The sequence below is a fragment of the Pollachius pollachius genome (assembly GCF_949987615.1).
Source record: "Pollachius pollachius genome assembly, chromosome: 13".
Lineage (NCBI taxonomy): Eukaryota > Metazoa > Chordata > Actinopteri > Gadiformes > Gadidae > Pollachius > Pollachius pollachius.
Window position 1 is genome coordinate 5,341,239 of NC_136946.1, and position 240,000 is coordinate 5,581,238.

The following is a 240,000-nucleotide window of genomic DNA, read 5'->3' on the forward strand; positions in this document are numbered from 1 at the left end:
AACTGTTCAGACCCTGTGGAGTATGATTCCAACCTTAATGTAGAAGATGATCAATTTTTTCTGGTAAAAACGTTCTTGAGAAACAGGGAGGAACATTCTGGAAGGAGGGATCCCTCTTCTGTATTCCTTCTCCAGGTTTCTTCACCCTTAGATTCTGGGTCCTTTCTCGATCGAAGGCTATGGGCTCGGGTAAATGTTGTATCATATTTTGCCTGTGAAGCCCTTTTAGAGTGTAACTGTGTAACTGTGTAACTGTAAGTGCTGTACAATTTAGTTTGACTTGACTTGAGGTCTACAGTTTCCTTCACACATTTCCGTTTTACCGAAGACCTCACCCCCTTTGATGACTAAAACAATCTAGGTCACCAGAACTCAAAAACGACACGACAGGATTTGCTAGCCGTTAGCCACTAGCTGTTAGCCGTGAGCCGCCAGTGTGAGAAAAAACCAACCCCATCCCTCAAGTCTCTCTCCTCCTCCTCCACCATGAGCTGATAATCAGGGTTAAAGATAGCTACAGGCCAGCGCAGAGCTTTCTAAAAGGGGACAGGCACACAGTGAGACTCAGCATGTCCTTGTCCCTCCTCCTCCTCTTCACACCTGGACGCCGGGTGCTGGTGCGATTCCCCCGGGGCCCAAAGGAAGACACGACGAACCGGGAGGATGCCACCTGGGCTTTCGTCGTTTGCTGGAGTTTTTTTAAACAGAGAAACTCAGTTTAGTTTCATGTCCCTTAACAAGCAAAACGAAAACACACCCACACACACAGCAGACAACAGCCAATCGACAGAAGCAGGACATTTAATGATTCAATAAAGTTAAGAAACAATAATTGAACTTTGAACTCTATGCATGTTAGGGGGCTGAATCCTCAACGCCCACAGCCTACCTCTGGGCCTCCCTAAGCAGGTTGCCCCCTTACCCCTACCGATGACATGGATCTGACTTCACCGTGGGGCAATTTGGATACAAACCTCGGCTAAAATAGTATTACATTCTCCAAAAGCGACAGTATTCATATATGTGTGTATTAGGGTAGGAAATCTGCAGTAAACATTACGAACCTGTGATACAATGCAGAAATATAGCACTGCAATATAGTAGTGATTCTTTGGTTATTATTTTACTGGGTGTAGTGCTGGGATTCGGCTTCTACGGCTCAGCCTGTATCATCTTAATGAATAAGGCCGAACAGAACAGAATGTAGGTGATAGCAAAGTGACTATTTAAAACTATTTAGCCAGAACTGCAGAAACAAAAAAATACAGATCCTTCCATGACACGACTGTTCCACCGTGCCTGTAGCACGTCCGCAATACGTCTGTGGTCTCGTGACGTACTCATGACAAGTTACCACCACAGGACACAACAGGAACATGACTCAACCAATCAGGGCCCCCGGGTCTCCACACTCATGGGATTCATGTCCAGCACCGTCTCACAAGGGCCCTCAGCGGGGCTGTAGCTGGGGCCCATCGTCGCATCCAGCTTCCTCTCCACTACGCACGCGTCTGGTGGTCCCACGTGAGCTCGTAAAAAACCTTCGCTTCGCCGTGAGCTATTTCATCCTGAAGGATCCCCTTCTTACGTATCACGATACAGAAAGGGTTGCTGTTGTATTTATATATACTGTGTTCGGTTATATACTCTATTGTTTTTGTTTCTTTGTTGATTCTATGCTCGAGTTCTCAAGAATAGCAGCTTCTATGCCTATCTCTCTATGTATGTATGTATGTATGTATGTATGTATGTATGTATGTATGTATGTATGTATGTATGTATGTATGTATGTATGTATGTATGTATGTATGTATGTATGTATGTATGTATGCATGTATCTGTCTTTCCGTCTGTCTGTCCATCTATCTACCATCCCACATTTCCTGTCTTGGATAATGCAGTACCATTATACCTATCTGTCCGTCTATCTGTCCATCAGGCCTGTGTTTATGATGTTCTTCCACGGATAGCTGTTAGCTTAGCGTAGCATCCTTTGCTCTAAATAAAGTGTTTGTTGGCATGGTTCCTCTTTACATCCACAGCAGGGCTGTGGCTCACAAACGACTGAAAAACAGAAAGGGCACGCAATAAGACCGAGCAGGCAAGCAGCACAGAATGTTCTCTGTGTATATAAATGCGGAGAGGCTAAAAGGCCAATGATATAACCTTAAATGGAACATTGTAAAAGGAGCTAAATTACAAAGGATCCATCGTGTTCGATGCCAGACTGTCAGACACGAAGCACTGCATGGACGGTCTCCAAAGAACCGTTAGACACCATTCAGCAGAACGGGATGAATCTGAAGCCATTACAGAGGCCGTTAAAACAGAAGAATTTAACTGGAAAATAAAACTATCGCTCCCTCATACATCTCTCTCTCTCTCGCTCTCTCTGTCTCTCTTTCTGCCTCTCTCTTTTTCTCTCTCTCTCTCTCTCTCTCTCTCTCTCTCTCTCTCTCTCCCCTTTAATGCTTTTTCTCCCCCTATCTCTGCAGTGAAATGTGAATACTCCAATAAAACGTAATCTTTCTATAACTTAAAGGTCATTTAGTTTTACATTGAAACAATGCAGTGTGACTATCCAGTGCATGAGCTAAATGTTGAACATGTTAACATATGGGTGATATCTGATCGTTCCTGTGGTTCTAACTGTAAGGTTTCAGAAGGCACGACGTGTCCCTTATCCACCGTGTGTGTAAACTCTACGTATCATCACGCTAAGTCAGTCCAGGTCGCCCGGGCCTCCAGCCTCTAAACCTTCCCTCACCGCAGGGTACGTTCAACCATCTCTGATGCCGCAGACGTCTCCATCTCTGATGCCGCAGACCACCATGGCTATTGATCCTCACATTATGGCGTCAGGCCCCAGGCACAGGAGAATACCTGAGCCAACGTAGTGTAGTTAGATTAGCGACACTAGCATCACCTCCATCTTGTTCGACCCCGCCCCCCCCCTCCCCCCGTCACCCGAGAGGGACGTTGCCAACCAATGAGCCGCCGGAGTCACCGCGGTAGCCACGGCGTCGGCCAATTAGGGAGTCGCTAATATAAAAAACAAACAGTGAGGCAGCTGCTGTCTGTTCCGTCAGGCTGGTCAGGTGTGTTACCTGGCGTCATGACAACAGTGTCTCCACCTTGGTAAGAGGGGGGGGGGGGGGGGGGGGGGGGGTGGACATCCGTTTGCAGAGGGGAGAGAGTGAGAAAGAGAGAGAGAGAGAGAGAGAGAGAGAGAGGGGGGGGAGAGAGCGAGAAAGAGAGAGAGAGAGAGAAAGAGAGAGAGAGAGAGAAAGAGAGAGAGAGAGAGAGAAAAAAAAGAGAGAGCGGCAGAAAGAGAGACAGAGAGAGCGAGAAAGAGAGAGAGGTAGAGAGAGAGAGAGTGCGGCAGAGAGAGAGAGACAGAGAGAGAGAGGGAGATAGAGAGAGCAGTAACTAGACACCTGAGTGTGTTGTGTGAATGTGGCCCACAGGTAACAGGTTAGAGCAGGCTCAAAGGAGATGGGCAGTGAGGGTGGAGGGTAGCAGGTGGGTGCTGTGGGTGGAGGGTAGCAGGTGGGGGTAGGTGGGGGTGGGGCTGGGGGTGGGGTTGGCTACGGGGGAGATGGTAAGTGCGTCACATTTCTTTGGATTTTGGGGAATTATTTTGCCCGGTCGATTCAGAGAGGGATGGCGATATAGAGATTAAAGAGAGATTGTGCCTACGAGAGAGTGATGGCGACTTGGAGAAGTTAAACAGCAATAGAGAGGAGAGAGAGGAGAGAGGAATACAGAGCGAGAGCAAGAGAGCGGGAGAGAGAGAGACAGAAATACAGAGAGAGCAAGAGAGTGGGAGAGAGAGGGAAAGGGGAGAGAGAGAGACAGAAATACAGAGAGAGCAAGAGAGTGGGAGAGAGAGGGAAAGGGGAGAGAGAGGGAGAGATAGGGAGCAATACGGGGAGAGAGCAAAAGAGCAGGAGAGAGAGGGAGCAGGGAGAGAAAGAGAGTGAGAAAGAGCAATACAGAGAGGGAGCAAGAGAGAGAGAGAGAGAAAGAGAAAGAGAGAGGGAGAGAGAGGGAGAAAGAGAGAGAGCAGGAAGCAGACACACACACAGGGGAAAAGTGTAAGCGAGGGATCCGATTGGCTGCTGGATTGTTGTGGACTTTTCCAGAGCTGCCGTGCTGCAGCCCTGAGCGAGCGGAGAGGAGGAGGAGGAGGAGAACAGAGAACACGCACCACCGAAGAGGACATCTTCCTGCACCTCCTTCGTCGTGCACACCAGGCACGTCTGGCACCCGCCGACGACAACCGACCCCTTCTGGGACAGCAGCGCGACACACGGCGACGCGAGGAACCGGGGACTACGCCACAGACAGACACGTCCCCAGCAACAGGTCCTCGCAGGGTGCCCGGAGGCATCATGAAGACCGGGAAGAGATCCTTCATAGGTAGGTTTGGGATGTGATCCATGGCTGGTGTTTGGACTTCCTATTGATGGTGTTGTTGATGATCGAGGTGTTGTGGTCTTGTGCTCATGTCGTATTTACTAAGATGATTGGCTGTTGGCTGTCTCTCTCTCTATATCTCTCTCTCTCTCCCACTCTCTCCTTCGCCTTTCCCTCTCTCTCGTTCTCTCTCTATGACCGATCAAATTGGTGCTGTTTAATGCGGTTAGCTTCCATTTCGTGTCCACCCCATCAATCTGATCTCATATAATCGACAAAGCCCTGGTGAACATCTCTCTCCTGTGTCGACACTGAGCTTCTTGGTGAATTTCGCTCCCTCCTGACGTCCAGGTTACCATCGCCAACACATCTCTCTGTATTCATTACCCGGGCCAGTCACCCTGCCTTAACCAGGCACTGGCTGTTTGGTGAGGGCCGGTGTTTCAGCAGGTGTGAGCTGTGGGGCTGTTCTGGCACACCACAGTGTTGTGATACTCTGAAATAATGATCTGTAATGACTTGGCGTCCATCCCGTAGAGCGGTGGTTCTCAGCACCGGCTGCCTGGAGGCGAGACTAGGTGTGCCGATAAATATGCAACCCAGACACAGGCTACGGATGTAATTGGTCTTATTTGGGATCCGCTTTGTTAAGGAAGAATCACTCGGCGTAATGGAAGTTCTCGCGATTGGGTCTTGAATTTCTGGGTGGAGATCGCATTGTTGCTTGGCACCTCAAAGTAGAGTCGGACAGAAACAAGCCGGTTTCAGGAGAGGATCAGATCCTCTGACACTGTGTGGGGAACGGGGGCCGCCTCTGTTTGTTTTCGCTTCCTCAATCTTTCGACCAATCAGGTTATGCGGTGGAGCGGTGATGTGTAGGCGTGCGTTACACATAGAGAGATTCCCTCCTGGAAACAAACCTGACCACAGGGTGACCGGGGCTTGGCTTGATGATGAATACAACGCCAGGAAAGATGCACCAGCCAACTTCCCCTTTCCCAGTCCCTCCCACACACACACTCACATACACAAATATTCCACCGCCAAATACACAGATTTGCTTATTTGGTTTCCATCAGCAACACAATGTATCTAAAGGGACAAGCGAGAGGGAAGCTATGGGTGATCGCTGGCCTCATCCAGGCCAGATACTCCACCGTCTGTATTAGTAGTAATTCTCATTAATTAAGATTACGTACTTCCTTAATCCCAGACATGGAATTAAATTGAGGGGGTAGTAGTGTATTATTTCAGTAGGGCTGAGCGACATAGTACTACAATACAATAGTACCTCAGTATTAGAGTAGCTACTGTGCCACCATACTAGAGTGCCACAGTACCTCAGTACTAGAGCGGCTTCTGTATTATCTGCAGTACTCAACAATAAAGTACCACAGTACCTCAGTACTAGAGCCGCTTCTGTAGTATCTGTACTGTACTCAGTACTCAGTACTAGAGTACCATAGTACCACAGTACTGGAGTCGCTTCTGTACCTCCATACTAGAGTACCTTCCAGACCGTTGTCTTCCAGAAATGTTCCTTGCCTCGTACACCGGCTTCTCGTGACCAGAACCATGCATGGCCGACCAGGTCGACGGACCCAAACATCACGAGAACGGAGTCCCGCGCCAGCCCTGAGCTGACCAATTGGAGCAGCCGTAGCAGGTCTGCAGGGCGTACGGTTCTTTCTTCTGCGTTCATGCCTCATGTCACACACCACTGGTCCGTGTCCGGGGAGCCGTGTGAGGCACAGGGATGAAGAGATTGGACCACGGCGTCAATGGCGGATAGCATGTGGTCAGCATGGCACGTTCAGGCCGTAGTGTATTGTAACACCGCTGCCATGTCACCGATGAGATGGTGGGATAGGGTGGGGTGGTCGTGTTGTGTTTCAACACTACCCCCCATCATGGAGAGAACCAGGTCAGTTCAGCAAAAGGAGTGATTCAGCAGTCGTGTTTTGGGTTTGGTGTCAAAACCTTCCTGTACCGATATCAAATGAACACTGTTTTCTATTATTTCAGGCAGAGCAATTTCTAAAGGAACAAACCCCCTCACCCCAGGGATTAATAAAGATAGTAACCTGAATCTGAAATCACATGAACTTCTTGAAACTTCTGTGCTTGTACAATTCAGGAGACAGAGAGAGAGAAACATAAGCAGGGTGTAACTCTATTCCCTTGCATGTAAAAACCTCCCAAAACACAAGGGCCTTGAATGCAGGGCTGCGCTAAGTCCTGTGTGAACCGTTGGTCCTCTAAGGTCTGGGGGTCTCTGCTCTCTGTGGAGGGCTCCCCAAGGGTCCTTCTGGGCAGCTCAGCAGGTCAACCAGCCGAGGCAGGGGATCAACACACCGGGGCCAAAAACAAGAAGACCTGGCCGGGTGCTAGTGGAAGAAGTCCTGAGAATGAATAATAGAAGGAAACACGAGGAGAAGAGTCGGAAAAAGCAACTTAACTGGAGGTTTTGGTCAAGACTTCTAAGGTGTCTCTTGTGAAGGTTCTTGGTGTGAGGTAGACCCTTTTATCTTAGGTACAGTGAATTGATTTTAGATAAATGTCCTCGAGGAGTGAGTAGGGGTTGGAGTGTTTTGCCCGAGGATGCCTCCAGGTACACTGCAGACATGCCGGGATTGAATCCAAAACCTTTAGTCTGGGAGCCCTAACCACTATTAAAGCCTGCTACGTCTCTGAGTCAGAGATGCCACGCATCAACAAGACACACATGGTTGCGTAGGGGGGTGCAGCTGAGTCCTTGGTTACTCCTCCGAGCGAGTCACTAATTAGCACTCTCTCAAACACACACACACACACACGCTCAGACACATCTGCGGGAGCCAAGTCTCAATTGCTGTTACCTAAGGCTCTAACAATTGATCATCAAGGACATTTGGTTCGCCTGCATGGGTTACTCATCCACTCTTTTGTGCTCTCAACACACACACACACACACACACACACACACACACACACACACACACAAAGACAAACACACACACACACACACAAAAAAAAACACACACAGACACACACACACACACAGACAAACACACACACACCAGCCCCCTCCCTCTCGAGACCTTCAACAGTTACGGCATCAATGGGCACCACAGACAGACACACGATACATGCCAGCCCCTGGACCACGAAGCTCTGAATAAAGGAAACAGAGCAAGGTTGGATGATGGATGAGTGGTGAGCGTAGGGGGGGCTGGAGCAGGCAGGTATACGAGGGGTCGAGGGGCGCTGTTGGGGTAGGGTGGAGGTTAAGGGAGGGGCGGGGGCAGTGTAGCAGCGAGGGTATTGGGTAACTCCCAGATGAACAGATACTGTTTTCAATCCCTAAGGGTTTCACAAATAGGCTCCCTTGGGTAAGATGCCTTAAAGCACCTACCTGCCTATTCAGTCCCCAGTGACAAGTATCTGAATTTGATATTTTGAATATAAAGATTGTGTCGTTTTGTAGCCAAAAGATACTGGGTTTGATTGCCATTGCCTGCAGAAACCCTTTTAGGCCTTTTTAAGCGAGGTGACCTAACTCTCTACCTGCTTCTTAAGGATTGGCCATCTGCCATACCGCTCATGGCCAGACATGTCTTTAATGAAACAACGAAACAACAGTCTTTTCTAATTAATACTTTTTTGTATGACCGGCCCATAAACAGGGAGATCGGCTTATTTTATTTTCTCTTAATTTATACTTCACTGGCCCAATAACCCTTCCCATTTAGGATCAGTTCCTTCATTAAACAGTGCATCTGCAAGAAAAGGTATCAAAACGGATAGGGGAAAAGGGAGGCTGATTCTGAAAATACCTTTGTTTAAATTGTCTCCTAAATAATTTTGTGGTGGGGGTAAGAAATTGTAGTGTGTTAGAAATAGCTCCCAGTCGAAAGGTTCTGAACTCGAACCCCTGCCTGCTCCTCAATGACTGCCATGCATCTGTATTTACTGCAAGTCCCTTTGGATAGAAGTGCCAGACCCTCTCAAGATCAAAACATCCCAGAATAAACACACACACAGTGGTGGTTGTCAAAGCAACGCCGAATCTGGGAAGGGGCCGCCGGGTCGCTGGTGGAGGTTTTACCGGCACTGCTGGAGTGGATATGGTGACTCATCATGGGAGTTGTTTTAATCAACGGGGGTGCAGCCTCCACCGTGTTCGTCCCTGGCATCGATCCCACGGGCCGGCGGAAGGGCAGCCCGCCAAAAACAATGAGTTCTAATCGATCATGTTGTTTCACCGGCACGGAGCTGTCGTTTGAGAACAGGTCAAAGGCGGTTGCAGCACTTGTGAGTCGGGACTTCAAACCATCTCGGGTTTCAAACCAGCAGATGCGACCTAAATGGATGTTTGGTTATCTGGACCAAGAAGCAGGCTTCTTATGGATTGGTCTGATCAACTTGCACGGCTATTTTTATCAAATAATTTATTCGTGTTTCAATCCATGTGCAGCAGATGCCGCAAAAGAGTCATATTTTCCCCATAACAGATGCCTGTGTCTTGACTCATAGCAAAATATTCAGGAAGCAGAAACACGACCAGTCGTAACCATCAGGTCGGATCAGTTCTGCTGAAACCAGCCAAAAACTATTCAAATAATCACAAACAAACCGAGTGCCACTGGCAGGAACTCCCCCCCCACAATCTGACCTTATAAAAACTTTTTGTGTGAACAATAACATTTCAGGACAGCAAGCTGGTAAAAGTGGCCGCCTGATTCAGAGAGCCCGTTGGTTCCACAGCGGCCTGAGCCACCGCTCAGTCACTAAGGGCTCATTGCCAACCGGTGGGCTGAGGGAATGTGCTTTCTTCACGTCTTCCTCTTAGCTCTGAGGAAGAAGAAGAAGAAGTAGCGACCGCAGCACACCTCGGCCGGGCTGGGTCCATGCCAGTGAGGTGATGATGCAAGTCACATGGCGTCCGTCTGACATGTGAGCCGCTATGAAAGAGCCCCTGTTTGGCCCCAAGCCCTTCTCTCTCTGACGACGATGCCGGTGTGAGTGAGTTAAAGTTGTGACAGTGTGGACGGTCAGGGAGAGAGAGGACTTCTTTGTTGTCGATATTATAAGGCCCACGGCCATTCATTCGTCTGGTTAATGGGGGACGTCTCTTTTTGTAGTGATGATGTAGAATAAGGCTAAGTGGACCACAGCTGGTGCTCACGGGGGCTGGCTGTTAGGCTTAATGCTCAACATGAACATGAAGCCATATATAGCGCTATAGGTCAATTTATAGTTTCGGCCATGACCTCTCCCAACTGAAACTATTGGTGTTGACCTGGAAACATTTGGACTTATGGTTGGTCACAGGTCAAATACTGTAATGTTTCACATTTACTGAACATTTACGTGTCATTCCCTTGTGGAAGATTGTAAACGGGTAATTAATAGCTTCTATGTTAACACACTAGAGATGCATGCAAATAAATATCACTCGCACCTACGAAAAAAAAACGTGTATTTTGTAATATTAGCATTTTTTCCGTAAGATGTATAGTCTACAGTTGATCTATTATATGAACAGTAAATAAACAGATACAAATCTTCCGGTGGGGTTTTTCATTAAACGAATGGCTTCTCGACTCTCGTATGCATCTTTCCACTCCGATCTGCGGGTTGTCTCGCGTCACCGCTCGCCACCACGCAGGCGCACGGCGGAAGCCAGTGAAGGAATCCCGTCCCGTGACATCACATTCGGCAGGCGTTGCCCCTGGTTACGAGTGATGTCAACGCAGTGTTTCAGCCCCCTCGGACCCGCCCACTCCGGTGTACCACGTGCTCCGTATATAACAGCCCGTCCGCCTTCTCTAGTGGGCACTGCAGCGGTATTCCCAACTCGACGTCAGACCGCGCTCATTGGGGGACCATTACGGGTGACCAAAACAAGGATTACATCTTCCATTCGGATACATCCATTATTTTTTTAATTGTCTAAACATGGCAGTGACCGAGGCGAGCTGTGACTTGACTTACTGCAAGATGAGGGGTTTTGCATCCGTACTTACTGGTGAGCTATATCCATGACATCGCGACTGGTATAGTTGTGAATGAGCGGCCGTGTGTGTGTGTGTGTGTGTGTGTGTGTGTGTGTGTGTGTGTGTGTGTGTGTGTGTGTGTGAGTGTGTGTGTGTGCGTGCGTGTGTGTGTGTGTGATCATGAATGAGTATTCCGCTGTTTCGGGTTTTATTTCAGGGTTTCATAAAGCGCGGTGACAGAGGGGATGTTGAAACGGAACCGCAATACCTAACGGCACCGATTCTGTTTGATTGCCATTTGACATCCCTTATAGGGTTTTCGTTCATAAAAAAAAATACTAAATCGTCAAAATTGTCAACGGAACAAAAGCGTTTAATAATAATCGACTAATTCAGTGTGACTATGTTAGCATGCCAGGAAAAAATCCTTAAAGACTGGCACGTTCAACGGTGATAGTGGCTAAATGAATGTTTGCGTAACCGCTCCGCGGCCCATGCGCAAATGTAACGCAGCGGCACATAACGCTCTGAGATATTATACATTATGGGTTGCTCAACGTCCCCATAGGCGTGTTTGGGCTATTTACCTTGCTGCTATAATGACCCTGTGTTCCGCACCGCACTGAGCAAGCAGTGCGTGCCTTGACAAGCCACCGTATTGACGAAGGTGTGTGTGCGTGTGTGTGTGTTTGCGCGCGTGTGTTCCCTTCTTTGCCCACAGCCTTCATTAAGGAGCGAAAGATGGGACTCAACGACTTCATCCAGAGGCTGGTCTCATCGCCACACATCTGCCAACAGTGAGTAGGCCTTCTCCTGCCAGCTATATTTACCATGGACCAGGATCCAGTCTGTAAAAAAAGAAAAAGTGGACTGAATAAGCTAATGTCCGTGCGCTGACACGGAGGGCGTTATTGCACACCGTGCTTTTATAGTTGTGTTTGCTCAGTGCGGGTACGTTGTGTATGCACAGTGGTCCCCGTTGCACGTTTGGCTGCACATTATTCCCAGAAACCAAGCTCCTTATCGCGTCTCCGAGAAGGTGAAGAAAGCATTAAGGGAACCAGGAATAGCCGCTTTCATGACGAACTCCTCCTCTGGCTCACTTGCGCCTAATCACCTTTTCTGCAGCCTAAATCCCCTCTGTCCTCGAGACGGGAATAAACCTGTAATTAAATTATTACCGCGGGATCACTGCGTTATCCCGCGAGAGCGGTGACCTCTCCCACGCTCGCAAGTGCGTTCGCATTGAACACCGACTAGGACACCCTCAACTCACACTATTCAGCATACCATAATAGTAACGATACAATTATAATAATAACAAGGTGATTATCTGTCTTTGTTGGTGTTTTGGTTCGGTCCACCCGAAAGCGTTCCCACGGCAGGTCCCCTTTATAAGCAGTGCGTCTGAGACGGGATAAGGACAGGTCCGTTCCCAGGCCGTGAGCCGGCTCATCCGCTGCAGTACATTCCAGGGGTTAATTCACTAAATAGGACGGGGGACTTTTCTTTAGATCATCAAGTCTGTTCCGCAGAACAGACGGCGTTTTAACTGTCAACGAGAAGCCAGGCCAAATGAAGTCCAGTCGTAACACATTCGGTGGTCAATTTATTTTAGCACACTGATACAAGTTTAATCTAAAAGTGTTCTCCCTCCCTTCCTATCTCCCATTCTCTCTCCCTTCTTTATCATTCTCCCCTTTCTCCGCCTCCCTCTTTATCATTCTCCCACTCTCCCTCCCTCTCTACCCCCCTCCCCCACCTTTCTCCCATCCCCTTATCTCCCTCCCTCTCTCCCACTCCTCTCTCTCCACCTATCTCTCCTGCCCCCTTATCTCCCCCTCTCTCTCCCTCCCTTCCTTTCTCCATCTATCTCTCTCCCGCCCCCTTATCCCGCCATCTCTCTCTCTCCTCCCTCTCTCTCTCTCTCCCACCCCCTGCAGTGCGGAAGTCAACAACTTCATGAAGATTGACGAGCACCCCAACGAGGACATCGAACAGGCCATCCTGAGAGACGGACAGGTGCGCTCTCCAACCCTTTCACCGTTCCCTCCTTTGGGAAACGTACACACGTGTTCTAATGTGTTCTAATGGGTCCTGTGTCCGTGTCCTCATATCATACGGTTGCTTTCTTTCAGTTGTACCTGACCTCAAGGACCTCGCTGGCTGAGGAGACTCAGTAAGTGCTATTGTAACCTCCATTTCTAAAGAGAAGGTTAGGTTAGGTTATTCATTCGAGAGGGGAAATGAATCAAGGAAATCTCTCTCTCTCTCTCTCTCACTCTCTCTCTCTCGCTCTATATATATATTATATATATATATATATATATATATATATAATATATAGGGGTCACAGAGCAGAGCAGTAATTAGAAAATGAAGAATAAATAAGAATATGCAATATCTGTGTGGTTTTGTGTTTGTGTGTGTGTGTGTGTGTGTGTGTGTGTGTGTGTGTGTGTGCATGTGTGCCTTTGTGTGTCTGTGCCTATGTGTTTTTACGTGTGCGTGTTTTTAACCTCATCCTAAACGCTCCGTGTTGTTCCTCAACAGGATCAAACCCTCCGATTTTGACTACCTAAAAATCATCGGCAAAGGCAGCTTCGGAAAGGTGAGTTTTTTCCCCAACTCACACTGCCTGAAGCCTCGACATCCCTTTATAGTCGTTGTGAGGTCGTCGCGGCTGGTAACATCTGCTCGCCAATGCTTACCCACCGACCTTCTGTCCATGTGTCAGGTTCTGCTAGCCAGGCACAAGGAGACGACCAACTACTACGCTGTCAAGGTGCTGCAGAAGAAGATCATCATGAAGAAGAAGGAGGTGAGAGTCTCTCCCCCTCCCTCTTACTCCTTCATCTTTCAAACACACATCTCTACAGGCCTGCCGATACTTGGACACATTCATACTAACCCAACTGAAGGGGAACGTATAATATAATAAACATATACATTTACATTATTGATTATGAATTGTTATCATATCGGTAGAACCTAATTACAATTTCAGATTAGTTAAGAACACCTGATTAGTATTCGACATGAACTCATAACTTGAGTATTGTATAGTTTGTCATCATATTATTTTCATATGCATACTTCCTGTATGGCCTGCTCAAATGTGTATCATAGCCATGTGTACACATCCTACCCTTTACTCATACCTGTACATCCTGCGTTGCAGCAAAGGCACATCATGGCTGAGCGCAGTGTGCTCATGAAGAACATCAAGCATCCCTTCCTGGTGGGCCTCCACTACTCCTTCCAGACCACAGACAAGCTCTACTTCGTCCTCGACTACGTCAACGGCGGAGAGGTAGGACCGGCGCCCTCTTCTGGTCCATGAAGGGACTCCCCGACCATATGTACACGAAATGAGCGGTTTTACTTGAAATACTTACTTATCATTTGATTTATTTCTTCGCCCCGTAGCTCTTCTACCATCTACAGAGGGAGAGGGTTTTCCTGGAGCCCCGAGCAAGGTTCTACGCGGCGGAAATTGCCAGCGCCCTCGGCTACCTGCACGCTTTGCACATCGTCTACAGGTGCGTTATGAGCCGGCCTACAGTGCCCTCTAGGGGACTTTTGAAAAAATGCAACTACATGCTACATTTGGTAATAGGACATTTGGAACGAAATCTATATCAATATGATATATTAATATCAAATATTAAATGGGAACGGATTATCAATCAATTGAATTAAATCAAATAATAATTTATTAATAATAATAATTAAATATACATTAAATTATATCATACAATTAAATTAAATTAAATTAAGAAAAGTAGGATGGATTAATCATTTTGTCTTTCGACCACAGGGACTTGAAGCCAGAGAACATACTGCTGGACTCCTCGGGTCATATCGTCCTCACAGACTTTGGACTCTGCAAAGAAGGTCTGGAGGACAACAGCACCACCTCCACCTTCTGTGGCACCCCGGAGGTAAAGACCACACACCACCGCCCTCCTTGACTCGCGCTAGTTAAAACATTGTTAAATAGTTAAGGACGATGACTCGGCCTGGCCAGAGCGGCTGTGTTGATGGTTCTGTATGTGTTGTCGTCGTTTGCAGTACCTGGCTTGTGTTGATGGTTCTGTTGTTGTCGTTTGCAGTACCTGGCTTGTGTTGACGGTTCTGTTGTTGTTGTTGTTGTTTGCAGTACCTGGCCCCTGAGGTGCTCCAGAAGCAGGCATACGACCGCACAGTGGACTGGTGGTGCCTTGGCTCCGTGCTATATGAGATGCTCTACGGCCTGGTGAGACACCTTACTCATCAGATTGATGTATTTAATCTCCTAAAACGTCTTTAGACAGAATCGCAATGCTTTGCATATGCCCTGGCTGCCATACGCTCACTCACAATAATGATGTTGTGATTTTAATGTTACACTATTAACCACGTTGTTGCCTCGTGGCAAAGTACATTCATATTATCGTCTTTTTTAAATGATAACCTTTTGAATTATTATAATCACTATATTTGGCCCTTGGTTTTTCCTGGAGCCATAAAGGGATCCAAACAGACTCAAGCATATTGATCCTTAAGTCTGTATGCTCCAGCACTCTGTTATAAAGAGGTTTCCGTACAGCGAAGGGAGGAGCTAACTGGTTGTTTTTGGGTTTCCTCAGCCGCCATTCTACAGCCGCAACACGGCCGAGATGTACCACAACATCCTGCACAAGGCCCCCGTGCTCAAGCCCAACGTGTCCAACTCTGGCCGGGAGCTTCTGGAAGGTCTGCTGCAGAAGGACCGCACCAAGAGGCTGGGCTCCAAGGACGACTTTGTGAGTCCACAACGTCCCTTTTAAAAGGCCCCCCGATCTGACCCTTTACGTTAGTGACATCACAAGTGGGACCGCTCAACCCAGACTTATTGTCGATGGGTCCGCTGGCCAGGCGACTCTGCCGAGAGTGTGCTCATTCAAGAATTAATGCACAAGACACTCCCACTGGTGATGTCACCACAGGGAAGGGATTTAAAGCTAGTTTGTGCGTTTATAACTGTGTGTTAAGTTTGTGTTCTGTGGCTGGTCTGACCGAGTGTGTGTGTGTGACCCCACAGCTGGAGCTTCAGCATCACTCCTTCTTCTCGCCCATCAACTGGGACGACCTGATGGCCAGGAAGATCACCCCTCCATTCATCCCCTCAGTGGTACGTCCTGACTCTTTTTGTACAATCACGATTTTAGTAGGGTTTTTAATCTCTTTATTTTTATAATACATAATTATAATTGAATACACAAAAAAAGTCAGGGTTCTCAACTGAAAGATAAAACGATGTCACAAGTGCTGATGTGCCCATGACAACACAAAAGAAGCACATCCGGTAAACAGCAGGTTTATTGTTTTTTTTCATAATGTTCACCAACAAATAGGATAGGGAACGACACGTAGCATAGGGCCACAGGTGGGAATCGAACCCGGGTCGCCACAAGGCGTGTGGCCTACACGGTTGGCGTAATAGCGGGTTGAGCCACTGATACATCCAGAGCCGGATGCATCGTTATGTCTTGAACCTGGACACTAACGGGTCATTCCTCCTCCACAGAGCGGCCCCACCGACCTGCGGCACTTTGACACCGAGTTCACCCACCTCCCTGTGAGCGGCTCCCTGCTCAACTCCGACAGCCTGGCCGTGACCAACAGCGTCCGGGAGGCGGCAGGCGCCTTCCCGGGCTTTTCGTACGGACCCCCGGTCGACCACCTCATGTGAGGCCTCCCACCTGACCACCTGTCCCCCCTAACTGCCACACTCCATCCATCCGTCCATCCCTGGCCCCTGCCCGAGTGCTGGAGACAGACTCAACGGCACGGCTCGACGCGGTGGGAACCACAACGTGGGCGAAGGGCCTGTGGGACATTCTGCATGGGGGGGTGCGGGTGTTGGTACGATCCCGTCGGACGTGGCTGATGCAGACAGACGCAGATCTCACAGGGGATCACCTTAATGAATAGGCGGGGATCGCTTGTCCTCCGTGATTGAATCCCCCATCAACCCCACAACATCCTGGACCACCCGAAAGGCCCGCGACTGACTTTGAAAAGGGTGCAAAGCTTAGAAACTAGAATGGGCGTTTATTTATTTTTTTATGACTGAAAGACTGAAAATAGCCTCTTTTGTTTTTTGCTGGTGGAGGCGACCGGAAGAGGAAGTGCCTGAGGTTCTAAAGGCAGTGTTGAAGGAACCCAAAGAGCAGTTTTTGACCCTCCCAGTGGGCATGGGGCGCATGTGACTGGCTCTGATATCATCACTGATGTTTTACTTGGTTTTATATTGCGAATGCTCTTGTTGCACTCGAGGAAAGGAGGGGTCAGTTCTCAGCTGCCACAGTAACGACAGCTGCGGGTCTTCCCGCCCCATAAGTGACGTCACTATTTTAGAACAAAATGGCATTCCACAGAAATGTAGTAGGTATACCCAACAATATGTGTCCTGTTCATTCCCTCCCAACGCTGACCATTCCTCGAGAGAACAAAAGAAGAGTGTGCTGTGTTAAACGAAAATGACATTGTTACCAAATTATTATTACGTTTAACCAACTGCAACCATTCACTGTTTACGTTTAAATACTCTGTACACACTGGTTCTTAACGTAATAGATAAATGTTGAAGAATGAATCCGGTCTAGGATGTACTATTTTCCTACATTTGACTTTTTACATCTTTTATTTTAATATGCAACGATGCAAACGTGTGTTGACCTAAACAGAGCTGTGTTTTCAGGCTTTCTGAAATCCCTTTCATATCAAAAGAGAATCAGTCGATTCAGCAATAACGTTGTAGTGTAACAAAACTAAAACAAAATGGATGCTCCCGCTCATCAGCCTCGTGTACATCGCCCTGGCCTCGCGGGTTCACATTCGTTTTCTCTCTGCAGATCGTTTCAAAATGCAAACTTGAATATCTGGATGGTCAAACGAGATAACCCGTTCCGCCCCTTCAGACCTGTCCTTATCTACCGTACTTATTGTCAATGAAGCATCCTTCACAGATACCTACGATTCTAGACGATAGCGAGTAACTGTGAATGTCTTGTGCCTGACCCATGAACATGTATAGCAACATGTGTGTACAACAAATAAAGCCCATATGTTAGCAACATATGATCTATACATGTAGAGCTACGTGTATAGTTCATATCGTCACCCTGTAGTCCTAACAGCTGCTCTTCTAGAAACGGATCTGGAGATAGTTCTGCTCCAGCAGCTTTTGTCCAGAACTAAAACGCGGAGCTGACACCAAAATCCATCACCACTATTACATGATTCATTCAAAGAAAATGTGCAATAATAGTAATAACAACTAGTGGAGATATAGGAAAAAAAAATCTTATCGGAGTGTAAATTATAATTTATAGAAATTAAATCATTGAGGTGTGTAGTATAAGGGGGTTAATATAAATACATTTTAGGTCCACCCATTTGTAAAAAAAAAAAAGTGTAAATATATATTTTAGTCTGGAAATATGAATGGCTACATAAAGAGGTTGTGCTTTTTTTACTGGGTACACGGCAGTCATGCATTTCTAGACAGTTCTTCCACATTTGGAGGCTTTACTGATCCTTTTCCTGCATTTTTGTTTCATGTATATTTATTCACACACAAGTGTATGTTTATTGTACCACAACTGTGTACACCTTGGGTAAATGTCCATGTTACATGAAAACAATATTTATCTGTTACCTATTCCAGCAGTGGTTAATAAATCTAATAAATCTAATGAAAAGACTCCGATTTTTCTTTGACATGAAAACATGTAGGCTTACACAGCATATCATGTTGTAAATTAAACCTCTGCATGTCCTATCTTCCCGTATAACATTTTGCCGTCTTTCATATAAACCCTACAAGGTATGCGCCATAGACGGGTGCTTGACTTATTATTCACAACAAAAACATAAAATTGATCAACCAAACATGGTCAATGAAGCGTAACTTCTAACCCAAGAATGGAGGGGCTTGAGTGCTAAAATAGAGACTGTACATCTGTTTGGATAATACAAAGGGAGTTAAGTTTATACGTTTTCTCACCTGTCAGGGAATGCTGCTAAATCGCACACACCTGTCGACCCACGTCTCGCCGAGGGTTCACATGAGCGGTGTGCGCATGCGCAGACGAGCGAGTAGGAAAACTTCCTGCAAAATAGTGATCCCTAACAACAGACAAAGCTTGACAGTGTGGATGGAATAGAAGACGATTCTATAAAAGACACAGCGATTATCCCACTTGATGGTAAGTTCGATTAAGGATACTTTCGTCATTTTACCCAGGCTTCTCCACCGGTGGGTTTCCGTAGTGTTTAACGTGAGATATTGGTGTCTTCACATATTGCTGAGCTATTTCAGTAGCCACTCCTTTGCTTGATCCCGACTAAACCTTGGAGCCGAAAAGTTTCCCATTGGGGAAAACCCAGCCTGCCCTGCGATGTTGCTCGTTATTAAACCTACGTAGACATTAGCCGTACGGGAGGTATACGAAACGTGCGATCGTGATGTTGTAAACCACATTGTTGGCAGTGTGGAAAATAAAACATTGCAGGGATACTGTGACTTTGGGCCTCAGAAATCCCCATAGTATTCTGGGGTCGGTGGCATTTAATGCAAGTTAATATTACACACACGGGACCCACCGCTGATGCAGCGGATTGAATCAAAGCTAGTAGTGTATACGTGAACACAGTGTAGTATCGCTCTCAAAAGGTAACGAAGCGCTGATTGTGTAGGAAAAAGGTTTTGGGATGGACTTGACCATCATAAACTTGCCCTTGGCGGTGGCTATTTGCTGGATGTGGCCAGGGCTAGCCCGCTAACGTGTGTCCCTCCGATGCACAAGTTAACCCCGTCATAGCGTCCACGTTATGTTTACACGGCTGAAGATGTTCGTTCGTGAACCTCAGGTGTCGACGGACCGAAGAGCGACACCGGTGCTAACGTTACACGATGTAAATCTTCTGATAAAGGGTTTAGATAAAGCGCAACCTATAACGGGGAATGTGGATTCTTTGTAACCAAGTGCTGTGTATTAACGTACGCAAATAAAAAGGGTCGTCACGGTTACCATTCAGACCTAACCGACGTTACCGCGAAGACCGCGAAAACTGGTGTGTGTATATATATATATACTGTGGAACAAGGCACAAACAAGAGACCATAACTGCTAGCATTGCGGACTAAAAGTTACCCAAGCAGAGCGAACGGCGTCTTACGTGCTACGCGACATGCAGGTTGCGGTGTAACGACTCTGAGAGCCGCGGTGTTCACCGAGGCGGCCGGTCGATGCGGCTCTGGGCGACCGGTGTCGAGGTGAGGCTCCTCCGGTGGCAGGAGACCAATTGCTCTGTCGCGAGGAGCCGTGACGCCACCAGAGTACCGCGGTTACTAATGGCAACGAGGCCTTCTTGTTATGGGTTGTCTGTGGGTGGCCGGCATTGTCACGTTTTTCAGCCGTTTGAACAACACTGTCGAAGTCAAGCTGCTTGGCTTTTTGGATTTATTTTTGGATTTTGGTTATACAATATATTTATGTGAATTTCATCCTGCTTTTTGGTTGTAGTGCTTATGTGAAAGACAACATAGCATAGGAGAACAGTACACGCTGTTGGATAGTTTATACTATAATGCTAGAGTGCATTAGGAAATACAACTTATTTATGCAACGTCACTTACAGCTATTATACAAAATACATACCGGAATAAGAATAAATAACTAATTTCCATATGCATCTATGTGCACTAAGTAGATAGTCTGCACTTAGTAGATTAGTTGATTAGTAACACTGTCAACTAATATATGTGCATACGCCATATACCCCTGGTTTTCGAAAAAAAAAGCGTATTCTTACCCGTTTGTTGTATGGTCAGGCAAGTTAGTTTTGCTAGATAATTTGCAAAAGAATGCTCTAAAGTTTCTAAATTTCTGTTAATGCTTTTTTATTGATACGGCTCAATGAAATGCTGCATATAAATCTTTTGACTTACATGCACCATTTAATTGTCGTGTGGCACTGTGTTTTGTAAGTAGTTTTTATCTGGTTTTTTAAAGCAAACACTTGTGTTTGTCAATATTTCCTCAGCAGCAGTAGGACTTTCATGTGAGAGAGACGTTAAGAAGTTCGTTTGAATAAAGAGAACATCTGTTCGGTGTACAACGGTCGTTTTGGTAACAGCTGAATAAAATACATTAAAATAATATATTTTTGATGACCAATGTTTAATTGGTAACAACTGATTATTAAAAAAAATCGTTCACAAAAAAATACTATGTTCCTGGCCCGTCAGAAGTTATGCGGGCGGTGGGCGTCGCAGACCGAAATCGCCGAAAATAAGGACCAACGTTGGTTTATTTTTGTCCATCCACTCGTGAGCGGTCTTGCATAAAACCTCTCACCGGCACGCCACCGCGGCGGCAGAACGTGAGCTGTTAACTTGCCTGACATATGAGGATCCTTTTGAATTCCCCACTTGCCCTATTTTCCTGTGCTCTCCCCGCGTCGTGTGCCAGTTATATAAATGTCCCTCTGTGTGCGCCTCCGAGGGCCAGCGGAGACGGCCGCGCAAAGAAACCAGGTTAGATTTTATCGTGCGGGGCATCCGTGACACGACAGCTTGCCCCTGAGCACCTGATGCTCGCGGGAGGACATGTTTGGCCGAATGTAGGTTAGGTCACATGTAAGCAGGCCCCGCACGCCTAATCCCTGCTGTAAGCACAATGAGCAATGTTGAATTGCTAACAACTAATTATTTATAAAAATCGGTCACAAAATAAGGCTACGTTCTTGGCCGAATGGGCGTTGCTAGACCCCTTTCAATTGACCTGCTGCGCCCCAGTAAAATCTCACGTTCGAGTTTTAACAATTAAGCTCCATATTTGGGAGTGGATTCATTTAGATTGATTATAACAGTAAAATAATGGATTTCTTTCGAATCCACAATGTCCAAGCAACGCAGTTTAACCAAAATAAGCTTAGGTGCGCACGTTGCAGTCCTGGTCCGTGCATCGCGGCGTGCACATTACTGTCCTTGTACGGCAGTGTGCATAATATCGGAGCCTTTGCACCGCTACGTGCACGCAGCAACCCGGGTTTCGACGCACATTTCATAAACGCAGCATGCATTCAAGATTTTGTTATTCGAGTAATGGGGGCCCTGTGCCCCAGTAGAGCTTTATGTCTATTAATGCCCGGCCGTAAGAAGTCATTTGGTCGTCGCAGACCCAAATCTCCGAAAATAAGGCCCAACGTTGGTTTATTTTGTCAGGTTGAGGCAGGTCCTCCGCTCGTGAGCGGTCTTGCAAAAACCCTCTCACTGGCACGCCACCGCGGCGGCAGAACGTGAGCTGTTAACAAGTGCCTGACATATGAGGATCCTTTTGAATTCCCCACTTGCCCTATTTTCCTGCGCTCTCCCCGCGTCGTGTGCCAGTTATATAAATGTCCCTCTGTGTGCGCCTCCGAGGGCCAGCAGAGACGGCCGCGCAAAGAAACCAGGTTAGATCTTATCCTGCGGGGCACCCGTGACACGACAGCTTGCACCTGAGCAGGGAGGACATGTTTGGCCGAATGTAGGTTAGGTCACATGTAAGGAGGCCCCCATGTGAGCCCCCTCCCCCCCCCCCTCCTCACCACCTCCCCCTTTGTACCGCCTCTGTAACCGTGGAGCGACGGGATGGAGGGCAGGAGTGGGAGGACCACCACGTTGTGGCGGGAGAGAGGAGAGGAGGGGAGAGAGGCAGAAGGGGGGGGGGGGATGAGAGTGGACATGGTCATGGGCCAGGGTACTTAAGGCGCCGACCCCCTGCATTCCTCCTAACCGGGTGTGTGTGTTCGCCCGTGCTGGTGCTGGTTGTGCTGGGTTGCAGCAGGGTCAAGGCAGCGGTCGCAGGTCCAGAGAGCAGCAGTAGGAGGAACCAGGGGTTCCATGTCGGCTCACCCCCCTGCAGAGATGGACGGCCCGCCGGAGCTGACCGAGCTGCCGGTGAACACACACACACACACACACACACACACACACACACACACACACACACACACACACACACACACACACACACACACACACACACACACACACACACACACACACACACAAGGGCAATGCTCATACTCACTCGCTCACTCACACGTCTTCATGTTCACTCACACATATGAGAGCATGCACATGCATTCAATGCTTGCTCCCTTAGACATATGCACTCATGCATGCATGGGAGTGAGCATGCACATTTTTAAGCACACACACACACACACTCGCACGTACACAAACAAAAACTCTCAGGTACACATGCTGGCTCACATGCATGTATGCAAGCATGCTGCCTCAGATTGGTGCACAGTCTCTGCGTTCTCGTGGTCCTCCTATATCCATCCTCCATCCATATAGTTTTGGTTGATGTCGTTTTTAAAAATGTCCACGCAAGGAGGATGGCAGGGGATTTGGTTTGGGCATTGTTGGCTCTGAATGGACAGGTTTTAATCCGTACCCAATGACAACACATCTCTCTCCATTACATAGAGACGTATTATATCGTTGCTTTTATTCGTCCTCAGTCAAAGAAGGCCAAGCTTGATATGGACGATAGACTGGAGAAGGCAACACGGTGAGTGGTGCTTCACGGCTTTCTGTGTGAACTGCTTTCTATGGAAGGATTTATACTTTAGGTTAAGAGTAAAAAATTGGTTTGCACAAACATAAGTCTTTGCATAAGACTGTTTGTTTCAGAGGGCTGGTGGTTAGGTCATCAAGTGAATAGTTAGTTAATAAGGTAAAATAAGGTGAAGCTAAACTAGCAGAGCTCTCTGTAAGTTAATTAGCTGAAGGTAATGGTCAATTTGTGAGTATCTTCAAGTTTAGAGTAAACAATAGTTTGCACAAAGTAAGTCTTTGCATAAGACTAGGTTGGTGGTTCGGTCATCAAGTGCATAGCAAGTTAATATTGTAAATTAGGTAGAATTTAACCATCAGAGCAGTGAATAATTTAAGATAAATTACCAAGGTGTTGCTGTTACAGTTAATATTAAGTTAATAAAGTAATACAAACTATTCACTGTTTTAGTGAATAAGGCAAAGTAAAGTACAAGGGTGTTGCTGGTTTGGTCACCTTTTTTTTTTTTTTTCATTTCTTGATCCATGTTAACGTCTTCAAAGCTCTAGGTAAATTTGTCCAAATAACTTATATATTATGGCTAAGGCAGATACGACAGATTATGACTATTGGACTGAGTCATGTGCATGTGTTGAAATAATTCATCCACGTTATAGAGAGTACAACCGTTCAACCGAGAAGCAACTTTTCAGTTTTATCAGAAAGATATGTTAAATTAGTAATTGCACAAATTGCCCGATCATTGTAACTACTCATTTGCAAAACAAAACTTTAAAATTTGTTAAGTATGACAAATTAAAATCTGTTGTGAACAATTGCCCAGTGGTTTGGAGGTTTCCACGTGACTTTGAAAATAGTCAGTATCATTTGAGAATTGTGCCAAGGCCATAGAAGAAAACTGTAATAAGTGATTTTAAGAGAAAGATTTAAAATAAGGCAGAAGCTAAAGTAGCAGCGCTCTGGTTATCCTGCAGGAACCTGGCTGAGGATGGCAGCCCCCAGAACACATACCCCGCCTTGACGGCAGGTAATGGCTCTCCATCAAATCAGACTTTGTTCACTCTTCATTCTCTATATTCTATGATACACGCTCTGCTAATGAATAGTTCGTGCTCAGTAGACATGACGCTCATCTTATCAAAGTTCTGGAAAGTACCTGATCAAGATTGTTGTGATATTTCCACTTTGTAATTAGCAGATTTTCTTTATCCAAAGTGGCCTACAAGTGGATGGACAGAAGGGTATTGGTAGAGTCGCCTGTGCTGTAACAATATAATGTAACGTGTTATAATGTCGCACTGTCTTGATAGTCCGAGACCAAGGGCAACCGGACCAGCAGAGTGCCTTAGCCCCGCAAGCATGCAGTGACCCCATGAACTCCTATGCACATTCTGGTAGGAGCAAATCTTTATGTACAACAGGAAACCTGACATTGCATCCATGCAAAATGATGTGACCTTCCTTTAAACTGGGAATTGTAGATTTGCCTTTATGTTTTGCCTGTGCGCCTCTGTATTTTATTATAAACCTACCACTTTTTTTTTTTTTTTAAATATCCTATCGCCACTCTGTGTTTTTGTAGTACATCGATTTATCTTGGCTTGTTATAAGAGTTTCACTGTACAGATCCCCTTGATATACTGCCCCTCTGATAATGAAACCCTTCGATTTTGACTTCAGTCGGACCGTGCAAAGACCCTGATACCACAGTTGTATCTGAATACTCCCAGATGTACCAAGACAACAAGTAGGTATCTTTTACCTGCATGTATATAAGAAGGAATCATTTGTACCACAGTCTCTGCCAATAAGTCCAGTTATTAAAGCGACACATATTGTGCCAAGCATCCTTGTAGTTTTATGTCTGGTACATAAATTATTAACACGGTTGTCTGATTCTCTATTAATATTGATGGTGTGCTTAAACGACTTTGCTACACGAGTCCACACATAATTGATGACCACTGATTGTTCATTAGCAAGGCTTAGGGTGCTGTCGAAGCTGTTAACCCTAACCCTGTTCTGTTGAGGTTAAGGGATCAGAATGTGCCGTTAAAGATACAGAGATCAACCAGTGTAAACTAATGATACAAATATGAGCTCAATAACACTGCTTAAGTATTATAAACACGGGAAGGTTTTGTGATTATCCTGATAAATAGCTTTAGTCTTCAAGTTTGCCAACATCAGTAAACATGTTGACGTGTTACTCCAGAGTTAGACTTCCCCTCCAGCAAAAGTAAAAGTAAATAATGTAGTATGCAGAATAATGTTTGTGTATTTCCCATGTGAATGGTTAGAGGCATTGCCCTATCTGATCTTACAGAAGGAAAAAGAAAAAATTAACATTGCAGATAGAACTAGTATGATTAGTTATAAGTAGGTAAGTACTAGTTAGTACTTTCGCTCTTTTTGCTTCAACAACGGCCATTGGCAACCAAGCAATCAAATAAGAGTACCCAATGTCGTCATCAGGTAAATGCTATTCTGACAGATATTTCCCCATTAAAATAAAGAAAACTGCAATATATTGGTCATTCAAATAGATATAATACAATAAAAGTAGCAGTCATGGGAGCAGCATCTGGCAGCCCTTCCCTCCACACACACTAGGCTGTGCAGATGATCCAGCAGCAGCTAATCCCTGTCATGTGCCTGTGCTCTCCTTCAGCCCCGCAGTGACCTCCTACGGCAACCAGGTGGCGTTCTCTCCCCTGGCCCAGTCTAGCGTGTACTCCTCCTTCCCCCAGGCAGGCCAGACCTATGGGCTCCCACCGTTTGGTCAGTTCTGGCCCTCGACTCTCAAGTGCTGGGTCCCACCTCTTTACTGTATTCATGTCCACACTGCTACTCATGTACCCATTGTCTGCTTACTAAACCTCCCCCAGCCTCTCATGCCTCTCCACTGTGCTACCAGATGCTTTGGCAAACGCAGACTCAACAGCTTTTATTTTATTCATTAATCTCTGCTTTTTATATGGAAAAACCAAAACATCACTCCTGGAACTGAAAAAAGCTTTCGTTTTATCTTTCCTAATACCACCACTCCTCCTCTTCCTTCTCCTCACTCCTCACTCCTCCTCCTCCACCTCTTCATCCCCTCTTCCTGGTCCTTTTCCCATCCGCTCCCACTGCCCTCTTCCTCCTTCTCTTCTTCCTCTTCTTCAGGTGCTATGTGGCCAGGCATAAAAACAGAGACAGGGCTGCCTGAGGCGCCCTCTGTTGGTCAGCCGGGGTTTCTCAGCTTCAGCAGCGCATACACGTCCACGCAGTCCGGCCAGCTTCACTATTCCTACCCCAGCCAAGGCAAGCCGCGATCTCACCCTCCTCCTCCTCCTCCTCCCTTCCCTTTCTCCTTCTCCTCCATGTAACAACACGGCTTTCCCAAACATCATAACAACCACCACCACCACAACCGACCACCAGGGGGAGACTGGTTATCTATTTACGCTCTTTAGGCAGATGCTTTTAACCAAAGCTTCCGCTGCGAGTACGTTAAGATGCTTGTCGTTAAGGAGCAGGTAAGGGTGTTTTTCTGGCACACATGTGCTGCATGGCACCTGGAAGGACTGGGATGTAGTGTTAAAAAAACATTAAGAAAAAACAGCTGCATCTCCGTGCTTTTGTTTACTGTTCCTATGACAACCAGCCATGTTAGCTCTTCAGCTTCTAGCTCAGCATCGTAGCGATGACTTCTTGTCAAACATCCGTGAGTGATAAGCAGCGAAGACACAAAATCAAAAGTTTTGATTTTGGGAATGCAACTGACTGTAAAGCCTATAATGTGAGTCCATAAACTCTTCTTTTTTTTTTTTTACAGTGACAGCTCAAAGATTTCCAACCTGACCGCCCGTAGTTGCTTCACTAAGTTACACACTGTGATTTTGTCTAGGCGTCCACATATGCGCCCTCCTCATTGGAAACGACCAAAGAAAGTTGTCTTGCCCAGAAAACGACTTTTAGTGGACATAGGCCCCTAGGTAGTCAAAAGACACTAGCCATTACACTAGTCCGCCCAGATACAGATACAGGTCATGGAGAAGTGTAGAGTTCTCCCTGAAGGATGCCTGCAGGTAGGCTCCGAAACCTGGAGATCGAACCCAGTACCTTTTGTGGCTGTGAATCAAACACCCTAGACACTACCAGCCTCTCTCCTTGTGTGTAACGGGTCACCCCTTAAAAGTGTGTGTTTGCCTGTGGGTGTGTGTGTGCGCGCCTGTGCGTGTTCACTTGTGGTGCAGTGTGTGCTAAGTGCGTTGTCGCTGCCGTCCTGCAGGCTCGAGCTTCACCACGTCCAGTGTTTACTCCAACATCCCAGCTACCACCGCCGGCACTGTCCCCGCCCCAGCGCCCAATCAGGTACGAGAGAGAGAAGGGGAGGAGGGCCCTGGTACAAGCTTGACCAATCAAACTCAACGTGGTCACGCAACAATAGGTTGATGACTTGATTTCCTCCTCCTAACTGGAGGTTACCCCCCCCCCCCCCACACACACACACACACCGCTCTTACGCACTCTTATTGTATGTTGCACGACCTTGCACTTAAAAATAGTACTTGGCAGTGTAGAATTTTATCCTAGCTATCTTTGTTGTGTACGGGGATTGGGTTAACCTAACAATTGTTAGTGCTTGGCACTTGGTTCTGTGAACATCCTTACTGTACCGACAGCCATATAGTGTTGTTTCTCCTTCTTATGACAAATGTACTTATTGTAAGTCGGTTTGGATAAAAGGGTCTCCTAATGCCGTGTGTGTGTGTGTGTTGTGTGTGTGTCCTCTCCTCCAGGAGTTCAGCAGCTACTCCTCGCTGGGACCCCAGGCCCAGTTCTCCCAGTACTACGCCCCCCTGCCCGGCTACGCGCCCCCCGGCCTGCCCAGCAGCGACAGTCACGGTACGGACGCAGCGGGCGCGGCCGGCTACCCGGCCGTCAAGTCGGAGAGCGCCGTGTCCGCCGGGCTGCCCAGCAACACCGGTGAATACGTCACCCGACCGCATGGCCACGCCCCCCGTTCTCTGTCTGAGGAGGAGGAGGAGTTAACTTCTGACCATTAAGGACACCTTGTTTGCAGATGGGATAGTCGCAATAGCTCTCGTTATTTGTTGATTTACACCGTTAAGGTCAAGTCCCTTGTGAGCTTGTAGTAAAATATTTACGTTTTAATCGAGGTATTCCTAAGTGAACTTTCATTTATAATATGATAACTTTCAGAGATTATGATTTATGGATCATATTAGCATTGACTGCAGAATGAATGTTGCAATTCAACTCTTCTTCACCGCTTGTTTATACAGATTACTTACTACTGATCCCAGAGAAAACAATTTTTGATAGTTGATCAGCCCAAACCAGAAATCATTATGATTATATGCTTTTAACAAAGTTAGATCTAAAAAAAAAAAGAAGAAATGGCAACGATTGTGGGATCAGTTAGACCTGAACTGACCCAAACCGCGTGAATCCAGAACAACGCTAACCCCGGCCGTGCCCCCGTCCCTCAGACGCCCCCCCGCAGGAGAACCTCCCGCCGGGCATCGCCCTGCCGGCCGGGGTGGCCCTCCCCACGGGGGCCCGAGAGCTGGAGGACGCGGGCCGCAGGAACTCTGTGGGGAAGGCCAAAGGCAAGGCCAAGAAGCCCGACGGATGCCCCTCCACGGACTCGGACCTGGAGGTGAGCGCCTGGCTGGCCGCAGCCGCACACGGGCTCCTGTCTGGGGGGACTGACAGGGGAAGGACGTGTAGCAGAGGGCCGAGGCCGGGACTCGAACCCGCGGTCGCTGCAAGGGGTGTTCACACTAGGGCCGTGCGATGAATCGAATTTTAAGGGGCGACTTCGATTTCTCAGTTGCTAAGTGGTTTTTTTTGGAGAGAAATGCTGAAAAAATGCGTCATGCTTTCAAACTCAAATAATCGTTTGAACAATTGTGATTTCAAGATTGATCAAATTAATCGTGGTTATGATTTCTTTCCATAACCGAGCGGCCCTGTGGCACACTAGCCGAGTTGAGCCACTGCTATTTGATCCATGATTGCCCTTGGTTTTTTTTTTAGGAAACAAGTTATGGAGGCAGAGTTAAAAAAAACATTTGGTAGCCAAACACAATTTCCGCCCTTCATGGTTTGGAGGCTATCAAGCTAGTTTTTTGGCAGTGCTCTTTGTTGATGGAGTGCGGTTTGTTAAAGTTTCCTACGTGTGTCTGTTCCAGAGGGTGTTTCTGTGGGACCTGGACGAGACCATCATCATATTCCACTCGCTTCTCACCGGCTCCTTCGCACAGAAGTTCGGCAAGGTTCATGTCTGCTCACTGATCGCATAACTTTGGTTATTTCTCGTGTATTACATTTACCGTAATTCTGGCCCGATGTTGGTCGAGTTTCCATTCTCCAATTCATCGAAACAATGTAAATAAATGAAAATAACCCCCCATTTATTAAAAGTGTCTTTCAATACCGCAAAGCCACACTCAGGCCTCATGTGTGACCCCGTTTGGATTCGAAAACATGCCGGCCTCTAACGTTAATATACTTGTGTGTGTGTGTGTGTGTGTGTGTGTGTGTGTGTGTGTTTGCAGGACCCAGCCACTGTGCTGAACCTGGGCCTTCAGATGGAGGAGCTGATCTTTGAACTGGCCGACACACACCTGTTCTTCAACGACCTGGAGGTAGAGAACAAGGCCACGACAGACTGTCATCTCTATTGTGTTTGTGCATAGATGATGTCTATGGTCTATAAGGCCTGTTAAATGCATGCTCATCCATAATAATGTGTAGGTTAAACATTCTCCTATAATAAAACTATAGCAGGACATGATACAAACCTGATATTCTAATGGAATAAAATGTCGTGAGACTAGGTGACGACCTAGTCTCATGACCTGTCGGTGTTGCAATGTCGATGCGTGTGGAGGTGGTATCAGTCTCCTGATGGTGTTGTGAAGTCGATGCGTGTGGATATGGTATTAGTCTCATGATGGTGTTGGGAAGTCGATGCATGTGGAGGTGCTGTGGTATTAGTCTCATGATGCTGTTGTGAAGTCGATGCGTGGGAATACTGGTGTGGGAACATGCTCTGCAGACCCGGCCTAACTAAACCACCAGACCCTCTTCCTCTTCCTCTTCTAGGAGTGCGACCAGGTCCACGTGGAAGACGTGGCGTCCGACGACAACGGACAGGACCTCAGGTTGGTCTCCTCAGAATCCTCTGGGAAGCGTTTGCCTTAAAAGACGTAACATTTCAGTATGTAGCCATTTAACACTAACGCTCAAAAGCTTTTGGATATTGTCTCATTGGCTCTCTGTCTGTCTCTCTCTCTCTCTCTTTGTATGTGTGTGTCTCTCTCTCTCTGTGTCTCTGTCTCTGTCTCTCTTGTCTCTCTATCTTGTCTCTCTCTCTCTGTCTCTCTCTCTTGTCTCTGTCTCTCTCTCTTGTCTCTCTCTCTTGTCTCTCTCTCTCTGTCTCTCTTGTCTCTCTCTTGTCTCAGTCTCTCTCTTTCTTTCTTTCTTTCTTTCTTTCTTTCTTTCTTTCTTTCTTTCTTTGTCTCTGTCTCTGTCTCTCTTGTCTCTTTCTCTTGTCTCTCTTGTCTCTGTCTCTTGTCTCTGTCTCTCTCTCAGTAACTATAACTTCCTGGCCGACGGCTTCAGCGGCTCCAGTGGGGGGGGCGGGGGCTCCGGGCCCGCCGGCGTCCCCGGTGGCGTGGAGTGGATGCGCAAGCTAGCCTTCCGCTACCGCCGGCTAAAGGAGATCTACAACGCCTACAAGACCAACGTCGGAGGTGAGCTAGCATCACACCGCTACGCTACATTCAGCAAGGGTTCCATAGCTGGTTTTAGCGTTGTGTTGTTATTGCTTAAGGATCACTTGGCTTATAGCTTTATTTATTTGTGAAACTGTTCTATTATTGTGTTGTTTCTTATCATAAGATGAGTTTTGTCATTTGTCAGTTTTTACCACATAGCTAGCTGATTGTAGCATTGTGTTGTTTTCCCCCATAGGATCAACTCTTGCTGGTTGTAGCATTGCGGTATTTTGCTATAGCGTTTGCTAGCATTAGCTAGGTTATTGCACTGTTGCTAGCTAGCGTGTTGTGTACATGTAGTCTAGGGGGGCCAAAGGGTTCAGACGAGCCATGTTTGAACAATTTACAGTCGGGACATAATATTGATTCGACGACACGTTTCCACTATTTACCCTGGCGTCTTTACCTTACATCAGAGAAGACATGTGACACTGTGTCAGCAACAGGTTCTGATCCGCCTAGTTGGCGTTTATCCGTGGCAGTTTATCAAGTATATCAGTGTTTATATCAGTTAAAGAGAAGTTAATATGTTTGTTATTGTGACTTTAACGTGTGTGTGTGTGTGTGTGTGTGTGTGTGTGTGTGTGTGTGTGTGTGTGTGTGTGTGTGTGTGTGTGTGTGTGTGTGTGTGTGTGTGTGTGTGTGTGTGTCTGTCTCTCTCTCAGGCCTGCTGAGTCCTATGAAGAGGGATCTTCTGCTGAGGCTTCAGTCCGAGATCGAGAACGTGACGGACGCCTGGCTCAGCACGGCCCTCAAGTCCCTGCTGCTGATCCAGTCCAGGTGTGTGTGTGTGTGTGTGTGTGTGTGTGTGTGTGTGTGTGTGTGTGTGTGTGTGTGTGTGTGTGTGTGTGTGTGTGTGTGTGTGTGTGTGTGTGTGTGTGTGTGTGTGTGTGGTTATGTGACGGTACAGTGTAAAAAAAGAAAATGCAAATTGTTCACAATCACACTGCCCTTTCAGTTCCGTTGCTTTCTAGCGGACACTGGTGTGTGTGTGTGTGTGTGTGTGTGTGTGTGCGCGCGCGCGCATAATCAAAATAGTACTGAACATGGAGTGATTTTGTTGTATAAGTTGACCTGCATTGTAAAGGCTGTGTATGACTCTTGCTGACGTTATTTGGACCATGTTCTCCCCTGTGTGTGTGTGTGTGTGTTTGTGTGTCTCTCTCCTTCTCAGGGGGAAGTGTCTGAACGTCCTGGTGACCACCACCCAGCTGGTGCCGGCCCTGGCCAAGGTGCTGCTCTACGGCCTGGGAGAGGTCTTCTCCATCGACACCATCTACAGCGCCACCAAAATCGGTCAGTGGAGACGGGCGCAGGACGTGCACCTCCGAGCGCTCATCTCCGGTTGTGCCTTCGCTCTCGCCTGAACAGTCATTCTAATAGTAGGGTGGAACCACTCTTTTTTTGGGTCGTGTTTGCCTCACCCCCTTCAGAGCAGCATTGAGCCATTTCCCCGAAATGCCTCGTTCTGAATCCAACTACAGAAACCCCCTCTAACGTCGTAGAGGTAGTCAAAACACTCACTCTCTCTTAAAATAGAATATATTAAGAGAGATGACTAACCGTAATAAAATTGGGAGGAATCTTTCCTGAAATATTCCCCCCAATTTGAAGTTAGTCATCTTCCTCTTAAAATACTAAATTGTATTCTGTCAATAGTCATATTTCTTAAAATACAATTTATTATTTTAAGAGAAACTCTTCACAACCGGACTCTCCAGTCCAGGTGTGTGTGTGTGTGTGTGTGTGTGTGTGTGTGTGTGTGTGTGTGTGTGTGTGTGTGTGTGTGTGTGTGTGTGTGTGTGTGTGTGTGTGTGTGTGTGTGTGTGTGGTTATGTGACTGAACAGTTAAAAAAGTTAAACACAATCACAATTGTGAATGTTCACAATCACACCGTAATACTGTGTGTGTGTGTGTGTGTTTTTCCGGCATTTCGGGGAAGTGATTCAATGCTGCTCTAAAGAGGGACAGGAGTCGGTGACGCAAACATGACCAAAAAACAGTTGTTCCACCCTAATATGGACCCTAAAGCGAACAGTTGGCCGGTTGAACGCTGATTGGCTGTTAGGTTACACATGTCACTCAGTGGCCAAGTTGTTGACACTGATTGGCTGTCATCAAGCAAATGTCGTGGCAAAGTTGAAATATTTCCACTCGAGTGTATTTGTCGTGCTACAAATCCTCGTGAACGCGCTCGCCTGTGCAGGGCGAAAGTGTGGCACGACAAATCAAAACTTGTCGCCGGTTTTCTCTAGCAAATAATTTGCCCGATTTGCATCTCTACGTTCACTTTGTACGGGATCGTGTCGCCCCTTCGCATTTGGTGTGAGTGCACCTTAAGAGAGATGACTATTTAGACTCTAATATGACAATATGACTCTAAGCTCTAAGGATACTGGGAGAAATTTGAACGACGTTAGCCAAGCGACGTTAGCCAAGCGACGTTAGCCAAGCGACGTTAGCCAAGCGACGTTAGCCAAGCGACCCTAGCAGGCGCGCTACCTTATGCAGCTAGCGTTCTGAACCTAAATGGCCGCCCGGTGACTCGGCCCCATTCAGTGTGTACGTTCTGCGGGCCGGAGGCGGGGCCTTATGTCGCTGTGTCTCCCCTCAGGGAAGGAGAGCTGCTTCGAGAGGATCGTCTCGCGCTTCGGCAAGAAGGTGACCTACGTGGTGATCGGGGACGGCCGCGACGAGGAGTTTGCCGCCAAACAGGTGAGCCCGGCGCGCCCGCCCTCCTGCCCCCGATGATATTGTCTGGTTAATCAATAATAGTGATCATAATGGTGTCGATCTCTGATTGTCTGGAAAATTCAACGTGGACATTTCAACCAATGGCTACCACAACATAATCACCATGGTTACGACAACGTCATCCCCATGGTTACCACAGCACCATCAGCACCACGGTTGACACAACATGAGCACCGTGGGCCCTACAACAAATAGATGAGACACAATCAATGCATGATCCCCATGGATACCGCAACATAAGCGACGTAGTTACCACAGCAGATAAATAATCCCCACGGTGACCACAGCATCAGCACCCCGGTCACTACCTAAATAATCGTCATGGTGACCACAGCATCAGCTCCACGGTTACCGAGGGTTTGACCTGTTGCGTCCCTCTGTCCGTCTTGCGTTCAGCACAACATGCCCTTCTGGAGGATCTCCACCCACGGGGACCTGGTGTCCCTGCACCAGGCGCTGGAGTTGGACTTCCTGTAGACGGTGGCGACCCCCCCCCCCCCCCCCGGAGGACGGGACTTCCCCCGGCTCTATCAAATCACCCACCCACCAACCCTCAACCAACCTCCACTATACAACATTTATCTCCTCTTTTTGTTTTTCTTTTGTTGTTGTCGTTGTTTTTTGTTCCGTACTACCGTGGTAACGGGCCCGGCCCTCAGCCTGGAGTTTTGCTGGGGGGGGGGAGGGAGGGCAACGTTTGGACGCTTTGGTGGGACTGGATGGATGACCCTTGACCTGTATGGCAGCTAAACGCTCAAACAAGCTGGAACTGGCACTGACTGGCACACCAAGAGGGACTCTCTCTCACACTCACCCTCAATGTCTCTCTCTCTCTCTCTCTCTCTCTCTCTCTCTCTCTCTCTCTCTCTCTCTCTCTCTCTCTCTCTCTCTCTCTCTCTCTCTCTCTCTCTCTCTCTCTCTCTCTCTCTCTCTCTCTCTCTCTCTCTCTCTCTCTCTCTCTCTCTCTCGGTCTTTCACACACTCTCTCTCGGTCTTTCACACACCCTCTCTCGGTCTTTCACACACTCTCTCGCCTCTGAAACGCCACCCTGGCTCCTCTGATGATTTAAGGTGGGGGGGGGGGCTAGTGGAAGACCCCAACCAAGCCGACGTTCCGAGGTCGCGTAGTTGCACTCATTCCGAAGCTTGAACGCATGCGTGTTGTTTTTTCCGTTTTTCGTTTTATCTCAGCGCTGCAATGCAGTTACTCCTCGTGGTCCGTCTGACATAAACAGCTGACCCTGTGACGTGTCAGCAGGCAGATGCTGTGGACTCTGGCGAAGGAAGCAACCACCCTTCCCCTCCTCACACTTCCTGAGACCGCCATGAGATAAAAAAAAGTACTGAACTTTCTGACAAAAATCCCCCCAACCACCGCCAAGTCCCTAGTGTCTGAGCGGAGGAGTTGACGAAGCTGACGAATGTAAACACCCTTCTATCAAAAATCCACCATCCTGTATGGTTTCTTCTGTTGGCTCAAAGACCGCATCACCACAATGCAATCTCCCTCACATCAGAATTCCACTTCCTGTTCCCTGTGCGTGAGGCCTGTCCACCTATTTTGGTGGAAAGAACACCTATCTTGTGCGAGGGCGTATTGTATTAAACAGGCGTGCGTACAGGGGCTTCATGGCAGTTTTCTGATGGCATACTGTGTCATCTGACCCTTTCTTGACCAAACATTCTCACCAATGGGGTTTCTATGCTCCCTGTTCCCATGACAATGATAATTAGTGCTCTGTCGTCCATTGCATTCTGTGTAGCCGATTTGTTTTTTCGTTCTTAAAAACTTTGTTCAGCAAGAATTGTTATAAATGGCAGTTGGTGTTATTCCCTTAAAGGATCCACACAGAAACGCTGGAGTTGAATTGATGTTGAAGCACCCTCCTAATTAAAAGGGGATTCATTATGCCTACCTGACAATGCCTTAAATCATTGGCTTGAATAATCTGTGGTTCTCATGTAACCCGTGAACCACCTATGAAATCCTCAGATCAGAATACTGGCACATAGAAACCGATTGGTTGATTGGCGGCCTCCTTCTACCAAAACGCGTGGTTGGTTTACCGAACCTGGTCGTCGCAATCATCGGTTGGTCACATCGCATCCCACAGCGGACTCAGGACATCGTTGCGCGGGGTGAGCGAGGGGGGAGGGGGGAGGAGAGAGAAGACCGTGCAATACATGGAGTTGATGGCATGCTCGTTAACCAATCAGAGACTGAGGGAGGATTATGACTGAATTTAGGTGAGCCTGGTTTCACATGTACACACATGCAGCTTTGACCAATAAGAATGTTTTCGGTGTGTTCTGTTTTATTTTTTTGTCTTTTCTTTTTGTTTTTTGTGTATTTATATTGTGCCTTTTTAACCAGTGATTGTACACTCTGTAATCTCAAAAAAGGGAACTATCAACATGTTTATTATCCAAAGGGTTCTTTTGCTTTTTTAACTATATATTTTTACTATATATTGGTCTATATCTATATATAGATATAGATCTATATAGATGTATATAAAAAATGAATGATGTTAATTTCTGCGGAGGCTTACACTTCAGCAACTTGACATGTTTGAAAGACAAAATAATAATTGCTGTTACATAGTTCTGTCTGATTATTCAGTTTATTTTTCTTTACACAATGCGTGATCTGATATGTTTTTTGGTAATGTTGTTACTTATGGAAACAGTCGTCGTTATATTACAAACTATAATTTTTTGGGACGATTCATCGTATGAATCATCACAAATGTCGACTGATCCTCTTGATGTCATCTTTCAGAGTTTTATGTTACTTCTGAATGAAAATTTTGCGATGCAATTCTCAACTGTCAAAATACTAGTTACTTTGCGGCCATAACATGTGCACATGGAAGCACGGCCTGGAGACAATCAATGGGGAACACGATAATCCTTCACAGCAGAAACTCACAACATACTCGGATGCATTCGGTACGGGCACACTCTTGTGTGAATGTGTAACTGAAATATTGTACTACCTAAAAGGAGTTAAAGGGAATTCCCATTCCTCTGAATTTCCCTCAAATCATGTGGTGGGGGGGAGGGGAATCACAAATCAAGTTATATCCCTTTTTTTGTTTTATTGTCAACTCGGAGGAAGGAATAGGCGACCATACCGCAACATTTTCGAATGGATTGTTGGACTTCTGCTTTGCCTTATTGTTAATTGCAAAGTTGTTTTGCTCTGTTTCCCAGACATAGGCTATGTCCATTTCAGAGGCCATTGTGGCTCTGATACACAATGTCTTTTTAGGAGTGAAATCACTTCATAATTAATTTTTCCTTTTTCAATGCCAAAGACTATGTATTTTTAATCTGCAACCTTTCCACTTTCTTTTTTATTTTATTTTCATCTCATCGCTCCGACCGGTGTTGTGGTGTCAGCGAGCGTATCGCGGTGGGCTCGGCACACGGCTAAGGTCGTCAGGGTCATTTACATAATCACTATTTGTGGACATCGCGTACTGTTACAGTGACATCGAGACACTGCATATTAACCATAAGGTCCTCCTACTGTGGTCTGTGCACTCTCCCTGCAATGTAAATAAATTATCAAAAAATGTAAAGAAACATTCATATTTAACGGTTCCTTCATTGTTCTTTTTATTATGTACTGTACATGGCCATTTTCAAATTAATAGAGAAAGGTACTTGCATTTGGAACAAGTACAATTAGGTGTGTGTGTGTGTGTGTGTGTGTGTGTACACAGTATATGTTTGTATATATGTAGGTATATATATATATATGTTTGTATATAAATATGTATGTATACATGTTGAGCCTTCATCTTTCCAAGGCTAATACTGTCAAAGAAGAAGCGATATTACAAGTACAAAAAGTGTTTACAAAACTGCATGTGCTGTACTCTGTGAATGAGGAAGGAGATCAGATGTAAATTTGTACAGGTACGAACGCTGTTCCACGCCTTGGCTAAACATCAGTTCTTCTGAATGAAGTGCAGAACTGATCCTTGACCAGGGAAAGATGGGTTGGACGATGACCTGATATGGATGGCGTCAACAACGACAAAAAACAAACTGCAAAGCTCCTTCTGGGGCTTAAGTTGATCTTTGAAATGAAATTAATACGAATCAAAGTTCACAGAAGCCCCGCCCCCCAAGGCAGAGATAAGCTCACTGAAATGCTGTACAGATATAAAGCACCATATAAACGTATTAGTAGCACACATATGAATAAATTTGCCCCAAATAAGTAGTTCCTTAGCCTCCTCGTGAAAAATGTGGTGCCTCTTTTAAACGTCCATCTGAGTCAGTTTGTCAAGCGCTCGCTGGAGTGACTATGAGTAGAAGTTCTGAGCCAAGTGTTTCATCCTTCTGTTCACTGGTTTCTTCACCTTCTCCACCTCCTCCGCCCCCCCGGTTATCCTCCTCACCGGAGGAGGCTCCATGACATCCATTTCGGTGTAGTCACTCAAGCCAAGGTCCTCATCTCCCCCGTCGAGAAAGTCTCCAGCAGCAGCTAACTGAAGGGGCTTTTTCGTGTCTGTGGACGGCTCACCCAGCTTGGGATGAAAGCACTGATAGTACAGCACTTTGACCAGGAGGCCCGACACGTACACCGCTACAACGACGCCGCCCATCACCACCACCATGTCCGGCGAGAGCACCCCCCAGGTGATGAATGGAGCATTGTGTGTCTGCCAGTACGCCAGAACACAGAGCAGGAGCAGGTCCAGCAGCATCCACGCGTGGTAGAGAACGCCGCGGTACACGATACGGCCCTCGCTGACATTGAACCAGCTGAAGTACCAGATGAGGCCCACCGTGGCGCGGTACAGCCACTTGCCGGCGGAGCTGTCCATGAACTTGGTCCCGCAGCACGAGGCGAGGAAGAAGAGCGCGGCCCAGCAGCACAGGAAGTGGGCGAAGATGTAGCAGGGCAGGGCGTAGGCGAACAGGGCCAGGGCGGCCAGACGGGGGAAGATGAGGAGCAGGTTGCAGATGAAGTAGAGCAGGGAGGAGACCGGGCCCTGCTTGGCCTTGTCCGTAAGGAAGGAGCGCAGGGAGCGGTGGTACTGGGTCACGCTGCAGGCGATGGCCGAGGCTGAGCCCACGGCCTTCAGCACTGGAGGAAGGATGGCAGAGGTTAAGATGTCAGCGCTGGGTGGTGCTGAGTCAGGCTTTTCTTAGAAATTGAAAGTGAGAGGTGTTCTCCTCGCACACTTCTATCCCTCTCTCTCACTCGCTCTCTCAATTTAATCTCTCGCTCTCTTTTTATCTCTTGCTCAACTTAATCTCTCTCTCTCTCTCTTTTAACTCTATGCATAATGCCCGACACGTTCTCAGTCGCTAAGCCCGTCAGACTGTCAAAAGTGAATATAGTCCCACTGCCAACACACACACCTGTCACGGGGTCCTGCCAGTCCCCGGTCTGCAGCATGACCGTGAGCATCAGCACGAGCTGCGGGGCGCTCTCCGAGAAGGCCTCGAAGAGCCGCAGAATGGACAGGTCGTGGGACAGGCACAGGTACCAGGCCACGTTCTCGGCCCGTGCAGTTTCTCCTTTTGAGAAGAAACTGCGCACAGCGACCTCCAGCACGCCTGCGTACCTGTGAGGTAGCAGCCAGGAATGTTGTTATAATATAAGGCAGTCGTTGGAGCTAGATGCACGTCGACGACCGTATTTATGATGATGTAAATGGATTATGCAAAGGTTGGGACTGCCGCTATAGTTTAATTCGTGATGTTAATCGCTGAAGGTAATTTAATGTATTGTTTGAGTGGAGAGGACACAACCACGCCCCCTCCGAACAAACACACGCATCACGCAAACATACGCACACACACACACACACACACAAATATGCTTCTGGTACGTTGAAATGCGCTATACAAATGCAATTAGGCATAGCTATTATAATCTTATAATAATCTATCCTATTTTAACTTGTATTATGACATGTATTTATTATTCTTAACATCACGATAGCGTATGCATTCGAGCAACAGGATTGCCTGGCGGCAAGGATTTTCGTTATGATATTATGTAAAAAGTTCAGAGCACCTGATGTAGACGCCCAGCTGGAATATATGCAAGACTTGAAGGAATCTCTTGCTCACTGAGCCCTCTGTACAGGTGTGTGTCTCCCAGTCCTCATATCGATACCAGAACCAGCTGAAGAGTTGTCCAAGAACCGAAGAGCCCACCAGAAAAGTCACCAAAAGCCCCAAGTAGATGAAGTCTCCGTCTAGGTAGAAATGCACCGCTGCCCATATGTCCAGCAATATGTCAACCAAGAAGAAAACCAGCCCCAGAAACGAAAATGCAAAGTCCAAGAGAGAGTACTTCAGGGGGACTGCGCCCTCCATGGCATTTGTCGATTTGTTCTAAAAGAATGTGAAACACTGAACCGATCTATTCGAGAGGGTATTCTCATCGAGCTCCGTTCATTCAAAGTTCTCAGAAGTGGTGTTGTAGTAGTGGTGTCAAATGTGGTAATGAAAGCCAAGCTGAACGAAATGTTCACTGCTTCCAAGACTCCACTCCCTTTCTTATAAACCCTCCTATTATGCTTATCGCGTCAAGGGCTGATTATGGTCCCACGTTAACGCAACGCAAGGTCTACACAGACGCTTCGACGCAGTCGTGAACCTGTTTCGGTTCTGCGTCGGGTTTTAGTGAGCGGACCAATCACAGCCCTTGCTGCTGTGTCGCCTCGACGGAAGGTTATCATTTTTGGGATGAGCACGTCAGGCCCTGGCGTTGCGTGAACGTGGGACCATAATCACCCCTTTACGCTTAAGGGGAGTAGTTTTGCTACTGTACATGACTATAATACTATTGGCTGTGGCTTTCTGTATTAAAATGTCTTGTCTTGGCGTTCTGACGGCCTGCTAAACGAGGTGTAGACTCGACTATTGAATGTCATGTTTCAATGAAAGATTACCATCTTGTCACTTACATGAGTGACACGCACTATCAGAATCTTTGGTATGGGGCGAGGAAGTTGTATTCAATTAAATCCGCACTCAGAAAGCCACAGACGTGTCTATGTGTGGTCCATATTATTTAGATTCCCTGATGCATCTCTTCCAGCGTCGCAGTCGCCGTCGCCCCATCTTGGACAGCCGTGCCGCGCAAGGAGGCCACCCAGACGCTACGAGCCCGAGACGGGCCATTGGATACAGGGAGTGGCGACTGTTCATTAGGGGCAAGTGGGGCTCGGCCCCACCTACTCTCACAAGAAAAAGAAAAAAAATGAAAATGAAAAAATGAAAATATTAAAAAAATTATATATAAAATAAATTATACATATATATATATTTAAAAAAATATCTCCCCAGAACTGGGGAGATAACAGTACTCCCCAGTACTGTAAAATAATAAGTTTGGCGCTTTTAGTTCATTTTTAGTCGACCCTGGCTTGCTTCTTCAGACTGAGTTCGTCTGAAGGGGCAAGAGGGGCTCGAGCCCCACCAGCCCAATGTAATGTGTATTGGACTTGAAAAATTGAAATGCGCATGCTCAGAGTGTTTATCTGTTGAAGTGGACGGAGATTATTTTACTTCTGGTGGGGCTAGCCCCACCGGGACCGCCATGGACATATACGGTTCGTTCCACTACAGTGTAATTTCATTTTTCACCGTTCATTGGCTGTAGTGTGTTGTGATGAGTCATGACTCGAGTGACCTCCCACCTCACCTCACGTGCCGCGCGCGAGAAGTCCGGTAGCGAAGAAGAGAAGGAGAAGGATAACTTTACTAAAAAACATGTCGTAGGCAGACAAATGAAAACGAGTCGACAACATGAATGAGGTAGATCATCTATTGGAGCACAGATTTGAGACCCTTAGTCTGGAGGAAAAATTAGGGGTAAAACGCCTGATGTCTTGTGCTTTTCAGTCTATTTATGTTTTTCTCGTCTTATATGTTCCCACTCCTGGCCTGCACCTTGTCGTGGTGAGTGGGCTTTAAACCAAGACAGGCCATTCTGAATCTTTTCTTTCACAGCTATTATCTATGATTTCTCCTCCAGGACACTGCCTAGGCCTATGGGAAGTGTACTCCATGGTAAAATGATATTGGGTTCTTATAGAAGCTCTTACAGCTGTTTGCAGTAGTATCATTTTATTCTGAGGTTTACGGAAGCTTAGTTTAAAGTTTAAAAACTTTTAAAAACTATACTTTCGTTATTGCAATGTTTTGATGTCAGCAATAAAAGATTAAAAGCTGCACTAATGTACTTTATTAATAATATATATATACAGGGTGCGATTTGTGAAAAAACCAGAGGGGGGGATAATTTTGAGAAACATTTTAAAATGTTTCAAAATGAAGACGGACCCTGTGTATTTTGGTTGTTAATTATTACGATGTAATGGTGAAAATACTTTGGGTGGGGGGGATAATTTTTATCCCCACCGAGGATAAAAATAATTCAGCAGAGGGTAGGACGTGTAAACCAGAGGGGGGGATAATCCCCACCATCCCCACCGGCAAATCGCACCCTGTATATATATATATATATATCTGATACATGGAGAACAGTCACTTAGATCGAAAACAAAAAGCCCAGCATACTGAATAGTGTTAAAGTATGTTTTTATTTGTAATGGTTGTGATGGCCCCAGTACCTGCCTGCTGTCCTTGTCGGTGGAGCTGAGGGCTGAATAGAGAATGGAAAACACTAAGCCAGGGCTACAAACAGCATGGTGGGACACTGACACGTAAGTAAGACCAATGAAGGAAGCTCAATCTCTATTTTGAAATACTTTTTTTATGAAAATTACCATTTTTATTTGTAATATATTAGGGCTGTAACTTTTTCCAAAAATGAATTTCAAACAAAATTAAAATGCCCAGTAATTTGTTTGGATGGATGTCTGTATGCCTGCAAAGCCAGTAGCAACAATAATAGAAGTGAAGTGGTCTACCATTTTTGTTGAAAGATTTCGGCAGTTTAGACGCTGTTTAGCGTATGACTGCCCTTCACAGGTCACATGTTGAACTCGATTTTTACAAACAGTCCTGTGTTGTGCATGATAGCCGGGAGCAGGCGGAGTCCATCGCTACGACTTTGAAAACAAACGGGTGACGTCACGGACACTGGTTCGTCAATTTAAAAGAATAAAAAATATTAGCCTAGCCCCACCTGTTTTTTACATATAGAAACGCCGCTGGATACAGGACTGAGTCTAATAATCTATTCCTATTCATAGCTTTCCGGACTGGGGGGGATGCAGGGTTCACCACCGGCCACTAGGGGATAGTATTGGATTACAGACCGCTAACCGTCGACTTTATTGTGTACGCCAGCATTACAGACGTTCCGGTTACAGAGGATATTAAGCTGTTTAACATTATTCGTGTAAGTCCAATATAATTCTTGATTACAGTAGTTGTTGTTGTCAAGGTTGGTTAAGTTCCTGAAGATATTTATGTTCTTCAGGAACTTTACATCAAAAGTAAGAACAGGTGTAACAGTGTTTAGAGTCACGGAAAACACTCAATAAATATCTTACAATCAATGAGGCCCATAGCCAGGCACAGTGGAGGGATATTCGCTTTTTCGTCAGTGAAGAATTTACTCACGGTTGTAAACAATAAAAAATATAGCTTCTCGACTCTGAACTTACGAAGTTAGATGGTTTACAGTTTTTCTCAATCGTTTAAACTTGTTTTCTGAAACTTTAGCTCAATTTTTCGAAACTCTAAACACAAACCTGAGATGAGTTAATCATTTTGTCAAAACTACACAAATTCTTCTCAAAACTGATTTCTTCCACCAAACAGTAAACACAGCTATCAAATTAATATATCTTTGTGCATCAATTAAACACTGGTGTTATCCATTCAAAACACTTCCATCAAAATACTATTTACATATGTTTTGGCTTCATGAGGCCATATTCCAATGTATAAAATTGTTTAGAAATAGCTTTCTTTTTTAAAGTTGCAATTAGGTGGTACATAAAGACTGTTGCCATATTGTAATACAATACTGTGAATATATCATATAAATATTGCATTGACACAATCGTATCAGAATAGGATACAATGCATATTTGTCTATCCAATGAGCTCCAATGGGCTTCTCACAATCCCAGCTTCCCAGAGTTAAATTGTACACCTTTATTTGATACTGCAACATTGTTCTGACGATACACCAATGTTACCTATTTTGGCAAATTACAGTACAGTAATTGCACTGATAAGTCAAATGAAAAACACTACAGTAAGATAATGTTTAGACTGTCTTTCGGGGGATGTAATGATGAAAACAGTACACAAAGTACAGAAGTACAAAAAGGTAACAAAGCAAATATTTATTTGTTACTGTAATAGAGTAAAATGTTCAGATGAACTGACTGCAAGCGGTAATTAACAAACTTAAAAGTCAAGAACACACTAATGGAAGATATATATAAATATAACATATAATTTAATAATAATTTAATTAATAATATTTAAGGAAAGATGTTTCACTTATAAACCTGAACTGCAGCCTCATTCACATGGTCAAAATGTCTATTGATAAGCACACAACATCCATAAAACTCCAAGCACACATTTGTGAATTAAGGGCTTTCTTCAAAGCATATACCAGAAAAATCTTTGAAATTCTGGTGAAATTAAACATTTGTAATCAAGAACACTAACGGAAGAAATATAAATATGACGTTAATTATGAGGGTAAAATGGTTAACGAAGAAGTTCCCCTTAATGCCATACTCTGTCTTGGCAGACTGATTCTTGGAAACTAATGAGCCAGAATGTTGATTGCCTGATGAATTTCAGGTGCTGTTCAATGTTGTCTGTCTTAAATGGGTGGCAATGACAGAATGTCATGGTTAGCTTGTTCATAATGCTCTAATCATGATGCAAACTCTCAACCTAAGGATCACCAATACACGGCATTATCCCACTGAACCACTGACATTCCTGAACTGAATTAAGCCTCATTCACATGGTGAAAATAACGATTGATAAGCACACATCATCAAGAAAACTCCAAGCACACATTTCACAAGAGAATTAAGGGCTTTCTTAAAATCGTACAGATCTGAAATTTGCACTGTTAATGGTATGCACCTAATGATAGCTGTATGGTAGTTATACAATAACAAAATGGTCATATAGGCAAAATGAGTTGAGACTGTGGACGTTTAGCTTTTCTATGAAATTATGGGAAAAGTAAACATTTTTAGAGCAGAATACCAGGGTGAAAAATATCTATCTGATTTTAGAATTTTGATTCCAGGTAACTAGTAAGGAAAAATAAGGCTAGTTCATAATTTTTTTAAATAGCGCCACCTTTGGGTGCAGTACCACAATTTGGGTTTATGGGTAGTGGGGGTTATTGGTAACTATACCTGAAAACTTTACGAGTTTTCGACTTACGGTATAGGCTGTAGTATGACTTTTACAGAATTTGAGAAAAAAAAAAACATTACAGAAGCAATAGGGGCGGACCTCTAATGAGGTGAAACAGATCTACGTGTAAATCAGTCTGTATCCCACCTCCGATCCTGATCAGGCCAGGGGACCATATCTACAAAACAGAGCTCACCTGAGGCCTCTTTAATGCTCTGACACATGATTGAAGTGTTTTGCCAGTTGAGTTTGAAGAGGTGAGAAGTGAGTTAGACTTATTGGTGATTAGTTGTTGCGTTTTGAAGGCCAGTGGGATCCAGGCGAACCAAGTGCGCTGAATGATGAGATTTGTGCTTAAGAGTTTTGCAAAAATGTTATTTAGAGCTTCTATATGTGTGAAAACAGTGGAATTGTGCTTAGAGTTTAGCAGTCTGGAGTCTTGTAGTTGATACATGAGCTTCAAGTTTTCAGAATTGTGTGCATAGTTCCATTTTTTGTGTGCATACAATCGAGAAAAATTGTAAGTACCACAGCACGACGCAGCATAAAAAAGACTGCATCGGCAGGTTAATTTGTTTCTTTTTACGTTCTTTTTAGACATGTATAAAGCCGTTATTTGACCAAGGTGATAAAAGAGGCACGAGATGGCAGGGTTTCCCACCGCACTTTACAGCTAAGGTGGCCGCCTAGGCAACACACGCCTAACGCCTTAACTACATCGTCGTAAAAAAAAAGTTTGGTTTTGAATATTTTAAAAGTTACAATTGCACAAATTCTTTAACTGTTCTTGTTTCAGTTGTTATTTTGACAATGTGGTGAAGCACTTTCTTTTAAAATATTTGTAAAGTTCAAATTCAAGGTCAAAAAAATCTCTGTCAAGCGCTCGCTGGAGTGACTATGAGTAGAAGTTCTGAGCCAAGTGTTGCATCCTTCTGTTCACTGGTTTCTTCACCCTCTCAACCTCCCCCCCCCCCCCGGTTAACATCTCCACCGAAGGAGGCTCCATGAAATCCACTTCTGTGTAGTCACTCGAGCCAAGGTCCTCATCTCCCCCGTCGAGACAGTCTCCAGCAGCAGCTAACTGAAGGGGCTTTTTCGTGTCTGTGGACGGCTCACCCAGCTTGGGATGAAAGTTCTGGTAGTACAGCACTTTGACCAGGAGGCCCGACACGTACACCGCTACAACGACGCCGCCCATCACCACCACCATGTCCGGCGAGAGCAACCCCCAGGTGATGAATGGAGCATTGTGTGTCTGCCAGTACGCCAGACCACAGAGCAGAATCAGGTCCAGCAGCATCCACGCGTGGTAGAGTACGCCGCGGCACAGGCTACGGCCCTCGCTGACGTTGAACCAGCTGAAGTACCAGATGAGGCCCACCGTGGCGCGGTACAGCCACTCGCCGGCGGAGCTGTCCATGAACTTGGTCCCGCAGCGCGAGGCGAGGAAGAAGAGCGCGGCCCAGCAGCACAGGAAGTGGGCGAAGATGTAGCTGGGCAGGGCGTAGGCGAACAGGGCCAGGGCGGCCAGACGGGGGAAGATGAGGAGCAGGTTGCAGATGAAGTAGAGCAGGGAGGAGACCGGGCCCTGCTTGGCCTTGTCCGTAAGGAAGGAGCGCAGGGAGCGGTGGTACAGGGTCACGCTGCAGGCGATGGCCGAGGCTGAGCCCACGGCCTTCATCACTGGAGGAAGGATGGCAGAGGTTAAGATGTTAGCGCTGGGTGGTGCTGAGTCAGGCTTTTCTTAGAAATTGAAAGTGAAAGCTGATCTAGTTGCACCCTTCTAGCCTCTCTCTCGCTCTCTCAACTTAATCTCTCGCTCTCTTTTTATCTCTTGCTCAACTTAATCTCTCTCTCTCCTTATCTCTCGCTCAACTTTTGATCTCAATCTCTCTCTCTTTATCTCTCTCTTTCTCTTACAGTTTTTCTCAATCGTTTAAACACATTTTCTGAAACTAGCTCAATTTCTCAAAACTCTAAACACAAACCTGAGAAGAGTTAATCATTTTGTCAAAACTACACAAATTGTTCTCAAAACTGATTTGTTCCACTAAACAGTAAACACAGCTATAAAATGAATATATCTTAGAGAGCATCAAGCATTGGTCACACCAGCAACACTGGTGTGACCAATTCAAAACACTTCCATCAAAATACTATGTACATATGTTTCGGCTTCATGAGACCATGTTACATATTCCAATGTATAAAATGGTTAAGAAATAGCTTTCCTTTTTAAAGTTGCAATTAGGTTGTACATATAGTATAAAGACTGTTGCCATATTGTAATAAGATACTGTGAATATATCATATAAATATTGCATTGACACAATCGTGTCAGAATAGGATACAATGCATATTTGTCTATCTAATGAGCTCCAATGAGCTAAACTCACAATCCCAGCTTCCCAGAATCATACTGTACACCTATAGTTGATGCTGCAACATTGTTCTGACAATACACCAATGTTGCCTATTTTGGTTAATTACAGTACAGTAATTGCACTGATAAGATGAAAAACCCTACAGTAAGAAAATGTTTAGACTGTCTTTCGGGGATGTAATGATGAAATCATTTTTTTTTTCTGTAATACAGTAAAATGTTCAGCTGAACTGACTGCATAAAAAGCTTTACGTAGGCCAACAAAAAATAAAAATAAGAATATAAATGAGGTGAAACAGATCTACATGTAAATCAGTATGTACCCCACCACCATCCTGATCAGGCCAAAGGACCATAACTAGAACACAGTAGAGTTCGACAAGTCCTCTTTTATGCTCTGAGACATGATTGAAGTTTTTTGCCAGTTGAGTTTGAGCAGGTGAGAAGTGAGTTAGAGTTGGTAATTAGTTGTTGCGTTTTGAAGGCCAGTGGGATCCAGGTGAACCAAGTGTGCTAAATGATGAGATTTGTGCTTTGAGTTTAGCAAAAATGTGAAAACAGTGGAATTGTGCTTAGAGTTTAGCAGTCTGGAGTCTTGTAGTTGATACATGAGCTTCAAGTTTTCAGAATTGTGTGCATAGTTCCATTGTGTATACAATCGGGAAAAACTGTAACACTGCCCAGCCGGTTCGGTCGCGGCTTCTCGTAAGGAGAGTTCCTCTGCGTCTTTCTCGTAGGTCCTATATCGCATCATCTCTCCCCGTCTTCGCCTAATGCGCCTGCATCACCTTCTCTCCCATGGTGGTCAGCAGCTTGCGGTTTTCACTGTCTTATCTGGTTATCACTGGTTATCACTTGCTTGCTACATCTTATAGAATCCAGATAACCCAACAGACACACGCACGCATGCATGATCAGGTCACTGTTCAGCACATGAATTTGAGGAAAATAGTGAAATGGCAATTATAAAAACAACAAAAAACAATAAATTTTGATGTAAATGCGTCTGATCGCATCTACATCAAAATGAAACCGCCAATGTGTGTACGGTCCGGGAGGGTAAAATGGGGTGCTAGCCCGCAATTTACCTTTGGCAGTGTAAATGTGTGGACCATGCCGGGGAAAAGGCACGCATAAGATGGGCATATTTGGCAGTGGAAAAACGTCTTTTGAGACGGATCTGTTTTATAATTTAATAAAGGGTCGCCGGACTGGGGGTGTAAGGTGGACAGGCTTGGCGGGGGGGGGGGCAAGGCAGAGGGGTCCCATGGGAATGTAAAAAATTAAATAAAAAATATATGTATTTCTTTTGATTCTTCTACCAGCCCCTAGTGGCAGGAGCCCCACATTGCGCTCAGTGGCCATATGCCGCTAGGTCACGTCTCGCCCCCCCCCCCCCCCCCCCCCCCCCCCCCCCAGGTCCTCTTGTATATTTGAAGAATTTGGTGCTACGCCCTTGGGTGGACGGAATCTTTGCCTTTGCTTACCATGCAGATGTGCGATTGGAATGATGCTATACTAAATGTTTTACTGCATATGCATCAGCAGACAATGCATCAAACAAAGTTATAGCCAGGGCCAAAACTCAGACCAAACCTACGCCCTTTGTGTATACAATCGAGAAAAACTAAAAGTGAATGTAGTCCCACTGCCAACACACACACCTGTCACGGGGTCCTGCCAGTCCCCGGTCTGCAGCATGACCGTGAGCATCAGCACGAGCTGCGGGGCGCTCTCCGAGAAGGCCTCGAAGAGCCGCAGCATCGACAGGTCGTGGGACTGGCACACGGCCACGTTCTCCAGTGCGCGCTTTTTTAAGATGAAACTGCGCACAGCGACCTCCAGCACGCCTGCGTACCTGTGAGGTAGCAGCCAGGAATGTTGTTATAATATAAGGCAGTCGTTGGAGCTAAATGCACGTCGACGACCGTATTTATGATGATGTAAATGGATTATGCAAAGGTTGGGACTGCCGCTATAGTTTAATTCGTGATGTTAATCGCTGAAGGTAACTTAATGTATTGTTTGAGTGGAGAGGACACAACCACGCCCCCTCCGAACAAACACGCCCGCACGCAAACATACACACACACACACACACACACACAAATATGCTTCTGGTACGTTGAAATGCGCTATACAAATGCAATTAGGCATAGCTATTATAATCTTATAATAATCTATCCTATTTTAACTTGTATTATGACATGTATTTATTATTCTTAACATCACGATAGCGTATGCATTCGAGCAACAGGGTTGCCTGGCGGAAAGGATTTTCGTTATGATATTATGTAAAAAGTTCAGAGCACCTGATGTAGACGCCCAGCTGGAATATATGCAAGACTTGAAGGAATCTCTTGCTCACTGAGCCCTCTGTACAGGTGTGTGTCTCCCAGTCCTCATATCGATACCAGAACCAGCTGAAGAGTTGTCCAAGAACCGAAGAGCCCACCAGAAAAGTCACCAAAAGCCCCAAGTAGATGAAGTCTCCGTCTAGGTAGAAATGCACCGCTGCCCATAAGTCCAGCAATATGTCAGCCAAGAAGAAAAACAGCCCCAGAAACGAAAATGCAAAGTCCAAGAGAGAGTACTTCAGGGTGACTTCGCCCTCCATGGCATTTATCGATTTGTTCTAAAAGAATGTGAAACACTGAACCGATCTATTCGAGAGGGTATTCTCATCCAGCTCCGTTCATTCAAATTTCTCAGAAGTGGTGTTGTAGTAGTGGTGTCAAATGTGGTAATGAAAGCCAAGCTGAACGAAATGTTCACTGCTTCCAAGACTCCACTCCCTTTCTTATAAACCCTCCTATTATGCTTATCGCGTCAAGGGCTGATTATGGTCCCACGTTAACGCAACTCAAGGTCTACACAGACGCTTCGACGCAGTCGTGAACCTGTTTCGGTTCTGCGTCGGGTTTTAGTGAACGGACCAATCAAAAAGCCCTTGCTGCTCCGTCGCCTCGACGGAAGGTTATCATTTTTGGGATGAGCACGTCAGGCCCTTGCGTTGCGTGAACGTAGGACCATAATCACCCCTTTACGCTTAAGCGGAGAAGTTTTGCCACTGTACATGACTACAATACTATTAGCTGTGGCTTTCTGTATTAAAATATCTTGTCTGGGCGTTTTGACGGCCTGCCAAACGAGGTGTAGACTCGACTATTGAATGTCACGTTTCAAATAACATTACCATCTTGTCATGTCCATGAGTGACACGCACTATCAGAATGTTCGGTATTATTGGTGGGGCAACAGACGTGTCTATGTGTGGTCCATATTATTTAGATTCAATTCTGTAATCTCTGCAATGCTTAACTCAGAAGTAAAGTACAGATAGAACACATATCCACAAATATATCCCACATTACTGTTAAGTCTCACGGTTATTCTTTGTTCAATATTGTCTAACCATTTTTGAATGACACATTGATCCAGAATTGGGCATTTCACTGACCCTGATAGCCAGGAGCTGAAGCAGCACAAAGTTAACCACACACAGGGTTGTCCCAGTCTCCAAGGCTGATCAGTTGAAACATAGAAAACAAAGGCTGCTTTATTGACAAAGTACACAGAACATAAGAAGTGGTTCCGCTTATTCCAAAGGAAACAGAGGTTTTATGTGGTGGCGCACTTCAAATAAAGAAAAGTCCTGCAGGCAGTGGAGTGAGTTGGATATTGAAAAGAGGAATATGTCTGTGTTCACATTCAAAGACGATTGTTTGGCCAAAAATCGCCTTTGTTATGGCCAAAGATCTGGAGCTCAATGTGATCCAAAAAACATTCCAATAGCTGAGCATAGTGTTGACCTGTGTGTGATCAATTCTTAAAGATTGACATTATAGTACATTCCATATGAAGGCAGCTTTCTTTGTAAAATTCCTTTGGTGCATCACACAAAAAATAACTTTTAAAACATGTTGATCCATAACGTTTAAAAACCACCCAAACATCAAAAGTAAGAACAGGTGTAACAGTGTTTAGAGTCACGGAAAACACTCAATAAATATCTTACAATCAATGAGGCCCATAGCCAGGCACAGTGGAGGGATATTCGCTTTTTCGTCAGTGAAGAATTGACTCACGGTTGTAAACAATAGAAAAATATAGCTTCTCGACTCTGTGAACTTACGGAGTAAGCTGATTAAAGTACCACAGCAGGACACAGCATTTTTTTTTACATCCTTTTTAAACATGCATAAAGTCCTTATTTGACCATGGTGATAAAAAAAAAAGAGGCACCAGATGGCAGGGTTTCCCACAGCACTATACAGCCTAGGCAGCCGCCTAGGCAACACACGCCTAACGCCTTAACTATGTCGTCATAAAGAAAAAGTTTGGTTTTGAATATTTTAAAAGTTCAAGATGCACAAATTCTTTATCTGTTCTTGTTTCAGTTGTTATTTTCACTTTCTATTTTCTTTCAAGTTCAAATTGCACACATTCTTTGACCGTGACTTTGATCTTGACTCTGCCTTGTTTCAGGTCTTATTTTCACAATGTTGTTAGGACATTGTCCTAACAACATTGTGAAATGTCTTACGGCAAACCCCACCAGCTTAACCATCGAATTTTCTGCGGGGAACCCTGGATGGCATGTCGTTTCCCAGCATTCCACAGGGCAGCCACTTCCCCTCCAAACCTCCCCGCCGTTCATACGACCACCGCGGCGCGTGCCTCACGCCCTCCCCTCTCACTCATCCCTCCCTCTGCCGAGTAGAAATGTGCAGCGTGTCGGTACATCCTGGCGTTGAGCAACGGCGGCGAGACGCCTTCCTGGTCGGGGGCGAAGGTGCTGAAGCCCACGGCCCCACTGTCGGGCACCTCGAGGGCCAGCCCCGGGGGGGGCCTGCGGGGGCCCAGCTTGGGGTGGAAGCGGTAGTAGTAGAGGGCCTTGAGGGCCAGCCCCGTGAGGTAGGAGGCGGGCAGCGCGGCGGCCAGGGCGCGGTCGTACGGCCGCGTCAGCGTCGGGTCGCGGTACGCCCACCAGGTGGCCACTAGCACCAGGCCGTCGGTCGCCATGAAGCCGTGGTATATGAGGCTCCGCCCCCGCGTGCGGCCCTCGCTGACGTTGAACCAGCTGAAGTACCAGATGAGCCCAACCGTGGCGCGGTACAGCCACTCGCCGCCCGCGCTGTCCATGAAGTCCGTCCGCTGGAGCCGCGCCCACAGCGCCAGCGCCGGCCACAGCAGCAGGAAGTGTCCGCCCACGGCGCGGGGCAGGACGGAGGCGAAGAGCGCCACGGCCGCCACGCGCGGCGCGATCAGCAGCAGGTTCCACAGGAAGTAGACGGCCGCCGAGCCCCAGCCCTGGTTGGCCTTGTCGGGCAGGAAGGAGCGCAGGCAACGGTGGTAGTCCACCACCATCCACACGATGGAGGTGGTGGAGGCCGCCACACTCACACCTGAGAGGGGGGGAGGGGGGGGAGAAGGTGAGAGGGAGGGAGACAGGGAGGGAGGAGGGTGAGAGGGAGGGAGGGAGACAGGGAGGGATGGAGGGAGAAGGAGGGAGAGGGAGGTAGGGGGAGAGAGAGAGAGAGACAGAGAGAGAGGCAGAGAGACGGACGGACGGACGGACGGACGGACGGACGGACGGACGGACGGACGGACGGACGGACGGACGGACGGACGGACAGACAGACAGACAGACAGAGAGCGTGAACGATGGAGAGAGAGGAAAGAGGGAGAGGAACCCTCAAATTCTCTGAAGATGGAAACTTATTACTTACTAGGATCTGGGATCCAGCAGTACTACTGTGTTGTAACAGAATTTCTGAACCAGCAGTCCTACTGTGTAATAGCAGAACTTTGGGGCTTTTGGGGATTTTCCAGCCCAGGCTCTTTGCCATCTCCACTCAGAGAGTGGAGATGTGTTGTTTGTGGAGATGGCACAGAGCCTGGTGTGGAGAACCAAAATCTGAAAGACGGATTAACGCCTGGTTTCCTGTGTTTTTACAGAGAAATTCCCCAGAGAAGTGACTCATTTAGCAGATGCTTTTATGCAATAGGTTGATTGATTTCTTATCCCTGCTGGTATTTGGTCATTCAGGAGTAGGGTGAAGGGATAGGGGCATCTCCCTCCAGCGAGGCTACAGACCAACGATGGACCTCGGGATAGAACATCTCAGCTGGGAATCGAGATTCACTATCCCTTCATCATTTCACAGGCGCTTTCATCCAAAGCAATTTAGATTAAGTTTTTAAATACAGGTCAGTAAAGAGTAGGAGGGTGGAGGGGGTGAGGACTTCTTGCTCAAAGGACGGCAACAGATTCAGTGGAGATTGGGGATTGAACCCACACCCTTTCAAGTTAAGTCAAGTCAAGTGAACTTTATTATCAGACCGGCCGTGCAACAGGTTCCATAGAGGACCGAAATTGCGTTTCCCCATACTCCAAATGTGCTATTAATATATATACTACACAACATTTAACATGTAACCTAATAACATAGTAGCATAACAACATAATATAGCAACACAACAACAACATAATAGAGCAAAAAGACCACAACAAATAAACATGACATATACAGACAGACATTACGTAGATTATACTGAATAGAATATTCACAGTGTTTTGAGGTAGCACTGTGCCCTGGTACTCACACTGTACGGTTCTGGCCTGGTTGGTGTGTAGCATGATGTAGGTCATGAGGGTGAGTTGGGGCGCGCTCTCGCAGAAAGTCTCGATGAGTCGGAGCATGCTGAGGTCATGGGTCAGGTACACGGCGTACTCGGCGCCCTGCTCCTTGCGCCAGCACACTCGGAAGCCATGCCAGATGGCCGAGATGTGCCTACATTCACACACACACACACACACACACACACAGTATCAGAAACACGCAACCACGCCATCAGCACACACAAGATCAAGCGCAAATACGATCAATCATGCGGCACACAATCAGCAACACACACACTGTCATGCAAGCGCCTGCGTGCAAACACACATACACATGATCAAACTATGTGATTTTTAAAAGGAAGGTCGAGTGATACCCATTCCGTAACTTCCCCTTATTGTACACAAAGCAACAGGAACTATTCTCAGCCTTGCCCGGTATAGCCAGACATTGCATGTGAATACATCACGTTTTATTTTAGGTGACTCCCTAACTGAGACTTACGGATTATGAATTGTGCACTAGTGGGTCAATTAGGCGCATGCCAGGCATAAACAGACCGTTTAATACGCATACCTGCAGTCCAAGAATTGTACGCTATGGCGGTCATTAAAGCCTAATAACAAATGACAGTCGACTGCGGTCTCTCCCTAACCTGTTTTACTGTCGTCGTCTTTTAGAACATAAAACATTTGTAGGGAAAGATAGGACTAGGAGAAAACAACCATGTAAATAAAGTTCAATTTGCATTTTGCAAAACTAACACGCGCGCGCGCGCACGAACACACACACACACACACACACACACACACACACACACACACACACAAACCTGCAAAAGAAGCCGAGTTGGAGTACGTGAAGTAGACAAGAGATTTTAACGTGGTCGCCGAAGAGAACGTTTTTCGTGTCAGCGCAGGACCCGTCCGAGTCCCGGTCGTACTTAAACCAGAACCAGCTGAACATTTGGACCACGATAGAGGACAGGAGCATCCAGCCGACCAGCACACCGAACCAGAAGAAATCCCCGCGGGAATAAAACTCCGTTGCGACCCACACGTCGGACCCCCAGTCAAACAAGAAGGTGCACACCCCCACCACGGAGAACACAAAGTCAAACCAAGAGTACTTGGACAAAGTGAGCCACTCCATGGCTGACGACGAGTCACCCTAGTGTTGTGCTCAGTGTTGACGTTAGCAGGCGGAGGCTAGTCCGCCCGGTGTGGTACCGTTACGCCCTTCCTCGACTTCACCCCATTCAGGCTCTTGAAACTGGTCGCGATCTCTTCATGTCTGGCGACCAATAAGGACAGCGGATTAGTTTCCAAGTTCATCGCAGGTAGTAAAAGTCTACGTCACTTTGTCGTGAGTTCTGGGTGCATGCAAGCCTGGAGCTGTTGCAAGGCACAGGCATGTTGTTCATGCTTACCGAGGCCAGCAGCTCAGCTCATTAGTGAGCTGGCCCCTCCCAACAAAGCTGAAAAGCGCTGGTTCAAATCCTGCCCCTCTCTCTACAAACTTGATGGTGTGTCGTCGTCGTCGTCGTCCCCCCCCCCCCCCCCCCCCACACACACACACACACACAATGGGGCCCCCTGAGAAAACAGTCCTTGAAGTTTGGACATAACCTACTTTCAGAAAAGTTTGTGTAGTCATAGAGACTTAAATAGGGGTCAAAATTAGCCAAGACTAACACTAAACACTATTGAAACTGAAGTAAGTTATGTATCTGTAATGTAATTGTAATGTAACACACAAAGTGTGTGTAGCTTACTTGATATAACATATAATAGCTCGAATTCCCACACTTTTGGCCTAGGGCCAACTGTGACACACACAACACACGCCGATCAAATGAATGTCTCTTCCTCTAAATGTACTTCTTGACAAACGCACAACTCTCTCGTTAATGATTATAGATAACCAGTCGACAAAAAAAAAACAGGCAAACATTGCATCAGAAGTATTTGTTGCACTGAAGTTCACCAAACAAGCAGAGCGAGCGAGAGAGGAGACACTGGGACCGGATCCCGCGTCAGCGCGCGCGGCAATATCCAAGACCCTCCCACCAATGCGCAGGCGCGTATTTGTGGCGTGCCGCACGACATCGTGCAAGTGTGTTCGTCGTCTTCGCCGCACCGACACACTCTAAACATGTCTAGAGTTTACATCGGAAGACTGAGCTACCGGGCCAGGGAAAAGGATGTCGAGAAGTTCTTCAAGGGATACGGAAAGATACTCGAAGTGGACTTGAAAAACGGGTAATTAATCTTTTTTTGAATTGATTGTTCTTGTCGCTTAGCGCGACGCTGGTTTCGGGGCCTTCTCCACATTTAGGCCCAAAACACAGAACCAGCGAAAGCCGAATAATGTGTTCGTCTCTTCCGCGAACAGTGTGTGCAAATGCCTACTCGTCTTGCTATTAATGTTGAGCATGTACTGCACGTCGTATTAATCTGATTGCTTCGAGTAGAGAAGAGTTTTGGCTGGCTAACCTACATAATGAATGCTAATCTGCTAGCCCCGGTGCTAACACACAGGGCCGCCATGTTCCGACACGGTATGAATATCCGTGGCCATTTGTTAAGCATAGTTGTTATATAACAATGTAGGAAACGTGGTTGTGTGGCGTTCGGACGTTGTAGGTCGGATCTACTATAATGTAATAATATGAATGTACTGTCCATTATCCTAGCAAATTTCATCTTGGCTCCGCCTTTTTAATTGTAATCGGTGCGCTTTAAAGCGAGTTCACCTTGACCATGGAAGTGAATGAAGACCGTTATAAATATATTGGGAATTATGACTGACTCATTCTCAAATCATCATTCTCTCCCGTCTGTGTACAGTTATGGATTCGTTGAGTTTGACGACCCCCGCGATGCGGATGACGCGGTGTACGACCTGAACGGGAAGGACCTGTGTGGTGAGAGGGTTATTGTTGAGCACACCAAAGGACCTCGCCGGGATGGGAGCTATGGCGGCGGAAGAAGTGAGTATCAAGTGGAACATTGTTCTCTCAAATGTTAGGGGAAACGGTAGTCTGCGTGGCCGTCTGCTCCAGTTAATGGGAGTTTGGCGTCTATAGGCATGCTGTTATCTCGGTAGATTTACCAAGCGTGTCCTTGGTGGCTGATGTGCATCCAGTTTATTATTTTATAAATAAGTGGCCCGTTATACAGGTTGGTAATCGACGTCGGCTAAACTAAACAAAAATATATCTATACAAAATTTGATACCCTTAAGCAAAATCATCCCAGTTTTTTATTTTCTACTCGAATATAAAGTAATTTTAATCAAAATCTAGGAATTGTATTGACAAATTTCGGTTTTATGTTAGTCCTTCTCCTAGGTCTAGTCATGTTAATCTTGCAGATGATCACTCAGGGTCTATTGAATCAGTCATATGCAACAGAGCCACCAATGACTTAAAGACTTCTTGGGTTTCCGCATGTTTAGTAGGACTGGGGTAGTTTTTCCACAGGTTATGCAGCTACTGAGAAATATTACCAGATGGGCATTGTGTGTATGTACTTGCTTCTGGAACAAAAATAAATGCTGTAATATTTAGTATTTTATGATGTAAAGTATCCTGTAATACATTGCTAAAAAAAAAGCAGGATTTCTTTCTCATTTTAAATTGACTGTCGATTTGTAAAAGGTAAAAGATTTAACAAAGAACCTCAATGTTTTAATTGAAAGAGTCCTTTGCCGACTGCCCGCCCCTATTGCTGGCCATGGTGTCCCCCTTTCCAAGAGTGTGGTTTGACCATTCTGGGCCCCTGGGCAGTCCATAAAAGGGAGCCATTGAGAATGAAGACCGCTTTTCCCTTAAGCCCTGGCCGGGTGGTGAGGATACCATGGGGTTAGGAAAAGATGTGGGTTCAGCTCTTATAGGTGCCTGAAAAGAACATTTTGTTTTCATAACAGTGAAATGTTTTTTTTTTGCTAGTATGATAGTTTAGAAACTTTTCTTAGTATCCTCGTAAGTACATAGTTTTTTTTTAAATCAGATACTTTTATGTCTAGCATAGGCATATTCAATTTGACCTAATACAATTCAAATATATACATTTGTAGGGCTAGTGCTTAGACATCTTTTGTAGTCCTTTTTTAAAACATTTGTAATACATATGCCCCTTGCTTAATGTGTATTTGTTACCCTGTAGTTTTGTGGCTTTTGATTTGCCCCCATATGGTTTCGTTTTGTCCCAGACTTAAATGAGCAGTGTGTAGTGTGTTAGCCGTCAGGAGCTTTGAGGCCGTGTCTCAGCAACGCTCCCGCCCTCATTGGCCCTGCGTCTTCCCCTTGTCCAATTGCAAAGGTGGAGGCGGCGGTGGCGACCGAGGAGGTGGTGGTGACCGAGGGGGTGGTGGAGGCGGCGGTGGAGGAGGCTATGGCCGCGGTGGAAGAGACCGATATGGTCCACCGACCCGTACCGACTACCGCCTCATTGTGGAGAACCTCTCTAGCCGTTGCAGCTGGCAGGACCTCAAGGTACGGCGATCAATAATCCAAAAACGTTTGTTGTTGACATGAAGATATTACCATATGGTGGTAGCCTGTTGAAGAGTCCCCTTAATGTGGAAATATATGGCTTTGTAGAATGATCATAATATGCGCTGAGAAAGGAAAAATAGAGTTCAGCTTTTGGTTGACCTGAGTCGAGTGACCCTCGGTGTAATGCTACGTTAGTGTACCACATGCCGTCCGACGTTGGCGTCGTTGAAGGGTTGTGTCACTCACGCCCTCCTCTGTCTCGTACCGACCCCCTCAGGACTACATGAGGCAGGCCGGAGAGGTGACGTACGCCGACACCAACCGAGGCCGCAAGAACGAGGGCGTGATCGAGTTCCGCCTGTACGCCGACATGAAGAGGGCCCTGGAGAAGCTGGACGGCACCGAGGTCAACGGCCGCAAGATCAGGCTGATCGAAGACCGGCCCGGGGCCCGCCGCCGCCGCTCCTACTCCCGTAGCCGCTCCAGGTACTGACCGCACACACAGACGCTCCAGGTACTGACCACACACACAGACGCTCCAGGTACTGACCGCACACACAGACGCTCCAGGTACTGACCGCACACACAGACGCTCCAGGTACTGACCGCACACACAGACGCTCCAGGTACTGACCGCACACACAGACGCTCCAGGTACTGACCGCACACACAGACGCTCCAGGTACTGACCGCACACACAGACGCTCCAGGTACTGACCGCACACACAGACGCTCCAGGTACTGACCGCACACACAGACGCTCCAGGTACTGACCGCACACACAGACGCTCCAGGTACTGACCGCACACACAGAGAGACGCTCCAGGTACTGACCGCACACACAGAGAGACGCTCCAGGTACTGACCGCACACACAGAGAGACGCTCCAGGTACTGACCGCACACACAGAGAGACGCTCCAGGTACTGACCGCACACACAGAGAGACGCTCCAGGTACTGACCCTGGAGAAACGTAGAGAAACGCGCTCCTTCGGGAGCTGGGCTCATTCTGTCGGCCGTAGCCCTGCGTCCCCGTCAGGCTGGTGGATCAATTTACTGATCGTCAATCCGATAGCCAATTCTAAAGCGAGGCATGGCTCTGCTGGTGAACAGCATCTATTGAGCCGGTCGTCTCTCGTCGCCCTTCAAACTCCGGGCTATTGCACACTAATGTGGAGCTCGTCTTCCGACCACGTGTTGGCCAAGTGCCCCTTCACTGGCTCCTCCGTTGACGTCGTCGCCTGCAGAGTTTACTATGGCCCGACCCGCAGCGTGTGTGTGTCCAGCGTGTGTGTGTTCAGCGTGTGTGTGTCCAACCCGTCCCCCAGGTCCCGCTCCCGGAGCCGCCGGTCCCGTAAGAGCCGCAGCCGCAGCGACAGCAGCAGCCGCTCCCGCTCCCGCTCCAGGTGAGTCCTCAAAGCGTTCGAGCTACGGTGGTCTGTTTAGCCGTATGACCCCCCCTAAAGGGATACACGTCGTACCGTCGGGTGGGAGTGTGATTAGCCCTTACAAGCCGTTCTGGAAAAAAAAATCTGTCTTCTGACATCCCTAGTGGGCGTGTCCACCTAGATCTGTGCTGATAGATCAGCCTACCCAGTGGACTGCAGCAAACGTTGCTCGTCTATGCAGCACACTTGTAGCCGGACTCGCCCGCTAGTGATGTGAGAAGACGCAGATTTTGTAAAAGGCTTGTAACGGCTAGTCACACTCCCACCCGGTGGTAGAACATGTCCCCTTTTTAAATCACGGTTGAAGCACGGTGGAGCCGCCGCGTGCAACCCCTGAACGACCACCGACTCTGCACTGTCCCTCCCGCCCCCCTCCAGGGCCGCGTCCCACTCCCGAAGCCGCTCCCGCAGCAAGAAGAACAAGGACAAGAAGGAGGAGGAGCGCACCAACGGCTCGCACAAGAAGGAGGCGCGAAGCCGCAGCCGGAGCCGGAGCCCCAAGAACAAGGAGAGGAGCCGGAGCCGCAGCGCCAAGAACAAGGAGAGGAGCCGGAGCCGCAGCGCCAAGAAGGAGGCGCGAAGCCGCAGCCGGAGCCGCAGCCTGAAGAACAAGGAGGCGCGTAGCACCAGCCGGAGCCGGAGCCCCCGCAGCAAGAAGGCCAAGAAGGAGGTGAGGAAGGGCCGGAAGGACGAGTCCCGCTCCAGGTCCCGCTCTCGCTCCCGCTCCGACGTCAAGGACCGCAGCAGGAAGTCGGGCTCCAAGGGGCGCGAGGAGGAGGGGCCCGCCCCGCGCGGGGCCTCCCGTTCGCGCTCCCGGAGCCCCGCGGAGGCCAAGCAGAGGGCCCGCTCCAAGTCCAAGTCCAAGTCCCGCTCGCCCACTCCTGCTAAAGCCCGGTCCGCCTCGCGTTCCCTGTCCCCGTCCAAATCCCGCTCGCCGTCCCGCTCACGTTCCCGGTCCTAGTCCCGTCACGGTACTGTCTGCTGCGAGCCCCCTTACCTTTACCGAGGCGTTCCCCCCCCCCACCACCCCCCTTGTCTACCTTCCCCCGCCCCCCCCCCGTCTCTCTCCCGTTCGTTTTTTAATGACTAGCTGTAGAACCCTTGCCGCTCCGTCTCAACGTCACCTCTCTGGACATGCTTCATTTTTTTTATTTGACTTAATGTGGATATTTTTTCAGATAGTCTCTCAAGGGGGTGTTTGCAAAGTAATGGGGGTTGAAAGCCTAGTTTTATGTGTTTTTAAGTGGATAAAATGTGCGAGGGGGGTTTTATCACAGGTTTGCATTGTTCCATTAATGTGCTGGGTCAGGCGTTTTTTTTTTTTTTTTTTTCTTATGAATTCAAGCCGGTTAGAAAACCTTTTTTTGTTTCCTTTCAGAATAAAAAACTAAAACATCATTTTGTTGTCCTGCATGTCGTTTTTGTTATGTATTGTTTGGTTGCACTGTAAACATGCATGAGTGTGGATGCATAACCACTGAAAAAAGAAACTGGGCTGATTCATCCCAGTCTCGTCAGGAGCAGTTAGGATCCCAGCAACAAATAGTTTGTGTTCACGAAGTGACCAGAGTGTCGGCCTGCCACAGCCAATCGTATGGAACCATTAATCCAAAAAATTAGTAATTGTTTAATTCTGGGGAGGTTGACCTACACGGGGGTTCAATTTACAAAATCTTTCGATATTGTCCAATTCATATGATGCTGGGGTTAAACCACTCGTTAATTGAGGAAGCACCATGGGTAATGATATTAATATTTGCAGCATTAAATGTGTTAATGAATTTATAGAGCAACTTATAATGAAAAATAATGCTGCTGGAAGTTGGAAAGCTTTTTTTTTGCTCATCAAATTTGGGGTTTCTCTACCGATTAAAAACATTTTTGAACCGCCGGCAAATGCAACGGTACACATCAACACATAAACACATAAACACACATAAACTTATATACTACATCCTTTGACCCCAAGTCCATTTTTCCGTTGCGTTAATAACTTGGTGCTAAATATAGACTGGTAACTTAACTTTCTCAAAAATAAAACAAAAACTCGAGCTAGCCAGGAGTCGAACCTAGAATCTTCTGATCCGTAGTCAGACGCGTTATCCATTGCGCCACTAGCCCGTGTGTTTGTACATCGTAAAGAATGTAGAATTTGTACAACATATGACCAACAGTATTCCTTAGGACTTCCAAACGTTCGTTGTATGTTGTGAAATAATCCCAGGACAGTTCCAAGTTCATGGACTCGGATTCGAGTCTCGACCGACGCTATAAACACTTCGGTCTATCTACTTCGACACAAAACACAATTCTCTATCGACTTTTAACGAGCTTGGTTAACCACCCTGTTGTTAATCAATAATTAGCTGCTTTATGCAACGGAACTGTAGAAACCAAAACCACTTGCCATTATCCAGTTTAGAGATAGATAGACATAAAGTGTACTTTGATTTTGTTTCATGGTTTAGGAATACACTGCAGTTACAAACAAATACGTGCGACGAAAATGGAAACCTGACAATAAAAACACAGCGGGGATGCGAGGTTTCCGTTTTTCTAGTCGACTTAAAGGGTCTTTAGCTCGTTAGTCAAACTGAACTTCCTGGCGTGGACACATAATGTAAAATAAACATAATACAACTAACGTTACCTATTCAATAAAACGCATTACTGAACATCCAAATTACCTTATACGTCGAAATCATACACGTTACAATGACGAATGAAAACCTGTCATCGAAGCAGATTTGTGGAAGAAATTCGTGGAGTGCGAATTGACTAATTGGATGTTACGTATGACTACTAACCTTATTTTGTGACCGATAACCTATAACATGCAGGCGTTCATGCTGTTTGGCTGTGTTCTGGCGCCCTCAAGAGGCGGGTTTTGGTTATAGATCAGTGGTTTTCAAACGGTGAGGCGCGCCTCCCCTGGGGGGCGCTATAGTTCCTCAGGGGGGGCGCGACGTGAGAAAAAATAAACCAGAAAAAGTAACAGAAAAAAACGCGAAGACGCAGAGTCAAAAGCTGTGTTCGAAATCGTTCCCTATTCACTCACTCACTATTCCCTATATAGTGTTCATGATATAGTGCACTATATAGGGAACGAAAAACGAGAATTCGGACACTACGCTGAACATTTCTAAACGTCATTTGCGTCAGTAAATGCGCCGGGTATTTGTGTGACGCAGACAGATGCACCCACATCCTGTAAACAAACCGGGCACCCACGAGGGAAGCTGGAGGTTGAATTGATGTTGAGTGTTACATTTCCTTGATCAAGTTTTTTTTTAAATTAATTTTGAATGTAACATTTTCTATGTTAAATCGCAAATAAATTGTTGACATTTCTAAACGAAAGCCGGAGACTCCATCATTAAATGGAGTCTCCGGCTTTCTTTTTTGCGGTTATTCAGCTTCTTCTTCTCCTCCGGAAAAACACGACCGCATTGCATTGTGGTATACGGGAGTAACATGTAGGCAACATCGTATGTTCACTCAAATTTTGGGTATTTTAAGTCCACTATATAGTGAATGAAATTTACCACTGAGAATTGCTCACCACTACAAAATGGCGAGCACGCTATATAGTGCGCTATATCCGTGATAGGGAACGATTTCGAACACAGCTAAAGACGCAAACTCATTGCTACCACTAAAGTAGAGGTGAGCTAAAAAGGATGCTAAACTGGCAGTTTACAGATTAAGCTGTTCAAATGTATTTAAAAAAAGTTAAGCAAATACATGCTTAAAGATGTTAAAATGTGTTAAGAAATGTGTTTAAAAACGCACAAAGATCATTAGAACGATTCAAAAATGTTTCAAAGATATCTTTAAAATGTTTCAAAAATATGATCAGAGACATTTAAAATGTGTAAAATATGATCAGAAATGTTTAAGATATGATCAGAGATATTTAAAATGTGTAAAATATTAAAAGATCTTTCAAAACACAGGGATTTATTACATGTTTTTGGGGGGGGGACTCAGCTGAAATTTGTTCTCTGAGGGGGGGCTCACTCTCTCATACTTTGAAAACCCCTGTTATAGATAGATGGATATTTAGACATTCACTAAATAAGAATATTGACAACAGGAACAACGGGGTAACCGGTAGTATAAAACACATTTAATTAGTCAGTAACAACCATTCATTCTTCATCCTTATGTGCGATCAATCCCTCTTATTTACTACTTTACTTTACCATGAACTCGAAATCCTTCTATACTACCTAGATGTGGTTAATGTTGTTCTTTTTACAAGGAAAGCGCCAACTTTTATGCATTGTTCCTATATTCTTTTCCTATAAGTCTTCTTTTGCGCCTGATACTCTTCTGTTGACTCACAGCCATTAGGAGGCGGCATGCAACAGCAAAACAGTTAAGTGCTGATGACCATTCAACTTATGATGACATCATCGTCATCATAATCATCGTCCTCCACTGTGTGACCTCATCGTCCCCCGTATGACGACGTCATCGTCCACGTTATGACGTCATCGTCCACGTTCTGACGACGTCGTCAATCGCGCTACAACGACGTCCTCCCGATGACGATGACGACCTCATGACCACCGTGATGACCTCATCATTCTGTTGCCGTAGAGCCCGTCGTCAGGGTCCCTCGCGTGGTTGCCGAGCGGCTGTCGTCAGTCGTCGCTGTCGTCGTCGTCGCTGTCCTCGGAGGAGAAGTGGGCGGCGCCCCGGTTGTCGTCGCGGTAACAGCGGGACAGCAGGCGCAGCTGCTCCAGGGCCTCCTGGTATTCGGACAGCTCGGGCCCCTGGGAGAGGAAGCTGGGGGCCAGGCGGCGGATGTTGAGGGCCCCCACGGCGCGGTGGAGCTCGGCCAGCCAGGGGCCCAGGGCCGGGCCGGACTGGAGGCAGGAGAGGACGGGAACAGAGGAGACGGTGGGGGTCACGTCTGTAGATACACAGAGAGAGAGAGAGAGAGAGAGAGAGAGAGAGAGAGAGAGAGAGAGAGAGAGAGAGAGAGAGAGAGAGAGAGAGAGAGAGAGAGAGAGAGAGAGAGAGAGAGAGAGAGAGAGAGAGAGAGAGAGAGAGAGAGAGAGAGAGAGAGATCAGAAGGGAGCTCTGTGAGAGTCTACAGCAGAGACTGGGTGTTCCACTAGTACCGTGTGAAGATACCAGTTCAAACTTCAAACCCCAGAGTCCGCGGTCTACCTGTAGACAGCCCCACCCTAGACGCCCCTACCTGCTCATTAAGGACATGCCTCTAAAACAATCACTAAGAAGCTTTGTCAGTCTTTGACCCATGTGTGTTACTACAGACTTCTTCAAACTGACAAGTAGAGCCCTAAACATGAAAATCGAGTTCATGGTCGGCCCACCGCCAGCTGACGCGTAACCTCAGAGCGTCCATGATGTTGCCATGATTCAACTGGCACGAGGCAGGGAGAGCGGACGGGAGGGGAGTGGGTCGGTACTCACCGCCAGGGGCCAGGTGGCGGCTCTGCAGCCAGCCCTGCTCCCCCAGGTCTGGGCTGAAGACCTGGGGGAAGGGCGGGGTCAACAGGCTGGGGCTGGAGACCAGGTGCATGGCCCTGTGTGGGGGCAAGAGGAAGAGGATTCGATAGGAAACATTGTTCATTCCAAAGTGCAAAAAATGGTTTATTCCAACATGCATGGTAGTTTTTTTTGTTTTTTTTCTTTAACCACGTTTCGCGTGCGTGCGTGCGTGCGTGCGTGCGTGAGTGTGTGCGTGCGTGTGCGTTGGACACCTACAGATCACCAGTAGGGTAGAAGGAGGCCATGTAGGAGGCCAGTACGTCCTCCCCACTCTTCAGCCCGTGTAGAGCGTTGGGGGCTTGTGGCCCAGGGAGCGCACGGCTGAAATCAGAATAAAATAATATGAACGTCGACAGTAATAAAATAGCAACAGTAATATCATTATAAACAGTAAAGCCATTACAACAATAAAGCCATGGCAACAATAAAGCCATAGCAGTGGTAAAACCAATACCATAGAAACAGCATAACCTACCAGTAATACCACAACAACATCATAGCAACAGTATCATAGCAACAGGTAAACCATAGCTATAGTAACATAGCAAGCACAGCAACAGTAAAACCATGGCAACAGTCACACCACAGCAACAGTCAGACCACAGCAACAGTAAAAACCACAGCAGTCAACAGTCAGACCAGGTCCCTACCTGACCAGGCGGTGTTCATCCAGGCCCCTCAGCGTCAGCAGCTGAGCAAAACACCGACCGCCACTGCCGTCCGGGCACGACGATAAGGGTCTCCACGGCAACGCATTGGCGCAGCTACTCAGGGCGTCGGGCAGCGTGGCGCCTTGCATCATGGGTAAGGGAACAGCGCCGTATGCAGCCACCACCTGCAAGACGGAACGAGGAGCATGAGAGGATGAGGCTCCATCAAGGCTATCCTGGGGGAGCCAGGGTGGGCCTGGGGGGGCCAGGCTACCTCCCTCCAACCAGGAGGAGGGACGCTGGAAGACTGGGTCCCTCCTACTTGGGGAGGGACGCTGGAAGACGGGGTTCAGACGACTAAAGCAACAGAGATGGATACGAAGTCGCTAATAGCTCAATCCAACAGAGTTAACTCTTTTCCATGGTCAAGTCCCGGAGAAGAGAATTTGGAGCTCAATGGCGTGATAGAGAAAACCTAAAAACACAGTTGGTCGTCATCATCCAATCCACTGCGCCAGGAGGCGGGGTCTACCAGGTCTGCTTAACCAATCGCATGGCTGCCTGGAGATCCATCAGGTATTGCCTACCCTAAATGTTTCCCCAGAACCGAACCATAACCAGCTAGACGGAAGAAGAACGTAGCTCCACCCCGACCCCTAGCCTTGCCTAGTGGGACACTTGGAGTTCAGCGACTAGCACACCTGCAACCAGACTAGGAGGAGCTAATCCCTGGAAGCAATCATCATCATCATCAGTAGTAGCACAGTAGTCCTATATTCATATCCTTTTTTATTCATGCATACCTCAATAATGTTTTTGCACTGAACAAGGACTGCACCTAATTTCGTTGCATCTGTTACAATGACAAATGAATACATTCTATTCTATCACCACATGACGTTGGTGGTTCACCTTTCTCCCAGAGCCGGTCAGCAGGTCCGCCATCTGGCCCACCGGGACGCCGTTCTGTCGGAGGCGGCAGGGCGCGGTCAGGGCGTCCAGGGCCAGCGCCAGGACCGAGCTGGAGTGGTACCACAGAGAGGGCTGTGCCAGGGAGGTTCCAAAGGGAGTACAGAACGGTGGTTCAAATGAGAGTTCGGAGACGTTGAGGCCTTTTGTTTCACCGTCAGGTGTCAATTACAATTACAATTAGGGCATTTAGCAGACGCTTTTATCCAAAGCCAACCATGCAAGGCGACATCCAGCTCGTCAGGAGCAGTTAGGGTTAAGTGTCTTGCTCAGGGACACGTCAACACTCAGCTAGGAGGGATTGAACTAGCAACCTTTCGGTTACAAGAAAACTGCTCTACCTCCTGAGCTAAGCCGACCCATCTGTCCAGCCAGTTCAATTGTCTTACGATGCAGTGTAATTGTGATGTCGAGGTAACGACGTGACTAAGTCTGAGCATGCCCACTGTATATGAATGGTTAGACATGAAAAATCGATCCACTTGGGACATCACAGAGTGGGACGCCACCCTGAATTACGATGGATCGACCCGACTCCAGCCCTTCCCCTGACGGCACAGTCCACCGAGGATGTTGATCCACCAATCATACACCAGGGCGGAGCCTCCCCCTTGTTTCGACGTGGATCAGAGCCACTCACGTCGTAGGTGAGGTGGGGGAAGGCCACGGGGGGGCCCGGGCGCCTGCCAAGCCCCCCCCTCAGGGTCAGGGGGCAGAAGAAGGAGCTGTTGTTGGCCATGTGCACCATGCCCAGCGCCGTGTTGATCACGTGGTAGGTGTCCTTCATCGGGGTCTGAGGGAAGGGAGAGCGACGGCGTTACGACTCGAGACAACGACGAGGAGCCACCAGTGGTGGGGAACGGGGGTGGTGTCGTGGTGGTCGACCGGTGGTTGGTTCAAATGGAATTAATTTGTATTTCATTGGTGTGTTTGAGGACTGGCAATGGGAATACTGAATTAATGAACACAGAGAATTATTAATTGTTATCGAGAATGTATTGATAATTTGACTGCACTACACAAGGGCGTAGGAACCGGGGGGGACGGAGGGGACGTGTCCCCTCCGATATTGGAGACAGGTGCATCTGTCCCAACTAAATATTATACCGGGGGAGAAAAATATTTTATTTTATTTTAAAAGCGCAACACAGCGTCTTGTCACCGCTTCTTATTCTAAAAAACTGGATGATTGAGCAATTAAAGAATTGATTTGATATTTATCAGTTCATTACTGCCATTCAAAATGTGTTTTCCTTTATATTTACAAATGTATCTTTTTAGTAGAATAAAATATATTTGTGAATTTTTTCAGTGTAGTTAATTGATGACACATTTCTGTTCAAACCATTAACGGATCTGTCAGGTTTCCGATATGTGTCCCCCCCAATGTTAAACTCATTCCTACGCCCCTGGCACTACATCTCTGGTGGCTCTTCTGCCAAAAGTGGACTCTTTCCTCTTGGGAAGCTGTAAGCCAATCCGCTCACCGAGTCAGGATGAGTGACGGGGACCACCCCCCAGGTGAGGATGCCCTTTCCTCCGTACGAGTCCTGGAGCAGCTCCGTGACCTTTGACCCCAGGCCGGAGAAGCCGTTGGTCAGGTCGCAGAGCACCTGGAAGCCCTGGGGTGGGACCAACGAGAGCACAGGGGAACACCGAGGGAAGGGTTAGTGGAGGCTCGTTACTATTTCCTCCGCGGAATGGATTGCACTCAACTGGTTTCGATACGAACGTACAAATGCACTTTTGAGCAACCGAAAATACAACAGAAGGCTAATTGATAAATAAATAAGGGGAACATAATCATTTCGAAAGTGCAATCAAGAAGAAACAGTCAGACGAATAAAATCTTGTGATAAAAACGAACCTAAAACATCTAAAATACAGCTCAAGACGCACAAGCTCATAACATCGATCAAACGAGAAAACCCAACGAAGAACGAGGCGCGGCTGGATGCAGGAGTGTGTTGACACGGTGTGCGGCTGTGTACCTGCAGGTTGTCACACTCCTCTATGAAGAAGTGCAGCCGGTCCTCCAAGTCCTCGAGCAGGGGACCCTTCAGCATGGGCTCCCCCTGGCCGAAGGCCTCCAGGCGGTGGGTCTCCCTGCCCCCCCCCATACACACACACACACACACACACACACACAGTTAGTTGAATCCGACTTGAATTGAATTAAACTGGACTACAAACTGAAAGGTGTATTTAAAAAAAGAACTACAAATCCCATGAAGAAATTCCTTAAAATACAGCACTTTCAGATCTTCACACACATACACACACACACAGTTAGTTGAATCCGACTTGAATTGAATTAAACTGGACTACAAACTGAAAGGTGTATTTAAAAAAAGAACTACAAATCCCATGAAGAAATTCCTTAAAATACAGCACTTTCAGATCTTCACACACATACACACACACACAGTTAGTTGAATCCGACTGAATTTAATTAAACTGGACTACAAACTGAAAGGTGTATTTAAAAAAAGGGTTAGGGAACTACAGATCCCATAAAGAAATTCCTTAAAATACCGCACTTTCAGATCTTCTCTCAAACACACACACACACACAGCATCCCAAACAGTGAATTAATAAATTCGCTTAGGTTAGTGAAGCAGTTCAGGTTGCTCCTTACCCGCCGTGGTTGTACTGGTGGATGACGGAGACAGTGCGAGGATGGAGGTGTATCCGCAGGAAGTCTGACCACACCCGGACACTGCCCTCCAGCGCGTAGCTCTTAGCCATGCGCTCCAGCTGCCGGTTCACGCTACCCGCGCCAAAAGCTCCTGTTAAACAAGACAGCATGTCCCTTCGGAAGCTACGACTCAGCACTGACAATGAGGAAGAAATGGCTAAAAGAAATGGTTTAAAGCTTGGGTAGGCAATCTGCAGAAACCGGCCGGTCAGCTCGATTTGTAGAGTAACTGGCCGAAAAACTTCGATTTTTTTATTGCTGTCAGACTGTGATGAGAATATCGACAAAATATTTCAAAGAAAAGCTTCTTAAATAAATTACATACCGTAGCTTTAATGGTGTTGATATATGTTTAACGATTGGAAGTGTACATTGTTTTTTGCTATTACGACAAAGAAATGTTCTGCTTATAAAATATTTTTTGTACCTGAGGAATTGGCCTGGTCACTGGAGTCAACCTGGGCCAAGAGCACCCCAGTCTGGCAGGGAACAGAAAACTCATTAAATGAGCAAGCATCACATTATTTTCAGTTAAATATACAGGAAGCAGATCATCACATTACACTTAGCATATTAAACTAAACACTACATGAGGAGGGGATGGCTCTACATATTGGAAGACCACAGAGTTACAGATCCCAGGAAGGCCTGCAACAGAACTGGATCCATCCCACAATAATCACCTCCAGCTTGTCGAGGTCCAGGAGGAAGGGGTTCTTTGAGACTGGGCTCTCCTGGTGCATGGTGACAGCCCCCTCCCTGCACAGCAAAACAAACGCACCCACAGTTCACACACCACCACCACAACAACAACAACAACAACAACACACAAAAACACACAAAAACGCTGAAGCACGTTTACCAGGAAATGGGGGAGCTTTCTTTGTTTGTGCTGTACAGACACCCCTCTTGTCGCAGAGTCTGAAGACTTCCTGTGGTAGAGAAGAAGTGTTAAAAATACAGTCTGTGGTGCATTAGAGTCTGTCTGTATGCTCGCAAACAGTGAACATCAGATGCGTTCATATCACCAAGATACCAACGGGACTGACGACTCATTGTAAACAAACCACGTCGATGATACAAACAGTCTAAGAGTACAGGTATATTGTTTAATAGGTAATTATGAAAGCTGTAGGCATGCAAATGACAGGTTACCTTTGAGGTCCATGGCAATGAGCCTGGGTGTGTAGGTGACCTGCCCATCAATCGTCCGGCCCTCACGGAACGCGACATCGCTGTTGATCTCGCCCAGCTCCTCAGACAGGGAGGCATCCTAAAGGTGGAAACACACACACACACACACACACACACACACACACACACACACACACACACACACACACACACACACACACACACACACACACACACACACACATTATACACACACGGGAGAACATGGTCCAAATAATGTTAGTAATAATCCCACACAGCCTTTACAATCCAGGTCTACTGATACAACAAAATCACTCCAATGTTCCCTACGTTATGATTATGAGCCGTTGTTTCGGCTGTGAATACCCCATCCACAGCTAATAATGGCCATATCTGGACGATTTTGGTATGCATGTGGATGCTGTCCAACACATGTTTAAGTTGGACACTACGCACTAACGTTGGCCAAAACCATCCTCACCTGCAGATTCCACCAATGTGTGCCTACAAAGTTGGAATAGTGTCCCAACTGGAGCGTCACGAGTTCTTTACAAAGGCTACTCATCGCGGAGGTGTTAGCATTTCAGATTAAAAACATATCTGAGATTATTAAACATCGTGACTATCTATTTACGGCGTAAAACGTTTGTTGCTGGATCTACCGAACGTGAGCCAAATGCGGATGTAAACCACGAACGGTCTGTCACGCTATTGGTCGGGGTGGGCGGGACAGCGGGATGTCATTGGCTGTCCGGCGGTCATAGTTTGGTTTCATTGTGCCATGGCTTCACGTGTCGGACGATCTGAGAGGTAAGACGAGTTGGGGGGACTGTGAAAACGGTCTGCATTTTATTTCAATAGTCAAATTAAACATATGTATGAACATTATTTTGAAATTGTATATATTTTGTATGCAAAGAAATAGTACACAGAGTGTACAACTGTATTATTTATTTATTGTTCTACTGTGACTACTGTAAGGTGGCGTTTGCAATAGCGCCATCTGCTGCTTGCAACCGACAGTATCCATCATAGACAGTTCTTCATCACCAGTCAGCTGAAAGAAAAGTTGAACTTGAATGCTGAAACTTAGTTCAAACTATGCTTCGGATTCTCAAAGTGGGTTTACAAGAATAAAGTGTAAGATGCATAGCCAATGAAAATGACGCATGAACTGAGATGATTTTTATTGCATAACCGCACAGATGTTTCAATGAGAAAGATGAATGCAGTGATTTCAGATATTTTAAATGTTCGTGGATGGTGCCAACGACACATTGATCATGATGATGCAATGGAATGAAACACTTCCTTCAAACCTCAAGATATTGATAGATCATGTTAAACAGATGAAGCGGACGCAGAAGTATTTTGGCTGCGTGAGGCGTCTTTGGTCATCGGGTCTTGCGTCTATGCGAATGCGCCTGACCATTCCCTGAGCTCCTCCACCTTGTCCTCCAGGACGGAGCGCAGTTTCTCTGCGGTCTTATCGAACTGTTGGCGGATCTCCTGGAACTTCTCGGCCACGTCTTCGGTTACGGGCTTCAGCAGGCGGTCGATCGTGCTGAGTTTGTCCGCGGCGTTGTCGCGCACCTCGGCCAAGAAGGGCTCAATCTTGGTCTGGATGTTCTGCGCGTTATCCGAGGCGCGCCACTGGAGCTCCTCGACGTAGGCGGCGACGTTCCTGGTGGAATAGTGACGAGCAAAAGAGGCTTTGAGAATGGTTTGTCGATATTTATGGCCTATGTAAAGCAGTGGGGTCTAAAGCCTTCCTGCTCATTTATGGCCTGGATCTGAATCCATTTTAAAACGATTTAAGATTAAAGAATCTGGCAATCTGCCATATCACCAAATAGTGAGAGGCCTAGCCTATACACCTGCTGCCTCATTCATCGGAATTCACTCTAAAAGGCTTTAGATACAATTTTCTGCCATATCACCAAATAGAGACCTAACCCATGCGCCCGCTCCTTCATCTATCTTAACTCACTGTCAGATGCTTTGGATAAAAATGTGCGCTGAACAATGAAAAAAAAATGAAATGAAATGAAAAAACCTCTCCATCTCTCCGACCCTCCCCTATCCCCTAAGTCGGTCTGGGGGGGTCCAACCCTAACGCCCCAGCCCTTCACTGGGCCTGCCGCCACTCACTTGTTGAGCTGCTCGGCGTCCTTGTGCGCCCTCTTGCGGATCTTGCGGGCGTAGGTGCTGAAGGTGGAGCTGATTTCGCTGGCGGTCTGCTCCATCACGCTCCTCAGCTCCTGGCTGTACTCGGCCGCGCGCACGCCGCCGTCCGCCATGTTGGTGCGCAGCTTCTGGCCCAGCGCCTGCAGGTCACTGGCCAGCTGCTCTGCCCGCTCCTGGGTGTAGGGGCCCGCATCGCTGGCCAGCTTCTCCCGGTAGAGGGCCAGCTCGGACAGGCTGTCCTGGGTCATGAGGCTGGAAGGGGTGGGGGTGGGCGGGAGACAGGGGGTTAGGGTTCAAGGGCGGGGCCGGATGGTCTGGGGGGGTTTATGGGGCTTAAAGGCTCAGTTATGGGTGGACGCAAGGACGTGATCTGGGGTCTGTAAACCCCCTTGCGATGCGCCGACGTGGAACCATAACTAAGCCTTTAGGGTTATATGCTGCTGAGTCTTTCTGCGGTAACATTTTGAACCCAGTTGGGGTCTGGTTGTTGGCCTGTGATCGGTTGGCGCTATAACCGAAGGATAGTGAAGTGGTCAGGGGGGTTTTGACAAAAAACACACTACAGCTTCTGGGTTCGATCCTCAATGTCACAGACTACCGGCAGGCGATCCCTGCACTAGATGCCCCAGCCCTGCCGTCTGTTTCATGACTGAGTAGTAAACAGTAATGTTAGGGTAAAGCAACCCCATAAGTTACCCATAAACAAAGTGAGTATGATTGCCACGTATTTGTTGTTCCCCTACTTGAATCCCTCTTTAGCCTCTAAACCGAAGAACTGAAAGCTGAACTCACTCTATCTCCTGGAACACCTCGGTCTTCTGGAATTCCTCGACCTGGTCTGTGACATACTGCCTTATACGGTCCACTGCCTTCTCCCAAGAGCTCCAGGCCTCGTCCTGGGGCAGCATGCGTCCATGGCAACCTGGTTGGGTCCACCATTTTACATTTAGTCAGTTAGCAAACGAACGCTTCTCCTGAACACGACTTGAAAGTGAGTCAAGGGATTAAACCACACGATCAACATTGGACATTTTAGTTGATGATGAATTGGAAATCCAATATGTGTTACCTGAGAAGGCTACCAGGGCGAGAACCACAGCCAAGAACTTCATGATGAATCCTTAAAGACACCTGGAATTAAATGATTCATTAGTTATGTATCAAGGCCAAATTCAAACAATAATAATCAGATAATAATTACACTCATGATCAGATACATGTAATTCTTTTTGTTAATTGCCTTGATTCCAATTATTTCACTATTAGTAGTCTTTTTAATCATTTACAGTTAACAAAGACCTGGCAAAATAAAACTAACCTCATTTAACCCTCATCTAACCTAACCCTATGTACAACCTCACATAAATGTAAGGTTATACAAGCATAATTGTAATGAGTATTTGTCCATTCCCATGTCTAGGTTAAACTCACCTGAGGGATATCCCGTGTGTGGACAGAGACGGACCAGGCTTGTATTTAAGCTGCTGGCCGATAGTGTTATCCGATAAATGTCAGCGACAAACCTCTGTCCGAAGTTCTCTGCATGGACTGTGGCGTGTCACCTTTTATTGGCATGTTTTTATTAATTGTGCTCCATGTTTCACAACCATATAAATTGCATGGACACGTTGATGATTGACAGGTTTTATCAAATACATTCCTGAATGATTGGTATTTATTATTTTTCTAAGGAACCTTTACTCATGCAGCACTTTTCATACACAAGGCAGACTCAAAGTGCTTCACAAACAATAAAATGAAAATAATAAAATAAAATAGCAAAGTTAAGAAATGCATTGTAGAAAGTGCAATGTATTTAAGATTTAGTAGAAAGCTAAAGCAAACGTCTTCAGTCTTGTTTTAAGAGTGGTCACAGTTGGGGCAAGTCTTAAATCCTCGGGGAGTTTCTTCCAGCTATTGGTTGTAGAGTAACTAAATCCTGCTTTCCCATGTTTCGTGTTTACTCTGGGGATAATTAACAGTTGGTCTCAGATGATCTTAGTGGTCTAGCAGGCTTATGCCTTGGAAGAATATCAGTTATATACATTGGCCGTAAACCATGAGCAGCATGATTTTAAAATAAATTAATTTAAATACAGGGAGTCAATGTAACGATTTAGGAATTGGTGTAATGTGTGTAATTTTTTGCCTTTGTTAGAACTCCAGCAGCAGCATTCTGAACAAGCTGTAGTCAGTGTTGGGAAAGTTCACTTTCTACGTGAACTAGTTCAAAGTTCAGTTCACAAATTTTAAAATGAACTAGTTCAGTTAAACGTTTATAATTCAAAATTTTGAACTAAGTTCACAGTTCCAAAAAATGAACTAGTTCATAGTTCTTTTTTTCAATATGTTGCTGTGAGCTATTCGTTTTTTCTGGTATTTTGAACATTGAGCCCCGTTTGTGGTTTGTCTAGGATGAAATAGAGTGGTTGAATCAAGTATCGTTGCGAAATACAGTTTCTATCGTGTTTTATTGCACATTTAGCGCATTTTGTAAATCCCATTGATTTCTGTTGGAAGTCTCATTGCTCGTTGGCCGGAAACGGAAAGGGTTGTAAATTCACGTTTGGTTGTAGTCTTTTCGCTCGGTTCTAGCCCTACTGATGAGACGGAGAACTGAGTTCTCCGTTATCAAGCTTACTAGTGATAAAGGCATGTATTCGTTTTTGTAAGTCTTAGGGTGACATCAGCCATCTTAGTCTTGCTAAGTTTTTAAGGGGATGATAGGACGATTTTGTAACTGATTTGATGTGACTGTCAAAATGTCAATCTGAATTCTTGATAGCTCCTCGATTTCTGGCTTTGATTGAGGTTTTCAGGGACAGAGAGTTGGGTTACTTTAAGTAAGTAGCCCTGAAAAAAGGTTTGCTGATTGGAGGAATTCTGTGTGTACGCCTGATTCTATCTTCATTGTTGATACACTTATTGTATGTTGCTATGGACAAAAGTGTCAGCTAAATAATTGTAATGTGTTTAATCCATACTAGGTCTTTAACCAATAAATTGTATGTTTTGAACATCATATATCGGAACCAACCAATCTGTATGAATCAGGGTTTTCATTCTAATTGGGTTTTGTTGAGGTCACAACATCACAACTGAAACAAAGGCAAACACCAGATTCTAACAAACAAGCAAACCTCATTAACAACCAGAATATTTAATACCAACTTTGTGTGTCACACACATAGCGAATTGTTTGGGTTTGGGTTCCATCAGGCCACTATCATGTGATCAGGTCTACCAAAGAAAACAAAACAAAGATTGAAGGTCACTTCAACTCCTAATCCAAGTGACACGCAAAAGATAGTCCAAGCAGACCATTGCTTCTGCTGAGTCACAGAGAAACCTTCTGCAGGACCAGAGCCAACCAAAGATTACTCAACCAAAATGAGTAATCCAGTTAGATTTGATTTTATTGAATATGAATTACCCATGAGGAGCTATAAATGCATAGTTAATCTATAATAAATAAATAATACGTTGTAGAAACATGGTTCAAATGTTTTCAGAAGTGGTTTACTCAATCCCAAGGTTGTATTTGTGATATTTAAAAGCACATCATTTCATGAATGTGACGTTTTAGATATCTCTGGTCATTCTGCTTTTATGTACCAGGTCATGGGCAATAGATTCAACTAGTGGCGATAGTACACGTTGACCATCCACCCATTTCATAGCATCGTTTGGCTCAAAGATGCGTACAGGAAGACTGCAGACACCGGGGTTTGAACCCTAAACCTCCCGTCTGTGAGCCAAGCGACCCTGTATTGGTGGTGTTTCATTGGATTTGATGTGCTTGAGTTTTTAAGTGCTTTATCTCTGAAAGAGACAGAGTTTACCATAATGGCCGACAGAAACCACACAGCTCTCAGGGTTGTGTGGTCCCTGATTCCTGGGGGTATGAAGAAGAGGTCTGAGGAAAATGACCGGAAACTAAGATTTAGTTTTAGTTCATATTTGTAATTTGTAATCTACTTTCAACACAAACAGAATAGGAAATCTCCCAGACCTGTCTTATTTATTTGAGCCATTCTGGAGATGAAGAAACAATCAATTAAGACCTTTAATGATCTATCATTGATAAATTGATTTACACACAAATCATATTACTTCATCTGGCGGATACGGTTTGGTCTTTTTTTGAATGAATAAACATTCACTGTTAGTTAATGTTGAATGGTTGAGTCTAGAAGTGAATGGTGTAGTATTGAACCAAGTAGTGTTGTTTCCTGTAGAGTCTGATATTTTTAGTTTTGTAGAACTAGTACAGTATTGTTTTCCACACAACAGAAAAAGATACAAACAGAAGATACATGTCAACGGTTTATTGTCGTTTGACAGACATGCACTTGACACTTTGAGGCTCCTGTGTGATTAAGTAAACACAATCCGACTTTGTTCAAATGCTGTTCGATATTAACCGTCCAAAGCATTAAACTATGATACCGCCGAATTAAAAACCCTTCATATATTGCACTTCTTCTGCGGCCCAGGGCTATGACCTAGTCCCCAACGTCATCACATAAACAGGACGGAATCAACAAATACTGCAAAAGGCTACTCTGACCCACAGGGGGATCCGAGAGGCTGCGTTGGTCCGGTTCACTTGCTCATCTCGCTGACGGTCTTCCACAGGAGGTCCAGCTGCCCCTTGAGGTTCTGGGAGTTGACCTCCATGGTCCTCTTCAGGTCCTCCCCGTAGGGGGTCAGGCCTCTCTGGATCTCCTCGGTCTTCTGGGCCAGCCGACTCTGGAAGTCCCGGGTGATGGGCTCCATGTTCCTCTGGAACTCCAGCAGGCTCTGGTCCATCTTCTGCCTCAGCTCGTCGGTCAGGGGCCCCATCTGCTGCTGGATGCGTAGGATGCTCTGGTCCAGCCTCTCCTTCAGCTCCTGGCTCCTCTGCCGCACGTCGGACCTCAGGGCGTCGGCGTCCATGGCCCGGGCGTACGGCATCACCCCCTCGGTCGCCTCGGTCATCTCGGACATCCGCCTCTCCAGTTCCTCCTTCAGCTCGTCGGTGTAGGGCCGGAGGTGGGCGCTCAGGAGGCTCAGGTCGCCCTCCACGCGGCCCTTCAGCTGCTCCGCCTCCCGGGACACCTTGGCGAGGAGCTCCTGGCTCATGGGCGCCACCTGGGACTGGAGGGTCACGGTGAGCTTGTTCACGACGTCGGCGCTCTCAGAGATGAGTTTGCTGTGGAGGGTAGAAGGAGACGGGGGACAGGAGGAGAGGAGGTCAGCGTCTGGACTTTATTGGTTTCCGGTTGGATTGTTTTGCATACACACAAGTCCCCAGACAAACATAAACCGGGCAGGTTGGTCAACTCAGTTGGCTAGGGGGTTTGGATCCCAGCTGAAGGGTTCTAGGTTCGATTCCCCAATGTCCTCACCAAGTCTACCAGTAGATATCCTTGGGATAAATGCCATCACCCCAACCTTAGTCCTTAATGGATCTGAAATCACTGTGAGGCCCCTTGGATCAAAGTTAATGGTCAATAATGTGAAGCTTACTTGAACTCATGTCCCAGCTGAGACTGTTTGATCTGCTCCACAGAGTCTTCTGCGGTGCGGGTCATCTTGGCAACATAGTCCCAGAATAAATCCTTCGCCACGTCCAGCTGCTGCTGGGGTTCCAGCCTGATGTCGGCATTGCAACCTGCTGGAGAAACAACGTAGGATGAGAATAAAGTCCAACTCCTGTTTGAGGTACTTGGGAGTAGATTTTAGTTTTTAGTTTGTGTATTTAACTTACCAGCAAAGACTGCGAGGACCACCACCACAAAGAGCTTCATGATGGATGCTAAAATTGAGGGAGAAAATTTGATTTAATTGACCATTTTAAATGTCATCAAACATTTTTCCAGTGCCATATTCTACAATATTTTACCAGCTTTGGATCTGGATCGACCTTCTGCCTGCGAGTGAACAGTGGATTGTGGCTGCGCTGAGTTTGCCCGGAATATATGGTCTTGGGACACTGAACGTCAAGGAGTAAAGTTCAGAGCCAAGTGCCCTGCTGTACGTCTCTGTGTCACACACACGAACGTCCACATAACCATGTGGAAGCTGACCTCAGTTTGCACACTGTCGATGATGATACTGCGTCATTGGTTGAAGGGTTGTCTCTGAATCACAGGGATCAGGAAATCAACCGATATCGAGGAAACATAAAAGATATGGCGGCCATTTTGAGTGAAGTATTTGTATGGAACGTATTTTTAAGTTATGTATTGTACCTACACTCCATCTTAATTTTATTTAAGTGACAATGAGATATGAGACATAAAGGACAAATCTAGGCTGTAAAAGAAAATGGGCTTAAATGGCTTTAAACCAATAGAAAATATACATTCATGACGCAATGCAATGAATCAGCGAAACAACCCGCTGAATACTGTTAGATTAGATGTAGAAGTACTGGATAACTGCTGTGTAAGTATATTGATTCATACAGTTTCTCATTGATTGAGGTAAAGCACAGGGCACGCCTAAACACATCCAACAACCGCATACACTAACATATATCTTGATGTTAGCCTATCAGAGAAGACCTTTGAGCCTGTGGTTCTTCTGTCCCAACCCTGGGGAGGGATAGACGGACGGACTGACGGACAGACCACCCATTATAAGAATGCTAGCAATATCTTCAAAAGCTTTGGAGAAAAGCCATAGGGAAAAGTTTCCACCGAAAGGAGACAAATATGTCATATTTCTGAAGTAGCCTATCGTTAAACACCAAACACGTCTTGGTTCTGAGCAGTAGATGGGTGGGGGTGGAATGGGTGGTGTTTGTAATTCCACTGATGGCTACCATAAACCAGCGGGGGTAATCAGATGACGAGATCACAGGGAATGTAACGTGGTGGGACAGGAGGGCGTACAACAGGGCACAATGACGAACTTTGCCCTTTCCAACAAGCTATAAAAGCTCCTGAGAGAACATCTCTACCACAACAACACCTTGAGGCTCCAAAGAAGCAGGTAAGAGACGATATATTCACACAGACCGCTGGTATTCTACCTCCATGACCAGTTGGGTTGCATTCGATTGTAAGATGATGGATTTTTTTCAGATTGAGTGTTGAACATGTGTTTCTTTCTTTGACCATCAGTGTCACCACCACCACCAACACAACCACCACAACCACAACCATGAAGGTCTTTGCAGTTCTAGCTCTGACCCTTTTCTCTGGTAAGTGAAGTGATCTCATATCCCGGGGCGGGATAGTGTAGCGGCTACAGGGGGTTTAAGTCCCTGCCGAAAGGTACTGGGTTTGATTCCCCATGTCTGCAGTCTAACCTGTAGGTCGGCAAGATGCCCTAATCCTACCTGCTCCTTAATGACGTGTGTCTTTATTCACTCTAAGTCCCTTTAAAGACCAAATAGTAGTACTGTTTCTAAAGTCCTGGATGTTCTTCCCCAAAGCGTGCAACGCTGAACTGCTCTGGCAGGACCCGGCCCAGACCAGTATCGCCACAGTCAGGGATGCCTTCTGGGACTACGTCGCCAAGGCAACCACCACCGCGGAGGACTCCCTCCAGCAGATCAAACAGTCCGCCCTGGGACAGGAAGTGGAGTAAGAGCGCTCACATTAACCTGGATGTTCTGTTTCAGTCGTTTTGATCCAAAGGCCTGGTCGATCAAAAACACAGTCAGTAGTGGCGTTATTGTAAACCAATCAAGATTTGGCAGATTTTCTAAAAAGCAACTCAAAATCAGCAATTGCAGATTAAAGTACATAGGAATTAATTACAGGTTGTGCATTAAAGAGGTAGAGATGGTACTTTTCAAAACAAAAGTGTTGTCAGGACACGTTGAATCTGCAAAAAAGAAGCCCCATTCTGACGGGATTAGTTTGATGTACCACTAACTACATCAGTGGAATACTTTTCACTGATTAGATAAGTCAAAGGTCATTCTAGTATCACTAACCCCCCTCCCCCTTCTCTTTGAACAGCACCAGGATCTCCGAGAGCTCCCAGGCCGTGACCCAGTACACCGTGGCCCTCCAGGCCCAAGTGGCCCCCATGACCCAGGAGCTGCTGGCCAAGCTGTCCCTCGAGGCTGAGGCCCTGAAGACCCGCGTTGACTCTGAGCTGGCCTCTGCCGGCGTGGCGCTCCAGCCCTACTTGGCCGAGCTGAAGGAGGAGCTCCAGAAGCAGGTGGAGAGCCTGCAGAAGGAGGTGCTGCCCTTCGCCCAGTCCATGGACGCCGAGACCCTGAAGGCCACCGTGCAGCAGAGGAGCCAGGAGCTGAAAGAGAGGCTGGACCAGAGCCTCCAGGGCATCCAGACCCAGATGGGACCCCTGACCGAGGGCCTGAAGCAGAAGGTGGACCAGAGCGTGCTGGACTTCCAGAGTAAAATGGAGCCCATCACCCAGGACTTCCAGAGGCAGCTGGCCCAGAAGAGCCAGGAGATCCAGCAGAGCCTGACCCCCATGGCAGAGGAGCTGAAGGCCAAGCTGAGCGTCAACACCCAGGACCTGCAGGGCCAGCTGGCCGAGCTCTGGAAGTCCTTCAGCGAGAAGATCCAGTAATGGATCGATCCTGAGACCCATCTCTAACGACCCCCCCCTTGTCTACAGACAACTCCCCCCCTCCCCCCCCCACCCCTGTCTTGAGACACACTGGTTATTTAATGTTGAATTGAACAAATAAAAAGTATTTTCAAGCCCAAATATTGTGTCTATATTTCTTGTCATGCCAGAATCATAGACTTGAGCAAAATCCTTGTAAGTTGTAAGTTACAAGGATTTTAAGTTCTAGAATCAAGGCGATTAAATTGACTCACAGCAAAAAGCTTCATAACAAATATATATTATAATAAAAATTATATATATATATACTGTATAATAGCTAGAGGGATCAAAAACTCCAGGGATTGCATGAATGGGGGAAGGCACATGTTGGGAGGCATGCTTTCCTGAACCTACCTTATACTCAGTCAGTGCCCCAAACCAACTGTTCCCTAATGTATCGCCTGGGATCAATAAAGAACCATCTTATCCTGACTTGATCTATAATGATAATAAATATTAATTATTAAAGGGATGTTCAAAGGACCCATTTCAGTGTCCCTCTTAAGTGAAGATACAATCAACCATCTGCCCAGGTACATAATGCAGCAGACCCATAATTAACGTAATGAGCGACACCTGTGTTTGTCCTACAGCGACCCTCAGGTGAAATGTGCCTCTTGCCTCTTGAAGCTCCTGGTTGGGCTCAGTATGACCACTTCTGAAATGTATTTAGGCGTATTCACACCTGCGGATACGGTGTGGAGCAAAGAGGAAACGGAAGGTCTATTGGATACTTGGGTCCGATATCCAATAGACATTCAGTCTCCGTGCTCCATGATATGCCACGACTCATTTTCACCCGACGGTCCGACAATGTGCTGCTAATCTTGGAGTTACCGCTAATCAAATAATAATTCCCATAATGCGCGCGGCTGAGCGGGTGCCTGTTACGTCCAAAGAGGCGTATGATTTTTAAGAACTTGGTCGGACCGAGGTGCGGTCGCTTTCACACCTCAAGGGAACCGCACCAGGGTTCGTTTGGAAGTGAACCGAGACCACCTCTCCGGCTGGGTCTCGGACCGGCTGTTTGGTCCGCACCAGAATTCGATGGCTTGTATTCACACCAGCCCAAAAGGTCCGCACCAGCGATGTTTTTGGTTAGGTTCGAACCAAACGAGGCAGGTGTGAATACGAGTGTTAGGTAGGGTGTAAAATAAGCTTGAGATCCACGCAGAACTCTTACAAGCCGTCTCAAGGCATTATAAAACCAAACGAACACGTTTTTTGATAAGAAATTGCATTTATCGTTCCCCAATAGATATATACAGGTCATATATATATATACTTCTCCATATATATATTTTTATAGTGACCGTCCACAGTGAGAAAACAACAATGACAGGTTATGTAGCACGACTTACACGCATTCTTATATTAGTTCTACTATATCCCTGGCCAAGACCGGCCCACACCCACCCACCCCACAGACAACACAAGGAAAACCAGAACACACTTCATGGACTTGATGCCACAACTTTACAGTACAAAACATGATATAACCTAACCCCCCCGCCCTTCAGAAAGACTGCGTAAACAAAAAACCAGGCACTGGACTGCATGATAAAAATGAAACAGCAGTTCGGGGTCACAGAGGTGTAGATAGGTCCCTGTTATTCTGCTGATTTATTAACAACATTCTTCATCACAGCCAGTCGCCATCTCTCCCCCGCCCCATCCGTACACCGTTAAATCTTATGTACACTCGTTATCATGGAGCCACCGACATATGTCGGGGGAGGGGGGAGGGGGGTCGCTGACATCAGGCTGGGGAGAGACCATAATGAGGATGAAGAAGATGACGATGAAGATGACGACGTGATGCCTCCGGGACGGCGTGACAGGACCTCATCGCACGCGGCGTCGCTCCGTGGCGTCACTGCTTGTGAGGTCACAGCGACGAGGCGATGACGTCGTCGACAACGAGGTCGCCGTCGACGCGTCGTGACCCAGTGGCGCGTGACGTCATCACGCGCCACGGACGGGCGTCGGCTTTTCCGTCCACAGTGCGATTGTCAGTTCCATGATGCGTGTATGAATAAACCCCGCCCCTCCCCCCCCCCTCCCCCCCCCCCCCCTCCCAGAGCCGCCGGTTCCGGCCGGTCCCCGGCGGGTTTAGCCGATGGTGACGCCGAAGCCGCACTGGAACTTGTTCTTGCGGTGGTTGAGGAAGGAGCACAGGGCCAGCGTGAGGGGGAGGGGCAGCAGCTTCTTCTCCAGCGTGGCGCCCACCACCCAGTTACTGTCCACCGAGCCTGGGGGGGAGCACAACAGCATGCACACGTTGGGGGGGGCTATAGCAACACAAAGCTAAAGAAAAGGGTGAGAATACCGGCCGGCCTGTCATGACGACTTAATACTACTTGTAGCTTTGGATTAAAGTGTCTGCTAAATGCCCTCAATGTAAAAAGGAATACGAACGGAAATAAGACCGCGGATTCTGCACTAAATTCACTTTTCGGCTGTTATTAAAATCCTAAAGTAAACCCGGCACAATCACGTATCAAAACACAGTCGTAGCGTCGGTTCGTAGAGCGGTTTTACAGCTGTAACAAAAACAAAAGGTCAGCCTCCACGACACGATGTCAGCTGTAGGCGCTCTAACAGAACTGGGGGCGTACCTTTGAAGAGAAGGTTGGCCTTGGGCACGTCCAGCGTGTAGCCGAACGACACGCTGGTCTCCTGCATGCGGGTGCTCGCCTCGAACTCGACCCCCACCTGCAGCTGGAGGCAACAACAGCAGAGGCAGGTGAGAGAGGGCGGAGGAACAGCAGACGGCCAGACAAACACCTGGTATCACATGAAGCATCACGGGAAAGACGTCGTAACGCCCCCTCGGTTGTTGAGGGAGACGTCACGCATTAATCCACAGAGCATTGTATTAGCTGTGTGCGAGTCAGTGTAGTACCGTGTCGTTGGCCTTGTGGTAGTACGAGGCGTGGGCTCCGGCGCCCCCTACTGTCAGCGTGGCGATGTAGTTGTTGCCTGTTGGGGGAGACGTTGCATCATGTTACCATCAGCCCATTGGATATTAAATCATGAGGATCCTACACACTGATCTCCACCAACCTCTCTCACACACACACACATTATAGAAAGACCCACAGACAGACAGACCCACAGCCAGACAGACAGACATACATTACAGAAAGACCCACAGACAGACAGACAGACAGACAGACAGACAGACAGACAGACAGACAGACAGACATTACAGAAAGACCAACAGACAGACAGACAGACAGACAGACAGACAGACACACTAACAGAGAGACAGGCATTACCGACACACACACACAATTCAGACACACACACTAACAGACACGCATTACAGACAGACACACTAGAGACACACACACACACACACACACTAGATACACACACACACACACCTGTGTAGCGTCCCGCCAGGGACATGACGGTGCCCTCCTCTCCGGGCCGGCGGTGGTAGACCAGCTCCCCGCCCATGGCCAGGGAGGGGGTGATGGACTGCAGGTAGTGGGACACCACGATACCTGGGAGGACCAACCGGGGGGGGGTTACGCTCGGGCCGGTGCCACGCTACATCCATAGCAGAGACGCGTTCAAAGGTCACCCCCCCCCCCCCCCCACCCCCCCCCAGAACGAGGCTGCCATGAGGTGACACCACGCCACCGGATCGCCCCACTGTCATCCGAGAAGCGTTTGTTTTTAAATCGATTCGTCTCGCTATAAAAAAAAGGGGGGTTGCTAAGCGACCGTCGACCTACCGGAGCCAACCAGGACGTCGGGGTTGCCGAGGGTGACGGCGGCGGTGAAGTTCTCCCCGCGCCACTCGGCGTCGCCCTGCCAGTTCACAAACTTCTGCTGCTGGGTCTGAGGGCAGGAGAAGAACAGACATGTGACGGCTGCTACCAGTACCATGGGACCAACTGGACCATGTGACGACTGGTACCAGCACCATGGAACTAACTGGACCATGTGACGACTGCTACCAGTACCATGTGACTAACTGGACCATGTGACGACTGCTACCAGTACCATGTGACGACTGGTACCAGTACCATGGGACTAACTGGACCATGTGACGACTGGTACCAGCACCATGGAACTAACTGGACCATGTGACGACTGCTACCAGTACCATGTGACTAACTGGACCATGTGACGACTGCTACCAGTACCATGTGACGACTGGTACCAGTACCATGGGACTAACTGGACCATGTGACGACTGGTACCAGTACCATGGGACTAACTGGACCATGTGACGACTGGTACCAGTACCATGGGTCTAACTGGACCATGTGACGACTGCTACCAGGACCATGTGACGACTGCTACCAGTACCATGTGACGACTGGTACCAGTACCATGGGACTTACTGGACCATGTGACGACTGGTACCAGTACCATGGGACTAACTGGACCATGTGACGACTAGTACCAGTAGCATGGGACTAACTGGACCATGTGACGACTGCTACCAGTACCATGTGACAACTGCTACCAGTACCATGTGACGACTGCTACCAGTACCATGTGACGACTGGTACCAGTAGCATGGGACTAACTGGACCATGTGACGACTGGTACCAGTACCATAGGACTAACTGGACCTGGTGACTACTGGTACCAGTAGCATGTGTCTAACTGGACCATGTGACGACTGGTACCAGTAGCATAGGACTAACTGGACCATGTGACTACTGGTACCAGACCCATGGGACTGACCTTCATGTGACCATAATAACCAACAGCATGTGACTAACAGAACTGGCCGCCATAAACATGTTTTAAAAGGTAAAAGAAAGTATATCCTCCATTAAAGACTAGCCCAGAAAATACATTTTGATTTATCCTTTTAAAGCAAACAAACAGCTTCAAGGTGAATCTGAATGAGTAACCGTGGTAACAGACCTGAAAAGCCAACTTGGAGCGGATCTGGCTGGAGACCTGGTGGATGATCTGGGCGTTGAGACTGCCACTGTTGTCCATGTCGCCCACCACCACGGGGAAAGACTGCAGCCAGGAGGAACACAACATAAGGGCTCAGAACAAGCAGACCTCACATGATAAGAGGGGCTCTGTCAAACCCAGACGGGAAAGGAGGTCATCACAGCAAAAGAGGACAATACGAATTTAAATCTGATTTTAAAAAAAAACTATCTTTACACAATATATATACATTTTGTATACAGACATGTATTTATACACATAATACACATAGCAATGTGAAATACTGAAAGCTGAGGTAAAACAATATGATGACAGTGTGACGAATGACTATTAGAATAACATGAGGCCATCAGCAAACAACAGCTTGGTGGGTATTAGTGACAGTTAAAGGGTTACCTCCGAAGGGCCGGTCTGCTTCGTTCCAACATAGGTGACCCCGAACCTGTAGCTGGAGTCTCCTAGCGTGCTCAGCATCAACGTGTGATTCACCTGCACACGTTGAACACACGTCATACACGTTAAACACATGTCATACCTCTGGCTTTTTATGAACGATAGCGTATGAAACACACAGGTATGAAACTTCTTAGAGATTGGATGTATTTATTGCATTGCTTTTTCTTTTTTATTCCATTTTCCTTGGTGTGATCCCACCATAAATTAAAACTAAAATTCTCGATTCCTTGTTGTTTGCGTCTTATTTATGTCCCCAAATGAAGACAGTAAGCCGACTGCAGTGTTTCCGGCTAAAGCGGATCCTTTAATAAACAGACGCCGGGAAATGACCCGAAGGTGGTTATGAGAGCGGGGCGGAACCGACCTGGAAGTAGTTACTGAGGCCCTTGTTGACGGTGAGCCGGACGCCCTCCATCTGAGCAGGGAACACCTCTGGAGGGCAGACAGAAGCAGACGCTCAACACAGATTTAAACCCTTGCCATGGCAAGGTTTTGGTCAAGCCTCACCTTTGTTTAGACGTCAATATCCACCTATGTCAAGGTCCTTTCCAAGAAGGGAAAGCCTCAACATATCAAACGTCTATTACACTGATGATTTTTTTTTATTACCCAAAACGACTTTTTTTGTTTGTTTGTTTTATTTGTTAACGACAAACGCACCATGACAACACAATCTCCTCCGCCTTACTATTTACCTTTGCACTTCCGATGACACTCCTCGAACGCTCCGGGGTTGGGCAAAGGGCTCTCCGCCTCCGCCTCCTCGGCAGCGGGTAGGACCGGAGTCACAGAGGGCATCCCGAAGCCCGGGGGCACCGTCATCCCCGGAGCAGGGGCGCTCCCGGGGACCGGCGGTGGGGGGGAGCTGGCTGCCAAAACACTCCCCATTCTGAGACGATGAAGAAACCAGGAGATGAAAACAGATTGGTTTCAATGAATGGGGGTTACTAGGGTAGTAACGAGAAACGAGAAAATGGATATATATATATATATATAACTACATACATATGGTTGAAGTACGGTAACGAAATACGTTTAATTCAAGTGACAAAAGTTTAACAAGCCGTAAGTCCGGTAAGAAACATCCCTTAATGTGTAATACATAAGCTAATTAATTACAAACGGTGACATCACATCGGTCTTCATTCATTCATTTCAGCCTAATGTAAAAACGGATGACCGCTCATTGGCCAATGAATAGCGAAACCGCTAATTCTGGAGACAGTGGTATGGACCTCGATAACACCTCAAGCCCCACTTTAATGAGCGATGAGGTGGAGTTTTAATAAAGACTGACTGGCCTTTAGCGGAGCTAAGCTAGTGCTCTCCTGCGGACAAATGACTAGTCTGCTAGCAGGCTAGCTGTTCTAGCACCATGCACAGACTGACAATCCCACACGGGATGGGAAAACATTTCGAGCCACTACATACAAAAGGTATTTGCAGTCATACACTAGCACTGGGATTGTAGCCTTTGTATATGTTCAAAACCTTGTGGAATGAAATACAGCACTAACATTAGCTACTCACGTTGAATTTTCCAGAGGACAGTACGGCCGGAAGTTATAACATGCAGTACCTCAAAGAGGACGAGCGTGAGGCGTCGACCCTCCCCCTTTCTGGATACGACTGCTTGATTGGTTAGAAACCCCACATGTCAAACCTTCTTGGCAGAGGCGCCGGTCAATCATCAAATGTGCAACCAGCAAGTCTAACGATATTGTATGATTAAAGGCGTGGCTTAGAGCTCGAGTGAATTTCTATTGGATGATGAAAGTGTAGTGTGCTGTGAATGGGAGTGGCGAACTATATTGGCGACGCTGTTTGGTCGACGACCACGACGTCGTAGAGTGGCATTGAGGCGTATTTAAACCCAACGGTGAACTACGTTGAAGGTCGTTGGAAGCACGTGGGTCTCGGGTTCAAGATGTGGTCTATAGTTTTAAGCATCAGTAACCTAAAAGGTGTAAATAAAAAAAGGCATTTGTATTATTGACTTACCAGTTCAATAAGTGTTAAGACTGGGGTACTTGAAGCGTTAAAAGACGACAGACAAGAGAATATGTTTTAGTTGCAATTTATTACGATTTTCTTGCAGCGCCCATGTTTATTTTGATGTCGTTACAACAATGGAGGCGACTGAAGATCATCTGCAGAAGTCACTTGAATATTCTGGCCTCACTTTAATGCAATTTAAGGGCAAACTAGAAACAGCCAAATTGATGATGGTATACAATTGTTGAAAACAGTTTTAAGCCAATTTAACCAAAATAAAATTCCAAATTGGTGTCAAGTCATAAAAGGCCAATACAGGAACAAAAACAAGAATGGGTCAAAATAAAGACTTTCATGTTCCTCAGACTCTTCAGCCAATTTAGAGCCCGAGACCACTTTCTTCTAATGGTTAAAAATGAATACATGTAATTGATTTTCTACTCAGCATTCCTTGTGCCAAACATGTTGAGGGTCTGCTTTAGATTTGACCAAAACTCAAGTGGTGTGTGGCGAGATCCAGGGCGACCCTCCTACGATCAGTAACATCTTGTTTACCACAGACCACGTTACAAACGGGCGTTTCATCGAGGCCAGATCGACTTCTGACTTTTCCAATTGAAGAAAATAAAAAACAAAATAAAAAAAAGGGTACAGCAATAGAAAAGTTTCCAATTTGTACCCTTGAATAAGCTCCAATCCAATTTTCTGCAAATTTATTTTACCCAATCAACCCCCCCACCCCATCAATATTTTTTACTCCAAAAAATGACAATCATTTCCTTTTTCCCCCTGCTCCCATTAACTTTCTCCCTCCCCCTCCCCCCCAGCAAGCACACCTGACTGCACCTGTAGCAGAACGCGCAACATACATGTCACATCAGATGGCCAGAACAGAACACGTTGAACTTCACACGGCCGGGATCCTTGGTAAACAGAAAACAAGGGCGGGTGGATCCCATTAAAACTAAACAAAATCCGTTCAATTAAAACCCGACTTAGTTAAGGTGCCGTATTCAGAGCCAAATCATGTCTAAAATCCAGACAAAGTCAAAAGAAGCGCTAGATCCTGTATCATCGGTACATGGTCAAATCTAAACCTGACAACCCGATTATGTGCAGAGATATTGTTTTAGTTTAGTTTGTCGTTTAGGTTCTTGTTCGCGGGTCACCAAGGAGACTATGTGAGTAAAACAAACAAAACAAACTCCCATTGGGCACGTCAACATCCATGAAGAAGAAAACAAAAACAAACAAAGAGCAGACACGCGTAGGCGACCATGACTGAAGACATTGAGTGTTGCCATAGAAACAAAGAGCGCGCCCACCCATGGCACTCGCAGCTGAACACAAACGTTCGGAGAACACGCCTGCATGCAGCCCGGGTGAAAACGTCTCCTGCTGGGTCAGGCTCTGACGTTCATCAGCTCTGGTGAGTTCAGCAGCGGCAGACGTTTGTGTCGACAAGGCTGAACATAGCGAGTCCCCTACGGACATCCCCGACCCCCCCTCCCCCAGGGACACCACCCAGGGACACCACCCAGGGACACCCCGGACCTCATGGTCGTACTCAGACAAAGACACACACACACACACACACACACACACACACACACTCAGCCCCTCCCTGACAGAAACACAATCACTCAAACCCCTGCCGTATCCCCCCCCCCCCAAAAAAAAAAAACAGTCGTACTCAAGACACAAGACAGACACACCCTCACAAACACACAAACCCTGCCCCCCCCCCCCCCCCAATAAAGTCTCACACACATCCAGGACAGACACACGCTGTCACTGCATCACGACACAGACCCTGCATACCAACCTAACACACACACCTTGACATATGCTACACGCACACATAACTCCCGTGCCACCATTCCAACTATTTCCCCACGCACACACAATCACTCGTCCAAACACACCACTTACTCTCACACACACACACACACACACCATCTTTCTCACACACTTTTTGGTTTTGCTTCAATGTAAATCCTGAAATTCTCCATCTTAAAAAAAAAAGGAAAAATATAACTCCACCACCATGAAGCAAACTTATTTTTTTTCTAATTGTAAACGATTTATGCGAACCAATAATCATTTACAATTGGTTTTCTAAAAAATAAAATAAAAAAAAACATTCTTAATTCCCGTAGGAAGTTTTGCCCTCTTGGAATTAAGAAATCACAGAGAGGGAGTTTGGGTCTTACACCATCGCGGGAACCCCCATCGTGTGACAGAGCAACAGGGCCACACGGGGCTGACGCTACCGGGCTCGTTGGGGAAACTCTCCCCCTTTTCTCGCTAGCGCTAGCTTATAGATAGCCAACAAGCGGGGAAAGGAAATCTGTGTCTTTTGAGCGACTGCTTGCCTTTGCTCAACTGTTCCGCTAAACATCAGAAGTACCACAGAGCCGACGGTGGCGCTGGGGTGGGGCGAGTTGGGGGGGGGGAGACGGTGAAATAAAAACAGACCCCTCCCAAGAGACCACTGAACTCAACCCCAAAACCCCTCGCCGGATCCAGTCAAGTCAAGGAGGCGCCCCCACCGCCTCCAGCGTCGTTTCAAGATTTGTTCAAATTAAAAAACGAAAACAGATTCTATGCGTTTATAATTAATTTGATTGCATTCTAAGAGGCGGGTGGGGGCCAAAGCTGCCTTTTCAATTGCTACAATTTCGCTTATAAAGTAGATCCTCAAATACAACAAGTCCCTCATTATTTAGGGATTGCAAAACAAAAAAATAAGATTCTTAAGGGATTGAGGCACAACTCAAACGCTCCCATGGCTGCCATTTTGAAACCAACTGGTTTCTGCTAATTCTTGGGGGATGTGGACTTCTACATTTTCCTCCAACTGGTGGCTTTTAAATGGTACTTTAGAGATTCTTGGTGGTCCCTGGGCCTGTGAAAACCTTCTTGAACACAAAGAAAAACAAAGCACATCCCCCACAAAGACAGAACGTTTGGCATTTCAAGGATTTGATCGAGAAACAAAAACATAAAATACTTAAATAAGGTTTGCAATGCCTGGTTTACGGTATCTAAAAAAAAATGCTTAAGAGCTTGGCCTTCCCGAAACAGGCTGCAGAGTATACATTGGCATCCAGTACTCAGTAAAAGTGAAGTGTACGGAATGGGGTAAAAAAAAAAGAAAATGTTGCCGAATTACTCTTTTCCAAATATATTTTGACAATGTCCAGCAGTAGGGAAATAAAGGAATTGTACTGTACATACCCACAGAAGCCAAAGCGCTGTTTTGCACCAAACCCAACAAAATGTTAACCATGGCTATGATCAGCCTGGAAAAACCAAACAAATACCTAACCATTTTAATAAAGATGTTTCTTTTGCTGCAGAGAGAGAAGGGGGGGGGGGGGTAGGATGTACATTTGTTGTTCTGGCCTAAACCAGTCTGTTTGAGTTATATCCTGCGGGTTCTTTGTCGGTTGGAGAAGCAGCCTTTTCATGATGACAGATTCAAAGATCCAACATTTCAGCCTGACACTCTTATTTGCTGGGGAGACGCCTCAAACCAAGGCCTGTCCATATGAAGTCAAATTCACTTCCCTTTGGGGATGGTACAGTCCTTGTGGATCAGCAACCTTAGTGTTTATAACAGGGACCTCACCATCCCCTAGCCTCCTCAGACTAACTGTAGTTGAATGTCAGTTTCCTTTCTCCCTCTCGGTAAGTCACAGTCACCGAGTACTTAAAACCAAGCTGCCCTTTTCTTATTGCAGATCACATTAAAAAGATGGGTTCACATTCAGGTTGTTTTGTATTTTTTCCAGACCAGGAGTTTGAGCCGTGCCGTTACTACGCACCGTTAGGCTTTTGTCTGTCATTCAAATAAATCCAGATTGCTAAACAACATGACTTGTGCTTTGTGCTGTTGCGCTACGTGATGAGTCACGTTGGTGGTGTGTGATGGGGTCGGAAGTGGGGACGAGAGAGTTTTGTTTATGAAAGGTAAGTAAGGCACTTAAGTGACGACAGCGGTTGTGTGGATGTGGCGTCAGGCTGATGAAATACACCGTCGTAGCGTTAAAGAAACAAACCCAAGAGGCCTACTTTGCAATCGTTTCTGACGGGTTTTTTTTTATTACAAGGGTCCCCATGTTGGGCTTTCGACGGACTAAATCGGTTTATACCACTCCACCTTTCCTCTTCCCTAATGGGTTATTTAGCTCGCGATAAACTCAAAACAAGGATGTGGTCGATTATAAAGTCAACCCTGCCACGCACACTTCTCTGCCACCCATCGTCTCTTCTCCGCCATGCTTTTCCACAGGTTCTGCTTACGAGCCTGGTGAGATTTTGGAAGGCTGTTCGTAGTCACACAAAACACGGTCGACACCTCGGTCGGAAGACCTTTAAATGTGTACCAGGAAGAGCTCAATGCCGGAAACGCTAAACTCTTGGGACGCCGTGCTTTTTAACTGTACTTCCTACTCTTATCGTTTTTGGAGTCCTCAGCTACACACTGCACTTGGTTCATGTTGGTGTGTGCGTACGTTCTGGAAAACGTCTGCCTTTGAGACCACTGAAATATTCAAACGTTTTCCGACAAATGTGTTGGCTGTATTTTGTGTTTGGAAAAAAAACCAAAACGCCTTACGTCTTCTGATGTTTTAAAAACGGTTTGTGGAGGAGAGGAGATGGCAGGTGGCAGATGTGATGTGCTGGCTGGTACTGAAGATGGTGTGTGTGGGGGGGGGGGGGGGGGGGGGGGGGGGGGGGAATGAAACATGAAGTAAAGAGAGAGTCTGAGAACAGGACGACGGGGCGGTTTGGGTTTGGTGCAAAACGGGGTTTGAGCAACACAGAGAAAGGAAAGGGGAGAACAAAACAAAAAAAATAATGTCTTTTTTGCAGCTCTTATTGCTGAAAGAAAAGTCAAAAAGCCTTTACATCCACCTAATCTCCAAAGAAGTTGCTGAGGTTTTAAGATGTGAGGCCGATGGGTAGTAGCCTGATGTTAGTGCAAAAGCCTGGCGAGTCCAGCGGTCCTGGGGACGAGAGAAGACAGTCAGTTCGTCTGCTGACAACAAGTAAACATGAAGTGTGACCATTTTGAACAGATCCAAACAGTCACCATTTTTTACAGATCAAACGCCATGACAGATCATAACCAGTCCTTTAAAAGTATAAATATTTTTTCCTAAAATTCATGACCAACCTTCAAGTACGACTATTAAGTAAAAAACATTTTATTTCAGGAAAATAAAAAAACGGTAACCAACGATGATGAAACAGGATAGCAATGGTGGCAACCGGCACAACGATGCCCGTGCACATCCCTACATCATCTCCCCGTTCAACCAATCGGTGCCCTGCCTCACCGGTCTCAGTCTTGTTGCCGGCCGGATCTCTCGTCCACCTCCTCCACCTCGCAGTCGGGGTTGGAGGAGTGGAACTCGGCCACGTACAGGCTCTTGTCTATGCACGAGGGGATGGGCTTGATGTCCGTCATCAGCTGGTCCTCGATGGACTTCAGGTTGTAGCGGTCCTCTGAGGTGATCAGGTTGATGGCCAGGCCCAGGTGGCCGAATCTACCTGAAGAGCGAGAGAGAGAGATGCACAGGGATAAATAATATAAAACCAAACGGTACAAGAGCAAAATAACAAAGATGCCTTTCAACAGCAGCTTAGCATTTTGTCTCTTTGTGGAGGCCACTTATAAAATGTGTACATTTCATAAACCATACCAAAGCTTTCCTTAACAGGGTGCCATTTACTGTTCTGAGAATATTCATTATTGTGAGCACCACGCTACAAAACCATGAAGACCAACAGAGGGACAGTGGTGTCGTACCTGATCGTCCGATACGATGAAGGTACGTCTCTGCGTTCTTGGGGAAGTCAAAGTTGATCACCACATTGACAGCCTGAATGTCAATGCCTCTGGTGAAGAGGTCTGTCGGCAGGTGGAAAACAAAAAGGGACCGTTTAGACACCATCAAAACGCTCGTCAAACCTTTCAAATGTCACCGGTGAAACGGTTCAACCTTTAAGACCGTAAACTTCAGCTGTTCCTAGGACTTACCGGTGCTGACCAGATTTCTGCACAGTCCATTTCTGAAGTCATGGAACACGCGGTTTCTGTATTCCTGGAGAAACGACACACAATTATACTTCTTTGAACCTCAACTACCATCCAGACAAAACTACCATCATTAGGGTGAGACAAGAAAAACGGACCCTCCAAAAGGATTCACACAATTCATAAAGAAAAATTTCTTTTTTTCGCTCAAACACACTTTGCCGTTTATTTGGCCAATGTGAGATGTTTCATTTGATATTTCATTTTAAATTAGGCAATTCTGTTTTACTTGCAATAAATTAATTGATCATCCCATGCCCTCAAGTTTGTTTACTCGTTGAATTTTTCATGTTATTGCTTTGTTTTGTCCTTGATGTTGAATGTGGGAAGAAATGTGTGTACACCACCACTTAGCCTCCCTGTGAAACAGGTGTTCTGGAAGAGTGTCCCTCACCTGCATCATCTTGGCGTGGATGTAGAAGCAGGAGTAACCCAGCTGGGTGATCTTCTTGGCCAGGAGCTCCACCCTCTGGGTGGAGTTGCAGAAGATGATCGATTGGTTGATCTGGAGCTGGAGCAAAAAAAAGTTCGGATAAAGAATTGAATAAAGTGGGCAGAAAAAACGTGATTCGTTTGATTCTCCGGGTGTGTGGTGTGGTCGGACTAGGAAGGAAACCCATCCTTGGTGATAGGACCGGTTTATGAAAGAAATGGCTCGCATCAATCCCATCTTCATCTCTATCGGTTCTTTAGGATTGTGGCATTAAACCCATTGTCCTGCATTACAGCTGGCACGATTCTGTTAAGTTGTGTTTAATCCTACAATCCTTAACCCCTAAAAAGTACTACGAATACACAAGCTAATGCCTCATGTGAAGGCGGCAGTCTTCCCGAGGCAGGGATGAGGGCTAGGGAAGAGGGCGTGTGGGCTTTACCCTGGAGAAGAGAGTGTTGAGACAGTGGACTTTTTGCCTCTCCGTGACGTAGGCGTAGTACTGTGTGATGCCCTTCAGGGTGAGCTCCTCCATCAGGTTGATCTCATAGGGCTTCTGGAGGTGCTTGTTCTGGAGGGAGAGAGAGGACCGTCAGAGTGGGATGGCGGAGGGAGGGAGTGCCAGAGATGGAAGACCATGGGGAATAGAGGAGAAACGAAGGACGTGGACAGAGAAAGAGTGGAAGGGATAGAGGTAGAGACACTTATAGAAACAAGACGGATGTATCCAGTCGATGAAAGAAAGAAAAGGATTTGATTATGTTATTTCCTTTTTGCAAGTCACCAATTTGGGTTCGTGATGGATGTGAACAAACCTCTACAGAGAGTTGGAACACAGCAAACCAACACACAAATAAACTGAAGGGAGAGAGAGGATCTCAAACCTCAGCTAACAAACATTGGCCACATTCCTTTCTGCACCCTAGGTTTGAGTCTGACCCGCGGTTACATACAATAAGGGCCATGTCATTCAGTCTCTCCCTCAACCCACTTTCCTATCCCCCTTTTATTTTTTTCACCTGTATAAAAAAATATATATGTATAAAAAAGAAAAAGGGATCAAGCCCATAAAAACATTTACAAAATGTAATCCCAATATCCATCCGTGGTGAGTTCACGTTGACAGTGCCTGTGGCATACAGGCGGGAGTCCCCCCCCGTGCCCAGAGAACAGCCTGGCCCGCCGCCGGCTGCAGACGGAGCCGGGCCGGGGGCCAGAAGGCCCTGCTCCACTGACCCCAGAGCCACACTCACCATGAACTTCTGCACGCTGATGGGGAAGGTGGCGGAGTAGAGCAGGATCTGCCGGTTCTTGGCCAGGAAGCTGATGATGTCCTCGATGAGCACCACAAAGTCCTGAGACAGCAGCTTGTCCGCCTGGTGGGGGGGAGGGGACAGAGGAGCGTTAGGTTAGAGAGCTCTGCCGTGGAGGAGCTATGATGATGGTGAACGCCATACAACGTCCACAGACACGTCACTGGTCTGGATGAGACAGGGGGACTTTTATGCTATTAGTGTGAATATAATTACGTTCATTATATCAAGAATATTTATTAAGTTACAACTTCGATGCCAGAGCAGGAATAATTTCTGCATAATAATTATTTACTTTGATTAAGAAAATCAAAAATCTGTACATCTGAACCAAGAGATTAAAAACGATGACAGATTTTTGATTTTCTTAATCAAATTTTTGATATGGAACAAAAAGGGGGGGGGGGGGGGGGATTTAAATTCCAGGAACCATGTCTATAAAGTAGATTTATGGGAGACCGGTTAATAACGCCTCACCTCATCCATCACCATCATCTGGACCCGGTCCACCTTGGCCACGCCCTTCTTGATGAGATCCAGGATCCTGCCGGGCGTGGCAATCACCACATGCACTGGAGGGGAACCAGAGTGCACGTCAAACACAGACAGACACACACACACACGCCAGACAGACACAGCAGTATAATTTATATTCAGACTTTTTTTTTAATCACATTATTTTTCCTTTATTTAACCAGCTGAAGTCCCATTGAGATATTGAAATCTCTTTTACAAGGGGGCCCTATATACATAACATATACAGCACACATTAGGTTCATGAACAGATAGCAGAAACGTTCCACCCAGACACACGTTTGTATTTATTTTAACACCATGTTTTCCCCGTTTTTATTTAGGAGTCTTCGTTCCATCCCCCAGGCGGACATCAGAAGCGGTTCTCACCGGTCTCGTCCAGACGCATGATGTCGTCCCTCAGGTTGGTGCCTCCGGTGGTGGCCATGACCTTGACCCCGCCCATGTGCTTGCTGATCTGGATACAGATCTGACTGACCTGCAGGGCGAGCTCCCTGGTGGGTACCATCACCATGGCTACGGAGACAGAGAGCGAGAGGGACGGGGTCATGACGACGTATTAAACAGTTATATTAACCGCTGGAGGCAAAGGCAAGTGTAATTAAGGATGGTGGAGAAAGTATAATATAAAAATGTAAATAGCGACGCCTTGGCTTAAAGTAAGAGACAGTCGAAATAAGGAACCGAATTCTTTACATCTTAGTAGAAAGACTTGGAGCACAATTAAACATCCGTTAGAAGACTGGTACGAACATTATACACCATCTAGAAAGCAGTGGATCTATCTTACAAACTGGGAAGTAGGGCTGCTGGATTATGGAAAAAAAAAAATCATAATCACGATTATTTTGGTCAATATTGAATCACGATTATTCAAACGATTAGTTTTTGAGTTTGAAAACATGATGTATTTATTCAGCATGTCTCTCTCAAAAACACTTTGTAACTGAGAACTTTGAAATTTTGCGGTAAATAAATACACAAAATGGTCCAATAGAAATGTTCAAAGCTAAAATAATGTACAGATATTTATCAGGCTCTCCTACTTTCTATAAAAAAAAAATCAAAAAAAAATAATCAAAAACTCGATTTGTGATCGTTTGGCGCTAAAATCAAAAATCGAAATTCGGTTAATTGCCCAGCCCTACTGGGAAGAGTACTCCGGTTGTCCTACCCTGTATGTAGTCCTTCTTCAGGTCTATTCTCTCCAGGAGGGGGATGAGGTACGCCCCACTTTTCCCTGTCCCGTTCTTGGCGCGGGCCAGAATGTCTCGGCCAGACAGCGCGATGGGGATGCTCTCCTCCTGAAGAGAAACAGCCCTCGTCGTCAGCTTATGGCCATGTAGGCAGGGACCTCTAGAGAGGCTCTCACACACGCTATTGGTTACACATAGTTTTGACGTTCAGCGTGCACACACACAATCACACGCACGCAAGCTTGTAATGATAACATTACTCAACATTTGGATAAGTGTTCACTCTGATCAAACTCATCGTATCTTGTGTGAGTGTGCTTTTGTCCTCAAGCACTCCTGTAAATGACTCTAGACATGTTTAGGTTCTAAACTCTGCTCTAATAGTCATGGGGTCAAACAGTATCTTCAGCATTGAGTGGGAAACCCTGATTCCAGTCCAAATAATGGACTGGAATGAGGCATGTCATTTTTAAGACTTGTTTCTTGAAAGGAATATATCAGAAACGTATACAACATTATCATGGTCCAAAAATTAGTCTCAAATCTGTTTAAATCCGCTGTTGATTGTGAGCCAATGTTTCCAGGACCATGGCCATGGAGACCAGTGGGGGGTTGTAGCATGCCTACCTGGATAGGAGACGGTTTCTCCCAGCCCATCTCGAAGATGCCCATCAGGAGCTCTCGTTTCAGGCAGTAGTCCTCAAACTCGTTGCCCTTGGTGGAGGTCACATCCTTGGGGAGAGACAGCGGGAAAGAGGGTCAAGACAACGGGTCTCACACTGGGGCAGGAAAACAGTGAGGAGGGCCTGGGACAATAAGCTGAGGATCTTCCTCCCAAGCACCTTGTTGTGATAGAGAGATACTGGGGACATGGAGACGGGGGTCACCTTCTCACGGGTGTCTTCTGGTTCAATACTGAACAATAAAGAAGACTTTCCTTTGAATTGTGTGAATTTTGTGAAGTGTTTGTCTTGATGTTACTTCAGGTTCAATGAATTATAAACATAATTTGACCTTCAGGAATACAGTGCAATGTTGGATTATTAATTGTAACATGATGGACCGTATGAAGAGACATTTATGCTCTTATTTTTGCCAATGCAGACACGATGTGAAGAGATCCAAATCAATTAATGGATTAACGCTTTGTTAAAAATCAGTATGTCAAAAATGCTCTGATAAACGGCCTGTAATGAGCCTGTCCAATCATTTCATACCTGGCCATCTGCCTACATATTCAGCTACCTGCTCCCACCCTTATTATGCAATAGCAGAGTCTTTGACAAGGCTAGGCAGACCCATGCTAAAGCTAGCAAGCCAGTCGCTTTTTTTTTGGGGGGGGGGCTTCAGACCCTCGAAATCTAGTTTGGTCTGGCCGGTTTCTCCCAATTGCCTACCCTAGCTTTTGTGAAATAGAAGCTAGTTTTTTTACTGTACAGTTGGTTTAAATGTCAATACGTTGACACACCCACCTGGTGTGTCAACGTACCACACAGTACTACACACACGGCACTCCTTCACAATCCATCAAAGCGCGCGATGAGAGAGAGCTGCAGAATGTTCCAGGAAGGAACCGCTTGGTTTGAAACGACCACGTTAAACCGTTCTGAGATTCCCCCAACTACCACTGCATTAACTACCTTTACGAGAACTGGTCTGCCTGAAAACAGAAGACAGTCCCACCTGGGACACCTGGTTCTGAGTTCTGACACCCTAAAACCCAAACAGTACCAAGTGACGCCCTGGGTTTGGGTGTTCATCTCAGTGTAATCGATGGACAGCGTAGTAATACATAAGGAATGCGTTATGTTGGAGCTGGTGGTGGGGTTTGACCAGCCTGATTCAGACCAGTGTATGTCGGAACTGGTGGTGGGGTCTGACCAGCCTGAGAGGGATCGGTGTGTTGGAACTGGTGGTGGGGTCTGAGCAGTTTGAGTCAGACCAGTGTGTGAGGGAGAACTGGGAAGAAGTACTCACTGATGTTCTGACACGGGTGTCTTTGGGAGGAAGATGGAGGCTTGTTTTCCAGTCGTCTCCGAACTTGATGCCGCCGCCTCCTCCTTCCTGCAGGGGCCCTCCCGACTTCTGCTGCAGGGCCACGGCCTTCCCCTGAACCTGGGGTCCTGAGAGGAGCGTGGCGGGTTTGGGCTGCCCTCGGAGCTGCCCGTTCTGTTTGTTGAGTCCCATGAGGACGGCGGCCGCTGTGCTCTCCGTTTTCGCGGTGGCCATTGTGTGTTTTTTTTCTGCGGCGTTTGTTTTTTTAAGAGTTTATTTCTCACAAAGCGTCAACGTCCTTCACCTTTTACAGGGAAAAGGGAATGGTTCCTTAAAAAAAAAAAAAAACCTCTTCAAAAGTAGAAAAATGTACTAAAGCAATCTCGATATTCTCTGCTTTTGTTGTCTCTTTTTTTTAAGTCCAAAGCTTTACAATAGAAGTCCGTTGATATTTACACAAACCTGTGCTGTTCAGTCCCCTTTCAACAACAGGGTGACCCAACGCACACCGAAAAAGCAAATTCTTTGTACAGGAGCTCTTCAAAATGAAGAGAAATGTGCATTCACATGCGTAAATATACCTGCACACAATATAGAAAATTATATGTGCACAAGTATCAAAGGGCTTCAAGTCCTGAAATAGAACAACTAAGGCAATTAGAACCTGGGGAATATCTTCTTCTTCTTCAATATAAACTTAAATACTTTACTCTGTTTCTATATTCAACAAGAATTCCTGCCTGTTGTCGTGAGTCCATCAAGAGTTGCTCAATTTCATAGTTCTTCAAAATAGGATTGCCAAGGTTTTAGAAATATTCCCACAAAAAAAGAAAAATGTGTCATTTAGTCTGATATTCTCCACTCAGGTACGCGTCGCTCCGGTGTGTGAAATATTCCTGACATCAATAAAGTATATATACAAAGGGTACTTTAGTCCAAAGCAGAATTGCTTCAATCTCCCCTTATGGAGTCCTCGGTGCCTCTCTTTCGGTTGGGCCCTAGAGTCCCGCTGTGATTCGCCCGAGGGCCACAAGCCTTACATCCGTGTATCTGGGCTGATGTTCGCCGAAAGATGCGGTCCTCCACCTAGGTTGAATCGTCACCTGGTATGAACCGAAAGAGAAAGTCAAATCAATCAAGATGTAAAATTAAACCATAGAATAGGACTCTTTAAAAAAAATAAAAGCAATCACAAAACATAAACCAGATTTCTCATCTGGGATTCAATACAATTGATGAGCAGGAATTGTTAGTAGGAATAGCCGCTCAATGATATTATGCATGCCTGCAATTCTTTGACAGCTGGTGTACAGGACACCTGCACCAGCCGTAAAAGGACACGGAAAATGCGTCAAATTTACATCTTTCCAATAACTTCTACATTTTCCTCAGAGGATGCGCACTTTAATACAACATAACCTAACTAGATTCTTATGGCCAACCAGCAGAAATACCGAATACTAATTTAACAACACTGCGTTTTCTTGCTGAGCCAATCCATTGGCTGCGAATGTAACAAGGCCACGTCTACATCGTTTCTGGATGTTTAACTATAAAACTGGACCGAAAATAAGCAAGATCAAGGTCGCGTCCGAGTAAAAAAATATATATAATAAAGTGAATCCAAAACGACAAGACTTCAATTTTTCGGGTGGAAATGTATATTATCTAGTTGGCTACAGATACCATTACTAACGTCCACTTGCCAACGCAAGACGAGGACAACTGGTTAGATGAGTTCACCCACTGCCTTGGATGTTGGCCAAGTTTATCCAACAAATTCAGTTTCTGGTGAGTTGTGTATAGACAGACTACATATATGTCGAGAACTACTCACCCCCTTAAGACCCACCAAGTAAAACAGTGCCCAGGTGTGTGTGTGTGTTTGTGGGCACGGTCAACCCTCTCACGGTACAGTCAACCCTTAGCATGCACGTCCTCTTCCCCTGCATAATAAACCCGATGACTCGAAACCTAACAATTAGCCTGGTTAGATTAGCTGATCAACCTAGCCTAACAATGAACATCTCGTTAGCAAGCTAGCTAGCTAACGCTGAATACTAAGCGAAAATAACGCGCACTTATAGATTGTAAATAACCAGATTACTGCAAAGACATACAATACAATGAATTCGCTATAACTAATGAACTCACCAGGTTATAATTTTAGAGGTTTACCCAGGTAGCTAGCATCAAGCTTAGCACCAAGCTAAGGTTATCACAAACAGGGCTAACGCTAGTTTCTAGGTAGCTAACAACTCCGGCATGTTTTTTTAAATATATTTACCAGTTCAGGCGCACTCTTAACCCACCTTGTTGTTTTTATAGGTGTTATTTGTGATACGCTGTCGGTGGATGATCCGTTTCGTACGTTGCAGTTCTCTTGAATTACTATAATTAGTCGAAATTAATTCGTCTCTATTGTGTTTGCTCTTGCTAGCTTAACATGGTCGCCTTCTCTTCCTCGTGCAGCGTCACTTCTCCCTTCTTATGGATTTATCACATGGAAAACAGCGACGCACTACCGCCATCTGCCGGCCGACTGGGGTCAGGACACCATCGACTCCCTACGACTCCCTACAGAAAATGCAGCTATTAGACGTTGATATATTTTACCTAACATACAAAATTAAAATGTAACCATTCGAATGAAATAAAAAAAAACATAGTTCATTAAAAGTGGTTGTTTTACTCTTTTATTTTGAGTTTTTGAGTTACACAAATAGAATAAAAAATAGTGATGGCACATATTGTCCCCTATGTAACTGCTATGGTCTCAGTGAATGTTCATAGTTTGCTCGATCCAGTCAGTAAACTGGCAGACCTGTGGAGGAAAAAACATACAGTCAAAGAAAGACAGAGAGCAATTAAACATTAAAAATGTGGATGTATTTGAAGCATTCCTAATAGTAGGAAACCAATTATACCATTTCAATCTTATATGAAGATCTGCTATATATTTCATTCTCAACAACAGAGGCTATTTGGTCTGTATCTGTTAAATACATATTTCAATGATTATCTTCCAGTACCATTTTCAATAGGCTTATGTCTAGTCATTATGTCTATAGTGGGTTTCAAAATAAAAGCCTTTGTAGTTAGGATTACGGTTTTGGGATGAGAAAGGCACCGACCTTGGCGTAGACACCGGGGCGGCTCTCCTCGGCACAGCCCCACCCCCAGGACACCACACCCTGGAGCTCCCCGTTACACACCAGAGGGCCACCAGAGTCTCCCTGGAGGAGGACCAATTTAAAACACAGTCAGGAGGGAGCCAAGTTATAATCTTCAAAATAAAGGTCCTCCATTTACTTGAAGTGCTTCACAAAATAAAATTAAATAAAATTAAAATAAATAAAAAATCCTACTACAGCAAATTAATGCAGTACCAAATATAAATAAATAAATAAATAAAACACTAACGAGATAAAACTGATTATCCAATAGCGGACAGGAGACGCTAACGGAGCCTTCATCCAACTGCCACCAACAGCGTGCACTGTGTGTTATATTAAATCATAAAAAGGTAATATATTTACAAAGTCATATCATTACAGCATACTGTACCTGACAGGAGTCCTTCCCCCCCTCCAGGAAGCCGGCGCAGAACATGGAGGAGGTGATCCTGTTGGGGTAGGACTGCTCACAGTCCTCCTGGGGCAGGATGGGCAGATCCAGGCAGTGCAGGCACTTCAGACAGCCGACTGGACGAATAAGACCATTCAGAATGCCATGGTCATGCCCAGAGGTTCAAAATACACAATGTAATCTGATATAATATAGGCTAATATTCCCTTTACAGAGGTTTGAGTGCAGCGTGATTTACATGGTACGAAAAAAGATAGATAAAATATTAATATAAATGAATACCTAGAATATTATCAAATATTTAATGATAGTTGTATAAATATATGAAACATAAAATATAATAAATTAATAAATACCCTTATATGCCATTCAATTATTGATTCGATGTCATTAAATTAGCTAAATAGACCAAAGAACAACCGTATGCATTTTGCAATATTTATTTTTCATCATATCAGTCTGTTGTGGAGCTGTAACAGATATGTAGGCTGTCTGTATGGGAGACTCACAGGGACTCTGGGTGGCTCCCCACCCGGAGACGAGGCACTGCGTGCCCGCAGGAGCGCAGGTCTTGGGCAGGGCCGCGGGGCTCACGTACTGGTTGATCTGCGCCGGCGCGGCTAGCTTGATTAGCATGATGTCGTTGTTCATGATGTATCGGTCCCAGTTCGGGTGGATAACAACCTCGGCCGAGGCGATGAACTGCTCAGGGCCATCCTTGTACCCGATGTGGTGCTCGCCCAACCTCGCCTCAATCTCTCTCCCTTCTCTTGATGATGAGAAAGCGTAGGTGGAGAATCTGGGTTGAGTTTGTGTTGCCGTTTGGATAACGGCACATGTCTCTTACACAAATCTATATACTTTTGTATTAAAAATATAGATTTGTGTAAGAGACATGTGGAAATATATATATTTATATTAAAAAAAAAAATAATAATAATAAACAAGAAAATACAATACGGCTGGAATTGTACACGTCTAGTTTCATTAAAAGTTTCAGGGGCCCCACCCAGCTAGTGGTTAGGATCTATCTGGAGCCAAGATTAGCACCGGAGTCTGTGAGAGAAGTCTCTGAGTGAACACTGACTTGTAGCAGTGGGCCGCGCTGACCACCCAGAAGTTGTTGATCAGCGTCCCGCCACAGAAGTGCCAACCGTTGTTGAGCGAGACCTGCCAGGGCACAGAGTGGTCTTTGCACTCGTACCCTCCGACAATACGGTCGTCAAAACCCAGGCAGACTGTGTGGGAATGCGGGGCCGCATTGAGACAGAATCAGATTAGACATAGAGAGGCATGAGGACTGTTGAGAAATAAGCCAGTCTAGCCTGCCGTAAATTCGTATAAATTGATTGGCTTTTTTCCCTTCAATTGGTTAAAAATATTCTTAGTTTAGAATCCAATGAAATGAACCGATACCAAGTTTATGAATTAATAAAATAAATAAAATAAGTTAAAAGTCGATATTTACTCTGCAGTAAGAAAAACCCACTCCTTTCAGAAGAGTATTGCTACCATTCATCTAATGCTCTAGCATTGAACAGTACTTTTAACAACATAGGGGCCGGGTTAGGATGTACTCACCACCAGTGAGTGCCAGCAGAAGCACTCCAGAGATCATCATCGTGGCTGGAAGCCTCTATTACAAACTGAGAAGAAACACAGGCCAACTTCTCCCCTTTAAGTTGAAAATCTTTGTCAACGTCACCATGTCTCCCCTCGACGGTAAAACCAATCACAAAGATTATTTGGAGGGATGTGAAACAAGGTGTTCAAAAAAACCTGTAATAATATCTGGGAACTGGGAGCCTGGTGCACAGGTGTGAATAGTCTAAACAACATGTGTGAAATGTCAAGGTGTGTGGTGGCTATGTTTGTTTTATTGTAGGCAAAAAGATATTCTTAAATTAATCTGGTGAACGTTTAAAGATTCTGCATCCTTAAATGTATTGTAAATGCAACAAGTCAATCAGATGACTTCACAGATTTTCACAAAATGATCAAGGTGCCGTTATATTTCTACACTTGTCACTGCGTTCTGTAGGCAGACTAATTATGTAACGTGTTGGACTGCTGCCAACTCACCTTATCTTATTTACAGTATGTTCGATAGGCATGGCTGAGTTTAATCAGGAAACAAAGGTACAAGACAAATTAACTATTTACTGGACTCCGCTCCTCGTTTCTCGTTCCATCTTCTCAAACGACAAACGTCGAGGTGCAAACAAGCACAGACAAAACCAAACGCAACACAGTGCGGTGTTTAAGTCCAGATTTAATACTTTAGTTTTTTAACAACATTTCAGCACTTAATGTAAACTGTTATAAAACAACACAAGCAGAGAAACAAACCACCGCACCGCACCAAACATCGGGCCAAGGCCCCTCGTCAAGCTTGTGGCTTATTGCGAAAACTTGTTAAACTGTAGAAAGAAAATAAATACAGGACATACTGAAAGCCACCCAAGTGCATGACATTATTCATACAGTACATTGTAGACATTTCTTGATCAGCCATGCTAGTAAGTGGTAATGCTGGTAAGGAACTAGGTTCATTAGGATGGTTTAAGGGAGGTAAACATTGCAAGATTTTAAATAAAGAGCGGGAAAAAGGAGAGAGGGGTGGGTGTAAGGCAACTGTGAGTGACAGCGGGGAATGAAAGGTCAGGGGTTAACTTCCCTTTCAGTTGGCTCGTTGTGCGTAGGGGAGCCATGTCTCTATCGGAGGGGAGGGTGAGGTCGCCGATCGCTAGCTCCCCATTGGACGAGCGTATAATCTTATCGGATATACAACACCACCATTATACCATCCCTAGTCCTATCCTATCCCAATCCTGTGCTATGGATACACACCCTCAAATAGGTGTGTGTGTTGACTCTAAAGTCTGGACTGCTGATAATACAAACACACACAACCACACACGCGCTCTTGAAAAAGGCGACAGAGCGCCGTCAACCAATCACAGGTCAGTGCGAATAAATAATATAAAACGCTGGTGGATCGATTCGATCTCCCAACGACTTCCGCTAGCTCTTAGCAGTGGTACAAAACGTTCCCTCTGATCTCGACTCTGCATGTGAAGGCACGACAGCCCAGTACCAGATAATAGAAGTCATGCCTTTCCCTAACGCACGCTCTGTACTGGGCTGCTTGTTAAATTTTATTTTTTCCATTAAATCGTGCTTTCCATATTTGACTCTTGTCTAAGGTGGTTTCACATGTAGAGGTCTATTTTCTTTCCTCCATTCTATTTATGTTCTTGGTTCTTTATTTCCGTGCCATGGAAGGTCGCCAGTTCGAATACGGGGATGTTGCCTAACCCTGCTGACCAGCTGTTCTCTTCTGGAAGACACCGTTGTTCTCTATTTTGTACTTTGTTCAGGTACAGTTTTACACTATTTCAATGTCCTTTCCTTCAAACCGCTGGACTTGCCGCAGTCGGTCGCTGACGGAGATTGGAGGGCGGGTCCTTTTTCAGGAAGACCTCTCTGATTCGCGCGACACAAAGGTCAGAGGCCACTTCCGTCTCTTTGGTGAGCTGTGATAGGCTGAGGAAGCCGTGGGGCAGGTCCTCGGCGATGGTCAGGGTCACCGGTTGGCCCATGTCTCGGAGCTTCCTGGCGAACATCACAGAGTCGTCCAGCAGAGCGTCCAGCGCGGAGGCCTGTGGGAGGAGGACACGTGGGGAGGTCACCTTCAGAGGCGCTCAGAGACCACCACACAGAACAAGCTGGAACCATAGGAAACGTTTCATTTGGATTTAAAAACGTAAATTATGGACAGGTCGATCAGCCTCGTAGCAGAGGACGGTACCAACTGGTGGGCTGACCTGTCCGTCAAAGATCTGGGTGGACACGCCCACGTTTCACGTTGGGTAATGGCTCATCAGACTATGAGTTGATCCGAATAACCAACTTAAATCAAGTAATGACTTTCATTTCCTCTTTTTATTGAATGTTTTTGTTGTGCACTGTGTGAATGCATGCTTGTATGTCAAAAAGAGGATGTGCAATTTGAAATCTTGACCTCAGGAAGAACAGCACTCGTCTGTGTGCAAGAGAGCTGATTATGGATCAATAAACACTTCAATTTCAACATCATGCCCGGTGGTAAAATAGTGTTTGTAAAAAGGAGGTAAAGGTAAAAAGGAGAAGGAGACTCACCACAATATGGACGGGCGGCAGGCCCTTCAGCAGCTCGTTGGGCGCCAGCAGCGGCGACACAAAGGGGTTCTTGATGACGGGACACGACGACTGCAGCACGAACGCCAGGCACTCGGAGCGCATCGGCTGGAAGCCGTCGGGGTATTCCCCGCCGCCGCCGCCGCCGCCGCCGCCGCCTCCGTCTGACCTGAGGATGCGCTCGCTGGCGCTCCTGCCGGGGGGCGTGGTCAGCGCCAAAGTGGGCGGCGGCCTGGAGGGGCTGCGGGAGCGGGCAGGGTCCAGGAAGGACTGCAGCCAGTTGGAGGCGCCCCAGCCGAGGTCGCTGAGCAGCGTGGCGGTGTCGCGCCCCAGGGCGCCCAGCGTGCCGCTGCCCACCACCGGCTGAAGGCCCTTACAGGTCACGCCTGGGGGGGTGGGTTAAGACAGGGTCATCTTCATTAGGGTCATAGTGGGAGGATGGAACCCATGCCACTAGCTAATACCAAGCGCTTGTTCATTGAACCTTTAAAATACTCTTTAGAGGACTTGTTATTGGTGTGTTTATTAAACATCCTTGGGTGGATGTAAATCTGTAAATCCTTGAAGCGTGGAATTGTAGTCAATCAGCAAAGATTACAAACAGAGCAATGTGCATAACACTAGGATTTGTACACGATTGTCACATCTGAGACATATTAATAAACGACGCATACACACACTTTAAATAAGGGACACAGTGCGACTCAAGGCAGTCGATCGATTGCCTTGAGACCGATAGGCCTTCCGCAACCTACAGCCACCCAACCCCTTCAAATCATTGCAGAAATTTGAAGACAAACAGATGGCCTTCCAGCAAGTTTAGACACAGCTGGTCTCCCATTCAGGTTACACCTGAATGTGTTTACAATGCACATCGTGATTCTTAATGCTGGCTAATATGATGACTCACATTAGGCATACTGGATTTCTTCATTGAAAACGTATAAAATCTGTTGTACTGATTGTGTATTTTCCTCACACATCGCAAATCGTTGATCTATGGGATAGTCTCACTGCACAACTTGTGAAAAGAGCATCATGCAAAACTGTGTCCAAAGAGTTTTGCACGGGAACAGTGTTCACAAGTATAAAAACGATATAAACCTTAAGTTACGGAGTGCTGTTCAACCTGTTTAGCCACTGCTTGCTAGACAGTTACTGGTATGGGTATTGGCTGGTAGAGTTTGTATTTGTGCCTCTCAAATGAGTTGAAAAAAAAGGAGTTGCACCACCAGAGGTGCACACAATCAATGCGACTTCTAAACGAAGAGTCAACACATCAACAACAACATCAACAACAGATATGTTGCTGTGGAGACCATCATGGTCTCGCCACCGCTGGCTAAAGAGGTGCTCGTCATCATGCTAATCTACCTTTGTGTGCAACAACAACAACAAGCACAATAACAGCCACAGGAGCTGACGCCGTGCGCGGCCTCGTCCACAGACCTGCGTAGGCGTTGAGGCACTTGGCCAGCACCCCCAGGGGCAACAGGGGGTCAATGAGCGTCAGGAGGCGGGAGGGCGAGGCGTCGATGGTGAGCAAGGTGGCGGGGTAGGCGGCCATGATGCCGTCGGGGACCCTTATCCCCATGGAAACGGCCTTCATGGACACGGTGACACAGAGGTTGCCGCCGGCGCTGTCCCCCGCCAGACAGACCCGCTCAGCCGTGGAGCCTTCGGGCAAGCACACACACACACACACACACACACACACACACACACACACACACACACACACACACACACGCAAACACACACACACCATATTAAACTTGACAGGTATTTCATTACAACACTGCCACTGGGAAGGCATCAGTTGGGCCGTTAATGTTGCCTCATAAAGTAATTTAGGAGATAATAATTTAACATTGATGTGTCGGCCCATGAATACGGCCATCGTTATATCGAGCCTTCAAAATAAAAGTAGGGAAGAACACATGAAAATCTGCCATTCACTGAGGACAAACATGCATCCTAACACATACACACACACACACACACACACACACACACACACCTAGGTGTGTGTGTGTGTGTGTGTGTGTGTGTGTGTGTGTGTGTGTGTGTGTGTGTGTGTGTGTGTGTGTGTGTGTGTGTGTGTGTGTGTGTGTGTGTGCGTGCGTGCGTGCGTGTACCTAGGAGGTGGGCGTTCTTCAGGGCCCAGCAGTAGGCGTAGAAGCACTCCTCCAGGGCCCGGGGGAACGGGGCCTCGGGGGCCAGGGAGTAGTCCACTGAGAGGATGGGCACCTTCAGGGCCTTGGACCAGCTCCTCAGGTAATACTGCCCGGGGAGAGGGAGACGTTAGGCGGCCATTTTACATTACCTTAACACAAAGGCGCCTTGATCCAAAGCGTGGTACTAAAAAAAGAAACAACACTATATCGCTGTCGGCGCAGCCAGGATGTCCATAGAACCAAGTGCCGAGCGCTAACAATCGCTAGGTTAACCCGTTCCCTGTGTACAACAACGATAGCTAGGATAAGATGCTACACAATGCTAAGTGCCATTTTTAAGCAAGGACGTACAACATACAATTAGTCCCTAATGGTGGGGGGAGGGGGGGGGTAACCAGACTGGATACCTGCACTGTGTTCACGTCATGTGTCTGCATTGGCTGGTTGTGTTTGTATGCGTTTTGTCTCAACGGATAGAGAGATGCGGATCCTCAATGAGTCTTCGAAAGGACGAGTCAACACACACCGGCAATATCAACAGATGGGTTGCTATGGAGACCGTCATGGTCTAGCCACCCCTGGCTAAACAGCTGTTCATCGTCACGCCGATCTACATTCATGTGCACATCGCGGTCTGAGTGTGCGTCGTTCACCTCGTGGGACTTTGAGGTCTGGGCCACGAAGCCGCCGCCGTGGAAGTGGACCATGAGCCAGGGGGACCGCGCCTTCTTCTGGGACCAGGAGGAGACCATGTTCAGCGCCAGGGGGTTCGCCTCCATGTCAGAGTAGGCCAGCAGCTCCTCAGTGTCCTGGAGGGAGGGAGGGAGGGAGGGAGGGAGGGAGGGAGGGAGGGAGAGGGGGGGAAATCAACATTTTAGAGAAGCACCTGTTTTTGGTGCCTTTCGAACTGTAGACCCAATAGTAACGTCACAAGTTGGAGTGTCCACAGAGATGTGTGATGATGAGCTGGATAGATCACATCAGCTCCATGGTGGACTGGACCAACTGTGTAGGGCTGGGGTAGATCCGTCTATCTATAGTTCATCTTGATAGACATTCGTCCCAGTTGTGATGTCCCAAGTAGGCAGTTCAATTAGTTTGTAATGACCTAGCAATTGTAAGTGCTTGGCACTTGTTCCTATGAACATCCTTACAGTACCGACAGAGACATATTGTTTCTCCTTCTGAGAAATGTACTTATTATAAGTCGCTTTGGATTAAAGCATCAGCTAAATGCCCTAAATGTAGATGTTATGACTGACCTGATGGTAAGATATGGGGAACTTTTAAAAAGGTCCCATATTATACCACCAGGTCTGAGTGTGATTAGCCATTACAAGCTGTTTGGAAATCTGCCTCTTCCTGTGTTTTAGTGAGATCACTAGTGGGCGTGTCCACCTAGATGTGTGCTGGATACCAGTCTACCCAGTGGACTGTCGCAAACGTTGCTCAGCTATCCTTAAAACATCTAGGTGGACACACCCACTTGTGATGTAAGAAGAGGCAGATTTTCCAAACGGCTTGTAACGGCTAATCACACCCCCACCTGGGGGGGGGGGGGGGGGGGGGGGTGACTTACGTGTCCTTCGCGGAACTCGTGGGAGATGAGGCGCGCGTAGACCGGCCCAGGCCCGGTGTGAGCGACCGGGGGGGAGACGGGGGTGGAGAGCCGGGGGTCAGAGGTCAACGGGAGACGCAGCTGGACCGGGGGCAGTGTGAGGGCCAGGTTAACGTTCACAGGGTTAGAGGTTATCCTGGTGAAACCCTGCAGGGGGGGGGGGGGAGAGACGGTAGAGTAGAGATGAAAATGATAGAAAATATATTATTACAAGTTGGATTCAGAATAGGTGTTTGGGGCATCTATGTATCCACCAGTGAAATGGCTAAACACTATAATTGAATATGCTTTATGTCATATATATTACAATAATCTTTAGAATTTAGTTTGAAAACTTTAATTCAGTTGGGCAGAATTTTGTTTTCTTATCAATATATATACATCAACACACATCAGATTCTGTACAGAATAAGAGCTTAATTTGTTGGTTTGGACTGCACTCCCCTCATATTTCTTCCTCATGAATGATTACTCCACGTTGTATTACAGCATCTACAATAATCAATTTCTCCTGGAGGGAGGGGGGGGGGGGGGGGTTTGAGTGATTGGGCAAGCCCATCATGCGAGGCGATGGTGTGATCTGATTGGCTGAGCGCGGGCCTACCGTGACAAGGCCGGACTCTGTGAGGTTCCAGAAGGACTTCCAGAACTGCAGATCCAGGTTCTGGGTGATGCGTTCAAACTCCGCCCCCCTCTGCTCGGGGTCGATGACGTACTTCCCCGAGGTCAGCAGGGACAGGGCTGCCATTCCTGCAACAGACAACGACGTTTAAACAACAACAACAATTATAATAATAATAACAATAAAAACATGCCACAATGGCAATAATGCAAAACGATAAAACAACAACAATAATAATACAATTGATTGTACAACAATAACAGTAATAATAAATCGATAACAACAAATAACGCTTACATTTACATTTAGGGCATTTAGCAGACGCTTTTAGTAAAAGCGACTGTACAACAAGTACATTTGTCAGAAGACTACACATTGAAAGGGCTAAATAAAACAACAGGATGAAGTCACAGCGGTCCAAAAACTGGACAAGAGCCAGCTTCCCACGGAGCTCAAAAGAAGGTTCTAGAGAGGCTGGTATACACTTTAAAACACTGGGAACATCGCTGGACTTACCCAAGCCCGACTGCTGTTTGCCGTACGTCTCTCCGTACGACACCATACTGATGACCACCGACTGGAGGAACGGCCGTAGCGTGTCCGAGAACTAGCAGGACGGTATAACAGAGAGAAATGTTAAAGCATGCTAAGGATCTATGCAAACATGATACTGGAACCACGTTTTGCATAGAAACGTTCACCAAACGGGATAGGCATACGATATTCGGAATAAATTATCTTGATTTGCAAAAAGGATTGTGGGTATTTTAAAATGTTTCTAACCTCCTCGGCTTCGTGTCTCTCTGACTGTCTGCGTCTCTCATTCTGTCTGTCTGTCTGTCTGTCTGTCTGTCTGTCTGTTTGTCTGTCTGTCTGTGTGTCTGTTTGTCTGTGTGTCTCTCTCTCTATGTCTGTGTGTGTGGGTCTCTCTCTCTCTTTCTACACTTCACTTCACTTCACTACGAGTTAACGCTTACAAAATAACCTTTCAATGAAAACCCACTCGTCCCGTCCTACAAGTCAAGCTACCAGCCATTCCCTGGAGGTGGATCCCATCGGGGCATGCCTCACGCCACACATCACACGCCCACAGTACGGCCCCCCGTTCCCTCCATCCCAGCGCCCCGTGGTCACTGACCTGGAAGCCAAGGCAGCGGCCGTAGAAGCAGGCCTTGTGCATGGAGGCGTACTCCCGGACGAAGCGGCGGCTCAGCTCCCCGTCCCGCAGGGAGATGAGCTGCCCGTGGCCGTTGTCGTGCAGCAGCCGCTGGGCCAGGTACATGAGGGCCCGCAGCTGGCAGAGGGCGCTGCAGTAGGCCTCCAGCTCACAGGCGTTGTGCTCGGCGCGGAAGAAGGCGCCGTGGCAGCTGGTCGCCACGTAGCGGGCCTTGTGGATGATGTGCAGCAGGCAGGACTGCAGCACCTGGGAGAGGGGGGGGGGGGGGAGAGGGAGGGGGAGGGAGAGGGAGGGAGGGAGAGAGAGAGAGGGAGAGGGAGGGAGAGGGAGAGGGAGAGGGAGGGAGAGAGAGAGGGAGGGAGAGAGAGAGAGGGAGAGGGAGGGAGAGGGAGGGAGGGAGAGGGAGGGAGAGGGAGGGAGAGAGAGGGAGAGGGAGAGGGAGGGGGAGGGAGAGGGAGGGAGGGAGAGAGAGAGAGGGAGAGGGAGGGAGAGGGAGAGGGAGAGGGAGAGAGAGGGAGAGGGAGGGAGAGAGAGGGAGAGGGAGAGGGAGAGGGAGGGAGAGGGACACAGACAGACAGACAGACAGACAGACAGAATTATTTGAGTCTGTCATATATTATACAGCTCAGCACACATAGATAAACGACACACAGCCACATAGACAGAAGCCTGCGCTGAAACAACAGAATGATGACGATGTCAGTGATGAGGATGATGGTGACGAGGATGATGACGGTGATAGTGGTGATGAGGATGATGATGAGGATGGTGACAGTGGTGAAGATGACGATGGTGACAGTGGTGCTGACAGTGACGCTGATGACGGCGGTTGCGATGACAGTGATGGCGACGGCGGTACCTTGACTAGCGTGCGGTAGCCGTTGGCGGGCGTCTCCGGCTCAAAGTCGTAGTGGTGGAAGACGGCGGCGAAGCCAGTGACCACGGGGAGCAGGGCGCGGCCGTGCTCCTGGACCTGGACGATGGTGGTGACCAGCCGCTGGGCGGCGGCGCCGTACGGCAGGTCCGGAGGGGCGCACAGCGCGTCCAGGCTCTCATCGCACACCGCCTCCAAGGCGATGAACACAGCCTTGTAATCCATGCCTGGGGTCTGGGGAGGGGGTGAAAGGGCGGGGGGAAAAGAGATAACATGATTGTAAATAACATCATTGCTGACCTTTAACCAGCGAGCTCACACGTTGACAACAACAGACATGTGATGTGCCAATTTGAGCTCACTGAAAAAAACGGGCCTCTCTCTCTCTCTCTCTCTCAACTTTCTCTCTCACTGGACTTTTTCTCTATCTCTCTCTGCCTCTCCCTCTCTCTCTCAACTTTCTCTCTCACTGAACTCTCTCTCTCTCTCTCTCTCTCTCTCTCTCCCTCAACTTTCTCTCTCTCTCTTTCTCTCTCTGGGTGTAAACAAAGCCACCGGGTTAGTCATAATAACTGCCTTGGACACACCTCATTCCCCTCCCGGTTGAACTGCTATCTGCTTCCTCAAGGGGTTGAAGTCTTTGTGGGCATCACGAAATAGTCTTCCTTTTACCAACTGGGTCATTTTGTCTGAATGAAGCTCAGTGTTTTGGCTAGGCTAATCACATGTTGTTGATACATGATGTCACTCGGTCAAACCCAGAGTTAACTGTGAAATTCCTATTGGCTTTTAGAAAGTGGTGACTCAACCGCTAAATATGATCAACTTTTCCGCTTTTATTTTTTATTTTAAGTAGAGCTAGACAGCAACTGTTGGAGGCAAAGACGCCAACAGCAGCGTGGTGCCTCCAGAATGTCAACAAGGGACGTTTACCGTCCCAAAGAATGTCTTAAAACAGGATGGGGCTTAATTAAACACAGATTGTGTGAACGACAAACACTTTGTTTGTTTTCATTCATTCATTTGTAGATGTCCCCAAATCTGAAATGACAAAACCTCGCTTAGCGTTCGTTCGCCAATGTGGTTCGCACTTTGATTGTGCTTTTGACCGATCCCAAAAGATAATTGACCTAGATTACGCAACACTTCCAACAGGCCCCCTGTGTGGCGTGATCGGGTGCTGTCTCAACCGCGACAGGAAAGATTAAAACACGTAACGTGTAACAGGATGACCGACAGGCTAACGTGCGCTACAACACTACAACACCGTACACAACCGCATTCCGATATACTCGACCATCCTATCCACGCCACTCAAAACGGCAGGGATCCACAGCTAGAATACAAGTTGGGAAACCAGTCGATCACTCACCAGCCGCTGGTTCTCTCTGTGGGTGTCGACAGGGCGGTCAACACACACACACACACGCAGTTCCTGGTGTGTTCGGGCGATCGCCGATAACTTATGGCTACGATTTCCTGTGTACGTTGTCACTGTCGCTCACGGCGAATCTCATCTCAACACACACACACACACACGCAGCACCTCCCTCTCCGGCGGTGCTGCCTTCGGTTTCGTTATGCTGGATGGTTGAGACTCGGGAGGACGGAGAGTGGACTGGGTCATGTGAGCGCCCCGCCTACCCCATTGGCTGGCAGGAGTCGGACGAAACGTTCAACAGGTAGCCGGTAAGAGACATGTAAATCATGCACTATTTGTTTAGGGGTTTATTGTGGTCCTGGAATCCACGTTTGCCATATTATTTAACGTAAATTCAAAGTGTATCCGTGTTCAGGACGTTTTATACCCTGGATACATGTGTCTGGTTTGATATGGGTCCAATACAGTTATGTAGAGTTACAGTTAGTTAAGTTACAGTTAGTTCTGAGGATTTGTGGACAAGCTTTTATTACCTATCAGGCGGTCTGTATTTAACGACATTTAACGATAGGGCCATTTGGCGTTTTCATATTGTTGTTGGTAGTGACTCACATGCCTGGGTCGTAATGTTGGACAAAACACATTACTTCTGAGCAGATCATTTATTTCTTAATCTTAATCTTACAACAATACAAATATATTTTAACTATACGAACCCCTAACCCTGACTGATCTACATTAGCCCAATATAAATAATAGATTTTTACCAAACCGATCATATTAAACAAATGCTCACTGATGTAATGCTCCACTGTTACTCCCATTACATGTATAATATATTACATTATGTCAAGAAGAGGAGAAGCAATCTGGTTTCCCACCAATAGAGGACGCACGCCACCTTAATGACGCATTTAGGTCCATGAGTACCACCGACGATAACAGATCGTGTGATTGTTTGTTGACCTTCAAATTATTTTTCTCAAGGATTACTCATCCTTCCCACGTAATAGGCCTACTACTTTAACATACCTAAACACATTGGAAGTATACTATAAGTATGACTGCTTAATAAACACTTCAAACACATTTTCAGAGGACTCAAACTGAATTCTTATAGTATTTTTATAATATTCTGAATTATTATAGTATTTTTTAGTTAATGACACAAACGCCGATTATACAACTTTACCGATAGAGGGATGAATTGTTTTTATTGTGAATGGATTCATACACATTATAAGGGACACTAGAATAGCTTACGCAAAACAATATGTTATATCATTCTATTCTTTATTTCATTCTTTCTTTATTTTGTCTTCTGTTTTTCTTTTTAAACGTTTCACTTGATCACTATTTTCCTCTGCTTTTGACTCTTGACCTGCTGTAATAAGTGAATTTGAATTTCCCTGGTGTTTGACGAAAAAAGTTGATCATATTTTACAGCATTTTTTGTAGATGCACACAAAAATGCTATACCTTTTTAATTTTTGATATACACGCTTTTGTAATGACACTAGTGAGTGTCAAAATAAACCTATAATTTTACACGAGTCGTATCGAAAATAAAATGTATCCAGCATTGCAAATTATTTACTCCTAGTATTAGTATTGCCGTATATCAGGAGTGCAGTCACACAATGTCATGATGGATAGACTGTAATAAAATCACAACTTAATCTCCACTCGAACACGATGGAGGAATTACATTCAGGTACGTACTTTATGTTCTTGCTCAATACAGCTATACTTTGTTGTATGTTGCCCTATGTACGCTATAGCCAGCGATTAATGGCGAAGTCTGGCCTCATTCTGTGGCCCCTGCGGCTGTGTGGTCCCCCCGTGGCCAACAGAGCCGGTAACGCTCCGCCTACTTCCACGGTTTCGCCCCGCCCACTCTCACCTGACCTCGACTCGTGCTTAATGGACTGCTCTATACACTATTATATATCCCGCTCCACGTGTGAGGGCCATCTTCCCTGTGTCTCAGAGACACACAACCGTGGTTGAACGCGGTGATAAAAAATAAACATTATAGTCAAGCCTCATCCTCTCCTAGTGCTCTTCATGTGTGTTTATTGTGTGGGAATTGGTCCCCATACTCCTGCATTCTTATCGATTAACCGCGGTAATGCTCTGATCCATACTGTGATCCATTCCGAGTCAGTTTAGTTAGACTAAAGGGAATGATGGGGGTTGTCTTTGTTGAATGATTAATAAAACAAGTAGGAAGGATTTGGTTAATGTGTGACAATGGGTCATTTCTATCAGAGGGAAATGAGAATGATTGTTTTTTAAGCGTGTCATGTATTCAAAATCTAATTAATTCCTGGATGGATTACGGATTACATCGGATGTCACATACTGACATGTCACGGGTGGGAAATAAAACAGGAAATACCCCCGATCATGAGCGTCGGTAGCAATTGAAAATATTCGGGGCTAAAGCCCAGAAGTTAGAGCCCTTTTAAAAGGATGGTTCAAATTTTCTCCCCCGAGAAAATTTGAAAGTCGGGCTGATGAAATATGCAATTGTAACGTAGTTAAAGAAGGAAAGGAAAGACCAATCGTCATGTCTGACTCAAGTCGGGGCAGGCCTACTGAGTAGGTTAATGTTTACGTTAAGGATAGGAAAGTGCACCACATACACCAGCAGCCAAAATGAGACATTAGAAAAGCTTGTAGCCAAATAAACACTGTCATGCGCCTACCCAATGAATTCAACCGGGTTGAATTCACTGCAGGTCTCCTGAATCTGTGCAAGCAGCACTAAACAGCAATATCGACGTGATGCGCTATGCATAGAAAATACAATTTGCAACATTTTGCAACAAATGATTCTAAACTGCCCATAAATGTACGCGTCCGAATTTTGCGGTTTTCACTGGCTACAATATTGCATCTGTCAGTTGTCAAATTTGCTGAACAAAATGTTCAACTTCAATAATTGTTCGTAGTCAACTAATATAGTCCATTTATTTAAGCTCTCAACAGCATTACCATATGCTTCGCCACATCGGCGGGAAAACGGCACAAGCAAAGTACATCCATGGAATCAGTCGTTCAAAACCAGTCTGCATGAATCGTATGACAACTGGATGGCAGGGGATGCGGACAAGGAATACACAGCAGGGGGGAACATGAGAGCCCCAGCTCGCCGCATACTAGTAGCCTGGGTGCTTAAAGCGTGGGACAAGCTGGATACGGAGCGGGTGAAAAACTCCCTAAATATGTGTGTGTGTCTGTGTTTGTGTGTCACTCTGTTTGAGCCTGCACGGGAGTTCAATGTTGTCATTAGCTGTTACGTCTTTCTGACTTTCTGACCACTTCAGGAGGGGGCGCTCAGTAGTGTGTGTGTGTGTGTGTGTGTGTGTGTGTGTGTGTGTGTGTGTGTGTGTGTGTGTGTGTGTGTGTGTGTGTGTGTGTGTGCGTGTGCGTGTGTGTTAGCATGCGTGCAGGCGTTATTAGTAGGTTACTAATATTCATGCTAGTTTAAATAATAAATTTGATAATACATTTGTATTTCCCATCTTTGCTGAGCAAGAGTTTTGTTCGAAAGTTCAGTGATTGAAACAAATAAAAGCCCGGGCTATTGAAGTTTTACGGTAGGCCTACCACTGTCATGCACCCGATGTCAAGTGGACCGGGTTGAATTCACAATCTTACAAAAGATATCTCAACACTCTCTGATCTCACTAAAAGGCTAGCAGCACGAAACAGCAATATCGACGGGATGCGCTATGCATAGAGAAGAAAGAATACCGACGTTGAATTTGCAACAATTTGCAACAAATTATTCTAAATCTGCCCATATATGGACGCGTCAGAATTTCAGGGTTTTCACTGGCTACAATGTTGCATGTATGGCTGCTGATAATGCAAACACAAAGAAGTATACTCTACGGGGCTATTTTCATCATTATTATTATTTATTTTTTTGACGGCACAGTGATCCGGGGCTTTTCCCAAAAGATCCGGGGCTATAGCCTCGAATGTCCAGGTCTAACGACGCGCCTGCCCCCGATCAATTTATTCCGAAATTAAATGACAAAGGATTTAGACTGGATTGGTGTGGTGTACAATTGCCTGCAATCTGCAATCTCTCCGCTAGATACCGCTAAATCCTAAACGCTGCACCTTTGAAGATGAAAATAAAACACGAAAGACTCACTGAAATGAACGAACATGCATATGCTGGGATGTAGTGGTGCACGGAGAAGTAGGTATAGTCTTGATTAATGTTCCACTATTCACGGAAGACTACTACATATTTAGTTTACCCAATGATGGGTGGGTAGTATTTATGCAGTATTGAATCTGCATAAAATCTTTGAATCGATTTACAGAGTTGACCTCATCAACTACCTGTGACACCGCTAGTTCAAGTCTATGGTTCATTGGTCTTAACCGTGCCAGACCAAAACCCCTCGGGAATCTCAAGGTCACCTGGTCGCTACTGCTGACTTTTCTCCTAGCGTGACGCTGGCTCCATCAGATACAAATGTTACCCAGTATTCATGAAGCCATTCTTCTGTCAAGCCAGTGTTAGTTAAATGAGTGAGTGAACCCTCTACCATCCCATCTGCACTCGGATTTTCAAGGCAGCTCAACCAGCTCTCGAGAAAATGAATTCAGGGTTTTCTCCTTGAAATGATGCTCCAACTGAAACTGTAATCACAGCTCAGTGATTTAAAGAGCAGGCCCTGTCCATTAGTCTGCTTACTTACTCCATGAGTCTATCATGCTTTCTGCTCTGCATCTCACAGGCAAATGTTTGGATATTTGTGTTACACTGTAAGGTTAATTAAGCACTGAGCCCATCTTTATACCACTCAGTTCCTGCAGCTCAAAGAGGCTCTCATGGTCAGAAAAGTGTCTAGACTTTTTGGCCAAAGGTAGGCGGGTTGGAACTCCGTTTTGGTTTCCTTTGTGTATGTAGACTCATTCCTCCATAGCATTCTCAAGAACTGCTTCTTTCGGTTTTTCGGCCATCTTCACAGCTTGACCCTGTGCCTTGGAAAAAGCATGTTTGCTCACCTTATTTATCCAGGCTGAATTTTTTGCCTTTGTAATTTCCCGACCAGACACAATTTCATAGTTCATCCATTTTCCCTCTCTCTCTCTCTCTCTCTCTCTCTCTCTCTCCCTCTCTCTCTCTCTCTCTCTCTCTCTCTCTCTCTCGCTGTTGAACATTGCTTCGTTTACAGTTCATTGACACAAGAATTTGAGGCAGACTCACCCACTAAGTGAACAGTAGCATAAAAGTAGCTGCAAAAATAATGAAAGCGTTGAAGTCATTGAGTGAAATAATATATCTTCTATCAAACAGAGGATCTCTTGTGATGTGGGATGCCTTTTCTTGGGCCGTGTTGAAGATCCTCTTGCTCTCTTCCGGGCCATACAAAAGGTGATCGTAACATACCTGTATGCCTCGTGATGTGCCTGTTGTGGGACATTACTGAATGAGTTATACACGGTGTACCTGTGAATGCACTCTACCATTGCACTGCACCCGAATACAGCCTGTTGTGTGAAGTGAATGATCCATCTGTCTGGGTACAAAAAGAGCCCCATTTGCGTATTCATCAACACTTTTAACTTTTATGCACTGCAATTCTTACTGTTCTATTTAGCGTTCAGCTGTGTTCCACTGATGACCTTGAACCCTAGGACAGGTCAGGTTCCTTTCTATCCAACGGTTAAACGAGATGAACCCACGTGTATACCGAGTGTGTCTCTGTAAATAGTTAGACATGCTACTCATTAGTAGAGCCGGCATTCCCACCCAGACCTCTCTAGTCACTCTCTAGGTCGACTCCGGTCTTCTCGATCCTCCATGGGGCCGGCTGTGGTTCGCCGGTGTGTTCGGCGCCTCTGTTTCTCCGTGCCCTCGTCAATGTTGATGAATCACGCGGCAAAGGGGCTGCTTCCACTGTCAACATGCGTGAGTGTCCTTCATCACACTGTTGCACATGCTGGCCGGGTCGCTGCTCATTAGTTATCCTCTCCTCTAGCTCCGACCGTCAACAGACTCTTGTGGCAAATGAACACAATTGCCCCAATGACATCCCCTGAACGGTTACATTGACCAGCGGGTTGGATGTGTGAGTGTTTGTTGTCAGGAGCTCAGCAGAGCCTTTGTTTTCTCTTGTTTTGTTTGGTGGTAAATATGCGGTTCTCTGTGGCCATCGTGTGTTTTATGAGAAGAGCTTTTACACGGCAGCAGATACAGCGAGGTCAGATTGGATGTTAGGTCATCATGAGGATGAATATAAACAGACGGGTAACGTTAACTAAATAGGAAGATGACACAAATATAATGAAGTACAAAGCACAGCCAAAACCTCACATTGTCTGCAGTATAGGAGTAATGTTCATAAAAAACCCAGTTTGAATGGCGCTTGGCCATTAGGAATTTGATTGATTTGTGGCGTTATCATCAGAGGAATCTTTTCCTGGAATTGTCAACTGCCTAAACCATAAACCATTCTGTATGTTCAGCAGAGAGGAATGAGGAAGAAAGAACAAAAGTCCTCAGGGTAGAATTCATAATGGGCGCCTTTACTTCTTATTTGGGTGTCATGGTGGAAGGGGAGCCCAGGTCCTTGCCGACTGCGTGTGACTCGACAGAGATTGTTATTAGTTATAAGTAACTGTGATGGACGGGTTAGTCACAACAATTGTTTCTTGAGAAATCATGTGGTGACGCCCAATAAAAATTGACCTGTTATAAAGATAGGTGATGCGCTCTGACAGACAGACAGACAGACAAGCCGGCATGTTGACAGACAGACAGCTGAGTAGGCAGACCAGACAAGTAGGCAGACCGACTAGCAGAAAGACAGACCAACGGACAGACAGGTTCAAAGACACATACAGACAGACAGACAGGTTAAAAATTTACAGACAGACAGACAGGTTAAAAAACCTATTGACAGAAAGACAGACAGGTTAAAAAATACAGACGGACAGACAGACAGGTTAAAACATATAGACGGACAGACAGACAGGTTAAAGCATACAGACAGACAGGTTAAAACATACAGACGGACAGACAGTCGGTTAAAACATACAGGCCGACAGGTTGGAACAGACAGACAGACAGACAGGTTAAAACATACAGACGGACAGACAGACAGGTTAAAACATACAGACGGACAGACAGTCGGTTAAAACATACAGGCCGACAGGTTGGAACAGACAGACAGACAGACAGGTTAAAACATACAGATGGACAGACAGACAGGTTAAAACATACAGACGGACAGACAGACAGGTTAAAACATACAGACGGCCAGACAGACAGGTTAAAACATACAGACAGACAGGTCAAAACATACAGACGGACAGACAGACAGGTTAAAACATACAGACGGACAGACAGACAGGTTAAAACATACAGACGGCCAGACAGACAGGTTAAAACATACAGACAGACAGGTCAAAACATACAGACGGACAGACAGACAGGTCCATCCGAGCGCGAGTCTACCCGGACGCGGCCCGCCGCTAAGCACCCCCACACCGCGCCACGTGTCTCCCCTTGACCCCTGACCCCAGGGACCCTGAGCTGGGGTCTGCTGATCTTAAACACAGAGACGTGCAACCTGATCCCCAAACAGCTAAACTGGTTTCCTCCATTAGGCCAGTGACCCGTATCACACAACAGAAGCGCTTTGTGCGATCATTATTTAGTATACACGGACAAGCGGAGGACAGGCACGGCCCAGCGCTGGGCGATTCCCCGCGATCCGATCGCAATATCGCATCGCTTCCCCCACGTTTGGACTCACACCCAAGCACGCACACACGTACAAGCACCATGCACACACACACACACAGACACAACGATGCACGCGCGCACTCACAAACGCATTCAAAAACTCATACAGAGGGTGACGCTCAAGACCGAACGACTGTGATTAAAAGTCGATGTCTCAATCCAGGTTAACAGATGAATAACCAGTGTCCATGGTCACGTCAACCCGCTCCTTATGTGCTTGCCGCTTGCATTCATGAGCAGCGAGGAAAAAGGTTGAACCAGGAACTCCATCATCTCAGTCTGCCACTGTTTTTACTTTAAATGTTAAATAATGTTAAATACATTCCCTTTGTTATTTTTTACTCATCTGTTTCCTTCTATTATTTCCTTGTATTGTATTGTAAGTGAAGCGCTTTCAGCCTGCCTCGTGTATGAAAAGTGCTATATCAAGGAAATTGCCTTGTCCTTGCCTTGCCTTTATTTTTTCCGAAGGGGGATTCTACAATCAACGATCAGTTGACTCTGGATCTGAAGTTCCTCAATAAGCTCTTATCTCTTCCTTCTCATTCGAGGCAATCACCAGAGACACGCGCAGTGAGACGTCATGTTGTTAAATTCCATCGAAGTCTCCTTCTGACGCCAGACGCCCAGCCGGCCACCAGGTGTCATGGAGGAGGAGGGCCGGGGTCAACTCTGTGTTAAAATGTGCTTCTTTAATCGCCTAGGTAAACGCTAACTAAAATTAAACAAACACACCCACGTCAAATCACTCACTACACTCACTACACACACACACGCACACGCACACACACACACACCCATACAGCGAATCACTCCTTTCTATGTGTGTAGCTGACCTCCCACACATGCATACACAGACACAGACACGCACACACTGTCACACACACACTACCAAAAGGGACCAATTACATCACCAACTGGTGGGGGGTGTTGCGGAAGAAGTGGGCGGGGCCAGAGGCTACAGGGGGCTGGCCTTCACCTGCAGTGAAAAGGTGTTTTCTGGGCAAGGGGGGGGGGGGGGGGGGCGATGGTGGAAAGAGGTGTCAGAGGAGAGGAGGGACAGAGGACGTGCCATGCTTCAGAGCTGCTGGATAGAACCATAAAGTTGGAGTTGGAGGAGCCCTTGAGATCGATCTAAGCGCTCGATTCGTCCTGATTCCACCGGTTCCGGACACTGACTCAGGACAGCATCAGGACGGCTGGTGATTTACTGGTCCCAGACTCTGACACTGAGTCAGGACAGCCTCAGGACGGCTGGTGATTTACTGGTCCCAGACTCTGACACTGACTCAGGACAGCCTCAGGACGGCTGGTGATTTACTGGTCCCAGACTCTGACACTGACTCAGGACAGCCTCAGGACGGCTGGTGATTTACTGGTCCCAGACTCTGACACTGACTCAGGACAGCCTCAGGACGGCTGGGTGCTGGCTGGAGGTCTGAGACGCAGAGCACAGGGCTGGACATGGCCTCCGCGGCCCGGAGGACCCCTCTCCTTCTCCTCCTGGTCTCCCTCCTGCTGTCCGGAGCGCCGCGTCCGACCCGGAGCCAAGACCTCCGGCCCGGAGCGGAGCCGGTCCTCCGGAATGAGGTGACCCCAGCCCCGGGCCACGCGGCGGGGCCGGGGGCGGGAGGCGAGGCGGAGGCCGGTCACGGAGACCCCCAAGGCGGGGAGGCCAACGGCACGGCGGCGCTGGAGCACGTCTGCGGCGAGAGCTCGGAGCACGGGCAGACCGCCCCCATCACCACCCTGCCCATCGTCAGCTGGAAGTGGGAGCACGTCAAGGCGCCGTACCTGGTCACCCTCTGGATCCTGGTCAGCTGGATCTGCAAGCTCAGTGAGTCACGCACACGCTGACACACACGCACACGCTGACGTACACACACACACACACGCGCACACGCTGATGTACACACACACACACACGCTGATGTACACACACACACACACACACACACACGCTGATGTACACACACACGCGCGCTGATGTACACACACAGACACACACACACACACTGATGTACACACAAACACACACACACTGATGTACACACACACACACACACACCCTGATGCACACACACGCTGATGTACACACACACACGCTGACATACACACATACACACACACACACGCTGACACACACACACACACACACGCTGACATACACACACACACACACGCTGACACACACACACACAGACACACACGCACTGACACACAAACACACACACACACACGCTGACACACGCACACACACACACATATATATGTATATACTTTTGCTGTTGCATTTGGATGTCAGGCAGCGCGTTCCACCACAGACACCTTTACGTACAGAACACTTTGGAGCAAGGGCGTAGGAACCGGGGGGGACGGAGGGGACGTGTCCCCTCCAATATTGGAGACAGGCGCATTTGTCCCACCTAAAAATTATACCGGGGGGAGAAAAATATTTTATTTTATTTTGAAAGCGCAACACAGCGTCTTGTCACCGCTTCTTATTCTAAAAAACTGGATGATTGAGTGTGCAATTAAATAATTGATCTGATATTTATCAGTTCATTACTGCCATTCAAAATGTGTTTTCCTTTACATTTACAAATTTATCTTTTTAGTAGAATAAAATATATTTGTGAATTTTTTCAGTGTTGTTAATTTATGACATATTTCTGTTCAAACCATTAACGGATCTGTCAGGTTTCCGATACGTGTCCCCCCCCAATGTTAAACTCATTCCTACGCCCCTGCTTTGGAGGATCCTGGTGGAAGCACAGGTCATCGTCAGGTCAACGCAAAATAACAAAGAGGCCAAAGGAATCTATAGCCTGAATGCTAATTCAATTCAATTCAATTTTATTTATATAGCCCTTAATTACATGTACAGTCTCAAAGGGCTTAACAGGCCACATCTTTATGCCACCCCTGACTCTAGCTGCAAGAAAAAACATAAACTTAATGCTACCATTCATAAATGGTAACATCCTACTGATAAAAATCGGACTCTACTGATACAAATCGGACTCGAATGCATGTATTAGTGGGAGTACTAGCTGCGTGGAAAGTGAAAATAAGGTTTTTGGTTTATCCATGACTCACCTGTAGAATAACAATGTGAGTATGAGGTCGTTCCACCCTTTATTATCTTATATCTTTGCTTCCTTATTTGGAGCATTATCTGAGCCATAAAACGGGCTACCTAAAAAGGTTAACGGTTTAAGACCATTCTGGGCAGTTACTTTGGGCTGTGGTGCTTGGTCTAATGGTGGGTGCTAAAGTCGACCACATACTACCAGTAACATGTCGTTATCCAGTTGCCAAAAAGTGATTGAAGCTTCCTTTGCGCGGCGAAAATGTTGTTTCCGCCTAACATGACATATGAAAATACCCGGGAGTCCACAACACAGAGGCACGGACATGGGCCACACACAGACTGCCTTTCCTTCAGTCCTTTAACTCTGGAGCCACAGAGAGCATCACTGCCTAGTGAGGCAACAGCTGTGCTCCGAATCCGACAGGAGGGCTTTGCAGAGCGTCGTGCATTCGAATGAGTGCACTGTTGGAAGTACACCCCCCCCCCCCCCCCCCCCCCCCCCCCCTGCTGCGTCGAGGCGAGTGCCTCCGATGCCACGTAGCTAAAACAGAGACGAAGACAGAGTTCTTTTTACCCAGACCATCAGGACTGTAAACAGTGAAAATGACACATAGTAGATGCACACACTTCGATCCCTTCGCTTGCAGCCACTAGGAACGGTTCCTCTCACGTGGATGAGATCAAATCCACATTTTTTTTGTGCCAGCGGGCCTCTCACACAAAACAGTGCGCGACAAGAACAAGCGGTTCTAAAACGTACAAGGAACCGGAGACCCTGAGATACATTGGAGAGTCAAGAAGGATCAAGTGATGAGAACATCCAAACTGAACATGGTGTGTTATACAGTGAGAGAGCTGACCAGTGGTGAAAGCACAGAGATCGCAGCTCCATGTCTAGACCACTCTGGTTCTGGTCTGGTCTGTGTGTCTCTCTGGGACAGAGCGTGCTGTGGCCGCCGGCAGGTTCGCTTCTGGAAGATGGGCTTAAAGATTTGGTTACTGATTCTTCATTCGTTCGTCACCGCCCCGTGTCACTGGAGGTCGAGGGTTATCGGTTCTCAAGCTATCAACATCCCTTCTCATACCCGGGCCAAGCTGATCGCACAGCGTTTTTTGGATGGGAGATTTTCATGATTAGCGCTCTGACACTCTGCAGATTATTAATGAGAATACAATAGAAATCGAATATATTATAGCGCCCGGGAAACCGGTTTCCCTCACTCTTATATTGATCCTGTTGAAAACATTGACTGAAATATGAAGTATAAAACCCTCAGTTCTGCTAATCTGCCAACCCTCTTTTTATCATACTGGGTTGGACTAATGGTTAGATTGGGGCTTTCCTTTTTGAATGGAAGAACCGAGAAAGACCGAAAACCGAAAACAAAACTCAAATTGAAAAGCACAGAGGTCAGACCTGGTGTCCTTGCTTCTTAGGGACCCAGGAAAGTAATTTGTCTTAATGTCCTTATGGGTCAAGTTGTACAGTAAACTTATCCATACCTCTAACCTTCCTTTTCTACTTTAAAATGTACTTAATTGGCCATAAACTGTGGCAGTTTACCTAATGGTTAAGCTCCACGTGGACTACAAACTGCTTCTTAAAAAGATAAATAAGTTAATAAAGCTTTCGATGTGAAACAACGGGTAAGACTCTGGTCGTTTCCAGCGCCGTTCCGCATCGTTAAGTCCCTACTAGACAGCACCTCGGCGAAAAATGCAGTTCTATTGGTTCTACACACATTGTCGTCCTGAGGCTGGTGTGTTAAATCAGCGACACAATGATGTGAACCAGCACTCACGCACCTGTGTGGTATCTTATGTTGGTATTTTGTGTTTTGGCTCTCAAGCTGAATGGGCTATTGTGTCTGAGACAAGACATGTCTTCATGCAGGACAGTGGGACTGGGAAGGGCATCCACTCATCACAAACACACTTGACTTCCTTTGAATCACAATTAATCGATTGATAAATAAATGAACAAATCTCAACTACAAGGAGACAAATGATCTATTTATAGACACTGTACGCAGCTTACAACATATTTGGGTACAATTGTTAAAACTACATTGTTTTTTCCTATTTCAGAAACATTGTATTGCAATGCATTTTGTACTTTTTCAACCAAGAGAAGAGTCAAGAAACTAAGTTCAAGCAATTTCCCTTCGCGGACAAACTAAGCATTATCTTTCTAGCTCTTTATTCGATACTATAGAGGCTTTTCCCATCCTTTCTCACTGCTCTGAGAAGAAATACATCCTGCTTTTCAATTGGTGGGTCACGCGTGTACTTCAGCCATCGTCTTGAGCGATCACAGGTGCTCCAGAGCTCTAAAGACCTCTTAGCAATGCGAGAATGGACTGCTCCATAACCGCCCCCCTTCAGTGTGAGAGCCAGGTGAGTGAGGTGGTCAGAGTCAATCATTACGTCAATATAACCTCTAGGATGTGTTGGTGGTGAAAGGCTGGAATATGTTACACAAGAAAAGTTTCAGTTTAACACTAACACTAACAAAACGTGTGCTGGTGGTAAAGGCGTCGCATGGACCAGCATCCCCCCCCTTCTCTCTCTCTCTCTCTCTCTCTCCCCCCCTTCTCTCTCTCTCTCTCTCTCTCCCCCCCTTCTCTCTCTCTCTCTCTCCCCCCCTTCTCTCTCTCTCTCTCTCTCTCTCTCTCTCTCCCCCCCCCTTCTCTCTCTCTCTCTCTCTCTCTCTCTCTCTCTCTCTCCCCCCCTTCTCTCTCTCTCCCTCTCCCCCCTTCTCTCTCTCTCTCTCCCCCCCTTCTCTCTCTCTCTCTCTCTCTCTCTCTCTCTCTCTCTCTCTCAGGGACAATAACACATGCAGTACAGTAGAAAAGCAGACACACACACACACACACACACACACAAACACACACACACACACACACACACAAACCACCATAAACACATACAAAGAACCATAAACATTTAAACCCACACCCGCACTTGCACAACCATGAGAAACGTACACACACCCTCTCACACACAAATTCAAGGACAACGATCAAAGAATTAATCACAAACAACACCTACCAAGAAACCCAAATACTTTGACCTCATAGCATGACTAATAACATGTCACACATCAACTTAGTAACTACTTGAAGTTCCTATAAAGTTCAAAATAGCTTTTTAAGAATGCGCACACAGGACCAAGCTGGAATGTGAGCGTTTCAGATTAAAACGAGACCGCAGCAAAGTGAGCAGTGATTTGTTTTTTGAAGATGGCCGACTCATCGGATGTCTTTGTGGTGCATCAGCTACGCGTGCCACCGATGACGGCCCGGAGCCAGATACAGACAGCTGAGCACCGCGGTCCTACACCGCTCGGCCTCCCCGCTCGCAACCCACCGCCCACCACAGACACAGCTGGAGGAGGCAGAGGATACAAAGTCACAGAGACACATCGACCATACATAGGTGGAAGATAGAGGGAGGGAGAGATAGCGAAAGACAGACTGACAGAGAGACAGGCAGACAGAGAGAGAGAGGGAGAGACATCTGAGCGGAGGCAGCACAAACCAAGACTAAAGACTAGAGAAACTCTTCTGGCCCTCTACGGCCGAGATCGTCTGACCCACTTTGTGTCACCATCGAGCTCACCTTGAGGGTCTATATAAGGTCACATCAAGGTCAGTCAACCAATCAGGGAGTCTGCTGTAAGACGTGTTGATTCCACTCAGATCTAGAATGGCACTTAGTGTAAGCACATATGTGTGGCCGCTATGGGCTGCCCTGGTGGCTTGCTCAAGGGCAGGGGCAGGGCACTCGAGTCCGGAGCCTGGGCCCAATGTCACCGGCTACGGCCCGTCGGACACCGAGGGGATACCCCTGGTGGGGCTGAAGCGGCACGACGTGAAGACGCCGTTCCTGGTGGTTCTGTGGATCTCAGTGGCCGGGGTGTTGAAGTTGGGTAGGTGTGGACGTCGTGTTTGATTGGTCTGTCTTCCATTTCAGTCTTTGACCTGAGCGAGACGTGGCCATGACGGAAGAGGACATGATAGTTTCTGATTAAAATACGTTCAAATGTATGATAAAAAACAGCAGTCAATGGTTCGCAATCTGCCCGGTAGGCATTCTTAAAAAAAAAGTAACAACAACATATAGTAGTAATAGTAATAGTAAATTGTGGTGAATTGTATCTTATCTTTATTTCCATTTCGGGAATAAAAGGATATTCTTGTGTAACCTCGGGAGAGAGTCAGGAGTTACAGCCGCACAGAGTAAACAGAGCAGTGCAACTCGGAGGGAGATAAAGATTCAAATAATCTGATTATTTATTTATGGGATTTTAGCGAATTGGGTAATATCCCATTTTATCAGGTGAGAGGTGATCATGTGAGCTGTTCATATTGATAAGAATTGAAAAATACTGATAACACACTACACACAGTCTGAGTTAAATCAATGTTGGGAAAAAACGATCTATCAAACAAAATCTATATCTATCCATCTATTGCTCTCTCTCTCTCTCTCTCTCTCTCTCTCTCTCTCTCTCTCTCTCTCTCTCTCTCTCTCTCTCTATCTCTATATATATAAACATATATATATAACCATCTATCTACTACTTTGTAATGGGCAAGAAATACAGTTGTGCTATAATTAAACTAACGTTGTGCAACACGACTTGAACTCTTGTCTTTCAGGATGAAAGAATAGTGACACTGTACTGCAAAAATACCCAAAACAACACAAGAGCTTTGAGCGATGCTATCTTCAACAGGAAACTTTTAAAAGGAAATAAATCATAGGCTCTATGCAGAACTAATAATGAACATAAAGACCACGCTTTGAATAGGACTATTATAACTATCTATTTAAGGTGTCATTGACTCCCTATGAAAATGATACAATAGTTACAATAATGTGTTAAAAATAGCCTTACTATATTAATAGCCAAGAGTACTATCAGCCTTATCATGTGGTCCCAAAATAACATTTTATGCACATTCCAGAGTCGTGTACGCACGCCCAGAAGTCACTCTCACTGCTGATTTAAACATTAAGAGTTGATTTTTATTAGCTAGTCATGACAGTAAAACAAACAATGATAAATCATATCTAATAATGCAGCGTCTATTGCACTCATGAGTTGTATGCCTACTGATTAGCAAAAGGCAATTTGTTTTTTATCTTGGCTTCTCAATAACTCTGTCTCTCTGGTAGGCCCATAACTGATTCAATAAACCCTCCACAATACCTCCGGAGCACACACAACAAAAGTGCCTTTTTGAGTTTAATGGTCCAGCAAAAGCTAGCCTATATCAACAGAGCTATTGAACATTTCCAAGCCGAGGTGTGCCAACTTAATCTGTAACCCAATTGACCCGTAGAATGAATGAATGATCTCTAACATCAAAAGCTCAGCCCTGCAGGCCTTTGGATTAATGCTTGGTTTGGGTGTTTCCTATAAAGCAACACGTGGTCATGTAGGTACTCCATATCCAAATATAAGGTGAGCTCAAGCATGTTTAAAATGATAAGGCCCACGTATCTCAATTTACCTTATGCATAGGTTATTTTAGAGAGGGGATCCCGTTTAAAAAGAGAGAAAGCATTACAGACCCAAAACAAACATAAGTCTAACCAAGGGAAACAATTCGCGTTATATATGCGTCCATTGCTCCTATGGACAGGTTATCATGCTTGTTAATTATACACCAACAGCAACGGTAGTAGTACGACCGCAAGAGTTGATCATTGGCAAGTGTTCCGGGCAAATGTCTGAGTTTCAAAACTTCAATGTGCGTGAAAGGAAACCGGCGAAGCTAAATCAACAGACGACCTTAACTACTCTGAGGAAATAACGGAGTCGCTCCGGATGGTGGGCGGCGGTTTGGCGATGGCCGCACATGACTCTTTCTTTCACCACATCTGACGACAGGTCCACCCGATGACGTAGGATAGGAGAGGACGCTCGCGTTCTTACTAATTGAATCCTCTCACCTACAAACAGCGATTGGTTGTCTCGCAGCAGCAACAACCAATAACAAACGGGGAAAATACATTTGGATGATCCCCTAGAGCAGGGGTCACCAACCTTTTTAAACCTGAGAGCTACTTCATGGGTACTGAGTCATACGAAGGGCACCCAGTTTGATACACTCTTCTGAAATAACAAATTTGCTCAGTTTGCCTTTAGTTGTATCTTACTATTAATGATGATTAATGATACTCATCTATGTGAAGACATGTTAATTAATTAAGTCATGTTAATGATTCCTCACAATAATTATCAACAATGACTTAAAAAAGGTGGGAAAAGAGTTGTTCAAGAATGAGTAGTGCAATGTTTAGAAGAGGCCTGCGGGCGCCTCATATGGTCCTTGCGGGCGCCCTGGTGCCCGCGGGCACCTTGTGGTGACCACTGACCTAGAGGCCCTGTGTTGGTGACCCCTGACCTAGAGGCCCTGTGTTGGTGACCCCTGACCTAGAGGCCCTGTGTTGGTGACCCCTGACCTAGAGGCCCTGTGTTGGTGACCACTGACCTAGAGGCCCTGTGTTGGTGACCCCTGACCTAGAGTGCCACCCAACCTAAATGTGGCAGTTGACATATTTTAATCGACGTTCAAGTCCCAGCCCTGACAGAAACGGGTTGTCATTAAAATGCTACACAACGGTTTTTGAAATTATATTTTGGAACGATGAACGGATGTGAACCAATCAGTGATACCGATTTATAACAAAAAAAAGTAAAATAATATATATCATAATAAATAATATATTATATAATACTATATATATAATAATAAAAAACAATTATATAAAAAAAGTGTAATAAAAAAAGTGTAATACACAATTTCTTGCACCGCTCTCCAAAGACGCATTCCTCCCACCTCAGCCCTCTGACACTAACCCCCCCTCCTCTCTCCCCCTCTCCCCCCCTCTCCCCCTCTCCCCCCCCATCTCCCCCTCTCCCCCAGTCATCGAGGCCAACCACTCGGTCACCAACTACATCCCGGAGAGCGCCCTGCTCATCTGCTTCGGCTTCCTGATCGGCGGCGTGATCTGGGCGGCGGACAAGGTGCAGACCTTCACCCTGACGCCCACCGTCTTCTTCTTCTACCTGCTGCCCCAGGTCATCCTGGACGCCGGCTACACCATGCCCAACAAGCTGTTCTTCAGCAACCTGGGCGCCATCCTCGTCTACGCCATCATCGGCACCTGCTGGAACGCAGCCTCGGTGGGGTTGTCGCTGTGGGGCTGCCACATGGGGGGCGCCATGGGTAAGAGAGGGGGGGGGGGGGGCGCATTGGGTAAGAGAGGGGAGGGGAGAGGGAGGGAGAGGGGGGAGGAGTCAGTCTGACTGTGGGCGGGGGGTACAGGTTTTGGGGACCTGCTCAGTTGGCGGTAATGTTCTCAGCCGTGCTGTGTGCACTTTGTGCTCAGTAACACATACAGGCCTTATGGCGGATATTGGGCATCAAACCCAGTACCTTTCAGCTGGTACACACCAACCCCTGTTCTCAACCTTCCTCCTCCTCCTCCCTCCTCCTCCTCCGCTCATTGGACGAACACCATGTCTGTCCAGATAGACGTTTGAGAGTGAGGAGTGTTTCATCGTGGGTACACGCCTGTGGTCACGTCAGTACCCATGATGCAACACTCCTCCTCCGCTCATTGGACGAACACCATGTCCGTCCAGATAGATGTTGGGAGAGCTCAGGGAAGTGTTGCATTGTGGGTACGCGCCCGTGGTCACGTCAGTGCCCACGACGCCTCACTCTTCATCCATCCGTCTGGACGAAGAGCATGTACATCCAGATCGACGTTAAGAGAGTTCGGGCAAGTGTTGCATTGTGGGTACTGACCGCGGCCCCTGTGGTTCTCTCTCTCCCCAGGGGACATTGAGATTGGCCTGCTGCAGTACCTGCTGTTCGGGAGCCTGATCGCGGCCGTGGACCCCGTGGCAGTGCTGGCCGTGTTTGAGCAGGTGCACGTCAACGAGGTGCTGTTCATCATGGTGTTCGGAGAGTCGCTGCTCAACGACGGCGTCACCGTGGTGGGTGTCCAGGCCCTCGCGCCCTCCTCTTCCTCAGACGAGTCTTTCTGTCCGTCTGTCTGTCTGTGTGTTTGTCTGTGTCTGTGTCTGTGTCTGTGTGTGTGTGTGTCTGGTTCTTTATGAAGCCGTTGGATTGGTTGTAGACTTGCGGATGTTTACCGGTTTAAACCGGTTGTTATGACCTTTGGGGCCGGACGGGGTACACTGATGATTCTGGAGGACCTGATAAGGAATTATTGTTTCTTCTGCTTCTTCTCTCCCTCCCTCAGGTGCTCTTCAACGTCTTTGATGGGTTTGTGTCTCTGGGCGGCCCTGCCATCAACGCTGCAGAGATTGTCAAAGGAATAGGTACGATAATCACAATGGTTCTCTCTGGGTATCTCTCATTGTTGGCATGGGAACCCATACATGGCCAAATCACGGAAAAAGTCAAATAATGTAAAAAACAACAGTCAAAAGTACAATTCAATAACCCTCTCTCTCCCTCCCTCTCTCTCTGACTCTCTCCCTCCCTCTCTCTCTCTCCGACTCTCTCTGTCTCTCTCTGACTCTCTCTCCCTCCCTCTCTGACTCTCTCTCTCTTCCTCCCTCTCGCTCTGACTCTCTCTCTCCCTCACTCTCTCTCCATCCCTCCCTCTCTCTCTCTCCCTCCCTCCCTCTCTCTCCCTTCCTCCCTCTCCCTCTCTCTCTCTCTCTCTCCCTCCCTCTCTCCCTCCCCCCTCTCTCTCCCTCTCTCCCCCTCTGTCCCTCTGTGTCTCTCGGCCAGTGTCGTTCTTCGTGGTGGCCTTTGGTGGATCCCTGCTGGGCCTGGTGTTCGGGGTCCTGATCTGCCTGGTGACCCGGGTCACCAAGAACATCCGGATCATCGAGCCCGGCTTCATCTTCATCCTGGGATACCTGTCCTACCTCACGGCCGAGATGCTATCCCTCTCCGCCATCTTGGCGTGAGTGCTTTGGAGGTCACATGACCTGGATAATGGCGTTTACATGTGTTATGGCTGCGTTTGTTTGTGTGTTGTTGACACTGGCTGGCATTATAAGTGTATTTAGTAGTAATATTTATGTAGTGTTGCCCAGAAAGGGAAACATTTCCATGAAATCTTTCCTTAAATGTGCAGTGAAAACCTCTATATTGCATATGAGGTGCATAAACAAATCTTATTTTCAAACAATATTCAACATTTAACAAAAACAAAAACTGTTTGCTTCAATTGATACATTCTTTCAAGCCATCCAGTTTGAGACTAGCCTGGCTAACGCCAGACCTCATCTCAATCTACATTGAGATGAGGTCTGGGAACCACACATTCACATTCACGATTGCCCAGAGCCGTTTATTGAGCGCTACGAATGTCTATCATATGAGTCTGTACGTAGCTCATAGCCAATCGCATCAATTATACCAGATGACGTATGTAGAGCGACAGAAATTCGATGAGGAAGAAGACGATGGGTGTGTCGCATAGACGTCGTCATCGTCAACATAACAACAGTATGAACACATGACCTTGTGTTTGTTTGTTTATTCGTTTGCTGCGTTCAGCATCGTGTTCACGGGCATCGCCTGCCAGCGCTACATCAAGGCCAACATGGACGAGGCGTCGGTGGCGACCGTCCAGCACGCCATGAAGGTGCTGGCCAACGGCTCGGAGACCATCATCTTCCTCTTCCTTGGCATCTCTGCCATCGACCAGAGCATCTGGGTGTGGAACACGGGCTTCATCCTGCTCACCCTCCTCTTCATCTTCGTCTACAGGTTCATAGGTGAGTCATGATGCTCGCCCGCTTCTGGTTGGACGAGCGATGCCGCGTGCCGTAGCGTGATTGGTTAAAACTCAGTGCACAATTTATGTTTGTAATCCAAAAAAAAACGTTCTAGATATCTTTTCTTTTATAGTTTGGATTTTATAAATGTAATATTTTGTAGGTAATACTTTGGTATATATTTTTATTCCTGCACAGGATTTTGTGTATTTTGTTTTATTCCGTGCACAACCGTACAAAACAAGACAAATTCCTTGCCTGCACGGTGAGGGCTTTCAAAGGTCAAAGGTCAACGTTGCCCACTCTCACTCTCGTGGATGTTTCGTTGCCCCAGGTGTGTTCTTCCTCACCTGGATCCTGAATAAGTTCCGGCTGGTTCCTGTGGAGTACATCGATCAGGTCATCATGAGCTACGGTGGCCTGCGGGGGGCGGTGGCGTACGGCCTGGCCGTGATGCTGGAGAAGAGCAAGATAAAGGAGAGGAACCTCATGATCTCCACCACGCTCATCGTGGTGTACTTTACCGTTATTCTCCAGGTGACGTGACGTCATGAGCTACACCACACTGCACCATACATACATCCATCAGCTATTAGTCCGTCAGATCTTTCGTGAATATATATCTGTTCCGGTTGACTATGTCTGCCTTTAAATGAAAGAGTTCCTATTTTCGACCGCTCAAGGCTCATTTTGACCAATCATGGCATCTCTTATTTTGGTTGTTGAGCCTTAAAAAAGCGGCTCTCTTTGGTTCTTTTCGCGTAACATAGCCTTACACAAAATGTACATTAGCTAACATACAAAATAGAAAAAAGATCTGACTGACTTGACTGGATCAAAACTGGTTGCAGGGGGTCACCTTGAAGCCATTGGTCAACTGGCTGAAGGTCAAGAAGGCCGCGGGCTCAGATCTCTCGCTCATCGAAAAAGTGCAGAATAAGGTAACGTGCAGAGAATACACTTACACACATTCAATAACATAGACGTACACCCATCCACTCAAGACTCAGGATGTGTGTGGTAACGATGGCGACTCTCCTCGCAGGTGTTTGACCACATGCTGGTGGCCATAGAGGACATCTCGGGACAGATAGGCCACAACAACATGAGGGACAAGTAGGTGGTCACACAGCATTCAATCAGTCTGAGGTTTTCCTTGGTTTTCCCACTAGTGCTGTGAGTCTGTGTACCAAACGGTGCGTCTGTGTGTGTGTGGGCCCGTGCAGGTGGAACAACTTTGAGGGGAAGTACCTCTCCTGGTTGCTGATGAAGCCCTCGGCCCGGAAGGACCGCGACCACCTCTTCAACATCTTCCACCAGCTCAACCTCAAGGACGCCGTGAGCTACGTGCAGGAGGTGGGTTTGACTCCCAGTTGTAGGGTTCTGGCTTCAAAACCCCCCTAATGTACTTCAGTCCAACTGTAGGCATCATGGAGCGAGAGGCTCATAACTCTCAGCTGCTCCTTAATGACATGTATCTGAATTGGCTTTAAGTCCCTTTGGATGAAAGCGTCTGCTGAATTATTATTATTATTTGTAATAGTACACATCCAGTACATTTTATTTGTCCCGCCCTAGATCATCATAACAGTCAAAGCGCTTCACAAAGCTTTAGTTAAAACCATGGCTCAACTATTTTCCTAAGAGGACTCAAGCCATCAGTGAATCGTCCGTTTAGTAGGCTACCTCTTAATTGCTCCATGCCTTAATTACTTCAGTTCAATCCACTGTAATAATGCTGGCTAGGCTAATTGGTTCGATTAATGAGTCGTTAATGGCTGCCAGGAACTCATTAGGGTTGTTGATTAATGGCACAGGGCGAGCGCCGAGGATCCCTGGAGTTCATACGCAACAAGACCGCCGTGGTGGACTTCAAGAAGAAGTTTGACAACGACATGTCTGACATGGTGCCAGACATCATGGCGGACGCCACCAACGACGCTGTTCCCTATGCCCCCTACCTGTGAGTGGACCTGATGATCAGTGCGGTCTTATCGAGTTGGGGACAAACCTGGGCGGACCTGCATATTAATCCTATTCTTCATTTCCTTCTTTCCGTCTTTCTTTTTTTCTTGCTTTTGTTCTTTTCTCTCTTTCTATGTATTTTCTTACTTCTGTTATTTCTGTTTATTTTGCGCTCTGTCTCTTTTTAACTCTGTTTTTCTCGCTGACTTTCATTTTTATTATTTTTTCCCTAACATTGCTTATGAAGTAACATGTAATAGCCAATTTATACTACTAATTAAAGCAACATAATAAAACACTCTAATTAGCTCAGCTAATTCGATTCAGGACCAACAACATTTCAATGTTATTATGACAACTCTTTCGAAAAATTACATGAACTAACAACCCAAACACTGCCATCTGGTGGTCGCAATAAGCCACCGTACCCGCTATCTACTCTAATCCTGAGCTCTACTGAACTCTACTAAACCTGAACGTGTCGTTTGTGTTCTCTTTCCTGCAGAAGACACGATATACCCTCAGTGAGCTTGGAGATGGATCAGGACATGAAGGGCACGAATGTCAACTCACACGAAATTCTGCAACAAAACCTCTATAAAGGAAGGAAACAGGTTGGAGATGCTATGTAATACAATACAATGTCAAATATCTCTATGGTTCCACCCTAAAATGGAAGTTAGGATTGAAGATTGAACAATAGGCCTACAATACAAGTCAATTATGTCAAATCAAATTGGTTCAAATTAAACAGCGCTTATATGGACATGTTTTACTTAAATAGCAGAACATTTATTTATGGATACAGGTAGTTTGTACGTATAATTGTATTCCATCAATTGATACACAATCAAACGTTATATGTTGTCATTGTGGCTCACAGCACAGACACAGATACAGCAGGACTCACTTTGAAATCAACAAAGACCAGGGCGAGGTCCAGGAGATCCTCCAGAGAACCATGCAGACCCGCCTGGAGTCCTTCAAGAAGGCCAAGACCGGAAACAAAATCACCAGGGACTCAAAGAAAGATAACATGCAGAAGGTTTGGCTCAAAGCGTTGTTTTCAATGTCGCCGCTAGGGGGCATTGTAACTGAATTACGCTGCTTGATGGTTAAAATGACGTTGCGAATGACCGTTACTTTACTCTTCTGCATCGACACAGATGGCGAATGGAAAAAACACCGATTGGGATAGGAGCCGTGCGTATAGTGATTCAGGTGTGCATCTGTTTCTATTTTTGTAAACTTGAAATAACCAAAAAATACTTAAATAAAATTCATGCAAATCTTTCTTGCCCACTTTAAAACAAATTTTTTTTTTCCTTCCAGATTTTGACATCCCGGAGCCCAGCGGCGCCTCCGCTCGTCCGATACATGGCAACTCGTTCCCCAGGAGAGTGAGCTACAGAGTGGGAGGTTAGCACCTTTATTACAACTGACCTCCATGTTAGTAATAGATACTCGACTCAAATACAAATACTAGCCGAAAGTCAAAAGTAAACCCATGGATGTAATTCAAAACAAGGACGAAATCATATTGTATATAAAGTAACCATTAGAATTGAGAAGTACGTTCAAACCAAACATCGAAAGAAGACATTTTGTAAACCAAATGTACACTTCTTTGGACGTCAACAGACCAACTGGCCGTTCTAACGTAATCACGCTCAGACCCAACCACTTCCTTCTTTATTGGTGCACAGCCCTGTGTTGTCAACAAACCAACGGCTCTTTCCCAAGTCCTCGTCTTCCTCTCTCATTTTCTTCTTCGTTGGTGTAGCTGGCGTGGAGAACCCGGCCTTCATGCCGGACGTGGAGAACCTTGGCGCGCTACACCCGGCGCCCGCGTGGCTGACCCAGGCTCCACCCGACGGGGGCCCTGGCATGGGGGCGGAGCTTAACCAGCCCGTGACCCCCAGGAACCTGCGACGCCTGGCCCCCCTGGGCATCAGCGCCCAGTCGCCCGACCCCTTCCAGCTGGACCAGATCGACCTCCAGAGGATTCAGTCTTCACCACCGCCGCTACCCCCACCCCCGCCGCCATCGTCCCTCCGCCCTCCATCTCCACCCTCCTACGAGGGCAGCCATTTGTAGTGTACACGCACACAGACACCTTCTATTCACACGAGGTCTCCGCTGCCAGACACAATCGTGAGCGACCTCAGACTTTGCACAGCCTGGCTTTTGGAATGACCCTGCGGGTGTATTGTGATTTCTCCTTTTTGATCTTTTGTTTCCCTTATCCTCTTGCTTTGGTTTTCTCCTTCCTCTCCTGTACGGTCTAAACCTCTGCTTCTTGTTGATCTAAGATTGCCTTTAGGTTGCCCTTGATCGAACACAAAAGTTACAGTTGGCACAAGGGACATGGAACGGTTCAATTGGTGTGTTTTTGTCCCTCCATTGCCATACAATCGATATACCTGAATATCGTTTTTGTCCAATGTTACCCATGAATGTGAGCATACTTAATTCAAAGATTGTATGTACATATAGAGATTTACCTTTGATAAACACTTAGAAAGTCAATTATTTGATTAATACTTTGTAAACTGACGTATATGTGCGGGTTTGAGGTCAATCAAACATAAGCACTGCTTTAAAAGTAACTTATGTAACATATATATATATATTTATTCACTTTGTTTGCTCTGTCCACAGTTTAAGAGGTTACTAGTATGTAGTTATCAAGTCTAAAGAGAACGTGGGGAAATGCCTTTGATCTCATGTGTGTTTAGCAATAAAAAAGATTGAAATGTAGTTTTTCTTTTTCAAAACCATTAGCTAATCAAAATGGAGATCGCTACATAATTAATAATCTCTGGTACTTCTGAGAATAATAACATAGGCATGATTGTTTATAAATAAAGAACAAAATGTATTACACTTTTGTTAGAGCTGGAATGGTACAGAAATGAGTGACAAACAAATATTATGTCAAATAAATATTGAGTCAGGGTTGGTTTATAGGTAGTCCATCTCAGAGTTCTCCAGGTGTTTGGTGATAAAGTCTATCAGCACCTTCTCATTCACTGAGTCCTTCAGGTAAAAGTGATCTCCATCCAGCATCCGGACTGTGAAGTCCCCCGAAGACATCTCCTTCCACGCTGTAGGAATAAATAAACGGTTCATAAACGGTGATCAAACCGGGACACAGTTAAAGAATGAACACACATTACTTTTCAACAATGACAAACATCACCCTCCGGCTGTAGGCAAAGCCCCCCCCCCCCCCTTTAACGGTTTTGAATCACCATGGTTACACATGTTCCATATAGGGGACTGTGGTGAATCAATGCTACGGTAAGCGCCTCATTCACCCAGTCGCCATCTTGGTTGTTAACGTTTATGGCTGGCTGGGGGCATTTGAACGAGGAACATGGAGAGATTTTTGCCATTTCACGACGGGGACTTTACGGTCTCTCACCCTGCAGGTCATGTGGTACGTCCTGCTTTCCGTCGAAGCAGGTGACCGGACAGGACATCAAGGGCCTGGTCGGCCGGTCACACCTGGATTAACAAAGCACAGAACGCCCTTCTCAATCTACGGTTGGTAATACCAGCACAATAGTCGGTTAATAATCCTAGCACTATAGTCCGTTATTGAAGACAGGGATCTGGAATGGAATTTTTGGCAACAAAACGCAGACATTTTTGTTCTGCAACACCCCACAGAAGATATTGCATTTAACCTTGTGCAATGGTTTCATTTTGGTCAATCAGCTTTTGAACCTTCAAGGCTTGATAAGCATCAAACGCTTAACTCATCGGGGAAGGGTGAGTCAACATTGTAACGATGAACTACAAGGTCAAAGGTCAGGGGCTGACCTCGTTTTCAACTTTTGGGCTTGGCACCCCCTCCCCAGAAGATCAAAGGGTTCCTCCCTCATTAAAGCTATACGGCCGAACGCGGCAAGAACGTACCAACTCCACTAACGGCGGAACCTTCTTGCTATCAGCCAACGATTCAAACGCCTAAAGTCCATTGGCTGCTTAACGATGATGACATACACAAATCCAGCCAATCACGTCAGCCCCACCTGTAGTTTTCCACTACATGCAGGTCCGCCTTCAGGGCGGGCAGGAACAGCTTCAGCACCTCGGGATTGGCTAGCAGCTCGGGGGGCGTGCCCCCTATGGAGCTCAGCCATTGGAGGAACTCTTCGTCAGTCAACTCGCTCCTCTTGGAGGCACCGATCCGCATCTCGGACTGTGGGGGGGGGGTACAAATTAGGGCTGGGGTGGGTAGTAAATACCAGGCCGGCTGGGAGGCGAGGCTAAAGATAGATCGGGGGTCTGAATGTCAGTGGGGCTGGGGGGGGGTCACTCACGTAGGGGGCTGACGCCCCAGACAGGAACAGATGGACCGGTTCTAGACCGTGGAGCCGCTTCAGAGAGTCCGCCACGGCGAAGCTCGTCATCGCCCCGAAGCTGGGACAAAGGCGGGGGGGGGGTTTAGGTCAGAGGTCAGGGTGAAGGCAGAACGTTTATATTCCTGAGCCTTATTCATACCATACCTGTGGCCAAAGAAGGCAAATGGCTTCTCTTTCAGAGCTGGCAGGAGGGCCTCTACGATTTCGTCCACAATCTGCTGCATGTTCTGGAAGAACTTCTCCCTGGCCCTAGCCTCGCGGCCCGGGATCCTCACAGAGTAAACTGTAAGAGGAAGAAACGTGACAAGAAAACAGATCAGGTTTTGTCCTGGTTCCATTAACATTTCATAAAGAGGGAACAGTAATACACGTGATGTATGTGAACATTCGTATAGACTTAATACACCCTCTCCCCCTCCAGGGGGAGATTGGGATTGACCAGGGGTCGCCAACCCTAGGTACGCGTGCCACTACTGGCACGGGCAGCATAATCATTGGCAAACTTTTTTTTGCACTTTATTCTGTTTTGGGCATTTCCTCCCAGTGCAAATATGTTTAAATTAGTTACAGAAACCAGTGTTCTGAAATGGGATCAATTAATAGTTTTTAAACCTATGTTGTGAGTAATAGAGAAGAAAATATTTAAAATATTGTTGCAAGTGGCCTTTATGCATCGCCTTCACATGGTTTTGCAAAGCTGTACATGTCGTAAAGATATTGATGTGGATGGTTCCAATATTCTCGTTTTTTACATTTCTCACAGTGCAAATGTTTTTCAATGAGTTTCTGAAAATGGTGTTTTAAGATGGGACATATGTAATTATAATTTGTAAGCCCATGTTGCAAATATAACAACCAAAAAAACATTTAAAATGTTGATGCATGATTGTGGACTTTATGGAAATAGTACAATTCCAGGTCTTCTGGAAATGTTTTTGGTCGCTGTGTCATAATTCAGCTTAATTTTTAATATATTGTTGCTTAAGGCACACTCATTAACGAGAAAATGTAAAACTGGCACTGCAAGTTGAAAAGGTTGCTGACCCCTGGTATAGACTTAATACACAATCTCTCCCCCCCTCCTCTTCCTCCTCCTCCTCCTCCTCCTCCTGTTCCATATTGCGTTACCTTCAATGGAGTCGCTGAAGACCCTCCCCCAGCGTGCATAGTGTATGGACCCTCCACCTGCCCAGGGGAAGCATACCAGCCTGGCCACAGCGTCGGGTTTCTTGGTGAAACAGTTGATCACTTTATCCATTCTGTTTGACAGGGCAACTTCGGTCGATCACTCATAACACTGACCTGCATATGTGTCAAGTGAGGCCACGTCAGTTTGAAACTGATGAATGGACGAAAATAAACGTATGCAGGATTAAATGTAAAACAATTAAACAAATGCTGCCACTTGTCAAGTTTCAATGCAAAGTCCACAGTTTCCTTTCCTGCTTATTTTCTTCGTTTTGTTTTGATGGCTACAATTATTAATGCGTATTACAGAGACATCTGCAGACCGGAGTGCGCATTACTTCTTCTTCCATCATCCCGGTGCGTTACCGCCACCGTCTGAACAGGAGTAGGAATCGGGGATCATAATTCTCATAAAAAGCAAAAGCCACAAACTAAAACACATAAACCAATTACTTACAAAACAACAAATCAATGATAATTTAAATTCAAAATATCTATTTTGTTTAAAACAGACACTAAATCAAGGCACTCATCCCCGCTTATTTCGATAAGCGGGGGTTTACCCAATATTCGAAACTCCTTTGTAGGCTACCCCTTCACTCTCTGATCTCTATAGTTGGAACAGACAATATCTTACACTGTTTCTGTCAGCTGAATGATCACATCAACTTTTAAGGTGCCCTTTTATCGTAAACAATGTACAATGAAATGTGGAGATCTATAGGATTTCTGTTTAGTTGTCCTTGGGACACCTGCCGCCTCCTGTACCTATATGTGACCATAAACACCCATTAGGGTAAATACCGCAAATGCAACGGCTTTCATCAATGGGCCAACTCCTTTATAACCGTTGTGTTAACTCATTCGGCGACAACTAGTTATTTAACAGACATTTATTTATATGAAAACATGTTAGATGGGCACTCTCTTATCGTATGTTCCAATCTCATCCCTGTAATAGCAGTTTCCTCTTTCATGCACCACCCTACATTCCTGGTCTTCCAAACCTCATTTGGATGCTATCTAAATGTCAATGTCTTCCACTAACTCCATCCCACTAGCTCTGACATTTGCTTGTATTCTTTCTCTTCATTAGACTTCTGGCTTCTTCTTTTCATTTAATTCCATGTTCACATCAATCGGGTTTCCTTTTGGTGCATCGTTGAGACATGTTTCTATGAACATATTTAATTTCCACCAACTCTTCCACCAACTAACTACCTATAATGGATGAGCTGGAACTCATAAACTGAACTCCTATCCCCATCCTCGGGATTCTGAGCAGTGATTGTAAAGTGTCACACAACCAATCTCGCCTGATTGACTTATGAGACTGTACACTCTTCAGTTTTGCACATGCGCAATCCTACCTTAAAAACTCCTCATAGTCATACCGTTGTGTGAGAATGAGTATATTTTCTTTAGATAATGGTCTCATTTATAATGTCGGGGAATTATCTTGTGCTTAAAATAGACACCGTGTCACCGACAACCCCCCCAAAAACGTGCCCAATCATACATGACGTTTGATTAGCGAAACGGGAAATTACGCCGCTTCCCCGGGTCGGTATTTCCTGACGGGTTTCCCTCACGGAGTCAGGCGGAGAGGCTGGCCGGCACACAGGAGTTCACACCGGTCTCTCTACCGAGGCGAGGACGCCGGCTACCCAGGTCTTTTTCTACCGGCTCGACATCGCCGCACGACCTGTGTCATGCGGACCAGTACTCACGACGGGTCCATTTTTAAAACAGGTACAACATTGGCGTTGAAGTCTGCCTGAAATTTGACTCGTACGAGGCTAATTTCCTAGCTCAAGCTAAGCTAATGACGTTAGCCGATGCTAACGCTAACCGAATTAATCTCGCTCCCTCGCCGGGGAGAAATCCTCGTCCGACGAATTAACGCTGCTCCTTTTCCCTTCGCTTCTTTTCAGAGGTAACGAGCGGGGCGAGGCTTTGACGGACACACCGGTCGACGGTGACACATTTCGGTCAACTTTCGACTGACAGTTGACACGAAAGCAGAGGGAAGGGAAGGAGGAAACTCCGGTGGTGGAGAGTGAACCCCTCGAAGCGGCCCGGTTCCACACAGCGACCCAAGCCGTGGGGGTGGTGGTGGTGTGGGGGTACTCTGAAGTGACAGCCACCAGGGCTGTAACGCCAAGTCGCAGAGGAACCTGCGCTAATCTTTCCACATCGGGAGCCGGGGTGACCGGACAGAGACCCCATGAATGGAAATCGGAACATCAGGTGGGGTATTCTCGGTGATTGCCATTCACGGCACGCCGGTTGTTTTTAAATAAGCGCGGTATGGTCTTTATGGGGCTCCACTTGGTAGACCGGTCATCTGTTGTGCTTGTTTGGAGCCCTACTGTGACTTTATGGGGTCAAACTTCAAAGGGCAGGGTCGCTGACGCTGTTTGAATATACTACACCAATGGTGGTCGAAAGTGAAAGTTAAACAGTTCTTGTATACATGGCTGATTCCAGTCGTCCTAAACTAGAGTTGACAAATATTTGAATGGGAATGTTTAGTTTTTTGTTTTTTTTTATCCATGGTGATGCTGCGTGAGTGGTTGTGCCTAGTGCTGAAACCAGTCACACTCGTTTCCTTTCTCGACGTCACGGCTGTCCGTGACAGATGGTGATCACGGCGGCGTCAGGTGTACTTGAAGCCTGGCCTCGTAACGTAGGTCCATCGCGGACGCCTGCACTGACTCGCTTCCGTTTGACGGAGTGGCTTGTCTTTCACACCGGCTGTTGCCATGGCTACAGCAGCCATTGAATACTCCGTTTGCCAAATCCACCGGTAATTGATTGTTGTCACCAGAAATAGTCAATCTACCTCTGCCCACTGGCTATAAAGGTACTTTATGTTTGGAGCACGGGGGCCTGTGCGATATTGATTGTGTGTGTGCTGGCTGGCTGGCTATCGGATTGGACATTATGGGCAGGCATACAATGATGGTATCGAGATTGTTACAATGAATCACCCAATTTACCTTGTATTCACCATGCTATACTGTCTAGTGAAATCGAGCAGGATTGTCTTGTTGTGCGAGATTCTTGTCGGTTTCTGAATAAGCGGTGGTTGGCCTTGGCAGTTTTATCACAAGGCAATTGGATTGTAGCTTATGCATTCTCTTTTCATTGAATCCAATTCTCTTTAAATGTGTGCTTCAATCCAAAAGAATGCCTGGTTTGTGTAGTGCAGGTGTTTTCTTTCTAAACATAGTTTAAAACGTTACAAATGAATTGAAATTACGAAAAAGACACAGCTTTTCCTTCTGGGTCATCAAAAGATAAGTAAGACAAATGTGGACGCACCTGCCCTTCTCATCAGCCGGCAGTTGGTTGCCATAGAGAAAGGGTTACCAGGTGTGTTCTGTTGGCATGGCAACGGCACACCAGAGGGAAAAGGAGGGCCATTGGTGGGATTTTTTTTCTCCCTTGGAAGTCGTGTTTCTAAACAAGGCACAATCTCGGATCGTTTTGTCTGAAGCACTTATTTCAACAAATGTGTCAATGCTCCACTAAACTCTGCTCAACCCCCATCCTTCCTGCCTACATGATCCAATTCCCTCCTAAATGTGATTATGACGTGGGTTAAGGCGGTTATCTCTTCAAAACTATGTGCAAATATATTAAAATGAAGTCAGGGTGGCTGCTGGCTTGTATTCCAGCTGTTAATTTAAGTGGTTGTAACATATGCTGCAGCGTACTGTTTGGTTATTCTGAGGCAATCTCACAATCGGTGGATTTTTTTTTTTTAAACTTGCATAAGCTCTCTACGACTCTACTACTACAAACATTGTTTATTTTAACAGCAAGCAGTGAATCATTTAAACAGTTGTGTTGTGTATGCTTTTTGACTTAAAAATAATCATGATTTCATATGTTTCTTAAAGACGCAATATTTAAGGTTTCGCCCCTTCCCAGTTAGTATGCAGTTAGTTATCATTTAAAAAATTCAGTGCAACTGTGTGAGGCGAACTTCTAGCTCTGCTGGGTGGTGTGAGTGGTTTTGGGCCTGTTGATAGTGCGATTCTTGTAAACAAAGAGGTACGGGCTGGCGAGCGTTATTTTATTTGTAGGATACCTCAGTTATAGGATGTGTTTTTTACATCATTGAAATGAAAATCATGTGGCACTGACTAGAGATATGTCTGGGTTACTGGATTAGGCTTCGAGCTAGGTGAAATCCGTCCCACTGCGATACATAACTTTACTCAACCCGGCGTGACGGTGCATTCAGATGTGCGTCTTTAAGGAGCAGGTAGGGTGAGGCTCCGGGTGGACGGAGGTCGAACCCCCTTACCTCTTTAGCCACTAACCTCCCGTTGTGTGTTGTTGTGGCTCCAGGAGCCGCAGGGGCCCAGGCCCTCTTCTCGTTGCCACGGCGACCTGGCTATGGCACCATGGGGAAGCCCATCAAGTTGCTGGCCAACTGCTTCCAGGTGGACATCCCCAAGATCGATGTCTACCTGTACGAGGTGGACATCAAGCCTGAGAAGTGCCCGCGGCGCGTCAACAGGTACGCACACGCGCACACACACACACGTATACACACACTTATTCACTAGAATACACACAAACACACACTACCCACATGCATATATACACAAGAATATACACAAACAAACACGCACGCCCAAATTCAAACATATGTGACCATACAGATTGATTTAATGCGATGTATGTGTATCAAAATTATAATGTACTGTAGTATCATGCATATGTGTTTTTTTCACGAAACTAATGCATAACCAGACCTAACCAGGAACTTTTTTTTAATCAAAAAGTCTGTGCAAGGCTATTGATAAGGGCTTAAGCAATGAATCAGATTAAGTAATAAATGCAGTAGTAAGCCTTGTGCAGAACCGTCACATCTCTGAAAGCCTATACCTTATCAACCACGCTAGCTCAATCAAACCCAGTGTTTGTACTCTTGTCTTATCTGAGGCGTCTGGCAGTCAAGGCATGTCGACGCGATGCCCTTGCTGATTACTAAAAGTGTTGTTGTGGTGGTGGTGTTCCCCGTCAGGGAGGTGGTGGACTCCATGGTGCAGCACTTCAAGGTGACCATCTTCGGCGACCGCCGGCCAGTGTACGACGGCAAGAGGAGCCTCTACACCGCGCACCCACTGCCTGTGGCCACGGCTGGGGTAAGGCCTGCGCATGCATACCACACCCCTGCAGGGACCAGTCTCACTCCGTCTCGGTTGATTAAATTAACGTCTGTCCCGGAGCGTCCCTCCCCACTGAAGGGGATCTCCGTGATAAAATCAACGCTCATTTCACCGACTAGATCCAGTCGTAGCTTTTGACGTCCACGTTCTTCCGCTATCTCTGCAAGAATCCATGTTGGCAGCGGTTTGTGTTTTGCGACATGACGCCAAGCTAACGTGTCTCTCGTTGCCCCCCCGCGCTAGTCCGCGAGCTAACCCATGTGCATTATAATTCTGCCTGTTTGCACGGAGCTAGCTGCTCGACAGGCTAGCGCTTGCGCTAACACATGCTCCCTCCCCCCCCCGCCCCTGGTCCTCAGGTGGACCTGGACGTCACGCTGCCGGGGGAAGGAGGCAAGGACCGACCCTTCAAAGTGTCCATCAAGTTTGTGTCGCTGGTCAGCTGGCACATGCTGCACGAGGTGCTGCAGGGCCGCGGGGTGCCCGAGCCCCTGGACCTGGACAAGCCGCTGAGCACCAACCCGGTCCATGCCGTCGACGTGGTGCTCAGACACCTGCCCTCCATGAAGTGAGTCCTCAGCCCAGTGACGAGGCCAACAGCTTATGACTTAAAGCGCAGAAGCTAGCCTTAGTACCTAGAATAGCTTCTAACTTGGAATCTCTAGCAAGTTGTTGAGTTTCATCTGGCCGGTGGCTAGCATAGCATCTAGCTTGTTACCTAGCGTAGCAACTAGCTTAGTTCCTAGCATTGGATCCAACGTAAGAACTAGAGTTAATTAAAGAATAATAAATATTATATTTGAATTTATTTTCTAGCACCTAGTGTAATAATATCACATTCAGTTTATTAATTAAGTAATAAAATGATAATATCATCATGTAGCACCTAGCATAGCATCTAAACTTGTATCTAGTATTGCCTCATCACCTACCATAGCTCCTATCATAGCATCTTGCTTAGTAAAGCATGGAAAAGCATCCGATGTAGTGTGTCGCATCATCAAACGGGATTCCTGGTGCCTTTTTATTTATTTAGTATATATGAAAACTAAAGAACTATAAAAAGAACAACCTGACAATGTTGGCTCAGAATATTTATTCTTTGCTGGATACTGAGCCTGTGCTTAGAGCTGGAACTTGGAGCTGTTCTGTGTGTGTGTGTGTGTGTGTGTGACCCATAGAGCCACCGACAACCATTGCCCACTGCTTAATTGAAGCGGTTAAAAAGGACTCCTAAAATCCAACGATAACTAAAAACAATGCTCTACAAAGAACGACCCCAAAACCCAATGCCCTACCTCATCCATGCCTCCGTCCTCAGCCCGGCACTGACCCACCTCCTCCCCCCCCCAGATACACCCCGGTGGGCCGATCCTTCTTCTCCTCCCCCGAGGGCTACGACCACCCGCTGGGCGGTGGCAGAGAGGTGTGGTTCGGCTTCCACCAGTCGGTGAGACCCGCCATGTGGAAGATGATGCTCAACATCGACGGTGAGTTGCTATGCAGACCCCCCCTCCCCCCCCCCTCACATCCCCAGGAGGCGTGTTCAAGTTGTGTTTGAGTTTTTGGTTCGATCTTAAGAAATCAACAAAACTACGGTCACCATTGAGACAACCAGGATTTCTCGTATCATCTTGTCATACTTTGTTAATAATGGTTCTTCATCCCTCAGACTCAGTTTTACTTCTAAGGGTCTTTGACCTATATTTCTCTTTCTGAAAGGCTTCGTGGGTTTGGTTCAATTCTCAAATTACAAAGAGCATTCTTGATCCATTCATTTTTTTTTTATAAAATGTGTTAATGTGAAGTGACACATGCTATTTTGGGACCCTACAACCAGAGCCAAACAGCTTTTGAATCGCCTTGCGTGGCTATCATTCAAACGTGAGCCCCGTAGTAAACCCCCCCCGTTCCTCACCACGCATCGCTCCGCCCTGTTAACCCCCGCGCCCTGCTGTGTTGCCTGTCCAGTGTCCGCCACGGCCTTCTACAAGGCCCAGCCGGTCATCCAGTTCATGTGCGAGGTCCTGGACATCCACAACATCGACGAGCAGCCCCGCCCTCTCACCGACTCCCACCGCGTCAAGTTCACCAAAGAGATCAAAGGTAAGGACCTCTTTCACTCTACAGCCGGCAGACCGGGGGCCACAGCTCAGTGTAGGGGTGACCGGTTCGATCCCCAATGTCCGCACTCGGCATTTAGCCACCCATGAGCAAGCATGAAGCGCGTCAACCCTGCTTGCACGATAATGAGGGTGGATAAAAGTGTCCAGCGCTAAATGGAAAGGCAGTCGATGGGATATGGATGTCGCCTCCCACTAGGGTTCGAGCATCCGATTAGTATGTTTCTGATGCTAAGCTTAGTTAAGCGAGGAGTCGGGGTAAGGAAAGCAGCGGTGGATTAAAGCTGTGTTTGTGAGCACCGCGAGTCACAAGCTACCGACCACGGGTGGGTCTGTAATTTTGCTGGACTCACAGCTGGCTTTTCCTTCCCTCGCCTCTGTTTCCATGCTTACCGCATCAATAGTGTGTGTACATCAATAGTGCACGTTCTGTAATGCGGATGTTATTCACAACCCTATGGATTCTCTCTCTTGTGAATCAATGACAAAAAGTACAAACGAGTAGACGCAGTCCTTGGGATGTTGTGGATGTTGTAATACCTTGGGGGGGGGGGGAAGCTGTTGATAATATACCATGAAAAAACGATTTTCATGGTATATTAAAAAACATATTTAAATATAAATACTGAAGCTGTTGATGCGACAGCTTCAGTATTTATAGTTAAATATGTTTTTTAATATACCATGAAAATCGTTGTTTTTTTTTTTCAGCCGTAGAAAGAGTCTGTTTGCGCTCGTCTTCATATCAATGCAATGCCTGAACCCTAGTCTCATGTCTGATTGTAAGAAATAAAAACGCCCTTTTTGATTATGTCTCACTCATAAGGATGTCCACCATCCGTAGGTCTGAAGGTGGAGGTCACCCACTGCGGCAGCATGCGTCGCAAGTACCGGGTCTGCAACGTCACACGCCGCCCCGCCTCCCACCAGACGTACGCTCACACTACTACACACACACACACACACCCCCTTGACAGGACGCTTCCAATAGTCCCCGCAGTGCAGCCACACAGGGCTCCACCGGGGCCCAGGTAGACAACCACCGGCCAGCCTAAGCTCTGTGCCTTTAACCTGATTACATTCTGGTGGTCTTACGCCCTCGCAGTGGCCAGCTGATGCATCGCTGTCCGCATGTTAATGCGGCGGTTGTTGGCTATGGTGATTATGTTTTAAGAAGCTGCCTTCCACCACGTCTTTTTGTTTAAATTGTAACTACGATAGGAACATTTTTTTTGTTTACAAAGCTAGCCGTGATATTTATCGAGCCTCCACTTGGGGTTTGGTTTGTTTATTCTCCGTCGTCCTGCCCGCGCTTCCCTTTGACATTAATGAATAACAAGGGGTCGATGCATGGATGGATCCTGATCAACCGTTGACGCTCCCCCGGCCTGTGTGGGTGTGCAGGTTCCCCCTGCAGCTGGAGAACGGCCAGACGGTGGAGCGCACAGTGGCCCAATACTTCAGGGAGAAGTACAACCTGCAGCTCAAGTACCCCCACCTGCCCTGCCTGCAGGTGGGCCAGGAGCAGAAGCACACCTACCTGCCCCTGGAGGTGAGCAGAGAGGCTGACGCCGGCTACGGTGGCCACAGAGGACCACTTATGCGTTGTCTAAGAGACTCAATTAAAATGTGTTACAAAACCAATGTTTTGAACCAAAGGGGCCGCCATTTTAAATGTTTACTCTATGCAAATTTTTTATGTGCGTATTTACTGACTTATTGTTTTGTGTTGCATTAGATGCGTACGAAGTCAATACGTTGAGTTATTGTGTGACATTTATTATTGACGTTACCATATACTGTCTATTTTTATTTTTTAAAGAGTAATTCGCACTGGTGATTCCCCCCCATCGTTATGACTCTCTGTAGAGCAGTCGGCCCTGTCTGAACCCATGCGCCCCTGTTGTGTGCCTCTATTAGGTGTGTAACATTGTGGCCGGCCAGCGCTGCATCAAGAAGCTGACAGACAACCAGACGTCCACCATGATCAAAGCCACCGCCCGCTCTGCCCCGGACAGACAGGAGGAGATCAGCCGACTGGTGAGCACAGCCACAGGGTCAGCAGCCAATCAGGCGCATCACATGACCTGGTTAAGGCTTCCTCTCCCAACCGGTTGTGTTCCTAACTTTGGTCCTGCTTTGAAGATAAGATGAACTCCATTAGTCCCAGATAGGAAATTTGGATGGAAATTGACTATTCCAATTTTATTTTCATTATTCCCTTCATATTATCTAGTCCACACATATGCACAGTGGTCAAAGTTCAATGTATTCAAACCTCCCCCCTCTGCCGTAACTGATTTTATACGACTAAAATGTGACAGGACTTTTATTTTCTTAAACCTCAAACTTTCTACCACTGCAGGAGCTTTTATTTTCGAACTTGCTTTTACTCCAGCTGGCTGGATACATATCTAAACTGCAATTAAAAAGTTGTATCCAGTGGGGACATTTTGAAATGTGAGGGTATCTGGTTTAATTGCGTTTTAGGTAGGCAGCTGTTGAGGGCCGGGTACTTTGTCGTTTTGCATTGAGAGGAGAGCTGTTGCATGCAGCAGGTTTGCTTTGAAGTCCCATCTCCCTGCCAGGTATACACCGCTATACACGGCACCCATACCGGTGACCGGGTCTCTAGTTCCCAGCGTCAGATGGGTGTCATTCAGAGCATAGATATCTGTGAATATCCGATACCTTTCTCCCTTAAAACCAACCACCTTACCAACCACATAAACTGATATTGAGCTTCTCGATTCCTTAAGTACACATCCACACAGCAACGCCATGCGGCTTTAAATGTCCCTTTCAGTTTTCGATGTCGGCGCGTTCCTGGCAGGCGGTCAATATTGTTAAAACGTGTAGAACGCAGGGAACTCCACCTATCCGGGCCAACAAGTAAAGTTGGTTGACAAGCCTACTTAAGCTTCCAGAACAACGTCACCTGAGGAGAATGTATTAACAATGAAAAGCATGCGCTAGCTGTATCCAAAATGTGGCTACGCGACTAACACAAACCTTAGTCAGCCAAGAGCCGTGCGACTAATTAGTCGACCAGTCGTAGGCCAGAGCCGCAAGCTAGATATACAAGTGGTTGTGTTCTTTTTTGCATTTTACCAGTGCTAATTTCTAGGGCTAGCCCCTCCATAGTTGGATTAAGAAAATAAAAGTCCCGCCATATTACTAGTTGTATAGATCGGTTGGCTCAGGGGTCTGACCCCTCCATGGAGGGGTCAGCCTAGAAATGAGCACTGGTTAAAAAAATTATGTTTTCAAAAATAAATGCCCCCCGCTGGAGGGGTCAGCCCTGCACTTTTAAAACACTGACAAGAAACACGCGCACCACCTGCTTCTCAACGGGCGGAACATCGCTGCACGTTAAACGCTGTCCTTCCGGTACCAGGTGCGCAGCGCCAACTACGAGGCGGACCCGTTCGTCCAGGAGTTCCAGTTCCGTGTGCGTGACGAGATGGCCCAGGTGACGGGCCGCGTGCTGCCCGCCCCCATGCTGCAGTACGGGGGGCGCGTCAGCTCGGAGCACTTCATGGTACCTCTCTCGCTCTCTCTACCCTTTATAACGTCTGGTTTACCCCGTGTGTGTGTGTGGGGGTTTTACCATCAACAGTGGCACAAACAACACAGCCGGTTCCACAACCCAAACATAACGTGTGTCCCGTGGGATTACCTTGTGCTGTACGTTGGTGTTGTTCTCGCTAACGTGTGCAACCCCCTGGTCTAGAGTCGCTGTTATCGGTTGTTTGCTAGTTTTGTGATAACAATGAAGCCTAGTATAAAACAACTTTACAAGGATTATATCCACGTTGGTCCAACTATTGTAATCAACTTCTGAATCCTATGATCAGCTTTTTAGAAAACCTGCTCTACCGTCGAAAACAAACAAACCAAAAAATCGTCTGATTTGATTCCATCTTTGATTAAAAGTTGTTTAAGAGCGGAAAAAAGTCTGCGAAAAAAAGGATGAACTGTTGGACTGTTCGGATCAATGTCCATCGCCCAGCTGCCACTTCCTCCTGACCTCAACACATCTTTTCGTGTTTGTTTGTGTGTCCGTGTACGTCATCTCTCGTCTGTTCCCCCCCCCCCCCCCCCAGCCTCAGCAGATGAACCCTGGACTGTCGTTGCAGAACCGCACGGTGGCCACGCCCAGCCACGGTGTTTGGGACATGAGGGGCAAGCAGTTCCACACCGGCGTGGAGATCAAGATGTGGGCCATCGCCTGCTTCGCCACGCAGAGACAGTGCCGCGAGGAGATACTCAAGTCAGTACCGCCCCCCTGCACGTCTCCCTGGGAAACCCCTTAGCACCAGGCGTGATGATGTTTTTATACCGAAGAAAGTTATTTACAAAATAGTTTGTCCATAGTTGTGAAGGAATTGTGGGAAAAAGAAGACATGATGGAACAATTTAACCCTTTAAAGAACGCCTATATGTATATGTATTAGATATTAGGGCTGGGTGTCGTGGCCAATTTCCTAAATCGATTCGATTTTGATTCATAAGGTTCTGAATCGATTAATCACGATCCGATTCAATCTGCTCTTAAATAATGAAAATGGCTCAACTGTGTTACAAAATACAAATGAACTTTATTTTTTCTCTTTATCTTAAACAGGTTTTAAAGTGAAAACTTGTAAATTGGATAGTTTAAACTTGAGCTGTAAACAAAACTGTCTCAAGTCTCAAAAGTGCAATTTTGAAATTAGAAAGGAATTGCAAGTGAAAATGTACTTGAACTACAACATTCCATCACTGCAAATTGCATTAAGAAAAATAAAAATAATAATAATGGTAACAAAACTAAAAATAAAAAAATAAATATATATAAAAAGAAATCGATCTCATGCCCTATGAATCGATGTTGCGAAATTTTAATGAAATCGATCCTAAATCGATTTCATTACCCAGCCCTATTAGATATGTTTATTTATTTATTTCAAATGGTGTAATATCCCTCCACCTCCCGGCTCCACCTGCAGGGGCTTCACGGACCAGCTGAGGAAGATCTCCAAGGACGCGGGGATGCCCATCCAGGGCCAGCCCTGCTTCTGTAAATACGCCCAGGGGGCCGACAGCGTGGAGCCCATGTTCAGACACCTGAAGAACACCTACGCCGGCCTGCAGCTCATCATCGTCATCCTGCCCGGGAAGACGCCCGTCTACGGTACTGAGAAGCTGGGATTGGACCCCAATGTCTGCAGTCTAGCTCTAGGCATCGTTAAAGGGCTCATGTCATGCCACCAGGTGTGGGTGTGATGAGCTGGTGCAAGCCGTTTGAAAATCATTCCCTCGCTGTGCCATGGTGACATCACAAGTGGGCGTGTTCACCCAGATATATGAATGATGGATGAGCAACATTTGCTCTGGTCCACTGGGTAAGCTGGTAGACTGAAATATCCAGCCTACATCTAGGTGGACACGCCCACTTGTGATGTCACTATGGCACAGGGAGGGAATGGTTTTCATACGGCTTGTACCAGCTAATCACACCCACACCTGGGTGTGATTAGCTGAAATCACACCCTTTAAGAGAAAAGCCCTAACCCTCACCGGTGACTTCCTTACCTGTATCTGAATGAGGCGTTTCATAGATTGCGCTATGTAAAAAGCAAGGAAACGTATGATGCATGGCATCTGGTGAAAGGTTTTAATCACGCTCTACCAGTTGAGGGAAGGTTTATGGTTGAGCTGTAATTTAAAAAGATACCCCATCTCGTTTATTTCTTTATTGGTTTACACTTTATCAATCATTCATTACACATTGCCTTGCTCTGTCTTCAAGAGCCTTAATGGCTCATTTTGCGGCGCAGTATGGGCTGTCGACCAGCTCTGCGCCCGTCATTTAACATGTTGACGATTGAACTGGCTCCACCATGTCCCTCCCCACAGCGGAGGTGAAGCGGGTGGGAGACACCCTGCTGGGCATGGCCACCCAGTGTGTCCAGGTGAAGAACGTGGTGAAGACCTCCCCCCAGACCCTGTCCAACCTCTGCCTGAAGATCAACGTGAAGCTGGGGGGCATCAACAACATCCTGGTACCGCACCAACGGTAAACCACCAGCTGCTGCAAGAGACTCAAGACTCAGTTTCTCTTTTGGTAGAATTTCTCAAACTAAACAGGAAACGGGGTGTAACTCGGCCACCTGTAGAGTTTCGGCCTTCAGAGATAGAGAGAGCAAGTCCCCTCGTATTCCATTCTTTATATCGGGACTGCGTGTTAACAACATGAAAATGGGATGAGGCGACCCACCCCTTCCTTACAGCACGACTCCGGTTGGTTATGAGGGCGGTGGTCTCATTCTGCTCCCTCCCTCCCCCCCCCCAGCCCCTCCGTGTTCCAGCAGCCCGTCATCTTCCTGGGCGCTGACGTCACCCACCCCCCGGCCGGCGACGGCAAGAAGCCATCTATCGCAGCGGTAAGGACCTCCACCTCGTCCCCGGATTCACCCCGGCCGTCCCTCAGTCAATCACACTGTGTTCGTATGCGTGTTCATGTAACACCGCGCGGCTGTTGGCAAGCCTTTCTCTTTGTGGTGGCACCGTAGCTGTGAAGACGCACAGAAAGTTGGGGGGGGGGGGGGGAAAAGCGATTTTCCTTGGAAGCTCTGTTTGTGACTCATATTGCCCATGAACGGATGGCTGATTTAGTCATTGGCGAGGAACTGCTTTTCATGGGTTTAGAACATTTGGTCACGATCCAGCGTCGGCTCCAGACCCCACCAGTGTAGACACTGTTGTTTCGGAGACGCGGGAGCAGGGAAGACGACGCGTTCCCACACACTGGCCTTGATTGTTAAGGAATAGTGAATAGCCACCAGGCCTTCCTGCCTATTCTGTTCATCCGATTGTCAACGTTCCTTTCAATTCAATTCGATTTGTGCAGCCCTTAATCACCATTACAGTCTCAAAGGGCTTAACGGGCCAAATATTTATGACCACCCTGTGACCCAAGAAAAGCAAAGTAACAACTCCCTTAAAGGTGACGTATTGCACCACCAGGTGTGAGTGGGATTAGCCGTTACCAGCCGTTGGCTGGTAACGGCTAATCCCACTCACACCTGGTGGTGCAATACGTCACCTTTCAATCAGCGTGGAAGAAATCTTGAGAAGGAACACAGAGTTGGGGGTGGGGGGGGATCCCTCCCTCCCTCCCTTCCGGGGATGCTCCTACCTTTCCTTGCTCCTCCAGTCAACCCTTTGCTCTCTCTGCTCCCTCTGGAGGTGGTGGGCAGCATGGACGCCCACCCCAGCAGGTACTGTGCCACGGTGCGGGTCCAGAGGCCCAGGCAGGAGGTGATCCAGGACCTGGCCTCCATGGTGCGGGAGCTGCTGATCCAGTTCTACAAGTCCACGCGCTACAAGCCCACGCGCATCATCTTCTACCGCGACGGCGTGTCGGAAGGACAGTTCAGACAGGTACCGACCGGGATTCTGCCCAGAGGCCGCTCGGCGTCCAGGTCACCGATGTGTTGCTGGTTGAAGGCACAACCTGGTGTTGGCAGTGTCCTGGGCCTAGTGCACTGCTTGGATTATCAAAATTGACGCTGGGCTCAAAGTCAACGCGTTAAACTCTGAACCCGGAGGGCGTGCTACCCTCCCGAGGAGCGTCCCATCGGGAGGCCGCTTCGTTTGCGCGTTCTCAAAGCGACGGCGTTTGGATTCCATGGGTTTCTCCATTATACACATGAAGAAAGCCATCGATGAAATCCCTTATTAACTCCTGTCTGTTGGCTGGCTACATTCCAAAACGATTAGCTGAAAGGGGATCCTGTGTGGACCGCTTTAAAGAGGGACCCCAACGCTTGTATTGAGCCGCTTTGGTGGCCAGCCAGAGTGTACCCTGCCCTTGCCGAGGGGCTCGATCCTTCAAGTACATCATCGTGTTAGACCTCATTCAACCAGTGACCTTCAGTGAGGTTTCATCATTGAAGCGACGGCAAAGTGACGGCAGAGCGGTGTGCGCTTTCCCCTCCAGGTGCTGTACTACGAGCTGCTGGCCATCCGGGAGGCGTGCATCGGCCTGGAGAAGGAGTACCAGCCGGGCATCACCTACATCGTGGTGCAGAAGCGTCACCACACCCGCCTCTTCTGTGCCGACCGCAACGAACGGGTGAGCGCGGACCGCACCGCTCCCTCCTGATCGATGATATGGATTTAGATGAGAGAAATGAGTCTGTGGTTTTTTGTAATCAAGATATGGAAATGGATTAGAGCGACAGCCTTGTGTTTGTCTCCCGGGGTACAAAGAGGGATTGAGAATGCAATGGTTTTCTCCTCGACGGACGCAGCTTCTGATTGGGCAAACAGGGCTATGCATCTCTGCATGGGGAGAAAGAATGATCTCTAGTACCCCCTGACTTATCGTGTGTGTGTGTGTGTGTGTGTGTGTGTTTGTTTGTTTATGTAAGGTGGGACGAAGCGGAAACATTCCTGCTGGCACCACGGTGGACACGGACATCACCCACCCCTACGAATTTGACTTTTACCTCTGCAGTCACGCTGGGATCCAGGCAAGGCTCCTATATTTACCGTCTGTCGCTCCTGCTCTGACTCTCTCTCTCACTCTCTCTCTCTCACTCACTCACTCACTCACTCACTCACTCACTCACTCACTCACTCACTCACTCACTCACTCACTCACTCACTCTCTCACACACACACACACACACACACACACACACACACACACACACACACACACACACACACACACACACACACACTACACACACTCGCATGCTCTCCCTGAGGTTGGCACTTGACCCAGTCTCTTTCTTTCTGTCTCTCCTTGACCTAACATGAACCTGTCTCTCTTTCTCTCTCGCTCTGGCCTGTCTCTCGTCCTAACTTGAACATGCATGTCTCATCGTCTGTATTTCTGTCTCTCTTTCTTGGTCTCTCTGTCCTAACTTCTGTCTCTTTCTCTCTCTCTCTCGCTCTCTCTCTCTCTGTCTCTCGTCCTTACATTCAATTAAATTTTATTTGTATAGCTCTTAATCACCATTACAGTCTCAAAGGGCTTAACAGGCCGAATATTTATGACACCCCCCTTTACCCAAGCCCCCACGAGGGCAAGAAAAAACTCCCTACGTGCATGTTTCTCCGCCCCATCTGCTCTCGTTCTCTCTCTGTCTCCGTCCATCTCACTCTACGTATCTCGTCCTAACCCCCCCCCCCCCCCCCCCCCCCTTCAGGGCACCAGCCGGCCCTCCCACTACCACGTCCTGTGGGACGACAACTGCTTCACGGCGGACGAGTTCCAGCTGCTCACCTACCAGCTGTGCCACACCTACGTGCGCTGCACCCGCTCGGTGTCCATCCCCGCGCCCGCCTACTACGCTCACCTGGTGGCCTTCCGCGCACGCTACCACCTGGTGGACAAGGAGCACGACAGGTGAGCCGCATCACACGCACGGAGGGGTGGGTGTGTGTGTGTGTGTGTGTGTGTGTTTGTTTTGTAAAGGAGTGGCAAGGTATTTAACTAAGATTCTTCTAGAAGTCTGACTGGTGTGTCAGCATTCTCCAGGTGTTTCCTTGGCGCGTAATAGATGGTTAGCGTCACTCTATTCACCCGCAAGCGGGGGCAGTTAATTCTCCTCGGGACGGAAAAAAGGAGCGGTCGCATTAAAAAGGGTCGGGAAAGTGTTGGGTTTCGGGTGTTCTGGGTCCGATCCCCAACGTCTGCAGTCTAATCTGAAGGCACCCTCGAGCAAGATGTCCCCTAAAACCCTACCTGCTCCTGGACGAACGGTATCTGAAGTTGCGCCAAAATCGGCTCAATAATGGGTGTCTGTTAAAAAAACGAGTGTCTGCCAAATAACGAGTTTCTGTATGATATTAGTATAGAAATGGGAGCACAGAACTGTGTGTGTATGTGTGTGCGTCTCCCTCTGGTGCGGGCCTCACCTTCCCCTCTCTCACCCCACGTAAGAGTGTGTGAGGTCCCCGTAAGAGCGTGTAGGGTCTCCGTAAGTGTGTGTTGGGTCCCCGTAAGTCTGCGTTCGCTCCCCGTAAGTGTGTGTGTGGGGTCCCCATAAGTGTCTCAGGTCCCCAAAAGTGTGTCAGGTCCCCCGTAGGTGTGCATTTGTCAGGTCCTGTAGGTGTGTGTGTCAAGTCCCCGTTAGAGTGTTTGAGGTCCCCGTAAGAGTGTGTGAGGTCCCCGTAAGTGTGTGTTGGGTCACCCGTAAGTGTGCGTCCGGTCCCTGTTAGTGTGCGTGTGGGGTCCCCATAAGTGTGTCAGGTCCCCGTAAGTGTGTGTCAGGTCCCCCTAAGTGTACGTGCCAGGTCCCCTTAAGTCTGTGTCAGGTCTACGTGTGTGTGTGTGTGTGTGTGTGTGTGTGTGCGCGGTCCCCCATAATTGTGTGTCTGGTCCCTGTAAGCGGGTCTGGTCACCGTAAGTGGCGACACCATGTCAATTGTTCCTGTCTGATGACCGCAACCCCCCCTTGCTCTCTCTCTCTCCCCCTCTCTCGCCCCCTCCCCCACAGCGCGGAGGGCAGCCACGTGTCGGGCCAGAGCAACGGCCGGGACCCCCAGGCGCTGGCCAAGGCGGTGCAGATCCACCACGACACCCTGAGGACGATGTACTTCGCCTGAGGCCCCGTGGGGGTCCCGACACACCCGCCCACCCACCAGTATACCCACCCACCAGTATACCCACCCACACCCACACACCCTCCCAGCCTGTCAGTACGTCTGTCAGGTGACTCCCCTCACCCCCCTCTAAGGACAAGCCTACCAGGTCCAGCGCTGGCGGCCCCCCCCCCACACACACATACACACACACACACACACACGCGTAGAACGCCAGACTGTTAAGGGATATATATATACATATATATCTTTATATATTTATATATATATACACACACAGGACAAGCCAGAGAGGAGCACAGCCACAGTATGCAATACCAAACCAGCCAATCGTTTACATTCTGCCCTTCCCCCTCCGTCAGATCCACACTTATCCCCTTCCTCCTCCACTCCTCCTCCTCCTCCTCCTCCTCCTCCTCCTCTGGTGTCGTTCGACCACAACGGTTCCCCCAGCTCTGAAGTCGGCGGGTAGCGGGCGCCGTCCTAGCCGTTACTCTTAGGTAGCTCATCCAAGCGTTTTCTTTTGTCTCTGGTGTCTCAGTCCCGGAGGTAGGTTTTAACGGTTCTCTTTGTGTCGGTGCTCCCGAGAAGTACGGGAAATGCTATGAAATGCTCTGCAGCCTGCGGCGATTAGCCCTAATCATGCTGGTTTATACTGTCCATGTTTTTATCTGTGTGTGTGTGTGTGTGTGTGTGTGTGCGCGTGTGTGTGTGCATGTGTGTGTCTCAGCTTGCCCTGCTGCAGCTCTGTACGGGTGTTAGGCCTGTTTTAGCAGTAACGTCCCTCACTAGGGGCCAAGCCTGGTCAATAATGGTGGAACTATTGTGAAATGTGCGGCATTGGCGCGTTCTCAAAGCGACACGGCAACAAAAACAAGGCCACCTGCTCCTCCGGGTTGCTTTACTCGTGTGTGTGTGTGTGCGCGTGTTTCAGTTTGTGTGTGTTTCAGTTTGTGTGTGTTTGTGTGCGTGTCCCTTTAACGTAAGACAACAATAAGAGGGAGGCTAGACTTGTTGCCCTGGCAACCGCTAATGAAATCTCTAGAATGTTTGTGAAGGCGGTTGCCTGTGGTCCAACCGTCTCGGGGGGGGGGGCGCTGGGATTCCGACGCCACGCTGTCGGTCGGGCAGAGCGAAGGGCGAGCGAGGGTCGGGGAACAAGCGTCTTCAAAGATGATATCGCTACCGTTCTGTCTGCTCCCCCTTTTTTTTTAATTTTTAGTTTATTTTGCGCCATTTCCTTCCGCTGATGATTCATCGTTTTTAATTTGAATTAACATTTATGTTCAGCAATAGATCTCAGTGGAGGGACAGATCTTTCTTTTCGGTGTTATCTTTCAAAACGTACGTTAGCGAATCGACTGTCGTTCTTGCAGTGCAATAAGGCGCTTGAAGCGAGGCCAGAGTGTTTCAGCGGAGAGAGGGATCTTGGTATTTGAAGGCGCTGACTGTTAGGCCCTCCCCGTTTTAGTATCACAGCGTTGTCGGTACGTTTGGTTTGGATGTTGGCGAGGTGAACGTGAAGAGGCATTCAAGGACTTCAGAAAGTATTGGTCGCGTCGTCACGCCGTCGGCGTCTTCGTGACCCAGGCTGGTCGGACGAGGAAGATGTGACGAGATTACGATAAAAGTGCCTGATCGGGTTAACGAGAGAGCCTCGGGAGTGCAAACGGAAAAGGTGTTTTGAAGAATGTTCCGGGCCCAGATGCTGTTGTAGTGTTTTCTTTCCTCTGAATGAGTCAACATCTGCAGATGGAGCCTCCAGCGTGGAGGAAGCCCGCGCTGACCCCCGAGTGGTGTTCGGGCGGTGCTGGTCGAGGTGTAGACGTCCCTTCGGAGGCTTGACTTTGATCAAGTTATGGTGCAGAGGTTCCACTTGGCGCGTCTGTTTACGTACAAGTTCACAATTTAGTTGCGTTTTTGTCCGAGCGAGATTAGGACTGGAGTTTGTCTGACATTCTTTACCGCAAATACTAGTCTGGCTGCGTCTAATTCAACTGTTTCTAAAACAATACTTGAACCAAATGACATCCTTCTTAGAAAAATCTCTCTCTCTCTTTCTCACACAGATACTCTATCGCATTACCATCATATCTAGCCGAATTTGATTTTGATTGATCACCGATCCCTTCTGATCCCTTTTCAAGTACTTCTTCATGCCAATAGAACATGGTGCTGACTGACAGGGCACGTCACAGTGACCCAACTGTGGAAGGCCCTATCTCGGGTGTAGCCTTAGCAGTACTAACCTCCTTCAAATGAACTACAAAATGTCGTGTTTCACTCAGACCAAAAGGAAAGTGCCTGCCTGTCTATTGGATGACCGGGGTGGTGGTTACCTAGGAAACGTAGTGAAGGGATAGGTTCCTGCCCACAGGCGTTTGGCTTTCCCACGGCTTACAGTGCCAGTTGCTTATTATCCGAACCAAATGAGCTGCTACGAGTGAGACTTTATAGTACATTGAATATCACATCGAATATTGTAGGTTATATTAATTGTTTAACGAGCGGACATATTTAAACGGCACTTGTGAGATTCGATCATGTGATGAAAATGTTGAACGGAAGACGCCGAAACATTGTTTGTGACAAAGAAACTCTAGAGAAAGATCATCAATCTTGAGTAGAGTAGTTTTTATAATATATAAATATATATCGTGCGACGCCTCATGGTTCTAATGTATGCTGAAACCGATTTTAGAGTAGTGATCCGGTCTGTTCCATCCCGCTCCCTCATGGGTTTGGGTCCGGGTCGAAGCTGAGCTGCCTCTTGATGTCGGACCTTAAAGCAGCGATTTGCGTGAGTTTTACTTGAAGATCGGCAAACCGTAACGGAGACTGTTGTGCTAGCATGTAGCTAGCCGTAGCTACTCTGCGTCTCCTGGAGTTCTCTAGAATGTGTGTGCAGCCACGATGTATTGGAGAGTCTCTTTGACGCATGCTGCAGCTGAAGCAGGGCATTGGTTATTGGTGCGAGAGCTATGGCCGCCACGCAGTGTGTCTTCAAAGTGCTTAACATCCGATGCCTTTTACTCAAACCATTCGAAAAAAACATTTTTTTAAATTCTTGAATGGAGAAAAAAAAATATTTATACTTAAAGATATTAATATAATGCACCCATACTACTTATTTTTGCTAACAAAAAAAAAATCCTATATGACATAGAGATAATTAAGTAGGACGTTAATAATGAAATAATAGTAATAGTCACTAATAATTTATCCCAGTTGAAATAATGCAATAGGTTTACTGGTCAACCATGGAAGCAATGGCTTTGCTGCATTGACTTACTGTATGGATGGTTCTTCTTTTATTGTATCGTTTTAGTTTTGGGAAGGTTGTTTTTGTCCTGTAATAAGCAGACGAACTTTCAACCCCCCTCAAACTTGTGTTTGTTTGTATTCGCTTAAACCCAGGGACCTGTAATGAAACCTCTCCTTCCACTGTTCAGTTGTTCTCTCTCTCTCTCTCTCTCTCTCTCTCTCTCTCTCTCTCTCTCTCTCTCTCTCTCTCTCTCGCTCTCTCTCTCTCTCTCTCTCTCTCTCTCTCTCTCTCTCTCTCTCTCTCTCTCTCTCTCTCTCTCTCTCTCTCTCTCTCTCTCTCTCTCTCTCTCTCTCTCTCTCTCTCTCTCTCTCTCTCTCTCTCTCTCTCTCTCTCTCTCTCTCTCTCTCTCTCTCTCTGTGTGTGTGTGTCTCTTGTAATGTCAAAGAAGTGAACGACTGTGATGGCCCCGCTACATGGGGGTCACGTCTGACGTCTCGATGCCTCTACACTGTACAGATTCTCTCTCTTGGTCGTGGGAGGTGGGTTGAAAGTTTGTCGTCGGACAGAATCGTCCTCAATAGACTGTGCCTTTCCCAGATGGTGCTGAAAACGAGTAAAATCAAAGATGAAATCTTAACATTCAAATAAATAAGTAAAATTATGTTTTGGGCGGTTTAGCCCATGTCTTCATTGATAAGTATATATATTGACACATGACTATACTGTAAGATGTGATATGTGTATGTATATGTATGCTTTGTGTGTGTGTGTGTGTGTGTGTGTGTGTGTGTGTGTACCTCTGACATATGCCAAGAATACAGAATATGCAGACCTGCTCAGTGTGGATCTAACAGGACCAAAAGGTCTGTGGGAATTGGTCATAAAAAGCCGGGCACTCAAAAGCACAACCTGCAAATTAGCATTTCTAAGCCGGGTAACTTGTACACACACGTTTTTCGCTCCAAAGGTAACAAGTAGCTAAATGTCATGTAGCATCTAATTTATTTTAAACCCGTTTCCCCTATATGTTTTAAGATCAAAGTATACTTTTCTCCCACTCTGCCTGGGCAGCAATAACCAACGTTTTTGTTTTTAAACGCTTGTGCAATGTGTGTTGTATGCATTACAATTGGCCCAGATTATCCCGCAAGCCAATTCTTATTTTCAGACCAACCTTGTCTTATAGTCCTCTTGTAACGTTGTTGTCATTAGCCGGGGCCATTGTAAGTGTGTGGTTCATTGGGGGACTCTCAAATTTCATACGTACTATTTATACACAAGTTTACAGAGATTACGATACGATTGAGTTTTGATCCCATGATGAGTGCCCATTTCCCATGTAGCCAATAGCATTCCCCACATAAAGGAAATTGGTAAATTCTACACTTCTTACGGTTGGCTGCATATCATATTCAAATAATGATGAAACGTGACGTTTTGGTTACACAGTAAATTGTGCTTTTATGTTTTGTTTGCTTGACTATGAAATGGTGTCACTTTTAGAAGTATACTTGTATGTCAAGACCTGTTTTGTCTTAACACTTAACTGATACTGGTCCTAAGTTGAGCCTTTTTTGGTCGTCATATTTAATTGTTTTGATTAAATATTATATGAATGAAAACTACTCAAGTGTGTTTTTGATCTTTAAACAAACTGAAACAATGTTACAAATGCTAATACATGTTGGCGAAGCCATATCAAAATATTCAGAGATGAATAGCATCATGAAATCAATAAGAAAAATGGAAATGCCATTATTTTGCCTCAATGTTGGCATGCTATTTTGAGCAACACTTGACGTGTTACACATGTTTTGGCTAATTTAAATAAATTTGATTAAAAAATATATAAAGATTGAAATCCATTACAATTTTGTACATTATCCTTCGTGTATGTTATTTATCTTCTAACTTTTTTTTCATCTGTAGGTCTTAGATTGATTAACCAAATAAAGTGAGTTAAAAAAAAGCAGTGATGGATTAAAAGTCAGTCAGTTTGTTAAGCGTTGCCATGGTATCTTAATTATTTAGCAGGTAGTTGCTCGTCGCCTAGCGACGGCCTGATTGGTGGGCTACATAGGAGCGGAATCTTCCGGAATCTCCTCCGCCGGACACCTTGACCAGTATTCAACACCGGGTAGGTAAAACTTACTAAAATAAACGTGAAATATTATAACACAACGTCGTTTTTCCATTCAACGAATTGCCATCTTTATCCAATGTTTTGGTTAGGCTTTCTTTTGCTTGACTGGTTGTATTAATTGTGTAATAAAGTTAAAATAAAGTAATATAAGTGTTCACTGTGACTATAACTAGTCAATAGTTAGGTTAACCGTGATGGCCTAGCAACACGGTTAACCAGTGACTACTGACCCCAGACCGTCCCTCGACATTCCAGCGCTGATAACCTTTTCAAATCTAATCAGGCCGACGACGGTATCTTTACAACGTAGCTGAACGACAGGAAGATAAATCGCCCGATTCATCTTCCTGTCGTTCAGCTACGTTGTAAAAAATATCATCTTCGATAGTTTTGACGTTGTTAAAAGATCTGCCTTTTCTAGACGAGACTTATTCATAACTGTTAGTCATGTGTCACGTGGTACGACTGTATGATGGATGACGTCAGTGTCGTAGCAGTCGTTACTGGGATGCAGAAGTTATGTCTCCTCCTGTGTACATTACTAATTAAACAACGTATCATGTTATCAAGAACCTTTCACTGAGTTCGAGTGGTGTGTTTGGCATCCTAAACTAGACGACGTGGCATCCTTTCAAGTATACTTGAAAATTTGTACATATATATATATATACATATATAGTTTATAAATTGATGTAGAATCTGATGTTACAGCTTATCTAATATTGCCTACTTCCAATTGAACAAATACCCCGCTGTGAACCATTTAATATGTCGCGCCGCGATATTCCATTGATTGGTGAGTTGATTTTAGCCACAGCGTACCAGGCCGCCAGCATGTCGACGATCGAGGCCAAGCCGTGCCTCCACCACAGCGTGGCCGACTGGCAGAACAACAACCGCCAGCTGTCCGCCACCGGCGAGCACGAGAGGGACGTCTCGCACGTGATCCGCCAGGAGGGGCGGGGCCTGCGCAATGAGACCACCATCAAGGTAGGGTTTGACATATATGTAGGCCACTATTAGTTTCTATACTTTTACCCAAAACAACTTACAGGGGACTGAATTCAGATGGCAGTCCTTAAGGGAGAGGTTAGGCGTCTGCTAAATGACAAAATTGGATGCTACTTTTTAGCCTCTTATTTGGTCATTTAGCAGACGCTTTGCGCTTGTATACAAAACAACTTACCGCTACTGAATTCAGATACCCAGTCCTTAAGGGAGAGGTTAAGCGTCTGCTAAATGACAAAATTGGAGACTACTTTTTAGCATCTTATTTGGTCATTTAATTAGCAGGCACTTCTATCCAAAACAACTTACAGCTACTGAATTCAGATAGCAGTCCTTAAGGTAGGGGTCAAGCAAGCGTCCTGACCTAAGGATGACTGCAGGAGGTAATGGACGCCCTTTTGGGGGAGTCAAACACCATCGTACCCAAATACAAAACAAAAGTTCTTGTGGTTAAAGGGGGTGATGTCGGGCCACCAGGTGCGGGTGCGATGAGCCGTTACAAGCCGTTTTTCAAACGGCTTGTAACGGCTAATCGCACTCGCACCTGGTGGCCCGACATCACCCCTTTGAGTGAATTCTTCCGGTCACGCTGGGTACGTTAACGCCCGTCGCTCCGTTCTAGACATGGTGGGATGAGAGCGACACCTGCCGCAGGCTGGGGGAGCGTCTCTGGGACGTGGCGCGCTGTAAAGACTACCTGGAGTGCTGCGCGATGGAGGTGGACACGGAGATGGAGGCCCTGACGACGGTAACCCTCTCCTCAATGTCGCCGCCGCCGCCCCTCCGCGGGGTCCGCTCGTGCCAATGGGGTTGTGGTGCGGTAGAGGGCTCCGTTAGTGACATCACAAAGGGGGAGGTTAGCCCACTACACAGTGGACTGTACCAACCGGAGGGTTGGGAAGGATCCAGCGTCCGCCTCACACGTGGGTGGGCTCTTCCACTTAGTGTGGGGTCACCTATTTTAAGTTTTCTAAATTAATTGGATTTGAAATGGCATCACAACTCACACTAAGTGTCACTCCTTTCCTTAATCTTTAAATTCACAGTGAGTCATCACTTCTTTTCAGATCTACCGATCCTAAATTCACAATGAGGCCGCGACAGCCAGCAATTTCCCTGTGACTCATTTCTTTCTTCCCTCATCTCTTCTTCCCTCCTTTCAACATTTAACATTGATTCCCAGTGACCAAAATAACACAAAAACCAAAGCTGTTCCTTCAGATAACTTTTAAAAATCTCCTCACCACAACCACCGACACAGAATCTTGTTCACGCCAGTGCCTTCAGGCCAGGGTCTTCAGGCGGCTCCGGCCACTGGAGTTGGCGAGCGGGACGACTCCGGCGATGGCCGGCTTGTCTCCGCCCACGGCGGCGCAGGTTAACCCTGGTGTGTGTGCGTGTGTGTGTGTGTGCGCCTGTTTGTGTGTGTGCCTGTTTGTGTGTGTGTGTGTGTGCGCCTGTTTGTGTGTGTGCCTGTTTGTGTGTGTGTGTGTGTGTGCCTGTGTATGTTTGTGTGTGTGTGCCTGTTTGTGTGTGTGTGTGTGTGTGCCTGTGTTTGTGTGCCTGTTTGTGTGTGTGTGTGTGTGTGTGTCAGGCGAAGGAGGAGCTGGAGCAGGCGCTGGGGGCCACGGCGGTCCCGCTGCAGGTCGCCCAGGAGTGTCTGACCCTGAGGCAGGGGCGGCGTGGCCTTGAGCTGGTCGGCGACCCCGTGGAGGAGGAGCTAAAGCAGGAAGTGAGGCTGATCGAGCGGGTCCAGCAGGAGCTCCAGCAGCACGTCGGCCGCACCTTTGAGCAGCTGTGGTACGGCCAGCTGTCTTACCGGGCACCCTCCCTCGATGACTGCCACTGGGCCGCCTGCTGGCTGGATGTCGCTTTGCTTGTCGTTTAACTTGCTGTCACCGCCTGTGCGTTCCCGTTGTAAATGAACGCACTACCTTGGCTTGTTTTCAACCAAGGAAGCAGAGTGTTTCTCTCTTTCTTGGCTGATGACTCTTACTGAGCGGGATGTGACTTGATTGTCTTTTTCTTGGCCGGCTGTTATTGGTTTGACCGGCAATTTACTGATGAACTGTTTCGTGGTTGACTGCGACTTTACTGATTGTTACTGGGCCTAGTGTAAATGTAAATGTAGTTTTATTTACCGGCTGTTGGCTGGCCTTTACCGTTACCTGGCTATTTCTAAGCTGACTGTTAGTTCGATGACTCCAGTGTCACTATGTTAATTGGTATTTTGCTACTAACGATGGCTACTGTACTGACTGTTGCTATAGGTTGACTGTCACCGTACTGACTGTTTCCCGGCTGCCTGTCCTAGCGTTCTGCAGGAGGCCCGTCACCAGCTGACCATGGACCTCCAGAACAAGATGGACGCCCTGGACGTCGACCGGATCTGCCTGTCGCTCACCGTGAAGTCGGCCCAGATCTCCCTGAAGACCAACCCCCTGCGCATACCTCCAGGGTACACACTCATACACTTAACACACGCGCGCACACGCACACAGTAGAATGGAAAGCACCCAGCATCCCGTCAATGACGGACACAAATGCACAGGGTAGAATGGAAAGCAACCAACAACAGCACCAATAGATATATTAATACATCCTTTTCTTGTTTTCCATTTTTACATAGGATTATCTCCATATGTTTCGGATATTGAAATGTTGGCTCCTGATTGTATTTCATTTTTTGCTGTTTGCGTTACCCCGTTCTCTTTGCTGCTGCATCCCCTGCGTTTCCCCGCGGTGCTAATGGTTCTCTTCTCCCGCAGTACCGTGACCCCTCAGGAGTGGGCGCAGTTCAGCCAGTATAACGTGACCGTCGCCCAGGACGCCATGCTCCTCTCGCAGCAGATGAGGGAGAACGCCAGTCTGACCCGCTCCAAGGTAGAAACTGTATTCAATGTGTATTTGACAACAACTCCAATGTCCACGCGTCGAATTAAAGCACAACTCGAGTTTGACTCGACATACGCTCCTCCTTGCGTACCAACGATGCTTCTGATGCTGTTGCAGCAGTGCACAACAAACATGAAGTCGTTCTCCTTCAGCCTTATGTTCATGGTAGTACATGCTCTGCCTCGGTGCTGACGGGACATTGTACCTGCTGTGTTGGGCAGCTGCAGAATGAGTTGGAGAAGCAGCGCAGGGCCACCGAGTTCGCCCTCCGCAAACGCACCCACACCGAGGAGCAGTCTCGCCGCGAGCTGGAGTGGCAGCTCAAGATGGTGAGCGACGCAAACACCCTGACCCTTGAGCAGAAGCTACGTTCGCTGGTTTCCCTTGTAAAGTTTTGGATTAAAAAAAAACAGGAAAGTTGCGCTAATTGCCATTCTTGCCAAGTGTAATTAGGCCACACCATCAAAGCGATGGTGATCCGTTGTATCCGAGCGGCTAGCCGATGTGTCGCTGTGTTGGTCAGACTGAGGACGAGATCTCTGAGATGGAGGCGGACATCCGGGGTCTGGACCAGGACCTCCGGGTGAAGACCGCCTCCCTGAAGCTGGCCCACACCCGGCTGGAGAATAGGACCTGCCGACCGGGCATGGACCTCTGCAGGGACCAGGTACACGGGGTTCCGCTGGCCGCTGGTCAAGAGGGTTTGACTTGCATCCCAAAGATTCTGGCACGAACCCTTGTGCCCTTGGGCCGATCTGCTGCTTAATGACTTGTATCTCAAAAAATGAGCACATTCAGACACATTGGATCAACCATCTGGTAGACCTTCGACGATACGCAGTTTAAATAAAGGATCACGCATACCATTGTTTCATAATACCTAGGATAGCACCTTTATCTCAAGTTGTATCAACAGGTTTTTTCATGGAAAAATGGTCTTTGTTAGGGTTTTCTTCTGTGAAATCCCCTTTATAGTTCCTGTATGTCAGAACAGGCCAATGCGTGTCCCACATAAACCAAAGCTTTTACAGAGACCATGTGATGGACACATGTCAGGCGATGTAATTCATCAGCTGACATGGGGCTGCTATGCGTGGTTGGGTTAAGGAAGTGGCCGTACCCAGGCTTACTATTAAGCATCGACCTCAGCCAGTTCCCCATGACTACCTACTACAGCCTCACTTTAGTCCATTTGGTCCCTTATCGGGTAGATTAACTTGTTTGATGGTTTCATTTAGATATTGATTTTATTTCGAGTGTTTCTCTCTGTGGATCAGAGTGTCAGGTCGATGTCAGATGTGGATGTCGTCATCTGTCTGGCTAGGGGGTTAGATGTTTAGTTAGCCAGACAGATGGTCACTCTCTCTCTCTCTCTCTCTGATTCATCACATCCTTCTCTTCCTCCTCCTCCTCGAACTGTTTCACCTCCAACTCACTCTCATCGACCTCCTCCCACCTCCTGCTCCACCTCCACCTCCATCAACCACCACCTCCTGCTCCTCCTCCTCCCACCTCCTGCTCCTCCACCTCCACCAACCACCACCTCCCGCTCCTCCTCCTCCCACCTCCTCCTCCAGGTTCAGCTCGGGCTGGTGAGGGAGGTGCAGCAGCTGGAGGCCTCCATCAAGGCCCTGGACCAGAAGCTAGGCGAGGCGCAGTGAGTCACAGCTGTCCTCTACCTTCCCCTCCCTCCGCCGTGGGAGGAAACCCCATTACACTCCACAGAACCAGCCCAGCCCAGAGCCCTCCCTCCTCTAGCACTAGCAGTAGTGGCGGTAGTGGAAGAGTTCCAGTGACTCACTGCTCGACTGAGCCAAGAAGATATGCCAAATAGCAAAGCCTAGTGAACCTACAGAAATATGAAAGTACTCTGCTGTATTCTACTGTACTGTATTCTAGTCTGTATTGTGCTATACTTTACGATTCTCTGTTGTACTGCATTTAACCCTCCTCTCTACTATACTTAACTCTAGTCTACTCAACTTACCTCAAGTGAAGTAGAACTACAGTAGATCCTCCTAAAACTAAATCAACTGAAGCAAGGGAGGATCCCAAACGTCTTACTAGTGATGATAGGGGCCCATCGATGTCCCTTAACACCAACAGGCTGGGCGGCCGAAAATAATGCTTCCTGGACCGCTGTGTCTCTGTCTCTATGTCTCTCTGTCACCCTGTCACTCACCCCCCTCACTCCCTTACTCACTGCAGGCACTCCCTGCAGAAGATGTGTTTCCATCACGCTCGCATGACCCAGGACCTCAACAGGAAGCAGGAAGCTCTCTCTCTGGAGCAACGCAGTCTCAACACGCGCCACCGCCTCACCGACGCCACCTGCGCCGCCGTGGGCGGAGACAAGCCGGCCATCGCCGGAGTCGTCCCGCTCGCCAACTCCAGTGGCCGGAGCCGCCTGAAGACCCTGGCCTGAAGGCAATGGCGTGAACAAGATTCTGTGTCGGTGGTTGTGGTGAGGAGATTTTTAAAAGTTATCTGAAGGAACAGCTTTGGTTTTTGTGTTATTTTGGTCACTGGGAATCATTGTTAAATGTTGAAAGGAGGGAAGAAGAAATGAGGGAAGAAAGAAATGAGTCACAGGGAAATTGCTGGCTGTCGCGGCCTCTGAGGAATTGAGGATCGGTAGATCTGAAAAGAAGTGATGACTCACTGTGAATTTAAAGATTAAGGAAAGGATTGACATTCCTTGGAAGAGAGGGAGGGAGGAAAGGAAGGAAGGGAGAAAAACAGTTATCCTTATTCCTTGAAAGCTTTGAAGGGAACATGCACAATGAGAAAACTCCTGTTTATATTCAAAATTACATAAGATCACAAAAGAATATACTATTTATGTGTTTAAGATGTGAAATGTCGGGTTACGGAAAAGGGGGAAGGCTAAATAAAGCGTAATGCAATAAATCGACAACAGCTCTCCTGGTGGTAGCGTGCGTTTTATTCCATCGAGGTCATCTCGATTTACGCTTGAATGAAAGGTGTGCATTCGTGTTTTTGTCAATTGCCAAGCGAGGCAGCAGCCCCGGCCACTGTTGTCTCGCGTTGCCATCGAGATGAATTTGATCGAACCGATTTAATGACGTTGTTTATCGGCTGGAATTGTTTGATCAACGCTGGCTGTCCAACGCGTGCACGGTGACGACCTGAACTTTGGCTTCCCCCGGGAGATGAAGTAGTAAATATGTGGGCGTGCTCCAGTCGAAGCAACGCCTTCTTTTACGGCCACCTCCTTCGTTTGGGATGTCGTTAAATGGGTTTGTTTTGAGGCAGCCTTCCCTTTTTACAAGCATCATCTTCTAACGAGTGCTTTTTCATGACGATTATATATAATGTGCAATCCCAAAGCTGTAAAGTGCAGTGGACTAAATACACATGATGTTTTGCAGCTTTAGGGCTGACCTCATTGACAACAACATCAATCCATTATGTGTAATAATAAGTGTAATTATGCAAAATAACATTTTCGTTCAATATAGTACTGCTTGGATGCATTTGGCGGCTACAGACTTATAATGCTACAGGACTTGCATGGATGAATTTTCAAATTCACAACTTGGTATAAAGGTTGTATTACAACTATTGTATTACTCAACAACAGTGTATTTTATGGTTTTGTCATGATGGTCAAAGCAAGGCCTTGCTCTCCACACACGACCGTAAGTAACCTGGCAGAAGTTTCTGACATGATGTGTGTGTCGCTGTGTTTACTGAAGGATGACAAATTACCTTTGCAGCCCGGGCAGGGATATGCTCCGTGCTGCGGCCCCTAAAGAGCTTTTCCATGAGACAGCTTTTTCACACACACACACACACACACACACACACACACACACACACACACACACACACACACACTTCACTTTCTCACTTTGGCTTTCTCTCTCTCACGCACTCTCACACACACTGGTTATCAACAAACACACAGGTAATCAACAAACACACACAAACACAGGTTATCAACAAACACACACACACACACACACACACACACACACACACAGGTAATCAACACAAAGCTTCCTCTTACATCATACATCATACACACACACCCTCTCCATAGCCTCTTGCGCGTTAACCACCAGCATGCACCAAACAGCGGGGCTGCATCTGTGTTTGATCGGCGCCCTCGCATGCCCCATCAGTTCCCACAGGTTTATGGCTTTACTGCCCGGCCCTTTAGACGCTCCGGGGCCCGGACAGGATGGCTGGGCGCTTCCCTAAAAGCTGAATTATTCTGAATCATTTCACTAAAGGCAGCAGATGCTACTTGTAGGTCTGTTGTCTTCCATCTAGGAGGTGGAGGTGGTGGGGGCAATCAAGGCGTCTTGGTGCCTGCTAAATGCCACCCACTTCTGCATGACCGCGTCTGAGTGCTTATCTGACCCTGGCCGTCATTGTGTCGTCTGCACCTCGCCCACTTTCTGCCTCTCACACGCCCCCCCCAGGGTCGTCCCTTCCTTCTTTGTGGTCGACTGTATGGGACATGTGTCTAGTCGCTCAGTGCCACGCTGGACAGCGCATGCTGAAGCAAGAGGGCTGGCTCGCACATCGGATAGAGAAGGTTCGGAGGACGAGATTTACTGAAGATCCGGTTGATTTTTTTTAAAGGATCAGGTTAGATAAAACCGAAGAATGAGATCCTCAGGAATAAAGCTTGTGGACTGTTTCAGCATGTGGTTGGGAAAAGCCTCTTGCACCGCTCTCTGGTTCAGAAGATTTTGTCTCGTCTTCTCATCTTCAACCTCGGCTTAGACGAGGTACCGGCCTCCGGGGGTGACTTGGATACGATGGTCGTCTTGCCGCGGTGCGGTCGCTACACCTCGCGTCTCCTGAGCTAGCCGGCCAATCCGGCCAACGTCCAGCGGCCCCGATGGCAGCGGCGACCATCTCCGTGAAGGACTGTGTGTCTCTGTTCATCTACTGCTTCACCTTCCTCCTGGGCCTGCCCGCCAACCTGCTGGTGCTCTTCGTGTACGTCCGCAAGGCCCGCAAGCGGGGCGCCACGCCCAACGTGGTGTACGCCCTCAACCTGTGCCTGGCCAACCTGGCCCTGGTGGCCTGGCTGCCCGTCAAGGCCCTGGAGATCTTCCTCCAGGGCTGGGTACTGCCGGGCTTCCTGTGCCCCATCTACAACTTCTTCCTGTTCGCCTCGGTGTACGGCAGCTGCCTGTTCCTCACCGCCGTCACGGTGGGACGCTACCTCAGCATCGCCTTCCCCATCGCCTACAAGCTGTACCGCCGCGCGCGCATCTCCTGCTTCATCAGCGTGGCGCTCTGGGCCGTGGTGCTGCTCCACCTGTCGCTGGGCCTGGTGGCCGAGGGCGGGGCTTTCTTCATGACGCAGCCCGACGGCGAGGGCGGGGCGGCGGCGTGCTACGACCACTTCAACGACTCGCAGCTGCAAGTGCTGCTGCCCCTGCGGCTGGAGATGGCCGTGTGCCTGTTCCTCCTGCCGCTGGCCATCACGTGCTTCGGCACGCTGCGCTGCGTCACGCTGGTGTGGCGCTCCTGCCTGCCGGAGGCGGGGAAGAGGCGGGTGCTGGCGGTGGCGCTGACCACCCTGGCGGTGTTTGTGGTGTGCTACGCGCCCTACAACGCCTCGCACGTCGTGGGCTTCGCCACGTGGGACGACGTGCAGTGGCGCAGCGGCGCCATGATGACCAGCGCCTGCAACGTCTTCCTGGAGCCCGTGGTCATGCTGATGCTGTCGCCCGCCGTGTCCCGCGGCATCATGGGCAGGGTGTGCGGTGGCAGTGGGCGTCGCCCGACCTCGTCCGCACCGAGGTCGGCTCAGAGTCACCCGCGTAACACCCTGTCGCAGGACCCCGGTAGGGATGTCAGGGGAAACCCCTCGCTGTCTGATAGGGGTCTGCCTGAAGTCACGATGACCAGGTTGAGTCAAGACTGACCGGAAGGGAAGGACGGTCTCGAACGCGACTGGATTTGGCGGACATGTGCTGACTCATGCTGTTGCCATGGCAGCAGATGGGCAGAGGAATCATGGCGTGGGTTGGAGGTGTGTACCAGTCTTCAGTAGGTTAGTAGGTTACTAATGAAGCGTTTGAATGGAACTACAGTCACTTAACGCTTGTAACCAGGAGATACCCTGACTTTTTGCTTTTTCTCATTCTTTTTATTGCTTTTTTGAAGATTAATGTTGCTTTCTCTGAATAATAAAAACACATAGATGCAAACCAGATAGATAAGGTATTTTCTCACGCACAGCCACTGCTCTTATCGCATTGTTATATGATGTTCATGAACCAATTAAGACACACCTCTTTCTTTCTCACTCACTCACTCACACACACACACACACACACACACACACACACACACACACACACACACACACACACACACACACACACACACACACACACACACACACACACACACACACACACACACACACACACACACACCAGGTTTAATGGTAGATTACGTTTGATTTGGTGTGAAGTGGTGCATTACGCTTAATGGTGCATCAGTCCTTATAAAATGTAAGATCAGACACGTCTGTAGGCCATATTTGTGTAAATAATTTTGTTTAATTTTAGGCAATGTGTTTTCATTTAACGCTCCCTTCAAAATAAAAAGTATTCCTGAAATGTTCACTGTGCAGAGAAATCTATCCAGGGTATTATGGGTCCAAGAGGCAAAAAGTTCAGTTCAGAATGTATACATGTATGTATAAGACCTGTACACCAAGTTTACAAATGTTGTATCCATCGGTGCGGCGGGCTGATCGTTTAACTTTGACCGTGAATTATAGCGCCCCCCTATGGGCGAAATGGCCCAAATGTTTTGGAGACCTGCTCTTCCGGGAAACCATTCACAGGCTAAAATATGGGCGCTCCCAAATCAAAAGAATAATACCCAAACACGACAATAAACATTGATATCCAAAGATGAACTGTGAACAGCTAACTATTAATGCATTGAATTTGTATGTTAACCTGTGTGTAAATTGAGATTCACTTTTAATAAACACAACCTATAAACAAATATCTGTTATTGACCATTCTTTCTTGTTTGTTTGTTTGTTCAGAGTTCTGTAGAATTGTTTTAATGAACAAATGTAATTTGGTAAATGTAATTTGAGTAGCTTAGGTTTTACTGTGTACAACCTTGTTCACAATTCTGTACCTGTCTGCCTGTCTACACCCATCTTTATATATCCATTTAGCTAGTCTATCCAGCTCACTGAATCTATGTGCCTAACTACATCTGTGTATCTCAATGGCTGACTTCAAGGAGCATTTAGTCAATCAACAGAAGATACACCCTGATGTTATTATGCCTTTAACAGACTATATGAAATGGCATCAATCTTAATCACATAATAACAAATACTGTACATCAGGTTGGGACTAAATGGTGGATGGCTTGTGATTGGATCTAAGTAAGCAGTGTTGTCATTGATTCAAAAAATATTCCTTGGGCTTTTCTTCATCATACAATAAATGTCTGTTTGAGCGCAAAATGTTAATATTATTTGACTAAGGTAAGATAAAAGTTCAAACTGAAATGTCAGGTTTTGTCAAGTTTTGTTGAACATAAACATGGAGTAGGGAAATACTATTAGAAATGATTAACAGGGTCTGAAAATAACCAGTAGGTGTATGGTAAAAAAAGACAATTTGCATTTCAACAACCGACTAATAACGTAAACATGCTTTGTGATATCAGCCCTTCCCTTTGTGAACATCAAGGCCTCTCATAAGCCTGTGTGTATCATAACGCCACACATCTAAATACACATATACATCCACGGCGGCCATTGAACCGGTTGCCCAGAGACGGTTTAAATGAGCAGGACAACAGATTACAATGGGCTTTTTATTAAATTTCCGCAATCTAAACTGAGATAGGGGTTATTCAGTTTGACAAGCAATGCAAAGGGGTGTGTCTTCACATAACCAAACAGTGAGTTAAAGAAAAGGTCACCTGCCCGTCTGTGGCCCCAGTCCACCCTCACGACTGGAAGGTACGGACTGTCTGCTTTGGGACGTGATGGGGCTCTGGAAGTTTCTGATTTGACAAAAGGTAGGTCTGTCATAATTGCAATTATATTTCAACTTGCAACTATTTTGAAAATCTGATTAATTCTTCTCATTAAAAACCATTTAGGTCCACAATTGCATTTGTACCAAGGTGCTCTTCTATGGGTTTTATAAGTGAGCTCAAGTTCGAAATGGTAATCTCAGATCCTAGTGTTACCATATGGGGTGACAAATTGGAAATGTAGGGATAAAACAAGTGTTGCCTTCAGCAGTTAGTTGGAACTATTAAAACCAAAAAATAAAGCCCTCCGAGATTTTGTCCCATGAATTTAGTCATTATCACACTGTTAATAAATAATTTCCCGTACATGTAACTTCTTCTATGAATTTAGACAGATATTGGGAGCATGAAAATCTCTAATTCTAATCTTTCCCAATCTTCACGTCTTTCTTATTGGAGGTAAATGTTGTTCCAAATGTGCCAAAGAACCATATTGCCTAAAGCAGAGGAACTGCTTCAGAGGAAGACGACAGAAAAGTCTTTCTTTGTATGCCTTTTTTTTTATTGTCTCGCCGTTACCTTAATGAAATAACGTAACAGAGTCTGAGAGTCTGTCCCTGATCCAAATCGCCTAGCATAACGTTTTCATTTCACTCAGGTGTTCATCGAGACATCGGTGGCCAATGACTCAGTCAGGATGACCATCAACATCCTGATAATCTCCGTCTACGCTATCACCCTGACCATGGGCGTGCCAGCCAACATCCTGGCCTTCTACACCTTCTGCCGCAAGGTCCGCCGCAATCCCACGGCCATCGACGTCCTCCTCCTCAGCCTAACCATCTCAGACCTCATCCTTCTCACACTCCTGCCCTTAAAGATGAAGGAGGCCCTGGACCAAATGACCTGGAAGATGCCCTACTTCCTGTGCCCAATCACCAACTTCCTGTTCTACACCACCATATACAACAGCACCCTGCTGCTGACGGCGGTCAGCCTGGAGCGCTACCTGGGCGTGGCCTTCCCCATCATGTATTCGCGGTGCCGTCGGCCGCGCTACGCCGTCATCACCAGCGTCCTCTCCTGGGGGGTGTGCTCCCTCAACCTCGTGGTCGTGTACATCGTGCCCTACCACCACATCAGCAACAACGACTCGGCCCTGACCACACCCCAGTGCTACATGAACTTCAGCGTGCAACAGCTGGAGGTGCTGCTGTACCTGCGCCTGGAGCTCTTCTTGGTCCTCTTCTGCGCGCCCTTCTTCGTCTCCTGCTTCTGCTACGTCAACTTCATCCGCATCCTCTCCCGCCTGCCCCACATCAGCCGGCGGCGGCGGCTCCGCGCTATAGGCCTGGCCGTGGGCACCCTGCTGGTGTTTGCCATCTGCTTCGGTCCCTACAACTTCTCCCACGTGGTGGGCTTCGCCCGCAAGGAGGACGAGTGCTGGAGGCAAGTGGCGCTTCTCGCCAGTACCTTAAACTCCTGCCTGGACCCCATCATCTTCTACATGACCTCCTCGGACGTCCGCAGCATACTCAATGGCGTCCTGCACAACATCATGGCCAAGCTGCACCTCCTCCGCTGTGGAAAAGGAGGTGGAGGTGGAGAAGGAGATGGAGGCGGAGAAGGAGGAGGTGGTGGAGAAGGAGGTGGAGGTGGTGGAGAAGGAGGAGGTGGAGGTGGTGGTGTAGCTCTGACTCAAGCAGCCCTGGTCGAGACGTGTAAGGAAACAGAAGTTCCAGAGTAGAAAGTTTGACAAGGTTTGTCAAACTATATACTCAAAAGATTGTGTATATCTTGTGTGTATATCTAAGATTGTGTATATCTAGTACGACAGAATTGAATACCGGTAGTTGTCCACTACATAATATATATAATAGTTATACTCAAAAGATTGTGTTTTGAGTATAACTGGCTTTGAGAAAGCCGTAATCGTCTGGTCAAATCCGATCTTTTTTTTTTTTACTTCTTACGCAGGAATGGCGACGTATCAATGAGGAAAGGGGAGCTAATTATTTCGGATTCCGAATTGCCGATAGTTTCCTTCGTTTGTTTCAATGTTTCAACAATGTTTGTGAGAGTAATTTATTACGTATAACCAATGTGTAACTGGCTTTCAAAATGCCACAGGCCTACTGCCTTTAGACTGTTTAGCATGAATCTGTAATCAACAGGGACTAAGGAACAGCCATTTTGTTTGTGATGGAGTTAAAATCACTTATATTAACAAAACCATCAAACGTGTTAATGTCGGTAATCGCATGGTCCACTATAAGCTACATGCCCGGTCAGGACTCATTGCATTATATAATGTGATGCACCTTGCTTGGTCATCCAATAAACTCATTATGAAGGTTCCCTCAAAGTAAACATACTGAGGGTAAACAATAGAGCGCAATGAAGGCACAGCACGAGGGAAATGTAATTGTAATTGTGTGTATATATATTGACAATATAAAACTTAATGAGAGGATTTTAATTGTCACAAAATAATATTTTGCAACTTTGCTAATCTGTCAGATAAATGTTCTTCATAGAAGAGATTGAGATAAACCTAGTCCTAGCCTTAAGCACTAACTTGGATTGGACTTTATTAGGCCTGGACACGTCTTCTATGTCAAAGATATTGCAATAGCTGCCTACATGAAGAATACAGGTAATTAATACCTGGGATAAACCAACAGAGACTAGAGTTTGGTCACCAACAAGCTAAAGGTCTACCCATGACAAAAAAAAGCACCAAATACAAACATATTATACATCGCTGTGTCTAAGGGAAAACGTGGGTCACCTCCGATGAAGGGCGATGTCCAACATGACTAGTTCTCGTTCCGATCAGAACGTTCAGCTGGTCGCAGGTCAGACCATAGACATGTATCAGAGGTTCATATTCCAAGAGCAGGCCTGTGGTTATTTCCCGTTGGAACGAAGCTCTTCGGCCAAGCTTCATTTCAGGGAAATGGAAATCAAACACTCGCCCCTATGCAAACGCAGTCAAAGTTAAACAGATAATATTGCCTATGGCGCCCTTGTTTGTCTGTTTTATGGTTACCATTTCGCATACATAGGTGGGCCATGTTCGCGGGGCTAAGGCCAAAACAAGTAATATTTAGACTTGGGGTTTTATTTTTTTATTATGTTGTAATAAGAAATGTACATGTTAACGAGTCTAACAGCACGCACGTCCGATCACGTTTTTTTCCTAAGCAAAACCCATTGTCGGCGGGAAAGCAAATGTTGTAGAATGTTGCTAAAGTTGGCTTGATAATTTACTGCTGCTAGGGCTAACCTCTGCTGAATTATTTTATTTAAAAAAACAACGAAGAATCAGTTTTCGAGCGATGGAAAAAGTTTGAAAAGATCGAAGGTTACACATGGCCTACCTGCGGAACTCGTTTTCCATTCGTGCACGACGGCTGTGATGGACCACTCGACGTACTGTCCACACCAACCAAAGAACGCCGAGAAGTGCGCCATGTGTTATGTTTTGTTTCTACGCAGTTTTGTTAGTTTTCATGAGTTTGATATATTGTGAATCCTCGTTCAATGGTCTTTTTCCGCATCCATTATTGGTGTGCCGACTTTAGTGTTTAAAAAGACATCTAGATTAAACGCTGCTTGCTAGATATAAACTTTGTAGTTTTATTGTAGTATCAGAATTTATAATTGATAATTGGTTAGGGTGAAAAAAACTGCTGCAGCGAGGCTCACTGCAGACAAAAAGTGGTTAGCTACATTGATCATTCATGTCATATTTCCAAAGGGCCCACTATTGAAGTCACCTCCATCATAATCACCATCGTCATCACTCACCTCTCCATTGGCAGCAATGGCTCCCAAAACGCCATAAAATGACTAACTTGGTATGCTACACTATGGTATAGTATTTTAAAAGGAGATACCATTTAAAATACTATACTATGCAAGAGATTTGTTATTTTTGCAATGCTCCAAAAACCTTGTGACCTACACAATGAGCAGATAAACAAACACTATGATTTAATGCCCAGATTAACTGAAACCCTACCCCACATGCTTTTATCCAAACATTCAATATCCATCTATGCATTACATTGCACCTAGTGTGTTTCTACTATATTATAATCGGAGAACGAGGACAGTACTCAATTGGGAACCACTGCCTGGCTCAGCATTCGATCCCCGTTTACCTGAGCTATTAGGTACACACCTATGGTCCATCTTGCATCGTTTATGGCTCCCTGCCACTTCGACGTTAGGCCTAAAGCCCTGCTCCAGCGAGGAGCGGCTCTCCAGAGCATGTCATTAAAGGGGACACATTCTACCACCAGCTGTGAGTGCGATGAGCCGTTACAAGCCGTTTTGAAAATCTGCGTCTTCTGGCATCACAAGTGGGCGAGTCCACCTGGATGTGTGCTTGATAGATGAGCAACATTTGCTTTAGTCCACTGGGTAGGCTGGTAAGACTGATCTATCGGCACACGTCTGGGTGGGCACGCCCACTTGTGATGCAGAGTTTCAAAACTGCTTGTGAGGGCTAGTCACACTCACGCCTGGTGGTATAATACGTCCCCTTTAAACCCACCCCACAGCAGCACACGTCAGTCCCACAGCCCTTCAACACGCCCCACTGGTTATGAGATGCTTTACAACAAATGGACCAGCACCATTGAAATATTACCAAATTAAAACAAACATAACAATAACTTAAGTTAGAGAGTGCTCACTGGCGACGGGGGCAGTCCGCATGAGTCACAAATATGCAAAGGATGAGTTGGAAAAGTACTACAGCCGTTAGTAGTCAGTTGCCAGTTCGCCTACAGACGAACTGGCAAAGGAAGGATTAGATAATGATTTGTCACATACTGGGGGGGGAAAAGATCCACAGCCAGACTCTGTTTCATACTCTTCATCTTGTACAATGACTTAATTAATATAAACACTTCCCCACGCCTACTGTTTATACATGTTCTCTGAAGACTAATAAATTAAAATTACAAAAACAGAAAGTTGTTTTCGTTCTTTCCCACAGCAGTTTAAAACACAGCAATTGTCAGAGGTAAATAAAAACTGAAAATGCAGTAGCCTTTAAAATCAAAACAAATAAAACGGTGGGTTCCAATAGCGGGGATGTAACTCGTCCGTGTCCGTGGTTTGCACAGAACCAAAAAAAAAACAAAACAGAAGGATTTGGTGTTTTTCGGCGGGCCGCCGTGAAGACTCCTGTAAAGCGTCCTAAGGAAGGCGGGGCTGTCACGACGGGTTATTGTCAGTGAGAGTGCGCACGCACGCCCGGAAGAATCGCCCCTCCACACGCACTCGTCCCTAGCCCTAGGCCTCGTGCATGCGTGTGCGTTTGTGTTTTGCGGTGTTCCACCGCTTCTCCAGCAGAGGTCGCGTGGTTTGTGCAGGTGCCGACTTCCTGACTTTAGTCCTTTCGGCGGGGGTTCCTGCCGCTGTGGATGTGTGAGAGTGGGGAGGTGTGCTTGGTTATGGCGTGCGTCTTGAGTTTCCCAGTCTGTCAGGGCAGGGAGGGTCACTGGGGGACGGGGTCTCCGTTGAGCTCGATGCCGTGCTGCTGGAGCTGCGCCCGCAGGAGAGCGTTGTCGTTCTTCAGCTCTTCTATCTAGAACAAAAACAACATCAGCTCTTCTATCTAGAACACAAACAACATCAGCTCTTCTATCTAGAACAAACGATAAACATTAGCTCTTCTATCTAGAACACAAACAATATCAATATCAGCCCTTCTATATAGAACACAAACCATGACAACATCAGCTCTTATATCTAGAACACAAACAACATCAGCTCTTCTATCTAGAACACAAACAACATCAGCTCTTCTATCTAGAACACAAACAATGACAACATCAGCTCTTCCATTTTTTTAATAAATAAGGGTACAGCTCTTCAATACATTGGTCAACAAGTAATAGTTGACCTTATTTTCATTTAGCATCAGGAGTGTTGTAAAGATATAAACTCTTCTATCTAGAAGACAAACGACAACGGCGTGAGACTCTAAAAAGCGGGGCGGTTTAGGGAAGCCTCGCTCCACGCCACCGATGGAGACGTCGAAGCAACACCCTAGGGCGGGGGCGGGGTTGGAGCGCTACCTGTTGCCGGAGCAGCTCGTTGTCCACCTGGACGCGCTCCACCTCCTTGCAGCCCTCCTGCAGCCTAGCGTTGTTCTGACGAAGCTCCCGGATGTAGTCGCAGGCCTTGGACAGGATGCCGCCCTTACTCTGGACAGAGAGAACCGTGTCCTGTGGATTAGCCGTGATTAGCTATTACAAACTCTAACCCTGCAGTGACATCATATGGAGAGTGTGTTCCCGCCCGCCCGGATGTAGTATGGCTAATGAGCCTACCAGCCTACCAAGAGGACTGTACAAAATGCTAGTAGGGCATGCTTCCTGAGCATCAAAACCACTTTCAGAAAAACCACAGCGTCAGGATGACATCTACTGTATGTTATATGAAACTATGTTTTTATGTTTATTGTTGTATTGGCTGTGTTGACTATTGTTTGTGAACCAAAATTGCCCCTCTGGGACAATCAAGACTACTGCATACTACTACTACCAAATGATATCATCTCTAAAAGTCCAGAGGAGTGTGTTGTACTGTGTTGGACGTACCGCTCCTGTTTTGCTGCTGTCTATGTTGCAGTCGGGGATGATCTTGGACAGGGTGACGATCCAGTTGTTGATCTTGTCTCTTCGCCGCCTCTCCACTGTAAACAGACACAAATCAATTTAAATCATACGTACTCTGAATGGGTTGAGTGCCTTGGGAAAAAAAAAGGTACCCAAGAAGTCACCAAAACAACCCAGACGGTGTGTTACGAAATTGGGTAACAGTGATAAAGGGGCATACGTCACTATGTTGACGATCATAAGACAAATTACCAAGATTATAAAAGTTTTGTGTGAACTGGCTCTTAAGATGTTTTGTATACTACTTTGAGTCGTTTATGTATAAAGTATAATTGTGTCCTATCTTACCTTCGTTGTGCTGCGCTCGCCGCCTCTCGTCCCTGGGGGCCCGAGGTCCGTCCATCTTCCTGTGGAGACACAACAGAAAGAGGACCTGTTGAAATGGACCATTTCGTCACGGTCTTCAACCTTCAACCATGTGTAAATTATATTGGTGTGGGCCGATTATCTACACACTCGCACTTTGACGGGATCACATAGCACAGAAATACATTGCACAGATTACAGACGATTTAAGATTATGTTTGTTTTAAAAAAAAAATAAAAACACAACATCATCCATTCTTCATGGAGTCCAACAGAAAAAAAATCCAATAAAAATAAAATAAAAACCACTGATGACACAACAAATAGTTCTAATCCCACCCAATGGGGTACCAGGGAGGGGGGTTATCTCATTAGCACAGAACAAGAAGAGGAGGAGGAGGAGGTTTTGGGAGGTGGGGGTGGGGGTCAAAGGGGCTCCTCACCAGTTAGAACCGCCATGCTGCAGCATCTCGCTCTCTGCCAGGTCTCTGAGGATGGCAGGTAAGTGGGACACAATTGGCTTCTTTTCTTTGGTGAACAATTTCCTCAGACTCTTCTGAATGATTCCGATTATAAGATTGTTGCTTATGATACTTTAATCTCCAAACACACACAGTCAAATCAGAGAACCAATACATGTCAACGGTATGACAGCATTTTTAAACTTCGGCCAATCCGCAGGGAGTCAGTGATCAGAAGAAGGGGAGGGTAAATGTGTGTCTCCGTCTGTGTTTGTGTTATACTCACGCAGAGTAGGCGTGTGTGCGTGGGGCGATGGTGCGTCCCGTGCCTCCCTGCAGCACATCAGGGGGGCTCATCATCACATAGAACTGACCTGGAGGAGGGTAAGGGGGTGTAGGGAGACGGTAACCAGGCAACCGGTCAGTTCGGCCATGAAGCAATGAGAGCCTCACAAAAATAAAACGGGAGCATTTCAGTGCTTTCCATTCATCAGGTTTCTAAAGACATGATTTCTAGATGTAATAACAATAATAAAAAGTTATTATAGTAATTCATATCCCTTAATTATTAAGTGTAAAAACAAATGGCATGCGTTTGTCACAAAATCTCAGGTCGCAATTAAACTGCTTTAATTCCCTTATACATTCACCCCCCCCCCCACACACCCGTCCATCGACCTCTGACCCCGCCACATCCACCCACTCACCTCCGGCCTGCGTGAGCGTGGGGTCCGCCGCCTGCACCGACACCGCCGTCCCGTCGCTGACCGTGGTGGCGGGGAAGTAGGCGAAGCGGGTCTCCCCCCCCACCGAGTCCCCGGCCGGGCTGCCCCCATTACTGAAGGGGTTCTGGATGACGGCCTGGAACCAAACCCACCAATCAATCCCCCGACTCACCCCACTCCACTCATCGCTACTGCTTCGGTACCCACCTGCTGCTCCACAAAGGGACGCCAGCGCGAAGCATACCGAGCACGCATTTCACCTCACATTTATAGCGCGACAAAAATGTAGTTCGACGTGGTGCACATCCCCTTCAAACAACCCTCGCACACACACACACACACACACACACACACACACACACACACACACCTCATCCTACCGGTAATGTTCATAAAGTAACTCAGATCTTGTCCCAATAACACAATAGTTGATGGCCGTTGCTGTGTATTGCTAGCAGTGTCCTTCACATATCAACTGAAACACTTAAACAGAGACTTAGGCGACCACTCTAAAGGTCAAGTACCCCCCCCCCCCCCCCCCAAGGAGATGGGGGATCCAAGACGCATCCAAAGAAACAACCCTTGGGTCGCGGACACCATAGAAGAAGACAGGGTGTGTGTGTGTGTGTGGGGGGGGGGGGGGGGGGGGGTACACACCTGGGTCACTGCCTGGGGCCCCCCCGCGAAGGCTGCGGCGGACACCACACTGACGGCTCCCGACCCGTCCGTGGTCGTCTCGATGTGCTCGTCCGAGACCTGGACGACGCGGTAGGTCACCTGGGGACAGGGGCGGTGTCATCGCGGTCAGTGCTGGAACCATTCATCTCGTGCCTTTTTTTTGTTTTACATGTTTGCATTGCACGGAGCGGTGGTTCTTGTAACCATCGGTTGAAGAGGCGTGTGTTTGCACTGTTGCTGTGGAAGTGCTAGAGGCCGAGGCTGGGACTCAGCCCCAGCGTAAGCGAACTTCGAAAGAATAAGATAAAGCCAACACAAAACACGAAATTCAATTCTATTTGGGGAGAGCTTAAATTCACACGCGAGAGTCAATGATCCTCTTCCAGGTGGACTCCCACCGGCCGCTTTGGGTGTAGGATGTGGCGGTAAGTCATTAGCAGGGCCAACCTGCCCTTTTCCAACGGCTGTAACCGGATAGCGGCCTGTCAGGAGGACAGCGGGTGGAGCCGTACCTGGCCGCCGCTGTTCTCTGTGCGGAACTGGTACTGGACATGTTCCCCAAACGCAGCCTGCTGGACACTGGCGATGGTCACTGCCGTTTGCTCTTCAGTCCCCACCGTTTCTCCTTGAGACCAAAAACGAACCCAGATTAAGACATGAGAATAACTAAGCGGCAAAGCAGTCGTTGTAAAAGCTATGTTCGTGTCGCAAGTATCTTTTTGAAATGCTTGTATAAAAAAAATAAAAAAAATGATGTTAATAAATAAATCGAATTACCTTCCTGCAGCTGGACAACCTCTTCAGTTTCCTGTTTTTCGTGACTGGGGGGGAGAAACAACGTTAGACAGTGGGTTACATTGGCCCGCCCTTTCCCTCTCTCTGAAGGCGCCCATCTGTCACAGTGCATGTAGGGCTCGACTATTATTTATGCCCCTTGCTTGGCGCGGAAAAAAACCCACATACGCGCATCACGGGTAAAAAACAATGAATGATCGGCTGAAAGGGGACACATGTGGTTCAGTAAATGCATTATTCAACTGCAGATTATATTTTATTTTGTTGCTGTTGTGCATAAAAACATCAATGATAACAACATACAACAGCGTCCATCTACTACTGTGTTATGGGCCAATATCCGAGTTACTTTATAAACAAAACCGGCGGATGAGGTGTGTGCAAGGGTGGTTTTGAAGGGATTCCATTAGCACCACCTAAAACTCTCACATTGCTTTGCTGCTATTCATCTGCCAGTGTCCTAACCAACAACTCTGCAAACAGCCCATGGAGTAATCCTATCAAGTGTAAAACACCATACACAATCAAATGCATCTACGACCCAACATGCTCACTAACCCAGCCAATAGCACCTGGTCGTTTATTACGCGGTGATATAAAACCACAACACGAAACTGTTCCGCTTTCGATCTTTCTACACGATCTACTAAGTGGCATTAACATTGCGATGCGAGAGTGGAAATGGTGACTTTGGGGCTAGGCCATCGGTGGTAGCCATTGCTAACGCCGAGTGTAAAACAACCAAGCAGCAAGGAGAAACCTTACCTCGTCGAGCTGTCCAAACTCTGTTCGAGCATATCCATGAAGGTTGCAGTTTCAAAACGCGATATCCAGCGACACTGATATATATAGGGAGATGGAAGTGCTGATCACGGGGACAAACACACGGGTCATGTGAGGAAGACAGTCCAGGACACGTGAGGAAGCCGTCGGGCGAGGAGCTAAAATGGAGGCCGCTGCGGAGCCGGGGACGTCCGCTCGTCTTCTCTCGACGACCTCTCGCTTCGCCTGCTCTCCGACCACAGCGGGGTGTATTTCGTGGATTTGAACGGGATATGTTTGGGGTTTTGAAATGGATTCGGGATGCAGTATCGTCTAAGTAACGATTCGGGGCTGGTTTTTGGTTGTTGTGGTGTTGTCTACTTGTGTCTCCGGGTTTTTCTCTGTGGCTCCGTAACGTTTCCCGACGGCTCGTTTGGCGGCTGCTGGCTGCCGGTAGCGAGCTCTAAAATATGGAGTGGAGTCTGCTGTTGATTAGCTGGAAAAATAGCCCTGTAATCCTCCAATGTGTGCTCGTGTGTAATTGAATAGTCCATGCGACCTGTACAAACGCTTGTTATGAAGACATTAGATACAAATCGGGGTATTAAAAGTCGATTTAAAGTAAGATGCACTTTTTTAATGTGGTCATTAAAACACTGACGGACACAATTTGGTTGTTCAACATTTTTAAGTCCATCAATGTTGGTTTATTTGATCGAACTTAGACAGGTTGGAACTGGTCTTCCATCCAAAACAGTGTTGTTTCAAGCCCTTTGCCCAGGTGACCAAGGGGATCCAATCCGGGTTTTCCACCGGACCACATGACAGCCTCTGCTTCCACTCGTTGTTCACCGCAGACACGATGCAGGATGTCGGGGATTTTCAGAACTCGCACTCACGATCGCTTCACAATTACGCCTTAAATATGGTAGTTTTATTCAATCGATGAACCTTGTATTAGAGCAGATTTGCCTATCATGTAACGCAGAGCTTCTGCGAGCATCTTTCAGATACGCACACACCATTCACCCCCCATCTCCGCCCCTGATACCGGCTATTATTCTGTTGAAAATATACCGAACACAAACAGCACCTACAAATTGCATGTGAATGTCATTTATAATAAACTAAGCCCAAATTATTCACGAACGTCCAAATGAAAAACAAGACAATTAAAAAGAGGCAGCGTTACGATGAACGCCAAACGTCCTCCAACATTGTCTGCTAATTGTTCTCATATGGATAAGTTGACTCAGAGAAACACAAACTCGTCCAGTCAACCATTGTAGGTCTACATATACACCCAAGACTATATAACTATATTGGGAGAACATGTATATAAATAAATATAACGGAGACTATAAATGTAATTGTGTGTGTGTGTGTGTGTGTGTGTGTGTGTGTGTGTGTGTGTGTGTGTGTGTGTGTGTGTGTGTGTGTGTGTGTGTGTGTGTCAGTATTGATTCACATTTTATTCATACATACATCAAGATTATTGATTCATTAATTAATTGCAGCCTTGGCCTAATTCAGAGCAGACCACACAAAACGAGTAAAGGAGTGAAACACTACACACAAAGTCTAGAGGGCACAAATTAATCATCAGACTGGCCTTGGGCAATGTTTTTACCGTTTCTATGCGGGAGAGTTGGCAACTCTCCCGCATAGAGACGGATGCAATCTATAACAATCAAAGGCCACTAAGTCATACAGATATGGAAGGGTGTAGATAGATGAGATATGGTGCGAGAAAAAAAGCCGAAGAGAGAGAGAGAGAGAGAGAGAGAGAGAGAGAGAGAGAGAGAGAGAGAACGAGAGAGAGAGAGAGAGAGAGAGAGAGAGAGAGAGAGAGAGAGAGAGAGAAAAAAAATAGTGAGGAATTGAGGACCAGCAGCCTACGCGGACTGAAACGGAGAAGGCCTGCCTCCGTCTCTCCTCCCATCTCATTCTTTCCTATATGGGCACGGAGACAGTGGCTCTTAGTCAGCTCAGTCTCAGAGGCAGTTAAAGGGTTAGAGAGGGTTACAGTCCCAGTCCCGGCACCCAGCGAGAAGGTCCCAACTGGAATAATCTGAAACATCTCACATTTCTACATCTCCAGCACCTACTCGTGTCGTTTGACTTCGGATCCACAGGTGAGTCTTAAAGTCTGTGAAAGTTGCAGGTTTTATTGAACTTAAAGAGATGAATATTTGTCGCTGGTTTGGGTGGAGTAGGCAGGGTGGAGTCGACCACTCCCAGGCCATTATCTCTAGAGACAAAATGCCATTCATGATCGCCTTCAAGCGCAAAGTGTTTGTGTTGCTGTTTCACACTGTTATGGTTAATTAAATACATGGAAAGAAAATTGTAAATGTTTAAAGGAGAACAATGTGGTAATGGAATTATTGTAAGCAATAGCTGGTTCTCATTTTTGATTAAAAATAATTGCTTTCCAGTTTGATTGATAAAGTTGTGTGATAATTATTGTTTTCCAGCACTTTTGTTCCTCAAGACATTTTTTTATTTTTTTACTTTGACTATGATCAATTATCTAACAAGTAAAATAAACTACAGAATACCGAGGCCTATTTAAAATGTAGAATAAATAATTACATAAATAAACATTACGTTGAATCATATTTACAGTATATTGCACATATTGGCATGGGCGACTCTAGTGAGCATGGAACCTCCTGACGCCTCGATGCCATGCTCTGACTCAGAGGAACAGGGGCCGAAGCCATTTTGAAAATGTTTGACTAGCATTGATAACCTACACAGGGGCCACATGAACACCTGCCGCCAAACAATGGCGGACTGGTTTGACTATTAAGCAAATTGAGGTCGGCACATTAAAACAATTGCTTATCTCTATTTGTATTTTCCGCTTTGGAAGGTCGACGGACAGAAGCTCATTGTAAACCCACACAGATTTTAGTATTTAGCACAGTATTTAGTAACATGCTCATTCCCGCTCATTCCTCTAAAGGGACCATGGCAACGCCGGCGAAGAACACACCCAGGGGTGTGAGCTCCCCGCTCTCCCCCAACCGCATCACCCGTCTACAGGAGAAGGACGACCTGTGCAACCTCAACGACCGGCTGGCCGTCTACATCGACAAGGTGCGCTCGCTGGAGTCGGAGAACGCCGGCCTGCGCCTGCGCATCACCGAGTCCGAGTCGGAGGTGACCCGCGAGCTGGGGGGCATGAAGGCCGCGTACGAGACAGAGCTGGCGGACGCCCGGCAGACCCTGGACTCGGTGGCCAAGGAGCGGGCGCGCCTGCAGCTGGAGCTCAGCAAAGTGCGGGAGGACTACAAGGAGCTGAAGGCCAGGTGAGTGCACGTGCGCGTCCACGTGGGCGTGCTTCCTCCTCGTAGAGAAGGAGACCACTTCTTTTCTGAGTCAGCCATCCATTCATTGTTCCTCTTGAGTCATTCCAAGGAAGGCCCGTGACCACGCCTCTCTCCCCGCTTCCGGAAAGTTGTTGGTTAATCTTTGAGCTGATCAAACACTGAGTGAGCAGAAATAGACAAACAGACCCGTCGCCACGGTTGCCAAAAAAACAACAAATTCCGATGATCATCATGAGATATAGCCGCTCCCTGGAGGTTTCTCAAAACCCCCTGCATACTTCACAGCCCATCTTCATTCAACCAGCACCAGTCTTGAATAGACCGCTGTCTGGGATTTGAGAGTGTCTTAACAATAACCTGTCTCTCACACACATCACCCAGACACTAAACACACATCCCTAAAAACACACCGTACAGTAGACGTGTGCTCAGGTCCTGTCCTGCAGGCCCTGCGACTTCTGTTTACTCGTGTATTTACTGTGAGAAACAGCAGTGAAGAGAGAGAGAGTGCCACTCCCTTTTACAGCATAGACGCCTCGCCTCGCTCGCCCTGCATTTTAACATCCAGCTTCCACCTTGCGGAAGGAAAAGTTTCTCCCCATCGAGGGCCCTGATGACTAAGTCTTTCCCCCTCTGTCTCCCTCTCTTTCTCTCTCTCTCTCTCTCTCCTCTACTTTTCTTTCTTTCTTCCCTCCCTTCTGTGATCATTATACGTACAATACGTGGCAGTGTTTAGAGGACTTCCCTCCTCCCCCGAACCCCCTCCATTACTTTTCCACAAATATTGAGATGGCAAACGAGTGTTTGGCTAAGCCAACCCGTTGCCCTGGCAACCAGTGTAAGTTCAGACGCCAGCGGTTAGCGGCTTGTGGCTAGCGTGAGACACGTGATGGGATGAAATGGGGACGATGAGTCACAGGCAGAACTGGAAACAACCAGGACCGCCCCTCCTTTGGTTAAACGCGCCAGGCTTCCTCTCGCAGCTCTGCTACCCAGGCCAGACCCCCCCCCTCAGTTCTTTAAATAGTTACCAGGTTTTATTTCCGATCCTCTTGAGAGGAAACTTAAGGAATTTCATCCTTTGCCAAGACGCCGGGCAAACATAAATAAAGTGTTCTCATTAAGGTCGTATGTTGTGGATTTGTGTTGTTTCCATAGCAGTCAGCACTAAAGAAGTGTGTGGTTGTACTGTTAGAGAGAAGTCTATAATTTGAATTTCTTGGTATTGCGCATGGGATTCTTATGTATCGCCATTTTGGGATCTGATTTGTATGGACTTTTTAGTTTTTCTAACATTTCCAGATACTGATTAAAGTCACTCTGCGATTTCCCCAAACCAAATAGAAGAAACTTTAGCAAACTATGCAATTCGTACAACTAAACCCGATATCGTGGCATACAAAGTCCAACATCGTCCGACAGCCACAACAACAACAATAAAAACAACAACACAACAACAACAACAACAACAAGAGCAACAACACAACAACACAACAACATGAACACCACTAACCAACAACCGCCGCCCCGCTGCCTCGCTGCAGGAATACCAAGAAGGAGTCGGACCTGGCCGCGGCCCTGCTGCGGCTGAAGGACCTGGAGGCGCTGATGAACTCAAAGGACGCCTCGCTCACCACCGCGCTGGGCGAGAAACGCAACCTGGAGGCCGAGCTCCGCGACCTCAAGGCCCAGATCGCCAAGGTAACCCCCGGCAACCACCTCAACAGTCTTTTTACTTTGTGATTTGAAATCAATGTTTTGTTTTTCTGTACATGGGGTTTGAATGAAGCAAAGGAAAATCACACAAATGGTGTATCCTATGTTTTTGTCAATTTTGTCTTTTGAATTATTCTAATAATATCCACAATTGCAAGTGAAGGTGGTTGTGAAAAGTTGCATACCTGTGTTGCGTGTGTGGGGTAACATCCCTTGTATTGATGGGTGGGTGCGCAGTGGGTGAAGTCGAGGTCTCTGACTCCTAACTGGAGGTACACGTACCAGGGTATGCTGTAATATCGGTGCAATGGACGCCATTTCTTGTCTGAAGTTGATGACGCGGTTCTTGAGCCGTACTGATGGGGTTGTGGTGGGGCCTGAGACCAAAAAGGGAAACACTGTTCTACCTCACATAGTCACTTCCTCCTCACGGTTCTCCTTCCCCCAGTTGGAGGCCAGTTTGGCCGACGCCAGGAAGCAACTGCAGGACGAGATGCTGAGGAGGGTGGATGGGGAGAACCGCATTCAGACCCTGAAGGAGGAACTGGACTTCCAGAAGAGTATTTACTCAGAGGTGAATGTCAATGAACATGGATTTGGTGTACTTTTGATGAATGATAAGATCAAATACGATCACGATTTGTACTAATCCCCAAACGGCTATGCAGGCGTTACAGTAGGAAAAAAGAATGCAAGTCAACTACATTAAATGTTGGTCGAACTAAATGAGATGCTATTTAACTACATTAGATGCAGGGGAGCGTATCTATGTTCCCCAGGTCCTACGTTTCCCCGGGTCCTATGTTACCCTGTAAGTAATTTTTTTTTCATAGGATGGTAGGGGCAAGTACCGCCTTTTTCGCCTCTGATTCGCCTCTGATTGGTTAGAATGTCTCTCCTCCGAATGGTTATGGTTAGGTTTAGGTTTAGGGTTAACCCTCACCCTAACCCTAACCATAACCCAAACCTGACCCTTACCCTTTGCACCCGGGAAACATAGGACCTGGGGAACATAGGGATGACCCCAGATGCAGATAGGCTAAATTAGTTGCTAGGTGACTACATTAGATTCCGGTAGGCTAAATGAGATTCTGGCAGGGTATATTAAATGCTAGTCAACTGCATTAGACACAGGTTGGCTAATTGAGATGCTGGCCGACTTCATTAGACGCAGGTAGGTTAATTGAGATGCTGGCAGGCTAAATGAGATGCTAGGTGACTGCATTAGATGCAGGTAGGCTAATTGAGATGCCAGTGGGCTGGATTAAAAGGCTAGTGGACTAAACGAGAGGTTCAAAAACGGAAACTAATGAAACTGACCGATGACCTCCAGGAACTGAGGGAGACGAAGCGGCGGCACGAGTCCCGCGTGGTGGAGATGGACAACGGGCTCCAGCAGGACTTTGAGAGCAAGCTGTCGGAGGCCCTGACGGAGATGAGGTCCCAGCACGAGCTCCAGGTCAAGATGTACAAGGACGAGCTGGAGAAGACCTACAACTCCAAGGTAGGGAGTCGTAATAATCATAGCGATGAGGCCTGGAGAAAAGTTCTGGCAGTTGTTATAACAATGATATAATTAATATAATTTAATATAATTTTCTGTTTGACTATATTAAAGGTGACATATTATACATGTATTAGCCGTTTAGAAAATCTGCCTGCATATTTTCAAAACGGCTTGTAACGGCTAATCACACTCACACCTGGTGGTATGATATGTCACCTTTAACTGACACTAAGCCAGGTTTGAGATTGAGCATCTCAATCTCAAACCTGTCAAAACACGTCAAAATCTCAAAGTACCCTTGATGTACCCTTGCTTGACTAGAGGTAAGTGGGCCCTCACGGTGGTGTGTGGGCCCTCACGGTGGTGTATGGGCCCTTACGGTGGTGTGTGGGCCCTCACGGTGGTGTGTGGGCCCTCACGGTGGTGTGTGGGCCCTTACGGTGGTGTATGGGCCCTCACGGTGGTGTGTGGGCCCTCACGGTGGTGTATGGGCCCTTACGGTGGTGTGTGGGCCCTCACGGTGGTGTATGGGCCCTTACGAAGGTGTGTGGGCCCTCACGGTGGTGTGTGGGCCCTCACGGTGGTGTATGGGCCCTCACGGTGGTGTGTGGGCTCTAACAGTGGTGTGTGGGCCCTCACGTGGTGTATGGGCCCTCACGGTGGTGTATGGGCCCTCACGGTGGTGTATGGGCCCTCACGTGGTGTGTGGGCCCTTACGGTGGTGTATGGGCCCTCACGTGGTGTGTGGGCCCTTACGGTGGTGTGTGGGCCCTAACGGTGGTGTGTGTGTCGCTCTGTCAGCTGGAGAACGCGCGTCAGTCGGCGGACCGGAGCAGCCACCTGGTGGGGGCAGCCCACGAGGAACTCCAGCAGACACGCGTCCGCCTGGAGTCCATGTCCAGCCAGCTCAGCCAGCTGCAGAAAGAGGTACACACACGCACCTCTCTCTGTGCGTGTGTGTACACACGAGCACACGCATTCACGCACGCACGCAGGAACACACGCACGCACGCACACATACATACACATAGGCACGCACGCCGGCAAGCAGGTACGCATGCACGCACGCACAAACACACATACACCCACACAAGCACACAGATACCCACACACACACTTCGGGGGCCAATCGTAGTGGTCTACATTTTAAATGGCTTTGATCCACCCGGTGTGATGTTGAGTAGCTGGTACAAATCCATTGCCAAATATGCACCGTTGCTTAAAGTTATTCCCAGTTATATGATGGGTAGGTCCCCCTCAGAGCCTGCTTTGTTCTGACCGGTAGGCTGATCCATCTAGCAGTGATTAATTTGCCATTTGTTAATTATGATTTGTTATGATTTGGCATGAGGCATGAGGAATTTAAAACAGGTGCTACCAAAAGCTGTTATTTTTTCCTTTAGTGAGTCGTGACTCACTATAGTCGTTCTTTTAATGGTGAAAAGACCAAATATGGACATTTTCTTTCCTTTCAGCCCAGCTGACCTAGATAGGAGCAGGATGAGATATTTATTTACGTTTACTCATTCTTGGGACAAAACTCACCTCAACCATGTAACATACCGTTTCATTAAAAACATAAAATACAATATAAATATGATAACGATATAAATATATCAAAAAAGTGTAAAAGGAGAGCCAAAGCACCCAACAGAGAATTGTGTGTTTTGACATATGAGCTAAAGGATGGCATGCGTCCATCCCTGCTAAAAATCCAATAATATCAACCACAAGAGAACCCTTAACAACACTTTCTCAAAAAACATTCATGCTCCAAACACGAAATATTTTCCCTCCAACAAAAACAAAAACACTGAACAACATTACCACTATAACCCCCAAAAAAAATCGCAAAAAAGCAAATACAACCAAACACCAAATTTCAGGTATTGACCCTTGACCTCTGCTGCGTCTCCCCATGCAGCTGGCCTCGCGGGAGGCCCGGGTGAGGGAGCTGGAGGCGGCGCTGGCCCGGGAGCGGGACACCAGCCGCCGCCTGCTGGGGGAGAAGGAGCGTGAGATGGCCGAGATGAGGCACAAGATGCAGCAGCAGCTGGACGAGTACCAGGAGCTGCTGGACGTCAAGCTGGCCCTGGACATGGAGATCTGCGCCTACAGGAAGCTGCTGGAGGGCGAGGAGGAGAGGTGGGCGAGGCGCTCACACCTGACACCGACCTGGGCGTTGTTCGCCATGGGGGGCGGGGACTGAGTGGAGGAGATTGGGTGGAGGAGCGGCTACGGTGTTTAGGGCCCCAGCCGAAAGGTGCCGAGTCCTTAGTCCCTGACCTGTAGACCTGCTTGAGCAAGATGTCCTTAAGAGCCTGCATCTGAATTCACTGGAGGTCTTCGGATGAAGGTCTCTGCTAACAGACTAAATAATGATTTAATGATATTGACATTTTTTTGGGACTTAAAAAAGGCCCCATGCCGTGCCATACCTATTTATGAAAGAAAGATGTGAAAATATTAAACACAAAATGCTCTATAAAAAAGAAAGTTCAGCATCTAACAAAGTCTTGTCAGTCACGCCTGTTCCTACCCCTCCAAAACAAACGACCCGTCTTCCCTCCGACGTTCCACCTCACCGTCACTTCCTGTCCGTTCCCCCCCCCAGGCTGCGCCTCTCCCCAAGCCCCCCGCCGACCAGGGTGACCAGCCGTATCCTCTCCGGCTCCGGGGGCGGGGCCGGCTCGGCCGCCGCCCTCTCCCGCACGGTGCACTGCAGCGCCCAGAGCTCCTCTGCCAAGCGGCGCCGCGTCAACGACACGGACAGCGAGGCGTCCAGCTTCGCGGGCGGCCCCGCCGTCAGGACCCGCGTCACCCAGCAGGCCTCGGCCAGCGGCCGCGTCACCGTGGACGAGGTCGACCAGGAGGGCAAGTTCGTCAAGCTGAGCAACAAGGCGGACGAGGTACGGCGGTTGGTGGTCGGGTGTTCACATAAGGACGTGTGGTTCTGTGTGGTCGTGTGGTTTGACGGTCCCACTGGCGTGCCGCTGGTGTGATTTGTGGGAGTGGAACCGCCCACACCCTGGCAGCGTTAATGGGAGGCTGCTACCTTGTCGAGCTAGACAGGTTCTTGTCCGGATTTTTCATGTCATTTTTAACCCCTGTGTCAGATTGAAGGGGTATTTTTTTAGGGGATATCATGACACAGGGTGAAATTTGTTGTGTACCTTGAGGCCAGATCACATCAGTAATGGCGGCAGTGGGACAACACTCAGCGCGTTCCTTTCTTTACCAGAGTGCTCGCTTGATGAGCCATGTGAATCCCGATGATTCAGTGGAACTCATCGTCAAACCTTCACCTTTCTGTCTTGCAGGACCAGAACCTGGGTAACTGGCAGGTGAAGCGTCAGGTGGGGACCGCCCCTGCCATCGCCTTCAAGTTCCCCGCTAAGTTCACCTTGAAGGCCGGCCAGAGGGTCACGGTACGGGAAGCGTCAATCACATCCGGTTCTTAAAACACGCTACGGTCACCGCTACGGATGCCCTAACTACTGTCTTATGTTTTGTTCCCATGGCGGGTGAAGATCTGGTCCTCTACAGGCGGTGGAACCAACAGCCCTCCGTCTGACCTGGTGTGGAAGAACCAAACCACCTGGGGAACTGGAGACCAGTTCCAGACCACCCTTATCAACGCCAATGGAGATGTACGTTACCTTAAAACAACTTCACATTCACAACAAGTACCGTCACATATACCATTTGAACAAAAGTCTACTAGCCAAAAAGTCATTTGAACCCCTGAAACACACTATTAAACCCATAACATCACCATAACAACTCATCATCACTAACCAAACAAATTCTAGCGAACCTTGTCAACCATATGCGACTCAGAGAGTGGCCATTGGAAGCACCTGCTGTGCTTTGAGATATTTATAGCCACGAAGCGTGGAGACTACAAACAAAGCTAACCCATTGTTGAATCTCCCACACGGAAAAGCATTTCAGTGTATCCTCAAGCAAAACGTATATACCTAAATTTCCTCCTTCTGTTTCCATCCAGGAAATGGCAATGAGGAAGGTCACCCGCACGCAGTTTGATGAAGACGACGAGGACATGGTGGGGATCGAGTGACCTGAGCTTTAATAACGTACAGACTGTAACTACTAGTTGGCTCCAATGGATTTCCCTTCCCTCTCCCAGGTGGCCCACAGCACCTGTGCGGACGGAGAGTACAACCTGCGCAGCCGCACTGTGGTGTGCGGCTCGTGCGGCCAGTCGCCGGACAAGTCCCCCCACTGCTCGGTGACCTCCGCTTCCCGCTCATTCCGCAGCGGCGGGATCTCCGAGGGTCTGCTCCCCCACTCCTACGTCGTCAGCAGCAGCACACCACGCAAGGTGGGCATACGCCTAACTAATTAGCTAACCAGCTAACACTAAAGCTAGCGTTAGTGGTAGCTAGTAGACTAGCTCTCTGCATTAGGATGCAGAGAGGGCTAGCGTTAGTGTTAGCATAGACTAGCTCTCTGCATTAGGGTGCATTGTGAGAAGGGGGGAGGGGCTGACGCGTGGCTAGCATTAGCATTAGCGTGGACTAGCCCTCTGCATTAGAAGGTTAGAAAGTTATTAATGAAATGAGTTTAAATTAAACAATATCAACATTGTCAACTATGATGATGTATAGGCTGATAGTAACTGCATAAGTGGTTTGATTTTACATTTTTACATTCTAAAAATTATCTATAAATGGTTTAATAGACTTTTAAAAATATATCGTTTAGGGATTTCTTCGTTTTTTGGGGTCATATGGTTGGTTATTTGGTCATGGTCAGTTCTAAGTATAACAATAAAACCTATACACCCTTATACACATAAAACATAATTGCTGTTGTTTGTTAGGACATTTTTGAGGTGTGTCATAGTATGGTGCGGAAGTCCTATGAGGACAAACCAGTCTTAATTTTGATGATGTGGTCTTTTTCCTAAAAATATTCACAACCGACTTTTCTGTTGCTTGTTTTTTTCTGTTGCTCAGGGCGGAATCCGAGGGGAGAACTGTCCAATCATGTGAGCCCATGGAACCACCTGGGAGAATCGACACGCCCCTTTAGAGCTGGATGAAAACAGCATACCTTGTTTTATATAACTATCAAGACAATGTATACCTTAAAATACCTTACATTATGCTATTATCTTATCCATATGCATGCGTGACGTAGCTGTGACTAAGGAAATAATGTTGGTCTCTTGTCAGTTATGCTAAGGCAGAGGGAAGTAGAATGAGCTCAAACCACATTGTGCCTCTCTGTTAATTACTTCTACTTTGATACGTAGTTACCACTATTTTTGTATTCCTTTGTATTCATTTGTATTCCTAACAGACGTACAGGAAGGTGAAAGAGTGATAGTAGTAGTATAGTATTGGATTTTCTTTTGTACTGTAGCTTGAGGGTAAGCTAGTTAGGCTTAGTAGAGTTACCCTCTAAACTGCTCTGTATTTTCTTAATTTCCAAATGATTTGTTATGACTATAGACAACATGAAGACTATTTTCCCAGGGGCACCATTTATCAATAAACTTGAATTATGTTTACGGAATCCATTTCTCCCCACTAGAATATTTTTTTGGACAATAAAAACATTTTTCAATAAATATTTGTGTCCTGGACTCTGTTTGATACTTTCTGACCCACAAATTGTTGAAACATGATCTTTATCTTTATTAAGTGTGAGTGGAAAATGAACTGAATGCATTTCAGTGCATTCACTAAATTAAAGTGGCCTTGTTAATAAAATATATATATCTAAAACAATGATGCAGTTAATCAATAGATATTTGCTAGTGTCCTCCAAGACCAAACCTTATCGAAGCACTTCAGTGGGTTTATTTCACAATAGAACTCAAAGACAACTCCCCATGAAAAGTTATTGAGTGTGCAGTAATAAAAGGAAATCATGATTTAATCTTTGATTTAAGACTTTAATAATTGTTTTATACCAACAATAATAATTACATTAGAATATAGCGTCGATTGCATTGACAATCCAATATACAAATCATTTTATTTAGCTTTGTGACGAGACGGAGGCGGAGCTCAGAGCTTTATTTTGAAAGAATTAACCTTTTATTCTGAAAGTAAATACACCCGGAAGTAGTTTACGGCTGGGACCAAAACAGTGCTTTGCTGTTATACTTTTTTGCAAACCTTGGTTTAACAAGCACGCTTTTATTTTTCGGATTGCGTATAATAGCTATCAGGTAAAGTTGAGTTTTGGTGAGTCTCAATAATTCCAAGAACTGTATGTCAAATGCCACACCGCAAATGTCACTCCCTCATTGCCTGAACCTGTACGTGTTGTTGTCATTGAGATCTCAAAGTTGTCTCAAATTACACACAAAAGTTGTGATCAATATGCATATTTCAGATAACAATATTCACATGAAAAAACGAACGCGTTTAGCCCCGCAAAAGGTTGACGTAAGTCATCTTATAACTCGTCCCTGTCCCGTCCACCAGGTGCGGGCCCCGGCTGAATGTTGAGCGTCCGCGCTCTGGTGGGGATCGGGCTCCTGGTGACGTCAAGAGCCGCCGCCACCGCCCAGAGAGCCGCATGTCCTGCTGCTGCTGCACCCAACAAGGAACACACGCACTGTTTCAGCAGCGGACGAGCGTCCAGTATGGCGCAATCTATCAAATACCTGGGGTAAAAATAAAATATTGAAATACTTTTCACACCAATAGGTACCGATGATTCACAACAGGTAGACGTCTGCTCCAAAGTAGCAGAGCTTATTTGATACTGTTTATGCTCAATGCGTATAGGATGGGCTAATTTACATTTACATATGAATTATGTCGTTTCAAATGTGCTTTCATCCAAAGTTATCAAAAGGCCATTCATCAAAATTGGAGTAACAGCTAATCAACAAAAAGTGTTGAAAGATGTTTCTAAAATAACATGGTGTCTGAAAATGAGCGAGTGCTTGTTTTTGTCAGCTGGCTAACAATGAGGGGCGGGGTCGTTGCTGTGATTGACAGGCAGGAGGAAGCGCAGAACATCGACCAGCAGCTGTTTACTGAGTACGGTTTCAGCGTTGACCAGCTGATGGAGCTGGCGGGTCTGAGCTGTGCCACGGCCATCGCCAGGGTGAGACTACACCGCTCTGTCACTTAGATGCAAAAAATTGAACTCACACACTTTTTTTTTAAAGAGCAGGTAGGGGTTTGGGGGCATCAGGCTCAGGGATGCCTACAGGTGGACTGAGAACCTGGTAGACCCGGTAAACTGTCTTACACCCTATCAGCGACACTATTACTATGGCACTAAGGCCGACCCACAGGGGGTGCTAATGTTTAAAATAGTTGAGCTTCGTGTGTGTGAGGATGAAGATTTGCGAGGGATAAGATGGATTCAGGGATGATGTAATGTGATGCATTGCCTCATGAAACAGGATATCAGAACTGTGTATTATTGATCCTTCAAGATTTATTTTGCGAACGCAGGAGGTCTGTCTGTCTATCTGTTTTGTCCGTCTATCGTTCTGTCTATCCCTCTTTCGGCCCATCGTTCTATTCTCTGTATATCTATATGTCTGTCTGCCTGTCTGTCCCTTCATATCAATTATCATTAACCAATCATCGGATCAGCAGCTCTCCGGTATATCCAAGCCTCCTGTCGCTTGTCTGTTGTGCGTATCATGTAGGAGGTCTGGTCACTTGCAAGTGTCTGCTGAGTAATGGGTTCCAGTGGCATCTTGACCAGTATGGACCGGTATTGACCCTCTGCCCTGTGCTCCTGCAGGCCTACCCCCTCAGCTCCCTGCTCCAGGCCGGACCCTCCCTGCTGGTGGTCTGCGGCCCGGGGAACAACGGAGGAGACGGGCTGGTCTGCGCCCGTCACCTCAAGCTCTTTGTGAGTGGCGGGCTCCTGGGAGAGGGCACTTCAGTGCAGTGAATAGACAACCCATGAGTATAGAACATTTGTATTGGATCGATGGCTGGATCGATGTAAAACACCTGGAAGATAAACCACCAATAAGTATAATCACCATTAAAGACATACACCACTTGATGTATAATATAAATATAATATATAATATATTATATGTATAATATATTCATACCATATGGCATATTTTACAAACACTTTCTTTCTGGGCTTTGTCTCTTTTGTATGGTCAGTGAAAAAACCTTCCCAGTTCTTTAGGAAAAAAACGATTTAAAAAATAAGTTTTCCGTTCTTCCTTCAATCCATCTGTCTGGGGAATAAACCCGGCCTTCCTGACGTCAGTGAATGTCTCGATAGAGCGCGTGAGGAACATTCAGTCTCCCCCTCAAGAAGTTTGGGTTCTTTCCTGCACCTGAGTGTGTTTTTTTTTATCCAGCCTCAGCTAAAAAAAAAGCACTCTGTAGGCTCATTTGCTGCGTTCCACATTTTAAACCCTTTGCGTGCGTCTCCACTAAAGGTCATCCTCAGCCCAGCGATGATTCCCAGTCACTGTCGAAATGTAAAATAGCAATGCTATGAAAATTAAACAAAGAGCAGTGCGTTAAGGCTCTGTCAGCAGGCCGCCTTCGCTAAGCTTCATAAATATGAGGTCAGGACATCTCGGAGTTACTGCATTAACCGTTGCCTTGTTTATCCTGCAGGAAACACGAACCAAAATACAGTCGGATTAGATTCATCACTTCTGTGAGATTTTCAATGGCTTAGTATATTATTATTCAAAAGTGGTCTGCCCTATCTGAATCACGTCGTATTGTCCTCTGTTTATTAAAGGCGATGAAGCCACTTTACATCTCGTTCAACAACAATATATGTATTAGTAGTGTTATTCATTGCATGATTAGTAAATAAATAATGATATGTTGTTTTGTGTTTCTCATTCATACCTAAAATGCTTGTACACAGAGCTCCCGAGACCAAGTGCATTTTTCTTTGTTAGATACCCTGTACAGTAACACCCTCTTTGTCCTCTGCGGCGTGCCGTAGGGCTACGAGCCCACCATCCTGTACCCCAAGAGGCCCAACAAGCCCCTCTTCCAGGGTCTCACCACCCAGTGTGAGAAGATGGACATCCCCTTCCTGTCTGAGATGCCCGAGGTGTCCGTCTGTCTGTCTGTCGTCTCGTTATTCTCCTATCCCTTCTCCTCCTCCTCCCTCTTTCCCCCTTCCTCCTCCTCCTCCTCCTCCACCTCCCTCTTCTCTTCCTGCACCTCCTACACTTCCTCCTCCCTCTTTTCCCCTCCTCCACCTCCTCCTCCATCTCCTTCTCCAGCTTTTCCTCCCTCTACTCCTTTGATACCTCCTCCTATTCCTCCTCCTCCTTCTACTCTCCTCCTCCCATTCCCTCTCCCTCTCCTCCCCATATCCATATCCTCCTCCCTCCGCTCTCCCCCTCCGTCTGTCCGTCCGTCTGCATCGGCTCTCTGCTGTCCACTCCTCTTGTGTCTGACGCTCTGTGTCTCCCCCCAGGCCAAGCTCGTCGACCAGGCCTACAACCTGGTGGTCGACGCCATCTTCGGCTTCAGCTTCTCGGGGGCTGTCCGGGAGCCCTTCGCAGCCATCCTGGAGGTCCTGAAGGACTCCACCGTGCCCGTGGCCAGCATCGACATCCCCTCAGGTGGGTCAGGGGGTAACCGAACCCAGCTCGTTGAGATCTGCCCCGGGGCCGTGACTCGTATCGAATAGCGTGGCGTTTATTTATTCATTCTTAGATCTATGTCGATTTTTCTTTAGAAACGTGTCATTAGGAAGCAAACCCGCCCCTTAAAGGCTTAAGGGTGTACTAAGGTTACGCTGGGATTAGTGGGGTTCGGTCCCAGAACCTCTTCAGCTGTCATGTCAATAATAAGCAAACTGGCCCCTTTGCCTGAGGGTGCCCTAAAGTCAGACTGGGATTAGTGGGGTTCGAGCCAGGAACCTTTTCAGCTCGGAGTCAAGCTCACTGTAACGTTGTAATGGGTTTACCGTCGGTGGCGTACGGACCCACAGGCTGGGACGTGGAGCGCGGCGGCCCGGACGGCCTGCAGCCCGACATGCTCATCTCCCTGACCGCGCCAAAGAAGTCGGCCGCCCACTTCAGGGGTCGATACCACTACCTGGGGGGGCGCTTCGTCCCCCCGGCCCTGGAGAAGAAGTACCAGCTCAACCTGCCCCCGTACCCCGGCACAGACTGCGTGCTGCAGCTGTAGGACCAGGACCGGAGACACGAGAATATAGTTTAAATTATGAGTCATTGGGGCTACTTTATTATGATGGGGGATTAAGGAGGGAACTCAGTCACGGTCAAATAAACTGGTTTCATGGTGCGATAAGATGTGCTTTATTTTAATCCCTGACAAGGAATATTATTAGTCTGTTGCGGAAGCGCAGACGATATATGTGAGGATTTAGGGGTAATAAATAAAGAAAGTTTTTTTTGCTGAATGTGATCCCTAGTGTGTTGACGTCAAAGCTGGTCTCTAAATCTGCACTAATGCCTTTTCATGTGACCGGTGCTGCTGGCATTGGGAGGGTTGGAGCGGCTAGCTGTCGCTCAGCTAATGCTAGCGCTTGCTGTCTGGGACTGGGAAGGGGATCTTATTTCACAGCCGTTTGGCAGAAGTTTGACCTACTGTATCCCCTGTGAATCAGATAAACTAACCCATTTTGACTGGCATCTCTTTATATCTCTGGGGAGTTTCTGTCCAGTATTCCAAAGATAATTCTGAAAGATTTAATAATTTTAAAGATTAATTAAAATTGAATAAATGATACAAAATGGAACAAAGAATGCCTATGACATTGTTATCAATGTTTTTAATATAATTAATATAATTCATAATAGGAATTAGTTTGCTGCTGTAAGGAAACGACTCAGTCACACAGGGTATTTACGGATTTATTTAGTACACGATCAAGTTTCATCGAATGGATATCTAGCAAGACTTGTTGAACTTGAAAAGACAGCCGGCCTATGAAAGTCTACGACATCCTAACTCATAAGTGTCTTCATGAAACCGATCTCCCGCGAGCATCGAAGCATTCATACGTCCCGTGTGACAATGGATTCTCCAAAATACATTCCTTTAACAGCCAATCTCACAGAGTCAAGCAGCCTCGCTTATAGTACTACGTACAGTTTAAATACATGTAGTACTACAAACACTTGTATATATTTAATATAGAAAGAGAAATATTGAATGTATATGCGCAGGGACACTGATGCTTGTTAATGCATTATGATCAGGGGTAAAAGTGCAGTACATGCTTTCATGTGTATTTTTGTGTGTATTAATATACAGTGCTGGTACCATGCGTGGTCCTTTTAGTCTCGCATCCATCTGTGTTCTGCGTAACGGAAAAAAAAAAAGGGTGATACAGACTCGAGGGTGGTGGGGGAGAAAGAAAGGTTTGATTGGATGCCTCCATGCTGGTCCAAGCTGTACAAGGTGGGTCAATCAGTAGATGCAGTCTGTAATAAAGAGGAAACAAACGTGTCGGATTAAAATCACTGCCCACAACGTGGTGTTTCATCATACACCTCGCAGACACTGTCAACATACAGTTGCAATAGTTTCAAATATGGTAGTTCACTGTGTGTTTCATCATTCAACACCCTGAAACTAAATTTTGTCAGGCCGTCGTCATTTCGTGAATTCCGTTGGTTAAGTCAAACTGTTGGTTAAATCCCAGTATAATGCCCATTGGTAAACGTTAATCCTCCAGATTTGACTAGAAAAGTTAAGTAGAGGTTATGCGGATTAATTGTTCATCTGGTCAAATGATCTTGTGTAGTTAAATCAGGAAAAGTATTTTCGAGACCAAGATATTTACCTGTGTTAGTCTCCGACCTGGACCCCGGCACAGTTGTCTTTGCTCTCCGAGGCTATAGCTAAATACTCAGCATTTCTAGGAAAAAAGACGATCCACATATACAACGGGTAAGCGTACGTGCACAATGTCCGACGTTCACCGAAAAAGATGTGTTTTTTGAAAATGAAAAACATTTAAATGAAGTGCGAGACAAAAATTGGAGGGGCCAGTTGTGCCGATCCCAAGGTTGTGACTTACAGGTGGAGAGTTTTGGTTTTTACTACAGGGAGGAGGAGGACGTTGATGAAGTAGGAGGAGGGGGTTGACGGGAAGGAGGAAACATGACAGGAGGTAGGTAGGGAGCGCGACACACCAGACAACAAGACACCGAGGGCGAGTGCACACGCGGGGCACAATGGAAAACAGGAGGAGGAGGAGTTAGTGGCTTAGAGAGAGGGAGACGGCAGCTGAGGCGGAGGAGAACTGGGTTCACAGTGAAGAAGATGCAGGTTATCGACAACACATGAGGACGGCATGCATGGGCAGAGTTGAGCCCACATGCATGTACCTGTTATGTACACTTTCCTTTCATTCGCCTAGGACTAAAACATTTGAGGTGGTGCCTGCCTGATTATACTTTGTGACTGGATTGCTACTGAGTAAACTATGAATGCTAAAAGAGCAAAGACTCTTAACTGGAAAATGTCAATAAAATAAATATGCTTTAACTATTCAGTATATATATATATATATATATATATATGTACAGTCTATTGTATTTTGTGTACTAAATTAAAATTATAGATATTTCGGCAGTTAAATGGACGGCGGTACGGTCATCACTGTTGTGGATTCAAAATAAATATTAACATTCAAGTATGGCGGCAACAGTGATAGCCAAACTACAAACATTTAACACTCTTGCATCGTGCAGTTGGGTCTGTGTGTGTGTCCGTGAACGGTTGTATGTGTGTGTGTGAGAACTGTTGTATGTGTGTGTGTGTGTGTGTGTGGGCGTGTGTGAACTGTTGTATGTGTGTGTATGTGTGGGCGTGTGTGAACTGTTGTGTGTGTGTGTGTGTGTGTGTGGGCGTGTGTGAACTGTTGTGTGTGTGTGTGTGTGCGAGTGTAATGAATATTTACGCGGCCTCTCTCAGTGCCTCCTCCCCAGCAGCAGAGATCTTCCTGTAGCAGTAAATCATCTCGATCAGCAGCCACACCTGCAGCCCGATGATGGACACGTACATCATCACCTCCGACACGATGGAGGCCGTCCCTCTGGTGGCTGGGTGGGGGGGGAAACAGGGAGAGTCTCAACCAATCGCTGCACAGGGAATACACTTTGGTCGAGTCCCTCGTGACCAATCAGAGGAGAAAGGAAGGAGCTGTCCATGGTGACTAAACATGGCCTAAAACAAACTCAAAATTAAGTAGGAGATGTTTCAGTATAAGGCGTGAAAAAATGAATGGCAATTAATGGTACACATTGATTTTTGGCTTTATAAGCTTATAAATATTTTATTGATATCGACCTGTACTAGCTTATAAATATTGTATTAGTATTGGCTTGTAGTAGCTTTTAAATATATCGGTACTGATTGATAGTAGCTTATGAATATGGTTTTGGTATCGACCTAAAGTAGCTTAGCAATATATTGGTATCGACCTATAGTAGTTTATAAATATATTGGTATTGATCAATAGTAGCTTAGAAATATATTGGTATCGGCCAATAGTAGCTTATAAATATAATGGTATCGACCTAAAGTAGCCTACAAATATATTGGTATCGACCAATAGTAGCTTAGAAATATTGCATTGGTATTGGCTTGTAGCAGCTTAGAAATATCTTGCTACTGATTTCTAGAAGCTGTGCGACAGCCGGACTCGGCGGCGAACAAAGTGTGTGCTGAGGTGAAACCCTTCGTACCTTTGGCCACGACGGTGAGGTTGACCTCCTTGAAGATCTTGGTCTGGTATTCATAGAACTCGTAGGTGAGCAGCCGGTTGACGCGGCAGCGGTACGTGCCCGAATCGTTGAAGGTGACGTTGGTCAGGAAGATGGAGGCGTCCTGGATGTCGTTGCTCTGCCGGCTGCCGAACCAGTCCAGGCGGTCCTCAAACTGATAGCTCTTTACGGAGCCCTCCTCGTCGTAGTTGTAGATCTGCCATCGGAGCCGCCAACATCATCCGGGTTTAGTCATTTACGGATTGAGACCTTTTATTAGTTTTATTTTATTTCATTTACACACACGCAAGCACACAAGCACACACTCACTGCCAATACATATGCACAAGTGCACACTGTTGTACATAGTCCATTATTTGGATTTGGATTTGTAATTTTTTTGTATTTTCTTATTGTATTTTGTACAACTGTTATCCGTTATTTGCACTATCCACTTTGCTGCTGTAATCCAGCAAATTTCCCCACTGTGGGACTAACAGGATTATCTTATCTTATTTATTTATTTATTATTATTATCATTTGTATTATTATTATTTATATTATTATATTGCGTTTACCCAAAGTACCCGAATGCAGTACGTTTTAGATACGTGTCACTCAGGAGCAGTACTCGAGGGCGGTCTAGTCGTGGTTAGGGGTGAACTGTATGACCCCGAGCTGAAAGGGTTCTGGGTTTGAACCCCGATGTCAGCATCCTCCGCTGTAGGCATCTTGCTCAAGGGTGCCGACAGATCACTTCATTTGGCGTTTTTTCATGCGCTTGGAAATAACGGTGGGTAGATGGTGGATCGATCTACCATCTATCTATCTATCTATCTATCTGGTCATAAGCATTCAGGGGATGATTGCCTTGCTCTAGAGACCCCTCGGCACTGAGGAGGAACCGAGGACCAGACAAGCCGTTCAGCAAAACAATGGCTACGTGTAATCGTATCCTCCATCCTCAAGGGCAGTTCGTGTTTCCATTAGGCTCACGGTGGCGTTCACACACTCATTTGAGGCAGGAAACATCTATCTGGAAGGTTCGTATCACCAGAGATGCTGCGGTCCCTAGCGGCTTGGATTTAGTGATGGCAATGTTGGAGGGATTGACCTAAATACTCCAATTGGATTGAGTCCACATTTCTCCTAATGCACCACATGCACCGATTCCCCGTAAAGGTTTTCAACATTGGATGTTCTGGGAATAAAACTTTGACGTTCTCTTTCTATCTATCTTATTAACTAATAAGTTATTTTTATTCTAATTGGCTCACAGTGGTTCACGGTTATTAAGAGCAGGCAGATGTTTGGGCGTCTCATCTCGAGGACGCTTCAAGGCACGAGGAAAGGTGGACATTGGGGATCAAACCCGGGACCTCTTGTTTGAGGGTCAGCCTCCATCTACACGGTCCAGCCTCCCATCCCCGGTGTTGTATAATAATCCATATACAGGCATGTACGTGTGCGTGCTCGTCCACTGAGTGGGGATGGAGGTCGTGTGCTGGCCAAGGTCATGTGTCTCATGTTCCATCATCTCTCCCAGCAGCAACGTCACCACCATCCCCGGCCCTGAGAATCCCTTTATCAGGGCTCTCAACCTCTGAACGCCCCCCCCCCCATCATGGGAGGGTTTGATTGATGAGTGTGTGTGTGAGAGAGAGAGAGAGAGAGAGAGAGAGAGAGAGAGAGAGAGAGAAAGAGAGAGAGAGATTAAAAAAACGATAGATAGACAGACAGACAGAAAGATATACAGTTATAGATAGTAAGATAGATAAATAGAGAGATAGATAGATAGATAGATAGATAGATAGATAGATAGATAGATAGATAGATAGATAGATAGATAGATAGAGTGATATATAGGTAGATAGAGTGATCAAGAGATAGAGTGATAGAATATACTTATATATAGATAGACAGATAGATAGAAACATAGACGGCTCGTCAGATAGACATGGGCGTTCTGGACTTGCGTCAGATGTACCGAGTTACCGTGTGTGTTACTGTGGACCAACTCACATGCTCAAAGTCCTTCTGCCCCTTGCTCCGGAAGAACCAGTCCACGGTGGCCGAGCCCTCCACCTCGCTCCTCCGCTTGCAGGAGATGCAGCCCAGCTTGAAGCCTTTCCCCGCCACTGCCTCCGTGTCCGAGTCCACCTCGGCACACGCCCCGCGACACATCCCCACTGGGGGGGGGGGGGGGGGGGGGGGAGAGATATGGAGAGAGATAGAGTGGGAGAGAGGGAGGGGGAGAGAGCTGTTAGGAGATGCATCTTTCCGTTGAGCTATACTGTTCATTTCTCCCTCAGGATCACCACGAGTCAATATTTGTGTCTTTCCCTTCGTCAGCAATACACAGTGTATAGTGCATAGATGTAGGACTTAACTTGCCCACATTTAGGAGACATTTCACCACATCCACTCGCCCTCAACAAAAACATTATGAATACATTTCTTAATAATAAATAATAAACAAAAAAAACACTCTGGAAAACTATGAAATACATGTCGGCAGTAACATCGTCGCCCATGGCTGTAGCCTTCATAATATGCAAATGTTTTTGAATTATTAAAATACTCACCACCAAGAGTGCATAGCAGCACGAAGATGACTTGTTCCAGTGATACTATATTCCTGCCCATTTTCAAAAAGTGACAGGCTTGCTATCTATTATAGATGGAGTCTCAAAAAAAGGGGAGCAAAGCTGAAAGTCTTGAGCTTGAGAAGAGTTCCTCCGGCGACGTTCCCCTTCCCAACATCCACTGAACGGGGCAGAACTCACTGGTACCGGTACTGGTATCACTGTAAGCTGCTTGCTGGAGGCAGACTACTGATTGTGCTTATTTCTTACTTTTCACGTCACTCCTATTATCTTGTGAAACACCTGTACCTGACTCCCTCCCTGCACCTGACTCTTATTTGGCTCAACTCAGCAAGTTCACATCAGCATCAGGAACATGAGGTACCATATATTGCTACGTCAGACGCCTCTAGAAAATTCCTCCTACCCTCCCGATCGCGTAACGCAGTGCATGAACGTAGCGTCTCACCCTTAAGCAACGTGGACCAATGTGCACTCCACAGTCTCTGGTATAACCGGAGATTTTAGCAATCTTGTGGGCTCTGATAGCCTATTTAACGATCGCAGCAATGATTGGGCCTGCGGTTAGATGATAGCTCTGGGGACCACAGTCGCTTAGATCAGAGAGCTACCATCACACACACACACACACACACACCATGTTTTGGTAAGTGCACACGGTTAATATAAAAATGGTTTATGTAATCAAGTCAAGTAGCCTACAAAATCCCACTATAAACCCTCTTACGTCTTCCAAAAGCCATTCCTTAATTCACATAGCGCTCCATGAATAATTAAGCGGATGCTTGCATGCCGTCCCTGCCTATCCGATGTAACTTACAAATGTTCACTGAAGGGCAATCGGTATAATCGCTCGTAAAAAAGAGATCAGGTTTGATCCGATCACGAACGATCAAAAGCCGACGGTGTCGATGGTATCTCGGTCAAAGAACACCTCCCTCTCTCCCAAATAGGAGTTCAAATAAATGTTACAACGAAACGCAGTCTCCTCCGTGTAGTAGTGATGGTTACCGTTTGAGAAACAAATCCATGTAAAACAAAAAAGAATTCGAATCCTTCCACCTATCTAGGAGCCCCGACTCAGCAGAGATGCCCGGGTCGTGTTGACATTGCAGATGAAACTGCGCTCACGTCCCAAGGCCCTATAAGCATCAGTTATGAGCGGAAAAAAAACGCCCAATAATCGACGTCCCGATTTCGGTCCCTCAGATAAATCCTCTTCTTTGACACACGGCGCAAACACTGAGTGCAGCTGCACCCCTGTCGCTCATGTCAGGAGACGCTGCTGATGCACTGCGGTAAAAAAAAAACCCATGTGAGGAGGATACTAGGCTATAGGATGTAGACGGGCTCCCAGGGCGATGCACACCCCCCCTCTAATATGCACTATGCACGACCTTTGAGATGAACCGCAAAAATATCACCATAAAACAGTCAACCACATGCAGGCTGCACCTCGCTTTGGTGAATCGTGTGCCATGTTTTATTTTCCTTCAAAGTGATGTTCGAGTGGACGTGTTTGGGTGAAGGTGAGACTGCCTGTCCCTTTAACCGGGGCTGGAAGATGGGCGGGGGGACCCGTGTTGTTGTACATGGTGGTGAACTGTCTCCTCCGCCAAGGCACCCGATATGATCACCATCAGAATCACACAAATGTGCCGCAAAGTACCCGCTTCCATTCGCAATACTCGTGTTGGAGTCTTGTTTTGGTTCGTTGTAAGGGAATAGTAAGGGAAGTTGGTGTAGCGTAGTCCGACCCCCCCCCGCCCCCCCCTCCAGGATGAGAGTGTATTGGTGCTAATATCGAGCAGCTACATTAGCTACTTAGCGGCGGGTAAGTTTTTATTCTTGCGTGTTTTTGCATCGTTGTTGCGGTTGACACATCGTAACATGAAGTGCACTTCCGTAGACGATAGCTATTTGCGTTATACATTGAAAATGCCATTACGTATTCCGATCTATTCGTCGTTATATCGTCCTTTTAGATGTGCAACTGCTAAGCTAACTCGCAGCTAACTTGGCTGGTGTGATAGCATGACACCCAATGCCTTTTGCATGGATGCTATGTTAGCCTCTGCATTTTCACTAAGTCGTTCGCCGTGAAATTCATTCATATAACTTTTATGTCTGCATTATCTTGTACATCTTACACTAGTGCAGATGTCGTCCATTGCTAACTTCAAACGGCTAGCACAAGCAGGTGTAAACATGGCCATCTGTCCAGCTGCATTCAACTTGGCCAATGCCCCCGTACACAACGGTGCTATTCACATTCATGGGCCATTGTTGACAGTGGTGCAGAAGTGACCACGTTGAACAAAGAAACCAGGATACGTTTAATATTCGCCGATGTTTACTTTCTACGTAGACCTCTTTCACAATGGAGCAGCAGATGTGTAGTCCCGTCAGCGCCCCTGCTGGCCTGATCGTCCAGGTGTGTTTCCCTGGCGCCCGCACTGCCGTCTTGGACAACCTGAACCGCCAGCGCGAGGAGGGGCGTCTTTGCGATCTCGCCATCCAGGTGCAGGGTCACGTGTACAGGGCCCATCGCTGTGTGCTGGCTGCCTCCTCGCCTTATTTCCACGACCAGGTGGGTAACGCTTTTGTTGTTTTGGTAAGCACATCGGTATCACATTTTATAAATACTCAGAATTCAGATACAGGTCATTTAGCAGGTATACCTTTCGGGCATGTGTTCCAAAGTAGTAGGCTGCAGACATTGGGGATCAAACCCACAACTTGCAGTTGGGTCTAGAACACCCTACCAACTCTATACTATCCTTATCACATGCGTCACAGGTTGTGTAGATATTCTACGGTAGTAGGCTACCGTTGTTGAGGTGGTTAATAGTCCGACTCCAGTCGAAAGGTCCTGGGTTCGTTCCCCAGTATTGACAGCATAACTGGGCATCCTTGAGCAAGATGCTCCAACCCCCTACCTGCTCCCTAATGGCCTGCACGTGAAGTCGCTTTGGACGAAAACGACCGCTCAATCACATCCTATGAACCGTACGTAGAGAGTTCCCGGATGTTGACGCTGGGGTTACCCCCCCCCCCCCCCTTCGCAGGTGCTGCTGAAGAACGTCACCATGGTGTCCCTCCCCTCCGTCATGGACCCGCTGGCCTTCCAGAGCGTCCTGGCCTCGGCCTACACGGGCCAGCTCAGCATCGTGCACGAGGACATCGTCAACTACGTCACGGTGGCCAGCTTCCTCCAGATGTGGCACATCGTGGACAAGTGCACCGAGCTCCTCAAGAGGCAGCGGCCGCTGGCGGAGTCCCAGCCGGGGGGGGACGCCATCCCCTCGGCCTCCACCACCACCACCAACTCCTCCTCCCTGCCCTCGGCCCCCGCCCAGCCCGGGACCTCCTCCAGGCAGCAGTCCCCCAGCAGCTCCGACTGCCTCTACGTGGAGCGGGAAGGCCGGAGGCGGGACCGCAAGCCGGACGCCCTCCCCCCTCTGGCCACCTGGCGGCGGCCCCAGCAGTTCCCCCGATGGGGCCGAGCCAGGGGCCCCTCGTCAGGGCCGCACTCGGCCGCCGACTCCCAGCTGGGGGTCTCGCTGCCGGGGTACGGCGACTGCAGCGGCGATTACGGCGGCTGCGAGGAGGTGTGGTTGACGTCGGCCACCGCCGCGAAGGACGCCCCGACCAACGCCGACGGACACTACGGCGCTCAGCTCGGAGGAGGGGGAGGAGGAGGGGGAGGAGGAGGAGGAGGAGGAGGAGGGGGGGGTGGACTGGAGGGCTTGAGGCAGAGGGTGAGGCTGCATCCGAGGACATCGGGCCCAGAGAGGGTGGATCGGAGCCGGGACGTGGTGGAGGTGCACGAGCTGCCGGCGGCACCACCGGCGCAGCAGGAGAGGAGGAAGGTGGAGAGAGGAGGGATGGAGGCAGATGAAGGGGTCGGAGAGGACGTGGCAGGGAGGAGGGACCGATGTGTGCAGCCTGGACAAACTGGTAAGAAGCACTTTTGTTAGGGCTGAACGATTAATCGAATTCAAATAGAAATCGCGATGTTATGCGGTAGAACGCGGCACGCAAAGGCTGCAAAAAAAAGAATAAAAGTGATTTGTTACCGTTACTGACTGGAAATCAGTACGATTCATTTATTTTTATTTTACAATTTAATAGTTAAATAAAGAAGTTTATAATATAAATTAATCTCAACACATCGGCCTGGCCTAAAGGAAAGAGCAGTTTTTATGTTGACTGCTTCCGATGTTGTGTTGGTCACACTAAAGAATGATTTATTACCTTTTTAGTGAATAATACACAACATAAGGAATTAATAAATGATAAAAATCGCACATTAAATCGCAGTCGCAATATTAGTACATCGTTCAGCCCTAAGTTTTAGTCATATTTGTTGAAATTCCCTTTCCGCCCAGTCCTCAATCAATACGTCGAATTATCAGACAAATAAAAAATCTCTGGTATCTGTTGCGGTGCCTTTTAATAACCCCTTCCAATCATTTCATTTGCCCCAAATTAATTTACCGGTCTGCCTCCCTACCCTCCCGGCTACCTGCTCCCACTCTGCCCTTGTGCTCATTGCGCCTAGCCTGAGTCTATCACAGACTGTATTGTTAAAGGGGACATCTCATACCACCAGGTGTGAGTGGGATTAGCCGTTACAAGCAGGTTTGAAAATGTGCAGCATTGTGACATCACAGGTTGGCGTGTCCATCTATCCGTCACACATCTAGATGCACACGCCCACCTGTGATGTCACAATGCTGCACATTTTGAAAACGGCTTGTAATGGCTAATCCCACTCACACCTGGTGGTATGATATGTCCCCTTTAAACGGGACACAGCACACCACCAGTTGTGAGTGGGATTAGCCGTTACAAGCCGTTTAAAAAATCGGCCCAATATGACATCACTAGTGGGAGTGTCCACCTAGATCTGCGCTGGATAGATCACACCTGGTGGTAAAATATGTCCCCTTTAATAATTGTGGATTATTACATTATTTTACATGATTTTTTTTTTTTTTTTTTTTCATGTTTTCAAATCCCCTCCCAGGAGACTCCCACGGCCAGACGAGCGACGGAGAGTCGTCCGGACAAGCGGAGGCCAGAGGCAGGCCAGAGGACGACAAGGACAGGGAGCACGGCGACACCTCCCTGATGGGCCGCACCTGTGGACCCGACCACGGCATCCCTTCCACCCCACCCCGCTTGGGGACCTCGCCTCGGATGCAGTGGCAGGCGCCCTGGTCCCAGGCCGAGGCCACGCCCCTGGAGCAGGACCAGTCCGAGGTGGACTTCGAGCACCTGGCGGAGGGCCACTTCGAAGGGAAGACCTACGACGAGATCCAGGACGGCACCGGCCAGGTCTCCCAGCGGCCCCTGGTCCCCGTCTCCCCCGACCACCACGGCGACTTCGGCCTCGCCTGGCCGTCGGCCGGCGGCGGCCAGGCCGACGTGGCCTCGGCCCCCGCCACGCCCAGCCGGCCCCTCACCCCGGCCCTCTCCCAGTTCCCCCTCGGCCCCGCCTCGCCCCCCATCCCGTCCTCGTCGTCCTCGCTGTCCCTCGCCGGCGCCCCCTACACGGGCAAGGTGCACTTCTGCCACTGCGGCAAGGCCTACACGCTGAAGAGCATGCGCGACCGCCACGTCAAGATGCAGCACCTCAACCTGCGGCCGTTCGGCTGCCCCGTGTGCGGCAAGACCTTCAAGATGAAGCACCACCTGACCAAGCACCTGAAGACCCACGGCGGCCTGCGGCCCTACGAGTGCGGCCTGTGCGGCAAGAAGGTGATCTGGAGGGAGAGCTTCCTGCGGCACCAGGCGCGCTGCGAGAGGATGGCCGCCGCTAACAACAACAACAACAACAACAGCAACAACAACAACGTCTCCGGCGCTGCCTCCTCCTCGGGAGGGGTCAACGGCGGGCCGGCGATGGGGGCGGACGACGCCGGCGGCGCCTACGGGGGCTATGGGTTCGACCACGGCGAGGCCTTCCTGGCGTTGGCGGGGCAGGTGAAGGTGGAGGAGGCGGACTTCGGCGGGGAGGCGGTGGGAGATGACGGCAGCGGCGAGGGGGGGAGGTTGATGGGCGGCGTGGCGGGCATCATGGATGAATTGCGCTCCCAGTCCAGACTCCTGCACGGTCACGTGTTCAAGGAGGAGGCCAGCGAGGGCTTCAGTTGAGACCGATCTGTGTGTGTTTTTTTTTCCGTAAAGCCGAACTCACAGCACTTCCGTTTGTATGAACTTGTTTGCACAACCCCCCCCCCCCCCACGCCCATTCTTGGTGACCAATAGACTCTAGGGAAATCCTGATTTGATTCTCCTGAAGAGACAGAGACCAGAGTAGACTGTGGCGAGAAATCCCAAGCTATTTATTTCTTTGTCTTTTATCAGCTTCTTCTTTTCTGCGCCATGCCAACATCCCTGTGTTCTTCGTTTGTTGAAAGCAGTGGAATCGTAACCATTATGTCTTCAAGTTACAGGATATAATTAAGGACTGAGCGCAAATTTAATGAATACCTTTGATCGGAACACCGGTTTAAAGGCGGCGACATGCCGCGCCGAAAATCGGCGTCGGTGAGACTTGAGAGGTCGGTGACATGAGTCTCTTTGGTGTGTACGGTCACGTCGGCGTTCTTTTCAGCCGATTCAACATTTGCAATCGGCCATTAGAGTCGTTCAGTCTTTTACCATTCTGATTGGTGGAGGGCTAGCAGCTTGACTAGCGAATCAGTGAAGCCCGGAAGTGAGGATGGTAAACATACCAGATAAACAGCGTGCTCTGTGTTTTGGTCTAGAGAGAGGACCTGGTATTTCCAGTTTTCGTTTTTTTGGACCACAATACAGATTAGCGCCGTCTGCTGTTTTGGAGACATTACATATCGCGCAGAGCGTACGGCATCGGCTGTAATCGCGTAGGTGTGTACTTCCCATTTCGGTTGATCGAGTCGGCCAGATTAATAGCCCGACTTCATTTACGTACGCGAATAGGGCGGTGTGTCGCCGCCTTAAGTTAAATTATTGTTAAATTCCCTTTTAAAAGTGTTTGGACAGTGACCGTGTGTTTTTTTTGTTGCAGTGAACAAAAACACTAGCACAATCACATCACCTACTTGTTGTGAGGTGCCCTGTAGGGATCAGTTGTTGGATATAAAACATATTTCTATGAAGTTTATATTGTTCTTTATGGAGCACCGGTGTGAATGTACTCACTGAGTTTTAAATTAAACTGTTGCACAAGAATTGCTTAACCACACAGCCTTCTCTTTCACTGTCCACGTTAATAATAATCCCCCAAAAATGTTACGTTCTAGTCAAACTTGCAAATCGTTTCCCGCAGATCTCCTCAGCAACACAAGAGGTCTCCCTTCTCCAAGACATCTCTCAACCGACCTCGTCGGAAACAAAAGATCATAATCATGGGCGTGATGGAAACATGCTGCAGGCTGTAATTAATCAGCAGGGTTGGTTTACAGGATGTGTTTTGATGTATGCAACTCCCAGAGGATAGGGCTTTATATCGTTCTCACCTCAAAGGGAAAGGTGGCCATGCAAGCATCAAAGAGCTGCATTGATCAGATGTAGGAGGAAAGGAAGGATTGTTAAAACACGTCCTGCTATACCGAGGTCGAGAAAGGACTTGAGGTCATTTATCACATGTCTTTGTGGACCGCGATAGGAGACAACATTGAAACCTTGAAAAGGGCATGGCCTTTAGTTTGAAAGAGCCAGCTGCTGGCTACCTAAAGACCACTCCAGGCATTTCACTGTGGTTGCCACCATGAATAAAACAGGTTCCACTTTTTACACCGGGCGGGGGCTTCTATTATTCCTTCGTCCATTGGTACAATTCCATTGAATTTCTCATCACGGTCCTCCTCATTGAATAATATCATGGCACCAATGTTAACAGAATATGCATGTGATCACCAACAGGATTCAGCCTATGATGAAACTCTATCTGGGCTCGCGATCGGCGGCGGAAGCGTGTCACGCCCGGGCTAGAAAGGAACGTGGTAGGCACCCAACATTTTTTTTCCCCGAATTATTTATTATTTAATTATTTTAATTATTTATTTCCCCGAATTATTTATCGCTAAAGACGATGAATAATCTCTAATACTAATACAAATGTCTTACATCGAGCGAGCGTTTACAGTGTGAGAACACAATGGATTATTTTTGATGGATTTTAATGACAAGGTCACCGTTCCGGGTTGGGCAATGGGAAGTTTCGGCGGAGGTCAACGGTACCAGAAAGTACTGTGTGTAAATCTGTGTTTTACTTTAATTCCACAAAAAAAGCCTATAATATTACAGCCCAAAATAATTATGGTTGAAAATAATGAGTTATGGCATAACCTTTAGATTATCATGTAATGCAGGTAATATTTAGTATCGAGTAGAAACTTGGTGGGCAACGCCATTTTAGAAATGTCAAGTCGTTGTGTGTTAGAAACAACTTTTTTTTTGTAGGCCTATATTATACATTTTTGGCTGTACTAAAAGTTTCCTTGATAATTTGTGTGCATCAGAGCAGGGCAGGCCTACCACAAAGACAAGAGTATGTTTGTTTCTTAATGATTTTATTGCTCCCTCAACTGCAGTGACCAAACACAAAAAGTAGGCCGTGTGCAAACAAGAGAAGTAATGCAATTAATCAATGCACACACAAATACATAATTCCCCATGATATTCGCAAGCAAAATGCGTCTCTATCTCTCAGTATCCAACTCCTGATATCAACTTCTAATTCCACACCCATGGATCAAAACAAACATGCGCTTCCCTCTTTGACCTTTCAACAACTTGCTTTCTGACCTTCAGCGCCCATTGGACTTTGTTCTCCCTCAAAACCACCTAAATGTCATTAAAACAAATGCTCAAATACTAACTACTTAGATTTGTTTGTAAGTTTATAGTTTAGTTTATAAGGCTTCATTTAAATAAATACCTTTTGAAAAATTTAATAACAGTGCAATTCGTAAGGGCATTCGTTTTTTATTTCCACTAGAAAGTCTTGAAAGCAAAAAGCTGACAGGTGAAACTCGTTTTGTTAGTTACAAAACACTGTGACTTACAAAACACTGTGACTTACAAAAAATATGAGGGTTAATATATTATTGAGTGGATACATTTTGCATAGTTTCAAATTTTTCAATCGCATTATGTCACATCAAACATTTGTCGTAGAAAACAGGTGATACCAAATACACTTCCAGATACAAGATACAAACGTACAAACAAAAACAAAACAAACATACAATCAAACCAATTAACAGTAGAAAACTAAGTTGTGAGTGGTCTTTATAAAAAAAAAACACAAAACGCAATCACTCATATACGCTTAAGTGAAGGTGAACAACAGGGAACAGACTACAGGTAGCAAAACAAACACCTGAATGTAGACATTAGACGACACTAGCACCGTCACACTGAAGAGTCGAGGATGGCTTGACGATTCACGAACATGGTCTATGGAGCAGGATTTACAGCACAACATTTGCTATAGCTTTACCGCACAGAGCAGAACACAGAGACAGGATCTCCACTACTAACCCTAAGGATTAGAAGAAGAAGAAAAAAAACAACGACCATGGCTTAATTTTTGTTTCTACGTTTTGAATTCCACTCATCTCAGAGAGCAGCTGCACCCGCGTTAGCCTCCAACGCCTGACGTGTCGCCACATTAAGCATTGTTGTAAGTTAGCGTTAGCATTACGGTTAGGCTTTGTTGAGGTCTTGAGGTCCATCCCGAATGCAGCTCTCCTCTCCGTCGCTCGGCCCTGGGTTCGGCCCGTCGGTCTCAGGTGGATCCAGGTCTCGGCTGTCGGAGGAGATCTTAGAAGATGGTGCTCCAGCGTTTAGGGGGAGGGCGGGCCTTGGTTTCTCCCTGGGAAGAGATGGGGGCGATGGGGAGTGTAGGAGAAGGCGGCACATTGGTGGTGGAAGCTATCAATCAGCCTCTGTTCATCTGTCAACACTCAAAAGGTCAGAGGGAAAGCCGTGGTTCAAGAGGACGATGTTCTGCGATCGTTTCCCTTTGAACACCAAAAGGTCAATTGGGAGAGATTGTTTCGATGTTGATTGTCAGAAACCTCACATTGTTCGGAATTCAGGGGGATGTCTTGGACTTGGAAACAGCAACTCAAATCAGATTGAGGTAGATGACTTAACGTTTTGTTTGGAATAATCAAATCATTTCTGCATGAGAGAAATATTGCAACGTAAGAGAACTCGCAAATAAATAATAAGAAAGCTTAAGACAATAGCTGAGCGCTTTAGAGCTTTCCACATTATGGGGCAATACAAAATATCGAAAGTAAGCCTGTTAATGAGCGGTGACCGTGCTTTCAAAAGCATATCAATGACGTATTAACAAAAACAATATGGTCTATGAGAGCCGACAATTTGCAAGAATGGATCCAAACCCACAACTCTCTACTCACTCCTTTCCGCCGACCGCATCACTGTGGCATTCAGACAAAGACACACAAGAGAAACGACTTTAAGTTCAAGGTTTTCACACAGCGAGAGGAGAGAGAGAGAGAGAGGGAGAGAGGGATAGGGACAGAGTGGCCGCTTGTGTTTCCAGGCAGAAGAAGTGTTGTTCTCACCATGTTGAAGAGTCGGGACAGGGTGCTTTGGTCTTTGCGGCGTCTGAGCGGGGACTTGGCACTCTCCGCGCGCGGTGAGGCGGTCTGAAAGACATGGGTGATGAGCATGGAGCGTGGTGGAGAACCAGGGCCTGACCCGGGACCCTAGAACCACCAGGAGGGGTGACGGTACCGCGTGGTGGCGGTGTCAGTGTGGTGCCAGAACCTCCTCGAGGAACTGCCATCGGGCTAACGCTTACTGGTCTAGTGTGGCGAGGTTTACCAAAGTGTGGAGAAGTTTACGAAAATGTGGAGAAGTTTACGAAAATGTGGAGGAGTTTACAAAAAACATGGAGGAGTTTACGAAGGCTGAAACCTTACTACCAAAAATATACCAAAATCCAATTTTCGATCCAATTTTCAATCCATTCAATTCAACATTCAATGGTTATGAAATAACCAGTCTTTTCTTCCATCCATTACAATGGGAGAGACCGACACAATGGCAAGGGGAAGGGAGGAAGAGCATTGTCATTAAAACATGAAATGAGACACAGATTCACACAGGAACCAATAAAGGAGGAGAAAACTGATTAGGAGACGCATGCTGTGGAGCTGGCGGCCGTCGAACACAAAACACACGGAAACAGGAGAACGGTCAGGATTCGGACATGCAGAAACAACGTCTCGGTTCGCTGTGAAATGAACAGGTGGAGGGGGTCCTAGGAAGACCCCCATGGCTGGATTAGTGAGTCATTGCTGGGTGACCAGGACAAGGGGAGGGAACCCATGTACTCCACTCAAACAATGACTAGACAAAGAAGAAGTAGAAGAAGGACGAAGAAAATGGCGGAGGGGGGTTGGATGCAGACCCGAGGTTTTTTTTCCTGAGAGGAGAAGAAAGTATTTGTTTTTTACCGGCTGTGGTTCATAAAAAGCCGGGCAGTTTCAAAGTCATCCAGAAGCAGCGAGTCGCTCTTGAAGGCGCAGTGGTGGTGGGGGGGGCAGGGAGGAGGGTGTTGGTGGAGGAGGAGGAGGAGGAGGAGGAGGAGGAGGAGGTGGGGGTGGGGGTTGGGGGATGAAATATAAAATGACAAATTTAGCGACGGGCGTTTATCTCCGACGTCTGATAAAAGACACCAACGGTTTGTTTAAAATGAAAGATCGAATGTCTGAAACAACGTCCGCTGGCAATGATATCCATTTCACCATGTTTCAAGATGAAATTGATGAGGAATATCAAACCTTTTCTCATCTTACGGTATTGAAGGTATTAATGTATCCGAATCATCTAACATGTTTCACCCTCCTGCATTTGTCTCCTGGACCCGAGTTGGTCCTTGTGCTCTCTCAGGAGGAGTAAAGTAGTAACATAGCATGAAAGGGCAGGAGGAAAAAGATTTGTAAGTAAGTATACGGGAGTGCACAGTGTTAGCTAGGATATGCGGACAAAAGCCCAAACATGAAAAAGAGAGGCTCCATTGGAGATGGCAACCTTGTGTTTTTGTGTGTGTGTGTGTGTGTGTGTGTGTGTGTGTGTGTGTGTGTGTGTGTGTGTGTGTGTGTGTGTGTGTGTGTGTGTGTGTGTGTGTGTGTGTGTGTGTGTGTGTGTGTTGGGGGGGGGGTGTTCAATATGAATGAGGTTTAAAAAAACATACCAAGCCCAAGACATCTCTCCACTGGACATGAAAAAGAAACAAACAGCACCATGGTGATTCTGAATTCATGATGTACCAGGAACTCCTTCCAAGAAATGTACCTCCTGTCTGAGAACTGTTACGAAATGTCATTCAATTGCATTAGTAGCAAAGGTTGGTGATAAAATAATACATAAAAGCTTCCCAATTTAAAGTTTGACATTTGGCGTGGTGCAGGGCAGTGTTTTCCAATATTGCATTGCATAAAGTGGGCTTCGATTTGATACCAGAAGAAACCTTGATGATGTATCTAACTAGAGACTCACCTTGGACTTAGGACGAGGAGAAGATGAGGATGAGACCTGAGGTATAGACAAAAACAACCCTTACTTGATGAGCAACATTTGGACACAGTACACATGTATATAGGTTGTTCCATCACTATATAAGAATGAGAAGAAAAACTGTGATCATCTAATGCATGTTTGTTTTCATAAGTAACTGCTAAATATTGCGGTTGGTTGTCTGCATGTCAGACCACAAATTGCCCAAAAGGGCAGAATAATTCTAATAGTAGAGCAATAGAGCGATAAGTGCAGTTTTCTTGCATCTTTTATTTGAGGAACTCTGTACAGGGAGCGATAATAGTGTACTACAGCAGCTCATAAAAGTGAAACCTTAGCGACGTCGATGGAAGGCCTTAGAGCAAGACAACCAACTTCGCTCTAGTTTTACACCTTTAGAAAAAAAAGAAAGAAAGGGGGAGGAGTCCAAAGCCATGCCACTTACGAAGCTTCTGAAGAAATGTGCAACTGCACTCTCGTTGGGCTTGCGGCGAGCCGAGGCTCCCTGGGGCGACGTGGACAGGTGTCCCCGAAATGACCCCTAGAACAGAATACACATCACACGATTTAACAAGTCATCCCATTTTTACTGGAGATGATTCCCATGGAAGGTATTCAAACGGAAGAAGTAATAATCACTTGAACATTAAAATGGCAAGTTGACAATGACACCAGGCCAGGAGTTTTGCCATAATACATCAGTCCAAAGACAATTTGAATGCAATTACGGCGGATGGCTGACATGAAAAACGCGAAAAACAAGCTTCTACCAACAGACTGCAGACAGTTCTTATCTCCCCAGAGCCATGATCTGTCATCCATGAATCATGCCTGTGATATTGCTTTAATTCAACTAAGCTATTTCCTGGCGGGTCAAACTGTATAGCACGAGGGGGAAAAATTAGGATACATCCAATAATCGAAACATACAAACTTTACATCCATACTTTTCAACCCGCTGCTAATCCGAAAAATGTGCTGTAATCCTATCACGTTGTCAACTCTTGTGAAATTACACCTCTGAAAATCCTCTTCACACCGCAAATGAGTGTCACCTTGTATGTTATTTTAGATATCTAAAGAACATATATTTTTTATGATCCAGAATGAACAAGTAGGTCTACAAGCTGAAAAGAGTTCTCATATTTCACGTTCAAACCGCACACATTATTCAACCACAAGGCTGGTGGAAATATCTCTGGGATTTTTCAGGCCTACGCCTTGGGGAATGTCTGACAACCACTCCCATCCTCATCCTACGCGTTGCTTTAACCCTGCAGATTTCATTAGCATTTCGGAGACAATGGCTCCGTTCAGTTGGTGAGACCCTTGTCCATTTATAATACGTATCAGATGCAGCTGTTTTCCTTGTGAAAGTTAATATTATTTTTGTCGTGCTTAGGAAAGCGCAGGCAGCAGCAGAACCATATAGACTGTTTAATTTGGGATTCCAATATCGATATGCTTGGATGGAATAGTTAATGAACTAAAGTAAAATAATCTGAAGACAATTATTTTGTGTTTGCAATTTCTTTGTTATGTTTTCCTTCTGGGACAGAACCAAACTAAAGAGCTACTCATTTCCTGTTTCAGTTGCTCGGTTCCACTCTAAAAACTGCCCTGCAAAATCCGTAGCACTCTGAACAACACGATGAGAGTTGTATTATAGGCCATCATCATATGCTACGGTCTTGACGAGAAAAGTGTTGAATGGATTCAATGAAGTCGATTCATGACCCATACATGGTTTTGCGGAGGCTCAGATGTTGGCACCCCAGCCAACATCCTGCCTGCGTCGTTCCCACTGATCCACAGAGACCAACAGCTACCCACTTTGGGTCCATCATTTACCAACTGTTAACTCCAGACACTAACGTTAATAGTCAGTGTGATCACGGTTACCAAGCCATAGAGATGTAACAGATGTTATGTTATCAGAATCTTTGCATTTAAGTCCTCTGGGACCAAAAGGGTCATTCAAGTTACGTAAACTCATGATGAGGTAAATTGAACCTCACCATTCGTCATGACCAACCAAGACCAATTCTATACGTTCTTAAAAAGCTGCAGTACCCTCAACATTACATGTCTTTCTAGTTTGTTGTGGGTGTTTATCCTACAACTATCTCTGGGGCGAAGGTTTATCCCTGTGAATATCTAAGTAGCAGAGAGTTGTTTGTGAGGTTCTCTGTGTGATCAGAATCAAACTCCACCAAACGCAATACAATGGTAAGTGCTCAATCCGAACGTCCACCCAATACGCTTTATCGGCAGGAAAAAAAAACCCTTCTACCAAAGGACGGAGCAGAAAGACCAACTTGAGGTTTATCGTCGGTCAAAACAACTCACCTTGCTCCTTTTCTTCTTGTCCCCTCCGAAGAAGGTGTTGATCTGATCCATCAGGCCTGGGGCATTCTTCTTCTTCCTGCTCAGCCCTGAGGAGCTTGTGGTGGCCATGCTAGCTGCTTTGGGTGGGTTCGGTACTGTCCGCTTGCAAGTCAATCCAAAAGTCCTGTGAGGTCTGGGTGCGCCGTTCGGTTTGTCTCTGAGCCTAACTGACGCCACGGGGGCCGCCTTTGAAGGTGTCGGCCGTCCCCCCTCCCACCCCGCCCTCCCAAACCGTTGCATCTTGGGAGATGAGGAAGGGGTCAGGTGGTGGTTGTTCTGGGGGGGGGGGGAGGTCCATCTGTGGCATGGCTCCAAGCATTCTTTGGGTCCTCAGTGCCTGTGGAGTCAGTCACTGCCGCCCAGAGCACGGCCAGCATGGGTCATTGTTCCCCTGGCTGTCGGGCCCACCGTGGCCGGCAAGGACAACAAGGGTGATCTATGAGTGTGAACTCAGAGGCCGATGCTAAGCAGCCTGTGGCACTGTGAGGCCATTGTTGAGACAACACCCCCCATCCCCTCCCTCCGTCCCTCCATGTTACAGCTGCTAAATGGATCGCTTGGATCTGCATTCTCGATAAACTGAATTGACATGCATGGAGTGAAAGGAGTGGAGCAGGAAATATGACCGGTGTCAGACAACATGAGGAAGTTGATGCAGCAGAAGATGACACTGAAAATGCAACCACTGGTTGAAAAGTAATCTAAACATTGCATATCTTAGATGTCGTTATCCAAAGGGCAGAGTAGTCTCGTGGGGAAGGTGCTTGACCTGGGGTACTTGGTACCGGTTCAGTCCATGCAGCCATTCTAGGCCAAGAAGCCCTAAACCCTACCTGCTCCTTAATGACATGCAGCTGAATACATTTTAAGTCGTACTGGATGAAATCCTCTGCTTAATGACTCAATAGTCAACCATAGTTTTGGATGTATTAACGCAAGTTCAAGTTCAACCTTGACCCTGAAACACGAACCTACACAGGGGGAGTCGAGGTAACGGGCTGGACTGATGTCCTGGTCAATCCCATCAATCACACAGTTCTATGTACATTGTTTAAAGCAAGTAAGATGTTGTTTTGGTTGAATTTGTCTTCCAGAGTGGTTTAAATGTGGGCAGTTGGGTTGAATCTGTCACTGTGGCGTTAATAACCCTTCCTGAATCAACTGTCATATTTGGTCACTGAGGCATCAAGGAAACAAAGGTTTTGTGTTGGAAAAACTCCCTTACAGAGGAATATTAATATTACCGAACAACAGACCTCTTTTGTTTGTCGCTGGCAAGTTCAGATGCTTTTCAGAAAAGGAAAATTGTTCTGTTGGACTGAATTCCGTATGGGTGTGAGTTGAGGACGGGCCTCCGAGGTTTGCTAAAGGTGTCCATAAACAAAACAAAACAAAATTTTGTTTATTTTGGCTTCCGTTAGCTTAACCATATCATACCCTCTTCGACCCTAAAAGGCATTCAAATAGGGTCTTTAAGGGTTAAAGAGGGTCTTTGAGAGATTTTTTTGTTTTTGTCAACTATACTATTTTACTATTACGCTATTTGGTTGTTGAGCAGAATCATGTAAGTGGTTCTGTTAAATTCAAATGCAAGAGCATGACAGACAGACTAGGAATCGGGACATAAGAAATAATCCCTATTATAACACGCTTTACTTGATGAAGACCTGTGCATGTCAAGAAGGAGCAGGTAGAGGCCAAGGATCTGGCTCTGGATGCCTACAGGTAGGTTGCGTACGGTGAAGGCCAGCTAGGGGCCAAAAACCCAAACTCTGCACTTTTCTGCCCCGTTAGAAGACTCATGTGCCATGACTTGAATGGACAATATATATATATAAAAACAATGATGTACACTGAGCGTTCCATAGCGAAGGCTAAACAAATATGGGTGAAAGCAGTTTCCACTATTTTCCTTCAGAACAAGCGGATGACCCAAGAGGTTGACGCGGTGCCCATTCACACACAAAATATCACAGGGGCAAACGCTTGTCAGATGTGTAGATCCACATTCCACAATCCCTGTCAGAGACAGAGCCAAAATGGCCGCCAACACCAATGGCCGTGTGTTGGCCCATGAACTCCTAACACATCCAGTCATGTCGGCGTGGACTCCACCACACAATATATACATGCCGCGCACACTGGCTCATGTGTTGACATCGCGGGCCCACAGACCTCGAGGACCGATAGCGGGCAGGAATGTATGGAGTGGGTCGAACACAAACCCTGATGACTCTAATCTTTGTCTCCCCGGTGAGGGAGGGAGGTGTGGCAATGGAGATGGGGGGGGGGGGGGGGGGGGGGTGATAGGATGGAGACAATGGCGGCCATTGGAGGAGAGCAGTGGGACACAAACATGGCAGATATCCCCCCCACCGAGGAAGAATGCTGATCTTGACCAAGACACCCACCTCTCAGTCCGCTTGCATCTCTGCTCAACTTCCGTGGCCATTGTGTGGCGAGAGCGAGAGATGAAAGGGGGGAGGGGTTAGGGTGAGGGTAGAGAGATAGAGGGAAAGGAGAGAGAGAGGGAGATGGAGATAAAGAGTGAGGGCTAGAGGAAGGGTGAGATAGGAGGAAAGAAATGGCAAAAAGTCTCTGAGGACCATAAGGGAAAGAAAGCCGTCTTCTGTCTGTCCAGCGTCAACTGGAGATAATGGGGATGGAATTAGGGATGATTGGCAGTTGATCCTGTTGAACAACTCAGGATACTGTAGTGGCAAAGGTGGGTTTTACTGCCAGTCTGTAAGGTGCTTGGTTCCACCCCCGATATCTGCACGCTAACCTGTAGGCTCCCTTGAGCAACACACCCTTACCCTCTACGTCTTGCTATCTGAATCGGCTCTAAGTTGCTCTGTCTTTTTCACCACCGCCATGGTATGTGCGGACTACCATTTAGTTTATCTATGTTCACTTTTTACAACGCTAAAAACGCCCTTAAAGACAGACTTTTGAAGAAAATAGCCGACCCTCTACTTTATCTCTAGATCTTTGACTCCAAGGCAAAAAGTCAAAGCGTGGGTGAAACCCTTTCCTGAATAGTAGTTCCAAGTAAATGGTTCAGGAGGTGGAGAAGGTCGTCCATGACTAGAGAGCAGGGTTGCTGGATAAATTCAATCAATCTCTACTCCAAGGCATTGTCTTCCTGCTTATTTCACGCTGCCAGTGGCGTGTGCTTGTGTTTTTGCGGGGGGAAAAGTGACGCATGAGCTGCAAAGTGATGTTTTTACAAAAACTTTCTATTCCAAGGCGTTTGAGAAGTAAAATCAAAAACATTCATCCAGTTACCAATGGAAGCCTCTTAAAAAGTGCGATTGCTTTGATATGTTTTAACAAAGAAAAAAAAATCTATTTTTCAGCTCACCTTGATTTTGTACTTAATGACTCATGTAGGCTAGGTGGCCTTGGCCTTCTTTCTACCATTGTGGATAAAGCACTTTAATGGATGAAAATGGACAAAGCAAGCGTTTTTACTTAATTCAGTTCAAACTTGAGAGAGTAGTTTTCATGTGACAAATCGATTGCTTGCTTTTCTTGGAGGGGCGGTTCAGAGAAAGAGAAACGGCCCTTTAGCTTCACAACGAAAGGGCCCTCGGAGTTCAACACATTCGTGTCGTCTTGTGTGCGCGGCTGAGGAGGAACAAACGACGGCTTGTTCTCCCGCATCAACGATGTCATCACGCTCCCTCGCATTATGCCCAGGGGCCCCGGCAGCGGCCCCGACCCTCGCCGCCAAATGTTTACGGAATCGCTGGCCCCGCACTCTCATTAGCATGAAACGATAGCATGAAGCTATTAGCTAACGTGTCGAGCGGTTCGCGCTGAGGACATGGCCAGGGGGCGCCGTGTTGGGGGGGGCAGGGAACAACAGACGAATGCAATCTCATTACACCGCGGACGATCCCTTTTTTAAGAGATCGACTGCCATGAGCATCCTTAGAACCCTATTGGCTAATGGCCAGGGCCCACTGTGAAACCACGAAGATGCCTAAATGGTGGTCATAAATTACCAGGAAAAAAAGCGCTATTTGTTGCTTTATTTTTTTTGAATGTGCGCCACAGCCGATCAATCGCCATGGCATCGAGGCCCGTGCTGGCGTGTGCGGTTGGAGGAGGAAGAGGAGGAGGAGGAGGAAGCTGAAGGACTGTGGGGTTGGGGGGGCAGTACTCTGGGGGGAGAATCCACTCGATGTCTCTCCAGCTGTGGGTGAGGACAGATACGACGTCATCGGCGATGACAAGAGGAGGATGTCACCCAGAAAGAGATAAACAACAGCGTACACACACATGCACAGTACACATACACATTCACAAACACTCACACACACACATGCGCGGCTCCGCTTGCACCACAAACGCACGCACGCACACACACACACACACACACTGACATACCCCCATGCTAACACATGCACGCGAGCACACACACACAGACATGCTCACCCACTCTTTGTCAGAAACACACCCAGACACACACATTCAAAAACAGAACCCCACCCCCACACAGTAACTGATTCACAGAGAAACCAGTTCACAGATAATCGGTATTGATTCGATACAGAATGACTGTTGGGATGTTTGATGGATTAATGAGTAGTGGGTGATCACGTTAGCATTGATCAAGAAAGAATGATTCAATGAAGCCTGTCATAAGGAAAGTGTACCTGTTTTTTTCTGTTTAAGAGTGGCATCTCCCACCGGGAAAACGTCAGTTAAAATTCAGTTTGATGCCCTAGCTTCTATGACAGGTCATTTGGACTGAAGGCACTTCAACTGATTACAGGTTTCACTGTAATCAGAAGGCAGTCGCCTGCAGAACTGACCGTTACGACCCCGACCCCACCCTGGCTCCCTCCCGTCTTGGTTTGAGATCAGCCTGTGGTGTCTTTCAGGCCTGAGGGTCTCTTGGAGGCCTTAGGGTCTCCAATCAGTCCTGGAGGTGAAGGGAGCAGCGACGAGCGACTCCACTGTCTTCTGGATTTCAGGTTATTATTTTCATTTTTTAGAGCCGAGAAAATGTTGTAGGTCTACGTCCTCCAAAGATGAATCCCCTATAAGATTATTTTGAATTAATGTTTTTTCTGTTTTTACATATCAACAGGTGATCTAGATTTTCAATATCGGTGGCTTGCATGCAATCATAATAATAATAATATAATAATAATAATCGCAAGAGACAAACTGTTTGCTTCTCACAGGCTATTATGAAGTAATCTAGGCGGGGCACACATTGCCTGTCGGTTTGCAATACAATTTTGCTATAACAAATGGATATATAACTAGCCTGTCACCCTGCATTTATTTTCTGATTGAAGCTTCAGAAGAATGCCTTGAAAAACAGCCTTGGGGTCTGTTTGTCCAGCTGGCTTTCCAGTGCAGCAAATGGAAAAGCAAAGCACTTTTCAGCAAAGTCTGAACTACGAAAAAATCTGAAAATAAACCAGGCATCTCAAATCCATCATATTTCCATAGTAATGGAAGAATGGGTTGAAAGAGGAAAGCAATCTGCAGTTCTGGAGTGGAGGCTGGTACTCTTAGCGCCCTCTACTGGATCTTATATTGCACTGTCGAAAAACACAAACTATGTATTTAGTCCTATATTTATATTGTCACAGTAGTGATTGCTGACGCATGATCATAAGTGTGAACGGTCAATACAAAATCTGTTTTTATTGAAAGAGTTTTTCTTTTATGCACCAGGGCACAAGGTAAACTGTATCTCAATGTGGGGCAGACCTGTAATAAGTGTGGTACTGTATGCGTTTATCCTACGATGAAGCCACTGTGAACAATGTCTATAGTTCGTGACATCGGTTTGTGGTGAATGCATCCCATAATCGGCACACGCAAAGAAACAAAGAAAGAAAGCAAATGGTGGGCATGTACGCACAGATGGACCCACACCGTCCTTCGTATCCAAACCCTCCTCTATGACTCCGGTTGGACAGAACAGAGCAAGTGAACCCTTTTCAGTTGATTGGCTCAAAAGGTCTGTGGATGTGGTGGCCTGTTCTCTACGGACCACTGCCATGGCAACGCCGAGCCCGTCTCTCTCCTCTCGCTCTTCATCTTCCTCTTCTTCTTCTCCTTCCTCTTCTTCCTCTAATGGGTTCAGCAACTGTGTGAGAAGGCGCGGGGGGGGGGAAGAGTCTCTTCACTGTCTGTGAGATGATGCCTATTGATTCTGAGTATATTGTGGGGTTGATTAGGTCCTTAGTGTACTGCTGTAGCCACATTGACGGTTGCATTTTGATCTATTTGTCGTATTGTAAGGGAAAGGTTATTGATGGGATGGTGTTCTATCTCAGACCAAGGGAGGGGTTAAGAATCTTTTTTAGGGATGCCTCCAGGTAGACTACAGACGGGTTCCGACCCGTAAAGGTTATACCTTTGGGAGACGTACCCCCCTATGCATTTACGATTGCAATTTTTTCTCTTGTATTTTTCTTCAATCTTTAAAGGAGGTTATTTCTATGTGTGATTTATTTGATCATGGGCTGTAAGTTAACTGCATGAAACTGAACTACAATGGAAGATTGCTTCCTTGACTTTGGAAGGCTCATCTTAACAACGCGTCACATAAACATGTTAAGAACATATTAACGATTTGTCCTTATCTCCCATTGATATTCCCTTATGAAAACATGTGGTATTGTGCATGTAGGTGATACATGCAGTACAATACAAGGGAAATTATCTAACAGCTATTTCGAGATGAGGGGAAGATTTCCGCAAGCCATTTATATGGGGGCTGTAGTGAATATATTGGCTTTCATTGTCCTGTCCTTTTCAGACAAGATGGAACAGGGCATTGAGATAGTCTGTATTGAATTTTTATTTTATTTTTATTTAAACCGGGTAATAACAGTTACACAATTTCAAGCCAAATACACACTTACAAACAATGTACATTTTTTAGATGAAGAAGATAAAGACTGGAAGACTAAATGAAGCTATTCTAAATAAATGAAAAATCAAATAAGTTGGAGTTTAAAAAAACACAACTTTAATGAAGAGGGTAAAAATAAGCAACATTCAGAAGCACCTAGCCATTCATATACTGTTTGTTTCCTTGTTGAGCTGTATAGGCCTATAGACTGTAAGCAATCCATTACTGCTTGTTCATAGTTATAAAATCTTGCAAACTATTTTTGGCTGTTATGAGATGCTAGATTATTATCTAGTTATGCAGTCATAATAAATTATATATTATATAACTTATTCTGTAGTCGACCTACATGGACAACTGGAGTGTAGTCTTTGATTGATATTAGTCACACAATGTTTCTAATGGAAGCGTTGTGTTGCTGAAGGCTTCTAGCTCCCATGACTAGATAAGGGGGCGGGGAGCTGTCCTTGGTGCTGGAGAGAATTCCTCTGCGGTAACAGGCCTTAACTACCCAGAATGTTTACACACCCACGCTTTACTTTTCTTTTATATCCTGGGAGCTTTCATCTATGAAAGGCTTGTTTCAAGGTGTTGGGAATTTGATTTTCATGTTGGAAAAAGCAATTTTGCTCCCCCCCCCATCCCGGGAGGCAATAAACATGATGGTGAGTAATCAGTTACTCTCCTCCTCCTCCTCCTCCTCCTCTTCCCCATGTACTCCTCCAACACTACATCTTCTCCTCCTCAACCAACTCAGCCACCTACACTACTCTCTCTCTCTCTCTCTCTCTCTCTCTCTCTCTCTCTCCTCAACACTTCTCAAGGTGTGATGGCGTGAAGAAGAAGGTCATTTTAAAACCTGTTTTAGGGATTCTGACTTTAGATTGTTAACTTTATTCTGTGTTTCTTGCCTCATTGTGTGATATTCAAGCCTAGGCCCACATGGTTGTGTATCCTAAACGGAACGACATTGTTTCCGTTTACCTGCAGTGACCCGTGGCTGCTTTCAGACGATATCGTGTGGATGTTGTGGTCACATGATGTCCCTGCTGAACATCTCAGCCGTCATTTCCAGATGCTTATCCCCTGACGGATCTGTCCCCGTCTGTCTGTCCTGCTGCATAACGATCGCGTCCTCGCGTGGCTGCGTTGCCATAGACGATAATAGAGGTTAAAAAAAAAACGTTGAAGAAAGTGAAAGTTGGTGAGTGTTGGCAATATGGTGGTTTAATTTGTATCCTTTATTTTGTATGCTGATGCAGTAGAAATGTGCGTGCACATTTAAGCACATAAAAGCACATTTAAGCACATAAAAGCAACAAACGAATGAAATCACTCGGAATGATAGACTCACTGAGTCGTGTGTGTGTGTGTGTGTGTGTGTGTGTGTGTGTGTGTGTGTGTGTGTGTGTGTGTGTGTTTGTGTGTGTGTGTGTGTGTATAGAGGGCTGCTTAATTGCCCAAGCGGATAGGTAGACCGTCTGCCATTGGCTGAGACGCGCTCGCAGTCTGGTGACGTCGCTCGTTCTCAGACGGGGAGCAGTCCGCTCTGGTGTGGAGCACGCGAACCATTTAGGTCCGACCCCACACGAGACGAGTGAGATTCCACTTTACGCGTGACTTAAAATAAGCATGTTTTTACCCACAAACTCTGAGGGTTTAACCAAAACATAACTTAGTGCACCTGACAAAAAAATACAGAACAAGATAATAAAATGGACTTTAAGGACAATAATCAAAGTCTGCTGCTGAACACGCACGGCGGGAAACCTCCCGCCAAAGAGATCTTCGGCATCGGCGTGGACAACCTGATCTCCCTGCTGGTGTTCGCCCTGGTGTTCGCGCTGGGCGTGCTGGGCAACTCCGCCGTGATCACGGTGCTCGCGCGCAGCAAACCGGGCCGCCGGCGCGGCACCACCAACGTGTTCATCCTCAACCTGAGCGTGGCCGACCTCTCCTACCTGCTCTTCTGCGTGCCCTTCCAGTCCACTATATACATGCTGCCCACGTGGGTGCTCGGCGCGTTCATCTGCAAGTTCATCCATTACTTCTTCACCGTGTCCATGCTGGTCAGCATCTTCACGCTGTCCGCCATGTCCGTGGACCGCTACGTGGCCATCGTGCACGCGCGCCGGTCCTCGTCCATCCGCGTGGTGCGCCACGCCACCCTTGGGGTGCTGGTTATCTGGGCTCTGTCGCTGGGCATGGCGGCGCCCGTGGCGCATTACCAGAGCATCGTGGAGAGCGGGGACAACAACACGTACTGCTGGGACGAGTGGCCCGACCCGCACAAGAAGGTGTACGTGGTGTGCACGTTCGTGCTCGGCTACCTGCTGCCCCTCGCGCTCATCTCGGTGTGCTACGCCAAGGTGAGGGCCCGCGTGCGTTTCGAAGAGTTTGGGAAGGTCGATTAAAAAGACTGAAATATGTGAATGATATCTTTTTGGTTTATTCGGATGTTTAATATATACAAATATTTAAATATGCATTCCCTCCGTTACAGGTTTTAAATCATTTGCACAAAAATCTAAAGAACGTTTCCAGAAAATCTGAAATCTCCAAAAGAAAGGTTCGTCAGTTGCTTCCAAGATGAAAAAAAACCCTCCTCATATCCTTTCTTCAAAAATCTTTTCAAATCCAATCTTTTCAAATCCTTTCCAATGTGTCTTTCTATTTTTACCTCCCTCCCCTCGGCCCCCCCCCCCCGCCCCCCCCCCCCCCCCCCCCCCCCCCCCCGGCTCGCGGATGGAACCGAGCAGGTGAGGACAGCTGCAACCTCACCGGTGTTTCAGCAGCTTATCTGCCCCCCAGGGTGCAGAGCTGTCTTCACACGCGGCGTGTAGCCCTGGTCTTTTAGAATGCAGCTCACGCTCGACGTTAATGAGCATTTACATTTTCTGTAGTTCAAAGCACTTTGGAGGCAATTGTTATCATATTTTTTTGTGAGATGTAGGTCTACATAGCATAAATGAGGTGAATTATTGAATGTATAATATTTGTATGATTCGTATATATAGATAGATTAAATATATAGGCTATATAGACAAAGATATATATTCATTATATTATGATTGATTAATTATATAAATATATTTGTACTATTATTCCATGTGTCATATCCTATGTTATTTTGCTCATCTTAACGTAAATGTTCTCTCCCTCCTCCCAACGCCATACACAAAGACCGCCCAGACGGTGCTGGTGGTGGTGGTGGTGTTCGGCCTGTCTTGGCTGCCTCACCACGTCCTCCACCTGTGGGTGGAGTTCGGCCACTTCCCCCTCAACCAGGCCTCCTTCTACTTCCGCATGATGGCGCACTGCCTGGCCTACAGCAACTCCTCCGTCAACCCCGTCATCTACGCCTTCCTCTCGGAGAACTTCAGGAAGTCATACCGCCAGGTGTTCCGCTGCCGCCGGGGTCCCGCCGCCGCCGCCGCCGCCGCCGCCGCCGCCGCCGCCGCCGCGCCGCCGCAGTGACCCGCGGCCCTCGGCCGGACGACAAGCGCGGCGTCCGTTGCAGCCGTGCCGATACCTCGCCGTTCACGGGGAGTCGTGAGTTGGTATAGCCGTACGGCCCCCCCTGCTGGCGATGTGGCGCGCCACACGTAAATGACGGTCCGCTGCTATGCGCTTGTCCGACGCCGCACTCCTCGTCGAACCGGAAAAAATTTAAACTTGAAAGCTTTGGGCTCGACCACGAGCGTCCGACAAGCGCAGCGTCCGACAAGCGGAATCCGAAAAGGAGAAACCGAAAAGGGGAAGCCGCAAAGCAGAGCCCAACAAGCGTAAAGCAGTGCCCGAAAGCAGAATTCGAACGTCCGACAAGCCGCCGTCCGACAAATGCTGCGTCCGTCATGCACAGCGTGCGCAAAGCGTAGCGTCCGACAAACGCAAAGTCCGACAAGTGCGTGTCCGACAAAGCGCAACATCCGACAAGCAACGTCCGACAAGCAACGTCCGACAAGCGCTGTGTCTGTCGTTGCGGCCACGGTGCCGACACATCGCCATTCACAGGCCGCCGTGGTGCGGTATATCCGTACGACAACGGAGGCGACAGGGGGAGGCCGAAGATGACAATGAAGTGGACACTGATGACAATCGGCTGCTACGCGCACAACACTTGATGTTCGATGTAGACTCAACTGTTATCGGTGGGGACGCAGTTTGCCTAGCTGCTGTGTACATAATGAAATGCTTTGGGGAGCTATTGTGTTGTGTATGAAGTACATATGGGCACTGCACTACGTATGTATCTACAGATTGCTGTCTCTGCGTCCATCAAAGCTCTCGTCTGGCCTGGGCTATCAGACAGTGCACAAATGACGTGAAGGGCTAAGCAGTTAAGGAACAAAAGGATCACAAAAGCGCGACATGACATATGTTTGCTTTTCCCCTGAGGAATCGTTTTCCGTTGGCCCGTCGTTCTGTACATTAATCAGACTGTATGTCCAGTATGTCATTGTATCCGCAGGGCTTTCCCCCCCCTCAACAGTTTACAGATGAATATTCTGACGTCTAGTCTCTCTCACGTGCATGAAACACCATTGGGTTTTCTATTTTGTCATCAAAAGTGTCTCTGGGGTGGTTAAGAAAATGTAGCCCTAACGATGATCGAATGTTAAATACGACGGATAATTGTATTTCTGATTAAATTATGGCTATTTATACATCATGGCATTTCCCCCCCTAATTAACGATCTAGAAACAAATTGAGATGAGAGTAGAAACTAAAAATATCGATAGCTGTTCAATCGAACAACACACGCACATTTAATTGAAGACAAACAGACGGACAGCGAGTCAGACAAACAGAGAGGGCCAGAGACAGACAGACAGACGGAGAGACAAAGAGACAGCTTATTCAAGGTTGACTTGGTGGCGCGTCAACAGAAAGGAGACAGCACAGGTCAAAGGTCAGATGTCGACATGTTGTGCTTGGTTTATATGACTAGGTCTATCTGTGAATAAATAAATAACCCTAAACAATCGCATAAAAGAGAAGCTTGGGTGGATGTGGAATACTAATATAGGTTTTTCTCTGGGAAAATTCGACCAAGTACTGAAGGTGACAAAATTGCTTACACATGAAACTGAATGACTGAATGATGAAATGGATTGAAAGGACGAAATGTATACATCTGAATACATTTTGGTCTGCACAGATGCCCATGGGAGAAATAAATACATATTTTAATGTTCTGTAGATTGTATGGTCTGGAACAGTGTGTGTGTGTG

General features: G+C 46.9%; 26 protein-coding genes across 36 annotated transcripts; 13 read left to right on the plus strand and 13 right to left on the minus strand.

Annotated features, from left to right (window-relative positions):
• Positions 1-4,157: 4,157 nt before the first annotated feature.
• LOC307084987 (serine/threonine-protein kinase Sgk1) lies at positions 4,158-18,127 on the plus strand. 2 transcript variants are annotated; one of them, XM_079749569.1, is made up of 13 exons: positions 4,158-4,422; positions 11,119-11,194; positions 12,341-12,419; positions 12,536-12,576; positions 12,951-13,008; positions 13,135-13,218; positions 13,579-13,710; positions 13,827-13,939; positions 14,218-14,341; positions 14,560-14,655; positions 15,029-15,184; positions 15,463-15,552; positions 15,949-18,127. In XM_079749569.1, the coding sequence occupies exons 1-13, from the start codon at positions 4,395-4,397 to the stop codon at positions 16,111-16,113; spliced, it is 1,242 nt and encodes a 413-aa protein (XP_079605695.1). In that variant the 5' UTR covers positions 4,158-4,394; the 3' UTR covers positions 16,114-18,127. The 2 variants fall into 2 exon arrangements, with proteins under 2 accessions (XP_079605695.1, XP_079605694.1); XM_079749568.1 differs by lacking the exon at positions 4,158-4,422 and adding an exon at positions 10,249-10,429.
• A 401-nt stretch (positions 18,128-18,528) lies between these two features.
• On the plus strand, positions 18,529-37,270 carry eya3 (EYA transcriptional coactivator and phosphatase 3). 4 transcript variants are annotated; one of them, XM_079748933.1, is made up of 19 exons: positions 18,529-18,634; positions 22,259-22,374; positions 22,947-22,996; positions 23,977-24,029; positions 24,313-24,396; positions 24,683-24,749; positions 25,674-25,783; positions 26,171-26,308; positions 27,279-27,361; positions 27,790-27,976; positions 28,504-28,673; positions 29,209-29,292; positions 29,575-29,664; positions 30,125-30,183; positions 30,614-30,774; positions 31,464-31,578; positions 31,973-32,094; positions 33,414-33,514; positions 33,950-37,270. In XM_079748933.1, exons 2-19 carry the CDS (start codon positions 22,318-22,320, stop codon positions 34,028-34,030), a joined length of 1,812 nt encoding a protein of 603 aa, XP_079605059.1. In that variant the 5' UTR covers positions 18,529-18,634; positions 22,259-22,317; the 3' UTR covers positions 34,031-37,270. The 4 variants fall into 4 exon arrangements, with proteins under 4 accessions (XP_079605059.1, XP_079605061.1, XP_079605062.1 ...); XM_079748935.1 differs by having other exon boundaries at positions 27,790-27,895; XM_079748934.1 differs by having other exon boundaries at positions 18,534-18,634; positions 22,262-22,374.
• A 602-nt stretch (positions 37,271-37,872) lies between these two features.
• LOC307085125 (XK-related protein 8-like) lies at positions 37,873-39,904 on the minus strand (the record flags this gene model as incomplete). The annotated part of the gene is made up of 3 exons (XM_079749800.1): positions 37,873-38,660; positions 38,939-39,144; positions 39,600-39,904. 3 exons carry the CDS (start codon positions 39,902-39,904, stop codon positions 37,873-37,875), a joined length of 1,299 nt encoding a protein of 432 aa, XP_079605926.1.
• Positions 39,905-45,803: 5,899 nt separating this feature from the next.
• LOC307084784 (XK-related protein 8-like) lies at positions 45,804-49,910 on the minus strand (the record flags this gene model as incomplete). The annotated part of the gene is made up of 3 exons (XM_079749287.1): positions 49,604-49,910; positions 48,956-49,149; positions 45,804-46,591 (listed from the first exon to the last, which is right to left on the minus strand). The coding sequence occupies exons 1-3, from the start codon at positions 49,906-49,908 to the stop codon at positions 45,804-45,806; spliced, it is 1,287 nt and encodes a 428-aa protein (XP_079605413.1). The 5' UTR covers positions 49,909-49,910.
• Positions 49,911-50,851: 941 nt separating this feature from the next.
• xkr8.3 (XK related 8, tandem duplicate 3) lies at positions 50,852-55,329 on the minus strand. Its single transcript, XM_079749288.1, has 3 exons — positions 54,750-55,329; positions 53,901-54,088; positions 50,852-52,699 (listed from the first exon to the last, which is right to left on the minus strand). Exons 1-3 carry the CDS (start codon positions 55,067-55,069, stop codon positions 51,948-51,950), a joined length of 1,260 nt encoding a protein of 419 aa, XP_079605414.1. The 5' UTR covers positions 55,070-55,329; the 3' UTR covers positions 50,852-51,947.
• A 672-nt stretch (positions 55,330-56,001) lies between these two features.
• On the plus strand, positions 56,002-61,264 carry srsf4 (serine and arginine rich splicing factor 4). The gene is made up of 6 exons (XM_079749279.1): positions 56,002-56,178; positions 56,767-56,909; positions 58,243-58,415; positions 58,696-58,904; positions 59,747-59,824; positions 60,245-61,264. Exons 1-6 carry the CDS (start codon positions 56,072-56,074, stop codon positions 60,825-60,827), a joined length of 1,293 nt encoding a protein of 430 aa, XP_079605405.1. The 5' UTR covers positions 56,002-56,071; the 3' UTR covers positions 60,828-61,264.
• Positions 61,265-63,996: 2,732 nt separating this feature from the next.
• msto1 (misato mitochondrial distribution and morphology regulator 1) lies at positions 63,997-71,526 on the minus strand. Its single transcript, XM_079748984.1, has 14 exons — positions 71,347-71,526; positions 70,866-70,983; positions 70,573-70,642; positions 70,394-70,469; positions 70,138-70,189; positions 69,651-69,801; positions 69,003-69,117; positions 68,499-68,633; positions 67,652-67,804; positions 66,955-67,086; positions 66,043-66,227; positions 65,609-65,713; positions 65,315-65,427; positions 63,997-64,787 (listed from the first exon to the last, which is right to left on the minus strand). The coding sequence occupies exons 1-14, from the start codon at positions 71,428-71,430 to the stop codon at positions 64,516-64,518; spliced, it is 1,761 nt and encodes a 586-aa protein (XP_079605110.1). The 5' UTR covers positions 71,431-71,526; the 3' UTR covers positions 63,997-64,515.
• A 749-nt stretch (positions 71,527-72,275) lies between these two features.
• Positions 72,276-74,164, minus strand: apoea (apolipoprotein Ea; the record flags this gene model as incomplete). Its single annotated transcript, XM_079749024.1, has 4 exons — positions 72,276-72,549; positions 73,017-73,304; positions 73,845-73,974; positions 74,122-74,164. The coding sequence occupies 4 exons, from the start codon at positions 74,162-74,164 to the stop codon at positions 72,276-72,278; spliced, it is 735 nt and encodes a 244-aa protein (XP_079605150.1).
• Positions 74,165-80,462: 6,298 nt separating this feature from the next.
• Positions 80,463-81,590, plus strand: apoa4a (apolipoprotein A-IV a; the record flags this gene model as incomplete). Its single annotated transcript, XM_079749345.1, has 2 exons — positions 80,463-80,629; positions 81,011-81,590. The coding sequence occupies 2 exons, from the start codon at positions 80,463-80,465 to the stop codon at positions 81,588-81,590; spliced, it is 747 nt and encodes a 248-aa protein (XP_079605471.1).
• A 2,132-nt stretch (positions 81,591-83,722) lies between these two features.
• tomm40l (translocase of outer mitochondrial membrane 40 homolog, like) lies at positions 83,723-88,579 on the minus strand. Its single transcript, XM_079749108.1, has 10 exons — positions 88,554-88,579; positions 87,719-87,912; positions 87,388-87,455; positions 86,964-87,056; positions 86,529-86,630; positions 85,379-85,484; positions 85,022-85,144; positions 84,538-84,614; positions 84,251-84,353; positions 83,723-83,884 (listed from the first exon to the last, which is right to left on the minus strand). Exons 2-10 carry the CDS (start codon positions 87,909-87,911, stop codon positions 83,745-83,747), a joined length of 1,005 nt encoding a protein of 334 aa, XP_079605234.1. The 5' UTR covers position 87,912; positions 88,554-88,579; the 3' UTR covers positions 83,723-83,744.
• Positions 88,580-90,783: 2,204 nt separating this feature from the next.
• LOC307085197 (putative ATP-dependent RNA helicase ddx6) lies at positions 90,784-103,047 on the minus strand. 2 transcript variants are annotated; one of them, XM_079749886.1, is made up of 13 exons: positions 102,911-103,047; positions 100,581-101,701; positions 99,231-99,335; positions 98,582-98,711; positions 97,777-97,923; positions 97,351-97,445; positions 96,814-96,936; positions 96,003-96,131; positions 95,522-95,638; positions 95,071-95,134; positions 94,840-94,941; positions 94,367-94,580; positions 90,784-94,033 (listed from the first exon to the last, which is right to left on the minus strand). In XM_079749886.1, exons 2-12 carry the CDS (start codon positions 100,830-100,832, stop codon positions 94,372-94,374), a joined length of 1,473 nt encoding a protein of 490 aa, XP_079606012.1. In that variant the 5' UTR covers positions 100,833-101,701; positions 102,911-103,047; the 3' UTR covers positions 90,784-94,033; positions 94,367-94,371. The 2 variants fall into 2 exon arrangements, with proteins under 2 accessions (XP_079606012.1, XP_079606013.1); XM_079749887.1 differs by having other exon boundaries at positions 102,886-103,047.
• A 327-nt stretch (positions 103,048-103,374) lies between these two features.
• LOC307084586 (trypsin-2-like) lies at positions 103,375-105,807 on the minus strand (the record flags this gene model as incomplete). The annotated part of the gene is made up of 6 exons (XM_079749017.1): positions 103,375-103,422; positions 103,733-103,834; positions 104,166-104,302; positions 104,696-104,955; positions 105,274-105,424; positions 105,768-105,807. 6 exons carry the CDS (start codon positions 105,805-105,807, stop codon positions 103,375-103,377), a joined length of 738 nt encoding a protein of 245 aa, XP_079605143.1.
• A 651-nt stretch (positions 105,808-106,458) lies between these two features.
• On the minus strand, positions 106,459-116,378 carry lipea (lipase, hormone-sensitive a). Its single transcript, XM_079749767.1, has 11 exons — positions 116,206-116,378; positions 114,819-115,067; positions 113,921-114,205; positions 113,299-113,389; positions 112,765-112,910; positions 112,122-112,307; positions 111,196-111,351; positions 110,504-110,648; positions 109,815-110,042; positions 108,348-108,751; positions 106,459-107,848 (listed from the first exon to the last, which is right to left on the minus strand). Exons 2-11 carry the CDS (start codon positions 115,056-115,058, stop codon positions 107,600-107,602), a joined length of 2,130 nt encoding a protein of 709 aa, XP_079605893.1. The 5' UTR covers positions 115,059-115,067; positions 116,206-116,378; the 3' UTR covers positions 106,459-107,599.
• An 8,647-nt stretch (positions 116,379-125,025) lies between these two features.
• On the plus strand, positions 125,026-141,600 carry LOC307085068 (sodium/hydrogen exchanger 3-like). The gene is made up of 16 exons (XM_079749714.1): positions 125,026-125,834; positions 134,033-134,335; positions 134,951-135,111; positions 135,381-135,459; positions 135,878-136,055; positions 136,655-136,875; positions 137,210-137,412; positions 137,727-137,816; positions 137,921-137,991; positions 138,102-138,231; positions 138,693-138,838; positions 139,346-139,454; positions 139,724-139,885; positions 140,007-140,061; positions 140,173-140,259; positions 140,624-141,600. Exons 1-16 carry the CDS (start codon positions 125,462-125,464, stop codon positions 140,935-140,937), a joined length of 2,682 nt encoding a protein of 893 aa, XP_079605840.1. The 5' UTR covers positions 125,026-125,461; the 3' UTR covers positions 140,938-141,600.
• Positions 141,601-141,752: 152 nt separating this feature from the next.
• Positions 141,753-144,651, minus strand: olah (oleoyl-ACP hydrolase). The gene is made up of 6 exons (XM_079749715.1): positions 144,342-144,651; positions 143,358-143,496; positions 143,172-143,271; positions 142,881-143,050; positions 142,268-142,350; positions 141,753-141,947 (listed from the first exon to the last, which is right to left on the minus strand). The coding sequence occupies exons 1-6, from the start codon at positions 144,469-144,471 to the stop codon at positions 141,805-141,807; spliced, it is 765 nt and encodes a 254-aa protein (XP_079605841.1). The 5' UTR covers positions 144,472-144,651; the 3' UTR covers positions 141,753-141,804.
• A 1,337-nt stretch (positions 144,652-145,988) lies between these two features.
• ago3b (argonaute RISC catalytic component 3b) lies at positions 145,989-167,394 on the plus strand. Of its 4 annotated transcripts, none has more exons than XM_079749572.1 (20): positions 145,989-146,153; positions 146,336-146,651; positions 148,764-148,935; positions 149,446-149,566; positions 149,950-150,158; positions 150,944-151,080; positions 151,562-151,696; positions 152,540-152,645; positions 153,118-153,265; positions 153,634-153,753; positions 155,111-155,254; positions 155,853-155,986; positions 156,705-156,889; positions 157,615-157,774; positions 158,051-158,141; positions 158,947-159,141; positions 159,701-159,835; positions 160,134-160,235; positions 160,920-161,119; positions 162,213-167,394. In XM_079749572.1, the coding sequence occupies exons 2-20, from the start codon at positions 146,633-146,635 to the stop codon at positions 162,319-162,321; spliced, it is 2,622 nt and encodes an 873-aa protein (XP_079605698.1). In that variant the 5' UTR covers positions 145,989-146,153; positions 146,336-146,632; the 3' UTR covers positions 162,322-167,394. The 4 variants fall into 4 exon arrangements, with proteins under 4 accessions (XP_079605698.1, XP_079605696.1, XP_079605697.1 ...); XM_079749570.1 differs by having other exon boundaries at positions 155,820-155,986; positions 162,213-167,393; XM_079749571.1 differs by having other exon boundaries at positions 152,558-152,645; positions 155,820-155,986; positions 162,213-167,393.
• An 898-nt stretch (positions 167,395-168,292) lies between these two features.
• tekt2 (tektin 2 (testicular)) lies at positions 168,293-174,054 on the plus strand (the record flags this gene model as incomplete). The annotated part of the gene is made up of 10 exons (XM_079748891.1): positions 168,293-168,361; positions 168,538-168,716; positions 169,357-169,482; positions 170,329-170,534; positions 171,049-171,192; positions 171,503-171,617; positions 171,851-171,958; positions 172,153-172,296; positions 173,207-173,286; positions 173,838-174,054. Exons 2-10 carry the CDS (start codon positions 168,561-168,563, stop codon positions 174,052-174,054), a joined length of 1,296 nt encoding a protein of 431 aa, XP_079605017.1. The 5' UTR covers positions 168,293-168,361; positions 168,538-168,560.
• Positions 174,055-176,505: 2,451 nt separating this feature from the next.
• On the plus strand, positions 176,506-177,543 carry LOC307084843 (free fatty acid receptor 3; the record flags this gene model as incomplete). Its single annotated transcript, XM_079749346.1, has 1 exon — positions 176,506-177,543. One exon carries the CDS (start codon positions 176,506-176,508, stop codon positions 177,541-177,543), a length of 1,038 nt encoding a protein of 345 aa, XP_079605472.1.
• A 2,844-nt stretch (positions 177,544-180,387) lies between these two features.
• Positions 180,388-185,047, plus strand: LOC307084844 (free fatty acid receptor 3-like; the record flags this gene model as incomplete). The annotated part of the gene is made up of 2 exons (XM_079749347.1): positions 180,388-181,291; positions 185,010-185,047. 2 exons carry the CDS (start codon positions 180,388-180,390, stop codon positions 185,045-185,047), a joined length of 942 nt encoding a protein of 313 aa, XP_079605473.1.
• On the minus strand, positions 182,909-190,580 carry usf2 (upstream transcription factor 2, c-fos interacting). 2 transcript variants are annotated; one of them, XM_079749765.1, is made up of 11 exons: positions 190,074-190,580; positions 189,291-189,334; positions 189,026-189,138; positions 188,493-188,612; positions 187,818-187,971; positions 187,397-187,484; positions 187,093-187,137; positions 186,632-186,690; positions 186,266-186,360; positions 185,741-185,890; positions 182,909-185,247 (listed from the first exon to the last, which is right to left on the minus strand). In XM_079749765.1, exons 1-11 carry the CDS (start codon positions 190,109-190,111, stop codon positions 185,158-185,160), a joined length of 996 nt encoding a protein of 331 aa, XP_079605891.1. In that variant the 5' UTR covers positions 190,112-190,580; the 3' UTR covers positions 182,909-185,157. The 2 variants fall into 2 exon arrangements, with proteins under 2 accessions (XP_079605891.1, XP_079605892.1); XM_079749766.1 differs by having other exon boundaries at positions 185,741-185,869; positions 190,074-190,572.
• A 1,460-nt stretch (positions 190,581-192,040) lies between these two features.
• On the plus strand, positions 192,041-202,218 carry LOC307084512 (prelamin-A/C-like). Its single transcript, XM_079748925.1, has 13 exons — positions 192,041-192,205; positions 193,042-193,387; positions 194,953-195,109; positions 195,573-195,698; positions 196,458-196,628; positions 197,433-197,558; positions 198,556-198,776; positions 199,246-199,540; positions 199,952-200,059; positions 200,162-200,281; positions 200,641-200,697; positions 200,782-200,976; positions 201,614-202,218. Exons 2-13 carry the CDS (start codon positions 193,047-193,049, stop codon positions 201,647-201,649), a joined length of 1,953 nt encoding a protein of 650 aa, XP_079605051.1. The 5' UTR covers positions 192,041-192,205; positions 193,042-193,046; the 3' UTR covers positions 201,650-202,218.
• Positions 202,219-202,715: 497 nt separating this feature from the next.
• naxe (NAD(P)HX epimerase) lies at positions 202,716-207,322 on the plus strand. Of its 2 annotated transcripts, none has more exons than XM_079748833.1 (7): positions 202,716-202,836; positions 203,096-203,282; positions 203,618-203,726; positions 204,381-204,491; positions 205,572-205,682; positions 206,055-206,202; positions 206,574-207,320. In XM_079748833.1, the coding sequence occupies exons 2-7, from the start codon at positions 203,113-203,115 to the stop codon at positions 206,771-206,773; spliced, it is 849 nt and encodes a 282-aa protein (XP_079604959.1). In that variant the 5' UTR covers positions 202,716-202,836; positions 203,096-203,112; the 3' UTR covers positions 206,774-207,320. The 2 variants fall into 2 exon arrangements, with proteins under 2 accessions (XP_079604959.1, XP_079604960.1); XM_079748834.1 differs by having other exon boundaries at positions 202,725-202,852; positions 206,574-207,322.
• A 1,080-nt stretch (positions 207,323-208,402) lies between these two features.
• scn1bb (sodium channel, voltage-gated, type I, beta b) lies at positions 208,403-212,970 on the minus strand (the record flags this gene model as incomplete). Its single annotated transcript, XM_079749205.1, has 5 exons — positions 208,403-208,472; positions 209,520-209,661; positions 210,307-210,541; positions 212,347-212,513; positions 212,910-212,970. The coding sequence occupies 5 exons, from the start codon at positions 212,968-212,970 to the stop codon at positions 208,403-208,405; spliced, it is 675 nt and encodes a 224-aa protein (XP_079605331.1).
• Positions 212,971-214,534: 1,564 nt separating this feature from the next.
• zbtb22a (zinc finger and BTB domain containing 22a) lies at positions 214,535-220,351 on the plus strand. The gene is made up of 5 exons (XM_079749348.1): positions 214,535-214,764; positions 215,299-215,520; positions 215,999-216,609; positions 216,697-216,890; positions 217,963-220,351. Exons 2-5 carry the CDS (start codon positions 215,311-215,313, stop codon positions 219,090-219,092), a joined length of 2,145 nt encoding a protein of 714 aa, XP_079605474.1. The 5' UTR covers positions 214,535-214,764; positions 215,299-215,310; the 3' UTR covers positions 219,093-220,351.
• A 2,122-nt stretch (positions 220,352-222,473) lies between these two features.
• Positions 222,474-227,968, minus strand: mbpa (myelin basic protein a). The gene is made up of 6 exons (XM_079750129.1): positions 227,838-227,968; positions 225,934-226,029; positions 225,471-225,506; positions 225,166-225,186; positions 223,529-223,612; positions 222,474-222,804 (listed from the first exon to the last, which is right to left on the minus strand). The coding sequence occupies exons 1-6, from the start codon at positions 227,943-227,945 to the stop codon at positions 222,754-222,756; spliced, it is 396 nt and encodes a 131-aa protein (XP_079606255.1). The 5' UTR covers positions 227,946-227,968; the 3' UTR covers positions 222,474-222,753.
• An 8,512-nt stretch (positions 227,969-236,480) lies between these two features.
• galr1a (galanin receptor 1a) lies at positions 236,481-238,242 on the plus strand (the record flags this gene model as incomplete). The annotated part of the gene is made up of 3 exons (XM_079749349.1): positions 236,481-237,134; positions 237,269-237,334; positions 237,949-238,242. The coding sequence occupies 3 exons, from the start codon at positions 236,481-236,483 to the stop codon at positions 238,240-238,242; spliced, it is 1,014 nt and encodes a 337-aa protein (XP_079605475.1).
• Between the last annotated feature and the right edge of the window lie 1,758 nt (positions 238,243-240,000).

What these genes read in the sequence shown, in the direction of transcription:
- LOC307084987 (XM_079749568.1), top strand. Translation starts at nt 10,360, where the DNA reads ATGGCAGTGACCGAGGCGAGCTGTGACTTGACTTACTGCAAGATGAGG. An exon ending in ACTACGTCAACGGCGGAGAG is followed by an intron (nt 13,711 to 13,826) that starts GTAGGACCGGCG and finishes TTCGCCCCGTAG; the next exon opens with CTCTTCTACCATCTACAGAG. An exon ending in TGGGCTCCAAGGACGACTTT is followed by an intron (nt 15,185 to 15,462) that starts GTGAGTCCACAA and finishes GTGACCCCACAG; the next exon opens with CTGGAGCTTCAGCATCACTC.
- eya3 (XM_079748933.1), top strand. Translation starts at nt 22,318, where the DNA reads ATGTCGGCTCACCCCCCTGCAGAGATGGACGGCCCGCCGGAGCTGACC. An exon ending in GAACTCCTATGCACATTCTG is followed by an intron (nt 24,397 to 24,682) that starts GTAGGAGCAAAT and finishes TTTTGACTTCAG; the next exon opens with TCGGACCGTGCAAAGACCCT. An exon ending in CCGCCCCAGCGCCCAATCAG is followed by an intron (nt 27,362 to 27,789) that starts GTACGAGAGAGA and finishes CCTCTCCTCCAG; the next exon opens with GAGTTCAGCAGCTACTCCTC.
- xkr8.3 (XM_079749288.1), bottom strand. Translation starts at nt 55,069, where the DNA reads ATGGAGTGGCTCACTTTGTCCAAGTACTCTTGGTTTGACTTTGTGTTC. An exon ending in CAACTCGGCTTCTTTTGCAG is followed by an intron (nt 54,089 to 54,749) that starts GTTTGTGTGTGT and finishes GTGTGAATGTAG; the next exon opens with GCACATCTCGGCCATCTGGC. An exon ending in CCAGGCCAGAACCGTACAGT is followed by an intron (nt 52,700 to 53,900) that starts GTGAGTACCAGG and finishes CCCCCCTCTCAG; the next exon opens with GTGTGAGTGTGGCGGCCTCC.
- srsf4 (XM_079749279.1), top strand. Translation starts at nt 56,072, where the DNA reads ATGTCTAGAGTTTACATCGGAAGACTGAGCTACCGGGCCAGGGAAAAG. An exon ending in GAGCTATGGCGGCGGAAGAA is followed by an intron (nt 56,910 to 58,242) that starts GTGAGTATCAAG and finishes CCAATTGCAAAG; the next exon opens with GTGGAGGCGGCGGTGGCGAC. An exon ending in GCAGCTGGCAGGACCTCAAG is followed by an intron (nt 58,416 to 58,695) that starts GTACGGCGATCA and finishes CGACCCCCTCAG; the next exon opens with GACTACATGAGGCAGGCCGG.
- msto1 (XM_079748984.1), bottom strand. Translation starts at nt 71,430, where the DNA reads ATGAGTAGCCTTTGTAAAGAACTCGTGACGCTCCAGTTGGGACACTAT. An exon ending in CATTGCCATGGACCTCAAAG is followed by an intron (nt 70,643 to 70,865) that starts GTAACCTGTCAT and finishes TCTCTACCACAG; the next exon opens with GAAGTCTTCAGACTCTGCGA. An exon ending in GAAAGCTCCCCCATTTCCTG is followed by an intron (nt 70,470 to 70,572) that starts GTAAACGTGCTT and finishes TTTGCTGTGCAG; the next exon opens with GGAGGGGGCTGTCACCATGC.
- tomm40l (XM_079749108.1), bottom strand. Translation starts at nt 87,911, where the DNA reads ATGGGGAGTGTTTTGGCAGCCAGCTCCCCCCCACCGCCGGTCCCCGGG. An exon ending in AGCAGACCGGCCCTTCGGAG is followed by an intron (nt 86,631 to 86,963) that starts GTAACCCTTTAA and finishes TCCTGGCTGCAG; the next exon opens with TCTTTCCCCGTGGTGGTGGG. An exon ending in CCTGGCGGGACGCTACACAG is followed by an intron (nt 84,615 to 85,021) that starts GTGTGTGTGTGT and finishes CTCCCCCAACAG; the next exon opens with GCAACAACTACATCGCCACG.
- LOC307085197 (XM_079749886.1), bottom strand. Translation starts at nt 100,832, where the DNA reads ATGGCCACCGCGAAAACGGAGAGCACAGCGGCCGCCGTCCTCATGGGA. An exon ending in AGAAACCGTCTCCTATCCAG is followed by an intron (nt 98,712 to 99,230) that starts GTAGGCATGCTA and finishes GTTTCTCTTCAG; the next exon opens with GAGGAGAGCATCCCCATCGC. An exon ending in TCAACACTCTCTTCTCCAGG is followed by an intron (nt 95,639 to 96,002) that starts GTAAAGCCCACA and finishes TTTTTGCTCCAG; the next exon opens with CTCCAGATCAACCAATCGAT.
- lipea (XM_079749767.1), bottom strand. Translation starts at nt 115,058, where the DNA reads ATGGATTACAAGGCTGTGTTCATCGCCTTGGAGGCGGTGTGCGATGAG. An exon ending in CAAACAGCAGTCGGGCTTGG is followed by an intron (nt 112,911 to 113,298) that starts GTAAGTCCAGCG and finishes TGTCTGTTGCAG; the next exon opens with GAATGGCAGCCCTGTCCCTG. An exon ending in ACGAGTTCCGCGAAGGACAC is followed by an intron (nt 111,352 to 112,121) that starts GTAAGTCACCCC and finishes CCCTCCCTCCAG; the next exon opens with GACACTGAGGAGCTGCTGGC.
- LOC307085068 (XM_079749714.1), top strand. Translation starts at nt 125,462, where the DNA reads ATGGCCTCCGCGGCCCGGAGGACCCCTCTCCTTCTCCTCCTGGTCTCC. An exon ending in CACAACAACATGAGGGACAA is followed by an intron (nt 137,992 to 138,101) that starts GTAGGTGGTCAC and finishes GGGCCCGTGCAG; the next exon opens with GTGGAACAACTTTGAGGGGA. An exon ending in CCGTGAGCTACGTGCAGGAG is followed by an intron (nt 138,232 to 138,692) that starts GTGGGTTTGACT and finishes TTAATGGCACAG; the next exon opens with GGCGAGCGCCGAGGATCCCT.
- olah (XM_079749715.1), bottom strand. Translation starts at nt 144,471, where the DNA reads ATGGATAAAGTGATCAACTGTTTCACCAAGAAACCCGACGCTGTGGCC. An exon ending in TTTGCCTTCTTTGGCCACAG is followed by an intron (nt 143,272 to 143,357) that starts GTATGGTATGAA and finishes CCTTTGTCCCAG; the next exon opens with CTTCGGGGCGATGACGAGCT. An exon ending in CTGGGGCGTCAGCCCCCTAC is followed by an intron (nt 143,051 to 143,171) that starts GTGAGTGACCCC and finishes CCCCCCCCACAG; the next exon opens with TCCGAGATGCGGATCGGTGC.
- ago3b (XM_079749570.1), top strand. An exon ending in CGGAAGGACAGTTCAGACAG is followed by an intron (nt 159,142 to 159,700) that starts GTACCGACCGGG and finishes TTTCCCCTCCAG; the next exon opens with GTGCTGTACTACGAGCTGCT. An exon ending in GTGGACAAGGAGCACGACAG is followed by an intron (nt 161,120 to 162,212) that starts GTGAGCCGCATC and finishes CCTCCCCCACAG; the next exon opens with CGCGGAGGGCAGCCACGTGT.
- usf2 (XM_079749765.1), bottom strand. Translation starts at nt 190,111, where the DNA reads ATGGATATGCTCGAACAGAGTTTGGACAGCTCGACGAG. An exon ending in CACGCTCACGCAGGCCGGAG is followed by an intron (nt 187,485 to 187,817) that starts GTGAGTGGGTGG and finishes ACCCTCCTCCAG; the next exon opens with GTCAGTTCTATGTGATGATG. An exon ending in CGCACACACGCCTACTCTGC is followed by an intron (nt 187,138 to 187,396) that starts GTGAGTATAACA and finishes TGCCATCCTCAG; the next exon opens with AGACCTGGCAGAGAGCGAGA.
- LOC307084512 (XM_079748925.1), top strand. Translation starts at nt 193,047, where the DNA reads ATGGCAACGCCGGCGAAGAACACACCCAGGGGTGTGAGCTCCCCGCTC. An exon ending in TGAGCAACAAGGCGGACGAG is followed by an intron (nt 199,541 to 199,951) that starts GTACGGCGGTTG and finishes TCTGTCTTGCAG; the next exon opens with GACCAGAACCTGGGTAACTG. An exon ending in TTATCAACGCCAATGGAGAT is followed by an intron (nt 200,282 to 200,640) that starts GTACGTTACCTT and finishes GTTTCCATCCAG; the next exon opens with GAAATGGCAATGAGGAAGGT.
- naxe (XM_079748833.1), top strand. Translation starts at nt 203,113, where the DNA reads ATGTTGAGCGTCCGCGCTCTGGTGGGGATCGGGCTCCTGGTGACGTCA. An exon ending in CAATCTATCAAATACCTGGG is followed by an intron (nt 203,283 to 203,617) that starts GTAAAAATAAAA and finishes TGTGATTGACAG; the next exon opens with GCAGGAGGAAGCGCAGAACA. An exon ending in TCCTGTCTGAGATGCCCGAG is followed by an intron (nt 205,683 to 206,054) that starts GTGTCCGTCTGT and finishes GTCTCCCCCCAG; the next exon opens with GCCAAGCTCGTCGACCAGGC.
- zbtb22a (XM_079749348.1), top strand. Translation starts at nt 215,311, where the DNA reads ATGGAGCAGCAGATGTGTAGTCCCGTCAGCGCCCCTGCTGGCCTGATC. An exon ending in CGCCTTATTTCCACGACCAG is followed by an intron (nt 215,521 to 215,998) that starts GTGGGTAACGCT and finishes CCCCCTTCGCAG; the next exon opens with GTGCTGCTGAAGAACGTCAC. An exon ending in GACGGACACTACGGCGCTCA is followed by an intron (nt 216,610 to 216,696) that starts GCTCGGAGGAGG and finishes GCAGAGGGTGAG; the next exon opens with GCTGCATCCGAGGACATCGG.
- mbpa (XM_079750129.1), bottom strand. Translation starts at nt 227,945, where the DNA reads ATGGCCACCACAAGCTCCTCAGGGCTGAGCAGGAAGAAGAAGAATGCC. An exon ending in CACATTTCTTCAGAAGCTTC is followed by an intron (nt 225,507 to 225,933) that starts GTAAGTGGCATG and finishes TCTATACCTCAG; the next exon opens with GTCTCATCCTCATCTTCTCC. An exon ending in GGAGAGATGTCTTGGGCTTG is followed by an intron (nt 223,613 to 225,165) that starts GTATGTTTTTTT and finishes CATGTCTTTCAG; the next exon opens with ACCGCCTCACCGCGCGCGGA.